The 241,129-nt window shown below is 44.2% G+C and overlaps 31 protein-coding genes, 3 long non-coding RNA genes and 3 other non-coding genes across 69 annotated transcripts; 15 read left to right on the plus strand and 22 right to left on the minus strand.

The window, feature by feature from the left end:
- Positions 1-252: 252 nt before the first annotated feature.
- Positions 253-15,698, minus strand: ltn1 (listerin E3 ubiquitin protein ligase 1). Its single transcript, XM_077547343.1, has 32 exons — positions 15,505-15,698; positions 15,079-15,282; positions 14,723-14,821; positions 14,272-14,502; positions 14,145-14,197; positions 13,883-14,063; positions 13,630-13,803; positions 13,259-13,449; positions 12,245-12,395; positions 11,912-12,157; positions 11,538-11,834; positions 11,229-11,447; positions 10,578-10,619; positions 10,307-10,496; positions 9,753-9,992; positions 9,521-9,674; positions 8,586-8,736; positions 8,294-8,504; positions 8,062-8,212; positions 6,828-6,941; positions 6,610-6,737; positions 6,391-6,526; positions 5,658-5,802; positions 5,380-5,593; positions 5,027-5,264; positions 4,808-4,885; positions 4,557-4,743; positions 3,572-3,737; positions 3,277-3,497; positions 2,435-2,629; positions 2,081-2,248; positions 253-807 (listed from the first exon to the last, which is right to left on the minus strand). The coding sequence occupies exons 1-32, from the start codon at positions 15,544-15,546 to the stop codon at positions 745-747; spliced, it is 5,280 nt and encodes a 1,759-aa protein (XP_077403469.1). The 5' UTR covers positions 15,547-15,698; the 3' UTR covers positions 253-744.
- Positions 15,699-16,021: 323 nt separating this feature from the next.
- tmem135 (transmembrane protein 135) lies at positions 16,022-21,871 on the minus strand. Its single transcript, XM_077547362.1, has 15 exons — positions 21,673-21,871; positions 21,245-21,372; positions 20,140-20,232; positions 20,032-20,065; positions 19,746-19,811; positions 19,598-19,644; positions 18,911-18,952; positions 18,653-18,823; positions 18,405-18,474; positions 18,170-18,337; positions 18,024-18,087; positions 17,875-17,951; positions 17,649-17,747; positions 17,500-17,567; positions 16,022-17,411 (listed from the first exon to the last, which is right to left on the minus strand). Exons 1-15 carry the CDS (start codon positions 21,808-21,810, stop codon positions 17,261-17,263), a joined length of 1,416 nt encoding a protein of 471 aa, XP_077403488.1. The 5' UTR covers positions 21,811-21,871; the 3' UTR covers positions 16,022-17,260.
- Positions 21,872-23,274: 1,403 nt separating this feature from the next.
- Positions 23,275-37,281, plus strand: hephl1b (hephaestin-like 1b). Of its 3 annotated transcripts, none has more exons than XM_077547062.1 (20): positions 23,275-23,600; positions 25,358-25,602; positions 27,869-28,081; positions 28,821-29,006; positions 29,093-29,347; positions 30,085-30,253; positions 30,508-30,647; positions 30,732-30,863; positions 30,936-31,141; positions 31,313-31,454; positions 32,423-32,635; positions 33,133-33,349; positions 33,430-33,569; positions 33,894-34,019; positions 34,097-34,203; positions 34,913-35,144; positions 35,284-35,423; positions 35,500-35,653; positions 36,621-36,641; positions 36,909-37,281. In XM_077547062.1, exons 1-20 carry the CDS (start codon positions 23,428-23,430, stop codon positions 36,983-36,985), a joined length of 3,288 nt encoding a protein of 1,095 aa, XP_077403188.1. In that variant the 5' UTR covers positions 23,275-23,427; the 3' UTR covers positions 36,986-37,281. The 3 variants fall into 3 exon arrangements, with proteins under 3 accessions (XP_077403188.1, XP_077403186.1, XP_077403187.1); XM_077547061.1 differs by having other exon boundaries at positions 23,276-23,600; positions 31,310-31,454; XM_077547060.1 differs by having other exon boundaries at positions 30,732-31,141; positions 31,310-31,454.
- Positions 37,282-38,903: 1,622 nt separating this feature from the next.
- Positions 38,904-50,091, plus strand: slc43a2b (solute carrier family 43 member 2b). 2 transcript variants are annotated; one of them, XM_077545846.1, is made up of 15 exons: positions 38,904-38,930; positions 39,556-39,862; positions 41,840-42,134; positions 42,211-42,266; positions 42,345-42,421; positions 44,571-44,663; positions 44,740-44,873; positions 44,985-45,178; positions 46,363-46,506; positions 46,692-46,709; positions 47,295-47,427; positions 47,513-47,645; positions 48,260-48,333; positions 48,415-48,538; positions 48,617-50,091. In XM_077545846.1, the coding sequence occupies exons 2-15, from the start codon at positions 39,703-39,705 to the stop codon at positions 48,776-48,778; spliced, it is 1,797 nt and encodes a 598-aa protein (XP_077401972.1). In that variant the 5' UTR covers positions 38,904-38,930; positions 39,556-39,702; the 3' UTR covers positions 48,779-50,091. The 2 variants fall into 2 exon arrangements, with proteins under 2 accessions (XP_077401972.1, XP_077401973.1); XM_077545847.1 differs by lacking the exon at positions 46,692-46,709.
- On the minus strand, positions 41,778-44,820 carry LOC144035834 (uncharacterized). Its single transcript, XR_013288516.1, has 3 exons — positions 44,762-44,820; positions 44,543-44,652; positions 41,778-42,005 (listed from the first exon to the last, which is right to left on the minus strand). It is a non-coding gene; the product is annotated as an uncharacterized LOC144035834 (long non-coding RNA).
- Positions 50,092-51,623: 1,532 nt separating the features above from the next.
- Positions 51,624-65,325, plus strand: p4ha2 (procollagen-proline, 2-oxoglutarate 4-dioxygenase (proline 4-hydroxylase), alpha polypeptide 2). Of its 4 annotated transcripts, XM_077545848.1 has the most exons (16): positions 51,624-51,761; positions 54,368-54,463; positions 54,780-54,876; positions 55,633-55,784; positions 56,985-57,122; positions 57,657-57,896; positions 59,240-59,436; positions 60,434-60,610; positions 60,739-60,809; positions 61,060-61,159; positions 61,653-61,706; positions 62,320-62,343; positions 62,438-62,503; positions 63,512-63,580; positions 64,347-64,443; positions 64,541-65,325. In XM_077545848.1, the coding sequence occupies exons 2-16, from the start codon at positions 54,382-54,384 to the stop codon at positions 64,609-64,611; spliced, it is 1,635 nt and encodes a 544-aa protein (XP_077401974.1). In that variant the 5' UTR covers positions 51,624-51,761; positions 54,368-54,381; the 3' UTR covers positions 64,612-65,325. The 4 variants fall into 4 exon arrangements, with proteins under 4 accessions (XP_077401974.1, XP_077401977.1, XP_077401975.1 ...); XM_077545851.1 differs by lacking the exon at positions 62,438-62,503 and having other exon boundaries at positions 62,320-62,379; XM_077545849.1 differs by lacking the exon at positions 62,320-62,343.
- Positions 65,326-65,451: 126 nt separating this feature from the next.
- Positions 65,452-94,408, minus strand: LOC144035828 (sodium- and chloride-dependent GABA transporter 2-like). Of its 17 annotated transcripts, XM_077545829.1 has the most exons (18): positions 94,066-94,408; positions 93,879-93,967; positions 93,020-93,124; positions 88,959-89,133; positions 73,397-75,436; positions 73,180-73,314; positions 72,904-73,044; positions 72,431-72,518; positions 72,101-72,233; positions 70,770-70,904; positions 70,379-70,482; positions 69,986-70,110; positions 68,658-68,770; positions 68,420-68,557; positions 67,606-67,708; positions 67,434-67,534; positions 66,944-67,114; positions 65,452-65,966 (listed from the first exon to the last, which is right to left on the minus strand). In XM_077545829.1, the coding sequence occupies exons 5-18, from the start codon at positions 73,587-73,589 to the stop codon at positions 65,844-65,846; spliced, it is 1,803 nt and encodes a 600-aa protein (XP_077401955.1). In that variant the 5' UTR covers positions 73,590-75,436; positions 88,959-89,133; positions 93,020-93,124; positions 93,879-93,967; positions 94,066-94,408; the 3' UTR covers positions 65,452-65,843. The 17 variants fall into 17 exon arrangements, with proteins under 17 accessions (XP_077401955.1, XP_077401960.1, XP_077401957.1 ...); XM_077545834.1 differs by lacking the exon at positions 93,020-93,124; XM_077545831.1 differs by lacking the exon at positions 93,020-93,124 and having other exon boundaries at positions 88,959-89,154.
- Positions 75,340-92,366, plus strand: jakmip2 (janus kinase and microtubule interacting protein 2). The gene is made up of 24 exons (XM_077545827.1): positions 75,340-75,507; positions 79,100-79,348; positions 80,381-80,635; positions 81,227-81,469; positions 81,597-81,806; positions 81,987-82,085; positions 82,166-82,312; positions 82,395-82,535; positions 82,698-82,754; positions 83,224-83,346; positions 84,124-84,252; positions 84,724-84,807; positions 85,239-85,301; positions 85,743-85,841; positions 87,034-87,135; positions 87,232-87,285; positions 87,367-87,432; positions 87,520-87,588; positions 87,708-87,785; positions 88,770-88,820; positions 89,020-89,172; positions 89,851-89,916; positions 90,121-90,198; positions 90,980-92,366. The coding sequence occupies exons 2-23, from the start codon at positions 79,220-79,222 to the stop codon at positions 90,169-90,171; spliced, it is 2,469 nt and encodes an 822-aa protein (XP_077401953.1). The 5' UTR covers positions 75,340-75,507; positions 79,100-79,219; the 3' UTR covers positions 90,172-90,198; positions 90,980-92,366.
- Positions 93,948-101,671, plus strand: LOC144035826 (von Willebrand factor A domain-containing protein 7-like). Its single transcript, XM_077545826.1, has 15 exons — positions 93,948-94,296; positions 94,742-95,014; positions 95,103-95,196; positions 95,256-95,390; positions 96,399-96,585; positions 96,682-96,857; positions 96,928-97,040; positions 98,199-98,315; positions 98,401-98,610; positions 98,702-98,834; positions 98,930-99,082; positions 99,160-99,249; positions 99,365-99,636; positions 99,705-100,001; positions 100,070-101,671. Exons 1-15 carry the CDS (start codon positions 94,117-94,119, stop codon positions 100,451-100,453), a joined length of 2,814 nt encoding a protein of 937 aa, XP_077401952.1. The 5' UTR covers positions 93,948-94,116; the 3' UTR covers positions 100,454-101,671.
- Positions 101,495-109,744, minus strand: coro6 (coronin 6). 2 transcript variants are annotated; one of them, XM_077545854.1, is made up of 11 exons: positions 108,821-109,744; positions 106,933-107,148; positions 106,501-106,623; positions 105,921-106,050; positions 105,674-105,852; positions 105,469-105,588; positions 103,837-103,941; positions 103,400-103,545; positions 103,262-103,319; positions 102,949-103,176; positions 101,495-102,075 (listed from the first exon to the last, which is right to left on the minus strand). In XM_077545854.1, the coding sequence occupies exons 2-11, from the start codon at positions 107,128-107,130 to the stop codon at positions 101,953-101,955; spliced, it is 1,410 nt and encodes a 469-aa protein (XP_077401980.1). In that variant the 5' UTR covers positions 107,131-107,148; positions 108,821-109,744; the 3' UTR covers positions 101,495-101,952. The 2 variants fall into 2 exon arrangements, with proteins under 2 accessions (XP_077401980.1, XP_077401979.1); XM_077545853.1 differs by lacking the exon at positions 101,495-102,075 and having other exon boundaries at positions 102,297-103,176.
- Positions 109,745-109,881: 137 nt separating this feature from the next.
- On the minus strand, positions 109,882-120,428 carry ssh2b (slingshot protein phosphatase 2b). The gene is made up of 15 exons (XM_077545823.1): positions 120,124-120,428; positions 119,122-119,165; positions 117,555-117,667; positions 116,741-116,805; positions 116,541-116,659; positions 116,405-116,470; positions 116,261-116,326; positions 115,991-116,185; positions 115,828-115,921; positions 114,331-114,459; positions 113,775-113,821; positions 113,567-113,713; positions 113,296-113,496; positions 111,788-112,526; positions 109,882-111,547 (listed from the first exon to the last, which is right to left on the minus strand). The coding sequence occupies exons 1-15, from the start codon at positions 120,184-120,186 to the stop codon at positions 110,570-110,572; spliced, it is 3,066 nt and encodes a 1,021-aa protein (XP_077401949.1). The 5' UTR covers positions 120,187-120,428; the 3' UTR covers positions 109,882-110,569.
- On the plus strand, positions 120,046-123,412 carry nsrp1 (nuclear speckle splicing regulatory protein 1). Of its 2 annotated transcripts, none has more exons than XM_077545856.1 (7): positions 120,046-120,250; positions 121,618-121,708; positions 121,799-121,855; positions 121,917-122,045; positions 122,134-122,341; positions 122,563-122,665; positions 122,741-123,412. In XM_077545856.1, exons 2-7 carry the CDS (start codon positions 121,652-121,654, stop codon positions 123,339-123,341), a joined length of 1,155 nt encoding a protein of 384 aa, XP_077401982.1. In that variant the 5' UTR covers positions 120,046-120,250; positions 121,618-121,651; the 3' UTR covers positions 123,342-123,412. The 2 variants fall into 2 exon arrangements, with proteins under 2 accessions (XP_077401982.1, XP_077401981.1); XM_077545855.1 differs by lacking the exon at positions 120,046-120,250 and adding an exon at positions 120,717-121,164.
- A 389-nt stretch (positions 123,413-123,801) lies between these two features.
- Positions 123,802-124,967, minus strand: LOC144036160 (uncharacterized). Its single transcript, XR_013288597.1, has 5 exons — positions 124,733-124,967; positions 124,594-124,651; positions 124,339-124,396; positions 124,111-124,153; positions 123,802-123,925 (listed from the first exon to the last, which is right to left on the minus strand). It is a non-coding gene; the product is annotated as an uncharacterized LOC144036160 (long non-coding RNA).
- Positions 123,974-128,169, plus strand: LOC144036159 (ras-related protein Rab-34-like). 3 transcript variants are annotated; one of them, XM_077546552.1, is made up of 11 exons: positions 125,355-125,506; positions 125,759-125,880; positions 126,184-126,275; positions 126,519-126,584; positions 126,973-127,074; positions 127,169-127,233; positions 127,311-127,362; positions 127,512-127,593; positions 127,683-127,773; positions 127,857-127,958; positions 128,027-128,169. In XM_077546552.1, the coding sequence occupies exons 2-11, from the start codon at positions 125,833-125,835 to the stop codon at positions 128,086-128,088; spliced, it is 762 nt and encodes a 253-aa protein (XP_077402678.1). In that variant the 5' UTR covers positions 125,355-125,506; positions 125,759-125,832; the 3' UTR covers positions 128,089-128,169. The 3 variants fall into 3 exon arrangements, with proteins under 3 accessions (XP_077402677.1, XP_077402678.1, XP_077402676.1); XM_077546551.1 differs by lacking the exon at positions 125,355-125,506 and adding an exon at positions 123,974-124,035 and having other exon boundaries at positions 127,857-128,147; XM_077546550.1 differs by having other exon boundaries at positions 127,857-128,147.
- On the minus strand, positions 123,999-124,071 carry LOC144036807 (small nucleolar RNA SNORD65). Its single transcript, XR_013288733.1, has one exon. It is a non-coding gene; the product is annotated as a small nucleolar RNA SNORD65 (small nucleolar RNA).
- Positions 124,225-124,297, minus strand: LOC144036806 (small nucleolar RNA SNORD65). Its single transcript, XR_013288732.1, has one exon. It is a non-coding gene; the product is annotated as a small nucleolar RNA SNORD65 (small nucleolar RNA).
- On the minus strand, positions 124,479-124,555 carry LOC144036805 (small nucleolar RNA SNORD49). Its single transcript, XR_013288731.1, has one exon. It is a non-coding gene; the product is annotated as a small nucleolar RNA SNORD49 (small nucleolar RNA).
- On the minus strand, positions 126,651-142,171 carry supt6h (SPT6 homolog, histone chaperone and transcription elongation factor). Its single transcript, XM_077546548.1, has 37 exons — positions 142,116-142,171; positions 141,278-141,388; positions 141,045-141,209; positions 140,395-140,465; positions 140,140-140,314; positions 139,895-139,976; positions 139,563-139,818; positions 139,342-139,443; positions 139,160-139,273; positions 138,358-138,447; positions 137,957-138,099; positions 137,699-137,844; positions 137,524-137,631; positions 137,168-137,448; positions 136,936-137,090; positions 136,658-136,853; positions 136,431-136,570; positions 136,221-136,338; positions 136,076-136,152; positions 135,704-135,839; positions 135,495-135,632; positions 135,015-135,182; positions 134,811-134,938; positions 134,533-134,740; positions 134,311-134,458; positions 133,985-134,127; positions 133,768-133,908; positions 133,510-133,705; positions 133,293-133,438; positions 133,119-133,211; positions 132,218-132,331; positions 131,963-132,087; positions 131,776-131,888; positions 130,807-130,890; positions 130,527-130,714; positions 130,224-130,453; positions 126,651-129,037 (listed from the first exon to the last, which is right to left on the minus strand). Exons 2-37 carry the CDS (start codon positions 141,375-141,377, stop codon positions 128,830-128,832), a joined length of 5,226 nt encoding a protein of 1,741 aa, XP_077402674.1. The 5' UTR covers positions 141,378-141,388; positions 142,116-142,171; the 3' UTR covers positions 126,651-128,829.
- Positions 142,172-142,605: 434 nt separating this feature from the next.
- Positions 142,606-144,286, plus strand: sdf2 (stromal cell-derived factor 2). The gene is made up of 3 exons (XM_077545944.1): positions 142,606-142,852; positions 143,457-143,653; positions 143,726-144,286. The coding sequence occupies exons 1-3, from the start codon at positions 142,669-142,671 to the stop codon at positions 144,020-144,022; spliced, it is 678 nt and encodes a 225-aa protein (XP_077402070.1). The 5' UTR covers positions 142,606-142,668; the 3' UTR covers positions 144,023-144,286.
- A 223-nt stretch (positions 144,287-144,509) lies between these two features.
- Positions 144,510-159,812, minus strand: LOC144035882 (calcium-binding protein 8-like). Of its 2 annotated transcripts, XM_077545945.1 has the most exons (6): positions 154,497-159,812; positions 152,333-152,457; positions 149,983-150,126; positions 149,634-149,746; positions 148,498-148,651; positions 144,510-146,406 (listed from the first exon to the last, which is right to left on the minus strand). In XM_077545945.1, the coding sequence occupies exons 2-6, from the start codon at positions 152,448-152,450 to the stop codon at positions 146,279-146,281; spliced, it is 657 nt and encodes a 218-aa protein (XP_077402071.1). In that variant the 5' UTR covers positions 152,451-152,457; positions 154,497-159,812; the 3' UTR covers positions 144,510-146,278. The 2 variants fall into 2 exon arrangements, with proteins under 2 accessions (XP_077402071.1, XP_077402072.1); XM_077545946.1 differs by lacking the exon at positions 154,497-159,812 and having other exon boundaries at positions 152,333-153,139.
- Positions 159,813-160,937: 1,125 nt separating this feature from the next.
- nf2b (NF2, moesin-ezrin-radixin like (MERLIN) tumor suppressor b) lies at positions 160,938-169,591 on the minus strand. 2 transcript variants are annotated; one of them, XR_013288524.1, is made up of 18 exons: positions 169,159-169,591; positions 168,897-169,011; positions 168,447-168,572; positions 168,239-168,361; positions 168,045-168,128; positions 167,831-167,899; positions 167,422-167,504; positions 167,276-167,351; positions 167,051-167,188; positions 166,897-166,971; positions 166,719-166,832; positions 166,516-166,638; positions 166,223-166,440; positions 166,042-166,144; positions 164,957-165,120; positions 164,675-164,879; positions 163,770-163,917; positions 160,938-161,550 (listed from the first exon to the last, which is right to left on the minus strand). XR_013288524.1 is itself a non-coding variant. In XM_077545941.1 (17 exons), the coding sequence occupies exons 2-17, from the start codon at positions 168,984-168,986 to the stop codon at positions 163,870-163,872; spliced, it is 1,839 nt and encodes a 612-aa protein (XP_077402067.1). In that variant the 5' UTR covers positions 168,987-169,011; positions 169,159-169,591; the 3' UTR covers positions 163,005-163,869. The 2 variants fall into 2 exon arrangements, 1 of the variants encoding a protein (XP_077402067.1); XM_077545941.1 differs by lacking the exon at positions 160,938-161,550 and having other exon boundaries at positions 163,005-163,917.
- On the plus strand, positions 167,557-172,821 carry LOC144035880 (methyltransferase-like protein 27). Its single transcript, XM_077545943.1, has 6 exons — positions 167,557-167,561; positions 170,978-171,113; positions 171,928-172,056; positions 172,155-172,290; positions 172,378-172,470; positions 172,542-172,821. The coding sequence occupies exons 2-6, from the start codon at positions 170,991-170,993 to the stop codon at positions 172,742-172,744; spliced, it is 684 nt and encodes a 227-aa protein (XP_077402069.1). The 5' UTR covers positions 167,557-167,561; positions 170,978-170,990; the 3' UTR covers positions 172,745-172,821.
- A 2,260-nt stretch (positions 172,822-175,081) lies between these two features.
- Positions 175,082-179,272, plus strand: LOC144035961 (methyltransferase-like protein 27). Of its 2 annotated transcripts, none has more exons than XM_077546116.1 (5): positions 175,082-175,287; positions 178,362-178,490; positions 178,569-178,704; positions 178,774-178,866; positions 178,939-179,272. In XM_077546116.1, exons 1-5 carry the CDS (start codon positions 175,159-175,161, stop codon positions 179,139-179,141), a joined length of 690 nt encoding a protein of 229 aa, XP_077402242.1. In that variant the 5' UTR covers positions 175,082-175,158; the 3' UTR covers positions 179,142-179,272. The 2 variants fall into 2 exon arrangements, with proteins under 2 accessions (XP_077402242.1, XP_077402243.1); XM_077546117.1 differs by lacking the exon at positions 175,082-175,287 and adding an exon at positions 176,968-177,082.
- A 768-nt stretch (positions 179,273-180,040) lies between these two features.
- LOC144035960 (claudin-4-like) lies at positions 180,041-182,288 on the minus strand. Its single transcript, XM_077546115.1, has 2 exons — positions 182,073-182,288; positions 180,041-181,573 (listed from the first exon to the last, which is right to left on the minus strand). The coding sequence occupies exon 2, from the start codon at positions 181,562-181,564 to the stop codon at positions 180,617-180,619; it is 948 nt and encodes a 315-aa protein (XP_077402241.1). The 5' UTR covers positions 181,565-181,573; positions 182,073-182,288; the 3' UTR covers positions 180,041-180,616.
- Positions 182,289-182,601: 313 nt separating this feature from the next.
- LOC144035962 (claudin-like protein ZF-A89) lies at positions 182,602-184,866 on the minus strand. The gene is made up of 2 exons (XM_077546119.1): positions 184,555-184,866; positions 182,602-184,449 (listed from the first exon to the last, which is right to left on the minus strand). The coding sequence occupies exons 1-2, from the start codon at positions 184,792-184,794 to the stop codon at positions 184,132-184,134; spliced, it is 558 nt and encodes a 185-aa protein (XP_077402245.1). The 5' UTR covers positions 184,795-184,866; the 3' UTR covers positions 182,602-184,131.
- A 1,142-nt stretch (positions 184,867-186,008) lies between these two features.
- cldnd (claudin d) lies at positions 186,009-186,789 on the minus strand. Its single transcript, XM_077545710.1, has one exon. The coding sequence runs from the start codon at positions 186,725-186,727 to the stop codon at positions 186,095-186,097; it is 633 nt and encodes a 210-aa protein (XP_077401836.1). The 5' UTR covers positions 186,728-186,789; the 3' UTR covers positions 186,009-186,094.
- Positions 186,790-187,863: 1,074 nt separating this feature from the next.
- Positions 187,864-188,687, plus strand: LOC144035778 (claudin-4-like). Its single transcript, XM_077545707.1, has one exon. The coding sequence runs from the start codon at positions 187,957-187,959 to the stop codon at positions 188,602-188,604; it is 648 nt and encodes a 215-aa protein (XP_077401833.1). The 5' UTR covers positions 187,864-187,956; the 3' UTR covers positions 188,605-188,687.
- A 2,970-nt stretch (positions 188,688-191,657) lies between these two features.
- Positions 191,658-192,908, minus strand: LOC144035779 (claudin-4-like). Its single transcript, XM_077545709.1, has one exon. It carries the CDS (start codon positions 192,719-192,721, stop codon positions 192,077-192,079), a length of 645 nt encoding a protein of 214 aa, XP_077401835.1. The 5' UTR covers positions 192,722-192,908; the 3' UTR covers positions 191,658-192,076.
- A 1,121-nt stretch (positions 192,909-194,029) lies between these two features.
- LOC144036416 (uncharacterized) lies at positions 194,030-195,117 on the plus strand. The gene is made up of 2 exons (XR_013288637.1): positions 194,030-194,154; positions 194,471-195,117. It is a non-coding gene; the product is annotated as an uncharacterized LOC144036416 (long non-coding RNA).
- A 3,087-nt stretch (positions 195,118-198,204) lies between these two features.
- LOC144036651 (claudin-4-like) lies at positions 198,205-200,165 on the plus strand. Its single transcript, XM_077547461.1, has one exon. It carries the CDS (start codon positions 198,827-198,829, stop codon positions 199,499-199,501), a length of 675 nt encoding a protein of 224 aa, XP_077403587.1. The 5' UTR covers positions 198,205-198,826; the 3' UTR covers positions 199,502-200,165.
- A 481-nt stretch (positions 200,166-200,646) lies between these two features.
- LOC144036652 (claudin-3-like) lies at positions 200,647-203,176 on the plus strand. Its single transcript, XM_077547462.1, has one exon. It carries the CDS (start codon positions 201,549-201,551, stop codon positions 202,191-202,193), a length of 645 nt encoding a protein of 214 aa, XP_077403588.1. The 5' UTR covers positions 200,647-201,548; the 3' UTR covers positions 202,194-203,176.
- A 3,079-nt stretch (positions 203,177-206,255) lies between these two features.
- On the plus strand, positions 206,256-210,024 carry abhd11 (abhydrolase domain containing 11). 2 transcript variants are annotated; one of them, XM_077547456.1, is made up of 7 exons: positions 206,256-206,490; positions 207,114-207,252; positions 207,431-207,604; positions 207,672-207,842; positions 208,001-208,182; positions 208,304-208,451; positions 208,539-210,024. In XM_077547456.1, exons 1-6 carry the CDS (start codon positions 206,369-206,371, stop codon positions 208,437-208,439), a joined length of 924 nt encoding a protein of 307 aa, XP_077403582.1. In that variant the 5' UTR covers positions 206,256-206,368; the 3' UTR covers positions 208,440-208,451; positions 208,539-210,024. The 2 variants fall into 2 exon arrangements, with proteins under 2 accessions (XP_077403582.1, XP_077403581.1); XM_077547455.1 differs by having other exon boundaries at positions 208,304-210,024.
- On the minus strand, positions 209,827-214,220 carry bicdl2l (bicaudal-D-related protein 2-like). The gene is made up of 6 exons (XM_077547454.1): positions 213,713-214,220; positions 213,296-213,415; positions 213,064-213,231; positions 211,720-211,805; positions 211,520-211,640; positions 209,827-210,416 (listed from the first exon to the last, which is right to left on the minus strand). Exons 1-6 carry the CDS (start codon positions 214,142-214,144, stop codon positions 210,075-210,077), a joined length of 1,269 nt encoding a protein of 422 aa, XP_077403580.1. The 5' UTR covers positions 214,145-214,220; the 3' UTR covers positions 209,827-210,074.
- Positions 214,221-214,332: 112 nt separating this feature from the next.
- sumf2 (sulfatase modifying factor 2) lies at positions 214,333-216,980 on the minus strand. 2 transcript variants are annotated; one of them, XM_077547459.1, is made up of 9 exons: positions 216,648-216,980; positions 216,422-216,566; positions 216,230-216,344; positions 215,881-215,925; positions 215,651-215,801; positions 215,523-215,578; positions 215,328-215,412; positions 215,117-215,261; positions 214,333-214,984 (listed from the first exon to the last, which is right to left on the minus strand). In XM_077547459.1, exons 1-9 carry the CDS (start codon positions 216,703-216,705, stop codon positions 214,894-214,896), a joined length of 891 nt encoding a protein of 296 aa, XP_077403585.1. In that variant the 5' UTR covers positions 216,706-216,980; the 3' UTR covers positions 214,333-214,893. The 2 variants fall into 2 exon arrangements, with proteins under 2 accessions (XP_077403585.1, XP_077403586.1); XM_077547460.1 differs by having other exon boundaries at positions 215,328-215,441.
- A 1,009-nt stretch (positions 216,981-217,989) lies between these two features.
- cct6a (chaperonin containing TCP1, subunit 6A (zeta 1)) lies at positions 217,990-223,821 on the minus strand. Its single transcript, XM_077547040.1, has 13 exons — positions 223,609-223,821; positions 222,645-222,708; positions 222,327-222,461; positions 222,072-222,245; positions 221,890-221,993; positions 220,534-220,804; positions 220,209-220,291; positions 219,961-220,057; positions 219,740-219,887; positions 219,352-219,485; positions 218,916-219,021; positions 218,332-218,404; positions 217,990-218,244 (listed from the first exon to the last, which is right to left on the minus strand). The coding sequence occupies exons 1-13, from the start codon at positions 223,743-223,745 to the stop codon at positions 218,172-218,174; spliced, it is 1,599 nt and encodes a 532-aa protein (XP_077403166.1). The 5' UTR covers positions 223,746-223,821; the 3' UTR covers positions 217,990-218,171.
- A 663-nt stretch (positions 223,822-224,484) lies between these two features.
- LOC144036663 (protein NipSnap homolog 2-like) lies at positions 224,485-229,345 on the minus strand. Its single transcript, XM_077547476.1, has 10 exons — positions 229,180-229,345; positions 228,297-228,421; positions 228,173-228,218; positions 228,003-228,097; positions 227,058-227,128; positions 226,610-226,750; positions 226,493-226,524; positions 225,512-225,606; positions 225,361-225,444; positions 224,485-225,048 (listed from the first exon to the last, which is right to left on the minus strand). Exons 1-10 carry the CDS (start codon positions 229,278-229,280, stop codon positions 224,984-224,986), a joined length of 855 nt encoding a protein of 284 aa, XP_077403602.1. The 5' UTR covers positions 229,281-229,345; the 3' UTR covers positions 224,485-224,983.
- A 559-nt stretch (positions 229,346-229,904) lies between these two features.
- On the minus strand, positions 229,905-231,842 carry mrps17 (mitochondrial ribosomal protein S17). 2 transcript variants are annotated; one of them, XM_077547668.1, is made up of 3 exons: positions 231,579-231,842; positions 231,230-231,368; positions 229,905-230,592 (listed from the first exon to the last, which is right to left on the minus strand). In XM_077547668.1, the coding sequence occupies exons 2-3, from the start codon at positions 231,350-231,352 to the stop codon at positions 230,311-230,313; spliced, it is 405 nt and encodes a 134-aa protein (XP_077403794.1). In that variant the 5' UTR covers positions 231,353-231,368; positions 231,579-231,842; the 3' UTR covers positions 229,905-230,310. The 2 variants fall into 2 exon arrangements, with proteins under 2 accessions (XP_077403794.1, XP_077403793.1); XM_077547667.1 differs by having other exon boundaries at positions 231,230-231,371; positions 231,579-231,825.
- Between the last annotated feature and the right edge of the window lie 9,287 nt (positions 231,843-241,129).

Genomic DNA, 241,129 nt, shown 5'->3' on the forward strand with positions numbered 1-241,129 from the left:
AGTAATAGTAGTACGTAATTCGATCAATTACAGGGATTTAATTTAATCTAAAAATGAGGATTCAACCAACGCCAGTGACATATTACACTATTAATTAACAGATGCTAATAACCTTATATATTAAAAAAAAGGTATGTATATTTCATAAGAACGGGATAATTACGGTATGTTCATCTCTCTTTAAAGCTTTGACTTAGTCACAGTACAAAAGTGAAACAGTGTGATTATAAACAAATGAATGGAGCCAATGAATAAGCAGCCAGTTCTACTTTATTGTCTTGTCTAGCATGATGTACAGCTGCAATCAGACTCAATGAGATGATCACACATTATTAAGGCTGGTTATTTGTGATGTATAGTTCGATTTTGGAATTAAAATCATCTCAAAACGACCTGCATGGATGTCACATTTTGTTTACGCTCCTAAATATTAGGAAAATATGTATGAGAACTTTTTTTTTTTTTTTTAAGTGTGTAAAATGAATTCAGTTTTAAATCTGCAAAAGCATCTGATGTTCTTGGAAAATAAAACAAAATATATATCTATTTTTAAACAATGTATTGATTGGTGTAAATGATCCATACATATATTGTCTTGTGTGCTGCAAACTCAATTTGTAGTGGTGAATGGACAAAATCAAAATTGTCATTTTGGTCAAAAAAGGGAATTTCCATCATTTCCAGAGGTTCCGCAAAAAAACGTAATCCTGATGAATGATGAAGTGTTGACACACAAGTTGCGCATTAGAAGAAGGACTCTCTGCACAGTGGACATGTCGACTTGTTGCTGGATGTGAACCATTTGTACTGCAGACAGGAAAATAGAAGAGACAATGCAGAGTTACAATTAAGGATGTTTGATACCCACTTTCTTTTTAGACCGATACCACCAGTACTTTTGATACATACAATTTTACAAAAAATAATAAGCAACGACAGAACATTTTAAAGAAAGACCTATAGATCCCAATATTATATTTTCCTTCATAATACATGAAATTAATGTCAATGTTCTATTTTTCTAATTTCTAGTTCCTGATGGTAAAACCGGTTGCTGTTGCAAGTCCCGATGCCTGGCAAAGATACTCACTCAGCCCGAGTTCCAATATGACATAAAAGTGCTGATAAGCAGTCACGACACTTTACACCTCTGTATTACTTTAGGGTTAGGGTTTCAAACTAGGGTTTCAAATTAGGGTTAGGGTTTCAAACTAGAGTTTCAAATTAACCCCAACCCTAATTTGAAACCCTAGTTTGAAACCCCAACCCTAATTTGAAACCCTAGTTTGAAACCCCAACCCTAATTTGAAACCCTAATTTGAAACCCTAACCCCAATCCTAATGTAAAACCCTAGTTTGAAACCCTAACCCTAATGTAAAACCCTAATTTGAAACCCTAACCCTAATGTAAAACCCTAATTTGAAACCCTAACCCTAATTTGAAACCCTAACCCTAATTTGAAACCCTAGTTTGAAACCCTAACCCTAATTTGAAACCCTAACCCTAACTTGAAACCCTAACCCTAATATGAAACCCTAGTTTGAAACCCTAATTTGAAACCCTAACCCTAATTTGAAACCCTAATCCTAATGTAAAACCCTAGTTTAAAACCCTAACCCTAGTTTGAAACCCTAACTTGAAACCCTAACCCTAATGTGAAACCCTAACCCTAATTTGAAACCCTAGTTTGAAACCCTAACCCTAATTTGAAACCCTAACCCTAATTTGAAACCCTAGTTTGAAACCCTAACCCTAATTTGAAACCCTAGTTTGAAACCCTAACCCTAATGTAAAACATCAATTCAAATTAGGGTTAGGGTTTCAAATTAGGGTTAGGGTTTCAAACTAGGGTTTTACATTAGGGTTAGGGTTTCAAACTAGGGTTTTACATTAGGGTTAGGGTTTCAAACTAGGGTTTTACATTAGGGTTAGGGTTTCAAACTTTTCAACTTTTCTCTGCTGATTCAAAATGAATCAACATCTTTACCTCTTACGTCATGCAGTGGGACAGTGGTCACATTTGCAGTTTTCTTCATAATGCTACCGTTCAACATGACATGGCCGTACCCGATGACTTACCAAACACGCGGAGTGGAATTTCTTCTTGCAAGTGCGACAGGCCTTCTTAGGCAGCGAGTAGTTGGAGCCGTGGATAACCGAGAAGCAAATCATACAATCCTCGATTCCCTCGAAACGTTTGTCCACGTTGTTCTTCCATAGAGCCAGGCCTTCCATTATGCTGCCGTTCTAAACACATTCAATGCACCTTTGTCAGGCTACGCTATGTGATGCTCAACGTCAAGAGAAGCTTTATGCACAAGCCGGGTACGCATATATTATTAACATTAGCGAAAATTCATACGTGTACCCGAGAAACCCCACAAATGAAAACATAGCTGCTTGCGTACGTATAGCATAGCCAGGTGTTAATACCTGATGTGTGAGGTAGGTGCTGAGCTGCAGCATCCAGTTCCTCCACTGCTGCACAGAGACGCCCACCCGCCTCCCGCTCTCGACCACGACGGAGCCCAGAGGGTGGCTCTGCGGCAACTGAATCACCAGCTCGATGAAAATCTCGTCCACGGAGTAGGTGGCGATCACCTCTCGCGCAGCAGAGCGAGCTTTTACCTGTGGGGTGCGAGTAGACAGGAGTTGCCGTCGGTAAAAATCGCTACACTCTAAAAACTGTTGGCTCAAACCTAAATGCTTAGGTTGATGGTTTAAAGAGTTGGGTCAAATGAATAACACACTAAACAACCCAAAAAAATGGGTTTTGCCTTTGACCCAAATTTTTGGTTTAAATGCGTAACCCAAAATGTTGGGTCAGTCTAAAAAAAAAGAGGGGGGGGGGGGGTCGGTTGATGGGTTATTAATTAGACCAACTTTTTAGTTAAATAACCCAAATCATTGGGTCGATCCCCCCAAAAATGGGTTATTCATTTGACCCAACTTTTTAGTTTAAATAAATAAATCAAAGCGCTGGATTGGTCACTTTTTATTTTTTACGCAAATTTTTGTTTTTCATGTACAATCCAAAAAGTTGGGTCAGAGTTTTGTTTTTAAATAAAAGGGCTGTTTGGTGGGTAATTCATTTGAACCAAACAATGGGCCAGTCCCTTTTTGACTCAATTTGGGTTATTTTGGACTCAACTGTTTTTAGAGTGCATCCTCCTTAAAGCAATACCACACATTGGACTCAAGATTAGGCGCACCAGCACATTATATAAGAAAATAGAAAGCAAACTAGTACCCAACAAAACAGAGGCTAACCTTACCGTCATGTTTTCAAACATTTGCGTACTGCTGTGGACGGACGAGATCTCCTGCGCCGAGAGTACTGGACTGACGTATTTGGTGGTGAACTTCTCCACGGTGGCACTCACACGCTTTTCCTGACTATTCCACCACAGTCGCACCATAGCGGGCAGGTCCTGCACCGTGTCGTAGCAAACGCTACACGCCAGGTGGGGAAGCTCCAGCTCGATGTCGTCTCTTTCTGTGGGAGTAGGAAAGATGGGTGAGTTGCACATTCTGTCGCCACTGACTGGTATCGTGGCATTGTTTCCTTACTGTCAACCGCCAAACTTAGATTCTCTGTGAAGTAGGTTTTGGAGTCTCTGGTTTCTGCTGCTTGGCCCGGCAAAATAGGATTCTCAGGCATCAGTTTGAAGAGGTGAAGGAGGAGCTTGTTTAGGGAGCAGGTTTTCTTAAGATACTGGGCGTAATGGGCACGCAGCTGAAAAGGAGTCAGAATGTTCAATCAACAGCAACCCCCTTGAAAGCTCGTTCCCCCGCTATAGATCGTATTCGCGTGACGTCGTTTGCCTCACATTGTGCGACGTTGACGGGTCCGCGGAATGTTAACGGACAAAGACGTGTCCGAAATTGCAACGATACATCTAAAGGATTTCCAACCAACAAAGTCTACCAAAGTGTGTTCTGGCCATTTTGATTAAGGTGTCATTGTAAGATGGTAAAAATGCTTTTGCCATAATGCGATTGTGATATATGTGAGCAGCTAGGTTAAAAATAGATCTGGTGGTCAAGATGTTCGATATCTCTCCAAATACCCTCCTTCAGGTCTCTTATTTTCCTTCCCAGCAGCCCAAACGTTGAAATTGTTGTTAAAGTGTACAAAAATAAGTGACAAATCAATCATGTTGTCGTTGTAACATGCCAGCGATAGAAGCTAGCGCGGTCGGGGGAACTAGCTAACTTTGTTTAAAAATAACCCGAGATTCTTCACCTCAAATTCACAAATGATAAACGCACATCGCAGCCAATAAAAGCCAAAAGCACAGACGAACGCCCGTGTTTTGGGAGCCATCCTACCTCAGAGCAAACCGTGATGTTGCCATGTAGTCCGGCGTAAACTCAATACAAACATAGCTGAGTCCGCTGGAAAGTTGAGCCACCCAGTCGAGAGGCGGACTCCCAATCCCGTGGCGTCAGTGAATACTATCGATATCACGGTGAATCGTTCCCGTCCCACGCTATAGCTCAGATATTTCTCATGGGCTATTAAAGAAAGTCTGAATTTGAACTTCGGACTCACATGGGAGGGCGATGACCTGAAAAAGGTGAGAAGCAGCTTCCAGGCCAGCAGGTAGCCCAGGACGCACGAGTACTCGACGCTGTGAGGCCAAACCACCGCAAATTCTCCAACTTGAAGGCCTTCCAGGATGCTGTCACACAACTCCTCGCAGGTTGACAGCACTGCCATCAAAGCGGACGGAGGAGACCTGAACAAAAGACAGGGAACCCGAGTGATTCTTTACTTTGGATGACACAACTTTTTGGACTTACAGGCTTGGCTCGTCGTCCTCATCTTCAGACTTGCTGCCGTTTCCTTCGCCATCACATTCAGGCAGCTGAGGCATGACCCTGGATTGACAAGATGCCATCTCCTTTTAGGTTCATAAAATATTCACTTTTTTTTATGATTATATCCAATAGAATCATTTAGAATGCTTGCAAAAATATTAAGTACATACAATGATTGCCTGGCTAGAAAGATGTTCTTACTTTGCCAACAAGTGGTAGACTGTGACTTGAAGAGGTCGAGCCTTAAAGACTAGCAGAGGACAGAAGGTGTTCAGGAGCGTCTGAAGAGGCTGCGGCAGGTTGGTCTTCTGGCCTGCTACAAATTTCGCCGGCAGCGAGTTCTGGTTCAGCTGCTGCACGGGCGCATAGTTCAGAGCCAGGCCGAGCGACTGCAGCACCGCCAGAGGAAAGACGGGGTCGTCGGGTTCTTTGAAGGCATCTGCACTCGGACAAGATAACAGATGAAGCAAGTCATACCGGTTTGAATGAATCTGCTGCACTAGCATTGTAAATAGCAACGATCTTACTGTAAAGGTTAACAAAGGTAAGACTACCTGTGATCTTGACAGGCATGGGTAACAACAGGTTGTAGATTCCTTCCACAAAAAAGTCTTGCCATTCCGCCACCAGTTCCGACGGCAACTTCTCCTGGACATCAGGCGGGGGCGACGCAAAGAACTGGCTCAGGTTCACAATCAGAGTAGCGCTCTCGCATGCAAACAGCTGCACCCGCGGATTCCACAGGCTGCTCACGTTGTCGCTGGACACCTGAGAAGAGAAACCAGCCAGCGGATGAGATGCCAACTTCAAGAGGGGGACGATGCGCGCTCACCTCCAACCAGGCTAACATAGCACAGAGTAAGAAATCCCACTGGCTATTCCCGAGTACTGATGGGCGGCGTGTCACCAGCCAGGACAGGAAGCGCATCAGTTCCACTGTCAGGTTCAGCTGTTGTGTCGTTGCTTTAGAAAGGTCACTGGTGAACACAGAGGCGAGGTATTTGGCAAAAAAAGCATTTGAACAAACAATTACCAGACACTTCTTTTGATACATCTCAGATCCAGTACAAATCAGAACTGTATTGATTTTTTTAATCGGTCGTTTAAATTTTGGTCGCTGATTGTTGTGTATTTATGTGGACAAGGTGCGGAGTCTGGGGCTGTTTTTTTTTTACCAACTCCCTTCCTTATGTTTTTCCTTTTTCATCTGAGAACCAGGACGCCGTTTTGGGTGGCCTGTCAGGCTTCCCATTCTGTCTCCCTCTGTTGGTTATTATATTTGTTATGTCCCTTGAACGGGTTGTAACTGTTTTCAATTTTCGTTAAATCGTGTGGTACAACTGACAATAAAGCTATTCTTCTTCTAATATTAAAAGAGTAAAATTCATCATATATACTTACTATACACAGAGTATAATATTGCTTTTTAATTTTTTTTATTTCGATAATCATAAAAATTCTCTATTTACCATCTCAAGACTATTTCTCCACAAGTTTCCTATCTCAAACTGCCGTACAGTATCCCATTAGATTGTATAAGAAATGTTGTGGCTAATGACGGTTACCTGCCAAAGAGGAACCAATCCTCCTTGTGGCTCCTCCACTCCATCATGATGGACAAGATCGCCGGCACCACCTCATCCTCCACTTGCGTGTCAGCTTGCAGACAACACAGCAGCACCGCTACGCTCCCGTACACATCTGGGACAAAAACAAACAAGAAATGTGTTGACGGTCTCGCTTGACTGAAATGAGGGGGCACACATTGTGTTGAGTCTTTTTACTGTCATCTTCTTCCCAGTTGATGATTCCCGCCATTGCCAGGGCGACCAGAGTCTGTCGCTCTTCCTGGGTCATGATGGGGCAGAGCACCTGCAGCGTGCTCAGTTTGCTTGGTGACACCGGCAACAAACTGAAACATGAAAACAAAGACAACATAAATCTTCTCAATTAAAGCCATCCGGAATGAAAAAGATATTCCTCAATACAATTGAATTGTCACCTCTCCACAGAGTCGTACAGCTTCCTCAAGCTTGCGCTATGAGTGGCTGCCAAATTGTGAGTGCTGATGTAGTTTTCCAGCGTCAGAGACCACAGACCACCAAGCTCGACTGATCTACGGGGTAAATTCATGTAGTACATCATTTTATGCTGCTGTATAAGAAGCTTATTTACATTTTTTTGGCAAGCCAATAAACAGGGATGTGATTTGACCAAAGTGAAATTATCTGAAAATTTAGCCGGGGGCCTGGGGGCCGCTGGCATCCAGCTAGGTCCAGGGCAGCGCCCTGGTGGGGGGGGTGGGGGGGGGGCGAAGCCCCCCGGAGCTCATGGGTTTTCCGTGTTTTTAAGTACTTTCAATGCACTCACATGACAAAGAAATAGACAAAACAACAGCATAAATTTTCAGTGTATATTGAACTATCCCATATAAAATGGCAGTTTTAGTCAACTCAAAATCAGTCACATTCAAAAACATTGGCCTGCCTTTGCTTTTAAAAACTATCACTGAGAATATCATCATATCTAACTAATGTGATTACTAAGTTAACACATAAATAATGTTGAAGAGTTCAAATTTCATGAACAAATAATTGTATCATGACCAAATGAAAAGTAACTCATATTAGAGCATACCACAAATGTCTTTGTTATAGCAGAAGATGTTATCTGTCGGAGTCATGTGCATACACAATGAACTACTAAAAAAAAAAAAAAATGATTTTTTTTTTTTGGGGGGGAGATAAAAAAGCGGAATTCCGCGAATTAGCAGAAAAATCACATCCCTGAATAAAGTAGCTGTAAGGAATAACTGTTTTGCTCTTTGACTCCGCCTCCAGTGAAGTAGGATAAATACCACTGCTAATCTACAGACCCTTGTTTGCTTTGTCCGCTACGCACTAAAGCACCAGTAAGGAATAGATGTTGCACTCCTTGCTTCTCGCTTATTAAATATAACTACTACCTTATCTAAATGCAAATCACAAGGCAAGAGTTTCTTTTAAACTCTAAAACCCTCCATACATTCAAATAATCTCAAAACCCATCATTACAAACGTATTTATTCAGAGTAAATGTTACGGTTTGTTACAGGCAGTTGCCAATTAAAGTGATGCAAGATCAATATTATACATTATTTTATTATACAAGCAAGTGTTCCAGGATAACATTGTTTATTTGACTTATGGTAGCTTTGAAAGTATTAAGCTTGTCACAAACAACAAAGTGACTCTGACCTTGAGTAGAGGACCTCCAGCAAATCTGCGCTTGTAACCAAGTCATGCAGACCCCTTGACAGCCCCCACTCACTGAGCAGACTGCAATAGGTGGACACAATAGTGGGTGCATACTCCACCTCCTTACACCACTGCAGTGCATACAGCAGCTCTGCAATTAACACATAAAAAAAAACACATTAAACAACATGCATATAAATAGAATAAACTGAAGCAGATGGTGTATGTGTACCGGTGTGGATCAGGTTTGGCAGCTGTGGCTGGCACTTCACACTCTTTTGGTTACAATTTGAAAGTGAGGCAGCATAAGACACCTTTCCCAGCAGGGCACATGCACCTAAATGGGCTGGTAAGACGTTTGGCATTTTCAGTTTCCACGTGTCCTCGCAGGAGGTTTCGCAAACTTCCCTGTAACGGCCGGCCAGTAAAGGTGTCTTGACCCACTGCAGAGGAAATAGGTGCTCCGTGTCAATATAAGACACGCAACTATTACACAGTCCAAGTGGCCACAGTGGTTGCCTTACATGTGAAGGCAGGGCCTGTCGGAGTTGCGTCCATCCAGCAACGCTGGGCATCAAGTGGGTAAAGAATTGGGAAAGGATGGCAGAGTCTTGATGGCAGACAGAGGTGATGGTCTCCACTATGTTTTGTACTGCCAGGACTAAATACTGCAAACTAAATGAGACACACACAAAAAGTCACTTACACAGAACCACAATGAAACCGCCCTTTGTGGTATAATCAGATAAGGACCTCTGGACATGCGTGTATTTATTTTCATGCAATTTTCCGTCAACAGTTTCAATATAAACTTTTTTTTTTTTTATCTTGATGATTTTTCAAATTCACACTCACACAATACTGTATATATTTCAGGGATGTGATTTGACCAAAGTGAAATTATCGGAAAATTTAGCCGGGGGGGGGGGGGGGGGGGGAGCATGAACAAATAATTATATCATGACCAAATGAAAAGTAACTCATATTAGAGCATACCACAAATGTCTTTGTTATAGCAGAAGATGTTATCTGTCGGAGTCATGTGCATACACAATGAACTACTAAAAAAATAATAATAATAAAATAAAAAAAAATAGATTTTTTTTTGGGGGGGGGGATAAAAAAAGCGGAATTCCGCGAATTAGCGGAAAAATCACATCCCTGATATTTATATATTACTATTAATATGGTAGGCATTTTTACATAATTTAATTTAATTTTTTTTTTTTTTTTTTTTTTACATTGCTCCAGTAATCTTGTCGAAATCTCGAAATGAAATGTGTAATAAAATAAATGTTTTCTGCTTCAGTTTCATCAAATCAGATACTGTAAAATCGCTTCACATTAGTTTGCAATTTGCGGGTTCCCTCTCTATATCTGAACTCTATCTTTACATCTAGAAATATTTTTAGTCACATTAAATAGTTTAGTCATTGAGTTTGGAAGTGAAGGTTTGTACCTTTTGATGTCCAAAGATGCAGTGAGTAATCTGCTCTGCACCCAGAGGGCAGCACTGTGCAGGAAACCACCTTGCGCCACCTCATACTGAGAGTGTTGCACCAGCGACTGCACTCCGGAGACACACACCTTCCCCAATTTATCCAGAAGGGAGTCTTTCAAGGAAAAATCAATACTCATTAGCTCTCCAGCAAAGAGCCACTATCAAAGTGTGAGGTGTCACAAAGTCCTACCTGACAGGTAAGTGTGTGTTTGATCTTGGGCAATGAGCTGAAAGACGGTAAGCAGAAGTTCCTCGGCAGAAGGAAGCAGCAGGCAGTTTTGCACGGACGAGAAGAAGGTGGCGGCCACGTCGCAGATGAAGGAGACGAGCGGCTCCATGTCGCCTGCATCTGACAGACTCTTGGTCTCAGACAGCGTCGCGTGCAGTTTCTCTAAGATCTTCTCCATGTACACTTCTCCAATCAGAGGTTCTAGAGTGTACAAAAAAAATCAAATGGTCAGTATTGATTTTTCAGGAATGTGTACGATTGAGGATTTATTTTTTCGGACTACTTTTTGCTTTTACTCTCTACATTTGAAAACAATATCTGTAGTCTTCTCGTTACTTTGTCCAAATAGTGTCAGTGCATAAAAATGGGTGAAACTGCGGCAGCCCCCAATTCTTCTTACCTCCACTTTACCTGTCTTTTTTTTCAGCTTTAAGTAACTTCACTTCTACCCAAGTACAGTGTGTGAGTAAGTATTTCTGACTTTTTTATTTGACGAAACACAGTGACTTAACTACCATTGTTGTGGTGCTGAGAGAGAACCAAGCTGATGAGGGTCCAACTGTGGCGGCTGCTCAGAGAGGCAGAGCTGGAGCAGCCAGGTCCGACCTTGCAGAGCTCCTGAGTTAACCCGAGGAGATGCTGGCCTAGAACTGAACCTTTGAGCCACTCTCTACAACTCGCAAGTGTGTCTTGGTCAGCGCACGCCTGGTCGGGAGGACGGCAGAGATGCACTCGCATGATGTTCATGTCATACAAACATCGATTTGCGAGCAAACTGACACATACCCTCTGGATGATTTGCAAAGTGATCCCACAGTGTAGTTCCATCTGCAAAGAACATCATGTTACAAAAAAAGACAGACGGAAAAAAGATGGAACTATCACCTGAGACGAGGTAATCTAATAAAGACATATTTCTTTAAATTCATATGTTCCTCTTCTGGCACTAAAGAAATATTTGTGCAAATAAAAACACATTTGCACACTGCCCAAAAAATAACTAGCTTCACTGTCAATGTATCAAGTAGCTCTCAGTATTCATGCAGAAAGAAAAATGAATTATGAAGGAAATAATTCCCAGAAAAGGTTATGAACAAGAGCTATTTTTAAAAAAACACACAAATAAAATGGTACATATAAGGCAATTAAAGTACAAATATTGTAATGTCATATTGACTAATTTGCTCCCAAAAATGGATAAATACGTTCAATTTTTAATGTTTTAATTGTCCCAAAGACGTACAGTAATCTCTGGACTACAAGCCGCACCTGACTATAAGCTGCGCTAGCTAAATTACCTTTGAAAATGTCAGGGGGAAAAAATGTATGATGATGTGGTCAAAAGATACAATTTGGAACATGTGTGTGGAATGTACACGCTCTTGCCATGCTGGTAGAGAGGACAAGCTCTTTTACAAATGGTTGAATGGACGTTACCATGGTGATGTGGTCCAGGATGCGTGTGGTCTCCTGGTGGCTGCAGCAAGACAACGAGCTGAAGACCATCTGCACCAGATGCTCTGTGTCGGTCCGCTTCTTGTCGGCCAACCACGGCACCACTCGCTCCAGCAGGAAGCGCACGGCCGGATTGTTTGCTCGCCCTTTGACCCTCTGCTCGCTGCCTTCTTTAACGTCGTCATCCAACTCCACCAATGTCTGAGACCATTTTTGTGGAATGGATTAATTGGCTCCATTTACATCTAATTACAATACTGGAAAAAAAAAACACGACAATGAAATACTTACAGTGAAGATATTAAGTGTATGAAAAGACTGCAGCAGATGGGAAAGGAAGACAAGATGTCTCTCAGAGTTTCTCTCATTCACATGCACTAGGCATAGTTGCACCATCTGGCACACCACTTCCTCAAAATGGCGCGTCTGTGGGGAGCCGCACACATTAAGCGAGGTGAGCTCCGTCTTCACCGTCTCGCCTTCCTCCAAGCCAGGCTTGTCGTCATCTCCAGATTCCGAAAAACTGATCTTGACAGACTTTTTCTTCAGAGTATGTCTTCTGTTGATTCTCTCCGGGTAGCGCATCACCTGGAGGGATGAAAGACAGCCAGAGCTTAGCCGCATTGACCCGCCCGAGTCCAGAGGCCGGAATGGCGCAAACTGACTTGCAGCAAGGCTGCGATCCCCTCCAAAGCTTGCGGATCTGCTTCCTCGCTGTCTGCGTGCCGTGTAAAAACAAGAGCGAGCTCCTCCCAGAAGTCTGTCACAAGACCTTGAAAGACATCCTTGTGTCCTTGGCATTCGCCGCCCGCCCTCTTCTCCCAGGAAACGAGCATTTCAGTGACCAACGGGAACAGGGGACCATTCTGAAGGGTGGGGCTCTCGAGAGCATTTTCAAGTAGAGGCAAAAGCTGAGAGGAAGACAAAGGTGGACAATTAAGAACTTTTTTTTTTCTGTACATGGCAGTAAACAAGAAATACAACAGTTCAATTTCAACCTGTTGTGAAATAAGCATGGTCCGGATTTTGCGCTCATCTTCCTCCTCTTCTGCTGAATAGCGCAGTATGCAGAACCTTAAGCACTCTACGGTAGCAGTCACAATCATGGCACTTTCTGAGTGGCTGTTGGCTGCACGCTCACTGGAAATGCTAAACATCAGACACATTAAAAAGTTTAAGGGCTGTGACTCAGATTTTTTTTTTTCCTATGGATGACTTTTTCAATGTTAGCAATCTGGGATTTTCCTGCATATCATATTTGGAGTAAAGCTGCCTGCACCTAATATCAGGCCGCCTCTGCTTCTTAAAATTCTGAAATCATGAATATTTTTTTTTAACATGTGTTATTGGTTAGTTCAATTATTTGGCCAACGTGGAACAAAGTTAGGTGTCATTTTTAACTGTAAGTGCAGTGTTAGAAAAAGTTGAAGGTCCTTCTAAAAAACATAAAAGAATAAGATGATGACGAATAGTAAAGTAATAAAATCCTCACAACTTATGTTGAGTCAGCAGTAGAAAATGAAAAATGCATGAAAAACGGTTTGCATGAAACCATTTCAGCATAAAAGCTACCCCAAAAAACTCATGGTTGTTAGGCATGCTTGCTAATGATCAGAATGATAACATTGTTAATGGAATACCGGCTTAGAGAAGAGAGTGCAAATAATTGGGCCACAGACACGGCTTATAAAGATAAGGACTTCTGTGCAAGGCCATGAACATTATCTGAGACCCTGACGGCAGCATTAAAACTTCAAGCTGCAATATATTATCTTGGCCAGACAATGTCACCTTCCGTCAGCCTCTCTTTATACATACATATTATTAAATGAGAGCCCGATTCTTCTCCCTGTTCCAGAAATAAGGACTCAACGACTGTATGCTGGTTTTATTTGCGTGATTGCATTTGCTGTCATATATTGTATGATGTTGAGTATCCCTTGATATGAAAATTGAATCATCTGTGCGCTTGATTTCGCTGTCATGCGAAATGAAACATTTGGAAGACTTACCCAAGTATGAGTGAGGTGAAAAAAGCAGTGTGGAAATCCAAGGCTGGGTCGGTGACTTGTTGCGGCAGTTTGCTGAGGAATGGCAACAAATTGGGATGAAGGGCTTTGGCCATGCCTTTGCCCCCTTCTTTTAAAAGAGACCAAAGTTTTGGCAGGAAGCCCTTCTTTGGGTTCACGTGTGTCCAACAGTCCTGCAAAAGGAAAGATGTTAAGGCGGCGCACAAGCAGACCGATTAAAACTAGACTAGATTAAGAGAGCATGCTTCAAGTGAAAGAATTCAGATTTTCTGCTCTCATTTGAACTATTTACAAATGTGTCATTACAGATGGAGAAAATGTATGCAACCAGATCCTATTCATGAGCTACTTACAGGTATGGAGGACGCTACATGGAGAACAGCCTCCCACGCGGCAGGTAGCACCAGTGGATCTGTGTCGTCGATGCTGAGGAGAACGGCTGGGCAGAGACGCGCCGCCTCACTTTGCGCAAGGCTCGGCGTTAACTCACACACAGAGCACAGCATCTCGAAGAAAGCCCCTCTCACCTGCGAAGAAGCCCTTTTACTCATTACTAAATCCTGAAAACACATGATACATGTTTTTTTTTTTTTTTTGTACACTTACCTGTGGTGCCTTGTGTCTGCTGTACTTCCAGAACTTTGCAGGGCTTACAAGATGAGCTAATCTGTGCTCCATGGCGGCTGTGTCATTCTGGGGCAGCAGCGAGAGCAGTCTCTTCACCCCCAGAAGAGAGCTGGTCAGCATGCGCAAATATTTGGCTTCTCGCTCATCCTCCGGCACGGTTCTGCCCCGAAAAAAATTAAGTGAAATTTATATTTAACATGATGAAACAGCAGCTACTTCAAAATGATTAAGGTTGACTTACTGAGGATCACTGAGTGTGTCTGCAGTATCTTTTAATAAAATATCTTGAAGTACCTGCAGTATGATAGTGTTTTGCAAATATGAAGCAGATCTAACCTCTCTTTCTTAAAGCCACTATTACTACTCACATTTAGGATCTCATCTTTGCAAAAGCTGAGGGCTTCCGGTTGCTTGGCAGCCGAGAAGGCGGCCTGGAAGGCTCGGCATGCAGCAGAGGCTGCTGGTGTGTAGGTGTCGCATTGGGACAGGATCCAGTGGCCCATCAAGCTCTTCAGGAAGGGAGCCAAGCTGCGACGCACTTTCAGCACCAGCTGCTCAAGGGCCAGCTGTGTGGCCTCTCTGATGCGCCGATCATGGTCCTAATAGACAGAATGAAAGAAATAGTAACCACCCATAGGCAGCAGACATTTTAGTAGGTGTACCTGAATCACCAATGCTCAGGTTTGACTGGCATTCAGAGATGAAAAATTATGTTTAAATACTGTAATAGAGTTAGCAATGGCATTTACGGCCTGAGGAAAGAAGGAGAATGTATTTTTAACATGAGTCTCAAATTAAAACGCAGGATGAGATACTCACCACCGATATCTTACAGTAAATTCTAGGCCAATATGGAAGCACCCCTTTAACATCTTCAGCCTCACGCTCAAGACACATGGATCCAAAGTCTTGCACAGCCTGGAAGAAAAAAGAAAAAAAACCCTCAGTAGATGCATCTAGCCTTACCATGAGGGCGCATACAGTGAAATCAACAACCATTCCACATTTACACCTATCTGTGGACAATTAACTTAGCATGCACGTTTTTGAACTGTGGAAGGAAGTGACCGGAAAAAGAACACACTTCATTTCTGTGGTGTATTCATGTCGGCAATTTTGCATGTTCTCCGTTGGACACTTTCAACGCATGAACTTACTTTCAGCCTTGAACTTACTTTCAGCCTGGTGACGACATCCCTTTTGGAAAGTTTCCTGAGCACCAGTCTGAAGTCTGCGTCGACAAGGTTGTCAAGCTCCTCTGCGCCATGGAAAGCAGGTACGTAGCTCAACTCCGACGAAACAGTATCGAAACCTACGAAACCAGGAATAGCGCCACCTTCCCTGGTCAACACCTCGGCGGCCCGGCCGCTACTGGACGGCTACAGTAAGAACAGAGATTCGTCATGGTTCAAGTGGAAAACAGAAAACTATAACAATTTGACAGTAGTGGTGAAGTAAATGTCGACAATAGTATTAAATACCGAAGACACGCAAACGGACATTTATTCAACCGGAATGGTATACAACATCTTGTAAATGGTATTCCCTGCTAACATAAAGTTAGCCTAAAATAAACGTTATCGTAGGTAACTGGTACTTACCCGAACGTTTCCTTTAGTTCGCTGTTTATTTTTGCCCCCCATGTGTACTAAAAATGATGTTATCCTTATTATCGCGACGAAAAGTTTAAGTGTACCTTGCTGCACAACACATTACATGTGAGGATACGGAAATCAAGACGGCTTAAAAATATTTTCAGAATAAAATACAAGTGTAGCAGACTACTGCATCCACGTTGTTTCTGAAAGGTTTACGATCATTCTCAGTAAGACATATAAAACCAAATGTACAAATCACCGTCTTACGCTCCAGTGGAACTCAAATACTTTTGTTTTGGCGTATACAGGGTATCCAATGCTTTTACACTGAAGTGTTCTTCATTGGCAGTGGACGAGTCACTTCCGCTTACTGCAACGCACTTGTCATCGATGTCATCATAAGAAGTTGATATTCAAGACACTCTAATATGTCTAGATCTGGTCAGAAATGTCTTATTGCGTCAGAAAATGATGTTAAGTGCTACTTACTATACCAACACAAAATCAAGACACACTTCAGTATGAATTAAAAATATTTTAATACTTCATCTTTGCATAAATCAAAAACATTTGCAGACAAATGCATTAGTGTAATAAGTAACATCGATTTTGTTAGTATTTTTGCCATCTTTTCAACAATGAATGATCTAACAGAGGTCACGTGTGTCTAAAGCTGTCTTGGAGTGCCCGATGCAAATGAAAATGTTCAGAAGCAAACTGGAATTTTAGAGACCAATTATGTCTATGGTCCACTTAAGAAAAAGCCTCAAGATAAAACTCAACTGTGTAAATTGTTAGGAAAGCCACGTAAACTGTTATAGGGTTTTTGACACACACTGTTAATGAAATAGGTGAAGGGGGAGCTATCAGAGTTGTGAATGTGTTAACAGTAACATCTTTATTGCAATGGCAACCCAGCAAACGTAAAATTACATAGTTTCTTTTTTTGCACAGATGGTAAACATCAGACAAACATTTAAATGTGTTGTGAGCTCAAACAATTGCAATGTTTGGACTGGTCTAAATCTGTCATTAGTCTTAATGGTAATATCAAAAACAAACAAAAATAACAAATTTCTTTCATAATCTACTTTTGGTCAATCAGAATTTGACAATGCCATAATTTATATACCTAATTTGTTACTTTGAGGGTCAAATCAAAAAAAATAATGATAATGACGCAACAATCGAAAAAATGATTTGTTTTTTATACAAGTATATAAGCTGAGCACTCCTGGCTGTTTGTAACGGGCTCAGGGTTTGATCTGTTTTTAGAATTCAAGGCTGGACGGATCAAATGTTCCCCACTCCTGAATAAATGGGTTGACTTAGTTTAAACACCAACCACACACCCGTGTTTAAAATTACACAGTCAACCATACTGTTCAAATGTCAAAAGCTGATGGATTATCCGCTTTGTCCAAATCTTATTAATGTAATTAAAACACAAGCATGAATAATTTCATCGGTAAAACAATTCCAACAACCGAACATGGCTGGGTCAGGAAAAACGTCGAGGGAACCTGAGAAAGAAAGATGCGAGTCTTGGAACGCTACAACCTTGACAGACATTTTAACAGAAAAACGCATAAATGGTCACTGCAGATGTTTCTAGCTGATAGAGTAGCAGAAGGCCGTCATTCATATCAAATGCATCTGGTCACCTTCCTGCCAGCTTTTGCCACCCCCGAGAACCAGAGCAGGCTAGTCAAGACACTCCACAAATAACATCTGTTTGCAAAAGATCACCATTTCCACGTCATCCAAGCTGAACGTCGCCCCCTGGTGGAAGCATTGTTTGGTGGGGCACCGAAACGTAGCGTGGGTCCAGTTGGGGCACAAAACCCTGAAAATTTCTGGACGCGTGAGTGCCGAAAACATCCAGCAGCTGTCGGTTCATCAGACCAAACCTACAAGGTGAAATGTCATCATGCTTGGTGGGCCAAAATAAAGAACATATATTAACAATTCTCTTTGAACAAAAAAAATCCATCTTACCTGCCCTTAGTGAGACGCAGAAGAAACTTCCAGTAGGCAGGCCGAATATTCTGCATCTCCATGACAGCCTAATAATGATGACAGTTGATTATCACATATCCTGTTTTATGAGATCCACGTTGGTGTGTTGCGTTTGTGTGTCACTCAACAGCTTGAAAACAGATGGCGGTGGAGACGGCGTAGAGATACGTGTCCGCTTGTGGGAAGTACGGGAAATGGCCGGCCTCGATTCCCTTGAAGTACAACGTCTGGGGGAGAGCGGAGGTTACCGTGTGTACCCATAGTCATCAACGCCACGCAACAGATGGTTTGCTAACAAAATGGACGTCATCTTCAAAATTCAAATATGGCTTCTTCTTTTTTTTTTTTTTTTACCTCCACCAGCTTAGAGAAAAGATACATGGATATCGACGTGCTCTTGTAGAAGAACATGGAAATCCCCGCCAGGAAGCCTACCAAGAAGAAACACGAGCGATGTTACATCATGAGAATGGATTATCCGAATGCGATAAGTGTCGACCTACCAGCCACCAAAGCGTGGAGCTCGTTGTCAATATCCCGCAACCAACGAAGCAAGCAGCTTGCGCCCTGAATTAACCAGAAAGGGAGTTAAAAAAAAATAAAAAAAATCGGACCAGAAAATGGCCCTCAAAATCAAACAAAGACGTACCTTGTAGATGCTGACAAAAGATCCCAAAAATGCGCCCAGCTGGAAGTTGTCTTTGTTGTAGAAGAGGGAGGGAAGCCGTGAGGGTTTGGAGAAGAGGTAGCGGAAAGCTGAGGGCACTTTAAGGCAGCACTGAATCAAGTAGCCGACGCTGAACATCCTCACAAAAGCCTGAGCGGAGAGCGTCTCACATAATATGAGCAGAAAATAGGAGCGTCACATAAGCACAGAGACTTACTTTAATGCAGTAAGAAATGCAGTTGTCATGCTGATGTTTACAACATCTGTGCTTCGGACCTCGTTTGCATCTGGAGAATTGCAGAAATGCAAAAATGAATACAATGAAAAATACATGGCTGTCCACGACATTGTGTGAGTATCGATAACTGACTTAAAGTGAATATTACCCACTGTCAAATTCCTCACACACAAAAACTGACTTTTTAAATCCAATGTCGTCCAGATGGACACAACGAGTTCCCTCACATTGAGTCCAGCAGCTCCCTGGTGTAGGCCAGCAAAGATTTGCTCCTCGACTCGACCGGCATTGCCGAAGCGTGCGAAGGCTCGGAGGCAGCCGGCGCCTCTCGGGGATTTGCGGCAACCTGCTCGGCCACAACAGAATGAGACGGGATCTCTTCCTTGCCGATGATGAATCTGGCAGTAGGAGGATATGCAGCGCTATTATCACATTTCTGTCGCTCAGGCTGAATTCAAACAGAAAAGTGAAGCGGAACAACTTACTTTAATGCGGAGAATGCGAAGCCTTTAAGGCCGTCTTTACTCCTGCAGGATAACAAAAACACTATTTTATAGGGCTGTGCAATTCATCGAAATTCAACTACAATTTCCACAATTACAAAATCAGCATAATTGTAATTTTTAAAAAAAAGTTTTAAAAAAATAAAAAGAATAATAATACTCCTTTTTGAGTAGCTTAAATTTATACATGTGCACCTTTTCTAAATGTTAAAATAATAAATTTAATACATTTTGTTTCAGCCAAAAGGAACTTGCATAATTATAGTGTTTCAACGAATTGTACTTGTCTTTATATTTTTTGTTTTTTTACATTTAAACCTTTTGTTTTGTACTCAAAAATAAATGATCGTCCTACTGCACAGTGCACATGCTGCACTCCAACTTCCAAGTTTTTGCCAACATAAACAAATAAATAAATATTATTATAAATATATTTTATTCTAAAATTTGTTTTGGTCCGAAAGGAACTTACATAATTATAGTGTTTCTATTTTTTTTAATTGATTAATTTATTTTTAAATGCTTAAACATTTTCTTGTTTTGTACCAATAAATAAATAATCGTTTGAATAGTCGTGATTATTATTTTTTCCATAAGCGAGCAGCCTTACTATTTTACATAAATAATCATCTTTAGCTATGAGAGCATATTCCACTGATGGGATCTGACCTGAAGAAGAACATGTAGAGAGAGGCAGTTATGCAAAAGAGGAGCACCTAAAGGGGGTTAAAAAATGTAAAAAACAACAACGTGAAGAAAAGAAGACCATCAAAAATGGGTTTGCCAATTGCGAGACCAAAACTCATTTTTCTCTTACCTCGCCATGTTTGATAGGTCTGACGAGGCCTCGCGTTACGGCCATGCGGAACAAAGCCTCCGTTGCCTGCAATTAGACAATACGCACACACTCACACTACACATCACAAGTTGTGCGTCTTTATTTCCATTGTACAAATAAATGCACTGCACTAAATTGATAGGAATCAAAAACAAATGGACATGGAGATGGTCTGCATTCATATCAGAGGCAGTTTCACATTCACCAGCACATAAAAATAAAAATAGTCGTCAAAAAAACGTTTCATGAACACAGCAGTACTTACGAGATTTGTCATGTATATTGTGAGAAGTCCTCTCCTGCGCAAGGACAATTTGTCATGATGAAGAACGTGAATATGCGCAGTATTAATTGCGGCAAGCTACAATCTCACCTGCTCTTCCGCTCCAGGAGGATCGCGATATAAGAGGCAGGCAGGGCTGAGCCAAACCCAGCGGACCAGGAATAAAAGCCTCCCAGCAGTTTCCTTCAGTGGAAATATTCGGTGAATGTGAATGCAAAGTGTGAAATGTTTTCACAGCATTTGAGAGCTTTGCCACTTTTCAATGGATTCAGTGAAAAAAAAAACATCGGGGGGTGGGTGAGCGACACTATTGTCGAAACAAATAATTGATGCGCCACAAACAGAAAGCCTTGCCAGAAGAGCCCAGCACTTATGATGAAATAGGCATGGATTGCTAAGAATTGATCGATTGTGTGGAACTGATTGTTGACCAATAATCTTGAGCTTTCATTGACCTTTGACATTGAAGCACCGTTTCAAAACTGCCCCTTGCTTTAGCTTTGTGGCCATCACCATGCTCCAACACAGAGAATAATCTACGACTCCATGTCAAGTTTCTCGAAACAGGATCTGCTCTTGACAAAGCCCGAACGCACGCAGCAATGGACACACTGAACTCCTAGAGCAGGCATTCACGCAGTAGCCAGGAAAAAGTTTATCCAAAGAGCTATGCTGGACTGAACTGCAGTCAAGGAAAGAAAAATGTTCATTGCCGCTCCAATGTTAGTTGGCGATACGGGCAATGATGGGGATGAAAAATGTGCAAAGCCCCAGTTATCAAATGCTGATAACTAAAAGGAAATGGCTGACTTTTGGTTTATACAAATTGAGAATGATTATAAATAAACGACAAATTCTTAATATAACGACTGTTCACGTTGACTAAGACATTTTGGACACAGGCTTTTTTTTGTTTTTTCTTCTTATCGGGGACAACTGATTTCTTTATCAGTGTTGCCGCGAGTTCTCAACAAAATGATGAGGGGGCAATACGGGCTGAATTCCAAGAATACCAAATACCAGAAAACGAACACACTAGGCATTCATTTGTCTTGTCACGCTACCTTTTCCACATATCTACATTTAAGCATCTCGCCAAAGAAACTTTAAACAAATCAACTGCTCTTAAATGCCGCAACAGCAATGAGCCATGTGTAATACGGAAGTGATAAAAGTGCCGTGGTGGGAAAATGACCTGAGAATGCAGAAGAAGAATATATAGAGGCCTCCATTGGCAGTGAGGAAGGAGGTAGACTGTAAGATCTCAGGAAGAAGCCTTTTTAAGTAGTAATCCTTCTTCCTTCTCCTAAGAATAGCCGCTATCTGTTGGATGAAAGAGAGCGAGAGATTACTGTCAGCACCGAGCCACTGATTGTGAAAACTGTGTTTGCATATGTACTTAACCCTTGGCAATGCTCATATTCAGTGCATGTTTGTCCCGTCTAATAAAGCGTGTCAGTGTGAGAATGTGTATGGATATTTTGTTTCAGAAGTGACCGTCACGATCATTTGGCGTCGCAATCGTAGGTTAGCTGACTTTTTAGCCAGTCTTCAAACATGACCACAACTTTGCTAGGCTAGCGTTAGCTTCATATGTACGCGCTGTGCAACGTCACAACTCACCACGTAAAGAAGGGAGTATATTTTGAAGGAGACCTCCAGCGCGCCCCTCGTTATGTCCACGGTGGCCTGCATACATGACGGGTTCCAAGTGTGGCCAACTTCATAGCAGTTGTGCGTTATTTTGCTGAGGGCAGCCATGGCTGTCTCGATTGCTAGCCGAGTGACAGCCGAGAGGGGCGGAGCCGCGCCGCCGTGCGCGCTCACGTTGCGCGGATCCGCTTGTGTCAAGACACAGCAATGCAAACGCTTCGGTGAAAACAAACGGCGTGTTGTATTGCTTTTGCCTGTTTTGACTAGCATACAAACCAGACAGAATGTTATACTCGTGTAAAGACATTTCATCGCATTTTGAAATCAAAATAATCCTCACAAATCAAATGACAATGATCCGAAGTCCAATGCTTTTCAATGAGCAGAGAGCTTCTTTTCACCGAGCTGACGGCCATTTTGACTTGAGACAAGGGATATTTTTAAATCTATTTTGTTTCAGCCAATCACAATACGGTATACAAGATTGGGTTTATGAAGAATATGCCTAACTATCAATTAAAGCACTGGTGATATTACAAACAAAACTTTAACTGCATATAACCCTGAATTTTAGGATGACAATAATCCCACCCCCACCCATCAAAAATATGTTTAATAGATGGATTAATAAGAAATCTCAAACAATACATAAAATAGGATAAAAATGTTACTTCTCTTTAACATTTGTAATGTATGCTGAAAATTGGACCCCAGTACTTACCCGGGTCTGCAACAACAACAGGGAAAAATGGGTTCTGAGAACTCTAACCTAAGATCTCAGGAGGTTAAGCCTCTAGTGAGCTCCAACTCCGAGCACAGGACAATTATCAATTATCCACAGTACTGAATCACTACCGGGATCTCATTAACAGTACACAGAATTTCTATATATGTAGTGCGTACATTTGGTCAATAGATGTCAGTATCACATCTTCAGATGAGATGGTTTTGCCATTGGTTATTGATGTACTGTACTGTACTGTATACCCACCAGTGATGGTTCACATGCATGATATCAACATTTTGTGTGCAATTCATATTGTTTAGCCTTAACCGACAATGCCAGAGTTGTGGTTTGCAATTGTTTGTATATATCTTATATACAGGCGAATTCCAATAAATGAAATTAAAAGTCATATATAAATTCAATTCCACCATAAAAATATATAATTTTAATTATTGTAGGTTACAGCTAGCAAAAAAATTCAATGTCAAGAAAATATAAATGAATCAAAAATGATTTTACACAAAAATTAGTAAGGAATCAGTTTCACTTTTTTAGCTAAACTCCAGAAATAAATGCCCAATTTTACTTTGATATTTCTTTAAGCACATGCAACATAATGAGGAAAAAAGGAGCTCATGTCCTCATGCACAAATTTGACAGCCACTTCCCAAATTCCCGTTAGTCGTGACTTTGCACTTTCACATAATTGCAACCATTACTTTAATTTCCCAGAAGGACATCACGATTATGACAAATCTGTCATAATTATCGCGAGAGGATTGCGCGTGTGTGTGTTTTTTTTATTTTTATATGCTTCATTCCTCGGAGGCGGTCGCTGCTTTCCTGCCTCAATAGACTGACTGTTTTCATTCGCACCACACACTCAAGTCCTCTGACCTGTTGCGTTTGCTTGGCGCGCTTCCTCACTCAAGCAGTCCGTGGATTTTAGCCCCCTTTTGTTTCTTTTCGGGTGAACCTCCCTCGAGTCCCGCGCGACCATGGAGCGGACTTTGACGGCATTATCTGGTTGTTTGTTGTTTATCTTCTGTCTGGCAGCGGAGGGGACGCGGGGCCGAGAAAGGGTCTATTATGTGGCGGCCATCGAGGACTTGTGGGATTACGCGCCAAGTGGAAAAAACCTGCTGAACAACGTGGACGTCGCAAACGATGAGTGAGTGCATCATGGGTTCATTTAAACAAAAGAGTAAACAGAAGTTATTTTTTTCCAGGAGCTGGAAGACGCACATTGAGGTCAGCAGTGACTCGAAGGAACGTGATATAACACGCAAAAGAGGTCAAAGATTGAATGTTTGACCTCTTTTGTGACTATCGTTGACCTACAGTAATCACGCACCTCTCATAAAACTTGGACTTTGTGGGATACTACTTGCCTGTCCCTTTTTTGTATTGACTAAAAATCAAGGTATGGGAATCCAGAATGTAAAAACAGTCTGAAACAGCTGGGTTTTAGCCACAGGTGCTTCTACTCAACAGGTGGAGGTGAGCTTGTTTAACCTGCCAGTGGAGTAGAAACCCATGTGCCTCTTCAAGCCAATCTGTGGCAGGTTTTTTTACTTTCTAGACCTGCACACACATAGTCATATTTTCGGGCAGAATTCTCGCGTCTTTAAAATGACAATTTTTAGTTATCGTCTAAAAACCATCATAGAGACTTTGAATCTTGAGGCAAAATAATGCCAATCAGCTCCCGCAAAGTCAGGACGAGTTGGCATTATAATGATGTCTAAATTGTTTCATATTGATTTTAAAAATTATTTTTTAAATGCATCCATGGTCTCGTCCTACTGTACCCCCATCCGACTTGTCTCAAATTCCTCACACACCCCAGTATGTTCCCTCAGGTCAGCGGATTAGCCTCTTAGTTGTTCCAAAGACAAAGTGGTCAAACCAGTGGGGACTTTTCACTTTCTGAGCCAAAATTGTGGTACGCTGCTGTGTACAGGATGTTTTAAAAGTGCTGCATAAATAAAATTGAATTGGATTTATGGGTTTATAATAATGGCGCTTTGACAAGAGTGGTCCCCGGGTACAGCTTTTGTATTCTTGATACTTTACACACTGGGAACATTCCTGTAGCCTTTTGGGTGCATGAAAATGTCAAAACTTTGTTTGTTTTGTAAAATGAAGTACTGCAATACAGAAAACAGTCACAAATCCTTCCAGCTCTTTGACCAATTTGAATTTGCTGTAAATGTTTTAAAAATTCTAATCCAGATTCAATTTGCACAGTTTGAACCACTTTAGTCACAATATGATTAAAAGTCCACCATGTAACCTAACTAACAGGGATGAATTAGGAGGACTGTCACAACATCCTTTAAATTCATAAACATACCAAAGGAGCATGATTGCGCAATACTGGACTTACTCTACTGAATCAGCCAAACAGTTTTTTTTCTTCCCAGAAACCAGCAATCACGCTGGTTTTACATTTTTGGGCTGGTTGTCACACGAAGCATTTTCTTGAACTTAGGACACGTTTTGCTTTCCTGTTTCAACATTTTGGGTGAAAAGTTCTTTGTCCTTTAGTGAATCAAGTTGTTTGTCAGCGACATACAGTTCTTTCAATTTGTTGTGTGGCATTACAGCGACCTTTGGCCTGTGACTCATTTCTTAAGAGTCTTTTTCAGTGATCGCCAATGAATAAAGATAAATCACAGCCTTTGTTTTGTTTGAATTCAATCGTGTGTAGGACAAACATCCTTAGCGTCAGTTCTTTTGTTTAATTTGGACCATTCAAAAGGGCAATACAATAAACCTACTTCATAAAGGAATGCGTTGCAGACTCAAGTGGATTTGAATTACGCTGCCATCTTCTTCTTCTCCCTATTTTAGTTGCAGCGGTTTTCAATTTCAGAACGTTCACTCGTGTCCTCGAAATCTCACTTCTTATGCGATGCCTTTCAGACACGCGTCGATCTTTCTGGAGCGAGGACCCCAGCGTATCGGCGGTGTTTATAAGAAGGCCATGTTCCGAGAGTACACGGATGCCACGTACAGCCAGCAAGCGCCACGGCCCACCTGGTTGGGCTTCCTGGGACCCGTACTGCGGGCGGAGATCGACGACGTCATCGTGGTCCACCTGAAAAACATGGCATCCAGGAACTACTCCATGCATCCCCATGGAGTTTTCTACGAGAAGAACATGGAAGGTACATTTTAAATGAGGGAGTTTTTAAATGCGATACGGAAGAGGATCAGGGCCAGTGAAGAGAGAGAAAAAAAAAGTTTGGCAGAATTCTCACGTTAATCTCAGATATAGCGTGAAATTAAATAGCTGCAAATGTCAGGAAGTAAAAAAAACAGGAACACAAGACGATGGTCATTTTGCATTGCAAAAGAATGATACCATTTGTGGTGGTGGGTCGTGCCGCCGACTTGTAGCATAAATAGTTGGGTTTTTCACGTCAACTCCTAACCAAGCCTTGCATGAATGAACTGATGAAGCCTTCTGGGACGAGAGGCGAAACATCCTTAAGACAAAAGGCAGTCCAGTTCAATGACCCGAGACACACGGCAACCGTTTTCAATTGTGAACAATTGCACAATCCTTCTCCTTTAATGCCACAAATTACATTTGTGACTGGCAGAACAGAGGCACATAAAAAATGTATAGCGATCCATAACTTGATGTCTATAGGACAATAATGCTCTAGTATTGTTGAACCCTTTGTTATGCAACAGGTCCCCATCCCCCACTTCAGGAGAGAGCGGGACACTGCATTTGGGATTCCTTTTGGGAAGTGAAACCAAAAGTAGAAATGTATATACCCTGAAAAGAGGAAGAAGACGACAAATAACAGTACAAACGCTTTTTCCTGCTTTGTCTTCTTGATAAGGCACACCTAAAGTTTTAGCCTTTTCCATTGTTATAATATATCCTTGATAAGGGGGAAGGGTTTGAGGTTTTAGGAAGGTTGGGTCGCTTGCCTGCCGCTTTTAGGAAAATACTGATAAAAATCAGCAAATTGAGCAAAACAGTGCTGACATATGACATACCGTAATCATTTCAACAAAGGAAATGCCAATTGTTGTCATTTAGGATGGCACCATAGACATCTAGTGAAGCCCACAAAGTTTGGGAAAATAACTGGCATTCTCTATTTGAGTCAAATTTAGTACAATTACTTGTCTGAAAAAAACAACTTTGGTAGAAGAAAAATTATGCCCCCCAAATAACTACTCAAGTAAAAGTAAAGGCTCTGAAATGTGCTTGACGAGTAAAAGTAAAAAGTATTTTCACTGGATGTGTCCTGTTCTAGCCAATCGCACGTCATGTCATAGCTTGACGTCGAGCCAATTACAGGCTGGGATGTAAGGGGACGCGTTATTTGATCGGCGGAGCCAGGAGACATTGACGGCTGCTTTTTCATCCTGGTCAAGTATTTCCAAGTATCGTTTCCATGGATTTAAAAACAAGAGTAGCATCCTTGTTTTGAAAATGTCCGTCCGTCCGTCCGTCCGTCTTCTTCCGCTTATCCAGGGTCGGGTCACGGGGAGGGCAGCAGCTTTAGCAGGGAAGCCCAGACTTCCCTCTCCCCAGCCACTTCAGCCAGCTCATCCGACGGGACCCCAAGGCGTTCCCAGGACAGCCGAGAGACATAGTCTCTCCAGCGTGTCCTGGGTCGTCCCCGGGGCCTCCTGCCGGTAGGACATGCCCGGAACACCTCCCCAGGGAGGCGTCCAGGAGGCATCCGAACCAGATGCCCGAGCCACCTCAACTGGTTCCTCTCAACGTGGAGGAGCAGCGACTCGACGCTGAGTCCCTCTCGGATGACCGAGCTTCTCACCCTACCTCTAAGGGAGAGCCCGGCTACCCTGCGGAGGAAACTCATTTAACTCGTTTTGAAAATGTATCGAGTAAAAAAGTACAGATACTCATGTTAAAATGTAACAGATGAGAGTAAAAAGTAGTCTAAAAAATAAATACTCAGGAAAGTACTGAAAAAATTACTCAAGTACAGAAACAAAGTAGTTGTATTTTGTTACTTCTCATCTGGAAGCCCACATAATATGAACAGTCAATTTTAAATTAAATTAACTCTTTGACTGCCAAAAACGTTAAATAACGTTTAGTAAAATCCTATGGAGGAGTGCCAAAGACGTTAAAAGACGTTTGTTTCAAAACAGAGGTGAAACTAACCATTTTCTATTGTTGATTACTCAAAAACGGAACAAGGTAGAAACAAACTTTTTTTTCTGATGAAAGATGAGAGTCCAATCTTTCATTTGGTAGAATGGTGTGTTTCCATAGTCCAAACACATAATTTTCTGTGGACCTTGAAAGATCAGTCAAAAGATCAGTCAAAATGCTTAAATCGGCTGGCACCCACGGCATCCCTTTTCTGAAAACGTCTGGCAGTCAAAGAGTTAAGTAAACTGAAACTTAAATTTTTTTTTTTTTTTTTGCCATCCCAGGAGCACTTTATCCAGACGGGACATCTGGTCACCTCAAGCAGGATGATTCCGTACCACCAGGGGGAAGCTACACATACCGCTGGGAGGTCAGGCCCGACTTTGCCCCTACTGATGACGACGCCAACTGCTTGACCTGGGTATACCACTCTCACTTGGAGGCCCCGCGGGATATCGCCTCGGGGCTTATCGGGGCTCTGCTTACCTGCAAGAAAGGTATGGAGGCATGCGCTTACATGTTATGACCAACCGATTGCATCTAATTGTTTTGTTTTTTTTTTCTATCGAGAGAGCTGAGTTCCAGTGCCACATTCAATTGATGCTGGGTTGTTGAAAGTGAAATTTACGTGGGTGTTTGGTTTTGTTGCTCCACCCGTCTTTTCCTTATCAAGCTACTATAAGTGCACTGGATACCAGCTGACTGCAACGGACAGATCAGATCTACCCTGTCAATGGGAGCCTGATGTCTTTGAACGAACGTACACACATGAACATCTACCCAAAACAAGTAGCATAATAAAAATCAATAAAAAAAAACACAACAACCAACGCGGTAGGGTAGTGTTAGCAGCTCTGAGGTATGGGGTTCAAATCTCAGCTCAGACCTTCCTGTGCAGAGTTTGAATGTTCTTCACGGTTTTCTACGGGTGCTCTTGTTTTCTATTTTCTTTCCATCGTAGGGGGCAGCCATTTTGCCACTTGCTGTCGACTTAAAATGACATCACTGTTGCTCAGGGAACGACCAATCACGGCTCATCAAATTTTTTTTTTGAGTTTGGTCATGTGACATTCGCAAGCTGAGCTAGTGGACAGCAAGTGGCAAAATGGCCACCCTCTGAGAACACAGGTGGATTTTGCTGCTTCCACAAAACACACTATGAACTCTGCCTAGCAGGAAATGTGGCGTTTTTGGCATGCGGGTTGTTTCATAAATCTCTCATCTTTCACTCATCAGGAATCCTGAAGGAGAGCAGTGACGAGGGCATAGCTCGCAACGACGTGGCCCAGGATGTCTTCCTGATGTTTAACGTAGTGGACGAGAACCTGAGTTGGTACCTCGAGGACAACATTCAGAGATGTATCGATCCAGCTGGGGTGGAGCGTGAAGACGAGGACTTTGTGGAGTCAAACCTGATGCACGGTAAAGGATTGTCTTCGCCTACAGCATCATGTTTGTTCCCGCCATCTCCTTCCTTCTAACCTCCCCTTGTGCCCCTTGTGTAATAGCCATTAACGGGTACATGTTTGGCAACCTGCCCGGAATTGAGCTATGCCAGCACCGTGCCGTGTCTTGGCATTTGTTTGGCATGGGTAACGAGGTGGATATTCACTCTGCCTTTTTCCACGGAAATACCTTACTGGAGCGCGGCCACCGAACCGACGTGCTCAGCCTTTTCCCGGCCACTTTTGTTACAGCCGAGATGGTCCCGACAGCAGGCGGCAAGTGGCTGCTGACCTGCCAAGTTAATGACCACCTGCAGGGTAGGACGCTTGACCTTTAACCCCACTCCACAGCTGGTCCTGTACTGTAAACATGAGAAACTTGCACAGCCTCTTATGGCCGTTCACGTGATTGAGGTCTTTATAAATAGACTAAAGTCAAGGAAATACCAGTCCTTTGTACTATACCAGATTCCGCCATAGCTTCATTTTATTATATTCATGACATTTAAAGGGGCAGTCGACCCACCATGTTCTATGCAGCCCCACTAGTCTAAATATGGTATTCTGGTTGATATTGTGTTAGTGGAATGCAGCTGTTTTGATCAATATCAGAAGGCGGCCATTTTGTCACATGCTGTCAACTGAAGATGACATTCGAAGATGATGTTTGCTCCGGTCTCGGGTAAAAACCAATCATAGATCAGCTTCAGTAAACAGGGGAGCTGTGATTGGTCGTTACCTGAGCCCTGACAGCAGAGTGGCAAAATGGCCGCCCCCCCCCCCCCCCTGAGATGGATAAAAATGGCTGGATTTTGCTTCATAGCTCATATTCCACAAACGAATATTAATCAGAATGTCATGTTTAGACCAGTGAAGTCACATATAACATATTATTGTCAAGAAATGTTGACTTCCACTTTAACAAAGGTTAATGCACTTAGTTTTTAATACTGTTAAGAGATAAAAGTGAACTCGTACAGTAGTTCAACTATCAGCTCAGTATTGCGTCTCCAAGACATCCCAAGCGCGTGTCAAATGTGCCCCTCCTATTGCAGCCGGGATGCAGGCCTTTTACCAAGTGAAGTCCTGCAGCAATGAGACCAGCTCCACACAGATGAGTGGCATTGTCAGGAATTACTACGTGGCAGCAGAGAAAACGCTGTGGAGCTACGCTCCCTTGGGAACAGATCGGATCCGAAAGGTTTCCCTCACTGACGCCGACAGGTATGAGTCCTCAAGAGGAAAGTCTACGCACCCTTTATAGGACACTGACTAAAATACTGTAATTGCAAAATCAGACTAAGTCAAATACCTAACTTTACTTTTAGGTCGTTAACTTTTGCTTTTAATATAAATGAATATTATTCTATTTTGGAAAATTGCATTTACAGTGACGTCTAAATAAGTATTTTAGTTTCATATCTGTCATTCATCTTATCCTGCCTAATTTGCGCACGTCCCCCCCCCCCCCCCCCAAGTCCATCGGAGACATTTTTTGGTAAAGATGGTGGTCGGATCGGCGGTACCTACAATAAGGTGATGTACAAAGAGTACACAGACGATACCTTCAGCATGGAAAAATTGCGGAGTTCTGATTCTCTCCACTTGGGAATCTTAGGTGAGGTTTATCAGTTCCTCAGAAGCTAAATTTGAATCCCCACTAGCCCCTCCTCCCCATTTTTATCTTCCGATGTGCCTCAAGGTCCGATCTTGAGGGCAGAGGAAGGAGACACCTTCAAAGTGACCTTCTTGAATCGGGCTGATCGAAGCTACAGCATTCACCCTCATGGCCTGCACTATGAAAAACGCTTTCAAGGAAGCCGCTATGACGACGGTGAGAAGTTTTGTTTGGACAAACGAGACTGCGAAAGCGGGTGTAACGGCTGCAGTTGTTTGTGTGCAAAAGGTGTTGACAAACCTGGCGCCCACGTCGCTCCCGGAGAGACTTTCACCTACACCTGGCAGGTGCTGGAAGGGCCGTCATCCTCCGACACTCCCTGCATCCCTTATTTGTACTACTCGGCAACAGCGCCTGTTGAGGACACCAACTCCGGATTAGTGGGACCTCTGCTGGTGTGCGCCAGAGGAACGTTGGGGGAGAACGGAACTCAGGTTACTTACCATGAAAAAATGCCATTTGTTGTTTGAAATGGGGCAAAATTGCAACATACTGGAAAGTTAGTACACGTTATTTGATAGTTGCGTTAACGTAATACAACTCAATCTTGTATTGGGTCTCAATCGTCTTAATGTTTTCACCTCTACTCACATTATTGACAGAAGGGTGTGGACAAAGAGTTCTTTCTTCTGTTTTCCGTCATGGACGAGAACCTGAGCTGGTATTTGAAGGAGAACATCGACTCATTTGGCACCAATGAGACAAATGCAGATGATGAAGACTTCCAGGAGAGCAACAAGATGCACGGTGAGCAGCTCGTGTCACAAGATGGTGGCAAAGCCCTTAAAATGGAGAAGATCATTAAGTATCAACACCAATGCACAACACAACAAATGAACTTTATTTGGATTTAATCAGAGGCACTTAAAATGGTGGCAGTTGGGTGCTGACTCCCATTTAAAATGGCTTTGAATATGATTAAAGGGGAAGTCCATCTTAAACATTTCTTGACAATAAAATGTTATGTGTGACCTCACTAGTCTAAACATGACATTCTGATGAATATTACATTTGTGGAATATGAGTTGTGCAGCAAAATCCAGCCGTTTTTATCCATCTCAGGGGGCGGCCATTTTGCCACTTGCTGTCGACTGACGATGACATCACAGTTGCGCAGGGCTAAGGCAACGGCCAATCACAGCTCACCTGTTTTCTAGTGCTGAGCTGTGATTGGTTGTTACCTGAGACCTGAGCAGCTATGATGTCATTTTCACTCGACAGCAAGTGGCAAAATGGCGGCCTTCTGATATCGATTAAAAATGGCCGGATTTTGCTGCTGAACTCACATTCCACTAACACGATATTAATCAGAATACCGTATTTAGACCAGTTGGGCTGCATGGAACATATTTTGTCTAAAAAATTTTGTGGTTGCCTTCCCCTTTAACACATCCACAGTTATAAGAGGGTGTGCACACTTGTGCAACTACATCTTCGTTTTTTACTTTCACTTACCCTCTCTAAAAGACTTCATTTTTTCCCATTGAGTTGTACAGATTTTAGGTCTCAATAATGTCACAGCAAGTTTTGAAATTGTCTTGGGCTCTTTTTTTTTTATCACAAAAAAAATTTGATTAGTCGATTTTTTTATATCCACTTTATCGGGAAACTCTGTACAGCGTTGGGGACCCGTGTAAATAAAGTGCAGTGGTCTAGCATCTCGTTTTTTTGCTTTCGGTTCATACTGTCTTTTGTGTTTTCCTGCATTTCAACAGCCGTAAATGGCCTCATGTACGGGAACCTTCCTGGACTTGACATGTGCGCCGGGGACAAAGTCATGTGGTACACCTTCGGTCTGGGCACCGAGGCGGACATCCACGGTGTTTATTTCCAGGGGAACACCTTCAAGAAGCAGGGCACCACGAGGGACACCCTCAACCTCTTCCCTCACACCACAACTACTGTGGAGATGCAGCCGCAAATTCCCGGTCAGTCTCTTAAACATGTATGACATCACATCCTGTTTTCTGAATGAACGGGGAGGGGGTCACCCATTCATCCGGAGTGTATTTGACAAGCAGATATGTCATTTACAATCTTGTTTCGATAGACTGTATGTATATGCAGCTTCCCGGAGACAGTATGAGATGTCCTAGTCCTTATCTGGGAAACCGCAACATTCTTTCATTTCCTGCAATAGAAATATGTGAAGTATTTCATCCTTTTGCAGATGGGAGGAATCCTAACGAGTACAGTTCAAGGAGAAGTCACATTATTCAACAACTACTGCAACCAAAGCCTGTATAAATATGATTGATTTGTATTTATCAGAAACGACACATTTTAGCTATTTAAAAAAAAAAAAAAAGGTCACACAGTCATGCCGAAATAGAAAATGGCTTTCCCTAAACTGTTTCCATAAAGGCCGAAGCATAAAATCAAAGATTCCCCAATACCAACCGTGTCTCCTTCACTTCTCCAACAGACACTTACGAAGTCAGCTGCAGAGTAACAGACCACTACTCGGGTGGCATGAAGCAGCAGTACCGGGTGACCTCCTGCCCGGGGCGCAAAGTGAAGAGCGCACAGACGGCGCCGACCAAAACGCTTCAGTATTTCATCGCCGCTGAAGAAATGGAGTGGGACTACTCGCCCAGCCGAGAGTGGGAGCTGGAGAAGCACCACAGCACATCCGAGGACAGGTATGCCAGTCTGGGATTGAGGATAGAACTTAACACTGGCTGTTAGTGGAGAAAAAAAAAAAAGGTTGTTTTTTTTAAAGTCCAGGCAATATATTTGTGGAGAGAGGAAAAAGTCGAATTGGCTCACGCTACCAGAAGGTCGTGTACAGAGAATACACGGATGAAACCTTCACAGTTGAGAAGAAAAGGGATGCCAATCAAGAACACTTGGGAATTTTGGGTAAGATTTTGATCAACTATAATCATCATTTTTTTTTTAAAGAGTCTAAAACACACATCTCACTTAAAATGGAATGCAATAAGCCGCTTCACTGACTTCTATGTCAAATGTGAATACTGTACAAGTTGGACTTATCTTGACTCTACTTTTTCCATCTCTGGAACTCAGCTGCAAATGTCCTATTTTAGCCGCATTCTGTCTGGAGTCACCAGAAGTACCCGAAGCTAAATCCGCCTCAGCTCAAGTCTTTTTACACTCTGACCTGTTTTATGCTGTTTTCATATGCAGAGCTAGAACATTAGCATTTTTCTTTTTGCCTCGTAGGTCCAATAATCAAATCTGAGGTGGGAGAACAGATTGTCGTCTTGTTCAAAAACAAAGCCAGCCATCCATTTAGTATTGCTGCACATGGAGTTAAAGCCACTGGCCCTTCTCTTGCTGTGGAGCCTGGTAAGAAAAAAAAAATGACTACAGAATATATTTGGCTTGTGACGGCTCACTTAACGTTATCAACTTTCTGTTATCAGGCTTCTTGACGGTGGTGTTCTGGAATGTACCTGAAAGCTCCGGACCAGGGGACACAGATCCTAACTGCATTTCCTACGCCTACTACTCTGACGTTGACTTCATCAAGGTACACGTTGTCTACATACAGTAAAAGTCACGTGCAAAGCACACGGTTTACAATGTGTCATAAAGAATGTGTTAATTATCAACTTCACTGTCATGCGACAGTCAAAATGGGACATACGGGGAAAAAAGTTAGAAGGCTATCATTCAATTAATCAATCTGGGGTTCGACTCAACCCCTTAATTTCCCTGGAACCTTAACTCAAAGACCTTTGGAATTAACTAGAACAGAGATTGCGAGCCAGCATCGGTGCCCTTTGACCTGACAAATAATTGTCTGCATGAATGGACACACATTCCCAAAGACTTCAATTATGGAGAGAGTCTTCCCTAAAAAAAGTAATTCTTTTGAAAACACTGGGGGAAAGAGCTTGTTGCAACATGGCCCTGGTTGATCTCTAATACTCTGCTGCCACCTGCTGGCCGTTTTTTTGTAATAACTGCCATTGCTTTAAACCACCTCTTTAGGTTAGAGTCTGCATAAAAGCCTTCTGTATGCTCTAGCATAAAAAAAAAATTTTTTAAACGTACATAATAAGTGTTTGGGACCATGGCAATATTTAAAATAGAACGTTTTTATACGTTTTTGGGAGCCAATGAGTTAAGATTCCAATTTCTGTAAATGGGATGCCAATACTTTAGTCCGCAAGTGAAAGTTAAGTACAAGACATGTTGAAGGAACGTTAAATCATGAAACATTTGTGCATGTACAGGATATCTACAGTGGTCTTCTGGGCCCGCTGCTGGTCTGCAGGCCCGGGACTCTGCGGGGCGAGGGGCCCGACCGACACAGGCTCGACATAGAGAAGGAGTTTGCCCTGTTTTTCATGGTGCACGACGAAAACCAGTCTCACTATTTGAAAGAGAACATCAGAGCATACCTCGGGGAGGACCCTGACACCTTCACACCGGATGAGGAATTTGAGGAGAGCAACAAGATGCACGGTAGGACGGGATGCGTCAAAGAAGCAAACTTTGAGAAGAATTTTACAGCACAAGACTCACTCGGATTCAAATCTCCAATTGCAAAAAATTGTCAGGGAGACGTGCGAATCGCTCATCCGGATAAATGTGTGTATTGTAGGGATTAATGGCAAACTGTATGGCAACCTCCACGGGCTGGTGATGACCCAGGGACAAAAGGTTGATTGGTATTTACTGGGCATGGGCAACGAAGTGGACATGCACACTGTACACTTCCATGCTGAGACTTTTACCTACAAGGTGAGACTTTCACACGCGCACAACAATCCACCGCATAAACCGGCTTTGGTTTGTTCATGTTCATTGTTTGTGTCAGACTGACCGCGTGCACCGCGCAGACGTCTTTGACCTCTTTCCCGGGACTTTTCAAACGGTGGAGATGGTGGCTGGAAACCCGGGAACGTGGCTGTTACATTGTCACGTGACGGATCATATCCATGCAGGCATGGAGACCACCTTCACCATTAATAGTAAGTTAGTAACGTGCACTCTAAAAAAACAGTTGGGTCAAAATTAACTCTTTGACTGCCAAAAACGTTAAATAACGTTTAGTAAAATCCTACGGAGGAGTGCCAAAGACGTTAAAAGACGTTTGTTTCAAAACAGCATTTGGGTGAAACTAACCATTTTCTATTGTTGATTACTGAAAAATGGAATAAGGTAGAAACTAACTTTTTCTTTCTGATGAAAGATGAGAGTCCAATCTTTCATTTGGTAGTATGTGTGTTTCCATAGTCCAAACACAACATTTTCTGTGGACCTTGAAAGATCAGTCAAAATCGGCTGGCACTGACGGCATCCCTTTTCTGAAAACGTCTGGCAGTCAAAGAGTTAACCTGGATCAAAAATGGACCGATCCTCTACAAAACAAAATTACCCAATTTGTGACCCACAGTTGGGTCAAATTAAGCCAAGTAGAGTATCTGACCCAATATTATGGGTCGCTATATACAAAATGACAATTTAAAAAATGACCCAAAATTGAGTCAAATTTATCTAAAAGTAAAAGATCTGACACAACGTTGGGTAAAAAAAAAAAATGTAGTCATTTTGTTTATAATGACCCATAATGTTGTGTTTTTACAAAAAATGACCTAATTTTTGACCCAAGGTTGGGTCAAATTGACCCAAGTACAGGATCTAACCCGACTTTCTGGGTTGTTTTATAGAAAATTATCCAATTTTTGATCCAAAGGTGGGTCAAACTGACTCAAATTGACGATCTGACCCAACTTTCTGGGTTGTTTTATGCAATATAACCCTTTGTTTTTTTTTACCCAAAGTTGGGTCAATTTGACCCAAGTAGAGGTTCTGTCCATTGTTGGTTATTTTTTTACCCAACTGTTTTGAGAGTGTGTATCTGTCTTACACGCGTCCTCTGCATGAAACATACCATAAAGAACGAGCTTTCAATATTTCACATTTGCTCTTTTTCAGAATCAGAGATCAAGTCACATGGTAAGATGTTAAAATCCATTTTAAAACACATTATAGTGCCTCACATTTTAATAAGCCCAGTGGCATCAAATGTTAAATCAAGTGAGAAAAAAAGGTCCCCTGGCCCATCAATTTGGCCCTTGAGCACAAAAGTAAGCAATTGTGAGGGCTTTAAGTTTGGCCCCTGAGCAAGCCTGTGTATTTATACATCACTTTTTCACAATACTCTATAAGCCTGCCAGGTAGATAACCATTGTGTCTTGCTGTAACGTGTCTAACCTTCTGCAGCTCCTACTCCTGAAGGTGCCAGGCAGTTACTTCTCTCCCTCACATTTGGACTTGTGACAGTAGCCGGGATGCACTGACAGACTCTGGGAACCGTCGAAATACACTGGGGGGGGAGAAAGGGGGCAAAATCACACTTGAGTATTTGTTTACTTGACGCTGTGGCTTAATGCAAATGTCAATCCAGTCCAAATGAGACTGTGCAAGTTGTAGTGTGTGTGTATACCAAATACAGATCTATTTTATACATATGGAAGCTTTCTATGTTGTCATGTTGCACTATGTTCTTAAACTCGGCTGGGTTGGTTTGCGAAGCACTGCTGCACCAAATATTTTGATATGAATGTAATTGTACAATAAAAATGTTTTTGTCAAAGGTGAAGTGAGTTGTGATTGAGGTACAGTATTGTGCATGCTGGGTTTAGGTCGCATGACGCCCTTCCACTAGGTGGCACTGCTTGTTATACTGACAGCACGTGATGTAGTGCAGCATTCAGCAAATGGGTTGCGAATGCAATGTCAGTTTGGAAGTCAAATTTTCAACCACACCATATTTTTGTTTTATAAATTATTTTATCATCAAACAAAAAAAAAACTGTACAATGTATATAAAATATGTACCTAAATGAATATTTTAAAACAAACAGTTGTTAAAGACTAAATGCAAATATTTTGAATTTTTTTTTGAAAAGTTAAATACAACTAAACTGCATTTCAGCAATGATTATTTTGTTTTTGACTAGAGGGAGCTCGTACTCGTACCTCATTTACAGACTCATTGGCTTGGATTTTTTTTGTGAATAATAGAAGATAGATACAATAAATAAATAAAAACACAAACTTGAGAATGCCTAACAGCGTTCAACTATAAACATGCCTTCAGTGGATGTTATTTTCTTTTTATATAAAATAAAAATACCTGGTTTATAAACTGAATGAAATAAGTCACTCCACTTGTGACTTAACACTTATTTGTTTGCGGTAAATACAGACTATGGAAATTTACACATCCTGATTAATCAGTGAGTGAATGATCAGTCGTGAATGGTTTCAGACATCACAGACATTGATCACTGTAACGACCCATTACAGCTCAGTGATTGATTACTCAGCGACTCATTTCCATTTTGATCACAGATCAGTGCTGGAGCAAATTGCAGCCAGTAGTTTCAATGCTAAAAAAACACACATATTAGCAGACATACACGACAAAAACTAACATCTAAACAAATGAATTATTTCAAATCAAAGCAAAATATGCTTGTTCATTTTATGCTTACGATATTTCGTCTTACCAGGCAGTATATAGGTTTGAGAATCCCACTTGCTTCAATATTCCCCCCCTTAAATGATTTGTTATAACATGTGTTGTGTTATGTTAAGTGTAAGTTTAGTTTAATATAAGAAATTCTGTAAGTGTAGGGTTTTTTTTCTTTTCCTTTTCTTCTTTTAAGAAATGTTTCCCAGTCAGATCGGTCTGCTTAAATTCCCCATTTCCATTTCTTTTGTAAGCCCAGCTATCGCAATGTAAATAGAGCAAACCGGTGGCGTAGGGAACAATTAATCAATCAATTCCTGGTTTCAGTGCAGTATCGGTATAGATCCAGAGTCTGGAGAAGAAGAAAAAACACTCATCCTTATCTATAAGACTCCATTATGTGTTAAACTACAATTGGTCTGGCTTGAATAAAAATGTCCCAATCGTAACATCACCTTTCACCCTCAAAGAGTGTTTTTAATTCAGATTTTTTTTTTTTAAACAATTTGATTATTCGTTTAATTTGTTTCAGGCAACAAAAACAAAGTGTGTGTGTGTCGCAAACTTCAGTAACAATCGAAATATATAGACCCGCAGTAACGCAGTTGTTTTTGTCGAGTTGTTTTGCACAGATAAGGACGTCATTCAGCTGCTAGTCTATAGGGGGCGCCCTACAACGGCCTTGTACAGTGTACTGCATATATAAAAACACCCTTTGGAAATGTAGTTTTTTGACACACGGGTGGTGGTGCATACAGGTTGGAGAGGTAAGACTTGTGCTTGTTTTATGTAATGATTAAGGACGATTTTAAGAGGGTGCGTTTGCATTTCAGATCATTTCAGAACCTGAACTGTGATTAGCTTTGTTACTCCTTTCCATACAACAGAACGATGTCGTCTACAGTAATTTGTTTGTCTGGTGCTCCCTTTATGTTTTGAATGGACAAGAAAGAGTACAGTAATTGCAACGCTGCGGTTGAATGGGCCCCTGAGGACATTTGGGCAGGGAGGCAGGAGGAGGTGATGGAGTCCAGTTTTTCCCAGTTTAGACCAGTTTCTTTTATTCCCAGAAAACAACAGAAACTCATTTATTCCACTCAGTTATTACGGAGTATAATAGAAGGTTTCAAAAGTGTTTCAAATGAACCATTTGCCATTAGTCATTACGCTAGTAAACATTATTAACCTGTACGTGTTTGGTGAAAAGTTACAGTATATACTCTTGATAGATGACATTAGAATGATTGCATGCAGCACATTGAGTTATCTTGGGCAGGGTTCAATGTTAATTGTTGTTATAAAAGTTGCCCTGACTGGCCTTCAGCGTCCTGCCGCGATAGGCCGACTATAAAAACCTTCCCCTTCCCTCCCATGCTTTTGTCTTTTCCCCAGATAAAGTGATCAGTGATCCTTCATCGCGACGCCGGTCAACGAGGCGACAGCAAGCGACTCCCTCTCCGTCCCCCTCCTCAGTCTCTCTCACTTGTGCAGCCCCTGACCACTTTCTGCCGTGCCTGCCTATCTGCCGATTGCGCAACCATGGCTCCGACGCTGGCCGGGGCATTCGCCCGCCGCTGGTGGATGGCGGTGACCGCCATCATTGAGAATCTCCTCTTTTCGGCGGTGCTTCTGGGATGGGGATCGCTTCTCATTATGCTCAAGTCCGAGGGATTCTACTCGTACCTTTGCAGCGATGAAGGTGAGTCACTTAACACCGCACCTTTTATTCATTGTATGGGAACAACAGTTATTCTTCTTAATGAAAAGCACTGTACAACTGTATTGTGCATGCCAGGCCAATAGCTGGCGATGTCACTTTGAAAACAAACATTACGCTTAAGCACATCAATTGCTTTTCCTTGCCGGTCTTATCCCCAAATAACTTTTGCAAATCCCTGGTAAACCTACATATGGCTCTTAAAGAGGGTTTCGCGCTTCCGGTAACACAGACGGTTTTCACCGAGGAACATTTGGGAGAGCATCACACGCGCAAGATGAGTTTGAAGTGATGGAATTGGAAGTGTTAGTGGAAGACAAACAAACATATTGCGGAGTAACAGAAAATAAATCTATCACTCTGATCATTTGGTGTAGCGAGTAAGTGCATAAAAGGCCTGTTTAGTTTGATTTAGCTCATCTCGACTGCTCATCCTGTGAAACGTGTTTAAAAAAGTAAGGTAAGGAAAACAGAACAAATGCTCCGAGGGAGTCCAGCATCAATTGTCACAGTGCGCTTAAATGGCCCATACAGAAACATGGAAATGCCAAACGTACACAGGTTTTGTTATAGGCGATATGGCATGACTCCTTCTTGTGACTGGTTCCAAGTCAGCCCTTAGTATCATTCAGAAGCTGCAAAACTGCACTGCAAAAATAAATAATGATAATTTTTGTGTCTGGTACCAATGGTATGACCATTCTCACTGTTATTTTTCTTTTCTAATTTTTTTTAAAATTATTAATTATTTGTATTTATTTATTTGCTTTAAAAGGGAAATGGCAAAGGGTAACTTAGGTTATCCTCTGAATTCCCAGTCATACATGAAATAACGTGGACTGGATGTGGTTGGTGACCAAAGTTAACTATTGGCTGGTCAGAGTTTGTTTGATTCTGTTATCGTCTTCAGAGTCTTTACAAAAATGGATTTATCACTTGTATGATGTTCAGAAGATGTACTTTCATCTCACAATAATAAAACCCCCAACTGTGGTGCGGGTCTGTTTCCAACTGAGCCGGTCACTGACGACAGTAAACATTTGTCCTTCACGCCTGTATGAGTAACTTCCGGAGTGATGATACAAAACGTCTTATCTCGCAGCCTATGATGTAAGAAGGAGATGATCGCAGCACTAGCTCAGCTCTTTTTCAGGCATGTGACAGACCAAAAGCGCCAGCAGCACTTTATTAGCGGCCATACGGAAGTTTAAAGTCTGCTGATAAAGGGCAAGGAGGGAACAACAGGCTGATAGGAAAAGTGATGAGGGGTGGGATTTACAGAGGCTGACAGTAAAAAAACGAAACTGAGAAATCAATAATCATGAAGAGATATGACACGCTTTCCAGATAGTCGGCTTAAATAGAAAAAAAATCCTATTTTTTTAGAGCAGTGGTTCTCAAATGGGGGTATACGTGAAGGCACTCCGTGAGATTTTAAAATCGATTTGGAAAGTACAGTATATGTAAATTTCATAAAATTAATTTTATATTCAGTATTCTAGTTCAGTGTCCTAAAAATCAGCATCTCTCCAATACTACAATGGTTGAATCCAACTTGTCATATGTCACCAAAACTCACCTGTCAATACTTGAACACGTTTTTTAGAATCAGTTCATTTATTTTTGAGAACAAAGCTTTACTATGATCCATAAATAATTATTTTATTTTTTTGTATTTTTATTTGCAAATAGTTCAAGAGAGACCACGTAAATACAAATAGAGTTCAAAATTTTAATAAATTAAACAACAATTTTAATTAAAAAAAACAACAACAACAAAAAAAAAAGAGTGCTGTGCCAATAGAATTTATTCTATTTTAATCTCTGGATAAAACTCTACAAGTGTCAATTAAAAGACTTGCTCTAAAGCACTTCAAAAACGGTCCCTTCCAGAAAACTAGAAATGATCCAGCGAGATTCATGATTATGTTTTACGTAATCGTACTTACTTATTTTCAGGCAACTTCTCCAGCTACAATATGTCCCTGGGGACGACGCAAGCGCCCGACGACTACATCGAATACTATGAAGGTTCCGAGGAGGCGGTTGTGGCCCTCGGGGACGGGGTGGAGATGAAGCCGCTGGTCCCGGTCAACGGGCTCCTGAGGATGAACGGCTGGCTCATCTGTAAAGAGCAGGATGAGATGTTGAATCTGGCCTTCACGGTGGGCTCCTTCCTTCTTTCTGCCATCACGCTACCGCTGGGAATCGTCATGGACAAATATGGGCCTCGTAAACTTCGATTGTTGGGAAGGTCAGCGCCAAAAGAGGATCTTAACAACGACTTCTCCACAGCAGAAGATCTAAACTCATGTTTATTGTCATTCCAGCACATGTTTTGGCTTGTCTTGTCTGCTAATTGCTTACGGAGCCTACCAGCCAAACGGTAAGGCGCTAACGCTACATCCGTGTTTGGTCGCTGTTGAGTGATCCAATGAACTGTTTTTACCCGCTCCATTTACAGAACTCTCAGTCCTTATCTTTATCGCCCTGACTTTCAACGGCTTTGGCGGCATGTGCATGACCTTCACCTCGCTCACGGTAAGCGCGTGAATGGACGTTTTTTGCTATGCAGTCTGTACACATTCAGCAACTGTTGGAAACTTCTCATCCCTTATGTCGATGGTACCAGAAGTGCGCAAGCAAGCAAAGACAGTCAAATGTATTCAAATTTGTGCTGTCAGACGAGTCCAATTTTGTAACTAATTAATCACAAAATTTTCCGGAATTCATTAATGAATCACATTAACTCTTTGACTGCCAAAAACGTTAAATAACGTTTCGTAAAATCCTATGGAGGAGTGCCAAAGACGTTAAAAGACGTTTTTTTTCAAAACAGGTGAAACTAACCATTTTCTATTGTTGATTACTCAAAAACGGAATAAGGTAGAAACAAACTTTTTTTTTTCTGATGGAAGATGAGAGTCCAATCTTGTTTTGGCAGTATGTGTGTTTCCATAGTCCAAACACATAATTTTCTATGGACCTTGAAAGATCAGTCAAAATGCTTAAAATCGACTGGCACCCACGGCATCCCTTTTCTGAAAACGTCTGGCAGTCAAAGAGTTAATTACATTTTTTTCTACTTCCGTTTCTATTTTTTCTTCAAAGCTAATGTAAAACTAACAAATCGAAAGTATATTTAAAATCAAAGACTTTTTTTAATAGCTTTCTTTGATCCTTGGATTAAAAATACTTCTCCTGTAAAATGCAATTGTTAAAACAAACAAAATGGACTCCGTTTCACAGGCCATATTTTTTCTCATAGAAACAATTCCCCGAACTTCTCGCTTGATGAAATTTAAATCAATCTCCAGAGTTGACGCTTTAATTTAATTTAATTTAATAATAAAAACTACTTCTTCTCTATATAGATGTATAACCATAAGATCATACGCTGACGTATACTTTGCCATTCATTGCAGAATTAAAACCCCTTCAAACCCATAGATGGTCCCAGTGGGCATGACATATTTGCGCGTCTAAACCAATAAAACGCATTATTTGGAGGATGTCAACACTTCTGGTTCATGATTGGATCTTAAGTAACCAATCACAATCACAAGTTGATTTGCATGATGTTCATGTTAAAAATGTTGCATATAAGCTTGGAAAGTTTACAAACACGTTAAAGCCATATTATCCCGACGTCCACTGTAACAACTAAAAACAACCCCCCAAAGAAAATGGCCGTGTTTTTCTTATGTGGGAAAAGAGTCAAATCAGCAAAAAAAAAAAGAAAAGACATTTTGCTCAGCAGAAAAAATGCGGGTCTGAAGCAGCTACAAACTCAAAAAAATTGTGCACATATTTGCTTTGGAGTTTGCATTCAAGTTCATGCTGAGCCAAACTCTATGAGTTATGATACTACATAATAATAAGAAATTATAGACATACAAATGTTTAAGGAAATAATTTACACCTCATTTACCACTTGCGTAAAACAAAGTAACCAAGAGAAAAACAATTCCGCACCACTTCCAGTCCTTCTTTTTGTTGTCGTCAGCGTTGCCTATTCCTGGAATCAAACTTGGCTCGGGAGCCAGAGAGAAACAACAACGTTTGATGCTCTTTAGGATTTAGGAGTTCACAACAGCATTCTTTTCCCTTTTGCTCGCCACCGCCGCTAACGTTTGAGCCTATAAGGAGGCCCGCAGTCCAGAAGTCGTCCCATGGTGACGCCGTTCACTGCAAAAGGGTTCTAATGTCAATCTGCCGGTACTGTAAAACGTCAGCAATATTGTGGTGCCGTGCAGACCTTCTCTCTCTACTGCGCATCACAGCCCCTTTCACTCTTCTCATTTACAATCGAAATCTTTTGTTAATTATTACAAGACTCCACCTGGGACAGATAGAAAGATGTAATCTGGCCTTTAAGGTCTCGGGCAAACAGCCAGTAGCGATGGCTGGCTGGTCGCCATGGAGGCGCCCCTCCACTTTCTCTCCTTTCCCATCTCTTATGTAATTCAATGTGCTTGTTGTTGTTCAGTCTCTCGAAACAGAAGCGCTTGTTAATCTCTTTATTTTGGAATGTTTGCCGCCCGCGTTCTTCACTTTCTTCGATGTTGGACTTTACGATCCCGGTGATAAATGAAGCTTGTGTCATTTTTTTTGTTTTCTTTGTGAAAAATACTTTCAGCTGTAGGAAATTATATTGCTTACTGTGCCAACTGTCTGTCTCTTCCACCAGTTGCCCAACATGTTCGGGGACCTGCGTTCCACCTTCATCGCCCTGATGATTGGCTCCTACGCCTCCTCTGCTGTGACCTTCCCTGGCGTCAAGGTCAAAGAAAAAAACGATCTTGTTCACGCACCTCCATTCAACGTTATCGTCACCGTGTTTCTGTCATTTTGCGCAGGTGATCTACGACTTTGGCGTACCATTCATTACTATTCTGGTGGTGTGGGCAGCCTGTGCTGGACTCGTCTTCCTGAACTGCTTCTTCAACTGGCCCCTGGAACCCTTCCCTGGACCAGAGGACATGGACTACACGTTAGTATAGCGCAGACACAACAAATATGTAGTTGCATTAAAATGTCAACTTCATAAGAGTTTGTCCTTTCCAAAAGTCATCATTCCTGCTTTCTCTCCGTTCCTTCTCAGTGTCAAGATCAAGTTCAGCTGGCTGGGCTTTGACCACAAAATCACAGGCAAACAGTTTTACCGCCAAGTGACCACGGTGGGCCGTCGTCTCAGCGTGGGCAACAGCCTGGTGCAGAAAGATCTGCCCACCAAGGAGGGCAAGCTCTGCCTCTCCACGATGGACCTGGAGTTGGACGGGAAGCCCCAAGAAGAGTGTAGGAGATGCAGTCCTTCGTCGCTCGCCCTTATCGGTCATAGCTTTGCAACTTGAATCCTAAAACAGTTGGGTCAAAATAACCCAAATTGGGTCAAAAATGGACCGAGCCAAATTTTTGAGTTATTCAATTAATAACCAGCAAAGCCACCCAATTATAGTTAAATTTTAGTGACTTATTAATTTGACCCAACTTTTTGGGTTAATTGAATGACGGCTCAATCATTAATTGACCCGCTCCAGCACCCCCGCGACCCTTGCGAGGAATAAGCGGTTCCGAAAATGGATGGCTAGATGGAATGAATTAATCGACCCAAGTGTTTGAGTTATTCAACCCCCATAAAGTTGGGTCAAATTAAATTAAAAACCCACAAAGTAACCCAGCATATGGTTTGTTTTGTGGCCCAACTTTTTGGGTTAATTGTATAACGCGGTTGAATTGAGTCAAAAATGAAATTTTTCGAGTTATTTAATCCTAAAAGTTTGGGTCAAATTAAATCATTAACCCGCAAAGCAACCCATTGTTGGGGGTTGTTTTAGAGGGTATTTGAGCTAATGTTTTGGGTTCCAATTGAATTTGGACAAAATGAACCGACGCAAATTTTTAGGTTATTTAACCCAAAAAGTTGAGTAATTAACCCAAGAGCTTAGGTCAAATCAAATTAATAACCCACAAAGTAACCCAGCATATGGTTTGTTTTGTGGCCCAACTTTTTGGGTTAATTGTATAACGCGGTTGAATTGAGTCAAAAATGAACTAACACAAATTTTTCGAGTTATTTAATCCTAAAAGTTTGGGTCAAATTAAATCATTAACCCGCAAAGCAACCCATTGTTGGGGGTTGTTTTAGAGGGTATTTGAGCTAATGTTTTGGGTTCCAATTGAATTTGGACAAAATGAACCGACGCAAATTTTTAGGTTATTTAACCCAAAAAGTTGAGTAATTAACCCAAGAGTTTAGGTCAAATCAAATTAATAACCTTTTTTTTTTCAGGGTCTATTTGTTTGACCCAACTTTTTTGGCTAAACTAAATAACCCAAAAAGTAATTCATGGTCCCCATGTAGAACAAGAGGCGCAGCTGAGTGACCGCAGCGTTGGTCCCTTTTTGCCGCAATTTGTGTTCTTTTTGACCCAGCCTGTTTTTCAGAGTGTAATGCGCCATCTCCTCCTCCTGTTGTGCAGCCCAGTCATTCCTGAAGACCATCACCACCCCCATCTTCCTGCTCAGCCTGGTGACCATGTCGGTCACTCAGCTGCGCCTCTTGTTCTACATGGGGGCCATGAACAGCGTCCTCGAGGTGCTCAGCGATGGCGACCTCAACACAGGTTAGCGTTTGCGTGGAATCCACACGAGCTGAGAATTGCATTCAAGCAGGAGTAGAAACAGTACATCGCCACATTTCCCCCTCATCTTCTGTATGTCTTCCTAATAAAATGCTCAATTGTTTTTTTTTAATCATCTAATAGTTAAGGTGGTGGAATAATTGTTGTTCGCAATCTTTGGTTTTCAGTGGAAAGAATGGAACTTGGTAAGATTTGAGATTATACAGTCACTATTCTTTCAATAAGCTCGCATTTATTTAACATTTTTCAGCTTAGCACATAGATAGCAGCAATCACCTTCTGGTTGTTGTTGTTCTGTCGCATTTATTTAACATTTAGCAGCTTAACACGAGCCGCAAGAGTCTGTTTCAGGTCTACCAGCGCTAACATTCTACTTTTTCTTCATAGTTTTCTATTGTTTGACCTCGACTGTGAGGCATGAGTCCTTCAGACGTCCTTCAGACGTCCTTCAGCTTTAGCTTGAAACTTCTATTAATCATTGCTTGTAATTATCAGCTGAATTTGACCTCTCAAGTGCACATCACATGAGCAGTTTTGCCCTTTCATGCAGCGCTTCATAAATTTCCCTTTTAATGTTGGTTTCAATGGTTTTCTGTATTCAGTTCGATGGACTACTTCCTGCTAAATACTAATAATTAACTATAACTACAACATTCTTGAGTTCATTATGAAAACGTTCTTAACACTTTTGCCACTCTTCCATCTAATGCCAGTATTTTTTTTCCTTCTAATATTTGTGTTTTCCACTCATATGGCCCTGGTCGTCACAGTGAGTTTGTACTCGTCCATCTTCGGCGTACTTCAGCTGCTTTGCCTCATGACCACTCCTGTGATTGGTCAGATTATGGACTGGAAGTTAAAGGACAGCGACGACGGAGAGGAATCAAAGGATGTGTCCAGCAAGTGAGTTTCATTTATGATTCCCTTTATTCACGCATACATGCTTAGAAATGCCATAAAAGAAAAATAACCAGGATATCATTACCAGGGATGAACCGAAGAAAAAGCGACGAGACAGAAAGACCCAGAAGGTGACCAACGCCCTGCGGGCATTTGTGCTTACCAATTTCCTTTTGGTGGGCTTCGGGATCACTTGCCTGATTCCCAACCTCCCCCTGCAGGTGGGCAGTTATGTTTTGTTTGAAAAAGTTTTGACTTTCTCTTGATTCTTATGTTAACATCAATCCGGTGTGGAACGACATCATTCATTACTATATTATATATCGCTCCCGGCTGTTTTACTGGATTTCGCAGGGCCCACAGAATATTGTGGTTCTATTGATATAAAACATGGAACCTGCCAAAAGAAATATTAGAGGGGGAAAAAAAAGCATATTTCTATCTGTTTCCATTTTGCAGCAATTAGCATTCGAGTATAACTAAGTTTCATCATTATTCACAAATCTGTTGAAACCACTGCCTTTTTGCAACATGGCCCTGGTTGACCTCTTATACTCTGCTGCCACCCGCTGGCCGTTTTTGTAATAACTACCATAGCTTTAAGCTTTCTCTTCAGTTCAGAGGCTGCATCAACGCCTTCTGTATGCTTCTGTAACAACAACATAAAAAAAAAACGTTTTTTTTGGGAACATGCTAATATTTAGCTTTTGGAAGCAACTGAGTTCATTGCTGCCCAATTCTGACATAGTGCCGACATTTGTTCAAACAGCTACATTCTTCTATCTTTATATTTTCAAATGACCCATACCCACTAACCACTTCCCTCTCGTTTCAGATTGCGTCATTTATCTTGCACACCGTGGTGAGGGGTTTCATTCACTCGGCCGTTGGTGGCCTTTACGCTGCTGTGTAAGTTCTCATGCATGAACTATCTTCTAGCTAAATCGTCTTTCAAACTGTGCACTAAATGCACCGGTTGTATTGTGCCAGGTACCCGTCCTCGCAGTTTGGCAGTCTAACAGGCATGCAGTCGCTAGTTAGCGCCGTCTTTGCTCTGCTGCAGCAGCCCCTCTTTTTGGCGATGATGGGACCGCTGGGGGGAGACCCCTTCTGGGTACGTCATGACACACGACGTGCACAAATACAAACATTGCGGGCGTAGCGTAGCTAATGCAGATGTCGCCCCCTCCAGGTCAACATTGGCCTGCTCGCCCTCAGCATGCTGGGCTTCCTACTGCCGCTCTACCTGGTTTGCTACAGACAGCTGCTGCACAAAGAGAGGCACGAGAAGGAGAATAACGCCAAGATCTACATCAAAATCAATGGCTCGGACATCCCAGAGGCCTTTGTTTAATCGCGGATGGAAAGAATGATGAGAAACTATATCAGAGCGGCGCCACACAGACGACAGCGCGCAAACTGACAACTCCTGTTTAGCGATACCATTTGTTTAGGACTAATGTATATGACGCAAGCAAGCAAGCACACCATCACCCTCTTATTTAAAGTGTGTGCTGTGCAAGTCCGCCACACAACTGTGAAAAGGATAAACGAAGCGGAAGAGGAAAGAGACTGTGAAAGGAAAGAGGCATCAGCACTCTGCATTCCCCCAAACCTCAACTTTATTCTCTCACAGTATTCCACAATTTTAACAGCTTGTTTTGTCCTATGTAACTGCTGACATCATTTAATGCTCAAATTTCTATAACGGCCTAATGGGTGATTATGGGGGCCGCAAAATCTACTATGAGAGCGTTGTAATGTTACAAAGGGAAAAAAGTCAGCATATTACAAGAAAAAAAAGACATTGTGGTTGCACTCTTATGGGAGAAAAAAAAGTTGTAATATTACGAGAACTTCAGCCCTTTGAGACTCTTGTGTGATTAAGGGCTATATAAATAAACTTGACTTGACAGAATTACACACTCAGAAATCGTTTTTAATAAACACTAAATGATATTTATCACATTTTGACATTGGATTGTTACAATTAAAACACCTGACATTTTTTTCTCGTGATATTTTGACTTTATTCGATGATTTGTACTACTATGGCCTGAATGCTCCTTTGTAAGTCATTTCACAATTTTGTTGTTTTGTTTGTTCTGTAAGACTGAACTCATTTTAATATCACCTTGTGTTTCTATGGTCATTTTTTGACTGTCGTCTACCTTTCCACACATTTAAGTGGCTTACATTGTTTTCAAGCAAACTGCATAATTGGCATTGCTACAAGCAATGCAGCCATTTGAATATTTATTTTGTGTCATACTTTTTTTTTTTAAGCCTACAAGATGTGTCTTTTGAGTCGTAATAAAGATACAATTGCTTTCCTTGTGAACAACATGAGCAATCACATTTATTCTGCTCAGGTTAAAAATGAATATTTAGATATCTAATACAATTCAATAGATTCAGCACGAAACAATTTCTAACCAATGAAACCTTTACAAGTGTGTGAATGTTCTCATTTCTGCTCTTCCTTATCATTTCCTTCCATTGAGATGTTGCCCCACCTGGATCTCAACTCGCATTCATATTGTTTTCCTCCCATTTACATCATTTGCATTTGGCTTCTACTCTGTTTGGCATTGTATAGTTGGTGTAGAGTCACTAATGTGTTTGTTATTTTATGTAAGACGTTTCAACAAGAAGCGAACCAATCAAAAAGCTCATCATGTCAAAACCATCTGGCTCAATGCACTGTTTATTACATGATCACGCAATAATATGCAATTCTCTGAGAACAAAAAAAATGAGTCGCAGCAGTTGCAAGAATACGTCATTTTGTGTTAATCCACAGTGACGCCTGCTGGTTAAAGTCTATTATTACATTGCCCAATGTTTTCTACTGTTTCTCATTGTAAATCGTTACGTTCAAGCGCAATAATAATAAAGTACGCGATTATTATTATTATTATTATTATTATTATGTACTTTCAAGAAGTCAAAAGCCCAAAACCAGTCTGACGTCATGCATATCCAACAGTCAAACTGTTCTATCTAAAGATGAAAAAAAAAAACACTGGAAATGTTGGTGTTGTGACTTTTTTCCTGCTCTTAACGACAATGTTTGTATTTGTGAGGCCCACGCAAGTTTGGAATGCTCCAAGTTTTGAAGTTCCCTACACCCCCCCCCCCCCCCCACCCCACCCCAACATTTATCTTCATTGGACTTGCACATTCACACTAAAACGTCACAGACTTTGAATGTGAGAAAAGAAAGACGGAAAACAATACAGCGCGCGAGGTCCTGTAGAATGTAGCGGAGGTTCCATCCAGAGAAGAAGCCATGGAAACACAAAATACACAATGTGAACGTGACCCACTGCATGTTTGGCGCTACCGTAATTACCATAACACACCGAACTTGTGTTGTGAGAAGCAAAAACACAACCTTTTTGAAGCTGAGAGCTGCTTCTTGGATACTGATAAATAAATGTTTACAACTTTCATACACACATGCTCAATTTAACATTATTTATTATATTGCTGTTATTAATAGTTAATTATATTCATTATTGTTATTTTTTATACAATAATTAGGAAACACATTTCAACACTCAACACTTTTTCTATGATTATCCGCCAGTGCTCACATTTTGAAATGATGACGTCTGTTATGCTGGATCATTCCTTCGATTGCAATCCGCATTCTGGTTTTCGTCTCTTTGGGTTACAGTCTGTGTCTGTTCTTTTGTAATGTTCAGTTTTGTTTGTCACTTTAGTATTTTTGCAATAAAGACTATTAGACTAGTTTTCCAACGTCTTGTTGCTGCTTTGGGGTCCAACTAATCACAAACTATGACAACGTCTCCAGCATTCCTAGGAAATCACAATGCTTTATATATTAGGTGTATTACAAGTCAACACTTTATCAATATATATAACAATATCAATATTGTACTTCCCTCTATCTATCTACAATATATAAATGCTAAAATAAAAATGGTGTATTTTTTCAAAATTAAAATATTAAATAGTGTGCACAACTCTTTTCAAGGACCATGAATTTTTCAGAAACAGTACACTCTTATTATTATGTAAAATCCATGTTTCTGACATAATTAAAAGGGGGCAGATGAGAGAGAGTGCCCTAAAGGTCACTGGCCCATAACATAGACCATTAAATTTACGAGGTGCACTAAATGCAACACAGAAGAATTCAATAGCCCGATTGTTGCCCAGCTATTAAGAGTATTACGGCTTCTTCCAGGCGGTTCTGTACGTGGCAGCGACACCGTCTCGCACCCCCTTGGCCGTCCTCCTTCACCCCGAGGTGCTAACTATTCACGTTTCACTGCGTGACACCCATCTTCGAACCCCAAGAGACGAAGGTAAGAGCACATTCTCCAAATGGCCCTGCTAGCCACTCTTTGCATTTCTGTGTTGCTCTCAGTTTCATTGCGAACATGCTGGCATGTTCGCCTCCAACTCGGGCCAACTGGAAGCTTACAAGCCTGGGAACACGACTTCGTTGTCGCAGCAAGAATATCAAATAACATGGACTTGTTTAGTATACACACCTGCCTGTTCGTTTCTGACATGTTGTTTTTTGTCATACAAATACATCTAACTAAATCTTGTAATGTTTCATGAACTTCGCCAAGTTGAGCGACTTGAGCAACTTAATCGGAGTAAGAGCAACTTACACATTTTTGTACGACTTTTGTCAGGATCACGTCTTACCACATTATACGTGTGTATTTAGAACACAAAAGCTGCTGTTGTCACTGGAAAGTACCTTTTTTTTTTGTTTTTACTCACGCGAGCCAAACGAGCTGCCGCGTTGGGACTCTCAAGTCTAGAAACTATTATTGCCGTGACGTCACTTTGGGGGAGGGTCTTTTATCGCTTTTCATATCAATTAGCAATTTTTTTTATTTATGTATTTATTTTAGAATTTTTTAATTCGACTCAAACGTTTTGGGCACATGGAACGTTTAATATGATGGTAAAATATATCAAGAAAAAATGGTCTTCACGACAATGTAGAAAATCTGCAAATACTCACTCACTGCATTCCTAGGTAGTGTTTATTAGACTTGGGACCGTTTTCTAAATAATTCTTGGTGTTTACATACCACAAAGCAGTCTCGCAGGCTCAAACAAGTGTGCATGGATGTTCATCTCTCCACATGGATCCCCTCTCCTGATAATAAATGCATTCATGTACAGTATTTATGTCAACACTGTGCTCCCACAACTGTTCATTTTATGTCAGATTTGGAGTTCAAGTTTCACATAAAAATATGCCTCAAAAATCAGAATTTGTAGACATGTAAGACACCAGCAAATATCGTGAGGATTCATCTCAGTACTGTTCACCTGACAGGTGTGTTGCACACAACCAGTAATACTAGTTACAGTAACAAAGAAACTACCGGTAGTCTTACTGCATTATAAAGCACAAAGTTAGTGTAAAAATCTGTCTTATTACATGACCTTTGATTTGCTTTTTTCGTGAGGTTTAGCCAACGTTTAAATAGGCTCATGTAGCAATGACACGTTGTTTCACTTAACTTAGCTTTTCTCATCCAGCTGAATAAAACAAGATCCTTGGAGAGAGAAAAAAAACCTCCCTCCCCCCCAAAAATACACATTGCATCCAGATTGGGTTAATTGAGTCCAGTTTCATTGAATTATGTTGTAATTCCAGAAATAATAATGACTAAACACAAAAAAATAGTACAACGGTGAACAATTGTAAGCTCCAAGTAACCACGCAAACATTTTCGATAGCCCGCTTCCAAAAATACAGCTGCTTGGAATTTCCTCCCATAACTTCTTATATCCTGCTCTGTTCTGACATCTGTCATAAAAGCCGCATTAGAATCAGGGTTTAAAAGAAAGCAAAACTCTTAAGGAATGTGTTCCGGTTGTTTTGGTGTAGAAGAACACTGCCCCAAAAAAGAGAGTTAAAAGTTATTTTCTGACTTGGGTGACATTCATCAAGCAAACTTAAAAGCACAGGCAGGAAAAGGTATGCACTTAGTTCAACATAACATGATTGAGATCTCCTCATAAATGGTTGCTAAACCAAAGCTACTCCTGTGGGTTCTATAAATGGCAAATAGCGATGTAAAAAGTGGTGTGGTGTCTTAGCCTGAGCGTCACCGTTCCGCTTTTATTGCCCAGGCAAGCCTGTGCTCTGTGTATACTCAAGCAAAGCAGCCACAAAGCACCATGCATGAATACCCAATGCTTCATCTTTTTGGAAAATGAATGGCAAGTATATACAAGGGCAGGCTAATGTTAACACATGAGTTGAACCCTCAACCCCCTCATTTATTTTATTTTATTTTGTTTATTTACTTTTAGAGATAAGCCTCATTATCACCCCAGTTGATGTTTCTAATTTAGTTCAAATGAAACAGACCTATTTTTTTTTTAACCCTGGAGAACCCACGGGGTCAAATTTGGCCCCTATAAATTCTGCTACTCAAATAACAGATTTTTTTTTTTTACAAATTTAACTTCAAAAGTCCAGAGTGCCACTTCTGACCCCTGCATGGGGCCATCTAGTGGATGAATATTGCACTTACATGAGCCAGAGTGGTGGTGACAAGTTGGCTGGCAACATGTTTTGTTGAGCTGGAAATCAATCCAAACAAATCCATCTTCTCAGCAAACCATCAGATGGTAAAATTTTGTTTTTTTTTGTTAATTTATTTCATATCATGTTGCAGAATGCCTAGGAGTATGTTTTATATATATATTTTGATAAATTAGCAACTCTGAGCTAGTTCAAAAAACAAGGGTTAAAATCGAAAAAAACAAACATATATTTTGGTGTTCAGTGAACTTATAGCAGTCATTTAATGTATAATTCATAATTTTCCAAAGAAGAAAAGGGTTCTTGGGTTCTCCAGGGTTAATGGGTTCACCAATTTTAAACACTTGTCCAGGTGCCATTATTAAAGTGAAAAATGTGTCTTTGTAGGTTACTGAAAGAAAATGAGGTCGCCGATGTGTCTTGCCTCCTGGCTTCTGCTATGCTGCTGCTGGCGAACGCAAGCCGAGATCTTCACCTCCATCGGTGGGTTCGCAGATCACACGGTCACACCAAAGCTAGCGGTCCATTTTCCCTTCTCGGTCGGTTCGTCAGTCCCCGGATGTTTCTTGCAAGCAGAAACAGAAAGCAGTTTGTTATTCCTCCTCTTGGCAACAGCGGTGCATTTATCATGGTTGAACAAATCCATGGAATTGTCCACTTCTCTGCACAATGAATGGATGCCTGCAGTTGTTTATGAAGCGTGCCACACCGCATTCAAGCCTTAAAAAAAATGCCGGCCAAGCTCTTTGTTGTGAGATTCAGTCCAAGCTGGAAAGATGTGCGTCTTCTGTGTCTGCAGGCCAGATGACGGACCTCCTGTACACAGAGAAGGAGCTGGTCCATTCCCTCAGAGATTATATCAAAGCCGAAGAGTTGAAACTGGCTGAGGTCAAAAGGTAACGTGCACAATTCATTAATATCCTTGTAAAGAAAACTCAATGATGATGATGATGATGATGATGATGATGAGCTGGCGGTGGCAGGTCAGGGCATGGCGGTGACATCTGGAATTCAATCTTAATTGCTGCTACATTTTTGTGCTGTAAAAACAAGACATATCGCTGAAATAACCATCTGTTTGGTTTAAGGCATCAAAAAGATCTGGCAAGCGTCAGCGCTTGTAATACATACAAAGTGTGTTTTAGTTTTTACTCTGATTTAAAGGGAAGTCAACCCCCCCAAAAATAATTCTTGCAGCCCCCACTAGTCTAAATACGGTATTCTGGTTAATATTTAGTGGAATATGAGTTAAGCAAAAAAAAATAAAAAATCCAGCCGTTTTATCAATATACTTGCTGTCAAGTGCTCAGGTCTCAGGTAACATCCAATCACAGCGTTAGCTTCAGAAAACAGGCGAGCTGCGATTGGTCGTTGCCTGAGCTCTGAGCAACTGTGATGTCATCTTCAGTCGACAGCAAGTGGCAAAATGGCCGCCCCCTGAGATGGGGAAAAAAAAAAGCCTGGATTTTGCTGCATCTCTCATATTCCACAAATGTATTCATCAGAATGTCTTGTTTAGACTAATGAGGTCACATTATTGTCAAGAAATGTTGAAGGTTGACTTCCCCTTTTAACTATTTATTTGAGGATAACATTTTGCAACTCATGAAAGCATCCTGATGAGTAATACTAGGGTTTTACTCTGACTTAAGCTGGGCCAGGAAGCTGGACGACCTGACCAGAATGTCCACCTCCGACCCAGAAGGCTACCTGGCTCACCCGGTGAACGCCTACAAGCTCATGAAGAGGCTCAACACCGAGTGGTCGCAGCTGGAGAGCCTGGTGCTGCAGAACCCCTCGGATGGTAGGAAACCGAGTGCGAAATGCAGGGATGTGATTTTTCCGCTAATTTGCGGAATTCCGCTTTTTTTATCTCCCCCCCCCAAAAAAAAATCCTATTTTTTTTTTTTTTTTTAGTAGTTCATTGTGTATGCACATGACTCCGACAGATAACATCTTCTGCTATAACAAAGACATTTGTGGTATGCTCTAATATGAGTTACTTTTCATTTGGTCATGATACAATTATTTGTTCATGAAATTTGAACTCTTCAACATTATTTATGTGTTAACTTAGTAATCACATTAGTTAGATATGATGATATTCTCAGTGATAGTTTTTAAAAGCAAAGGCAGTCCAATGTTTTTGAATGTGACTGATTTCGAGTTGACTAAAACTGCCATTTTATATGGGATAGTTCAATATACATTGAAAATTTATGCTGTTGTTTTGTCTATTTCTTTGTCATGTGAGTGCATTGAAAGTACTTAAAAACACGGAAAACCCATGAGCGAGTGCCAGCGGCCCCCAGACCCCCGGCTAAATTTTCAGATAATTTCACTTTGGTCAAATCACATCCCTGAAAATGGCTTCTTGTGGAGAATAAAGGAGCAAATCTGACAACATCTGTAAACATTTCGGGTGTGCTCTGCTTTGTTCTTCATAAGGTAGAAAGTGAAGTATGAATATGTTGAGCATGTGGAAGCTCAATGATAACAATCTCTGCTGCCCAGATGAGCTCGGAAAGGAACCAAAGCAGGAACGGGACAGCTGCAGTTGTTGCTTATCTGACAGTCTGCCCATGTTTGGTGTGTGCGTGGGTGTGTTTATATCTGCGTGAGACGGATAAAGTAAGGAAAAGTGAAAATCACAATATGTGGTTTCTGCAAGATTTTCACAGAGGGCGGGTTTATACTTTGAAGTTTTGTCCAATTCAACCCCATCTTGTTCTTAGAGTGTGGGAAAAATCAGCAAAAAAATAATTATGCTCAGCAGAAAAAATGCGGGCCTGAAAGGGTTAAGAGGCATTTCCCCCCCCCCCCCCCAAAAAAAATCAAATTGTGGATTTAGAACATCAGCAGCGTTTGCCTTTAGAATTGGCACTGCATTGAATATCGGAGGCCATTTTTCACATCAAAAATAATTATTGTGCGACTCAATAAATGCTGTAGTGCAATTCATCTTATTCCAAGGCTTTCAATACTTTCTCTCTGCTTTGTCCAGGGTTCATTTCCAACATGACCATGCACAGACAGTATTTTCCTGACGCGGAAGATGAGAAGGGTGCAGCTAAGGCACTGATGCGTCTCCAGGACACTTACCATCTTGACTCCGAGGACTTTTCCAAAGGGAGGCTTCCAGGTGTGGAGTGAAGAAGAAAATTCATTTTTTTCCAATAGCTAGAGCTTTAAAAAAAAAAAAAAAAAAAAAGTACGGAAAAGTGCCAATGTAGAAGTAAGAACTTAAGTGGAAGTCAACCTTAAACATTTCTTGACAATAATATGTTATTTGTGACCTCTCTAGTGTAAACATGACATTCTGGTTAATATTGTGTTAGTGGAATATGAGTTAAGCAGCAAAATCCAGCCATTTTTATCCATCTCAGGGGGCGGCCATTTTGCCACTTGCTGTCAACTGAAGATGACATCACAGTTACTCAGGGCTCAAGCAACAACCAATCACAGCTCACCTGTTTTCTGAAGTTGCGCTGTGATTGGTTGCTATCTGAGACCTAAGCAACATTAATGTCATCTTCAGTCGACAGCAAGTGGCAAAATGGCCGCCCCCTGAGATGGATAAAAATGGCTGGATTTTGCTGCTTAACTCATATTCCACGACCACTTGACTTCCCCCTCTAAAGGGAAACAAAATGTTTGATCTCAACTGTGGTCCCAGGTATGCACTCCAACGCCGTGCTGACCGTGGACGATTGCTTCGACATGGGCAAAACGGCATATAACGAGGGCGACTACTATCACGCCGTGCTGTGGGTGCAACAGTCCTTGAAGCAGCTGGATGCTGGCGAGGAAGCTGTGGTTTCCAAGGCAGCCATTTTGGACTACCTCAGCTATTCCGTTTACCAAATGGGAGACCTGCCTCGTGCCATCGAGCTGACGCGCCGGCTGGTGGCCATCGGTAAGATAGGAAAAAATGGGGAAAACTATTCAGGATGCAAACTATTGTACAGTTCTCACACAGCCTGAAGACTGTCGTGTTTAAAAGTTGTCCTTTTAACATTATACAGTACTGAGGACTGGGCAGTCCCTCTGCTTGCACTATAATTAGGTTTTGGGCAGGCTAAAACCACAGGGTGTGGCGGGTGTGGCGGGTGTGGCCCACCCACCCCATGAATGAGCTCTTGGTTTTGACCTGTTCATTTAGACCCATTGTCAGGGTGTGACAGCTGCTAAAATTCTTTCAAGATCAAATAGGTTTGGTTTTGAATTAATGACAGACCTTTGCTCAATGGCATCAGTTGTAATTCATTTATATAGTAACATGAATCAGGATAGTCGGATTAAGCATACAAGAATGGGGGAAAAAATAAAAGTAACCCCTGAAAGTTCATGTTAGCATTTTTATTTTTATTTTTACATTATTAAACATAGATGAATAATCTGCAATCCAATCCAATTTACATGTATCACATTAAAACATATATTTAAAAAAGAGGGAGGAAGAGATTATTTAGAAAAAACTTAAATATGAACATTTCCCCCTACGACGGCCTATTAGGGCCACGTATAATATATATATATTTTTAGAGGGCGGGGGCAATATTAAAACTCACAAATTGTGGCAAATTTGCGACTATAAAGTGGCAGATTTGCGAGAAAAAATCTCCGAAATTTACGAGAAATATACTTAGCGTACTACTCAGATCGTTCGGGTTTAGTTTACGTCAAGAATGAATCCGTCTCCATCCTGCCTTTTTATTTTATAAACAGTGTCCCATTTACCACCAACGAATCCTCACATTATAGCTACGCTACGTCTATTTCTCGGGAGTGTATGAGTCACTTTATAAAGTCGCTAATTTATGAGTTTTTTTCTCTGGTAAATTTGCCACTTTTTGTAATGTCGCAAATTTCCCCTTTTTTGAAGGTTTTTTTTTCCTCGGAATATTGCCCGCGCCCTCTAAAAAAAAGAAAATGCATTTTTATACGTGGCCCTGATACGCCGTCGTACATTTCAGTTTGTTTTGTTTTTATATATATTTCTGCATGGATATGAATTATTAATTGACATTTCTTTGTTCCTTATCAATTTAAAAGACTTAAAATAATTGTCAATCAAAAACAATTTGAATAAAGGTTTTAAAAAGTGCATGTTAGTAAGTAGTTGCAGTAGCCTGAGGATGACATCAATAGAGCATCGCTTCCCAACCATTATTGACCCAAAGGACGCGTTTTACCTGAACAATCTCATTGCAGTCTTGTGGTGGCTGATTGACAAGTGCAATTCCCTTGTGATGACAGAGCCCAGCCACCAGAGGGCAGGAGGAAACTTGCGTTACTTTGAAAAGCTGCTGCTCCAAGTCCAGAACGAGGAGGAGCGGACCAACGAGCCTGCTTCCGAGGAGCCCATCCAGCTGGGAACGTACGTCAGACCCAAAGACCACCTGCCCGAGAGAGACATCTATGAGGCCCTTTGCAGAGGGGAGCAGGACGGAATGGTGAGACGGGACGAGAGAAAAAAAAATACATGCAACACGCTCCATCGGTCCTTTTGGTGAACTCAAATAGAAATGACTTTAAAAGTGAGTAAATATTTATCAAGTGGATGCCATTAAATTGTCAAAATAAATCCCAAGAAGCAGCTTTTCAACTCCAAAGTACGTGGTTCACCTTTTAAGCGGAACAACCATTTCTTGACAATAATATGTGATCTCACTCGTCTAAACATGACATTCTGATTAATGTTACATATTTGTGGAATATGAGCGATGAAGCAAAATCCAACTTTTTTTTTTTTTGTTGCTGTGCATCTCAGGAGGGCGGCCATTTTGCCACTTGCTGTCAACTGAAGATGACATCACAGTTACTCAGGGCTCAGGCAACAACCAATCACAGCTCACCTGCTCTCTGAAGCTACGCTGCGATTGGTTGTTACCCGAGCAACTCTGACGTCATCTTCACTCGTCAGCGAGTGGCAAAATGGCCGCATCCTGAGATGGATTAAAAACGGCTGGATTTTGTTGCTTAACTCATATTCCACTAACGCAATATTAATCAGAATACCGTCAATTTTACATTTTTCGCATTTTTATTTTTCATCAAACCGTCTTCCACCAGTAATTGGATGGTTGAATAAATGCATGCAGCACCCCAAATTGAGCTCAAAGCAAACAACAGGGGGCGCCATTGGTGTTTTTTTATTTTATTTTATTTTTTATGACGTTTACTAAACTTATACCACAATGCAATTAAACTTTATTGTCAAGTGCAGCTGTTGGTGTTGTGTAGCATTACAGAATGAATACTCATAAACATTTTCATATTAATCTATAAAAAGAAAAATAAGTGAGTACGTACGTGTATTGCAATAGATCGACAACAATGTTGCTGCAAGTCTCCCACACTTGCGGAGAATGCTGACATTCACAATGTGAGATTCACACACACACATACCCGCGTATCGACGGCTTCCTCTTGATGTTGAAACTTCACCAGACCGAAGCGAGGCGCAGCCGTTTGTTCTGCCGCTACCAGGATGGAAGCAGGAATCCTCGCCTGCTGCTGAAGCCCATGAAGGAGGAGGACGAATGGGACAGCCCGCACATCGTGCGCTACCTGGAGGCCCTTTCGCACTCGGAGATTGACAAGATTAAAGAGATGGCCAAACCCAGGGTGGGGACAACACAAATGACATTGCTGTTTGGAAGAAAAAAAAAATTGGCTTTGAAATATTGAATTTAAAAAGGTGATAATGTACTGAATTCCGCTTTTCTTTGTTTTGTTTTTTTTGTTTTTTTAAGCTTGCCAGAGCCACAGTCCGAGACCCCAAAACAGGCGTGTTGACCACAGCCAACTACAGAGTATCAAAAAGGTGATTGATAAACAAATGCCCAACTGTAATGACACACTTACCCCCCCCCTTTTTGGTAGCTTGCCATCTTTTGCTCTTTCTTTCCTCCTATTGCACGTTTTTGTATCCAAAAATGACCACAATTAGATGATCATTTAGCTCAGATGAAAACTTCTCACTAACACTTCCCAAATGATAATTCATTTGAAGAGGCTGGATTTGCACCCTGTGCTTGAACCTCGCTAAATACACTATGTTTCCATTTGATCAGTGCCTGGTTAGAAGAAGAAGATGATCCGGTCATTGGCAGAGTCAATCAGAGAATACAAGACATCACGGGCCTAACAGTAGACACAGCAGAGTTATTACAGGTAACGTTCAAATACATAAAAAATACTCCGTATCATGATCATACAAAACATTGCCAACATGGAGTCCTGACTTTTTGTTGTTGTTGTTGTGACATCTTTTGCAGCTTAATCATTAAACTCACCCTCTGGAATTTACACACAAGAATAATTGTTTGAAAGGTCGACTATGCCGGCTATTAGTGGTTGCATTTGAGGAGAAGTACAAATAATACTTTCAGTTTCACTTCGAACTGCGCAAGGTGCATTCAAGGACCATCAACCAAAACGGCATCTCAAATGCTGACATAAAAACATGATCAAGGAATTAAACCTAATAACAGCACTTGAGAGTGACTAATTAATACTTTTATAGCAAATAATGAAGGATAGGTTTAAAAAAAAAAATGAATATGCAAATTTATGAATGCTGAATCGGGAATATGCAGGGCTTCATTGTTCGTTGTTATTTTTATTTTAAATGTATAAGACGTCATCTCTTTTAATGGCTGACCAGGTTGCTAACTACGGCGTTGGAGGACAGTACGAGCCACATTTTGACTTTTCCAGGGTGAGTTCACATGAATACTGCGTGTGTGTGTGTGTGTGTGTGTGTGCGCGCCTTTGTCTTTGCTACATTGTAGGGCCCATACACGCATTTTTCCAGGCTTAACTACCATTGTGGGGACCAACTTGAAACTGTGGGGACATTTTGGCGGTCCCCACAAGTTCAGACCTCTTTTTGGTTTTAGAGTTTAGGTTTATGAAGTGCATCATGTCAATGAGATGTCCCCACAAAGATAGCAACGCGTGCGTGTGTGTGTGTATGTCTTGAAAGTGAATGCCCTGAGCCAATGTTTGCACTTTGTATTATGTGTGTTGTATCTGGCGTGCGTGAGGTCCATGTGATCTGCCCGCATGAACACAAAGTTGACGGCGGATTTTGTATCAATGGCAGCCGCGGTCATATCAGGACAACATCGTGACTAATGTATCAGAAGAACATGTTTTGAATTTGCATCCTGCACATTTGCGCATATGGAAGCCATTTTTCTGAACTCATGAAAAAACAATTGTTATATTTTTTGTTTTGATGAAAGGTTGATTGCATTTGAGCCTAGTCGCTACCCTTTGCGGCGGGCCAAGTCTTGGTATGGAGTTAAAGGTATAAACATGTGTTGCAGCGTCCTTTTGACGGCAACCTCAAGGTCGATGGAAATAGGCTTGCCACATTCCTTAACTACGTAAGTACACGTGTGCTGTCTTCATTGTGTGTTTTACCCCTGAATTCTATCTTTGTAGAAAGATGAGCCAGATGCTTTCAAAAGATTAGGCACTGGAAATCGTGTGGCAACTTTTTTGTCCTATGTAAGTACGTGTGTCCACTCGCCGCTGATTGAGGGGGAAGTTGTGGCCGCGGTCAGCTTGTGCCGCGGCCATCTTTGGCCACCCCCCGCCCCCAAAAAAAGACATTCATGTTTGTGCATGATGTGCTTAGTTGTATTATTATTATTTTTTATTTTGAACGCCTTTATTAGCAAGGGACTACAATGGTGCAAAATGATTGCAGTTATTATCATAATAACAACAATAGGCTGCCATACTTGATCATTATATGATTTGATTCATTTAAGGAGATCACTTATCATTAAATGAATACTTAAATCAGAGGCACTCTTAACTCTTTGACTGCCAAAAACGTTAAATAACGTTTCGTAAAATCCTATGGAGGAGTGCCAAAGACGTTAAAAGACGTTTGTTTCAAAACAGAGGTGAAACTAACCATTTTCTATTGTGGATTACTGAAAGACGGAATAAGGTAGAAACAAACTTTTTTTTCTGATGAAAGATGAGAGTCCAATCTTTCATTTGGTAGTATGTGTGTTTCCATAGTCCAAACACATAATTTTCTGTGGACCTTGAAAGATCAGTCAAAATGCTTAAATCGGCTGGCACCCACGGCATCCCTTTTCTGAAAACGTCTGGCAGTCAAAGAGTTAAATTGTGTGTGTTGACCCCATTTGGCATGATTTGGAATGTAATTGGTTATTTCTGAATACAACCATATCTCCAGTTCTGAGAGATGACTTATGCAACCTCCGTATCTCAACTATTAGTGATTACTTCCCCTCTTGAAAACATTTTATTTTTTTCAATTGAGTTGCACAGATCAAAAATCGCATGAACGGTGGGAACGTTTTCAAATTGTTTTTCAATCATTTGTTTTACAAAAAGCAGGCATTTTATAGACTTTTATAGCCACAGTAGCTGCTGTTCACAGTTCATTGAAAGGAATGTGTTTACTGTACAGTATGTATTGTTTAGCATTTGTTTGTTTATAATCATATATGAAAGGACTTTTTTTGTTTTCCCCAGATGAGTGATGTTGAAGCAGGAGGCGCCACAGTTTTTCCTGACTTTGGGGCTGTAATCCAGCCCAAAAAGGTACATTTCTATAGTGTGTTTTTTTTTTGGGGGGGGTCTGTATCTATGTGAAGGTGGGTGACAATGATTAACATACAAACTTAATCTCACAATATTTTAGAAAGACTATGTAAAATAATGTCATTGTGATTAACAGAAAAAATATTTGAGGTCATTTGAAATGTCTTCATTAATTCATTTAAAAAAGTAACTTGAAATATTTTCAAAATTATATAATAAATATGTCAATATTATTTTATAATCATTTTTGATACAGTACAGTAGTTCATAATTACCCATGTAGTAGCCAAGAAGTCTTTATTTATTATTATTATTATTACTACTACGACTACTACTGCAGTGGTACCTCAGAGTTTGAACATAATTCATTCCTGTGAAGTGTTCAAAGTCCAATTTGTTCAAACTCCCAAAACAGAAAATGTATGCTTTGATTTAGCAACATTATGACGGTTTTACATTGTTGATTGATTTCGAAACGTGCTGAACGAGTCATGCCAGATCTCCATCTGCACTGAATAGACATTTGGGGAGTGAAAAAACGATCACATTTGGTAGGAATTTTTGGACTTCATCTCACTTGCCTGGCAGATGTTGCACCGTTTAATGCGCTTCCAACAACGAAGATCAATGGCCGTTCCAAGCTATGACTGCATAATGCTTCAGTAAACTACATTTAACTTCCCACCCAAATCTGTGGTCCTTGTTTCAAATCCGATTTTCGCTGAATGTTCTCACTGAGTTTTGCACCGGTCTTATTGCCTCTCAGGGGACAGCAGTGTTCTGGTATAACCTTTTCAAAAGTGGGGAAGGAGACTACAGGACCAGACATGCAGCCTGTCCTGTCTTAGTAGGGAGCAAATGGGGTGAGTAAAGTTTTACTCGGAACAGGGGTGTGTAGACTTTTTATATCCACTGTACGTTTGGAACATTTGCATTTTGATGCTATTTTTGTTTTTCCAGTGTCAAACAAGTGGATTCATGAGCGAGGGCAGGAATTCCTGAGACCTTGTGGCCTAACAGAAGTGGATTGAACATTGACTCCCCCTACCTGTACATTCTGCAAAAAAAAAAACACTCGTACATGTGACGTAAAGTTCTTAAACATATCCATACACGACATTATTTTGATCATCTTGTCAGCTTCAGCTAATGTTTTTAATAAGGAAATGTAAACATATATGGTGACCCCGTTCCCTGTTAAGAATCACATGAATTATAACACACCCAAAGACGAAAGTTAAGTCAATTCTGATGTAAAACTATAAATGGAGTTTTTATACACCAAAATCCGAAATCTTGTCACTAATTGGTAAATAAGTTATTTTATGTTGAACTTGTGTGAACACGTTTTTAGCGAGCTTGCCGTCGGGACTGCCAGCAGACTAACACATTAGGGAGTAGAAGAAGAAAAGAAAAAAAAAAGGAAGGGCACAAACGCAAATCAAACAGACTTTTATTTAGACATAACAGCCAGACAGAAATGTTTTCTTTTCCTCAAGAGTTTGTGAAGATTCTCTGTTATTCGGGTCCTAGCAAAGGTTGAATCAAGACAACTCCACAATATCATTTAGAACTAAAGATGAAACGTCAAACTAGAGTTCAGTTTACCGTGATTCAAACTTTGCCGTTTTCCTCCCCGAGAGATGCTTTATTTATACAGTGTTTAAATTATTACATCAGATTCTGTGCTTTTTCTACCAAATGGTCATCAGGAAAGTCAATAAATGGTCTTTTATTTTACAATGTCACGTCTCTAAATTTATTTTGTTACTAACAAAAAAAAAGACTATTTATGCACTTTAAAAGAGGAATATTGGGAATTTATTTTATTCATCATAAATAAAACATTCCCGTTTTTTTATTTATTTTTTTATTTTCTTGTATACTCATACAAAAGAGAACAAAGTTTAAAAAAAAAAAAAAAAATGATGTATGCACTTTTACTCTCATGTAGAAATAAGTCATTGAGAAATGCATAAGAAACCATTTTTTACCTAAAAGTTCCTAAAGTCAAAGTGAAATACAACCGAACTGTGCTTTCGCATTGATTGTTTCATGTACCACTAGAGGGAGCAGTTACATCACTAGTGGAACTCACAGCACACTTTGAGACTCAATGGTGCGTTCTCATCCACTGTACAGCTAAGAAGAACATTTGCCTACACCGGTTTTGAGAAACGCTACGCACTGAATGGAAGGTTCCGTTCTTGAATGTCAATACTTGCTTTTTTTGTCGTCCCCTTTTTGGACTCTGCACACTCGCTCACTTGCTGACTTCGTCTTGACGGGGCAAAGGTTTAAGGTCAGTGAGGGGAGCGACGACATCGTCTCCCAGCGGGGAAAGACATTTCAGGTCGTCCTCGGGAAGGCACAGCAACAGGAATCGCTGAGGAAAGAAGAAATTCCAGGCAATGACAATTCTTTTGCCAAAATATGCAAGTCCATGCATTATTTTTTAATGATCGAATTAAGTATATTAAGGTATGAAGGGTGGGGATCCTTTTTCCTAACCTATCAGGGGACATTCAAGGTTCATACTAAATTAAGAAAAATATATAAATAAATGTTTTTTTATTTTAGGGTGAAATTCTTTTAACCAAAAATTTATCACAGTATGTTAATGTGAATTAATCGGCAACATTTCATTGTAATGGAAGAATTACATAGATAACCTTAATTTGTGAATGCTGTAAGACTCGAGCATTATTTTAAAAATGATTAAGAAAATGATGACGTCGTGTGCAATTTACTGCTCTTCGCCACTATGGGGCGCACTTGCATGTGAGCTGAGGGTGTCTATATGATGCCGATGTATTTCCAGGTTCAGAAAACTGATCTAGGGCCAACTGAGTTTCAAAGTCTTAACCTCATTTATTTCTAGTTTATTTTGTGGCCTTTTATACTTAATTTTAATATTTCAAATTGATTTTGTAATGAGTTAGTGAAAAATTGCAACAGTAAATGTTTGCATAAATAATTGTCTAAAAACAGCTGCAATGAATATTTCTTATAGTTATTCATCAGAATTCAGAAAAAGGATGTATGGAAGTTATTTAAATGCCTCACAAATCATCACTGATTTGAGGCTGGAAGAAAGAAAGAAAAAAGAATCTTTCTCGGAAATCCTTTGCAAATGCCGTTTCTGGCTGCCAAGTTGTCCCGAATCAACCTCTACATGCATCTGTTCACGTTAAGGATCGAATGAGGACGGCATGACTGCATGATGCCAGAAATACTTTTGTGGTTCAGATTGCCGTCAGTCACACGGGGAGGATCTTGTGTCGAACCCCGTTTCGGAAACAGCAAAAACCGTCTCCCTGAGCTCAGGATGAACTTACGCTTAAGTTTGCATATTTGGCTCACCTGACGGAATGTGCCCTCTCCGCGCACTATCTTGTAGAGCACAAAGAGCGGAATGAGTGCGAGGGAGATGGTGGCCAAGAACCAGCCCAAGACGTTGGCCCACAGCGGATAAACATAAGTGCTGCTGAACTTCAAGGGAGAGTATCGGACGATGGAGAAGATGAAGGTGCCCTGCGGTGAGAGGACACGTTGGATGATTGCAACAAAAAAGGACTTCTACTTCCATTTATTCATTCAACCCTTTCTTTTTTTCTTTCTTTTCTTTCTTTTTTTTTTTAACACAACACGACCTGGCAAAAAAAAAAAAAATGCCGGAAAGTTGGCCGTTGGGAAGTTCCCCACTCCGATCGCGCCTTGGTGATTTTAAAACTATATTCAAGACGATTGATATTCAAAATAAAAGTTCTTTCCGACTGATGATCAACAAAATATTTTTGGGGCTCAGTCTCTGGCAGGCCCCGTATCGATAGAGACGTAATAGAACGCTTACAAAACATAAACAGGGAGTGAAGTAGCACCAGCAGAGCTTCATTAGCGGAGAAGGCCGATAACCAATCATGTCTGTGATGTTGCCGTAGAAACGCTCGGCCCCTGTGAAGTAAAGATGGAGACATTTACACTTTGTTCAAATTATTCTTATTTTTTTTTTCCAAAGCGCATACCATATACCCAAGCAATGCTGACAGACTGGCAGATGGAGAGCAGGAGCAAGGTGGTCCCGCTGCACACGTAGAAATCCACCAGCTGGAGCAGGTACAACCCTCCCTGTGAGGATAAACAATAATAATAATGATAACAACTAGGCTAAGTGCAATTTCTGCAGAAATTGCGTGGGAATGCTAAAAGCTGAATGCTCATGAAGTCAATTGAAAGATAAATGATGTGAAAATGACAAAGTATTCATTGTAGTTGAACGATGAATGAATAAAAAGAACACTTGAACCCGGGAGGCATGACTTTTTGAAGTTGAAATTTATATGGAAAAGTGTTATCTGAAAGTACCCTCCATTCATTTACATGGAAAAGTGGAACTATTGATATCCAATGGAAAAACGCAACAAAAAATACAAACAAATAGCGCCACCTAGGCATGCAGTACCCTCCATTCATTTAGATGGAAAGAGTGGAACTATGGTAGTCAGTTGGTATACATGCATGTTTTATGCCTTAGCATCGTTGCCACGGATAGATTAGCAATGTTCAGTGGGAGGTGGGATTCGAACCCGCTACCTGCTGGTTACTGGACAAGAAGGCAATTTTCCAAATGCGCCACTGAGCAATTATCAGACAGCTGGTAATGATGGTCAGAAGTGTGCGTGGAAAAAAAAATGAAATGAGATGATAAATATTTTTTTAGCAAGTTGAAATTTGATATTATGTGGGAGTTGTTTCACGGCAAAAAAATAATAATAATAAATCACAATAACATAATAATACTGGGCCGCGCATTTATATAGTATACGAGTGTTTACAAACCTCAGTGACCATCGAAAGTCCCAGCAGACACGAAACGGCGCAGATGGCCAACAGGACCAGCTCACGTCGGTAACCTTGACGGAGGTACGATGGGTAAAGATCCACCAGCGATGTCATCAGACACTCCAGACCCACAAACTGCTCGGGAGGAGAAGGGATGAAGGTGAAGGATGAAACTCCATGGGGGGAGGGGGGAGACGGGGGGTTGCTTTCTCATTCAAAGAGGGGTAACACTTACCTGACTATCCAAGCTGAGCAGAATGATCATGAGAAAGAAACACACGGCCCACACCTGCGGCATGGGCATCATGGCTACCGCACGCGGGTAAACCACGAAGGCCAACCCCGGACCTAAACACGTGTACAGTACAATGCGCCAAGTTTCAAAATTGTGCATCTTTTAGTGGGCGTGACCGTCATTTAGGAATTAAAGCGGCAGCTGTGTTTTCTTGGAAAGCCTTGGCTTAAGATTTGTTCCTTGCCACAATCCCGTCGCTCAACTTCAGTTGCGTTGAACTTATATTTTTGTATGTATTTGTAGGTTATGTGAAAATGTATGTACTGTATGTTTTGAGTTTTTTGGTCATGTCTGTGATGTCTGCTTTTTTGGGTGTTGTGACGAAATTATATTTGGTTTGTTTACATAGACCTTGGTTTAGCCTGTCTGTCAGATTTTTTGGGTTTCTTGGTTATGTTTGTGAAAAAATATGTTTTTTGTTGTTGTTTTTTTAAAGTTTTTTAAAGACCTCATATTTCAGTTAATACTTCAATGTGCTTTGACAGCTTTGCAGACTTTCCAAAGCATTGCACAATCATTTCAATTGCACTTTGGTGGTTGTCCAGTTTTGCTGCGATTGGCTGGCAACCAGTTCAGGGTGTACCCCACCTACTGCCCCAAGCCAGCTGGTATAGGCTGTGTGTGTGTGTGTGTGTGTGTGTGTGTGTGGGGGGGGGGGGTTCCGCAGCTGTTTCTGACATCCAGTAATTAGTTCACCTGAGAACATTGCAGTCTTCGGCTTATTACTGTTCGTATAATAATCGTGAGCATTAAGATGCAAGAAGCAGTGGAGGTTCCCGCTCAAACTTTAAGATTGCTTAACTAGAATCCCGTTTCGCATTTTGGGCACAGGCAGAAATCTTGGACAGTTATTGCGCCTTTTGATGTATCCTTGTTTTGGCGGGGTCAATTATAGTCCAAAATGTATTGTATGTTTACACTTTGTCATCAAGTATATAAGTATCATGTCGATTTTTTTTTTTTTTAGGCGAAATCAACTGAAGGTGGTCTGAATACACCTTTTTTATTAATTATTTATTAATTAATTAATTAATTATTTGTCAATGTTTTCTTGTTAGTTTATTTATTTTTTTAACAAACGTACGGTGACACACATAAACCTGATACCAGTGTTTTCTAAAATACATCCGTACACGGATGATTAGAGTTTTTCGAATCTTTCCGATCAGATTACGTAACTGAGCCTTGAACTACTTTGGAAAGAAGCTATCAACTCTATTTGTAGAATTCAAAAGCGAGTGAGCCTGCTGGATGTACTCGGCACTTGCCTGATTGTGCCACTTCTGCAATGTTGACGCCTTGCTCGTAGGTCATGAATCCCAAGATGGAGAAAATGGCAAATCCCGCCACAACACTGGTGGCGCTGTTCAACAAGCACAAGTAGAAACAATCCCTAAAAGACAAAACGCATACAATCAGATTGAAGCAATGAAAAAAGATGAAGTGCAAAACTGTGCGTCATTTTTTTGTTGGCAATAGAATTTGAATTGTAAAAAAAAATAGCAAAGCAAAGTCACACAGAGCAATGTGGATTCTTTTAACCGCAATCCATTCCAAGAGGCAATTTGCCTTTCCAATGTTCTGTATATCAGACTATTCCCACGGAAATAGAATTAATGTGTTCCTGGTGTTGAAAATACTTTTGTAACCAGTATGCTTACATATAACAATTGTTGTTGTAAGTATTATAACTGCCGAGAGAGGTCAGGAACCCGAGACCGATAGCATAAGAGAAGAAGATCTGCGTGCCGGCGTCCAACCACACCTGAAAACATAGAAGAAAAAACGAAACATTCACACACTCCAAAGCAGTTGGGTCAAAAGTGACCCACTTTGTGAGACCTAACTTGGAGTCAAGAAATTGTTTTTTTTAGTGGAAAACAACTCATAAATATTGGTAAGATCCTTTACTTGTGTCAAAAAAAAATTGGGTCATTTTGTATAAAACAACCCAGAAAGCAATTGGGTTCTTTTTGAGTGGAAATGTGATATTTTGTTCTAAAATATTGGAGCAATCATAACACAACATGCAACTCTTGTCCTTTACTGCACCTGCGGATCTGATAGGCGGGATACATCAGGGTAGATGTAGTAAATAATCCCATCTATGGCCCCGGGCAACGTCACACCGCGTATGAGCAAAATCAGCAGCATGGCGAAGGGGAAGGTAGCTGTGAAGTAGGCTGCCTGGATTCAACAAAACAACGTCAAATGTCAAAGTTAGAATTTGAAATTGTCCTTCAGACTGTTTGCAACTCTCTGTCATGACCTGTACAATATTGCAACCTCTGTCCCAGCAATTGTTTTACAGTAGTAGACAAAATGGATAAAATGCTGCCCCCTATTGGTGTGTAGCAGGAAATATTAGCCTATTTTTACAGAGCCCATACTAAATGAAAACATGTGCACATATCTGTTGAAATGCCAGGTTATAATATATATATATTTTTTAATGAGAGCAAATTAATCATTTTGGTCATATGATCTGATTCCATAGACAAGTATTATGGTTAGATTATTTTCTTTTCACACTGCACTTAGTTGTCTTGATGTTTCACCACAGGCCAGGGCACGTGGATCACGGTGCTTGCCCATATATGGACGTTGTTGCTTCGCAGTCTACCAGGAAGTGGCTTGGATGCCTGAAGTCACCATGACACCCGAGTTGTGCGTGTTGATAGCATGCGTCCCGCTAAGTGCAGTGTGAAAAGGACTTTCATGTATTTTGGATTTTTCTGACTTTTTAGACGTTTTATCTGAAATCACGGGTATCGTCCGATGAATTGATTGCCTTTTGGGGGTCTTAACATGTCTGAAAATTAGCAAATGTGTGCATTTCTGTATTTTAGGGGTCCTATTACCTCCTCCTCCCCAAAATGTACAGCGTCCCATGAAAATTTTGAACGTGTTGTCCCCTGATGCTACTTTCACTGATCGACACGAAATTTGGTCGACTTAACAATTTGGTTAAGTTGCATGAAAAAGTCTCAAGGACCCGTGCCCAAAAGCGAGCAAGCAGAAAGTCAACCGTTTTGTTTTGAAACAGCGCTTAGGCGACTTTGAGCCCCAAAACTGAAGCTTTAACCTTAATTTCTAAAATTTGCAATGAAAACGAGAACCTTAATCCGAATGACTGCTTTCAGCCTTAGCTTGTTTTTAGAATTGCATCACAGGACGTATCAAATGCTCTCACGGGCCGTAGCAAGTAAATTCCCCTCTTGCCATAATTGAATATAAAACCCTGTTATTGTGAGAAAGGTGAGAAGTTGTATGCAATACTTTGGAATAAAACATGAGTTTGTGCTTCGAGCAGTGCGCTGGAAAAAGTGAAGCTCTTGTGAAACGCAGCCATGCATTTTGCTCACTGCTGAACTATTTCTAACCTTCCCAGTGGATTTGATCCCCTTCCAAACGCAAAAGTAGCAGATGGCCCATGTCAGGATGAGACACAAGACCAGCTCCCACCTCAAGCTTCCCATCTCCTCAATCCCACTAGAGATCTTCAGCACTCTGCGCCTGAGAATAGCACACGGATGGAGCAATGGTGGCAATGGTGATGGCACAACAACATGATTCATGAGGGAGGGAGGGAGGGAGGGAGGGAGGCGAACTACTGTCTAAGGAGGTGTGACGGGACAACTGGAAAAGGAAAATGAGACGGGGGGGGGGGTGGATAGTCAGTAGAGTCAAGATAGTCAACTAGGTGTGCTTACTCCCAGAACTCCACAACAGGTAGAGTGGTGTTCTGGCTGTGTGTCACGCCGAGGCTCCGATTTGCAATACTGTAGTCCATGCATGAGTCTATAAGGCAAGGACATAAGGCGAAAAGCAAGAAAAAAAAAAAAAAAAAACGTTTTGCAATGTCAATCATGATCTGATTCCTCAAAGATGATGTGCAAAACAATAGGCTCTATATGCTAAAACGTTATTTAAATAATAATATAAGGTGAGGCTCAAGCTGCCTCTTCAATAGACTATTTTTAAGCAGTTAGTCAAGACTACTAGATTATTATTAATATTATTTAGATTGGATTTATTTTTATTTTATTTATTTTTTTTTGGGGGGGGGGGTTCTTGTAGTAACAGTAATGTAGTAAAAAAAATAAACTTTTTTTTTTTTTTTTTTTTTTTAACAATGCTATTATTTTCTTTTCTTTCCCGCCGTCTTTCCTGCAGGGGCACCCACCTGTGTTCCAGTCGTTTCCACATGTGGCCCAAGGCAAGTCGGCGCTGAACGAGGAGAACAGATAAAAGAATGCCCACGCCATAATAACAATGTAGGATGAGGACCCGAATGCGATGATGAGGTGACTCGCGTAGCCGATGCCTGCAAATAGAAGGTAAGACAGAAGAATTCCGCGCGTCAATCGACGGCGCAATCCGCGCGTAATTACGCACCGATTCCGCGTTTCCTAAAAGCCTCAAATGTTGAGCTAACTGAGCATAAATGCAAACCGTGCACCTTGAAAAAGTGGGCAAATCTTCTTCCAGCACGTGATACCCCCTTGGTTGGTGTACTGTCCCATTGCGGTCTCGAGGAAGAACAAGGGGATCCCGCAGATGACCATGAACAAAATGTACGGGATGAAAAACACACCTACGGAAAAAAAAATGACATTAGAGCCATCAAGCATGAGATGAGAAAATTGACAATGCATTTAAAAAAAATGGTAGCCTACCTCCGCCGTTTTTGTAGCACAGGTAAGGAAATCTCCACACGTTACCGGGTCCGATGATCGCACCCATCACCGTGAGGATAAACTCGGCTTTCGTGCCCCAGTACCCCCGTTCCTCTTTTTCCTTGAGCTTCGTCTGCCCTCCGCTGGGCACAAAAACGGCACAACAGCCACCAGCATTCTCCGCTGTAAACATTTTTGCACTCCAACGCGAAAATAATTTTAAAAAAAAATACGTTTTTGTGCGTCCAAAATTCCTCCCGCGTTGGGAATGTTTTTGCCGCACTTGCCTGTCTAAGACAATGCTGTTGTGTCAGACAGTAGCTACTTAAGTAAGTTTGTGAGTGGTGGAGGAGGACCGGCTTGCACCTTTGGGATGTCCCATCTTGGTGATTCATATCACATAACAAAGCAGAAATTTGCTGACCCCCCTCCCTCCCATGTTTCTTCTCAAGAGGGCGCAAAACAAGAAGAAAACAAACGGCGTATTGTATTGCTTCCGCTTGTGACTAGCATACAAATCAGGCATATTGTCATCGTTTGTCAGACGACATTTCATCACATTTTGAAATCCAAATAATCGCCACAAAACAAATGACAACAATCCAAAGTTGCTTTTTCAGTGAGCGGAGGGCTTCCTTTCACCGAGTTGACCGACATCTTGACTCAGTAATAGAAATAATTATTTTATTTATTTATTTGCTCTTGAAGCCGTTCTAGAATTAACCTTTAGGTGGAGCTGTTCAAGATAATGTGCTTGGTTCACTAAGCCAAGTTCAATTCAGCTAAAATAAAACATGATCAAATGAGCTAAGCTAAAAAAAAAAATTAAAAAAAAAGTCAACAATGACATCTTGGCAGAGCAATGGCTAAGAAAAAAATACCAAATAGAAAACACAAGATAGCCTATATAAAATAAAACTAATGAAGAGTCAGGTGCTGAGCTGTATTACGCTATTGATATAAAAAATGATTGTATTATTGCTGCTACATGTAGCAGATGCATGATCGCTATTCACATAAGTACGTAAATTAGAAACGTTCAGGTCAAGGTGTGAAGTCCTAAGTCAGCATGTATCAAGAGGATGGATGCATCGCTCAGCAGTGACTCAGTTCATCTGTGGTAAAAGCCGTTATGGAATCCGTTGTTGTGGAGCCACCGTTGCTCTTGCCAGAAGGTAGAAGGGTGAACAGGGGGGTTTCCAGTGGCTGTGTGTAACATATCCAAACAGGATGACTTTTTTTTTTTTTAGCACTTTTTTCAGTGCTGCACTGAAAGTTGTTTCAACTATGTCATGTTGCTAAAACCAACATGCTTAATAATAATGATTTACTCTGGCTAAATTCGAAAGTATGGCAAGTACCATCATTTTAAACAGCCCTTAGTGCAGGTTTAAATTGAACATTAGTATCTATAGTTGGCACGTTTGCACCACATTTCGGGGTCTGGAGTTCAAATGTCAACTCCGGCCTTCCTGTGGTCTTATAAAAAATATATATATATATTATTGTTATTAAATTGCAACCATTTAAAATGCCAGATTAATTTCGAATCAAGTTCAGATGTTCTAGTAGGCTTTTTCTGACTCAAGTAGAAGCCTGGAGGTTTTGCGCCGACTCTGTTCATGATCACTGTTGTGCCATATTTTCCTCTCATGTATATTCGATGCTCTGGATATTTCTTTGTACGCTTCTCTTCACCGATTAAACAATGAGAAGAGCAGAACAATGACATCATCATTTTAAAATGAATTACAACGTATTTATTAAATGCATATACAACAACAACTTGAGGTGTGACAAAGGATGTTTTTAATATTTTTGTAGAGTGCATTATATGAATGAATGAATGGATCCTCAATCGTCCGGATGTCAGTGGGCTGCAGCGGAAACCAGTGATCTCATCTTGGGCTGCCTGTCGAGGAGGGCGGGGCTAAACTCCGGCCTCCTCCTCCTCCTCCTCCTCCTCCTCCTCCTCACCCTCATCGTCACCTCGCCGAGCTGACTGATGATGATGCTGCTGCTGACATCTGTTTTCTCCATCTAAAATCGTACCATAACCCGCCATGGAGTGCGTTTCACGCCCATTAGGATACCTGGCAATGGACTGTGAGGTAAGATGACGCTAAACGTCCACATCCGTGCTCGAGCATCGTCTCGCGCGGGGCTTTTCCGCTCCTAGCGGGCCTTTAAGACTGGCAAGCATGTTTAGGCTCTTTTCTGTCTGGCTAGCGACTTGATCCGATCTGACAGTACGTCGATTTCTGCTACTTATGTTGTGACAATGTAGCAACAAAGCGGCGTCCTGCAGTATTTTTTGGCGAGCAGCATCGGCTGAGCCTGCATGACGGAAGTGGGAGAATCTCGGCCTGCACCGCACGGGTGACGTGGGAGGGGTGGGGGTGGCGGTGGGGGCAAATTAAGAGGAGGGGGGGGGGAGTTTTTCAGCACCATAATGGAGCGTGCGAGCATCAAATGTCTCAGTATCCATACATCGACCAGGAGTCTGCATCCTTCCTACTGTTTAACTCGGCGAGTGGATGCACAAGAAAATGAGGCTGCTGGTCCATCGTGGGCCTTATTCGGTGACACATGCGAGTGTCTGCTAGCCCGCATCTGCCCTCATTTGAACACATTTGTCACACTATTGTCTTTTAAAGATTGAGGCTATTGGCTGCTAATATTTGTAGCTTGTTATTGAAACTAGGGATGTGATTGTAGATGAACACGGCCAAGTGGGGTACAATTAATGGCTTATTAGCGACGCTTTCATTTCCTGTGTAAAATCAAATGGTCTGTAAAATTGTCGGAGACAAACAGGTGTGAGGCAAGAGTTGGGGAAGAAAATCTATTTGTACATCTTCAACGGAAGATGATTTGATATGTATCATTGCTGCGATGCAATTCAAGGATGGTAAATATTAATGGGATGATTCAATTCAGTTCAATTTGACGCGGTCAAATCAAAAATGATTTCCTGATTCAAATTATTGTTCATTATACCCCAAAATCTGTTGTTGTTTTTTTTTTTTTAAAGGGCATGACTTCATTAAAGGGATACTTGACTCATTTTCAGCAGTAAAAAGTGAATATTATGTCCAGAATGATTATTTTTGTTGTACAATTAATACCTTAAAAAAATACAATAAAATTGCTGACGATGTCGACTGAAGGTGACATCACCTGTGCAATCACGGCTCGCCCTTTTTTCTGGGTTTGGTCCGCAAACTGAGCCATGATTGGTCGTTACCTACTTCCTCGGCACAGGTGATGTCATCTTCAGTCGACAGCGTCAGCAAATGAAAAAAAAAAAACTTTTTAAAAGGTATTAACTGTACATGAAAAATAAGGAAGTCATCAAATTCGTTCGACCTTTTTACTGCTGAAAATGTCTCAATGAGTCAAGTATCCCTTTAAAGTTCAAGTATTAAAAGGAACGGCAAGAAGATCTCCATTTGTTGATGATAGATGTACAGTTGACCGCTGTGGAAGGACACTTTGAGACCGCCTTCCAACCCTGACCGTGCGGTTTATTCAAAATGGGCGATATTTCATAAGAGGTCTGCTTTTAACTACATGTACTTTGGAGCTACATCGTTAGCACGGGAGACTGCCGGTCAAAAGTTAAACAATGTCCATCTAAGTCTTTGCATTTGTTTACCATCGGATTCCATCAATCCACAGAGTTGATATTTGGCCAGGCTCTTTAAAGTTGCTCATTTACTTTGCCTTTAGTTGAGCTTTTGACGATTTCGTTGCATAATGCGGATCAGCAAGGAGGTCGCCTTAAAGTGTACAAGTGAGAAGCAAAGATTATAAATGCTCCTAATGGTTGAGCAGTCGCTTGCGTGAGAGGGCGCTTTTAGGCATTTATGACATCACGGTCATTACATTTGGCTAAATCTTCAGTTCCTTGGCCGCTTTGCCAAAAGTGGCCGGACGCATTTGCAGTTTTTGCTCCATTTCAAATCAATGCTGGAATGTATTCCATATCTTATGCTGTGTTATTTGTACACAACCGATCATTCTCACTCTTGTCTCTGTTGTCTGGCTCGCACAATTGATCTAATAAGCGAGATCGCTACGCACAAAACTTTCCCGCAAAACTTTTCAGACATCCAGTAATTGTGATGCGGAGATACAAAGACTTGTTTTTAGTTAACATGAAATGTTATCTGGCTAAACCCGCCTGGTCAGATTTCTTTTCCTCCAATGCCAGAGAAGCCGTCTGACCCTTTGGTGGACTTGCCAGCGGATTGCTATCTAAAGATGAAATATGACAGTAATCAGCTTCCAAAACACAGTAAATGTTGCTTTGAATGGTTTCTAGGTTAATACCGTATTAGTGGTCTTGGTAAACCGCGACTGGCTTTGCATGAAGGTGGCAGCACCAAAATGACGACTCATTACCTTCATAGGTTCTGTAATGTTTTAGATGATCTTGGCCACGGAGCACATGTCTTGTGGTCAGCATTGACATGAGTTGCCGTTGTGTATTCGCAACCAGGGTACCGCGGCATGGTGAGATTGCTCAGGGTTGCCGTGAGAAACGTTGCCATTTCACTTCAATTGTACAAACAAACAAAAGTAATGTATCTTTGTTCCTCTGTTTATGACAAATTGCAGAACAACTTGGTGCTATTATATATTAAAGGAGTTGAGAGAGAGAGAGAGCAAATTACATAACATTGCTGCTTAAATATTTTGCAATACAGATTAAAGATAAAGTCATGGTCGGTCACATGGAATCAACATGAACGCAACACTGTGCAATCAAGTGCCTTGCGACGCCATTTTTAAGTCACTCTGGTGGAGCTTGTCCAAAGAAAACAGTTCATCTAGTTTTACTTTCCAGAGCTTGACTGGTGACGACGACGACAGTTTGAGCCTGGGACCAGATTTATGACGTCTTCTGCCATCTAATGAAAGCGCATCCAGTTATTCTGCAATTTGGCATAAGGAGAGGAACAAAGGACGTATTCGTTTTCCATTTGTAATGCATGCGCTATATTTGTTGCGACTGAAGCTTTTGAACAGCAGACACGCATTTTTTTTGACAGTTTGTTTGACTTGATCCATTTTTACCGCAAATTATGACAATCGATTTCGTGATGAATTTGAATTTGCCTTGCGGAATTCTCTCACTTTCAATGCATAGAAGCGATGACATTGATAAGTAATTAATTAGCACAGTTGACAGTTTTAGAACATTATTTGACTGCATGGGAATGGTGACATTTAAGAAGCAAAAAATTTGCTAACTGGAATCAATTTGCGTGTCAAAATGGGCAGCCTTAGATTTATATCGAGAGACCATGATACAGTATATCATGCCTTTTTTCAACACTTTATAAGACACTTAAGATATTAAAACCTCAAAAGAACAAGATCACATGCATGTTGTTTTTTCCCCACAAGCATTATTCAACAAAATCGCTGTTGAAAATACACGGTCACTTTATTTATTTCAATAAGATGGCTACTCTAAATTATTTGTTAGTATGGAGTAAAGCCTCATGCCCGAATTGTATGCACAGGACGTGTCTAAAAACACATCATTGGACCGCAACCACATACAATAAATTAATCTGGATTACAATCAAAAATATCATAAAGTCAAATGAATGAATGGATTAAAAATGAATCAAAAATCATTTGCTCTGTGTAACCTCACAATGTCTTTGCCCCCCCCCCCCCCCCCCCCAGCCTCTTTGTCTAAAAGGAGAATGAAGAAGAGGAGAAACAGGAAGCCTTGGGAGCACCGTGGACCGTATTCTGTGAAGTCTCCATGAACACATCAGAAGACGCACTCTAGTAATTAAATCAATGGCCAAGAAAGGGCGTGCAAAGGGCGAGAAGCCCGAAGCCCTCATCTCTGCCTTGCAGGCAGCCAATGAAGATCTCAGGTCCAAGCTGACTGACATTCAGATCGAACTGCATCAGGAAAAATGCAAGGTACAGTGAAGATCAATCCGATGACGGTTATGTTATGGGAAACATTTCTGAGCCACTTGTTAAAGCTCATGCACATAACATGCAATGCACACACTGTACGTGCGAGTTAATGAACAACCACACAGTCTGCCACCATGAAATAATATTAACATGTCCTTAGTAATGGGTACCTTTCACATTTGAACCAGTACTGTTCCAATACTCAGTATCTGGGAATCAATACCGGTACTCAATGGTACCAATTTTTGCTACTTTTGTACTCTCTCTCCTTTTTAAAAAAATTTTTTTTTTTTTTGGTTACATTATATTTATTAATTTTGGTGGTAGTGAATGTTCATCATTGTTTAATAGTAAAATCTTTTTTTTTTTTAAATACATTTAACAATTACCTTTCAATTTATAAAACTTGACAAATAAAAAATAAAATAACATTTCATTCAAATGAGCCAGAAAAGAATAGTAAAAATAAAGGTTTAACATTTTGCAATTACTCAAGTATAATTAATAAACATAAGTTAATATTACCAAAAAAAAGAAAGAACCGACCCAAACCGGTCCATACCACAAAAAGTACAGTTTTCGGTACCCATCCCTACACGTCCTTGCGGTGTACCAGTTAATAATCATCATACTGTACATGTGTTACACGGATACCGCATGTGTGCATTTTGCTACTTTTGGTCATTCATGAACAACAGCTGCTTTCAACGGGTTCACGCATGTCAACGTGTTGCTCAGTAACTAGACTTAACTTAGTTATGTAGCTTGATTTGCATTTTAAATCATTCAATGCCAGCCCAGGAAAAATGGATCTTGACGTCTATAGCCATCAATGGCAGTGAGTGAGACTGGACTCGTTTGAGTGTGCTGTACTTTTTCTGCTAGCAAAAACACAACTCGGAAATGATAGCTAATGATGCTAGTGACAAACACAAAATATAGGCGATACGTAGCCCCAAATTAGAGACACCAGAAATTGCTTTATGTTCATTGCCATGTAAGCTGACCTTTCCCCTCTTTTCCCTGCGCAAGGTGAGCAAGCTGGAGCGTGACAAAGTGCAGGAGGTCAAGCGTGTGCGCGAGCAGGAGCAGCACCGCCACACCGCCGCGCTGACGGAGCAGCGTGCAAAGTGGCATGAGGAAAAACAAAAAGAGCTCCAGGCCCTGCGGGAAAATCTGACGCGGCAGCATGAGCAAGAGCTGGCCCGCCACGCCAAAATCAAAGACCAGGAGAACCAGAGACTCAAGACTGCGCTGAGCGCCATACGGGACGGCAGCGGCGAGAAGGTGAACTTGTTCCCGAGAATGCATGCGTTGGAAATGGAAATTGCGCGCTTTTGCAGCATGTTCATGGGAATGGAAGAAGCTGCTTTGATTGAAGTCGGCTGTGAACACTCCCACAGCGGCGCAGATGCAAAATTACCGACATCGGGTTTAACCCGCATATTTACGCCAAAAGCTATGCAGGATTTACAACAGGCACAAAAATAGAGACCTGAATGAGTATGTAAATTTGTTGGCACTCAAAGTGAGTTACAGTTACGATGGCCCGTGACTCAAATGAGGACTATTCGTATAGAAAATGGATTGATAGATAGGTTAGCATACTATACCACGTAAACGAAGTAGGGGGGGGGGGGATTTAAATGGTGTACCAGGACCCCAAGCAGGTCTAGAATTGGGTACTATGATCCTGAATAAGACAGCTAAAAAGAAAGAGACAGACAGATTCGCACAATGTACTGAGCTTGATCATGCTTAAAACAGACTCCTCCTACTCCAGAAATGTTAGTTGTTATTTCAACCATTTGTTTTCTCTACAAATGACCAACCTAACTCCGACTCTGTAACCCAATGCAATCGAATGTGTGTGGACAGGTGCGCACAGCCTTGACCCTGGAGGCCAAGGAGGACGCTCGGCGCTTCTTCGACCAAGAGAGAGTGAAGCTCCTCCAGGAGATCGCCGAGCTCAAGTCCAGCAAGAAGCAGACGGACGAGGCTCTCAGCAACATGATACAAGCGGACAAGATGAAGGCCGGCGACCTGCGGGTGGAGCACCAGCAGCACCAGGAGCAGATCTCCAAGATCAAGTGGGACTGCGAGCGGGACATCCGGAGACTGGTAACGCGCACGCACTGCCGCTTTAAACTCCTTTACCGCCGTTGACGATTATACTTGTCAATTACATTTGTCAATGACGTCTTGTAGGTGTAAGTTTTTTGCTGTTGTTGCTCCAATTATGTTACAGGTGGATGAAATCAAAGCGAAAGATCGCACTATCTTCTCTCTGGAGAAGGGGATGGAGTCGACCTCGGGCTTCCTCCAGAAGCTGCAGCTTCAGAAGGATGCGCTGGATGAGCAGCTTTTCCTGGTCAAGGAAGTCGAGTGCGGCGCAGGAAGCCCGAAAAGAGAGATCCCGGGTCGTGTAGGAGATGGCGCGGAGCACTGTGGCAGCCCAGTTAGTACATCCTTCCTGTTCTCTGTCAATCTATGGAATACTAGGACTGACGCAAATGATTATTTTACTAGTCGAATAGTTGCTAATCGAAAATGAAGAAACAGCGCTCAATATTATACCACACACTTGTGTTGACATGATGGTATTATATGTAACTGTTATTCGTGTGTGTTCTTACAGGACCTGAGAAGAAATCAAAGGCGCATGGCTGAGCTCAACTCAACCATTCGCAAGTTGGAGGACCGAAACTCGCTGCTGGTCGATGAGCGGAATGAACTCGTATGTTGACTGCTGACTTTCCCGCCGCAGCTTGCAGCTCCTCTTTCGTTTACGCTAACATGCGGCGTTTCTCTGAGCAGCTGAAGCGCGTGCGAGAGTCGGAGAAGCAGTGCAAGCCGCTGTTGGACAAGAACAAGCTGCTGAGTCGGCGCAATGACGAGCTGACTCTAACCATGCAGAAGCTGGAGGACAAAGCAAAGAATCTGGCCAAGGAGAACCTGGAGATGGTCAGCGCAGAGTTGCACGAGAGTGCCCTCCATTTTGTACAGCCATGGGTTGACCTGAGCATGATTTTGCTTGTGTTATCAGAAGGAAAAAATCAGCTCCCAACCTCCACTCAAGAAGCCCAAGTCTCTGAATGACCTGGACCAAGCCCACGACGACCAGGAAATAGCTTTTCTCAAGCTTCAAGTCTTGGAGCAGCAAAGCATGATCGACGAGCTTGCAAGAGTATGTTTTGTCTGTGACTGCGTGCTCGTTTCGCACGCTCACGTCCGATGCTAAGCACCAATCGCACACATAATGGAATATTAAAATGATTACATATGCGTGTATGTATGTATGCCGCTTTCTTGGAAACATAAATTGATTTGAATTCTTCTTTGGTTCCAGGACCGAGAGAAACTGCTTCGGAAAAAAAGGCATAAAAGGAGTTCCAGACCAATTAAGGTAAAGACGTTTGAGTTAATAATTTATGTTCTATAAGACAGCGATGGGGTTGTTCTTGTACAAAATGGTGATGAACATTATGTCTACAGGTTTCAAAATGGACTAGAATTGTACTATTCTGCCCTTGCTACATCCCCGCTGTAGTAGTCGGATAGCTTTTTGTGAAACACCTGTTGATGAATCTCGCAACTTAATTCACCGTGGAGATGACTCAGGAAGGTGTAAAACTATAACAAGCACAAAAACACTAAACATGCTGTCGTCAAATAAAACACAATAAAATGTTGTGCCCCACTTGTCTGCTATAAGATAAACAATACGCTACGCTAGCATGTTAACGTTCGCGAGCTAACACGACAAGAGTTAGCTCGATGCTAATCGTTAGATCAATGCCGATCACTAACATGTACCCAGGCAGTGTTTTGACCCTCTAATGTCATTTAATTCATCCATAAACCTTAATCTGCAGAGGCACATTGTGGTGGACACGTTCTTTGGGTATGATGAAGAGTCAATGGATTCTGAAACATCCTCGGTGGCTTCATTCCGCATGGACCGGACACCGGCTACTCCCGATGAAGACCTTAATGAGGTATGTGTTCATTTCATTTCTATACCTCAGTTTCGTGTGCATCAAGGAATTAGCTCTGCCCGTGGGCTCGTCTATTTGTACAAGCGACCGCACAGCAAGATATGAGATCATTGAATAGATGAAGGACTTTACGCTGTACGAGATTCAATGGTTACAATAAAGTGGTTCTTTTGCCGTCCAGTGTCTCCGAGGGAGCGTTCCCAATGGGGGCGGTAACGTCATGTGCAAAAAGGTCAATACATTATAAGAGCCACTGTAAGATTCATAGCAAAATGATTCTTGGAAAATTCCTTTGCTAGCTACAGTCTGCTAGCATATGATGTACAGTAGACTGGTTACAGATTTGTCAGTCCATTCTTTCTTTGAATAGTCTCTTTTCACTGTCCAAACTTGGAGAACTTCCTCATATAATTCTGGCTCCTACAGCTGGTAAAGCATCAGCAACGGTTGGCAAATGGCATTGGCAGCAGTCAACTTAGTGATCCAGTTACAGACAAGTCTCAACATACAGGATGTGCTCACCCCGACCCTCACGCATTGATGACGCGTTTGAAGCGCAAGTGTGGCTGGCGTTCAGCCATACCGCTACTCGTAACATCTCGTCGGATCTCAGAAAGTCTCTGCAAGAATAATAAGTGCCCTGCAATCGACCTACAAAGTTACGTTGAATATACTTATATTACGTGCAAAAAAAAGAGGACAAGCGGTATCAAAAAACGGATGCTTGGAATATTGTCTGACGGTTAAGGTTGTGTTTGTTAAATGTTTATTTGTTAGGGTCTAGCCAACGAGGAGTCTGAGCTGCGGTTCCGCCAGCTGACCAGGGAATACCAGGCCTTACAGCGAGCATACGCGCTGCTGCAGGAACAGAAAGGAGGCATTCTGGATGCTGAAATGGAAGCCAAGGTACACAACTGCGCCCCCACCCAATATTGTAATACAAACATCAGTTTCATAAGCTTTTTTCATGACATGGCATAAAATTAGACCAAATGTTTCCTGATTTTAGTCATATATGATAACCACAATTATTTCTTCTTTGCTAAATGCCAGAATAGTGAGAAAAGGATTTTTTTGGGGACATTTTTTCATTAGTTTCTTCAAATTCAGCAATGTCATGTTTTTACATTGCGTATGTAAACTTCTGGATTCAAATATATATATATATATATATTAAAAAAAATCTCTTTTGCTGCAAATAAATGGATCACATATCGGTTATTGGCCCCCTTGACTACTAATAATCAGTATGGTATTGGCCATGAAAAAAAAAAACCATAGCGATCTATAACGAGCAAATATTCTTCCTTAGTTGTTGGCTGTCGTTGATTACGAACACGTAACGTTTAATGGATGAGCTTTTTGTGTGCGTTTCAGGCTCAGGAGCAGCTCCAAGCAGACTTACTCAGGTACAAGGCCAAAATCGAAGATTTGGAGAGGGAGCTGACAATGAAGGGTCAGGTACGACACACACAGTCACACGCTCATGGAATTTGAAAATTGCCTGACATGAAGCAACACACACTCAGCATTCTTAAAGATTTCATTTGCACATGTTGTCTTGTGTGAGTGCACTTATATGGAACTAGTACAGTTATATGGAACTAATGCTAATTGGAATTGGATTATCTTTTAAATTCAGCGTCATGAAAAACATTCTTTGTAGTCGTGACTGAACAAATAAGTGGAAAAAAACTCAAAATGATCCTTGTCAACTTGAATGATCAAAATATGCGAGACTAATATTCTTTGTCAGTAAACGAAGTCAAGTGATGTGAATGCGTGTCATACGTGATGAGTCGATACTTTGACATTTAGATGCTGCGAGATCAAAGTGCCCAATTTGGATTTTTCTAAATTGTTTGACGTGAAGCTTTCCTGCTCTACATCAGGACTCCAAATGGGTGGAGGAGAAGCAACTGTTCTTACGACGAAATCATGAACTTTACGAGAAGGTTGGACAGCAATCAAAAATATGATTTTGGAAAATGAATCCCAAATTAAAACTCTTTGACTGCCAGACGTTTTCAGAAAAGGGATGCCGTGGGTGCCAGCCGATTTAAGCATTTTTGACTGGTCTTTCAAGGTCCACAGAAAATGTTGTGTTTGGACTATGGAAACACACATACTACCAAATGAAAGATTGGACTCTCATCTTTCGTAAGAAAAAAAAAAGTTTGTTTCTACCTTATTCCGTTTTTCAGTAATCAACAATAGAAAATGGTAAGTTTCACCTCTGTTTTGAAACAAACGTCTTTTAACGTCTTTGGCACTCCTCCCTAGGATTTTACTAAACGTTATTTAACGTTTTTGGCAGTCAAAGAGTTAATAATAATAATAAGGCTTCGTTGCAAAAAAAGCTTCTTCAGGTAACGTTTTCCTTGTGTTTTTTCCAGGTGGAAAAAATGGACACGGAATGCAGTCGAGCTCAGGAGGAACTACAAGACTCCAAAGACCAAAACGAACTGCTAGAGTTTAGGATCCTGGAATTAGAAGTAAGCCACACTTGTTCCCATTTGATGAGAAGTCATTTTCTTTCTGGTTTCATACACATGCAAAAATATGAGCAGGCAGGTTACAAGCTGAACCGTCTGACCTGATCTCTATCTGGAGAATAATCAGGGAGCACATGCCAACTTTTACGGTTTCATTCATTGATTCACTACACACATCAAATCATATTTGACCATTATTGTTGCAGTATGGTCTTATGATATGCAAAGTCATAAAATAATCGTATGCTTTGCAGCCCACAGTGATGCAGTGTAGCAAACATTACAATTCTGTTTTGTCTGAATTTATGGGGATCATTTTCAGTTATTTGCGGGAATTTAGTTTTTTTTTAAACTGAACAAGAAAAACATGAACATTAAATAATGCTTAGGGTCCTATATGCTCTCACACCAAAAATAGGTCTGAGAGATGCCATGGCGCTGGAATTATGCAGAATTTGCAATTAATAGGATTCATATAACCATCCTTTCAAATGCTAACCAGCAGTTTAAAGATATTCTTATTTGTTCCCATGTAATATACATACTTATACTTACAGATACCCGATACCGATTCTGATACCCAGCTTTGCAGTATCGGCCGATGCCGATACCATACCGATACCTACGTTTTTTTTCTCAACATAAAAAAGCTGTCCTGCCATTGGTTCAGAGCGTTCAAGGGCCAATAGGATATTTTAATGTGTTTACTGTGCTATATTGTCTTCAATAAAAACCCACCAAGTACTAAATCAGTGAACATTTTTAAGCAATCAACATCCACCATTTGGCCACTAACAGAAGAAATAAAGATCAGCTCACAGCCGCCTTTGCAATATTGCGTGCGTCTGCAAAAAAAAAAGTATTTGTATAAAACATGGATAGCCCAAATCTTGTTCAATTGGTGCTTTGAGGCAGAAAATTTCAGTCGACCTATTTTTTAAGTCGACTTATCCGAGACTTGGTTGACATTTTTTTCCCAACTCTACATTGTTATCGGCCGCCAGTGCTTTCAGCCATGCCCAAATTGGTGTCAGCCCGATACCCCGTATCGGTACTCGCCCATCTTTAAATATCATGTGACCTGCAAGATAATGATTGTTTGTGCGGAATGAATGGTTTACGGCTTTTGGACACGCTGTTGATGACGCGCGTTCCCGCTCAAGCTAACGACGACGCGCCTTTGCCATTGCAGGAGCGAGAGAGGAGGTCGCCTCCTTTCAACCACCTGCGGATGCATCCCTTCTCAGACGGAGTCAGTGCACTGCAGATCTACTGTATGAAGGAGGGGGTCAAGGTACAGCATGGAAGCCCGTTTACGTTGGATTATGGAGTCTATGTAAGCGGTTGGCATGCGTCAGTCTTCTTAGAATCCCATGTATTGCTTCCACAGGACGTGTGCATACCAGATTTGATCAAACTTTTAGATATCCTCGGGGACAACGGGGTAATTCACCTCACACTTTATCACGACTTATGAATGACAGTGTTAAAAATGCTCATCCATGCGTTCCTTTTCCCTTTTAAGAATTTACGAAATGAGGAGCAAGTGGCCATCATTCAGGCTAGCACCGTTTTGTCATTAGCAGAAAAGGTAACAATTATAGATGAGCCTATTTAGTTTTATATTGGAAATGTTTTATCACGCTGCGGTTTGTTTTTGTTTTTTTCTGCCCTCTAGTGGATTCAGCAGATTGAGGGAACGGAGGCGGCCTTACACCAGAAAATGATGGACTTGGAGATAGAGATGGTAAGCGACATGCATCCATGTCCATCCGTAGCAATTGTGAGCTGGAGCCTGTTCCACATTGCTGGGAGATTTAAATGGCCTACTCGGGATCATTCACATTTGATCCTAACTCTCAACAGGAGATGTTCTGCAAACAGAAAGGATACCTGGAGGAGGAGCTGGACTACAGAAAACAAGCCTTGGACCAGGCCTACATGGTAAGCATGTGTTATATGTGAGCGCAGTCCAACATAAACTGTGGCCTGATGGCCCTTTCAATAAAGTCCCTCCCTCTTCCCCCACTGTAAACAGTTGGCAAACAATAAAAAAAAATGGTGTACCGCTACCCTCTGCTGGCAGGTTGGCTCATTACCGCTCTTCAATTACTTGCAATTTAAAGCAACACAAAGGAACTTTTTTAGCTTACGTTGATTATGGCTGCGGCATATGGGAAAAAAGCGGTATTGTTATGTCTGAAGGAAGACCACATTTCCCACGAGGACAAGCGCGTTGCGTTGTTTTTGAGCTCACGCCAGCGAGTGAAAGACGGGCCAATGTTGATTCGTGACTGTCCTTTTATCCGGGTAGCTTCACTTTTTTTTTTTTGTCTCCTAAGATAAAACTTTTCCGTTTTTCTGCAGCTCCTGCCAGGAAAGCAGTATTCGTGCGTCAACATTCAAATTGACGTCCGTCTTTGTAACAAAAGGGGAAAGGGGGAAGTGACTTTTGTTGTTTTTTGTCTGGCAGTGTTCCTACCATCCTCCTCAAAGTTGCTTAGTGCCAGTAAAAACGATACAGACCCCCCTTAGACCATGGCAGAGGTACCATTCAACTAGTTTTAAGTCCATGCTTCATCAGAAGAGTAGTATTAGAGAAGTATTTTATTAAGGTTGAAAAATTCCTTAGTGCTACTTGTATCAAACGACAAAACTCGACGTTGGCACTGAATGATTTGATTCGATTGGACGACTTAAATCGTTCTTCGCAATTAACAAGTTAATTTTCGCTTCATGTTTTTGTTGACTTAAATCTACTCCAACTAATTTTGACTTTTTTTTCTGAAACACTAATTCTATACTGTATTGACATGTTTACTTCTTAGATAACTCGTACCATGGAACAATGGAATGCCAATCTGTCAAGAAAAGCACATTTTGTACCTTGTTCCTTTCTACTGGCTCATTTTTGTACTGTTTCAACAGCAAATCCAGGAGTTGGAAGCAACGTTATACAACGCTTTGCAGCAGGACAAGGTCATTGCAACTCAACACAATCAAATACTACATATGAGGGACAAAAATGCCTGACTAATATGGCTGACTTTCTGACCCTGGCACCATAATCTGCATTATGTTCAACAGCGGACAGATTAGAGTGGCAAAGTTTCTTACGCATGAGGTTGAGGATTAGTCGAGGATGTTTTGATGATTCCTCGTATCCGCCCGACCGCAGGTGATCAAATACGGCGAGCCGCTGGACGAGTTTCAGCGGGATGAGTTGCGAACGGCGGTGGAGAAGTTGAGGAGGCAGATGTTGAGGAAGAGTCGAGAGTACGACTGTCAGATCCTGCAGGAAAGGATGGAGCTGCTGCACCAGGCGCACCAGGTACGTCCACGCAACAGCAGCGGGGATCATTGATGGATTTGGTTGCAGTTTGTTTTGATTTTTTTTTTTTTTTTCCAGTTAGTTTTAATGAGTTTTTGGGTTTGTTAGTTTTTAGTTGTTTTTTTTTTAAATGTTTTTTTAAACTACATTTTAAAAAAATAGTTTTAGTATAGTTTTTCTACATATATGAAATAATAAATAAATAAAATAAAAATAATAAATAAAATAAACAATTTAAAAAAAAAAATGAAGGCATTAAAAAGCAAAAGGAAAAAACAACAAGTATCTTGTACAGCATAATTTTAATAACTGGATTTTAAAGCGTTTATACTTCTGTTGGCAACTTATTCCAATTTATTGCAGCATAACCGCCAAATGCTGCTTGACCGTGTTAACTTTGAAACCTGGGCTCCACTAATTGGATTCTGCGGACCTCTGACCCTTATTCATATCATGTAATAGAGTAAACTACTGTTCCTTCATCTCTACGGCCGAACAGTCAACGCAAAACAAATCAAATTAGCTATCGTTGAGTTTTGTCATGTCAAGCGCACAGGTAGGAAATATCATTACACAAATATATATAGTTGAATGTGTTTTTATTATATTTGTGTAACGAAAATGTTCTCGTAATTAACTATAATAACCTTGACTAAATCTGAATTTGTTTTTTTGCAGAGAATTCGAGACCTTGAGGACAAGACAGAAATCCAAAGGAGGCAGATTAAAGACCTGGAGGAAAAGGTAGACTTGTACTCCTACTAGTATGAAATATAATAACTAATAGAGCACAGATGTTAACAGGCAGCTTTCTGGTTGATGAAATATTGACTTCCTGCACTGTGTTCTTCCATGCGTGTGTGTTCCCGATGTGACTAACACGCCGCATGCTCCTCTCATTTCTCTCACCTTCTCTCTTCCTGTCTTTTCTGCTTTCTCTCCTGGCAGTTTTTGTTTCTATTCTTGTTCTTTTCTCTTGCCTTTATCCTTTGGCCTTGAGGTGTATGGCGAGGTCCCGTCGCAGAGGTGAGTCGGGGCGGAACTTCGGGCGAACAAATCTCAACTGTGTCTTGATAACATGACGGCGGCGGCTAAAAGCTGGAAATCCTCTGATTCTTCAGCCGCGTTTCCATCAAGTGGCGAGTCCACCGATCTATGTATGCAGATGAACCTTATTGGTACCCTTTTCAACCGCTGTCATCGTGTGGTGGTATTTTTGATACACTTTACAACTTTTGTCCAAAAATTGGAAAAAAAAAAAAAAAAAGAACTAGACAAGACTGACCTGATTGATGGAAACAGGCCACATCGTCTCATTCATCACTAACACATCATAGATCAAATAAACACTAACCGATTTCTGGCCTTGAGAATTAAGGTGGTATAAGAGATGGAACAGTAACCGGACAGCCACAAGGCTAAATATGTTAAATTTGTCCCTCAAACAATGTTTTAAAAATGATTATCTTTGCAAAAGCAGAAATAGTCATTTTTTTTCATAATGTGAGATTTTGCAAATGTTTTTAGCCCGAGTCTGTTTCCTGTCACACGTTTCATATTTTCCTTCTGCCTCACCCTTCCGCCTTTCTATATTATGATATAACTTGTACTATGATAACTACGACAATAAAAGTTGACTTTAAATATAAAATGTTAAGATTTATTTTGTAACATTTATTGCATGCCATGAGTGGAACAAAAAGATGACTTCATAATGGAAATGTTTACTTCGCTTATTACTGGCATATCAATTGAGCTTTATGTGCTAAATGTAACACTGATTTGTTTTATTTGTATCTTTTTGCAGGCGGCGCATCCGCTCAGAGATCCTGTTTGTCACTACCGTTGTGTTATTTATTTTCCATCTAAGTGCGGTGGAGCAACGGCGGCCGTTTGTGTGGTGACGATATACAAGTCAGTTGGATGTTGGCCGTGGACGCTCACTTTGTTTTTGTTTTGTTTTTTTAAAGTGGGTCTCTCAGGATGCAGGACTGCCTGAACAATACACACACACACACACACACCCACGTGCATATGCAGTTGCATGTAGATGCACGTCCGTGTTGCTTTGACAAATCCAAAACCAAAGCCTGGGAAGTAAATGATGTCTCTGCCATGCAGGGTAATAGTAATAATAGTAATATTATTGTGTGTCAGCCATCAGTTTGGGGGAAATGAACGGAACAAAAACATCCGCCCACATCTGATTGTCTCCTCTTTCAAGCCTAAAAGGATGGAAACAGAAATAGGGACCATCAGACTGCTTCAAAGGCAAGTGTACAGATACTGGAAGACGCTCAGGTTGGGAGACTCAAAAAACAACGAACAATGCAGAGCTCGGAGTTACTGGATGGTCAACACTCCTCGGGAACTTTTTCTCCAAAAGCTAGCAGATGAAGTACGATCTTTACAGTCTGGTTTGATTGTTTTCCCTTTTTTTAACAGCTCTCCGGTCCTCGATACATCCAAATTTGATGTCCATATGTACATTGAAGCCATTTCTTTCACGTTGTTCTGTGAATGGTCACGCTTTTACGTTTATTGCAGCTCGAGCAGTCCAACTCTGCAATTTTGTATATTTTTTTTAAATTGCTCATAATTTATTGTGATGACAGTTGCAAATATGTCTTTTTTGGACATCATAACTGGAAAGAAAGTTGAATGTGTTATTTTCCCCCTCCTTTTTGTCCTTTCACCATGTAGTTGCTTTTGCTGACCAGCTGAGGGCAGACTTGTTAAACATGAACTCAAATCAATGCACCCTTTAAAAGTTTGAATGATCAGGCTTGTAAATATTATCCAACCTTTAAAAACATAGCGATTTGGCTCAACCGTTTTAAATATTGTCAATCTTTATTAGCTATAAACAAAATGACTGAAAACAAAACCAACCATTTTCATATAATGACTGCTCTTATTTTTCGCTAACAAGCAGTTGCCTTAAATGCATTCCCCCCCTTTGTTTCGCTTGTACATTCTTGGCCCCTTATGATAACATGTTTTAACACCCCCTCCCGCCCCCAGGTGGTTGAAATTATTGTGTAATGTATATTTAAATCTATATATTTTGTTTTTAACTCGGAGGATTTTTTTTATCTGTCTTCCAACAAGAATTGAACCCCTCTCCCACTTTCACGTAGATGATTAAATAAACTGGACAAAGTCCAAAAGGACTTTGGCTTTGATGGATGAAACATGCTTTTGTTTTTGACTTTGTTTGTTTGTTTGTTTTTTGGTGAGGGGGGGGGGGGGGGGGTAATTACCTTATAAAGTTGAGCCTACATTTTTGTTCTAATAGAATTACACAAATGTACCAAATTATTGTTCCACCTGGGGGATGTGAAAACTTTGATTCTCGAATTTTTACACCCAACCCAGTAGCAAGCACCTTAATAAATAGTATGAAAATAACACCATTAATAGTGTAGTAGGCTGAAGTTTTCATTGAAAATGAGACAAAAGTTTTTTGTAATAAATGTTAATGATTGCGAGCCACTTTAACATGCAGTATCATAAACACTGACCTTAAATTGAGTTGTTTTTTTAACCTACTTAAATAATGATTTCATCAAGAGATTGCAAATATATATATAAAAAAAAATTTTTTTACCTAAATGAATGTTTGAAAACAAACAGCGCGTTAAGAAATTATCCATTCACGTATTGAAATCAAAAGTGTAACACAACTTACCGTATTTCACGACCATAAGGTGCAAGGCATGGTAAAACATTCGCTAGCTTAAAACATACGGTAGCATGCTTTCACGCTCACACATTTTTTTGAAAGGCAGCGGGAACAAAACGGAGTTCGGTTGTACTTAATTGACGTATTTAACAATGTACTCACGTTACTTTTGATCAATCCTCGTCCAAAAATCCCTCAAACGCCTTCGTCGTCTGTGTCCGAAATGAACAGCTGGGAAAGTTCTCCACCAAACACGCCAGGTTCCCTCTCGTTGTCGTGCCAAATTATATCCGCGGGTACAACGCATGTTTTTCAATAAACACATGAAAAACACACGTGCTTTTCAGTTTTAGAAACAATTTTTTGTTGTTGCGGAGAAACAAAAAGAAAAGCAAGCACTCGCTCGTATTTTGCAGTGAGTGGACTCTAGGTGCGTTCAATGACCACGTACGCAGTAGGAATATAAAAAAAATACACGTCAAAATGTAAAGTGCTTTGAGGGCCTTGTAAGGTGTAAAAGCACTACATAAATGAATTATCTTTTACTATACCATTCAGCCGCGTCAAACAACCGACACACCTTAAATACCAAGCCTTTGAAGTGCATATAAGTGCAATGGTGAGTAATGGCGGTATCGGTTGGGCAAATCCATGGCGAGTGGTCCACCAGCAGCCACCACCAAAGGCCAGAGACTTTTAGAAAGTGGAAAAGTGAACGTGTTTAATTTGTCTATTAGGGAATCGGGTTCCACGTGGTTGACCACCAACGGTCGGTAGATGAGAGGATTACCCTCACTCCTAACCCCAACCCTAGTTGTCTCTTTATGCGCAAAGTAATTCAACACTAAAAAACACTTCTGAAAGTTAACACGTTTGATAAAAACCTTCCCCCTCAAAAAAAAATAATTCGAGCAGTAGAGCATTCAAAAACAGAATCAAATAATCACACTTAACAATTAGGCATATAATCAAATCATCATGACATTGCGAGACTTGAAGCAAAGGTCAAAATTCTGCTTACCGGCGTCACCAGAAACTGAACAGGTTGAACAGGTCCTGCGTGACTTTGAGTCTTTCCCGCAGCAGACATACTGATGTCATTCTCGTGAACTGAGGAGAGAAGCGGCCACACTTTCAGCACACTCCTCTTCCAACTCATTGGAAGAAGAAAAACTCACGGCAGGTGACAATTAGGGTCAGTGGCTCACAGGTGACTCGGCAAAAGTTGTTGTTCCTCTTTTCAGACAGGTCAGGAAGACATGCCGTCTGTTTTGACGGTTTTGAGCATCCTGCTGCTTCAAACTGGAGCTCAGGGATTCGGAATTCTCCCGGGAAGTTCGAGGAGTCACCAGGAGATCACAGAGGAAGCCATTTTGAATGTCACCGTGCAGGCGTGCCGTGCGCAGGCCGAAGCCGAGAATAACGACTTCACCTTTCCTGTGAGATTTCCTTCTCAGTTCCTTACTGTTCTGACTGGAACATCACGTTTGTGTTTGTGTTGTTGGTTTATGTTAAAAAACACGCTGGGTTGGGTTCGTTGGTGTTTGGAAAATAATGAGACAAACAGTTCTCTTGCCTCCCGGGGTAGGTGGAGTTTATTTCGGTTATGGACAATTCCGAGCTTACTTCACAAGTCAAAATGGCGGTTTTACTCGGGGAAAACAAGCTCTCCGCTCATTGAATAGCGCTGGACTTTGGATCGGTGTCATTTCATTTGTGAGGATTATGTCTTGAAATGTAATTTCACCACGATAGCAATTAGACCAGACCTCCAAATCATAAGCCTCTAATAAAATTAACAAACCAAAAAAAAAAAAAAAAGAACAAATTGTCGCTTAAGATAAAGTACAAGTGACTAAACAAGACTCACGTGTGCGTGTGTAGGCGCAGCCATTCACCGCCACAGGCGTGGCCACGGCCTGCAGGGCCGAAAGCTCCGTCAAGAACTTCGAGGAGGCCATCACGTCCATCACAATCCGCAACATACGCGTGGACCTGGTCGAAGCGCTCAACGCCAGCTTCCACTTTGATGACGAGACCTTCGCCAGCGGTCGCAACATCATCACCACGGGCCTGCAGACGGTCAAGGCCAACAACAGGCAGCAAAACTTTGAGGCGGCCCAGGAAAACCTGGGAGGGATCCTGCACACATTACAGGTTGTCCTCCTCTTCTTTTCCTTCTTTTACCCGCTGCGTCTTTGTCTCACTTCCAATCAACTTTCTTCGGTTTGCCTTGAACCTGAAGGATTTTTACAGCCACAGTAACTGGGCGGAGAACGGCAATACATTTCCAAATTCCAACCTCATTCGATCCGACACCAGCATCGGCAACATAGCAGGTAAGCAAAGAAGAGATCATAGGAAGAAGCGCAGCTTAAAACGCCAACCATTACGGCAGGTGTGGACACGCCCACCTGCCGCAGCTGCGATGGGGACGACTGCAGCAACAACATCCTGGAGAGCATCACCCAGAACCAGATACTGACCACGGGATATTTTGGAATCATTCCCGTCATCGACACCAAGCCCAGCGGTAAATGATGCAACACATATACACAAAATCACCATCAGATTCATGACACATGCGCACCACCCAGTTTTCTTGCGTATATTAGTGAAACTCCGTTTATTCTAATTTACACCTGATTCAAAGGATCGGCTCATCAGCAAGCTCCGAGGGAGCCCGATAAAGATTCTGATCTTGCAAGACTCTGGCCTCGTTTGACACCAGCGCTCTATGGCAGAGGTCCCCAACCCTGGTCCTCAGGGTCCGGTATCCAGCCTGTTTTCCATGCCTCCCACAGCCAACACAGGTGATTCATATCATCAGCAATCTCTGGAGAAGGCTGATAATGATCTCCACCTGTGTTGGCTGTGGGAGGCATGGAAAACAGGCTGGATACCGGTCCCTGGGGACCAGGGTTGGGGACCTCTGCTCTATGGGATTTTGAGTAAACTCTTTAAGGGCACAGGTGTCAGAGTCTGGCATGTTTGTGAGGATTCTCTACTCCAACACACCTGATTCAATGATCAGCTGATGATCTTAAATATGAATCAGCTGTGTTGAACGTGGGAAACCTAAACATGCAGTACTCAGGCACTTGAGGACCGGACTTTGACACCACTGCTTTAGGGCGTTAAGGGCAATCAATTAGAATGTCAGCCCCCAAACTTTGTCTTTATCCTTATTTAAAAAGTTGATATTGTTCGATATTGCTAGTTAAGAACAGAAACTGACAATATGACAATGTTAATTATCAAAGATGTAAAGATAAGGGCAATATTGTGATATTAAAACTGCCACAATATCATCGTCGTCGGGTCACGATATTAAAAGCGGCTCATATGTTAAAAAGGTGAGGTTCTAATTCCATTTGTGCAGTTCCAGCAGCCTCTGGTGGTTAGTTTATTACTGCAGTTCAGTTTTAATTAGGCATGTTTTGGCCACTCGTGACAGGTTGCGCAATCCTGCATGATGAAATCTAAAAAAAGGAAGCACAAATCTGCTTTGTGAATGAGGCCCACATTACTTGTTGGACAGGAAAGTGCAGCCATGGAGGAGCCTTGGACGTGACCAGCAGGATCGAGCCCACCGGCGGGATCAACAAAGACACCTTTGATTCCGAGCACGGATTCCTTCACTCAACAGCGGCCGGTCTGGCCACATCGGCGACCAGCGAGATCCTGGAGAACATTCGCCAGGCGGCGGGAAATGTGCCCTTTCTCCAGTACGCTGCTCTGAGCGACGGCACAGAAACATGGACACACGGCGCGCACGCACATTTCGGCGCAGCGTAACGTAAAGCTCATCTCTCCTTAATCAGGATGTTGGGCATCACCAGAGGATCTGGGAACGCTCTGTGTTTCGTGATCGACACCTCGCAGAGTATGAGCGATGATATTGCGGCCGTGCAGAGCGCAACTTCCTCCTTCATCAACACCCAAGTGGGAACCGACAATGAGCCTTTGTTCTACATTCTCGTGCCCTTCAATGATCCAGGTACAGACTTGGGATGCAGACTGTTTTCAACTGTCACCGAAAAACAATACAAGACCTCTCTTTGGTTCAGGATTCGGGCCGGTGACCAGGACGAGTGATCCAGAGGTCTTCAGGGGCTTTGTTGATGATCTGACAGCAAGCGGTGGGGGAGATGAAGGGGAGTTGAGTCTCACAGGCCTTCGGGTACAGTCACCTACCTGAATTTTATTCTTCAAATCCCAGAACAACTTGATGACGCAGAAATGCGCCTCAAACAGGAAAACGCCAGGCGGAATTATGTACTTGGGAGCTGTGGTGGCCGGGACCATGTTTGTTGTTAACAGAACTCCAAAATGAATGGTACACAATCAAAAAACAGACATGGATGAGGGTTAGGGTTGACTTCCTCGAGACTGTATCTCATAGGCCTCATTATTCAACTTCAATTCACTTTTTAGAACCTTCCCATGACTCAATTGGAAACGACAATAATTTGCTTATTTCTGAAAGTGGGGGGAATTCAGGTTCCAAAATATTAAGGAGTCTGAGCCCCAAATCAGATTGAGGAAGCTGTTCCCCAAAATGGGAGCTTGACTCTCAGGATTAGGAACCAAAAGTGTTTGTGAGATGGCTTCAGTAACTTCCTAAGGCACTGTGAGGTTGTGAAAGGGACAGTGTGAATTATTTAGTGGCAAGCTAATGGAATATAATCATTTTGAAGCATGCGCACTATACTGGTCTCAGAGAAAAACTTCACAGCAGCTAACGATAGCGGCTAGCAAGAATTAGCTGGAGGCTGGAACAGCAAACAAGAATGGCTAGCGGAAGAAGCTAGCGAGAGCAAAGCTGACGGAGACAAGTGGTCGGAGCCCGAATGACGGGACTCAGCTACCACCACCTGCTGGCCCCAGCTGACACCCATTAGGTCCACTAGCTACAAGCACCGCCCGAAGCTAACTAAGTTCGCAAAGTTCTTCGGGTAGGTGTGTAAAGCAACGATGGCGGCTAAACATGTCAGCCTCCTGTTATACAATTAGCGATTACTGGAGTTATGATTATATGGAAACGTGTACACTGATGTGATAGAACCAATTTTTTTTTTTTGCATATTATTGAAATTAACAGTGTTTTTTTGGAATGAATGAATTATTAGGTCACCACTAGATGGCGCTAAAACCTAAGAAACTGTTTCTTAGGTGTAAATACACTGACGGAAGTGGTGAATGCTTTTATGTTTTATATTGAAGGTGAAAATAAACACGAACGAATGAATGAATACAGAAGAAATGTGACAACAATTGTGATTTACAAAATCACGAGGAGGAAAATTCACACTTTTGTCCTCTCCTTTTCCATGTCAAGTTGGCATTGACGAATGCTCCCCAGAGCTCGGACATCTTCCTCTTTACAGATGCGCCGGCCAAAGACCAAGACCTCCAGTCCACTGTAATCAGTCTCATCGAGCGCACTCAATCTATGGTGGGTGCCAAAATGGTCTCACTTTGTGCTGCTCTAAGATCCTCACCGACGATACATCACATCAAAGAGGTTTTTCTCCACACAGGTCTACTTCCTGATCACAGGAACACCGTCCAACAGTCGGCGGCGAAGGCGGCGACAAATTGACCGAGAGGTGTACAGCAGGATTGCGGATTCAGACATTCAGGTGTACAAAGACGTGGCCCAGGCAGCCGGAGGTCTGGTCGTAGAAGTGGAAAAGGACGAACTCTTGGACGCCACCAGCATCATCGGGCAATTGTCCAGCTCCTCTCTGGTAGCGCCGGCAAGATGGCGCCGACTTTGTCGCTCGGCTGCGAGTGGCACGTGTGTCAAGCTGAGCGTGTCTGATCGCTGACTTCTCTCAGGTGACACTTGTGCGGGCATCCCGGACTCCGGGCCAGAACGAAAACTTCAACTTCGTGGTTGACGAGACCACCAGCAACGTCCGACTTTTTATAACGGGAAATCCTACGAGCATCACGCTCACGGACCCTGAAGGTGAAACGCAAACTCAATACACACAACAACGGACGTGTTAACACCGCCGACAGCAATTTCTTAAATGGTATGCGTTGCACTTAATGTCTTTGCAGGCGATACGCTGATAATCCCCGACATGGGTGCGGATTTATTGGTCTCGCCTCCACAGTCGGTGGGAAACTTGCAAACTTTGCAGCTGAGGCCAAACGTGGGGACGTGGCAAATAGCACTGCTGGCAACAAATCCATACACGTTGAGGGCCACAGGTGAGTTCTCCGCCAATAGAATCTTAGGAGAAACGAGAAAATGTGCAATTGTTTGCTCAATCGTTTTGCTTTAAAAGGTCAGAGTCCCCTTGACTTCCTGTTTGACTTTGTGGAGTACATACCCTTAATGAACTCGTTTGATGTTCTCGACACACGTCCGTCAGCCGGTAGGAGAACTTCCTTTTCCACGCTGATCTCATTCAGTGGCAATGACGGCTATAGACGTCAATGGCACTGAATGACATGCCTGGCCGCCTTTCTAATGTGTCCTTTTCTTTGAAGGCACCAACGGCACCGTACTACTGAGAGTAACAGGCAGCAGCACGGCGACTGTAACTGAGGTCACTCTGGTGGAGTCAGCGGGGTCGCTGCAGATTCCAGGGGAGGTGGAGTCGCAAGGGCGCAGCAGCTACTTGGCTCGGTTCGAAATGGTTCCGTCGGTGCCGTTTGTGGTGCGTGTGAAGGGAAACGAGGTGGACGCCACCACGGGAAGAGCCTTTCCTTTCCAAAGGGAGGTGACAACCAGCTTGCGAGCGTCCAATCTAACTATCAGGGTGAGTGGTCGGCGCAGCAGGGTTCCAGCAGATCACATGACAAGATGGCTGATGTTATTGGTGTTCAGGCCGAAGCAGAGGGCAACCTCGTTCCCGGGACGCCGTTCTCAGTGCCTTTTTCTGTCATCGCCAATGGAATCAGAGGGAATGTCTCAATCCGGGTCACCACCAACAACCCGCTCTACAACGCCAGTGCTCCTAGTACTCTCCCGGTGGAGCCACTAGTCCGCGCCAACGGCACCGTGATGCTCTCGGTGCCGACCAACACGCCATCCGGCACCACCGTCAGCCTCGTCATCGAGGCGATGGGTCCCGAAGGCGAGGACGTCAACTACATTGTCCTCAGGATCTCCGTCCTAAATCCAGTTGGTGGCCTCGCCTTGTCACATTCCGCATGGCCAACATCCTCTGACCACTTCCTGTTTCCTGGCAGGTGACGGACTTCACAGCTCCCGTCTGCGAGTTGCTGAGCATCGTCAACTGCGCGCAGAACGGTAGCGAGCTCCCGTGGGAGCTGATGCTGCTGGTGAGCGACGGCGCCGAAGGGTCCGGCGTGGAGCGGGTCAGTCTCACTCGAGGCAACGGGACGCTGAACCTCAGGCCGGCCGCCGACAACCAGAACGACACGCTGGTGACCTACGACGCATTTTGCGACTCGCCCGATGTGGAGCTGCTGGTGGTGGACAACGTGGGCAATGTGGACACGTGCGCCTTCAACGCCTTCACCTCCGCGGCCTCAATCCTCGCTCCGACTTCCTTCAGCTGCGCTGTGCTCACTTTGGCACTTGCAGTCTTACACAGCTTGGACGTCTGCTAAAGTCCTGTGGAAAATTTTTCGCCAATGCCAATGGTGACCAATGCTTGAATAGCGCTAATGTGTGGCCCTTGGGGGATTCCCTTCCCTAGTGGCCGACATCAGTACTGCAGTTTCAAATGCTCCCAATGTTTATCATTTAAAGCGGAAGTCAACCCCCCCCCCCCCCCCGGGGGGGACAGTAATGTGAAAATACGGTATTCTGGTTAATATTAGTTAGTGGAATATGAGTTAGGCAGCAAAATCCAGCAGTTTTGAATCAACATCAGAAGGCGGCCATTTTGCCACTTGCTTTTGCGTGACAATGACATCACAATTGTTTTTTCATGTCTCAGGTAAAAGCAATCACAGCTCAGCTTCAGAAAACAGGCGAGTTGTGATTGGTCCTTGCCTGAGCCCTGAGCAACTGTGATGTCATCATCAGTCGACAGCAAGTGGCAAAATGGCCGCCCCCTGAGATGTATAAAAATGGCTGGATTTTGCTTCATAAGTCAGATTCCACAAATGTATTATTAATAAAAATGTCACGTTCAGACTAGTGAGGTCACATATAACATATTATTGTCATAAATGTTTAAGGTTGACTTTCCTTTTAAAGATTATTTGAAAAAAATATGAAAAAAAAATGCTTTTGCGTCCCAAAATGGACCCTTTTCCAAGAACTGCTTTCAACTGCTTTCATTTTATAAAACTATGAATTTGTCTAATTTAACTACAAAATGCTGCTGATTTGATGGAAATGTTGTATCACTGTAGTAAATAATCTGTGAAAAAGTACCTGCTGACCACTGAAGCCACATTACAACTTGTGAAGAACCTTTAGAGCAAAGGTGTCAAACCCATAACCCGGGGGCCAGATCTGGCCCGCCACATCATTTTATGTGGCCGCGTCGACTGCAATTGTCTTGTTAGTAACATTCCAAGCATTTTTTTTCTTACCATTCCACTTATATAAATAAAGACGACAAACCGAGAGAAACCATAATTACAATAAATGTTCAGCAAATTGTTGCAGGAGATGAAAGAAGTAAAATAAAATAAAAATTAAAAAAAAAAAAAGTCATTTATTTTGACATTGTGTCAACTCTTTCACACAACACAACATTTTGCTACAGATTAAACATATTTTTTCTCCTTTTAGTCTATTTACATTACGTTGTTGTCATGAAGGATTGTGAGATGAGCTGACTCAGCAAAATAAAGGCTTGTTACTTTTTCAAACATTTGCTGCTGTACTTTCCAAGTAGGAATCTTTTTGTCTCATTTCCTCCACGTTGTCAGTTTAGCGTGTCCCTCAAACCCTCAATCCTTGTCCCCGTTTGGACCAAAAGCGCTGAAAAGAGTTTTGACTCTGTCTGGGATGAAGGTCTGTCGTACGTTGTCGTACTGCGCCGCGGATTCTGTCCCAGCACAGCGTGCTGCGTCGCCACTGCAGCTTTGCACAACACGTCACAAGCGTCCATCAGGGCCTCTCCTGGAGGGGGGCGCAGGGGTGCGCCCCGTCAGGCCATCCCATTAGCATACTGGGACAGTTTGTTCTCCAAGTCACAGATTCGTTTCTCTTGGGACAAAACTGTCGCCTTCAGGTGCTGGATCTCCTCCAGCAGCCTCTGCAGCAGCTCGGGCTGCACCACCAGACGCCAGGACAGACGAGACAAGGACGCAAGGAGACAAAGGAGAGGAGGAGACAAAGGAGAGGAAACAGGCACATGACAAGGAGAGGAGGACAGCGACAGAAGGCAAGTTAGAAAAGAAGTCAAAGTTGAAGGTAAGACACTTGGTGCAAAGGATAGAGAAGGAGAAAATATATGAAACCGTGACGGCGCAAACATCCTTTTGCCTTCCTTTCATTCTGCTTGTTGAGCTATACCAGGGGTCAGTAACCTTTCCTAGAGAAGGAGCCATTTTAGGCTAAAAAAATGTGTCCGCAATTGGGCCGCAAAACATTTGAAGATTAGTCTTAGTCTAATTTACTAAGGACTCAAGAGCTACTAATCTTGCCAGCAAGTTGAATTCTCACAAACTCCGGCGAATGCATCGTGTACCGCTCCCGCTGATACGTTTGCAGCCGAGCTTTTTTAGGTCGGACCAATCAGGCGTCGTTTAGGCAGGACAAAACCAAATAAGCGCCGGTTTGGCGGATGGAAACAAACAAACCAAACAGGCGAATGGATGCTGCAGTTGATTATGTTCTCGCAGAGTTGCTCACCGTTTCCTTGTTGAATCTGAACAGTGAGAGGCGTTTCGTGCATTTTTAGCTGGTAAAGATGTCCGTGCTCTAATTATTAATTCATTTATAGAATATTTTTTCTAAAAAACACAAAAATGTCAAACACAAAATATATATATATATATACGCATATATTTTTCCCCACTAATTTTTTAAGCCATCCATTGGGAGCCACAGGAGAGGGACTAAAGGGCCACATGTGGCTCCAGAGCTGCAGGTTGCAGACCCAAGATCTATCTTGAAAACTGCCGCAAAGTGAAGGACTGACCGGCAGGCTGGCGGCATCACACGTGGACATGCTGCGGCGGGGGGCGGGCCTGGATTCCAGCAGGTTCTTCCTGGACATTTTGAGCTCGCGGCTCTTTGGCGGCACGTAGCCCTCCTTCATGGATATCAGCACGGGGTCTTGGTCGCGGCCCTCCAGCCACTCTTCGGGCTCCATGGCCGGCTCCGGCCCGGCCGTGTCCGGGTACAGGTCGTCCTGGAAGAGGTCCGACTGTCCCGCGGCATTTGAGCAAGTCAGCAAGCTTTATGGCAACTCATCACGAGCGATAGGCCGGATCGGGTAGGGCGGGACTTACTTTTCGGGGAACGGTCATTGTGATTGGCTCGCACTTCTTGTCGTGCAGCTTGTACAACCTTGGCGCAAATACAAGTATTGTGAGCCATGTGCAGAATCTGGCGGCGTTGTGGATCCGTCGCTAGCCGCGTGGCCTCACCTGGCGATCTCACACTTGCTGACGTCCACGCCCCTTTTGGGCATGAAGCCCATCCCCCGCTGCGGCTCTTTGCTGCTGAAGGTGTTGAGGTAGTGCACGTAGGGCGGCTCCTCGGTGATCTCAAAGTAACGGATGCTGCTGTCTCCCTGCACACGCACACACAATGCAGTCAAGCAACACATTGCATGTCCATATATATCACAAGGGCCAAAACCCAAGGCCCCGGGAGCCAGATCCGGCCCTCCACATCATTTGATGTGGCCCGCGAAGTCAAATTGTGTCCACTTCCTGTTTCTTGCTATGTCTTCACTTTTAACAGTAAGATATTGGAATCCATTTTTGTTACGCTCTTTTTTCAAAATAAATTGAAAAACTTCTTTTTTACTGGATTAACACCATAACTACGCCAGAAATATGTGTTTGGCACCCCTGCTTACCTTGCCGCATAAGTAGACCATGTTGGCATCTGGGTCGTAATACGGTAACAGGACGCCGTTACTCGTGTCCAACTCCAACAGTGCGATCGGCTCTTCAAAAGTGGTCTGAGGAAGATGAAGACTTCATTTGGAACCGCTCATATAGATGACTAATTTCACTCATTTCAACACCTTTTTTATTTTATTTTTACAAACAACATGGCTGACTTTTTTTTTTGCTGTTGCTCACATTTGTAGGCAACTGCGGTTCGAATGCATTTGCGTCCACGTTCAATACGTTAAATGCTTTCAACGTACTCGCAAATACGTTTGAACATACTCGCGAGTACGTTCAGACATACTTGTAGGCTAAATGCTAAAAACATATTTTCCCAGAATCTGCATGCACAAGTCAGTACTCAATACCCCGGGGCATTATGGGAAAATAATATGCTATGTTTTTAGCATTTAGCCACTAGTACGTTCGAACGTACTCACGAGTATGTTTGATTGCGAGTACTATGTTTGAACGTATTTGCGAGTACGTTTGAACATACTCGCCTGTTCTCCAGTATCTTTGAACGTACTCACAAATAGTTTTGAACATACGCGCAAGTACGTTCGAAAATACTTGTAAGCTAAATGCTAAAAATATAGCATTTTTTTTCCCAGAATGTTTTCAATACTCAATACCCCGTGGCATTATGGGAAAATAATATGCTATGTTTTTAGCATTTAGCCACTAGTACGTTCGAACGTACTCACGAGTATGTTTGATTGCGAGTACTATGTTTGAACGTATTTGCGAGTACGTTTGAACATACTCGCCTGTTCTCCAGTATCTTTGAACGTACTCACAAATAGTTTTGAACATACGCGCAAGTACGTTCGAAAATACTTGTAAGCTAAATGCTAAAAATATAGCATTTTTTTCCCAGAATGTTTTCAATACTCAATACCCCGTGGCATTATGGGAAAATAATATGCTATGTTTTTAGCATTTAGCCACAAGTACGTTCGAACGTACTCACTAGTATGTTTGATTGTGAGTACTATGTTTGAACGTATTTGCGAGTACGTTTGAACATACTCGCCTGTTCTCCAGTATCTTTGAACGTACTCACAAATAGTTTTGAACATACGCGCAAGTACGTTCGAAAATACTTGTAAGCTAAATGCTAAAAATATAGCATTTTTTTCCCAGAATGTTTTCAATACTCAATACCCCGTGGCATTATGGGAAAATAATATGCCGTTTTAAGCATTTAGCCTACAAGTACATTTGACCATACTCATGAGTATGTTTGATCTTATTTGCCAATACGTGCGAACGTACTCACGAATACGTTCGAATGTACTCACGAATACGTTTGAACGTACTCGCGAGTTCGTTCAAACGTACTCGCGAGTACATTCGAACATACTTGTAGGTTAAATGCTAAAACATTGCATATTTTCCCATAATGTATATGCGCAAATCACAACTCTGTGGCATTATGGGAAAATATGCCATGTTTTTAGTATTTAGCCAACAAGTACGTTTACTTGCGAGTAAGTTTGATGAAAATGTTTACTCCACATTGGCAATTCCACGCTTCCGTACATTTGCTTCTACACATGCATAGCATTCATTTATTTGAAAGTTGAACGTACTGGGTCCCAGAGTCCGAGCTCCCTCTGGCTCATCCTGGTAAATCCTGTGGTGAAGATGTTCCCGTCTCTGGTGAAGATGGCCCTCATGGGTCGGATGCCCTCGTGAGGAGCCAAGCGTTCCTGGGGGGGGGGGGGGGGGGTGGGGGTCAGCGGCTCGCGTTAGCAACGGCCTCGCCGGCACCCTCGCTCAAGTCGGACCACTCACCGCCACCACCTCGGCCTTGCGCGGGTCGCAGACGCGCAGGCGGCGGTCCTTGCAGGTGGTGCAGAACAAGCTTCCGTTCCTGTTCCAGCTGATGCTGTAGATGAGGTCGGGGTGGTCGTCCATGGAGATGAGCGGCTCCCCCGTGCCCACGTTCCACACGATGATCAGGTTGTCGCTCCCTGTGAAGGGAAGGACGCGTTCGCACAACTCTGCATGGATGGTGTGCACGTTTGTGTGTGTGTTGTACCCGCAGTGAGAAGTATGTTGCGCGTGGTCGGATGCCAGCTGACAATGCCGACACGCTTGGAGTGGCCCTCCAGTACCACAATGGGCTCCGTGAGGGGGCGTACCAGCGAGTGATCTGGAATCTGCCACACCTGCAGATGGCGCAATAACACAAACAAACAAAAAATGCCGTTACGCACGTTCAGAGGTGGCAAATACAAGTCCAGGAAGTAGAAATCCTGCCACAGTCTGGCTTTAGCCCCTGATGCTAGCTAGCAGGTAAACGAGCATCATGGGAGCTAGCTAGCTAGCTAGCAAGCACCTGGGGCTAAAGCCAAACTGTGGCAGGATTTTTACTTTCTGGACCTGGATTGGCCACCTCTGTGCACGTCACATTCCGATTTGTGGCCCACAAACACACACACACCAACGTGTTTGTCTTACTATCTTAGTGGGAACATCCCATTGACATTTGACATTTCCTAGCCCCTTACCCTCACAACTGACTGCCTAACCCCAACTAAAATCAAGTCTTGACCCTCAAAAAGAGGTCAGTTGACAGTTCAACCGGAAATATGGAAACACAATCAGCTGCTGGTTACCATGGCGGTGCAGTCCTCCGAGCCGCTGGCCAGCACGTTATCGTCATGGGGACACCAGTCGATGTCAAGGACGGGTCCAGAGTGTCCGATGACCAGAGGGTAGTTTTTGTCCACGCGACCCATCTACAGAACACACCACTACCTCAGATGAAGTCCACGAAGGTCAAAACTCCTCATTACAAGGTCATGTGTCCTACATTTATTTGTATGCTGCATGTCCACCATGACACCCCATTTGTGTGCTGTGAACATGTGTATCAACATTACTAACACACACACACGAAAGAAGAGTATTTATAGCCGAGTGATGAGGCACTGCAAGGGGACTTTTCCACGTGTCATGAGGGTGCGAGACAGCGGGAGCTTCCTGGTGTCAGGGGAAAATGGCAACACTCAATTTTGGGGCCCGACTCTCGGAAACTGTGCACTGACCTTTGCGAGGGGGATGACCAGGAAAGCTCCGCCCCCGCTGGACTCCACAATGACGGCCAGGAACTTGGGGTTGACGGCGCAGAAGGAGCTGTCCCACGTGACCTTGGAGACGCGGATGTCATCGTAGCTCTGATCGGCCTTGACGCTCTGGCCGAAGACGTGGCGGAACTTGCTCTGCCGCACGATGCTGCGACTCATGGCTGCAGGGGGCGGAGACTGAGGAGGGGAGGAGGTCACAGACAACAAAACTGTTCAAAACTTCGCTTGGGATCGCCAAAAATGCATTTTCACTGCACGTATTGAGCTTCTTTCAAGAGCTTCAATGGCGGTTGCATGTTCAACGTTCCATGGAGACAAACAAAGGACATGCGTACACCGCGGCAGTGATTCTTTGTGCCGGGGGAACTCGTGTGCCATGAAAACTCATCAACTGTGACGCCATAAATGATCCAATTAGAATTTATTGGCTCTACATTTATCGCCTTTGGTGTTTCATCTGGAAAGTGACAGACAGAACAGCTAAATGCTCAGGAGATCTCCATCTGGTGCCATTCAGAAGTAAAAGATTGGGCTTAGCTAAATAAAGTCGGGAGAACAAAACATACGGCAGACAAACGGAGCACATACGCTAGACAAATGAAGGACATATGCTAGTCAAATGATTAAATGAAGGACAAACAAAAGACCGTACGCTAGCTCGGCAAATGTGGACGTACGCTAGACAAACGGAGGACGCATGCTCCTTTGTTGCGTATAAGTGGTACATTGCCATACAAGTGTATTTTGCTCCTTGGCCACAAGGGGTGTTATTAAACAGTCATGCAGACAAAAATGAAGAGTTTCACAACTACTGGAAGAGATCCAATGAACTGCTATAATATTTGCTTTTCAAATATCCCTTGCTTCACCCATTTTAAAATGGCTACCCAGATGCTATTCCTTAGCCTGTCTACCGTGTTTTCGGTTATGGGTTAGCATTAAGCTAGCAATCTTTTGCGGTTTGTGCAATTTAGTTACATGCCGTTTTTAGGCACGCTCGCCCTCGCACATGCCCTGACGACCCCAAATTTCTCACTCCAACCTTCACTTATTTTTTTTGACTTTGGTGCCCTTTGACCTGTTTTGTCTCTATGTTGTGTAAACTGTCCGAGGCGCCAAGCGTTAAAGATAGTCGTGAGGATCAGCGCCTGTTACAAGTTGAGATATTAATAGACGATTGTCACTAGTGCACATTGACCTCAACACAACAAAAACACGTCACGCAGGAGGTCTTCTGTGGACTAAAACGAGATCGATGAAAGCGTCCTAAAGACATTTGCTGGCTCCCAACGACTTTGCACACAAGCGTTCACTCATGTGTGGCAGCGAAGTGTTTTGGAAGACTTAACAACAACATTCATCAAACATTGCACATGTCAGCAGCTTTGGACGGAGTTTTGCATGAGATCACATTTAAAAATAATAAGAATAATATTCACGTTGGAAGAAAAGCCTCAGGTAATGAGGTTGCTCCTCCCTCGCCCCGCGCGCGCGAGTGCCCCCTTCCTAATTTAGACATGCTGGTACATGGTCACACCCCCCCCCCCACCTACCATGCCAGACCTTCGTCCTAAATAGTCCCGGGACCGAGCCAGTCCACCGTGGTGCGTTCACGTCCACGCGCAACATCATACCATGCAATGCAAGACCTTCCTCGCTAGTTTAAAGTGCGGTCATGTCATCACAAAAACAAAACAAAAAAGTCGCAGAGTCAACAGTTGCTCATCAAGACCCCCGACGGGGCAAAGAATAACTCGCAACGTAAAGATATTCATTTTTTGCCACGGGTTTGTCTACTGACTGCGACGCACGCGCACGCGCAGGCAAATGCGAGTCACGAGGAGCTCACCTCACGCTTTGGGGACTGGGGAGACCCCTCAACCCTGACTGCTGTGGTTCTGGTTCTGGTTCTGGTTCGCTGCCTGTCGCGGGTCGGCTGAGGCGACTGCGTGAGTCCTCCCAATACAAAGACAGAAGAGGGGGCAGAGGCGGGCGACGAGAGAGGACGATGGCTGGACTGGGGGGTGGGGGGGGGGGTAGTGTGGGGGTGGGGGGGGGATTGGGTGACCGTCTATTTTGGAAGCAGCTTCTTGTGTTCGGGGAAAGGGGACGTCACTGTTCGCAAGCCTGCAGGCCTCAGCTGCAAGATGTTCTTGTTCCGTCCGGCAGCAGGTCAGCAATAAGTTACATGATCAATATTCCTGCATGTGATAGTCGACTCAAATGACCTCATTTTTGGGACTGTTTTCTACAAAATGACCCAGAAAATGTTGTCCAATTGACCCAAGTACTGGATTTGTCCCTTTTTGACCCAACTGTTTTGAGAGTGTTTCACTGTGTTGTATTAAGTTGCATTGCTTAAGGCATTTTTTCTTCATTAACTCATTCACTGCCATTGACGCCTATAAACGTAAAAATAATAATTTGAACTATTTCTATTAGTTTAAAAATTTTCCCCACTTTTGTTAAACCTAGACATTTTGTTTTTAATCATCTTTTTTTCTTTTAAAGAAAAGAGTATTAAAAATTAGGGGCGTAAGGGAATTAATTTTTTAAATTGTAATTAATCGCATGACTTCAATAGTTAACTCACGATTAATTACAAATTTTATATCTGTTCTAAATGTCCAATATTTTTTTCTCTAGGTTTTCATACTCTCGTTAACAAAAGTGTGTGTGTGTGTGTGTGGGGGGGGGGGGGGGTAATGTTAAACTAATAGAAATAGTTCAAATGAATTTTTGACGTCTAGAGCCGTCAATGGCAGTGAATGAGTTAAAATGTATTTATACTTTATTTTTTGGGAAAGCCATTATTCATTGAATAATTTGAAATTGATTGAAATCAGACTATTCGAGTAAGGTGCACTTAGCGAATGGTGATTTTTTTTTTAAGCATTGCACTCAATCCAGTTGTCATTTTGAATTCATTTAATGTTCACAGTAGAAGGACGCGATATAAAAGAACATTTAGACTGATAGCTTTAAATTTAAAAAAAAAAAAAAAAATGCACACGCATCACACACACATAAATGCTTCCTACTGTCACGTGACCCGGAAAGTAGCAACTTCATAGAACACATGAAACAAAAAGATTAAAGTGCATGTATGACAAAACACACAGAAGCTTCACTTTCCACACACACACACACACATTTATATAAAATAATAATAAAAAAAAGTTGTGCTTCCCAATCTCACAAATTGAAGGTATTAAAAAAATGTAAAAAGACATCCCAGTGTTGAGTGGCATCAGCACTTACGAGGGAGGCGGAACATTTCAGGTGTGCAGCTCACGCGCTTCTGAGGTACGACGTCATCAAAAGTCGATTTGAGAGAAAAAAACAACGACAACCTACAAACAAGTTGCTCCTGATTGTGACCTGACTTTGATTGGCAAGCGAACAGCTGAAAGGTCAGAGCCATTCCAACAAGCATCAGCTGCAATCTGAAAACATCAAGTAGAAGAAGAAGAGGAGGAGGGAATGCGTCGTCCGGTTTCACCTTAGTTCAGTTGGGCTCATTTCACCTTCAAACGTCCTCCAAGGTCACGTCGCTTAAGGCAAGAGGCACGGTTGTTGTGTTGCGAGGCGCGTACGTCTACATGGTGTGGTAAAGCGCGCTGAGGGTGCTTTTCTTGAGGTGCCGGACAGGGTGACTTCTCCCGTACTGCTGCCCGGAAGTGACGAGCGCTTGAGTGGGCGAGGACGGCGAGGAGGGTCGCGGGATCTCCTCGTCGGCCGCAAAAGCAGCCGTGGGGTCGACTGAGGGGGGAGCGCTGTGGACGCGCTGCTTTTTGGGGTCCTCGGCTCCCGCGTTGACCGCCGGCTCCGTGGAGGAGGCCGACGACGCGGCGTCCGCGTCGGCGTAGGTGCGGCTCAGCTCCCACTCGGTGAGGTCGTCGGCGAGCAGCTCCAAGCAGCCCAACTTGGCTAACGAGGCCGAGCGCTTCATCAGCGAGGGCGGCGTCAGGCCGGCCCGGCGGATGCGAACCTCCGCCTCGCGCACGCGCCTCTGCGCGCCTCCTCGCTTCCGATGGGTTCTGGCCACGCCCACGCTCACCTGCTGCAGGAAGGCGCCCAGCTGGCGCAGCGTCTCCCACGTCTCCTTCAGGATGACGCCGCCCCAGCCCGGGCCCGACGGGGCCTCCAGACGCAGGAAGTTGACGGCGGGCAGCCAGTCGCTGCCGGCGTTCCCCTCGGCGCATTTGCCGGCAGTGGTCGTGATCGGCTGTGTGGAAGTGCGGCGCTGAGAGAAAGAGGGGCTTCCTGAGTGTGAGGGCGGGGACGAGGGCGGCGAGGGGCTACGGCGATCGGCGCGGCATTCCCACTTCATCCGACGCTCCAGCTGCCGAGTGACGCGACGCACCGAGCCTCGCGTCCAATCCCTGTAGAGAGCAGCCGCCGCTTCCTCTCCGTTCTTCACTTCCTGTTTGGCGTTCGGACACCAATCGTCTCCGTCGTTTGCGTCTTGCTCGGACGTCCTCATTTCTTGGCCCGCGTGCTCCAATTGGCCGAGCTCGGACCAATCCGGTTGCATGGCTGGCTTCAATCCGGTGACCTGCACGGGAGCTGCCAACTGCGCCAAAGACAACACCAAAAAAAAAGAACCTTTGAGTCTAACTGTAAATATATTATTGCAAATATAACTTTTCCCAGAATGCATTGTGGCACACAATGCATTTCATTAATCAAGTTAAGGACATAGATCCTTCTCATATGTGTTTGTTACCGGAAACTTAATGCGTGTACCACATTTCAGTTTGCACTGGTTTTTTTTTTTAATGGTGACTTTAGGTTGAACCCAGGCCAGTCTCACCTTTTTTTTGCTCTCCTCGCCAGCGAGGCCATCAGCAGGAGGCGAGGATTGTCGCCGCGCGCCGCCACCGTCTCGCGCCATCCCTTTGAACTTCTCCCTGGCACTGAAGAAGTTGATGTGGTCGCTGTTTCCAAACATGGCGCAGGGGGACACGAGGGCGTCTCCGCTGGCAGAAATGTCCCCAATCCAGCAATCTGATTTGCGGACCGGCGACGGTGGACCGGAGCAGCCCATCTCCGCCGCAGGGGCCGAGAGGGACGCCCAATTAGATGGCGACGGCGGCAGGTGGTGAAGGGTGGCGGGCGGGTGCGGCTGCCCCAACGAGACGCTCTGCACCACCGTCACGGCGTCCGCGCGGGGGAGCTCGGGCACCACGGCGGCGGCCGTCGGCAACGGCGGTGCGGGGGGATGCCGCGCCTCCTCCGCGGGGTCACGTAGACTGTTGGAGGATGACGACGGCGACAGAGCTTCAGCTGGCACCGCCGCCACGCTGTGGCATGGCGGAGAGCTAAGCGGACGAGACGGGATGTCGGGCCGGCGGGCGCCGCGCGCCGCTTGGATGGGAGCTGGCGACTCTAGTAGCTCTTTGACGGAGGGCCCGGGCGAGGTGGCGGCCTGGTGGCGGGGGTCCGAGAGGCCCGGGTTTGGCGGTTGGGGGTACGCTTTGGACAAGGGCTCGTGGTGCTCGGACAGGTCGCTGTCGGAGTGAGAACGCCAAAGCTTGTTGTGCCGCTGCTTGCTGCCGGACAACAGGATGTTATTTCGTGACACTTTATATTAAAGGGGAAGTCAACGCCCCAAAACATTTCTTGACAAAAATATGTTCTTTTTCTTTCTTGTTTTTGGACATTTCATGTTTACTTTTTGAAAATATTCTTTTCTGCCTTTTTAATTTTATTTAAAATTTGGATATTTTTAGGTATTTTTAAAAACTTCTCACCTCTCTTTTTCTGACAACTTAAAACTTTGGACTGTGCAATTAATCGAAATTAAATTATTACACTAGACAATTACAAAATCAGCATAATAGTAAAAAAAAGATTATTAATACCTCATTTTGAGTTGTTTAAATTGATACATTTGGACCTTTTCTAAATTTTAATTAATAATTTAATACAGTTTGTTTTATCAAAAAGGAACTTGCATAACTATAGTGTTTCAATTGTTCTTATTTGTCTTGACATTTTTTATGTTTAAACATTTACGTTATGTTTAAACATTTACGTTATGTTTAAACATTTTATTGTAAAAAGAGATGGACAAAAACGGCTGGATTTTACTTCATAACTCATATTCCAAAAATGTAATATTAATCAGAATGTCATGTTTAGACTTGTGAGGTCACATATAACATATTTTTGTCAAGAAATGTTTAAACTTGACTTCCACTTTAAGTGCAAATTAATTCATTGACTGCCATTGACGGGTTGAGACGTCCAAGATCCATTTCTACTGGACCAGCAGGGATTGAGTTTAACACAGGTGGCAAACGGTCCGCCGCGACTCACCTGGCCAGCAGGATGCCCTGGTACTCCTCCAGCTGCCTCATGAAGGACGGGTTGGGTTTGGTGACGGCTCGCCGCTCCTTGACGTAATCGAAGGCCTTCCTCAGGTCCCAGCCGTACTCCTTCATGGCGTACGCGATGACGGTGGCCGCCGAGCGGCTGATTCCCATCTTGCAATGCACCAGACACTTGGAGTCGTTCTTCCTACGAGGGCACGCCGGCGTGAGCCGCCGATTCTTCCCAACGGGCGCGCAAGCGGGTCACGGAGACTTACTTGGCCCTGGTGATGAACTTGAAGGTGTCGTTCCAGTAGGCCAACAAGTCGGTGGCTTCCTCGTCATACACGCGGATGTTGTGGTACTCGAAGACTCCCGGGAAGAAGTTGTCGATCTCCCGCGTCACGTTCAGGATGTAGTGGACTCTGCGTGACAGACTCCGGTTAACGTCTGCTCAAAAGTCACCTGTGGAAGTCACCTCCTCACCCGCTGTTCTGCAATTCCTCCAAATTGGACGCGTTCCACTCGGACCCCTGAAAAAAAAAGCAGAGCAATAGGCACTTCGCATTAGTCGCTAACCGCAAGCTCTTTGACTGCCAGACGTTTTCAGAAAAGGGATGCCGTGGGTGCCAGCCCATTTTAAGCATTTTGACTGATCTTTCAAGGTCCATAGAAAATTATGTGTTTGGACTATGGAAACACACATACTGCCAAAACAAGATTGGACTCTCATCTTCCATCAGAAAAAAAAAGTTTGTTTCTACCTTATTCCGTTTTTGAGTAATCAACAATAGAAAATGGTTAGTTTCACCTGTTTTGGAAAAAAAAACGTCTTTTAACGTCTTTGGCACTCCTCCATAGGATTTTACGAAACGTTATTTAACGTTTTTGGCAGTCAAAGAGGGTTAGGGTTAGGGTTAGGGTTCATTTCACGATCCGTTCATTTATCAAGCTAATTGCAGTACAGTCATACGCTAGCTGAATTCAGCAGGAACAAGTGCTCAAGATGCCCGGTAGGATTTGCACCGTGGCGTGCACCTACCAAGAAGACGTGGTCAAAAATCTGCGTGGGGCTGTCCATTTGGCCCAGAATGACAATCATCTCGTTGTCGATGAACTCCTTGAACTCCCGCAAGTTGCACGTCATGTGCATCTCCAGCTCCGTGCGGATCTGCGAGAAACACAGGTGAGAAAACAACATGAATCTTTTGCAGGCCATGCCAGCAGATGGCGCTGTAAACCCTCAGTGAAGTGGTCCAAAATGTCAAAGTCAAAAAAGTTTGGAAACGCTTTCCCAAATTGAGAGGGGGATGTGCACGTTTTTAGAAAATAAAAATAAAAATAATAAAGACGTTATGAGTCCGCCATCATCATATTGGACAGATTTTTTTTCCGGGGCGATTCAACCATTTGGCAGAAAAAAAACTATTAACTGTACATGAAAAATCTTCATTCTTGCGTGTATTGTATATTTGAGTTTGTCCTTTTCGATTTGACACAATGAAGCTTGCTAAGTTTAGAGACCTAATGTGGTTTTTTTTTGTGGGGTGGGGGGGGTTTCATGTAATTTTGCACTCAGGTAGTATTTGTCGTTTGTTGTGCTCTTTTCTATGTAACAGGGATGTGATTTGACCAAAGTGTAATTATCTGAAAATTTAGCCGGGGGTCTGGGGGCCGCCGGCATCCAGCTAGGTCCGGAGCTCATGGGTTTTCCGTGTTTTTAAGTACTTTCAATGCACTCACATGACAAAGAAATAGACAAAACAACAGCATAAATTTTCAATGTATATTGAACTATCCCATATAAAATGGCAGTTTTAGTCAACTCAAAATCAGTCACATTCAAAAACATTGGACTGCCTTTGCTTTTAAAAACTATCACTGAGAATATCATCATATCTAACTAATGTGATTACTAAGTTAACGCATAAATAATGTTGAAGAGTTCAAATTTCATGAACAAATAATTGTATCATGACCAAATGAAAAGTAACTCATATTAGAGCATACCACAAATGTCTTTGTTATAGCAGAAGATGTTATCTGTCGGAGTCATGTGCATACACATTGAACTACAAAAAAAAAAAAAAAAAAAACGTTTTTTTTTTTTTGGGGGGGGGGATAAAAAAAGCGGAATTCCGCGAATTAGCGGAAAAATCACATCCCTGATGTAAGCAATGTTAGTTTTCTAAGGTACAAACAAGCAAGGGTGATCTTGATGTTGAACAATAATCATAGCTAGCCTGGACAATTCCTTTGTCATGAGAACAATCTTGTTTTTTGTAAGTTGTTGAAAGGTTTTTTTTGGGGGGGGGGGGGCTGGGGGACCCAATAAATATATTGCTGGTAAAAAAAAAAAATCTTCTTACTGTTGAAAATGATTCAATGAGTCACCCCTTTACCACTTTAAAAGAAAGATATGAATAAGAAACAAACAAAATAATGTTTATATTTTTTTTTTTGGGGGGGGGGGGGGGTCCCGATTCCCGTTGGTCGACGTGTTGCTACATTTGGCTGTAAAGGCGACGGCGTGACTCACTTCCTTACAGGTGACGTTCTCCAGGTCCTTCTGCATCATGATCTCCCTCAAACTGCTCTTGATCTGGCGCTCCGTCATCTCGCGTTCCGTGGGCCTGCGGAGGCACGAGAATCAGGTCACGCCACCACCAGGCAACGGCACGGCAGACCGCAACGGCACTCACGTGTCGGAGAAGAGTACGGGAGAGTCGGCGCGGTGCGAATGCAGGTCCCGCATGGCGTTCCACTCGTTGATGCGGGCCTGGTCGGACGAGACTCGGCTCTGGTAGTAACTGACCCAGGTGAGGAACAAGCTTCCCGGGAAGTAGTTGTGACAGCGCGCCACCTCGCAGGCCTTGTGCAGCGACTGGAGCGCCGACCTGCCGGCGAGGAACAGGACGCCGTGCTTACCGGGACGTTCGGGAGGACCCGCTTGGCGCCGAGGGCGGACTTACCACATGGCCTGCACGGAGACGGGCTTGAACACGTGCACTCTGCCGTCGGTGGACACGCTGAAGCCTCTGTGAAGAAGACCGGACATGTTGATGAAAATCATGATGATGATGATGATGATGATGATGATGAAGATGCGTCCATACCCGTCTCCATCCAGATGGATCATGGTGTCGCTCCACAGCGGAAGAACCAAGCCCACAGAGCACGAGCTGCGGAGCACAAGTCAGGTGGCGAGACGTGCGACACACGACAGCGTATCGCTCGGCTGACGCCGCTTACCTGTCCACGGGACTGAAGTCCACCCCGAGGACCAGGCTCTCCTCCGTGTCCTGCCTGCCATTGGTGGACACCACCACCATGTAGCGCGTCAGAGCGTGGGCGCTCTCCAGTCGCACCGCCTGCATGTGGAAGCGCACGGCTGACACCCGACACGCGGCCTCATGTTGTGTGTGCGCGTGTGTGTGTGTGTGCGTGCCTACCAGTTTGATGTTGTCCTCAGGTCTGAGGACAGTGAACATGGTCTGCAGATGCTGCTGGATGTCTCCTAGGAGCAACAGAGAAACGGCATAGTTGTCCACACTTAGCTAGCCTGTTAGCCTACATGGCTAATTAGACAAGGGGAAAAAACATCTCACTAGACCTTTTGGGAAATGTTGTGTACATTTTATGGTCATTTTAAGGATTTCTTTTGTTTTTGGACATTTTTTTAGCTACTTTTTAAATGTTTTCTTTTCTGCCTTTAAAAAAATAAATAAAAATTCAGATTTTTGTTTTTGGCAAGTCCAAAGACATTTTATGGTAATTTTCTGCCTTTCTTGTTTTGGGACATTTTATGGTTACTTTTTGAAAACATAATATTCTGCCTTTTTAATTTAATTCAATTCTCTGACATTTTTGACAATTTCGTGGACATTTTATGGTAATTTTCTTCTTTTCCTCTTCCTTTTTAGACATTTTATGGTCACTTTTTGGACAATTTTAGGCATTTTAAAAACGTTTTCAAATTATACCTTTCGTCTCTCTTTTTCTGACAATTTAAAAATTTGGACTCTAACATTATTTTATTTTTTTAACTATCTAAGTATTCATGTCTCCATCTAATCATTAATTTATTTGACTAATATTTTATCTAAAAGGTACAAATAAATATGTAAAAAATTATTCATATGTACTTTTTTTTTTTATATTTTTTTTTTAAGAGTGCCACGGGGAGCCACAGGAGAGAGACTTGCGGCTCCAGAGGCGCATGTTGCAGACCCCTGAGCTCAGCGAATAAGAGCACATTGTCTTCACCTGCATGTTTGCTGCGCAGTTGTGAGAAGCGGGATCCACAAGAGGACGAGGAGCCATTTCCCCGAGGCAAGAAGAGCGCCGCCCCTTTCACGGTCAGGAAACTTTCACTGATGCTGAACACACAACACCAAAATTATCAAGATCATTTTAGAAATTAGAGGGGGAAAAATCCAAGAAGAAAGCTAAAAATACAGCAGCAGAACGCCGGGACCAGGGTGTGAAAATGTTATATACTAGGATTCCTATCGCACCCGAACAAAAGCAATTGTGGCTGTCTGACATGCACCGAAAGGGCCAATCTCCAGATGTGAATGTGGAAAGCTGCAAGTGAAAATGAAAATAAAACGGACGTAATTGAATCAACTCAAAGTATCCACAGAATTTTGCAGCAGAGCAGAATTTCCAGTCTGAAGTGAATGCGTCGGTCAACTTCTACAAGCTCCCATTTCTTCACATTTGGCCTCGAGCTGCATTTTCGATGGCTCGATCATGAACAAATCCAGATCAAAAGACCTTTGAACCCGCTTTAATGGCAGCGTCACTGTGTGTGATTTATTCGACAAGACCAACCCGAAGCCTCCTTGTCGTCGCTCTACGCCGAGATGTGCGTGCAAATGAGGAATGAGCATACACATCTGGAAGAAAAATACAAAATGTACTTCTTGAGTTTGTCGAGAAGGTCAAAAACAACAGCAACTCTCCAAACAGCGTCGGTCAATATAAACAGGCCAAATGTTTGTGTCAAAATAAGTTCATCTCTCTCTCAAAAGTGCAAATAAATAACACGAAGAGTCGCTCAACATTTCCTACAACCGATGTAGACGACTAACATGTTGTCGTTGTCACTTACGATAAACGGCAGCAACGTCGCTCCACTAAGCAGAACGAGGCAGTTCGAGACGTTAGGACGAGTTATCGGGCCGGCCGCGAGCGCTGAAGGTTCTGAACTAGCAGGCTTTCTCCACGGGTGCTCAAGAAAAGTCCATGAGACGGCTTCTTGGTGGTGGTCAACTGGTCTTGACTTAAAGGGGCGGGGCCACAGATGCTGAGCCTCACTTCGCATCTCACAATAACAACTCTGAGGCACTGGTATGTTGAAAGACAACGTTGACGAGGTTTCTGTGGCAACAAGTCAGCTGACATCCGACACCTGACAACCGGCACGCTGTTTCACAGGACAACAACAACAAGATTGCGAAATCAAAGCGGGAGGAAGTTAATAAGACACTTGGCCGCCACACTTGTTGATCCGCGCCAGGTTTCACCTTGTTGGATGAATGACACGCATGTGCTGCTTATGGGCAGTAAGAAACCGGGATTTTAAGGGCAACATATTGTTCCTATAACTGAAAGTGAGAAAGGGTTTGTTGACAGTTAGCAGCCTACGAGTAGAGTGGAACAGGACGATCGGGATTCCAGAGTGAGCACAGGACAGCGTGCACATCCGGAACACACGTCCCCCGCCTGCCCGCACGTTTGTGCTTCTTGTCACTGCTCCGTGTGTGTGTGTGCATCACCTTCCAGATAACACACAATAAGCTACACTTGACACCTCAATATGTCTGACCTGCGAGGTTGAGAGCGTCGATCATCCTCCCCGCTGCCAGACTCCTGAAAAGAAAAAGAACAACATCATTACAAGCACAATTAGGGATGCTCCATAGTACAAGTCACTACAAATATACGCTGCAAGCGAGGGTGGATGTGGTAGGTGGAGACGTGCTTAGGCAGGTCCACTCACAATCATAGTTTGCAATTGCCAAGTTGTGGAGCGTAACATTGCATTGATTATACTGTATTTGATTTTAAAGTCATCAGCAAGTTCCAAATAAAGAAATGAGATGAGCCTGCAACAGATCACCTTGCTGCATTATTTCCTATATATTTATATTTCCTAACAATATTTTTCAAATGAAAGGACAAAGTGAAGAAACAGAAATTCAAATGACAACATGCGCGTGTATGTGTGTGTACGTGAGAGTTAACGACGTGCACGTGCCAGAGCATCCGCTCCCCTGCGTTGCATGCACGCGCTCAAAACAAACAGGAAGTAGGAGTAACACATGCACACACAAAAAGACTTTCCGATGCCAAACGACTCAAACGAGCGTCAACGCGGGGAGTAAACCACAAAACTAGCGACGCGTTCGCCCCTTTGGCTTACAAAACATGACGCAAGTGGAATTAAAACGTGACATTTTTTAATGAGGAACGAGGACTCGAGGCAATTCCATCGACCGGAAGTGCATTCAGCTCTCTCCCAAAAGGAGCAAATCACAAGCACGCTGTTGATATTCTGTTCAAATGTGAAGCTGTGTTCACCTTTCAACCAGAAGCACACAGTCTTGTTTACAATATTCCTATTCGTTCAGAAGACTAGTTTAGTCTATGGTGTGCTCGTAAGCAGAAGCCAGACTGCGGAGCGACAAGCTGGCAAAGCTGCTGTGTTGGCGCATGCGCAGGAGTACAAAGGCGAGCCCATTTGTGACAGTCGGTAGCCGCGAAAATAAAATCCTCCAAACGCGTTGAAGAAGATGCGAGCAGAAGGTGACAAGGAAGGTTTACTTACCGACACGCAGGGGCTGGAGGTGGCGCTGGGGGTCGGGGAACGCTGCACGGTCACCAACGCCATTCAGCGAGCCGGACGCCGACACCTGAGCACCAAGAGCATAATGGCAGACGGGAGACGGAAGCAGGTGAGCGGCGCTCGGTCGGCATCGTCGTCGTCTCCTGTCATCGCCCCCCTCGACCCTCCATGGCGGCGGCCGCGCTGGCTGGCAGGCTCGCTCGGGACTCCGGCTGATGTTGGACCTCGTTGGACTGACTGGTGCTCGACGGCTTCTCCCCGCCCGTTGCCTCCTGCCTGCCTTGCTTCCGCTGAGTCGCGCATGCGCTCTAGCCACTAGTCGCGTTTTTTTTCTTATTAAACCCTCGTCATGCACGCACATTCACACTGCACGGAATATATTTTAGAACAGTAACTAACCCACGTCAAGGGGATGGGGCCTAATCGCAATATAAATTCCAAAGCACTGTACTTTACGCATTTACATACACACCAAACCAAATAATTAAAATGTTCACATAAATCAATATGATATTAAAATGCGTATACTATGCACAGCAAGACAATACTATTCAGTCATGGTAATGTGTAATTGTGCATGGTGGTTGAGTAATGGCGCCATCTAGTGGAAAATTATAACAAAACTACCGTTTCAACAATCGTTGTCATTATCGTCTTGTTGCGTTTAGTCACAATCACAAATCATCTTGAACGTCATCGTAAAGCGATGTATAAACTCAACCGTCCATCCATTTTCTTCCAAAAAGCAGTAAAATTAAAAAAATCTTGATAATCATTCGTCATATGGGTTATTCACTGTAGTCGCACTTTCGCTACACATTAACCCCTGTTAGAACTAATTATTGGATGAAAATGTGTTTTATGTTGGTAATTGTTTATATATATGATATTAATGTTTGTACTAAGTAGGCAATATAACTTTGCTTTATTTATTTATTTTACAACCTGACGGAATTACAAATGTGTCGAATCTGCCGTAGGCGTTGAGTACGCGCAAACAAAGATGGCGGTGCCTGCCAAACAGTAAGTGCGAGCTAAGAGGCTAACACACAAGTCGACGTTTAGGGCTAGTTTAGGATATATATATTTTTAAAGATTGTTAATGGAAGACTTGATTTGATTAGCTGTTTGTTACCGTTGTCCGTGGTGAAGCAGGAAATGGTTTGTCTGCCTTGCTGCTAATCCAGCTAACGATGCGCAAAATAAAGACCACAAAAATGGGCACAAGAAGTATTAAAAAACAAAAAATGATCATATGAATCTGCTTAATGAGCTTAACTTGTGTGCTTTTACTCGTTTCAGCAGTCTTTTTTTTTCCCTTGAACATTTACACCCCCCAGTAGAAGCACAGGTGTGCTATCACGTTTCAACGGAGAATTTGTCTACGAATTGACCGTACCAATTACGTGATTCATTGTAGTTGGGTTACTTTGGACCTTCCGTTCTTCTTGAGAATCCTCTTTTGAACTCACTCAGGTACGGGCTCATCCTGCCTCAGAAGAAAATCTTGATGAAGACAACACATCTCCAGAAACGATCTGTGTTTGGGGATGACTCAGATGATGAGGTGGTACAATCAATCCACAAATGTCTATTTTGAATGCATCATAGCGCTGTTTTAAAATGAGATCTAAATCATTGCTTGTATTTGAGTCAGACGTCTGTTGGTGAGAGTCTGCAAAAAGAAGCTGCCAAGAAGAAGACGATGAGGCAGGTGAGGACAATAACTGCTGGGTGTTGTCTTACCTTGTGACGTAACTGACATGGGTTTGCAGACTCAGCTGGAGATGAAGAAGGCCCTGGAAGAGGACAGCACCGTGTATGACTACGACGCCGTGTATGATGACATCCAAAAGCAGAGGCTGGACAACAGTAAAAAAAAATTGTCGGGGGCAGAGAGAAAGGTCATGTCGTCACTCAAACCAACCTGTGTGATGTTTTTTTTAGTTTTTTTTTTACTTCATTGATTGATGTGTTTTCTTTTGTTTTCAGCCTAAGTACATTCATCAGCTGATGAAGGCGGTGGATAGCCGCAAGAAGGAGCAAGAGCGGCGGGATGAGCGAAAGATCCAGAAGGAGCGCGAGGCAGAGGGCAACCAGTTTGCCGACAAGGACGCGTACGTCACGTCGGCCTACAAGCGCAAGCTGCAGGAGCAGAAGGAGGAAGAGGAGCGCGAGAGGCGGGAGGCTGCCATCGAAGGTCAGACCCACCGCGCGCGCCACTTCCATAAAAAGACAAATATCAAATGCTTACGTCTCCATTTCGGAGTTTCAATTTTGTCCGCTTGACCTATAAATAGTATATGAGACAATTGTTGAAAACATTGTTTGCTTATTGTTTTTTTCTTGCTTTGACTTCCTAAATAAACAATAGAGCAGCTAACTCAAGGAAGCTTTTTTTTTTTTTTTTTTGCTTACCAGCCGCTTTGGACGTGAGGAAACAAAAAGATCTGAGTGGGTTCTACAGACATCTTCTCAACCAGACCGTGGGAGAGGAAGCCATCCCGGATCGCTCGGCTGACAAGTATGTTTGTGTCTTTACAAACAGACTTTTCATCATACATATGCTTACATCCTCTTATGTCGGTCTCTTGCACAGAAGTCAAAAGTCAGAAGATGGAAGCTTTCCAGAAACATCTCAAACGAGTCGCGATGTAACGACAAGTCCCGGAAGTGACGGAGAAGATGTGCACGAGGAGAAGCACGGGTTCAGCAAGACCTCGTCGTCCTCGCATTCCAAGCGCCATTACAGACGCAGGTCAGCGTCATCAGGCAGCGACGGCGAGCGGGAGAGGGACGCGCGGGAGAAGGAGAAGTCGCGCAGCGGGAGGAGAGACCGCGACAGAGACGGCCAGAGTCACAGAAGCAGACACCGAGACGGCAAGAGGAAGTCTGACAAAGAAAAAGGGCGAGAGGAAGATGAGGACAAAGCAGACAGGAAGGGAACGGCTCGAGAAGAGAAGGATGGCGGCGAGGAGACTGGTCAGGCAATAAAGGCTGACGGCGAGGAGACTGGTCAGGCAACAAAGGATGACGGCGAGGAGAGTGGCCAGGCAACAAAGGATGACGGCCAAACAAAGGTCAACAAGTTTGCCAAACGTTCCAACGAGCAGACGCTGGGCTCGGCCAGGGATCGATACCTCGCCCGCCAGATGGCTCGCTCCGCCTCCAAAAGCTACATCGAGCGTGACGAAGACTGACACCCAATGTATAAACATTAACGTGTGATATACTGTACAATTTGACAATAAAATCTACTATATTGAGTGTGGCACTTGTGAAGATGGCTTTTTACATGTCAGGTTTTTTTTATAAAACACCAGCAAAGTTCACAGCTCGTGTAACATTGGTTAGCTGAACCCACTTGGCCCTGAGATGTCATTTTCAGCTAAATGCAAAATGGCTGACCCGAGATGGGGGAAGAAAAGAAAAAAAAAAAGTTTGCTGCTTCATGTTCTACAAGTGCAATTTTCAGATTGTTTGCATTAATATTCAATGACAGTTGGGGGACAAAATGGTAGTAAAAAAGTCCATTGGCTTTGTGTACAATTGGTTAATAGTTTTGTAGGAGTTCAAAATTATTTGCACATGGCGAGGGCTTTTGGTCAGTTTAATGCTAAAGTAACAATTGGAGAAAATGAGTGACAAAAAGTAAACACATTTTGAATTCTACATGTTTTTATTCAACTGTGCACAAGCTTGCTGGAAAATTCCAAGATTTTCTTCTCCAAGGCTGCAATGTCTTGTCTCCAATTTGGCAGTCACAAATTTTGCCCTCTCCAATCTGCACAAAAGGCACAAGGATTCATTCAAATCTTGCAGTCCGCATGATGTCCTTTCATGCATACTTCATCCGTGTTCAGAAAAGCGAGAGTCACCACTGAAAATCTGACGGTAATTCCAGCTGTTTCACTTTGGGTTTCATCACAACACGGCAATAGTCACTCGAAAAGCATCTGCGACACTCACCTGACATCTTGAACTCATCGAGACTTAAGTGGAGAATCACCGCCTACAAAGAACCGCAAATATGAGTCAAGAGAATGCAACAAAGTCTGAAATTTTGACTAAAAATCACAAGAAGTTCAGAAAACTGAGAGTCACCACTGAACATCTGCCGGTAATTCCAGCTGTTTCAGTTGAAATTTCATCACAACAAATTAAGTAAAAGACATTAAAAAGGAAACCACAAAATACCTCCCGGGTTGAGACTCAATCACGAGGTCCTGGAACGTTCTGCATCTGGACACGTGACCTGTTGGGAGGCCAAGATCAACATTTTCTCAAAGTTAAGACAAATTCGTGATCGACAGCACGTATAAACAGTTGCCATGGCGACTCAGAATAATGTGATCGAAACCTCGTCAGTTATCGCATCGGACGGCACTTCCTATTCACAATTTTCATCATTGCCACGCTTGTCTCACTTCATTTAGGACGAAAACTGCTCACCTCGAAAGTTTCGTAGAAAACTCGAACGTAAGGAGACGGTTCACGAGCTGACGCGCACCTGCAAACAAACACTTTCATCAACGCATGTCCAAAAACATTGTGGATTGTGCATTTTGAGATTACAGGAGCAAAACCTCACCATTGAGTCACGCGACGTTTTCCATCGTCGAGACCACGTGGTCAACAAAATGTTGAACATTTAACTTGTTTAACCAACTGGGACGTTGGACTAACATTCAACTGTCAGTAGGATCTGCTAGCTTTTCTTGTTTTCCCATTTCCCCTTTTTTTCCTCCTTTTGTTCATTTTGCTGGCGTGACGACTTAAGGCTTGAAGTTCAGGTGGAAAAGACGGAAGATGGGACAACGGCGCTCTTTATATAGCTCGAGTCGCATGCATATGACGTCACATCCATGCCCCGGTGTCGAAGTTAAAATAATAATTATGATGATAATAATAATAATAAGCTCTGCTCTAATTGTATCTAAGAACATAAATATATAGACCTTTATGTCTAAAATTGGACGTATTTTGTCAAAACAAATACGATGGAAAACAAAGATTAATTGTGATTGCAACAATTTTGACATGACTCAGTTTCCACATTGAAATTTAGCGATCCTTAATTTGATAATTACTTTTCTTGGAATTCTGAAGTCTTTCTGAAATGTGATCGCGTCCGACTGCACGGTAAACTAAACTCCCTCATCCTCGTGCTGGTACTCAAGCAAGGCCACACGGCGGCGCTGTTTGATTTCCGCCTGCAACAAGTGAATTGATTTGATTGCGAGGGGAGTCTGCTGACTTGATTTTGTGCAGTCAGATGCTCTGCTTTTGTTTTCTCCTCAAGCTTTCCCACATCACATCTGAACACTTTCTTTTCTTCTTCTTCCGCAACGGCCGTCAACTTCAGGTAAACTTTTTTTTCTCCATTTCATCTGTTTTCTTGTGCTTCTTATAGCTTCTATTTGCCTTCATTTGCTGCTTACACGGTTCAACAAGATCCTACTTACACATTCTTTGTGCCAAGTTAACTTTAGGAAACTAGGCAAATGTCCCCCATCCCTCAACAAGGGCAGGCGGGTCAGAGGTCACATGGTTAGACTGAACCCCGAATGGTCGCTCATTAGCAAACTTGTGTCGTTTGATCTCCTTTTTACCCAAGGTGAGCCGCAGTGTCCATCGTGACACGTGCGTGGACGTGCAGAAGATTGCACGTGGATCCGTTGCAGCGTCATCATGTTGCCTCCTGCCAAGAGCGACAGGATCATAACACACCTGCCCAAGGTGACACACGCACAATGACAACATAATAGTGCAATACCGAAATAATAATGTAAAAAAAAAAAAAAAGTAATAATGAGGTGACAGAGTCACTCCTGCATTTGTTCTTTCCGGGGCTAAAGAGGGGCTTAACCAATACTATTAGGGCTGAGAAAATTATTTACAAATAGAATATCAAATAACACAGATTGCTAATGGGACTACAGCCCGCCAGGTAACATCACACCAATGTAACGACAACACGGGTGTAGCAACACAACGTGATCGCAATGTTGATGTGGGCGTGGTGTGATGATGTCATGTCAGTGTTTCAGTCCCGAGGCAGCGCTGCAGACCAAAGAGGTTTTCCATCCTCGCGTGAAGGCCGCGTGTCAGACGCACAGGGAAGATGCCGTCAGGTGAGATCAAAGGTCACGTCCTTGTTAAAGGGTCACGGGGTTTGCACGTCTGCTTTTTGTTCATTCTTTAAGTCTTCAAAATGGCCTCTTTCGAGGGTGATTTGTCTCAAAAAGTGGCAAGCAAGACTTGTAGTCTGTGGCCCCGAAATACTTTGTTTAGCAGAAAGGAAGACCAATTAATGTATTGAGAAAGTTTGAACATTCAAAGCTTTCATGTCCTTCCTATTTTCTTTTTTTTTGCAGCTTCAACGTCGCCAAAGTCATCGTCGTGGGAGACGTCTCGGTCGGGAAAACGTGTCTGGTCAGCAGGTAAGAAGCCGTTTCACAATTCACCATACATCAGCATGAGGATAGCAACAATTCACGTCAATGCAGTTCTTCAAACTGTCCGAGATTTATTTCAGAACATGACAAAAACATCCAAAATGAAATAAAAGACATCACCCTCATCAAGTGATGCTGATTATGAACACGTTTTGCGAGTCCAAGTCGGCCGTAACAAGTTCTGATTTGACCAACCAGAGGACAGAAAAACGTTGACGTCATCAAGCGCCAGCAAACACATTGAGGCTAACATCTGATTGGACCCCCAAAAAAATTAACCTCCACATCCACACACTGGAAGCAGTGCATCAAATAAATGAACAGAACTTCCCAGAACAAACACGCAAGTACTAAGTGTTGACGTGCCTGAAAGGTTCTGCAGGGGAGCCTTCGACAAGAACTACAAAGCCACCATCGGCGTGGACTTTGACATGGAACGCTTCCAGGTGCTCGGCGTCCCCTTCAGCTTGCAGCTGTGAGTATGTTGAAGTGGAGGGTGGGTGGGGGGGGGGCCAAGCACGGAGCCTTGAGGGACTCCTGTAAAGAAAAGTGGCCCCCGTGCGTTGCAGGTGGGACACGGCAGGCCAGGAGCGCTTCAAGTGCATCGCTTCCACGTACTACCGAGGAGCTCAAGGTGAGGACGGGCGCCTCGTCATCTCGTCTGCGTTTTCAAATACAACGTGCTTCTTTTTGTGTGCGATGCACCTGCAGCCATCATCGTGGTGTTCGACTTGAGCAGAGAAAGCTCCTTAACCCATGCCAGGTGAGGAAATAGCATAACCTTCTCCTGCAACAGGTCTTTTTTTTTTTGGTCCCGTTGCACACAAGCAGCTTTTTTGCTAATCACATTTCATATTCAACATCACCAGTATGTGTGCATGACTCCAGAAAACAAGTCGATTGTGTGTGCAGGCAGTGGCTGGAGGACGCCATGAAGGAGAACGACCCCTCGAGTGTTCTTCTCTTCCTCGTGGGCACCAAAATGGACCTCAGCGTGGGTGAAGATGAAGCAAAAGGAAAACAAGCAAAAACCGTTTCACACAAACCAGATGGCATCTTTTGTCTTGATGTTTTTGTTGTCAGTCTCCCGAGCAACTGGCTCAGGTGGAACAGGAAGCCGTCCGAATGTCGGCGGAGATCCGGGCCGAGTACTGGGCCGTGTCGGCCAAGTCTGGTGCGACGCATTCTAGCTCAAACCTTATAAGCGATGAACACGACGTATGACTAAACGCGACTGATTTTGCACGCCGGCCACAGGAGACGGCGTCAGGAACTTCTTCCTGCGTGTGGCCTCTTTGACCTTCGAGGCCAACGTCCTGGCCGAGCTGGAGAAGGGCACGGCGAGGAATGATGTCATCAGTGAGTCGCGTTACACTTTTGACACGTTTGTTCTTTTCCTGTCGGGATCACGTTTGTTGCCCCGTCAGAGATCACGAGCGGCCCGAAGGACGCGCGCCAGCCGGCCAAGAGGAAGCCCGACTGTTGCTGACGTGACGGCGAACGTGTCGCGATGCCGGCGCAGATGCACAAGCTAGCGTGTAAATAAAAAGTTGCCAAAGTTGTTTCCCGCATTCCCGTGTGGCTTGTTGACTTCCCGTGCGCGTCATGTGCCTCCGTCTGACTAATCTGGCGTCCCATGACCGGCATGACATCACATCTGCCGGGCAAAAAGGAAGGATTGTTTGCCGGCGGGTCCTACGCCTCGGCCTTCTCAATAACTCAACTTTCAAACGACACTTACTGGATTACGGCTGCTCATGTGATCAAGACGAGCATGCGGTCATCTTTGCTGTGAGTTTGGAGCGCATTGTTGACGTTCAGGTCAAACCTTACGCACACGACAGCGAGACGGCATCAAAGAGGTGATGGCGTACGCGTGTGAAAGACGTGCACAGTGGAGGTTTTAAGATTCCAACAGAAAAAACCTCAATTGTTTTTATTTGTTCCATACAAAGGTTCGCTCTTCTGGTGGGCGTGGCCAGGAGCTATGTCGTCTATCTTGAGGGCAGGTGTTTTCTCACCGTTAATTGGCCCCGCCCCCATACCCTATCCCGCCCAACTAAAAGCGATGCGAACCAACGGAGTGGCCCGCCTAACTGCAGGTCCATTTTTGTACACGCAAAGAACACTGTGCGGCACGCCGTGACGACGGAGGAAGGTGAGTCACAGTAGCGGGTGGGGGTCTCAGAGTCGCAGAGTCGCAGAGTCACAGGGTACGCGGACACGCACTCTACCGGTCCATCTCGTCCAAAAGGGGCGTGGCGTCTCCGGCAATGGACATGGGTGTGCTCTCGATCATGGGGCTGGGCGAAGGTCGCGGGGTCATCCTTTGAGCCTTCTTCCGACCTTCGGCCTCCTTCTCTTTCAGCCACTGTTCGGCCATCTTGCCCCAGTCCACTGCCGCCGCGGAGCTCCCGATGCCTCCGCTGCTGCTTGGTCTGTGGGGGGGAGGGAGGTAGAGAGAGAGAGTTAGTGCCATCTGGTGGACACTTGTGGCAGTGCCAAAAAGCAAAAACTAAAAGACCAGTCAAGACTTATTTAAAGGTGTATGTGGCAATGTTGACGTAAATTGGAGTGTTAAAATAACCATATTTTGCACCCACATATATTTTAAGAATTGTATAATGGACAGGAGGCACTACTTTGTCACAATGGCTGTTGCCCCTATTTTCCTGTTGAGTGAAATAATGATCAGGGTTTCGGGACCGAAACTTTAAGGCTTCTCTCCGCCAGGCACGTGCACGCTCTCACTTTCGTTCCGCGGAAGCGCTGGGAAGGCGGAAGTGTTTCTACAAGTCCGTGGGAAAAGACATGCCTGTGCCACAGCGGATATAAAAGTGTGTCAAAATAATAATAAACCAATACTGCAGTGCGGCCCTCCGTCTCCCGGTGGCTCCTTTTGTTCGACCATTGGGCCGAAAGTTTGGCGACATGCAACGGAGGTGACTGTGACCGAAAGAAAAATCTCCCCAGCATCTCCGACCACGGTCAGAATACCGAGCAGGAAAGCATAACACCGTCTACTGTGCCAAAAAAGGCCAAACTGAAGTCGCACAAGCGCCGCAGGAGGATGTGGATCAATAATGGAGCAGCGTTAAAATTGGAGTAGGTGGAAAAACCTTAACGGGGCCCACAGCTTGCTTGTTTCTTGTTAAAAAGGTAAGACCTCGACAGGAAAATGTGATAGGGTCTATTTATGATAAAATAAAACTACCACTAAAGTAACGTGTCTTGGCACTCTGGGCGTGTGCACATCGCCGGCTTCCAGCCGCTTTTTGCCAGAGGGCTCGCAAATCTGCAAAAACACGCACCTTTAAGGGGAAATCAACCTTACATTTTTCATTACAATATGTTCTATGTGCCCCCACTAGTCTAAACCCGGCATTTTGATTAATATTGTGTTTGTGGAATAAAAGTTAATCAGCAAAATCAAACTTTTTTTTTTTATGCATCTCAGTTGCTCAGTGCTGAGATAACAACCAATCACGACTCAGCTTCAGAGAACAGGTGAGCCGTGATTGGTGGTTACCTGAGCACTAGTGGAGGACAGGCAGCAAAAAGATCAGCTTGTCTAGCAGAAATGTGAAACAATTTGTTGTGCGAAAGAAGTCTCGCGCGACTCACTTTGGCTGCTGTTGCTGAGGCGTCCGGCCTCGCGACGACGATACGGATGACGCCGGCGTGCCCGACGCGTGACCGTGATGGCCGCCGTGGTGGTTGTGGTGCGCATGCGTGGACTGGGGGGTGGAGCCTGGGTACTGCGGCGTGCCCATCGTTTGCTGGCTGGGCGTCGTGTACGAGTAGCTCGGTGTCATCATAGGCGTGGCCATCGGCTGCTGGGGTGTGGCGAACACCTGGGAGGAAGTGCGCGTCAGTCCACATATGCATGGAAAACACAGACAAAACTGACTAGGCGGGCGCACTGACGTGGTAAGCCGAGGAGCTGCCGCCTCCCCCGGTGCTTCCTCCGTATCCGTACTGGCTGGATCCCCACTGGGCCGGCGTGGTGTTGGGATTCTGGTTCTGGTTCTGGCCCTGGCCGGTGACGGCGGCGATGGCGTTGAACATCTGCGAGGTCATGTTTCGCGGGAGCGCGTTGACGGCTCGCGTCAGGTCTGCGGAGAGAAAGGGGAAGCGGCGTGACGGGACGGCAACGAGACGTGACGGGACGGCAACGAGAGGTGGCGAGGAAGACGACGAGACTCACCGGCGATGTTGATGTTGGCGGGCGTGGCGTTGAGGGAGGCGGGCGTGCGCGTGCGGCTGCTGTTGCTGTTGGTTGGCGTGATTCCTTAACAAGAGAATGTGTAGTGAGCACTTGCTTGACATTGCAACTCTTGTTCTTGCTTTACTTCATATTCTTTTTGAATGAATGAGCTTTTTCTTTTTTCGTCTACTAACACGTGCAACAATCCTTATTATTTTTTTTCTATACTAAATTTTTTTGTTTTGGTTGATTCTTTTTCAGGACATTGAATGGCAAATGGTCTCTCATTAGCTGATGCAACAAGGCCTGCTTAGGGAAAACTGAAAAACTATTTCTGTTTCAAGTGAAATATAAGAAACAATGCGAATTTTGGGGGCTTCAAATAAATAAATAATCACCTCCCTCCATTTCAATGGCCAACATTAATTAAGGTCAACCAAATTTTTTAAGGTGGACCTTTTTTTTAACTCTTTCACTGCCATTGACGGCTATAGACGTCCAAAATTCATTTGAACTATTTCTATTAGTTTAACATTTTTTTCCACTTCTGTTAACAAGAGTATGAAAACCTAGAAAAAATATTTGAAAATAATTTAAAAGATTATTAAAAAATCGGGGCGTCAGGCGATTAAATTTTTTTATCGGAATTAATCGCATTACTTTACTTGTTGACTCACAATTAATCACAAATTTTATATCTGTTCTAAATGTAAAATAAAAAAAACCTAGGTTTTCATACTCTTGTTAACAAAAGTAGAAAAAATAATGTTTAAGTAATAGAAATAGTTCAAATGAATTTTTGACGTCTATAGCCGTCAATGGCAGTGAATGAGTTAAGGTCATCCCCCCTCTCTCTCTCCCTATCAATTTTTCAGCTGTCCTGTCAATTAAAGGCTAAAAAGCCCCAAAATATATACTTAAAAAGAAAAGGGTGTTCTCAATATGCTTATTCCGAGATTCTTTCAGTACCTGGTACAGGCTCCTGGTAGTGGTCCTTGAACCAACGGAACAAGCCGTTGACCGAGGGAAAGATCTGCGAGCGGTACCTGAAGCCATCCGGAGTGATGGTCACATACTCCACCCTGTGGACAGTGCGAGACTGGCGTCTAAGCGACGTTGACGTATTGAGAAAAACCTTGCCCAGATGGTCACTGACCGTGGTTTTCCTCGAGGTTGATACCCCAACAGGAACTTTCCAGGCAAAGCTTTACACGCAGACACAAAGTACGGAATGAAGGTGGGCTTCTCCCTCTTGGTCCTGACCAGCAGCTCCTCCATTTTCTATTGCCAACACAAGACAAGAGCAGCTGATGATTACGAGTTCATCCCTGGTCATGTTTCCAGCGAGCCTTTTTCCAGACAACAGAGACAAAAGAAGCGGGACATGAAGGGAGGATGAAGAAGAACCTGCCTCTTTGCTTCCGTCGTTACACCCTTGAAAGTATTTGTGGCTCAGCAGGTCACGAGCGAAGGACGCCATGGGTTGAATGAAGCGTGCTGTGATTTCATCAAGGTCTTCAAACTCCTGCAAGAATACAGTCACTCGTCAAGAAAACAAAACATTGGAAGCTCGCGCTTAAGGTCTTTGGTCCAGTCTCTGTGTCTTTGATTGATTGATTATTTAGGTCAGCGGCTCCCAAACTATTTGTCATACCATGAGTACCCCCTTCACTCACTCATGTGTTGATGAGTCTTCAAAAGATCAACGTAAGCACAACTGATTGTGAACATTTGATTCTTAGACATTGTAAAAAAAAAAAAAGAAGAAAATAAATAAGCCTTGAAAATAATATAATAATAATATATTATATAATAATATATATATATATAATATAATAATAATATATTATATAATAATAATATATATATATATATATATATATATAATATATAATATATATATATATATATATATATATATAATATAAATCCAAAAATACGTATCAAAATAGAGAAATAAGTCATCTGAGTTTTTATGAGACACTGGACAGTTGTGATTTGATCTCGGGAAAAAATATGTAATGTTTCCATGCACCTGTAGGTATACATGTACATGAAATATTAATGAAAAATCATCTTTGCCAATGACATAATTCGGTAGCTGGCAAACTTGTTGCTAGAATTATAGCAAAGGGTTTCCACATTTCTTACTAATGAGGTCAACTAAATTGAGACGAGATCATCCTAATTTCAGTGTCCGTACTTTGGTGACCTTTTTCCTCATATGTAACGTGGCTATCTCAAGTGTCTGTCACAGAATCAAGACTGGGAAACTACAAAAGAAGACCCGACTTGAAGGTTGAGCTCGGTACCTCATTGTTGATCCAGAGAGTGTGTCCTAAGCTGAAGGCGTTCTCTTTGCCTTCCTCTCTCACATCCACGTGCTGGTAGATGCCGTCAGCCACCTGGCACAAGTCAAGAGATTTGCTGCAGGGAGCAATCGTGAGGGCCGGGAGAACGGCCCAGCTCCACCTTCTTCTTCTTACCTTCCAGGTGACGGTGAGGTGGTTCTCTCCCTTGCTGCTTGGCCTGATGATCAGGTCCCCCTGGTCCAACGTCTCCATCATTTTCTCGGCCTGGTTGAAGCTGATGTTGTGGAAGTTGGGGTGAGCGATGACGCGCTTGATATAGGCTGCGGAGAGCAAGCAGGAGAGTTAGCTCAGCCCAGACGGCAAAGACCCGAGGCCTCTTGAGCCAACTGACGTGTGCGCTGTTGTTTCTTCTTCAACTCCTCCTCCAGCTTGGTATCTTCGGATTCTGCGTCAAAGTCATAGTAGGTGTCCTTGGGAAGCTTCCACTCGTTGGCCTTGTCCGACAGGTCGGAGGTGCGACACGTGAGGTCCACACTGAACTTCTCGATGTCGATCTTCATGATGCGACAGTGAACCGTCATGCCCACCTGGAAGAGGAGACGCGTTTGAGAGGGGCGGAGCAAAAAGGAGGTGGAAACAAACGTCTCACCTTCACCCTCTCCTCAGGGTGTTTCACCACTTTGTCGCTCAGGAACTTGGTGGGAATGAATCCCTGCACGCCGTTGTCCAGTCTGCTCCGCACCCCGATAGCCTGCCCCGGACAGGAGCCGCTGTCGAAGTGGTTCCACACCTGCAGACAGGACGTGACATCAGACAGGAAGTAATTGATTTTTTTTGGACATGTCAGCGGAAGCGCTGCCAGGTACCTCGCTGAGTTCGGGGAAATTGTCCTGCTGGCAGAAGGGACACTGCCACAGGCCAGTCGCGTCATTCCGGATGGCCTGGTCGTAGCTCTCCCCCTGGGGGCGCCGGTGAGCGATGCCGGTCACCACGCTGGTAATCAGCTTACCTGGAATGCACAACATGACATCAGGAGAGGAAGTGCTCAGTGCTCGTTCAAGAAACATCAATTTGCACCTTTTTTTTTTTTTTTACCATTTTATTTCAATGCAATCAGACTTGACATTTATTTATTTATTCATCTGAAATAAAGTGTCTAGCGTAAGAGCGATTTATTTCTAACAGGTCTCACCAATGTAGAAGGTCTCTGGCGTCTCCTTGGTGAGCAGGTTGAAGACCTCCTCCGTGTTGGGGACTCTGTAGGGCACCCGCAGGTCTTTGTATCTGCAGCTCAGCTCAGCTCTGATGTCATACAGCGTAATGCCCTTGTTGCCGTAACCCTGCACACAAAAGACAACGTGAGGATGCGGACCGGCCAGAGCGCCCGCGGGCCGGCCGGGTAGCACGCGCCCACCTGTCTCTCCAGCTCCTCTGCAAAAGCGTCCAGGTCTAGATCTTTGAGGCGTTCAGGGTTCTCCAAGATCTCTTCCAGGGCGCCGGCCGGGTTGGCGTCCTCGGCGGACTCATCGTACTCCAACGCGTCCACGGCCATCTTGCGAGCCCACTCGTACGTCTCCGGGTGGACGCGAGAGCCGTCCAGGACCTCGATGTAGGAGTCGGTACTGCAGAAGCAAACCAAGATGAGTCGCGCAGAAGAGTTTGGTGGTGCGAGGATGTGGCGCACACGCAGACCTGTCTCCGAGCGATGCTGTGTCGATCTTGATGAAGCCGGCACAGTTGATGAAGACCTTTGGACCCATGTGGCACATTGTGACCAGTTGAGTTCTGTTCTCCAGACGCGTGTTGTTCTGCTTCAGGATCTGTTGAAAGGAGCAGGACGCAGGTCAGTGCTGACACAGCGGGGGCCAGAGAAGCCCTAGAAGCCCCAAAACAAACCTTGAGCAGGTGTGAGCCCTTCCTCGGGCCCAGACCACACACGTACTGGACCAGACTCTGAGTGTGAGGGTGCGCAATAGCCCGGTTCACATCCACGCCGACCTCGTTGACCCGATTGATGAACTCGCAATAGAGAGCAGACAGCAGATCCTCCTTCACCACGTGTTCCTGAAACCCAAGCGGGCTTTTCATTGGATGGCTTGGATTGTTTCGATTACATAATATGATATTCTGTCTAATCCAGGTCAGATCCAGTTTGCACATTTGTCATGAACTGAAGCCTCTAAAAGTCCATGTAATGTGACAAAAACGGATCAGATGAGCTTATCACATCTTGTCAGGTTCTCTGCAGAAAATTGACTTTTCATGAGAAAGTTAACCCCGCTTCTTCAAAACAAAAAAAAAACATAGCACGAGATAGGGACCGGTCCAAATTCTGGATCTGAATGAAACTGGACCTTCTCGCTAACCGTGTCTCACCTGCAGGGGGTGCAGCTTGAGGCAGATGATGTCTTCGTCAGAGCTGCAGACCTGCGCGTACTCCACCAGAGGATCTTGGATCTTCCTGGCGATGGACACGGCCTGGCGCAGCAACGGGGGGTAATCCCGAAAGTCCGTCTGCGTGGGACCACAGCGGCGCGTCAAGCGGGAAGTCGCTTTGCCGGGAGGGGGAGGTGCTGCAAATGTACCTCGGACTTCTTGCTGTTCATGTAGAGCGTGGCCAGCTCGTTATCAACCAGCTCCACACCGACAGAGGGCAACGACGACTCCTGCTCCAGCTCGCTGATCGTCCTCTTGATGTCCTCCATGATCATCTGAGCATCCCTGCACGCATCACATGTTCACAATTCCTACTAGGAAATGACATCACTTATCATCTTGTTGAAATGTTGAAAATGCCATGTGACGAGTGGTGCAGTGGTACATTGACTAATGAGTTGAAGCTGGCTCATAACTTACATTTTGACTCGCAACTCGTGACGTCTTGTAAGTGGCACCGTGTTGGATAAAGACTTTTAAGTGTGTTTCAAAGTACAGTCAGAGGACAAAGAGAGTCTTACCGGTTTTCCCCGGCGACAGCGACCACGTGAGGCTTCTTGCTGGACAAAAACCTCTTGAGGCTTTCAATGTCGTTGGCCTGAAATGGACAAATCCAGTGAGTGAGGCTAAAACACAGCCGTTCATCTCGACAATTGCTGCACGCACTTTTTTCTCTCGCTCGTCCTCCCTGAAGGCGTTCCTCCTCTTCATGAAGTAGGGCAAGCGCAGGAAGTCCACCACCTCGCCTTCGCCATTGATCAGCGCGCAGAAGACGGGTGTGTCTCTGTCACAGGGAAATCATCTTGTATATTGTGTACATGTGGATCAACGCGACAAAGTTGAGTGGATTCGAGATCAAACGGGGCTTGCGTGTACCTGCTGGGTGCGTAGGCCACTCCGAGCACCCTGATGCCTTTGCCCTGACTCTCGTCCATCAGGTCATCATCTTCCTCCAGCTGCTGGTCCGGCCTGTAAGGAGACACCTTCAACCAGTTGTACAGTCGACGGCAGGAAGACTGCGGGGAAAAACAAAGTCATTAGACTTGTCAGGTCCATCTTTATCATCCCCACGGGTTCACTTTCTACAACTGATTCCAGCGTACCCGTACGATGCTCTCTTTGGCTTCGGCGGTGAGCTTGCTCTTGAGCTCTTTGGCCATCTGAGGGTAGAGGAACTGTTTGAGGGCCCTCTCGATGGCCAGCGTGCGTTGCCGGTTCCACTCCTGCACCTGATGGCTGAACTCATCTCGGTAGTAGAACTGCTTGATCTCGTCAAAGTAGGTCTGGTCGCCTGCGTACCTGAGAGGGGAGCGCAACTCAAGACAGTCAGTGGATTTCGACGCCTTTGAGGAACTGTCGGCCGGCATTTTTCTTCATTTACCCTTTGACTCCAATCAGGTCGATGCAGATGTCAATGGAGAGCAGACCTTCGTCCTCAGCCAAGCACATCTTCAGGAACTGATCTCCGTTCAGCTCCTTCACCGCCTTGTTCTTCAGGTACTTGAAGGAGTATGCGTAGTGGGCCTCGTCCACTTCCTGCATGGACGGATATCAAAAAAGAGGTGAGAACTAGCCAGACCTTCCCACAGTGAGCTTGCTTGAGCGTGTCGGACCTTTTTGCCCTTCTTGGTGGGCTTGATGTTGATCTTGGCCCTCTCCTGGAAAGTCTGGCGCAGCACATATCGTACCAGAGGCTCGCGTGCGATCTGCATGGCCACCATGTAGCGTGTGCCCTCCAGGACGGCCTCCGGGGTGGGGAACTGGCTGCACACATAGTCTTTGGCCAGCTCCATGGGCTCAGCGGGGAACTGCTCTGTCTCGTGCCGCTGGTAGCTGTCTCGCAGGTTCTCGCCAAACTGCTCGGGCGTCAGGCCGAACTTTTTAGCCAGGCCATCTGCGACGAGGGGGAGAGATCATGAAGTTCGTTCCGGGTGAAACTATCTCCAAGTAAAACAAAACGCAGACGCACCGAGTCCGACGCTCTGACAGATGCTGTACATGTCCCTGCGGGACGCCAGCTTGAGGTCTGGACCCTTCTGCTCCTCCTCCTCTTCTACCTCCACTTCCTCCTCCTCACCTACAAGTGATTATAAATCAAGTTTCTCCAGAATTCTACGACTTCCTTGTGAAAACGCCTCACTCACCGTCTTCTGTGACTTCCTTGATCTTGCGCAGCCTCTTCTTGCTGGCCTTGGCGGTATTCTGCATCTTTGGAATGTCTCGGCCGTAGTAGAGCAGGAAGTGGTTGTACACGTCACTCAGCCCCTCCAGCGTCTGGACGTCCTTCAACCTGCAGCAACAACGCAAACGTGTGTTTAACGTCCGTGAAGACGCTACAATCAAACATCAGGAAAAGTGCAGTTGGAGACACGCGCACGTGCGCACATACACGCCGTACACACCTCTCCATGTCAGCCGTGTCCAGCGGGCGTATTCCATCAGCCAAAGGTTTGTCAGGGTCGGCGGAGATCTGCTCAAATTGGTAGGACTGCATCTTCTGAAAGAGTCGCGTCAGGTTCTGCTTGCGGGTCTTCAGCTGAGTCCACTGGTGGAGGAAAACATGAATCAAAAATGCTGGACACAGAGAGAGAAAAAAAAGCTGAGTACGCCATCAAACGAAGCAATCACGAGCAATCTTGCCATCTACGGCGTACAAGAATTGGAGACGTGTGCGCAGCAGCCGGACACGAGCTACGCGGCACTTCAAGTGAATGACCGGCGTAGATCACGTGATGTACGCCGGTCATTAACGCAAGAGCAAGCGCAGAAGTAGAAACCAGGCTTAAGAGAGCAACTGGGATACCTTTTCATCCCACTGCCACACCTTCCACAGGTCATTGATGTTCAGTTCAGGTTCCACATATTCTTTTCTGTAAAATGCGATAAAGGGAACCTGAAAAAAAAAAACACCGGATGTTAGGGCTGGGTGATATGGACAAAATTTAATATTTGGATATTCATGCCAGATATGTCGATAATGATATTACAATAGGTTCAGTGAAAACAAAGCATTTTGTCCAAAAACAAGTGCGTTGAGTTTTTAAAACAAATCGCAATAATCAATTTATAGATTCGTATCGGGATTAATCGGTATCGATTCGAATCGTGACACTAATCGAATCGCCAGATACTAGGCAATTCACACCCCTGGTGGTGTCAAAGTCCGGTCCTCGAGGGCCTGAGTTCTGACTTCTGCATGTTTTAGAGGTTTCCCATGTTCAACACAGCTGATTCATATTTAAGCTCATCAGCAAGCTCTGCAGAAACCTGGTAATGATCCTGATCATTGAATCAGACGTGTTTTCTTGTAGAAAAACCTTGAAAACATGCAGGACTCGGGCCTTCGAGGACCGGACTCTGACACCTGTGCTTTAGCTGCCGATCAACAGCTAACGTAGTCCAGCAAGTTCACAGTACAATATCAACATCATAAATGCACATATTTCAATTCGATTCAATTCAAAATGTTGATTTCATTCTTAAAAAAAAAAAAAAAAGAAGGCTGAGGGCCAATTTGAAAAAGCAGAGGGTATACACATTATACATCAGTGTGTTTTAGGACGTAATATTGACGAGTGTATGTGAGCCTGCACATCCAAACAAACCTCAAATTGTTGATTCCTCATGAAGTTGAGCGCCTCTTTGATTTTGGCGGTGGTGCTGGGGCCTTGACGGCTGAAGTTGGTCGACGTCCCGCGCTCCAAATAGTCTGCGCTTTCCTGCCGGTAGACAAAGCGCACATTGGTTGACTGCGCAAGGCGGCTTTTGCGAGAAGAGCGTCACAAACCTGAATGGAGATGGTGAGCGTGGAGAAGCCGTGTTTGAAGATCCACTCCGCTTCCTCCTCCAGCTCATTGTCCTCGGCCGCTTTGACGGGGATCGATCGCAGCTGCCATATAAACAAGATTGCGCACGGACGTGTTAGCGATGATTGGAATTGATTTTGTTTTGCATGATTTTGAAATAGCAGAAAGTCTCCGAGAGAAAAAAAGGAAAGGTAGATTCCACCTGGAACCGCTCGGGCATGTCGGTGGTACGGATCTCGTTGTCCTGGTCGGTCATGTGACTGCTCTCCAGCTCGCTGGGCTCGTAGAGCTCAAAGATGCTCTTACGGCCCTGGCGCCTCTTAATCTGTTTCTTGGGCCGGTCCCAGCCCTCCTCGTCCTGGTCCTCTTCCTCCTCCTCGCCCTGGTCGTACGCGTCGGCGTCAAATTCCGCAAAGTCGAAGTCGCCGCCAAAGATCTCCTGCGCCTCCTGCAGGGCTCTGTGGGAAGGCGAAGAGCGCCCATTCAACCATCATTTGTGTTGACTCGTTTCTGACGCAACGCCAAAAGACTCACGCGTCGGTGTATCCAGAGAATTTCTTGCCCCGTTTTTTGGTGATGGGTTGTCCATCATCATCCACAATGAAGTCATCAATATCTATGGAATTAAATAGAAACGAGACATTACAGATGCTAATAACAATGACTTGAATCAGGAGTAGGCCTTTAGGTCTAGCCGGTCCACTGGGCACAACATGACTTGAATGTGCAGACTGAAGGACAGAGAACGTCTGTATTAGAATTGGACTCTCGTGCTTTACCCGACTCCTCGTCCTCTCCTTCCTCGTCGTCGTCCGCCTGTTGGAGAGGCTCGTGGACGGTCTCGCCCTCCTCCAGCTCGCCGTCTCCGTCACCGTGAAATATCTCGTCGGCGATCAGGTCCTTTTCATCATCATCATCGTCGTCCAGCGTTTTCACACGGTCGTATTTCTTCTTCTGTGGTGTGAGAACAGCCACGGGTTGAGTTAAGTAGCAGCTCGGGAAAAGAAGCCAAGCGGGTACAAAAGGACACATACCCTCCTCTTGACTTTGACACCTAAGTTTTCCTCAATCAGGTCCAGGTCGTCCTCGTCCAGGTCGTTGTAATCTGTGAAGAATGAAAGTGGCAGAAGAGGTGTCCAACATTTGACAATTTTATCTTGTTACCCTTTTAATACGTTTTGGGCTATTTGTCACTAACAAATGGGATACTGCACAAATGCTATTTTTAGACCGCAAAGCCATGTGACTTCAGCAGCTTGAACCGGAAGGGGGTCAAAATGACTGTTTACATCCGTCTAGTATGACTGGCCCACCGAGTTTGACCCCCCCGCGAGCCTCATGAATATTAATTAAGTGTGGTCACGTATATCGTGCGGTACCTCATTATAGTGAGGCAGACAAATAAAATAAAAAATAAAAAGACAACAAAATGATAGGGGATGACACGCGCACATAAAAAAAATGATGTAATTTGTAAAAATAGCAGAAATAATTCTCACTGCGGTGCAAGTCACACCAGGCCAATCAATGTTAGCATTTACACGGATCTTCTAAGAAGGGGCGAGAACGCAGAAGGTCATAGCTCAACACAGTTGACCCCTCCTCGGTTGAATCTGTTCAACTGATAATTGATATTTTTCCTTTTCTCCCACTTAAAAGCTTTCCTGGAGTGAAACGAACTTACGTCGCTTCTTGCGGCGATGCCGGACTTCCTCCTCCGAGTCGCTGCCACCTCCACTAGCACTCTTTTGACCTTCCGCCTCCTCCTCCTCTTCGTCACCATCATCGATGAGCCCACGCAAGTTGCCCCGCTCGTCCTGGTCCTCTATGTTCTCCTCTTCTTCTTCATCTACGGGGATATGTTGTATGAGCGTTCCGCACATGCCAGCCCAACTGTGGAGTGCGGACATGTCTCACCTTCATCCTCCATGAACCTCTGTGTCTTCTTTGGCTTCAGGTCTTTCTCTTCAAACTCCTCCTCGGACTCCTCGGCCTCGCTTTCGATGAAGTCCGACATGACTGCGGCTCCTGTCCCCATGTTCACAACACGAACCCAGCGGACACACATTGGCATAATGAGTACACAATTAAACATCTGAACACCATTTCACTGACTAAAGTGGAAATATTTTTCGACTGGGAAATATCTGACGATGTGAGACAAAAACATGAACCTGTCAAAATAAGTAATAAACCATCTCGTGTAACTAATAAAAACATATCTGAGATTTCCTGGCGCGTCATTATTCCAAAGCAGAAGAGGCAAGCGATCGCGATGTCGCAATGCGGACAGCAACAACAAGACGTCACAGGAACATGTTCGCAGCTTTGGGACACAATAATCATTGAAATTCTTGACATTGTTAGAAGCTTAACATGTTTCCGCTGAAAATCTTGAGCTGATTTGAACCGAGCAACCAAGAACGCCCAACCTTATTTACCAGTGTGCAGCCGCTTGTTAGCGCCCTAGCGTCGATGAGCTATCTTGCTCGTTTTGGGGCTTTAGGTGTGCTAATGTGCACAATTCAGGTTGGGGTGACAAATGGCACATTTAGACAAACGAGAAAATAAAATAAAGCGAGACAGAAAGGAGGCCTCCGGGAGAAATTCGCACACCGAACGCGCAATGCTAAATTAGCATTAGCATGGGCTCCAAGCACAACAACATGCCCCATCTGGCGGGCAGCAACAGCACCAACATCCACGACTCGTCCGCGGGCTTCACAACACCAAGGAAAACGCAAACGGGACTTACGCGTCCGGCTCGCTCCGGTGACAAGTACCGAGAAATTAGAACAAATCTGCTCGGTGGGTTTTGTGTGCGCTTGGAAGAAAAATGGCGGACTGCGTGATGACTTCCGGGATGCCGGAAATGACATCTGGCCTTTTCAACCGCACACTGCCGCCCCCTACTGGTTCATATAAACTTTTTTTTAAATCCAAATTTTACACGAATATACCAGATTAGTCAAGTGTGAACACAGATTAGTAAATTGGGGGAACAGATTACTAAACTGTGGGTACAGATGAGTAAACCGGGTACAGATTACTAAACTGTAAAATGCAGATGAGTAAACCGTGGGAACAGATTAGCAAATAGAAAACAGGAAAATAAAATCTCATACCCTAGCACTGATACAGTTGCACCAGAGGGGCTCCGTAACTGTGTTTGAATGTGCATTGACATCAGTTTTGGTTCCGCGCCACCGGGGGCGCTGTGAGATCCCATCCACATTTGCTGGTTTGGTGGACGTGTAAGGAGAAGAAGAGAAGGAAGCAGAATCAGTAGACGGCGACGCAAAAGAAGGATGGACTCGGTCAATCGTGCGCTTCTTTCTCGCCTTTTCGCTTTTCTCGCTGTCTTTTGGGCCATTTTGTTCCGGAGCTCGCTCGGCTCGGAGTTGACGTTTGTCACTTGTGGTTCTGTGCTCAAGCTTTTAAACGTCCAACATAACGTGAGGCTCCATTCGCATGACGTGCGCTACGGCTCAGGTCAGTAATCTAACCAGCTGCACAAAGTCAAATTGTGCTCACAAGTCTTGTGAGTTCTGAAGAACACGTGAAATAAGTCAGACTTTCTGATGACAGTTTGGATTTGTGTGTCAATGTTGACCCATTTTGTGAAAGAATTGCATGACGTGTCGGTTTCCTTTGGATCGCATTTCTCAAAACTTTTTTTTTTGCTCTGACGCCTTCGTGACATATTGTCAGTGTCAAATTTAAACATAAATTCGTTCAACTTGATCCTTTCTAGAATGATGACAACCGGACCCAGATGTTTACGTCTGTCAAAACAAGACTCTTGTAAAAAGTACTGTTTACATGTTTTTTTTCCCTGAAGAGTCCATCTTGCTAATGGTAGGAGTAGAACGTGCATATATGGCTTATAAAATTGAGGAAGTCACAAGTAATGAAAACCAGGAAACATAAGTACCAACCAATTTGTACTTGATAGCTTCCTACCTCTGCCCCCTAGTGAGCGAGTCCTGGATGGTTCCGGTTGGGCCCATTGGTCCGGGGGTGGTGGTAGCGTGGTTGGCTGCAGTTGCAGGTGTATATCACTCTTGACGTGTCATGTGTGCGTGTGTGTGCCCAGGAAGCGGTCAGCAGTCAGTGACGGGTGTGACCAGCGTGGAGGACAGCAACAGCTACTGGAGCGTGCGCGGCACCCGCGACGCTGCCTGCCTTCGAGGAGACGCCGTCAAGTGTGGTCAAAACATTCGGCTGACGCACGTCAACACGGGACGCAACCTGCACAGCCATTACTTTAGCTCGCCGCTGTCCTCCAACCAGGTCGGGGCGCCCTCTGCCGCCTCACAGAAGTTTGTTTTTGCTGCGTAGTGACGCATGTATGTGTCTTAACAGGAAGTGAGCGCGTTCGGCGAAGAGGGCGAGGGTGACCACCTGGATGAGTGGACGGTGGAGTGCGGCGGGGCAGTGTGGAAGCGCGCTGAGCCCGTCCGCCTGCGCCACAAAGCTACAGAGGCGGCGTTGGCCGTGACGGGCGAGCAGTACGGGCGGCCCATCAGCGGCCAGAGGGAGGTTCACGCCATGGCCGGCCACGGACAGCACAGCCTGTGGAAGGCCATGGAGGGTGTTTTCGTCAAGCCCACCGACGGGCCCCCTCTCCCCCAGCGGGACCACATTCACACCGAGTTCTGAGTGCCAAACTCCCTGGTCTACCATGTGTCGGCTTGGTGGACTTCCTGTCGTCGACACGCGTGACGTCACAACTTCCTGCTGGAAGACGTGTGCCTTGTTCTGCTGCTCTTTAGCACAAAAAAAAACATTTTAATCATTCTGGAACTACAACAGAGTATATTTCATTCGTCACTTGGATTCCAACGCACGCACACACAGATGTTATTTATTGTCATTGGTGACATGCGTCACAACTTTCAATAAACAGCTCAACTTCAAATGCAACTTTTTAATTTGTAGCATCATTTATATAATCCTTAAATAAAATCAATTGTGTGAGAGACGCAGCCCGACTGGATTCAACTAGCATTTTGACAATCTGGTGATGAGTCCATGTCATTCAAAAGAGTCCTTAGTATGGTCGAGTAGCAAAACAAACGTAACGCAAAGGCCCGTGTAAACTCCCCATTCTGGTTATCCCATCAAAGAAGTGAGGACAAAGCGCAGCTTCTTATCAAAACAAAACTTTATTGCATAAAGGTGTTTTTCTTTTGCACATTTTGCCCAGTTGGAGCTGATATCTTGTATTGCTCTCTTCTATCGCCTCACATGTCAAGGGTAAGGTCACGCGACACAAAAGGTGATTTGCATATTTGCCCCCATGACATCACCAAAGCCTGACCTCCACCAGAATACATTTGAGTTGATGTTCAACTTTGTTTTGAACAGTGTTACTCCTGCCATGAGGATTAAATTCCAACATTGCGATAAGATCATCCCGAGTTGCTGACAAGCCCCAAAATGAACCATGCTCTCGCACGCGTTCAAGCATCATCAGCGAATGTCCAAGGCGAGCATGTTTTGGATCATGTTCAAAAGCAAAGTGTTCGTGCTCACAGATCGTTGAAGCGCCCGCTACCATCTTGATTCAGGCCGGCTTCAAAATCAACAACACATCTTGCATTTCTCAAGTCGTGTCGAGCGGGACTTGCGGCAACACAATTTGTGTCCATTCAAAATCCAAAAGCTGCTTGCTCGGCGAGGAGCTGCCAACCCTGAAAGATTGTTGGACAATTTTGGCTGCTTGAACCTACCACATGGTCACATGCTATATATTCATATATCATTCATTTACAATCACCTTGTGGTTATAACCACTGATTTAGTTTGAAATCAACTCATAAAAAACAGTAAATAACTTCTCCATGCTAATATAAATAAGTAAATATATTATTATTAAAAAAGTGAAACATTATGCAGTCATGTCGCTACTATTCTGGGTCACAAATGTGACGTTCAAAATGTGAAAAAGAAACGTTTTAGTTGTGATGTCATAGTCAACTTTTTCTGAACTTCTTGAATTGGCCACCAGGGGGCAACTTTGCATCTTAATTGAGTCCTTCACCACCACCACACGCGCCGCCTGCATACAATACAATAGCTTCTTAAACGCAAACACAAGAGTGTGTGTATGTGTGTGTGTGTGTGTGTACGTACATCGAATAGCACGTGACTCATCTCAAGTGTACTTCTGAGATGACCTACATACAAACGCATACACACGGAATTACAATGAGATGTTCCTCTCCAACTTTCTTTTGACCAGCATAGGCTACATCAACTCTTCACTGTCCTCCTTTTACCACACGCACACGCACGCACGCACGCACGCACACGCACACTCAGACACGCCTGCATTGAAATTTCAAGTCGGACCCCACAATGGTAGTTAAACCTGGAAAAACATGCGTGTATGGGCCCCACAATGCAGCAAAGACAAAAGCACACGCACGCACACACACACACTCCACAATGTCGTTGACGCTCGGCTGATTGCGCCCCTTGTTGACATGTTAAAGTGTGGTGACCGCACACGGTTGAAGAACGAAACCATGCGAGCATGTGTCTATGAGGAGGAGTTGGTGGCGAGAAATGGCTTCAAGAACCTGATGAGTATTTTTGTTGTTGTTTTTCATTTCATCAGTAAGTGTGAAATCCAGTTTAAAGGGTGGCCTCTGTCCGGAAAGCATCAAATCAAAGTGTCCATATTTTTGTCGTTTTATAAAAGGATCCCAATTTGTCCAGTTTGAGGTTGCGTTTGTGTAAAAGTGTGACATCGTGAAAGCAACACAAGCAGACGAGACGTCAGAGGTCGTTCTGCTCCTGAGCTCAAAGAAAGAAAAGTTGACAGACTTGCCGGGTTCCGCACGGGCGCATCCACGGGTATGTCCGTCCGGGTCCTGGGAGAGTTTGGGGGAAGGTCATAGTGCAGCGTTTTCACTCCATGCCGTTGCGCAGCATCTGGTTGGCGGCGATGAGCATGACGCTGATGATGAAGGCCATGGCGAAGGCGCAGATGAGACTTTTCCTCACGCACGTCTGCCGATTCTTCTTTTTGGGATGCACTGAAGACACATACAAGAAACAGCACGTGAAAACATTGCTTATTTATTCACCAGAAATAATGATGTGTCTCCTTTGTCTATCCATGCTCGTGATGTATAGTGACGAGTTCATGGTTGGCACCAGATGCTTGTTATTTCTCTTTTTCATGTCAAATGTCGACTTACGTGACTCATTCAGTGTGGCGCCATCTTCGTTAGACATGCAAAAGGGTCCAAGTGTCTCCTCAAATTGTCCTGATTCAAAAACCAATTTGACACTTGCTAGTTGCGAGCATGTCACGCCACACTATTGGATGAAAGACCATTTGGGCGTCATCAAGAAGTCAAAATGTGTTCAAAGCCAAATGAGATGAAGGGCAGGAGGTGGGTGGCATCCCACCGGACCTCACAACCACAGCGAGGAAGGAAGGAAAGAGATGGAAAGAAGGAAGGAAGAAAAAAGATGGAAAGAAGGATGCATGGAAGGAAGGAAGGAAAGAAAGAGATGGAAAGAAGGAAGGAAGATGAAAGATGGAAAGAAGGATGCATGGAAGGAAGGAAGGAAAGAAAGAGATGGAAAGAAGGATGTATGGAAGGAAGGAAAGAAAGATGGAAAGAAGGAAGGAAGGAAAGAAAGAGATGGAAAGAAGGATGGATGGAAGGAAGGAAGGAAAGAAGGATGCATGGAAGGAAGGAAGGAAAGAAAGAGGTGGAAAGAAGGATGGATGGAAGGAAGAAAGGGTAGAATGAAGGAAAGAAAGATGGAAAGAAGGATGGATGGAAGGAAGGAAGGAAAGAAAGGAAGGAATAAAGGAAAGAATGAAGGAAAGAAAGATGAAAGAAGGATGGATGGAAGGAAGGAAGGGAGGGAAGAGATGGATAGAAGGAAGGAAGAAAGGAAGGAAAGATGGAAAGAAGGATGGGTAGAAGGAAGGAAGGAAGGAAAGAGATGGAAAGAAGGATGGATAGAAGGAAGGAAGAAAGGAAGGAAGGAAAAAGGAAGAAAAGATGGAAAGAAGGATTGATGGAAGGAAGGAAGGGAAGAATGACAGAAGGAAAGAACAATGGAAGGAAGGAAAGAATGATGGAAGGATGGCCTGTGGAATTCCACTTCTTCTCCCTCATCTGCAAACTAGCAGAGATCTTTCATTCCTCCTTCCTCAATGGCGCATTTGTCTCCTTATTTGTCATACTATATCTCTTATTATTTTGTTTCCTCATAATATGTCTTCTTCTGCATCAAACCCCCCCACCACCACCACCCCATCTTCCTTCTTATCTGTGTCGTGTGGTTTGTCTTGTTGCGTGCGTGCCACTTTGTCAGTCGGGAGTAGTCGTCAGTTTTTGCTGAGCGTTGTTCTTGTCACTTTGTTTTAAGCGTCGTAAGTCAAATGTGAATATTTCATAGCAGACAATTTCTAAATAATGAGCCGTCAAATTTAGCTTGGACTTTTCTTTCCTCTCCTTCATCATCCTCATCCGCATCCCGTGATCTTCACATGTTGAAAGCGGGTGAGAGGAGGATGATGGCAATCGACCGCTTTCAACCTCAAGTCACGTTTGCGCTTTTGAACTTACGGAGAAAACGCAGCATTGGAACGTCTGCGGTGCGACACTCAAACGATTGCGCCTAGTGGACTGTCCGGAGGGTCTTTGAAGAACCCCAAGATGACTTTGCGTCCAAGTCAACGTGAATTGTTGCCTTTGTGAATTGGGATGCTTGTCAACGTACGCTAGCGCATGAATGGACACAAAAGATCTCACTCACAATGTCGCTCAAACGGCTAAGCCTTGATGCTAAGCTATCCAAAGCTAAGTAGCCAAATGTAGCAAGCGTTCGTGCTCAGCCAGTCAAGCCTTAGTGCTAATTCCAACCGCAGCTAAAGCATATCAATGTATCACGCTATTTTCATGCTTAGTGCAAGTCTGGCGCGAGACAGGGTCTGAAGCTGCACAGGGGCAGGCTAGACCAAGTTTTAATATTTGACCTGACTTGATTTGACGGTTCCTCTCATTCGTTTTGAGGTTGTTTGTACAACTGTGACTTGAATTGAGCTGCCAAAGAAGAGCGTGTGAGCGAGGGCCACACTTTGCGGAAGTTGGCGTTCTGACCTCCCTCGTACTCGGGACAGTTCCCCGACGTCTCGTTCAGGCTCTCCTCCTCGGTGATGATGATGTTCTCGATGTCCTTCATGCTCAGGTGGTCACGGAAGGCGTGAAACAGAACCTGCTTCAGCTCGTCCAGAGACAGCTGCTGCATGTCAAACTGCACACACACACACATGCGCGCGCACACACACACACACAACAACAAGACAACACACGCAAGGTGACTTTGCTTGTCACTTTTACTGAACGAGATGCAATGTACGCTGCCGTGTGTGTGGTGTGTTTGATTCATCTTTAGGTGCAGTGTTGAGGAGCACACTTTGTCTCTCAAAGTCACACTTGAGAGGTAATTACCTCAGCCAAGGAGAAGATGTTTTTGTAGACGCTGTTGCATTAGCATTATTAGCATGGATGCAATTGCAGCCTAAATGTTAGCTTGAATCTTAAGTGACATCATATCGGCTTCCTGTGCCTTCATACTAAATCAAGCTAAAATAAGCTAAGATAAGACAAGCTAAACACATCTAAAAGACCTTTTTGAAGTCATCATGCCGGCCCGAGCTAACAATTGGAGCTTGCCGAGCCCTCATGCTAGCTATCAAAACTATGCTAGCATGGTAAGCTAGCCAAAGATTAGCTTTCTTCTCGTCATCAGCGCGTTCATCTTCCTCAACCTTCAGTCATGTCGAAGTCAACAAAACACGGCTTTTTCTTCATCATCATCATCATCATCCTGGTGCTCTTCATCCTATTCCCGAGACGTCGCCACCAAGGACGAGTCGGCAGCAGGACGGCGAGCGTCAGCGTGTCGATGAGCACGCGCTGAACATCATGTCTACGCCTCAAGTGCACTAAGGATCGCTGTGTGGCAAAACACACGCACACACACACACACACACACACACACTCCCACAAGGAAACAAACTTATAATTCAGCAGACTTTTTTTTTCCACTGAGGCCCCGAGAGGAATCGAGTCTTTGTTGTTCTCACGGTACACAGGAAGTAGGTAGTGTGTGCGTGAGAAACTAGGCTGCGTTGAAAGACAGGAACTGATTTTGGAGCACATAGCGAGAGACGAGAAGGAACGACTGATGACATCATCATCATCATCATCATCATCAATATCATCATGCTCACCTGCCAGAAGATGTTGTCGATGGTGTTGCCGAGGAAACCTTCTCTGTTGTCGGATGACAGCAGCTTTGGCCCGAGTATCGTCATGAACTCCTCAAAGTCCACCTGCCCGTCACCTGCGCGCACACAGACTAGATCAGTCGAGCGCAATATCAGGCTAGATTAGTCGAAAGCTAAACATCTGATCGCAGTCGCGTGCATTCATCCGGATACTTTTATCGGAGACTCATGAAGACAGACAGGAGCAAAGCTTGCCATCGGTCAAATATAGTTGAATGAAGGAGCGCTTGATAATGATGATGATGATGATGATGATGATGATGCGTGCACGTGGCGCATGTAAGTCCCTCACCGTCCATGTCGAGCCTCTGCATGATGATGGCGAGCTCCACCTCGCTGGGCATGTAGCCTAGCGAGCGCATGGCCATTCCCAGCTCCTGCTTGGAGATGAAACCGTTTCCGTCGCGGTCCAGCACACGGAAGGCCTCGCGGATCTCTGACGCACACACACACACACACACACACACACACACGCACATGCAGACTTTTGAGGAGTTCATGACAAGACCAAAGTGAGAACTAATTGAAAGATGGATGTAGGGTGGGGGCGTTTGCTCACTCGCTCGCTCCCAACAAAGAAAGGAAGATAAAGAAAATGGCAATTTGTTTGTATGCAGGAGGGGAGGAGTGCATGCTTCTTCTGCTGCCCCCTAACGCAACTCCACGTGCGTGTGTGTGTGTGTGTGATTGATGAAAGGCCTGGAGGAGGCGGCCATAGAGCGGCGGGTGCACTCGGAATGATTAACAAGCTCAGATGATCCTTGAAGAACCTTCAGCAGCCCTCAAGTGGATTTGCCAGCGGCGCCGCATCAACGCATGACATCAACAAGCCACATCAGAAACACAACATCAACACACACCGGCGCACAACGAACGGCAGCATGACGTCAAGGGCAAGATGAGCCCACTGTGGCGTGCGATGTGGGACGTCCTTCAGGCCGACCTTGGCAAACGCCGGCCGAACAAAGAGCGGATGAAGGGAAGGCGTGAGGATGATCTGCTGGTTGGCCACCATGTGTTATCCATCCATCCATACATCCATCCATACATCCATCCATACATCCATCCATACTGTGTGACAGCAAGTGTTGTGAGGTTCTCCATGAGACTTGAAGCCCCAAATGCCCTTTTGACGTTGGCAGCAAATAAAAGCGAGACCATCCTAACTTTATTTATGACGTTCAGGTTACGAGGCATCGAATTATAGAAGCATTATTTTTGCTTAGTATTTAATTTGTGGATTTGAAAAAAATATATTATTTTTTAAGTTTTTAAAATTGTTTTTGAGTTTTTACTACTCTATACTCACTGTGACCTTTAAAAAAAAATGCACACAATAAATTGACTGTATTAAAAACAAAAACTAATAAAAATTCAAAATAAAGCATTTTTGAAAAATAAAAACGTGCAAAACTCAAAAACAAAAAAAGTTAACATGACTGCAAACAAAAAAAACTAACCATTACAATTTAAAAAACAAAAAGGTAATCGCAAACACAAAAACGGAATCGCAAACACAAATAAAAAAACACAAATACAAAAAAAAAAAGTAATCGCAAACACAAATAAAAAACACACAAAAACGAAAAGGTAATCGCAAACAAATGAAAAGTAATTCATTTAAAAAACAAAACTGAAAACTAAATGTGTAACCCTGCTCCATAATTATGACATAAGCATTTTGACATATACATTGTGGACTAAAGAGTCCACTGAAAATCCCGTTGCAGTACCCGGGACGTTTTGCTTTCATTGAGCTTGATGACCGATTGCAAACGGAGCAATCGCTACAGCCGGCTAGCAGTCGCTAGCGTATCGGTCCGCACCTCGCACCAAAGGGAGAAGCCCGCCATCCTTACTTTCTTCCCAGTCATATCTTTGACTTTGAATGTGCGTGGCTTTCATGGGCGGGGCCTGGCCCGGCGAGTGACGTGGGAGTCGGCCGACGAGGGTGCCGAGTTTGCTGGCGGTCGAGCGGCTAACCTCTTAGCTCTTTGACTGCCAGACGTTTTCAGAACGGGTTGTCCCCAGTGCCAGCCGATTTTAAGCATTTTGACTGATCTTTCAAGGTCCACAGAAAATGTTGTGTTTGGACTATGGAAACACACATACTACCAAATGAAAGATTGGACTCTCATCTTTCATCAGAAAAAAAAAGTTTGTTTCTACCTTATTCCGTTCTTCAGTAATCAACAACAGAAAATGGTTAGTTTCACCTCTGTTTTGAAACAAACGTCTTTTAACGTCTTTGGCACTCCTCCATAGGATTTTACTAAACGTTATTTAACGTTTTTGGCAGTCAAAGAGTTAGCCAGTTTGTGCGTCGAGGGACTCGGTATCAGCACATCTTTTTTTTTTGAAGGCTCAAATGATCCCAAACTTCGCACTCTTTCCTCCTGGCCTGCATTCGTTGCTAAATACCAAATCGCTCTCACTCTCAGCACTGCGCTATTATGCACAATGCTACAGTTTGTGTGTGTGTGTGTTTTTGTGTGCGCGCTGCTGGACCTGATTTCACGCCAAATGATCCCACAATCAATCCAATCAATAACGTCTGATGCTGCTAAATGTTCCGCCACTGCTGACCTTGGCACAAAAAAAAGTCACAAACGCTACTAAACGGGATAAACGGGACGACTGACCTCCAAGCTCCTCGGTGGAGATGCTGGTGAGCTTGAAGGTTTCGGCGCCTTGCGTGAGGGAGCCGCTCAGGTAGTTGTCGGGGTAGAGGAGGCCCGCACGCACGTGATGAAACGGCATCTTCCCCCTGCGCACACACACGTGCACACGCGTACAAAGGCAGGATGTGAGGGGACGACTTGCACGTCCGCCGACGAGAATGCAACAAATGTTGTCATCTTGTTCCAATTAGAGATACAAAGTCATCGTTTTCATCATCATTATAAATAAATTGAAAGCATTAATAGATACTAATAAACAATTAAATTGTATTATAAATATTATTATTATTAATAATAATATTATAACATATTTATTTATGCTATTTTGCATGTTTTTTTTTTAACAGTTAGCATTGAGAGAGAAATGTGAGAAAATATGAACGTCTGTCTGAGAAAAGTGTCTGGTGAGGGGTTTAATTAAAACATGTAAAAAATAAAGCTGACTACTACTTATTACTACCGTCTGTGTTAAGGACTGTCCACAATTGACATATTCCAAGGGGACATAAGTGGCACAAGTTTATCAAATACATTTATCTATCAAGTAAAATATTATTTATAATTCAAAATATGATGATACCTGTCATTATCTCATTCCCTGCCATTGACGGCTATAGACGTCAAAAATTCAGTTTAACATTTTTTCCCACTTTTGTTAACAAGAGTATGAAAACCTAGATTTTTTTTTGTATTAGAACAGATATAAAATCTGTGATTAATCGCGAGTTAACTAGTAAAGTCATGCAATAAATCACAGTTAAAAATTGTAATCGCCTGACGCCCCTAATTTTTAATAATATTTTCCTTATATAAAAAAAGAGTATTTAAAAAAAAAAAGAAAAAATATTTAAAAAAAAAAAGAAAAAGAAAAGATTATTAAAAGTTAGGGGCATCAGGCAATACAAATTTGTAATCGTAATTAAGCACATGACTTCACTAGTTAACTCATGATTAATCACAAATTTAGTATATATAAAAGAAATAGTTCAAATGAATTTTGACGTCTATAGCCGTCAATGGCAATGAATGAGTTATTGAGTATTTGAGTGACATAAATATTCACAAAAACACCCTAACAACCTGCATAATTTGAATGTATTCTTTGGTAAATATTCTTGTAGAATATTGTATGACATTTTGCAGAAGATGTATGAAGGAATCTAACGAACTGTAATAATGTGTCATTTGTTAAAATGCTCGTTAAGTGAAGTTGCATAAATGGTGTCAATTTATTTTTAAATGAATGCTATGTTTTTGATACAAGAAATGCTCATTTTAAACTGAAATGCATATTTGCTGCGCTTTTCTTTGGCTTTCTGGCAACACAGGAAGTTTTGTCACATTCAAAGAAATATTAATAATAATAATAATTTGTATTTGTAATGCACTCCCACATATAAAAAAATATTGGTTTAACCTTTTTCAGGATAACACAAGCTTGAGATGAGCCCTTTTTTTTTTTTTTGCTTGCCTCTGCATCCATAAGCAAACACAGTGCAGCTCAGCTTCTGGCTTGGAAGCAGAAGGAATGTTTTGATAGCACAATAATAATGGTTCAAAAGATTCGAAGTGTTGTCTGCATCCTCTTTTTGGCAAAAAGCAAAGAATTTTGGCATTTGCTTGCATGTCATGCAATGTGTCCGTGTTTCCACAAAAGAAGCAACTTTGTTACCCTTTTCTACTAAACCATCAATTAAAAACAAAGGAACACACTAAAATTAGATTTTTGCCACCTGACACCTTTTAATGACATTTTGGTTTTTTTTGCCTTTTAAATCCCCATATGGGATTTTTCTGAGCGTTCTAAAACCACAAAAAAAAAATAAAAAAAAAAAATAAAAATAAAAATAAAAATAAAAAATAAATATATATATATATATATATATATATATATATTACGAAAATCATATGTACGCATGCTGTTAATCAAAGTGAGCAGTCAGGACACACACACGTACACAATTGAAGTGTGCGTCCATGCACAGTGTGTGTTTGCCATCAAGATGTTGTAATTTGTCTGCACACATTCGCGCTGGCAGTTTGCCTCACAACAGGTGCAGGCGGGAGTGTGTGCGTGTGTGCGTGCGCGTGTGTTTTGGGGTGGCGGGGGTTTAATGCAGCCTACCTGCAGCGCGTGGAGTCAGCCGGGCCCCCGCTGAGCGTGCCGGTCCCCCCGCTGGGCGTGTCGGTCCCCGGATGGCGATGACTCTAAAGGAGGTCGGGACGCGGCGGGAGGCGGCTGCCGCTCGGGTCCGTCTGCTCGCGCGCTCGCCGCGTCCGCTCATCCGCACGCGGCCCGCGCCAATCACTCAACCAATTAATCAAGTCGATGGATCAATCAAGTCGGTCAACCTCAAACCCCCGCCTTGTCGGTTACGCCCACGCCTTACTGGGAGCGAGGCATCAAGGCAAACGTTGCGTCCGTTCATCAGACGCCAGGAAACACCAACGCCACGCACGCAGACAAGCGAGAGCAAGAGGAGAGCGAGAGAGCAAGAGAGAGCGAGTGTGAGAGAGCAAGTCCACGCTCAACGGTGTGTGATGGGGGGATGCCTCAGACACACACACACACACACACACGCACACACACAGACAGAGGGAGCGAGAAACTCATCTCTCCTGCCAACACGTATAAGCTGCGCATGTGTGTGCGTTGGCATGATGCATGTGAGTACACACACGTATGATGCGCGTACTCACGACGAGATCTGATCTCCAGTCTGAGGTGTTGCTCACCTGCAGCTTGAAAGCTTTCGCTCCTGAACATGACAACCATCACTTAGTGGCTCTTTAATGAGCACAACATGAAAAAGTCATTTCCGCCTTCTCAATTTTGTTTCTTTTTTTGCCATAGTTTCTCACTTGAATGTTGAAGAGCATCAACACATCTATCCATCTATCCATTTGACATCCATTCATCCAACATCCATCCATCCATTCAACATCCATCCATCCATCCATCCAACATCCATCTATTTATTTAACATCCATCATCTATCCATTTAACATCCATCCATCCAACATCCATTCAACATCTATCTATCCATCCATCCATCCATCCAACATTCAACATCCATCCATCCATCATCCAACATCCATCTATTTATTTAACATCCATCCATCCATCCTTTCAACATCTATCTATCATTCATCTATTCATCCATTCATCCATCCATCCTTCCATCCAACATTCAACATCCATCCATCCATCATCCACCAATCCAACATCCATCCATCCAACATCCATTCAACATCTATCTATCCATCCATCCATCCAACATTCAACATCCATCCATCCATCATCCACCAATCCATTCAGCCATCCATCCATCCAACATCCATCCAACATGCAACATCCATCCATCATCCAACATCCATCTATTTATTTAACATCCATCCATCCTTTCAACATCTATCTATCATTCATCCATTCATCCATTCATCCATTCATCCATACATCCATTCATCCATCCATCCATCCATCCAACATTCAACATCCATCCATCCATCATCCACCAATCCAACATCCATCCATCCAACATCCATTCAACATCTATCTATCCATCCATCCATCCAACATTCAACATCCATCCATCATCCACCAATCCATTCAGCCATCCATCCATTCAACATCCATCCAACATGCAACATCCATCCATCATCCAATATCCATCTATTTATTTAACATCCATCCATCCAACATCCATCCATCCTTTCAACATCTATCTATCATTCATCTATTCATCCATTCATCCATTCATCCATCCATCCATCATCCACCAATCCAACATCCATCCATCCATCCATCCAACATCCATTCAACATCTATCTATCCATCCATCCATCCAACATTCAACATCCATCCATCCATCATCCACCAATCCATTCAGCCATCCATCCATCCAACATCCATCCAACATGCAACATCATCCATCATCCAACATCCATCTATTTATTTAACATCCATCCATCCAACATCCATCCATCCTTTCAACATCTATCTATCATTCATCTATTCATCCATTCATCCATCCATCCATCCAACATTCAACATCCATCCATCCATCCATCATCCACCAATCCAACATCCATCCATCCAACATCCATTCAACATCTATCTATCCATCCATCCATCCAACATTCAACATCCATCCATCCATCATCCACCAATCCATTCAGCCATCCATCCATCCAACATCCATCCAACATGCAACATCCATCCATCATCCAACATCCATCTATTTATTTAACATCCATCCATCCTTTCAACATCTATCTATCATTCATCTATTCATCTATTCATCCATCCATCCATCCAACATTCAACATCCATCCATCCATCATCCACCAATCCAACATCCATTCAACATCTATCTATCCATCCATCCATCCAACATACAACATCCATCCATCCATCATCCACCAATCCATTCAGCCATCCATCCATCCAACATCCATCCAACATGCAACATCCATCCATCATCCAACATCCATCTATTTATTTAACATCCATCCATCCAACATCCATCCATCCTTTCAACATCTATCTATCATTCATCTATTCATCCATTCATCCATCCATCCAACATTCAACATCCATCCATCCATCCATCATCCACCAATCCAACATCCATCCATCCAACATCCAGCCATCCATCTCTGCCTTTATAAGTCTAAACTTGATGACAAAGATGATGTTGTTGCCTACAATTGGAACCCTGACCAAAAACTAACAACAACAGAGTGACACACTGCACATTGTAATTGTTGGTCAGGTGTCATATGAAAGAATGAAAAGACAAAATTCAAACAGACCGGTCGCCAACATTGTTTTTCAAGGTGTCAATCAACAGCTGCTCTCTAATATCAACAACAACAGGCCAGCAGGTGTTGCGACACACACACACACGTCCTCTGCTTGTAATAATATTATTAATGCACGCATACACACACACACACACACACACACGCACACACACACACACACACACACACACACACACCCACACAGTAAAGGGTGTTGTAAAGCACACAAAATGGCGGCAAGCTGGAGGTAAAAGTTGCGGCTTGTCCTGTGAGGTTTGAGTCTGCAGAGCCTCATGAATAATGCAACACACCACATTGACATTCCTTCCCGCTTTTCCACTCCGTGCGTGCGTGCTTGTGTGTGTGCGCGCGCGTGCGCGTGTGCATAAGCAGCAGCAAGCAAGGAGAACATTAGGACCTTGCAACAGACTGTTAACTACAAGCGACCTCCGCCAAGGCCCCCGAAATTAAGGCAGATGGCGGTGGTGGTCAATTTATTTTGTGGCGTGCCCGACGACCGACATGCCAACGGAGGATGGAGCATTCTGTTTGTCGTCTGGCTATGAAAACAAATTAAGAAAGGAAAGGTGTCAGTCGCGTGCATGCAAAATTTGTAGGCGAGTCGTAGCACTCGCTCAACTGGGCTCTCAAAGTGCAAGAGCAGGCCACGCTGAAGGCAGGAAACGGAAGGAGACACGCTAGCAAGCTTAGCAAGTTCAAAACAACTTCATCCATCCCTCAAAGTAGAAAAGTGACAAAGTTCCGCTGCTCATACGTCAACTAAGCTTCGTGTTGCGAAACTTAACTTTGTCTGCTTGAAACTTTACGTTGACGCCTTAAGACCCGTGACTTCCTGCGGCTGCCGTCTGCACCAGAAAGTTCCTGGTCTTATCTGGATCTGCAGGTTCAAACGCATCCAAGGCAAAACAATGCTGCCTTGGAGAGAGGCCTGCTTGCAAGCATGCGTGAAAAAACGCCCAATGTCGTTAGCCACGCCCACTTGAACACATTCAGTCCCCGCGGCGCGCAAACACCAACGAAGAAGAAAGTGCTAAGCGGTTGGTTAGCGTGTATTATATTCACTCAGCTTCCTGATATGATGGACACACACACACACACACACACACACACACACACACCCTCAAAGTGTGTTTAAATGTGCATCATGCAGCAGCAACATCTTCATTATTTAATAAAGTTTTGGCACATTTAAAAAGCTTGACTGAAACAACTTTTGCATTTTTTATGGATTTCAGGACAACTTTGAGCTCATCAGCACTCAGTCACACATGAAGCGCACACACTCACACAAACGCTTTGATTTTTACATACACGCATGCGCACACGCGCACGCACGCACACGCACACACATTCTCTCGTCATCCTCCTCTTCCTCGCCTCCCTCCTCATCCTCCTGTTTTGTGCTTGACTGCCACGAGAAGATCAGAATAGAAAATCATATCAGCTCACTATTATTATAATTTTTTTCTTTTTCTTTTTTGCGCCAACTTTATGACGAAGTCAGCCACTTTTGAGCAACAACCTAAACAAACAGAAACAAAAAGTGTGTACGCTTTGCCGGAGGACAACAACAGCGGCAACGGCAAGTTTGCTGTTGTTTGTTTTTCAACTGCACGCTGGAAGAAAGACACGAAAAGAAGAGAATCAACTGAATGAAAAATGAATCTCAGTAGAAAAAAAGAAAGAGCAGCAGAAATGTTGACGTTCTTTCCTCCTAGCTTAGCAATTAGCGTATCGATTTTTAATTGGTCGCCCCTTGCTTGAAGCTAGCGAGCGACGTGCGTGTATTGCGCGCGTACTTTCAGTTGACTTTTCGACCAGATTACCAGTGCTTCAGCAAGCGTCTTCGCTCACAGCACCAACTAGTGGCCTGGCATGCGCACTACAACATTAGTTTCTAACTTTCTTCCAAAGCAGAAACAAAAAAAATCAAGTGAATCGAAATGATGTGAGATCAAAGCAGCACACGCACATGCAGTTTGAATTCAAAACAGATTTTTTTTTTCTCGTGATAAGACAATCAGTGCTGCTCGCTGGCTAACAAGATTAGAATCCGTCCGTCCATTTTCTCTCCAGCTTGAAAGGCAATTTTTTGGATTCAAGTCAGAGTTGAAAAGTTCACCAAGTGAGCGAGTACGACAAACGCTCATTAATATTCGTAACTTCTGTCTCGCTTCCGTCTAATTGCTTCTTCTTGTTACAATTCAGATGATTTGAGTTGAAGACTGATTTCTTATTTCAACAGCTGACCTCAAGGTGACCCCAGCGTGACCCTGGGGACCAGGCTGGTCCATCTCCTCAAGACACAAATAAGTACAACATGCTTCAGTATGCTTTGGTCTCTATGGCAACAGGCTGGAGAAGTAAAAAAAAAAAAAAAAAGCGAGAGATTATTGCACAAGGTCACCCCTGCAGCAGCTGTCAATCACAAATCCCGCTTTCGCATTCTTTTGATGAATGACATCTCGTTTTGACTTCCCTCAGCTCTTCCTCACTATTTACTCCCATCATCGTCATCATCACCACCATCAAATTTTGAACCTCATTGTGGCTCATTCCAGCTCGCATCCAGCTATCTTCTCACTCGCCTGACCTCCAACTCTCCTTCTTCGCTCCTCCTTCCTTCCTTCCCTTCCTCCCTCTCCCCTTCCATCCATCCTTCCTCTCTCCTCCTTCATTCACTCCCTCCTCTTTCCTTCCACCCACTCTTTCTTCATTCCTCTATCCTCCTTGATTCCCTCCTTCTCCTTCCTTCCTTCTAAATCCCGCTTCCATCCTTTCTTCTCTATCTTCCCACCATCATTGCTTTCTCCCTCCTCCTTCCCTGTTCCTTCACTCCCTGCTTCCGTTCCTCCCTTCCTCTGACCTCCTTCCTTCAATCTTCCCTTCTTCCTCCTCCTCCCAGCTCAGCCTCCCAACTCAACGCATCCCGAACTTGGCCGCCCCTCCCCCTCCCCCTCCTCCTCCTCCCCTTCCTCACCTCCGCAGCTCTTCCCTCCCCAATTCACCTCCTCATTCATGCTGCTCGCGTCCTGTCGCTCCTTACATATGATCGCGTTTACGCTGCAAAATCAAACAAGTCTTCAGCCCTGAAGGTGAATCCATGCTGAGCCATCACAAGTGGCGCGTGTGTGTAAACGAAACAAGATGAAAGTAAATGAAAGTGCTCGTAAGCAATGCGATACCTGAGGACACATCAAGGACACACAAAAGCTTTGTGAAAACGCACGTCAACCAGGACACCAAGACCGCGTGTGTGTGCGCGCGTTTGTTCCCCCCTTTGTTCACCACACGTGGTCCAGCTAGTGACAAGAATATGAATGTGATCTGTTGCCATGGCAACACAGCAGCTTTGTGAGTCATGGGAGCAGAAAAGGATGAGAGCGCAAAACAAACCTTTCCTTTTTGCTCTTCTTCACATTTCAAACTCACTCCTTTGGAACACAACAACAACAACAACAACACACTTGCTTTTTATAACTCTAAGGCTTCCATCCTCACCCCCTTTCCTCATCCATACCATGAACACCCCCCACGCCCCCCTCCCCCTCCCAACGCCATGTCCACCCACCCCCTTTCCAACCCAGTTTTCAGCACTCTTCTCCAGGTCCCCCCAGATTTCTAACCCCCTCCCTCCGAGATGTGAGAAAGGAGGTCATATGGTTGTCACGTCGCAGGTTGACATATCAGCAGGCAGAGTAGACGCCAGGAGGAGGTGGGGTTGGACCTTTCATAAGAAATAGTGACCCCCCCTTAACTCTTTGACTGCCAGACGTTTTCAGAAAAGGGATGCCGTGGGTGCCAGCCGATTTAAGCATTTTGACTGATCTTTTGACTGATCTTTCAAGGTCCACAGAAAATGATGTGTTTGGACTAAGGAAACACACATACTACCAAATGAAAGATTGGACTCTCATCTTTCATCAGAAAAAAAAAGTTTGTTTCTCCCTTATTCCGTTTTTGAGTAATCAACAATAGAAAATGGTTAGTTTCACCTCTGTTTTGAAACAAACGTCTTTTAACGTCTTTGGCACTCCTCCATAGGATTTTACTAAACGTTATTTAACGTTTTTGGCAGTCAAATTAATAAAAATAAAAGATCGGCACACAATATTGTTGTAGGTAGGCAGTGAGATTTTACAAACCAAAAATCATTTATTCAGAAGTGTGTTTGGGATTTGTCGCGCCTTGGCAGAGGTCTTTGCACATGTGTACCTAATGAAGTGGCAGCACAGGGTTGCGTTCTAACTTTATGGAGGGTTTCGCTTATTGTGGTGGACGCTCTCACCTAATGGACACATTTTCAGAAGGTCAGCGTTGAGATGAGGACGAAGAAGACACTTCTTAGGTCTCTGTGGAGGCAAGGTCAAAGGTCAGTCTGAATGTAAAGGACACCCACACTCACGTTTGTGAAGTTTTCAGTTTTCAGGATGAAGCTAAAATGCACTCGAGAGAACTTCGTTTTCTTTTGATGGCACTTGCTGTTTGACAACAAGGCGCTAAAGTGCAAAATTAACAACAGGCTTGCAGGAATTGGCACTTGTGTGCCTTTCTGTGCCTCTTCCAGTTGCAAACCTGACGATGAGTTGCATTTATTGCCTCCAAAGCCGACCTGACCTCGGTGGCAACACTCGCAATTTTCCTGCAGCGCTTCCTCCAACTTAACGCTTGAATTTTTCAACAGGTTTTGATGACTCCTCACCTTTCAAAGGTGGAGCGGTCGACTGGCAATAATCCCAGAGGGACACGGCAGGGATGATGATGAGGACGTAGCCATCCGCCTTGCGAAGGCGGAAATGAAGGCCTGGCTGCTGTCAATTTAAACGTGCTTGCCAGGGAAACGTTTACGTGAGCAGTCAAGTCCAAATAAGTCATAAATAAACATAATACAGCTAAAAGATTCAACGACCTGCTTTTTGTGTTTTTAATAAATTGATTATGCCTATAAGCGACATTTCACCGCCAAAGAAATATCTTTGTTTGATGATGAAAAACTAGTTGCTCCTCTTCCTGTAGTGCTTCTCGCCTCAAGTCTTCAGAACGCTTGTGGATAGTTGCAGCCGTCGAAATGACCACGCCTTTAATTGACTTTGAGCTGTCAATCACTAATTGACCCGGCTACATCCCACACGTTGCTGTGTGTGTTTGTCCTCCTGGTGCATGACTGCTGCATGGATGTGCATCTCATTGTTCTCATCTCAGCAGCAGAAGCTTACATGCCGACCTGCTGGCATCATACATTCCACACGTATGACAGTCATCCCCAAGGAACACTTGAATAGCTCGCGGGCTTGTTTGAACGATAGCTGGCCAGTGACACATTTTTTGTGTATGCGTTTTAAATTTTAAAAAATAACATAAATAAAATATCTACGCTTATCAGTAAACTGCATCAAATCTTTTTTGTTGCCATTTTAAAAATCACACCACAAGTGAGAGCTTTAAAAAAAAAAAAAATGTTGTTGGCTTCTTTCTTTGGTTTGTTGGTTCATGGCTGGTGGGAGGCCAAACAAAAGCGTCGTCAAAAAGCAGACGAGCTGGGACTCCCGCCAGAAATCCAAACGAAATTTGAGCGTCTGCTCACGTCAGAGACGGCAAAATGAAACAAGATTTTGTGTCACAAACTTGTGACGTCACCAAACGCAAACAAAAATAACGGCAGCTGTCACTCAATCGTGTGGAGAATAAGAACAAGACAGTGACGCCCTCAACATCAGAGATCTCAAGTCGCCGATAAAGAACTTCTCTACTCAGTGGTGCCCTCTAGTGGCCGTACTGAAACTCATTTATTTTCCAGACACTTGAATTTGCTTTGTTTTGTTTATTGGTTTGAAAGTCTGCTGAATGAGCCATGCGCTACAGTCCAAATTATTCAGTTAAGATCTTTCACACTGCTCTTAGCAGGGTGCAGCTTGTCATGGTTGAAGCCATTCATTGTGTATGTGGTGAGGGGCGGGACCGTGGAAATCCAACTGGATCATGTTCGATTTGGTCCGATATGGCTTGCTCAAAAACAAAAAGTGAGGATTTGAAGGTACAAGGACACCGCCTGACGACAGCGATTTTGAAAAGATATCTAAATTCAATTCTTATTGCTTCTGTGGTGATTAAAAAAAAAAAAACACAGGAAAAGGGAAAATGAATGTGCAAATGGATTTTCATGTTATGAAAGAGAAGAGGAGGCGGCAGGCAGCGCATTCTAACAAATTATATTGAAATGTTGCTTACAGTAGAAAATCACTGAAAAGAAATTCAGTCATTCCAAACTTTGTCATCAGATAAAAACACAACAAAAGGCCGCGGTGGTGATGAAATCAAACAAATAAATATCAAGATTGAATGATGCAAAATAAAAGATTGTTGACGAGCGGTGCCGTGTAAACAAGAAAAAAAATGGCACCTGTCAATCAAACATGAGGACAAAGCCAAAAATCACCAGCGTGACTCGCTACACGGTGAGTCGAACCCAACTCAGCAGAAGCGCGGCAAGGAGGAGAAAAGTCGAAATGGAGGAGACTGAAATGCGTCAGCTGATTTGTATAAAATCCAATCAAATGCAACAAAACTGCACCTGGCAACAAAGGTGAAGAAAATCCAAAAAGTCTTTTTAGTGTTCCGAACGTCCACGAGGCTCAGGTGCGGCGCGCCGGCCGTCTTCTTGCTCCTCTTCCTCAAACCTCCTCCAGGAAGGCCATCTGGGACATGTAGGCCGCGTTTCTCTAAACAAAACAAAATGGAGGACGGCGTCAACAATTTTGAAGCCTGCAGCGAGCGTGGTGTTGGGGTCTGACGGCAGATGACATCATCGCATCTTAGTTGGCTCTCGGCCCATTCGCCAGCTTCATCCATTCATTCGGTTTCCATCCCAGCTTGTCAGGATTTATTGATTTTTTTTCTATCATAAAAGTATCATCTGATCATCACTTGGAACTCTAAATGTCGCCGTCCTTTTTGTTTGAGGCATTTCCAATACGTTTCCATGTCATAAAAAACGTTGAATAACATCCACCAGTATGATGATAATATTGGCTCTATTTCTACGTTTGGGATGATGCAAGATGGACAGGCTGGCAACGCTGGTCTCTGTCTGCAACCTCAAATGGTGGCAGGCAGCGTCCCGGTGTTTTATTTTGTTTTCTTTTTTTTTACCCTTAGTGCCGTTTCCGTCTCTTCCTTTTCCCATCATCATTGATGTCATTTCCGCAGCCAATCAGAATGGAGTATTTCCCAAGAGCATGTTAGAATACTGTATCCTCTCACACAAACTTGCTAGCTGCACTTTCCAAGCACCTTAAAAAAGCATACACACCTCAATCTATTTATTTTTCTGATATTCATCATTTTTTGTTTTAGAAAATGAAGCTGCCGTTTTTGGTTGAACATGAACATCTTTCCATACAGCAGTTTCCATTTTGCCACAACTTTTCCAGACTTTGAAACGTATGAAATCCAATGACATTACGTTTGGATGCTTACATTGGCGTGAGGAATGTAAAGCGGTTCCGGGATGTAAGCCCTGGCGTCGTGCAGCGGGTACATGGCGGCCGCCTGATGAGGAGGAAGGTGAGGATGATGAAGATGCTGCTGCTGCTGCTGCTCCTCCAGCTTCAGAGACTCAATCTCAGACTTGAGCTCCTTCAACTGGTCCTGAAGATGTTTGCTCTTCTCCATGTACTCCAGCCTAACACACGCACACACACGGTCAGAAATACAAGACGAAGAAGACCAAAGACCAAGCGAGCTCCGCGCATGCGCGACCTCTCGCGCTCGATCTCCATGGAGAGCCTCTTCATGTCCGAGTCTTTGAAGTCCAGACGCGACGACGCGGCTCCGTAGGGCGAGTCGGCTTCCGGAGGTGCGGCGGGTGCCGAGGCGGGCGCGGGAACGGCAGGGGGGGGAGGAGCCGAATACGCCGCTATCAGCTGAACAGCAGACAAAACAAGCACGCTGATGCCTCAACACACCGGATGTTCACCTTCATCCGTGCCGAGGAAGAAGAAAAACATTTTGCGCCCACCCAACTCTCCGCCGCTGCCATAAATCATATTGTTTAGCTATAAATTGTTGCACATACGCCTCAGCATAACATTGCATCCTTATTAGCATTAAAGAAAACAAAAAAGAAATAGAGATCAACTTATAACAAAGAACTTAACTTTGTTTTTTAGTCTGTAACAGCAAAGATTTGAAGTTCATCAATTTGCTTGAAAAAAAAAAAAAAAGAGCACGCGTGCCACCTACTGTCTTGAATGTGCAATTACACTTTATTCTTGCTTTGGGTTTTGCACGATTTGTTTCCAGTCAGACTTTTCTAATTATTCACAGAACGTGAAATTCCTTTCTACATAGTGCTTGTGACATTTTAGGTCGACCATCAGCAAGGTTCGATCCAATGGGGTACCGCAAGATATACGCCACCGCACTTAATTAATATTCGGTGGCCGGCAAGAGCACGATTGTCATCGTAGGAGCATGCATGCTTGGCCCCCAAACAAAATGTTTACTACATATAAAGGTGAAAGTTTGCTGACGTTAAACTGCTCTTTTAGACGTCCGCACAAGTTGATCCACGCTCACATTTATCACTCTGAAGTTTTGTCTTTGGGAAACGAATAAAGAATACATCCTTCATATGTGGACGGTCGCAGAGTCGTTTCAGCAAGTTCCATTACAGCTGTGTTTACTCGGCATGGTTTTTCATTTTTTACCTCCTTCCAGTTCAAACGGCTGAAGTCACGTGACCTTGCAGTCTAAAAATAGCGGTACCCCATTGCACTCGACTTGACGATGAATAAAGACGGGCGTCGCGATACTACTTTTAAGCTTGTGTGCAGCGTGCGTACCGGGTAGGTGGTCTTGGTGATCTCCAGCAGTTTCTGCTTGGCCCTCCTCTCGGCATCCTTGGCCTCGCTAAGGTCCTGCTTCAGGTGGTCAGCCTCCTTCAGTCTGCAAGCACATGCGGCGTGAGGAAGAGGAGGATGAGGAGGATGGCGAGGACGCACAAGCACGGGGGGGGGTCGGGACCTTCTTTCCGACTGCTCCACCAGCTTGACGGCCAGCTGCTCAGCCTCCCTCATCTTCTGCTCCATCAGCCTCTTTTCCTCTTTGGTCTTCATGGCGTTGACCTCTAACCTCTGGCGCTCCTGCTCGGCCTCTGCCGCCTTGTGAGCCAGCAGCTTGGCCTCCTCCTCGGCGATCTGAGCTTTCTCCGCCAGCAGGTCGGCCGTCTCCTCCGAGCGCAGCTGAAGCATAAGAACGCGTCAGTTTGAATCTTGCAATCGGTGACTTTTTTTTTTTTTAAAGCTGGCGAAGCTCACCAGCGCGTCATTGGCCAGGCGCGCCTCATCCTGCAGTTGGAAAAGCCTTCGTTCCATCTCCTCCTTGGCTCGCTCCGCCTCCTCCCGCATCTGCTTCTCTCGCGCCAGGATCTGCCGCTCCATCTGGAGGGAGAGCGAACGCCGCTTTCCGTCAGCGTGCCCGGCGGAGCAGCAAACGTTGGCTGTCCGGTGGAGATTTTCACCTTCTTGCGGGCCTTCTCCTCCTTGGCCTGCGCTTTCATCTGCTGCACCTCGATGGAGTCGACCTTCCTTCTCCGCATGAAAAGGTCGTGGTTGCCGATGCACAGTTGCAGGATCTGAAGACGCGAAACCGCATCACGAGTGTGTGGCGCCGATGCTAATGCTAGCTTGTTGACTCACCAGCTTGTTGACGCGCAGCTGAGACGAGTAGAACTTGAAGACGTCTTTCTTCTTGTCCAGAGGCTTGATGGTGAACTGCAACGGGAAACGTCAGCACCATCAGAAAAAGAAAAACAAGAGGAAGCAGCAGAAACGTGCTTTTCCCGTTGCTCGCCTCTTTCTCGCTATAGGAGATGTTGCGAATGCCGCTCCAGGGGAAGGACTTGTTGGGGATGAGCTTGCTGTTGGGGCTGTAGATGTGAAGACCCTGCGCATCCACGCCCAGCAGCAAGTCCGTGTCGCGCTTGTTTTGCTGTTGCCAGGAAAAGGGAAAGCATTCACGTCAGCGGCCAGGCGCAAGGACGGACGTTCCATCAAAATTGCAGCCGGAAGCACCCACGGTGATGTCAAAGTAGCTGACGCCGTACATCTCCAGGTCCTGAGCGATCTTCAGGTATTCCATCTCAGCTTCATCCCTGTGAGGGCCACATGATCGTCACCATCAACAACTGGGACGAGTGCCTGCACTGGTTTGCCGGATGTTACCTGGCGATGCCGCGGTGCTCGGCGTACCAGGCTGTGATCTTCTCTTCCCACATGTCTGCTGTCATCTGGTACTGCATCAGCACCTGACAACCAAATGGCAAAAAAAACATTTCACCATAAAAACAAAGAGTCCATTCAAGGTGAGAGTGAGACTTGATTGATCCCACAGCGGAGAAATTGAAAAAACAAGTACAACATTGGAATTTGAATCATAGCAGCGCAAGATTTCTCAAAAGAAAAATAATTATTTACACAATAAAAACAATCCACTTCAGAAAAAAAGTACAGATTGTGTGAGCTGTACTCCACTTTCTGTTGGCTTGCACACACAACCTTTAAAACACAAGTTGAGCGCCCTCGTGTGGTTCACATTAACATGGCAACAGTCAGATGTGGTCGTCTCACTTACTGTTTTGGGCAGAAGTTCATCCTGCGCCAGGAAGCCAGGCTTGTGGAAGTTGGGGTCGTAGTCGCCGTACTAGAAGAAACATAGGAAGACAGGGAGTTGGATTTGACAGCCAGAGAGTTGAGAGGGCCTTCAGGTTGGTGCGGCAGCTTTAGAGCGCCTCGTTGTCCCTGTTAGTTAACGAGGCCACGTGGCGTGGTGACTTTGCCGCCCTTACTTTGGCTTGGACGGCGTACGAGGCCAGAAGAACAGAAGCTTCTGGAGAGCAGAAAATCTCTTCATCCAAGATCTGTTTTTTCACCTGAACCAAAGAAACAAAAGTAGGTAACCATCATTCAAACAAAAACAAAAAAACTCAAAATAATCTCACTTCAATTGAATTGAATTTTTGTTGTTGTTGAAATAAATAACCTGTAAGAAGAAGAGGTGTTGTGTGATTTCTTGGACGAGTTCTTCTTCAACTTTCTCTGGGAAGAATTTGGCCAGGAAGTGAAATGTGATGGGCGAGTCTTTAGGAACCTCCTGATCCAGCACCTGAGGAGAGAAATTTCAAAATTCCTTTAAAACTGAACAACAATAAATCTAGTTTTTTTCCTTCTACTTCCTTTTTTGCACTCACTCGTTTGTCAGGCTTGAGCCACGCGTACGTGTCTTTGACAGTGTAGCGCAGGCCAAAGAACCAGGTCTCCCTCAAGCCCACCGTGCGACAGACCAGGTCAAACAAGTCTTTGCCTTTCCACTTCACCTGAATGAAAAACGCACAACAAGGTTTGGAGATGACAACAAGCTCGTGTGGGCTCCAGAAGAGAGACAATGTTTGACGTCGGCTTCATGAAGAGGAAGTTGCTTATTATAAATTGGAATGAAGAACAGCGTGACAGAATTGACCAGTGGCCAGTTAAGACGTTATGGACTTTTCTACATTACAACGAGGCACTCTAAAGCTCACTGCAACGAGGCAAGCTGCTTTCAGCAATTGTTTTTTTTTTTATTAATTTTTTTAAACATGTAGACTGTATTTAGAAACTATCTTAATTGACTTGAGTGAACGCGTGACGTTGTACAGTACCTCACAACTGAACTCCATCTCGGCATCCATTGTGGTAACTTTGACTTTGAAGGTCTTCGGTTGTTTCTTTTTTAAGCCTAAAATGGACATTTTGTAGCGTTGCTGTCAGGCAAATCTGCGGGGAAGAAGCAAAGACCATTTTCAGCATTTTCACGCCTCAACAACACAAAACAAAGACTTTCTTCGTCAAAAAGTTCCGTAAAATACAAATGATCATACATAACTATGACAAACCCCCTTAAATATAGACAACGATGATTACCAGGGAGAAATGTGCAATGTTTCTGGCAGTCAACCAAGTTTAAGAAGACTTTGTTGTTGTTTGACGGCTTGATGCTAAGCTACCTTGCGCCAACGCCAGCTTTAACTACAGCGCGAAAACACACCAAAAGCGACTCAAACAAGTACGCAACTTTTCGCAAGACTCCATGACTAAAGACAAACAGAAGCGACTCCTCGTCTGCTAGAATTTTTTTTAAACTACAAAACAGCTGCCGAAAAAGTGTGTTAGCTGCTTGTTAGCGCGTGGCTAAAGTTGAGAACAAGCTGCAAGCTTGTTTGGACATAGAAAAGAAAAGAGAAAGCGCCCCCTACAGACGACAGCGTCAATGCAGGCAACTTCGATAAAATAAAATAAAAAAACACATTAGGAGAGAACGTCGATATTGACGATGCCGTCTCAAAGAAAAAAAAGGGGGAAAAAAGATGCCGTCTCAACGGCCAACCCGTTTGAGATACGAGTTAATGAGCCGTAGCAAAGATACGTCAGCGCGTCCGCCATATTGAATGTGTCAGATCTTCTGTAAGGAACAAGTGTACAAAATGATGCCTCTCATTTTATCCATTCACAGACAGACACACACAGACACACACGCACACACACACACACACAAATACACACACTTTATTGTGGCTCAGGGTGCAGAGACGGTCGTTTAGTGATCAGAATGTCGGCTGTTCGATACCCACTTTTGTCATTTGTAAATTGTAAAAGTGTCTTTGAGTGTCTAATAAAGTGCTATATAAATCCAATTTGTTATTATAATTATTATAACCAAATACCATTCTGCAGCTGGTCTTAAGCCCGAGAGGGTAGTATGTCGCTGAATACAACAAAATTGATTGCTATGGAACATCTATAAGATCAAACCTGTTTTTCTGGGAACAAGTCACAAACTGGCATCTTTCCATTAGTTGTCATTACATTATTTGTGTGGGGCTGAACTTGTTTGATGAATGCATAGAATGAGGCCTATATGTGCCTTAGAAAGAGAAAAGTCGCACAGACGCTGATCAAATTGGTCAAAGCAACATACCAAGAGGCAAAAAACAAAAAATACATTTGTAGCTGTACCCTCAAATAAACAAGAAGTGAGATAGGAGTATTTAAATGTCCAATTTTGGCCCATTTTTGCACATTTACAGTGGTCATACTTAACCCCCCCCTTGTCCTACACAGTTAACCCGATTGACTTCAAACGTGGGCTGCACCATCTCAACACCTGGGACATCAAGGGAAAAAAATCTTGAGTTTGCAAAATACTATATGTTGGGGAGGTTTTCCTCCTTGTGGCCCCTGAGCTAACGTGAGTTTGACATTCCTGAAATTCTATCGGAATCTATTTGGATTTTCTATTTGTGGGCGTGGCGGAAGTCAAATCATCTTTTGTTTTGCTTTCATAAGCTCACACGTAATGCCCTGAGTGGAAAGTGATCCTGCGCCGCCTGCACCGAAGGCATAAGTAAAATCATATTGGTTTCAACTTGTACTAGTCTACAGTGCAGCTGCTGGCTGGACTGTACTGAAGACACTGGAATTTTGACTCAAGCTTTGACTCACCAGGGTCAACAACAAAAGATTTTTATTACCACTTGGTAAGAGCAAATGCACATGTACATTGTTGTTGCTTTTTGTACTTTTCGTGTTTCGTCTGCTGCAACGTGTCTTATATGGAATTCATTGGAAGGGCTCAAAAGAATGTTAACTTTGCTTTTATTACCTGTCTTCAAGTCAGTGATAATTCCATTTTTCAAATGTTCTCATGTTGTGTCCTCGCTTTTCTTTTTCGTCTGCTTGACAGGCACGCACGGAGCATGTCGGCGGCGTACACTCGCACCTTTGAAATGGCCAAAGACACTATGCGCATTCTGCGCAACAACCTCCCGATGGCGGACAAGATCGACTTCTACAACAGATGGGCCAAAACCTACGAGCAGGTCATGGACAGAACCGCATGAACACATCACACAGGCCACATCATATGCATCAATAATTCTAGCATCATCTGACAAAAACTGCACAAGACCAAATCAGCAATCAGGAAAATAATGGTGGGAGGGGAGCAGAGTGAAAAGCGACCCCTTTTGTCAAGAAGATGATGAAATGATGATGTCACACTGCAAAAAGGACAGTAGAATATATATATATTTTTTTAAATGTATATATTGTAAAATAAGAAAATGATTACTTCTAACAAGCAAAATGATCAGCCAAGTGAACAGAACAAGAACATTTTACTTAAATTTAAATTAAATTAGAAAATAAAACTAGGCCCATACTAACCACAGCAGTCTTAAAAAAAAATGTATTCTTAGACTAAAAACAAGTAATATTTACTATTTCAAGCTGTAATATATAAAACTATTTTCTTAAAACCCACAACCTCCCAGTCTGAGGATGGACACTCGACCACTAGACCGCTGAGCTGGCAACTATAACTCGCTTAGTAAATACAACAAAAGAACCAGAACTGATGATTCCATTCCATTACTTTAAAATGTGTAAAATGTTCGTTTTAACGCTCACAGTACTTGAAAGAACACTTACTGCTTAATCAAATGAGATATTTAAAAATAAGCAGATTGATCTTGTCTGGCAATTTTATATGAAGTAAAAACTTGTCAAAGCAAAATAAGCGAATTAAGGTTACATTTAACAAATTACATCTTACATAAGATTTCCATTTTTGCAGTGCACAAATGTCAAAAAAAACAGTTTACTAATTTCTTGTTTGTGACATCCACTCAACAGGATCTTGCACTTCTTGACTACCGTGCGCCCAGTTTAGTGGCGGGCCAAGTCTCCGCCCACTTCAGCGGCGAGCGCCGAGCAGCGGCAGTGTTGGACGTGGCCTGTGGCACGGGCCTGGCGGCCAAGATGGTGGGCACGTGATTTACGTGAAGAGATTCATCACAATGATGCTCACTTGTTTGTTTGCAAAGTCCAAGTTGTGATAAATAAGCACGCGTGTGGCGCAGATGAAACGGGAAGGATTCGAGCGCTTCGTGGGTGTTGACTGCAGCAAGGGGATGCTGCAACATGCCCGACAAAGCGGCTTATATCAGGACATTAAAATGGCTGTGGTGGGAGACCAGCCGCTTCCTGTCCCGTCAGGTAAAGAAATTAGATTGCAAAGGTCAAAAGGTCAAGCCATGTGAAGTTATTGTGAAGGCATTCACCTGTGATTGTCTCCCCTTGCAGGTGACTTTGATGTAGTGATAATTAGTGGCGCTCTGAGCGTAAATCACATTCCAGTGAAGGTGATCCGGGAGCTGTGCCAGGCCGCCAAGCAGGGTGAGGACGCTTTGGACTCCATCGACGCTTTGGACACTTTGCATGACTCAATCTGACTTGTGAGCACACAGGAGGCCTCATCTGCGTGACCACCCGGGGTAACCGTGACAACGCCGGCTACAAGGCGGCCTTGGAGGGCGAGATGAAGCAAATGGAGGAGGAGGGACTGTGGCGTCGCGTGGAAGTCACCGACGTGAGCGAGTTCCAGCGAGAGGTGTCTGACGACGAGGATGGTTACACCCCTGGTTGCGTGTATCTCTTTCAAAGGCTCTAACATGCTACCACATGTTTGCATGTGTGTGTCTTAAGGGGCTGTAACTGTGATGCAGCGCATGAATAAACGGCATCCTACTGAAATCAATTTGTCCGTCATTTTCTACAAACACTCGACTGACATAGCAATGTAGCAACGTCGCTATACCTACACGAGAGTAGATGATCTTCAACAGCGATGTGTGAAATTCTAGCCTGCTTATTTCAAGGTATAGGTACTCACGATGGCCGCCCTCTAGTGGCCGTTTTACAATCAGCAACTAGAAATTAGAGGAACAAAAAATTGCTATTAATTACATGCAAATTTAAGGAAATATACTACTTTGGGAATTATAGATCTTTCTTTAAAATGATCTGTCATTTTTATTTCTATAGCACATTTTATAAACATGCGTTTAACAAAGTGCTGCACATTGAGATCCGCACACTATCATACACATAAAATCTAGCAAAAACAATTATGAAAAATATAAAACAGTCAATAAAATACTAAAATACAATAAGTAAAATTAAAATAAAGAAATACATTAAAAATAATCTAAAAACCAATTAATTTTTAAAAAATAAAAACATAATAAAATATATATAAAATTTTATGTACTAGTGGTATCAGTATCTAATATCGGTATCAGTGACAACACAAAAATTCAGTATCCTACTGGTATGAAAAAAAGTGATGTCCAACATGGCACAGATATAAAAATTATATAAAAATTATAATCACATCATTATTATATTATATTAAATAAACTATATAAAAAATGTATGTACAAGTGGTATCGGTATCTAATATCGGTATCGGTGAGAACTCAAGATCAGTATCGGTCTGAAACAAAGTGGTAACAAACATGGCACTGAGGAAGCCATCCAAACCAGAGTGGCTGCACTGACAACAAGGACCAACAAGACGTTTGTGTACCGTTTCGGTTGTGCTTTTGTCAAATTGACTCTGTTGACGTGCACTATTCACCTTGACCTTTGTCAGTCTGCCTGTTTACCGCCACCAGAGTGTGAATGTGTGAGTACGTGAATACATATTACATATTCGTTGAGGCTCCAAAAAACTATTTACCAAACATTGGAAGCCTGTCATGCCTTTACTAATACAATGAATAAGTAAGCTTTGTCAGCTGACGTGTAACAAGTTACATATTGGATTGTAAACAAGAGTACAACAGGGACTTTGGAATAGCACTGAGCATTCAGAGTGGACTTAACCCTCTATTTGTATGGTTGTAATGGAACTGCCAATATTTTTAAATTGTTCTTTATTTGGTCATTGTATAAAGATATGAAATATGCATGACTGTACGATGTAACTGTAAAAATAGGAAATGTATGTTATTAATAATAATAATTGTTAAAGGCAAATAAAAATTAAATAAAGAAACAAAGAAATGCCCCTTTTGGAGTAAATTTGTTGCTGAAAACATTGATTTATTGATTTTGGAAGGATGTACTGTTTGGTCTCTATGACTTTAAAATAAATAAGTAAACTTTTAATATTAATCTTATAATTTTTATGGCTACATTTTATATCCATAAGTGTAAATTCATACATAGGAAAACTTTTTTCATTACTTGAAACTACAAGAAGTACATCGATTCCATAAAGTTTTCTCGTAACCAAAAGGCTATCAATACCTACAATATATGTAAATTGATTCACAGAAGTCACTTCGCGTGTCTCTTAAAGGTATATCCAATTTATTAATTATTTAATTATAATTTATTGTGCGCCAGTGCGCCACATAAACATTTCAGCATTTTTTTGTAAACGTATCCCCCCTGGTGTTGTTTTATTTGTTATGTATAATCAACAAATGGATTCAGTCATTGGTTTGTGTCATTGTTGACGGGAATGGCTATTGTTGTATGTTATGCAATTAAAAAAGAAGAAGAAAAAAAGCCTGAGCTAACAGACAGTGGACTGAACCAATGAGCAAAGAGCGGACGTGACGTCAGAAAAGCGACTCGTTAAAGTATTTTATTTATTTATTTATTCCGTACGCGGAGTAAAAATCTAACATGGTTGAGCTGAAGAAAGACAGTAGTGAATGACGTTACTCACTCACAGAAACACGCACACATACAAATATGGTCTCCCGGACCGGGAAGCGTTTCCACGCCAACCTGCATCGTAGGCAAGTAACGGTACCACTCCGCCACCTGGAGCCCACGTCGTTGTTCAATGTCGTTGTTAAGGGAAAAACTTGATGGCCTAAGGGTGACGTTGCTCACAAAGACGACGTCATGCAAGTAGACGAATTTGATTGGGTCGTCTTGTTTTGGAACGGAGCCGAATCCCTGTCTGTGGCTCGCTGTCCAGAAAGTGGGTGTGGCTTGCCAGGCTATTTATTGAGTCACGCGCCTTTAAGTTGATTTCTGCCTGACAGCAGCGAGCGAGCGTGCACGATGCTCTCCGAGAACCCGCGCACGTTTGAAACGGTCAAAGACGTCATACTGTCCGTGCACAAAGCCAGCTCCGCGGAGGACCCTCACCAGATCCACTTCTACAACAGATGGGCCCAAACCTACGAGCAGGTCGTCAACGCAATCACACATGATCACAGCACGCATACGTGACCTCATCTGCTCAGATGATTGCATCCTCTCAAATTGCACATGATCGCTAATCAGTAATTAATTGTAATCACTACACAAGCGCCAGAGTTCAGTACGTGGCCGTTAGTCAATAGAGGGCGCTAGAGCGCCGCCCAACTACCACAGCTTCCACAAAAAAATAAAAACAAGCAAAGTATATGCACAGCCGTTCCATGACATATGATTTTTAATCTGTTCTCTGACCACGCTTGTATCTCTATAAACTATCTAAAATATTTTTTACCCATTGAAATGATTAGGAATGCATTTAATCAATTTCAACTCCACAAAAAACACCCCAAATAATTTTTTTTGCTGCCTTTTTCATTTGAAAAAAGTGCACCCATAATTGTTGCGTTGTATAAAAACACCCAGTAAAAAATAACTTGCTCTACACATAATCTGCCAACACGAAAAACAACAACACTACTGTACCTAATGTATTGTCCTTCTTTGTTCGAACCAGCCCAATAGCGTCACCTGCTGTTATTGACAACTCCGAACATTCGGACAAGCAATGCAAATGCTTCATTTACGGCGGTGTAAACAAACGGCGCATTTTCTTTGTTATTTTATTTTTTTTTGCACACACTTACACAAACACTACGGTGGCCCTGAAGTGCAAAACGCAAAAACAAAAAAAGTGAACACGACTGCAAACCAAAAAACACAAACTAAATAAAAAACACAAACAATGAAACAAAACAACGAAAAGGTAATCACAAACACAAATTTAAAAAAAATACGAAACAAAACAACAAAACGTAATTGCAAACAAACAAAAAACACAAACACAAAATATGAAATAATACAACAAAAAGTAATCATAAACACACATTAAAACAACAAAAACACGAGCATAAAAGGGTAAACACGCAAACCCAAAATGATGAACCACAACATTTCGCTAAGGAAGTGGTGTTTACGTGAGGGGAGGGCAGGTGGCATCCGAGGAATGTGATTGAACCACCGCCTACTAACAGCACAGTTTACATGTGCTTAAAATATTTAAAAAATAATAGATATTATAGTAGCGTTAGCCGTTTAAATTAAATTAAATTGTGTTTTGTGTTGGTGCACTTACCTTTTTGTGTTTGATGTTGTTTGCATTTGTGTGTGTGTGTGTTTTTCATTTGTTTTGTTTTGTTGTTTAGGTTCATACCTTTTTGTTTTGTTTAGGTTCACACCTTTTTGTTTTGTTTTATTGTTTAGGTTCATACCTTTTTGTTTTGTTGTTTGGGTTCACACCTTTTTGTTTTGTTGTTTGGGTTCACACCTTTTTGTTTTGTTGTTTGTTTCATTGTATTGTATTGTATTGTATTATATTGTATTTGTGTTCACTTTATGTTTATTGCGTGCCGGCCACCGATGGCCACGTTCCAACACTCGCGCCCCCCAACGTACAAACACAAGTGCAAACCTGCACTCCGAGGCGGGGAAGTCGAACCCACGCCAAACATGGTCTCCCAGGTGGGGAAGGCAAACTCACGCCAACCTGCATCATATGCAAGTGACGGTACCACTCCGCCACCCAGATCCCGTAAGCAAACGGCGTATAGACTCTATGCACTAATAGCCGTGACGTAATCCGGGAAAATCTCCTAACGCCGTTTCCGGTAATGCCATCGCCGTTTGTTTTCCTTCAGAGAAACTCGACCAGTTGTCAGCGTTTTAGAGTAGTTTTTCATTTTTTATGAGTGTGGTTGCGTGCACTGCTGTGTGCCCACATCGACAGGTTATAACTCTGCCTTGTTTTTCTTCTCTTCTGCTGACCATCGGAGACAGTTTGTTGTAACTTGTTAACATTCGCAGGGATAACTGTAGTTGTCGACCACACGGGGACGCCGTTTGTTAACAACAGAGCTGTATTTTGAAGCTTAAAATTTGATGTGTTGTTACTCTGTTTACGAAATTATATAATCGTTCTTCCTTTCTGGCATTTTGACTTTTCACGTGCCTGTGTGTATATTATTCATATGCTGTCATTTTATTGTATTAAACATGAAAATATTTATCATTCTTGCACCGCTGACAACTGTGTCAGATTTCCAAAACAGCTACTTTTCAGCAAGGCATTAGGAGAAATGCCACCATGGGCTAACATAAAACATTTATTTATTTTTAAACAGTAGAGGCATTACATCTGCTTCAAAATATTGACGAGGCAGAGATCGACGGATCCCGTCGACGAAGAGGAGGCTACAAAACAGAGAGTTGTTGTTGTTGTTGGCTGGTTGATTTATTGAACCTATTAGCATATTACAAAATAGAAGTTGAAGTTAAAATAAAAATTTGAAGAAGAAAAAATAATTAATCAATGTCATAATTTACATGTTCAAAAGGAGTAAGAAGCACGATAACTTATCATTAAAATAAAAAAGGAAAATGAACAAGTTAGCTGGCAGGTTTCATCTGAAAGATCCAACACCTCAACCTTACCGTCTGACTGGTAGGGGGGAGGAGAGGGGGTACTGTGTGGACTTCAGTAGTCCCGGGAGAGGAGCTACAATGCATAATAAAAAATTTTTTTTTTTTAAATGTAATAACAAAATAGCTTTAGTAGCTACTCAAACGGCTTGTATTTACGTGTAATAATAATTTTAAGCAATGACATCATTACCAGAGCTCAAGCCATTAAAATACCGTCTATGGGTGGTTTAATTAGTAGTTTACTTTTTTTTTTCTTTCTTTCCAGAAAAAAAAAAGAAGTAGTTTTAAAATTCTGATAGACCCACATTTACCCACATTTTAAAATCAAAAATAATCCTCACTAATCAGATTACAACGACCCAAAATCCAATGCTTTTCAATGAGCAGAGACTGAGAGCTTCCTTTCACCGAGCTGACCTCCATTTTGACTTGCGGCCGGCTGTTGTGACGTGTACTGCTTGCCGCTAGTTTTGTTTTTAGTCAAATGAGAAAGGGGAAAAAAAGCATTCATATATCAATAAGAGACATTTTTACTACACAATTACGTTTAAACAGTTTACTCACTGCTGGTTTCCATTCAACAGGATGTTGCACTTCTTGATTACAGCGCACCTAGTCAGGCAGCGGCCCGAATCTCCGCCCACTTCAGTGGCGAGCGCCAAGCAGCGAAGGTGTTGGACGTGGCCTGTGGCACGGGCATGGCGGCCAAGATGGTGGGCACCTGCATTTGCGTGAAGAAATCCATCTACTTCAAGTCCAAGTTGTGATTAATTAGCACGCGTGTGGCGCAGATGAAGCGGGAGGGATTCGAGCGCTTTGTGGGTGTCGACAGCAGCGAGGGGATGCTGAATCATGCCCGACAGAGCGACATGTACCAGGAACTCAAGATGGCCATCCTGGGAGACCAGCCGCTTCCTGTCCCGCTAGGTAAAGAATCCAGCAATCCATCTATAGTAGTAAAGCGTTGGCTTTGGCTGTGATTGTCTCCCCCTGCAGCTGACTTTGATATAGTGATAATTACTGGCGGTCTGAGCGAAAGTCACATTCCAGCGAAGGTGATCCGGGAGCTGTGCCAGGCCGTCAAGCAGGGTGAGGACGCTTTGGACTCCCATCGACACTTTGGACGCTTTGCATGACTCAATCTGACTTGTGAGCACACAGGAGGCCTCATCTGCATGACCACTCGGGCTAACCGTGACAACGTCGGCTACAAGGCGGCCTTGGAGGCCGAGATGAAGCAGATGGAGGAGGAGGGACTGTGGCAGCGTGTGGAAGTCACCGACGTGAGCGAGTGGGAGCGAGGGGTGACCGACTTCGATAAGGGATACATCCCTGGATGTGTTTATATCTTTCAAAGGCTCTAACAAATACTACACTCCACTGCACTGCTACATACGAGGCAAAGCTACAGCGTTCGCCGTTTTGTACACTAGCATGGTACGTGTTTGTATTATGTAGTATGACACATTACATGAATAAATATAACTTCTACAAATTCAAGTTGTCCCGCACCTGCTTGGCCGACAGATTGGAATGACACGAACTTTAAAAGAGTGTTTTGTGTACTGTACGTTGACAAGAAGAAAGCTTGTCGCAGTACTCTGATTAGCGCACAGGAAGTGTGCTAGGTCTGGTGATCAGTACTTGAATCGACTTGACTGATTCCAAACTAGGCTACCATGCGAAATGATCCCATTTCAAGCTGACAATTATTTATTAATGAGGTGGTGAAAATATTAGCAACACGTCAAGACGATACAGTCCCAAAACTAAAAGCACATGGTGTACTAGTGGTGAGCTTGTCTGCCTAACAGTTCGAAGGTCCTGCGTTTGAATCTCTGCTCCGGCCTTCCTGTGTGGAGTTAGCATGTTAGCATGTTGTCCCCCCCCCCCACCCCTGCTTAAGTGGCTCCTTTCAAACTGGTAATACCCAATTTATCATATGTGCCCCGTGATTGGCTGGCAACTGGTCCAAGTCCACCAGTACAGGATTCAGATCTGGAAAAAAAAATAGATGGCAAAGCTGACGAGTGAAACCATTTTGACGGCCGCAAACATGGAAGAGCAATAGTGACGGCATTACTATTGTGAGGAAAGAAGTGACGATACTAATAATGTGCCAGTGACTGAAATTAAAAGCAAAGGATGTCAAGTGAAACCATTTTAGCGTCCACAAAGACAGCAGAACACTTTCTGTTAAACCAGTTTGACCAGCCGCAGGCAAAACTGGTCATGACGACTTCAGGACTCGCTACGCGGGAGCCATCTTCTCTGCTCATATTTATTCAGAATAGGTTTGGTCCAAAAACGATCACAGTTTACTACTAAAATTTTAAAGTGCACATTAATGTGTCGAGAATGTTTTTAAACAACAGCCTGTTCTGGGCAGGAAAAACATTTCATTATAAGGAGGTTACAAGTTATAAATGTCACATTTGACTTTTTAAATAAAATCACACATTGACAGACATGAAGTAAATGCAGTTGAAGATAGAGTTGAGGTCATGTGTCACAGAACACAATAAACACACGAAAGACCAAAACTCGAGTCAAAGAGACCAATTTAGTTCTGTGAAGGGTTGTCCAGGTCAAAAGGTAGGACTTGGGACTTGGTTATTAGTTAGTCAAGGTCTTTGATGCCTCTTCTTTTTCTCCTTCTTCTCGCTTCTTCTTTTGTTATCCTTTTCCGTGGAAGTCTATCTTCTGCATCCTCCTCTCTTCCATCACCAAATCTGTCAAGCCTTGCTTAGACCTTCCTCAGGACTCTCTTGCAGTAGGACTTTGATCTGTGCATGTCAAAGAGACAGCTAGTCCAGATCTTTGGTGTGTCAGGTCCAGGTCAAAGGTAAGTCTTTGAAGGGTTGGAGGATGCATCTTCATGTTGGCTCCCGTCAGGGTCCAAGGCCTTTTTGTGGTCCTGCTTGTCTGGTTCCAGCTGAGACTCGGCAGATGGTGCGTCAGTTTGTTCTGAGGGTGCCGAGTCCATTCGCTTCAGCTGAGACTTAGTGGACGGTGCCAAGGACCTCTCGGAGTTCTGTCCAGCATACCCCCAGGGGTTTCCGCCAGGGGGCTCGGACTTGGTGGACGCCGGCCGGTAGCTGGGAGGTCCGCTGAAAATCGTCCCCATGGGCCTCGTGGCCGGGACCCTACGGAGGGATCCGGTGGACGAGCGGACCATCAGGTATCGAACGGCTGGGCTCTTGTCGGCGCTGTGCCTTTTGAGGGGGCACGCCGAGCTGATGAACAGCCCCCCTCCCAGGATGAGCAGGAGGGACGCCCCCCAGCCAATGTAGAGGGAGGCGCCTATCTCACGCCGCTGAGCGTCGATGGAGGCGCTGTAGAACTTACGCACCACTGCGCCGGCCACCCACGAGGTGGGAATCAAACACAGCAATCCCGCCAGTATGAGAACCGCCCCCGCTGCCACCGCCACCCTGCCTTTGGACCCGGACGCCTCCCGGTCCAGGAAGCGGGTGCACTTGCCTCCGACGAAGGCCAGGACTAGACCCACAGCGCCGGCCACCGCCGCCAGCACAGTGAGTGCACGGGCCGCTTGCAGGTCCGCGCTCAGCGCCAACATGGACTCGTAGGGCTTGCACTGAATCTGGCCCGTGCTCTGGACCACGCAGGTCATCCAGATGCCCTCCCAGATGGTCTGCGACGTGACGATGGTGCTGCCCACAAACGCCGTCACCCGCCACATGGGCAGGAGGCAGCTGATGATCACGCCCGCCCAGCCCAGCAGGCACAGGCCGCTTCCCAGCAGCTGCGTGCCCGTCGACGCCATTGCGACCGCCTGCGGTGGAAGGCCAGACATCGGTTAGCCGAGGAATGTTTGCGGATGGCGTTTGCTCGACGCGGATCAGTTGTCATTGGCGGCCAATTGTGTTGGGCTAGGATGGGTCTTACTCACTTCAACGGGCAAGCTTGTCTCGGACCAATAATTCGTCCAAAACTCGCGTCAGATAATCAACTCCAATGTAGCAACGCAGTGACTTTAAGCAACATCTTAACCTCAACAACATTCAAAGGTAGCAACTCACAGATGTCCAAACTGACGGCACCCGCTAAGCTGGAAAAACCTGCAAGCGTTTCAAAGCTAGACCTCCCTCGCCACCCACCCAACCCCATGTTACAGGATACATGAAGTCCACCCAATGCCAAATTATATCCGAGCATTTGGTCAGGTCTTCCTGTCATGACTGCCTGCATCTCACAAATGTCGTCTCGCAAAGACAATCAATCGAGCGCTTAAGGATGAAAATGTCTTGTTTGTTTTCCACAACATACTGTACCTCAGATGTCGTTTTCTTCTTCTTCTTCTTCCTTGTTGTTGTTAGCGCTCCACATGCGACGCGTTCTCCTCTCTGTTGTTTTGGGCGTCCTTCGTGTCACCTGAGAGGGACTCAAGTGAGGGCAGGTGCATACGGCCACACCTGCTCTGTGGGGAGCTTAAGGGGCGGAGCCTCACACCATGACATCATCGCTTCCTGTTCTCGCCCCTCGCACAATGTGTGTTGTTCACCTTCTTTAATGTGGCCCACTGAACAGTTACAAGATTATTTTATACAATAATTTTTGCAGGGTTTTTTTTCAATTGGTTTGTCAGAATGTATTGATTCATTCAAAAAAATCACTCATCTAATTCAGTGAGTGGAAATTGACACAGATATCTTGTTGAATAATTGGTGAATTGATGAATAGGAATATACTGTACATTTAAGCAGCTGTGTGTGTCATCTGGCGCCCCCCAGTGACTGGGAGGTGAAACTGTTGTCACTTGTAATGGGATACTATTCACTGTAAAATAAAAGTGCAGCTAAGTTGACAATAATAATCTTTTATTTACAAGCCATCATATTTTACAACTTGAATTTTCAAAAAATATCAAAACAAAATACAACTGGGTAGAAATGCAAGTTGAAACTTGCAGCCCACAAATTGGATGTGGCCCACAACCAAAATGAGTTGACGCCTAATTCCTTAGTGCCAAAATTGATGCCGTGGCCAATCTCACTTTATAAGAAGCGGACAAAAGAAGGGATTTCTTTTGTACTTATTGTGGAGTCGCCACTATGTTGGCCATAGTTTGCTATTTTGCTGCTCCAAAGTCACCACAAGACTTTGTAGTGTTCACTAAAGAGACTAAATGGTTGACTCATGAATCAAATGAAAAGTAGTTTTGAACCGGCATCAACGATGGCCTTGCTGTGGCATCATTACAACAATTATAAAATACATATTTTACTAATAAAGTAAACATAATGACATCATCTTGTTTTAAGATGAGTGTTGTCTTGCTCAACTTTGATATATAAAAGATTATTTTGGACCAGAACTCATGAAATGAATTTGTGCCAGACATCAAACAATAGCCCGAAACGGGAAATCCTTTTTCTGTAGGTCCAATGAATGATGGGACATGTTGACAACTTAACAAGATTAAGTGTTGTGGGCTACCTTCAGGGTGCTTAAGTGGCGACTTGAGATATGAGTTCAAATGCTTCTGTGAGCAAGTCATAAGTCAAAACACTCACATCTCAAATCATCTTTCTCCAATGAAATGAATGAAAAGCCATTAATCTGTTCCAGCCTCCACCCCTAAAAACATTTTTTAAATCATGTTTGTGTTCTATCACTATAATATTGTTCTTTTAAAAAAAAACAGACTAATAATAAAAATAAATAGAATGTAAGGAATAAAACAGTTTGTGCTTTATGTGACTGCTGTGCCTGTATTGGCCACTGGGAGGCAGCACTGTCATGCAGACACAAAAACCAAGAAGAACAGACTTCTTTTTCTTCTACTACCGCTGTGACTCCTTAAGGTGGTGCCATTTTTCATAGAGGATAAAGAATATATGCCTGTGTGTATTGTTATATGATTTGTCGACATGTGTTGGTTCACAATTTGCATCCAAATGTCTGCTGCTAATTGACATTTTACATTCATGTTAGCATTAAGCTAGCATGTCCGTCTCAAGCAATTAGTATGCTAGTTTGAAATGCAAAAGGTCTAAGTGTCTTTGTTTTCTATTTTGTATTAGAGTAAGTCAACTTTAGCTGTGAGTGGCAATATTGAAACGCTTTTTTGATGAGTTTGACTTGTAAGTCGGCTCATTCGTACCTCAAGGCGGTGCGCATATGCAGGGCTAACGCACGTTCCCACAGCACGACAAAATGGCTCACTACAGGGCACGATGTAGAGGACAGTATGATTTTTTTTTGGCTTCTTGTCTTTTGTCATCTGACCTCAACTATTTTTGCTACAATTGGTATCAAAGTTATTAGTGCACTAAACAAAAGTTGGAAAAGCTGCCACCAAAACTGTAAGAGTTAACAAAGCGTGCGCCATCAACACCTGTAGATGGAGCAGACGAGCACCCCGCCGATGACGAGCAGCGCCCCCGAGGCCCAGCCCACGTAGATGGAGGCGCCCAGCTCTCCTCGCCGCTCCTCGGAGGGCAACGGGTCAAAGAAGCCCGTGATGATGGAGTTGGCTGACAAGCTGACGGGAATCAGGCACAGGACGCCGGCCACCACGAAGGCCACGCCCGCCGACAGGCCCACGTTGTTCTTGACGGGCCAATCGTGACGCAGGAAGGTCGTGCAGCGGGCGCCCACCACGCTCAGGCCCACCGCCAGCACGCCCACCCCCAACGACACGCACACCTGCGGGAAGGTTGCATAATATTTGCCGCCTTGCTCAAGAGCCCAGCACTACTCCTAGGACTCCAAGAGGGTAGTAATCAGAGGAGGGAGCGCGCATATACGCACCAGCGCCCGGGAGGCCTGCAGGTCGCGAGGCAGAGCCAAAACCGAGTCATAGGCCTTGCACTGGGCCTGCCCAGTGCTCTGGATGACGCAGTTCATCCACAGGCCTTCCCAGAAGACTTGCGCCGTCACGATGTTGGAGCCCACGAAGGCCGTCACCTTCCAGGCGGGCAGCCCGCAGATCAGGCCCGTGCCCAGCAGACCCAGAAGGCCCAACAGCACACCCACCAGCTGCGTCCGCATGTTTCTCTTCCGTCGTGTTGTTGCGGCAACGCGCGCCCAGACGCCTCAGAGTTGGTGGTGTGGCCACGCCCACCCCCGAGTCAACAATGCGGCTTCTCTCCAGACTCCCCAACACAAACAAAGAATGGAGGACGATCACCTTTCTGGCTCGACCTGATTGCTCACAATAATCAGAGGAGGAGGAGCCAAAGGAAACATTAAATGGCTCCAAACAACAAAAGTCTTGTTTTGGCCAGCTCAATGTTTTCTTAGGCCTCTATCATATTATTCCACATTTGATCTCTCTACATTGTGAACATCCTTTGGAGTATAAAATTATTATTTTTTTAACCTAAGCACTATTGCAGCACAATAGAATTAATCAACTGTGCCGTGTAAATGATCCAGTTCCTCTAAAATGCTCCCCCCGCCCAAAAAAAAAAAAATCTTATTTTACTTCTATTGCTACTTCAAAATGTGCCACCATAAACTGAATCTTTATAGTTTTTAATTCAGTTTCTGGCAGCACATATTTTAGGCCAGTAGTAGGCTGAAAAGTGGCACAGAAACACTAAAAAGTGAGCATTTTTGGCTATAATTTTACGAAGTTGGTTTTAAATCGATGCCTTTTTTAAAAAAACAAAAAAAAAAAACATTTGCATCATGATGATTTGGCCCAAAAAAAAAAAAAATTTGAAGAGGGTGACAAAATGTTCCACACCCATTAACACTCATCCAGTGCACCTGCTGCACACCCCTTTAGCAAAATTGGCAAGCTTGTGCGAATAAACTCATTTCAAACATTCACATGAAGCACTAATAAATCCTTAGTTGAAACCTTTTCCTTTAAATTGCATTTTAAACACAGATCCAAAAAGCTCCGGCAGAAGTTAGTCATAAGCACTTTCCAAAAATACATTTTTAAAGTTAAAATTTGAGGCCCTTTTGGTATCAAATGACATTTCGTCCAACGTGCCCACAAGGGAATTAGGCTGATTTGTAGGTCAAAACACGTCGCCTAGTGCAGCATTTAAATGCAAACAACCCGAATCGACACACAGCCTACAACATGATGATAGCTCGTTAGTCAGAAGTGGTAGGCTTAGTTTTAGGCACTCAGCAGATTATAGGATTGCTTCAAGTTGCCCCCCAACAGCAACTTGATCGAGCATTTCAAAAGTAACTTTAACAATGTGGACTTTAACCTATAATTGAAAGGATGGAACAGAAAGTGGTTACGATTTAAAAAAGGTGACATTTATTAAAAATCCAAAATCATTAGCTCATTTAAAATAAAATAAAAAGGAGAAAAGACAAAAAGTCACACGTAAGCTCCCCCACTGGCGGCCGATCGTGGAGCAGAATATTTCACAGAGTATTTGCCATCGCGGGCCCCGGCGCACTGGCAGCACAGCAGCGCTCCTCCGATCAGCAGCAGGCCGGCCGCCCCCCAGCCCACGAAGAGTGCCGCGCCCAGCTCCCGCCTCTGCGCGTCGCCCAGCAGTGGGTTGTAGAAGTCCCGAATGACCACGTGAGCCGACCACGACACGGGGATGAGCAGCAGGATTCCGGCCACCACGCACGCGGCCCCCGCCACCACCACCACGCGGGCCTTGGCCGCCCGCTCCTCCAGACAGTTGGTGCACTTGCCGCCGGCGCCGGCCAGCAGCAGGCCCAGCAGCGCCACCAGGACGGCGATGACCACCAGGGCGCGCGCCGCCTGCAGGTCGCGGGGCAGCGCCAGCATGGAGTCGTACACCTTGCACTGCATCTGGCCCGTGCTCTGCTTCACGCAGTTCATCCACAGGCCCTCCCAGAACACCTGCGCCGTCACGATGTTGTTGCCGATGAACGCCGACACCTTCCACATGGGCAGCGCGCAGGTGACGATGGAGCCCGCCAAGCCCAACGCCGCCAGGAACGCGCCAAACAGCTGCATGCCCGCTGACGTCATCTTGCTCTGCTCGGTGAGGATGAATCGTGCGTGAGGATTCTGACGGAAGCGTGAGGATGCCGGCCGTTGTCCACCTCTGCTACTTAAGCACGTGGTAGGGCACCGTTGATTGGCTGGCAGCCTTAACAGAGATTGGAAACACCTGTGGAGGCCCTATTACACGCACCCACATGCCTTTTGTGGGAGAAACAAGACAAGAAGGTGAAGTGCAAAAAAAGGTCAGCTGATCCCAAGGTGGCAAGTGGCCGGTTTTCAATTCAATCAAACACTGAATTAATTCAACATGTGCTTATGACCTTTAATTTAAAAAAAAAATAAGAACAATTTGAGAAGGGCAGTAAAGTAAAAGCATTTTAAATAAGAATTTAGACAAAAATAAGCAAGGTGATAATCACTTCAATAAGTTTTTTTTTAACATCAAATTGTCCAACTTCTTGTAATTTCATCATGATTTTTACACATCTCTTATTTTGGGGAACATTTTCTGTTGGATGTTACACACTAACACACTTGACAGAATCGGCATTCTTTTATTGTGCATTTTTTGCACTGATAATTTGAAATATTGTCTTATTTTTGAAGAAAGAAATGGAACGTTTTCTGTTTTGCACAAGGGCTTACAGCAGCACCCCAGACCAGTTTGACCAAAATACTTTTTTTTTCTCAATTCTGTCAAGTTTGAATGGGAGCGACAGATAAAGGGCTTGTAGGAAGCACATCTGACCTTTGTTTATACATTTACGCATGAAGTTTATAGTTACTGAACGCAGAAAATTGAATTCCGAATCGCTACTGCCACCTGTGGCCCAAAAATGAAACTGCATTTCCCTTCTTCACGTACACAATGCGCACATGACGTGACATGGCAGACAAGGGGCGGAAAATTCGAATCCAGACTAAAAACTATTGGCCAGAGGCTTGCAGCAGTTAAGTTGTTAATCTACTAATTAGAAAATGTTTCAGTCATAAATGGTAAAATAAAAAAGACTATCGTAACGATATTTTTTGGGCAAATTGTTACAAAGTACAGATGCAGGAGTCTCTTTTTCAGATTTTCAACAACTGCGAGTGGCTCTACTGGAGCGTCTCCGTGGCAATAAGCGGAGGTTGACCCCGCCTCCTGAAGGGTCAGTCGAAATGGGCGTGGCCTCTTGACGGACGCTCTGAGGAGGAGGGGCGGCCCGCTGTACAAAAGGGCGCCTCGGCGCTGGGTCCCCCCTCACACAGCGATGGCGTCTCTGGGCTTGCAGGTTCTGGGCATTGGATTGGCGGCGCTGGGCTGGACGGGCAGCATCCTGGCGTGCGTGCTGCCCATGTGGAAGGTGTCGGCCTTCGTGGGCAACAACATCGTGGTGGCGCAGGCCATCTGGGAGGGCCTTTGGATGACGTGCGTGGTGCAGAGCACGGGCCAGATGCAGTGCAAGGTGTACGACTCGTTGTTAGCGCTCCCGCCCGACCTGCAGGCGGCGCGCGCCACGGCGGTCATCGCCATCTTGCTGGCGCTGCTGGGCCTGCTGCTGTCGACGGTGGGCGGCAAGTGCACCACCTGCGTGGACGACCGGGGAGCCAAGGCCCGGGTGGCGGCGGCGGCCGGCGCCTTCTTGGCACTGAGCGGCGTATTGTGCCTGGTGACTGCCTCGCTACCCGCCCACGCCGTCATCCGCGACTTCTACAACCCGGCTGTGCCCGACGCCCAGAGGAGGGAGCTGGGGGCTTGCCTCTACGTGGGATGGGGGGCTTCGGGGCTGCTGCTGACGGGGGGCGCCCTCCTGGGATGCCGGTGCTCGCCCACGCCACCGTCATCGGGCGGCGAGCGATACGCCGCCTCCAAATTCTCGGCTCCCAAAGCTGGAAGTCCCGCCAAGGAGTTTGTGTGAAGACCCGCCACGCTTGGTGGCCGATTGATGTTGGACTAACCTCCGCATGCATGAGCCAGGATGCGTTTCCTTTTTTTTTAGACTTTTTTTTGTAACCCTTGAACAGCAGCACTTGCATGTATTTGCTTTATGTAGCAATAAATCTGTTTTGTATTCTTCTTTGAGCAGCTTCTTTGATTGAATGAACAACTGAAGTCAACATTTTCTGTTGACTGTCCATTTCAGCCCAAATCATTTGACTTCAGTCTTAAGTCTGACTTCAAGTCCACTTCAGGTCAACGTTTGCAGTGAAAACAAAAGAGTCATGACGAGCGCTACGCTAACGTTAACGATGAGCCGTAAATTACGATTTGCTTGTTTGGGAAGTCTCCAAAGTGACTTTGCCAACATCAGAAAGTGATGATCCTTCAATATGCTACGGTTCTTCATATTTGGATTGTCAGGTGTCCAACGGCTGGCCCTCGGGCCAGACGCAGCCCATTACATCGTTTTAGGTGGCCCGCTAACGCTTGTCAACTTTGTTTGTTTTTCTTTTGTTTGATTTTTGCACAAAATGCGTTTTTTTTTCACTTTTACAAGCAAATATTTTTAGCAAATCCCCTGTTAACCTAACTTAATAGTAATAATACTAATGCAGGCTCACAAGCAACATGGTTAGATGTATGTTGACATTCCATGAAGGTGGTCTTCATTTTGTCTGTGAGGGTTAACCTCCTCATTCGAGAGGCTGTCACTTGGCGCGAGTCGGTGAACAAAAGCGTGTGTCAGTGCGCCATAAAAACAAGTCATGATGGAGGACGCATCTTCCCGGCAGACGCGCCGGCGAGCATTCTTGGACCGCGTTGACGCGTTTCCCGGCAACGCCCGTGCCAGCGCTCTTGTCTCCGTGACGGTGAGCTGAGATTTACTGAGCCACCTTGAATGCACACTCGCGACTGGGAACGGCCTGACACCAACAAGTCTTTGGAGCAAACTGCCACTTGGTGACTTTCTTTAACGTCGATGACAACTTCCAGTGACCAATCAATCAGGTACCTGCGCATTTTTGGCCACACCGTTTTTTTTAAGTTTCATAAACAGTCCTAACATCAAAGACAATTTTACAGGCTTCAACAAACCCGACTGACATGATTTTGTAAATCACAAAGATGAAGCTAAGATTGTTAGACTGAGCGAGTGGAAACATTTGTGACCTTAACCACTGCGACCAATCTTCAGTACTGCTCACGCACACGACTGCCACGCACATGACGTGAGGACTCCTGACCCGGGTTATGGGCTGCTCTAAATCCATCTGCTGCACAGCAAAAGCGCCAGTGTTAGAGTAACACTGAGCAGTGTTAAATCTAACACTAGAAATGTGTTTATATGTGTCCACACCAATGAGTGTAAATCTGACACTTTTCAAAGTGTTACTTTTTTTTACACTTAATCAGTGTTACTCCAACATTGTATAGTGTTAAAAATCTACATTGGTAAACAATGAATTGTGTAGAAAATACTCTACACTAGTGCCAGTATTAAAAATTCAACTCAAACTAACACTTGACTCTGGTGAAAGTTACTTCAATTATATAGCGTTTCTCCTTCTTACAAGGCCGTCAAAGTGCTTTTGACTATTGATGACACGGCATCAGGAGCAACTTAGGAGTTCGGTATGTTGCTCAAGCATACTTTGACAAAGTGACTCCGGCCTGGGTTCAAAGGTGGTGCACCTCAGGGTCGGGAGACGACCGTTCTACCACTGAGCCACGCCGCCCCAACAACCGCAACAAACTGGATGTCTCGCTATTGAAATGCCGACAGCACGCTGGAAATTGGAAAGTTTGTCCGTCACCGGAAACGAGGGTTTGGTCAACTCAAGGTTACGCTTAGCTTCTGCTCCAACACTTGAGGAAATTTACTCCGACAGAGTCATTTTTATCCTAACAGTGTCAGAATAACACCAGATTTCATCTAACACTGGAAATCTAAGTCCGACAGATTTGCTGTGTGCTCGCATGCTGGCCTTCTTCTGGGTTTCTTCTGGTCCTTTGTTGGTCTTGGCTTGCCTCACGATTGACTTTGGCATATCACGCCTTCTTTTTATGAGCTCCAAATTAGTCAGAGCCAATCAAAGTTTTTTGCTTTTTGTGCTCAGAAAGGTCAGGAATAGGTCACAGACACAAATAAAAAAAATGTAAAAAGAAATGCACTTTGTATCCATCTGGAACGCACGTCCGGCTTTTTAGCAGCTTGAACCAGACAGAAGCTTGCAAACACAAAAAGGAACGTCATTCTCTTTTTCTTCTCTTTGTCCGCCATCTTCTTTCTTTACACACACACATACACACATGGGGACATCCAATGGACATAATGCATTTCCTAGCTCCTTACCCTAACCTTAACCATTATAATTGATTGTTTAACTCTAACCTTAACCCCAACCAAAATCTAGTTCAAACCTAAACTCTAAAACCAAGTCTTGACCCTCAAAAAGAGGTCTGGACCACTAAAATGTCCCCACATGTCGGTCGTCACAATGATAGTTAAACCTGAGAAATGTGCCTCATAATGTCGCAAAAACACACACACACACACACACACACACACAAGCACAGAATGAAAAGAGGCCAGAGGCAACAGCAGCAGTTGAGCGTTTGTCGTCGATCTGGTTTGGGTGCGGTCAGCAAGCTGGATGGAGAATTTACTTTGTTCCTTTATTTGTCAGCGGGTTGACGTTTTCAAGAGTCGCAAAGACACAACCACACTTTTCAACGCCAGCTCATAAATGAGCAATCACACACAAATCAAGCAAATACATTTCAGGACAAATGTTGCGTCCTTTAATCACCTCTTGGTTAGTTTCAGGTAAAAGCTCAGAAACTCGAGCGTCAACTGTTTGCTGAAGGCTTGGTTGCGCTCCAAATTGATGTGTGTGCGTGTGTATTGTTTGTACAAGTGTCTGGCTATTGATGAATGACATTGATCTTAACTTGTTCATTGTGTGCGATTGCATGTAATTGTTTACATGTGTGTTTGTGTGCGTGTATAAATAAAGGGAGTGAGTCCCGTTGTGATGAGTAGATGAAATCTTTATTTACACATACGGTCCAAAATGACACAAAAGAGGAGCTTGTATTTGTCAAAGTCAAAATTTTTCTGATGGACGACAACGGAAGGTAAAGGAGTGTCCCGTGGGAGGAGTCAACCTCAGAAACTCGTTGACTTCTCCAGCGTCGAAGCGCTATCCCGGTCAACATGGTGGCCACTTATCTACACCAGTGATCCTTAATTATCCAATTTCACCTCATTGGTGGGAAAATGTTCAATGTACACTAAGTTCAATTATTTTTGCCAGCAGCGGAGCAGTTCAAGGCTCTTCCACCAGGTGGCGGAAGGAACATCATGAACCGAACTCGCGAGTCGGCGTTTGCCTTTGGTGGCGTTCCTCAAGATTTGTCAGAAGTTGAAAAAGCAACAGTGCGGATGTCTAGACGTAGTCCTTGCCAGATGCGGGCGCCGAGACGTCGGAGCGCGCCGCCTTGTATCGTGCCGTGTACGAACCCTCATCCTTGGGGGGGCAGTTGCAGCACAGCATGCCGCCACCCACGATCATGAGGGCGGCCGCCCCCCAGCCAATGTAGAGGGCGGCGCCCAGCTCCCGCTTCTGGGCGCTGACCACCAGCGGGTTGTAAAAATCTCGCACCACGCTGTGTGCGGTCCAGCACACGGGAATCAGCAGCAGCACGCCGGCCGCGATGAAGACCGCCCCGGCCGCCACGCCCACCTTAGCCTTGGCCGCCGGGTCCTCCACGCAGTTAGTGCACTTGCCGCCGGCCAGCGCCAGCAGGACGGCCAGGATGCCCACCACGATGGCGATGACCACCAGGGCGCGCGCCGCCTGCAGGTCGGAGCTGAGCGCCAACATGGAGTCGTAGACCTTGCACTGCATCTGGCCCGTGCTCTGCACCACGCAGCTCATCCAGATGCCCTCCCATATCGTCTGCGACGTCACAATGTTGCTGCCGATGAAGGCCGTCACGCGCCACATGGGAAGCGCGCACACCACGATGGCGCCGATCCAGCCGATCAGGCCCAGGGCTGAGCCCAGGATTTGGAACCCCGCGGACACCATGGCAGACGTCTGCTCTTTGTCAGTTTTTTCTTCTGCTTTTTCTTGGAGACTGCGAGTGAGCGAGCAACCGGCCGAGCGACTTTTCAGTATGGGGAGGACGGAGAGGAGAGCGGCTACATATCACCTTGCTCAAGGGGGCGGGGCCAAGCAGCCAAACGCCTCTCTGGTGTCAGGAGCCCAAACTTGTTTCTCCAGACTCAAACTCTCTCACACCAAGGCCTTCGAAGGCAGCAACAACATGACGCTAACTGCCAGCGAGCTAACAATCAAGCAAGCCCCGCCCCCAAAACCAACTGCCGCAGGTTTCTCCTGAAGGTACACGGGGAAGGTCCCAAGTGACTCACGACACATCTTACCATATATGGTCACTTCCTGTAACGTTTGACTGCCAGGCACGCACACACACAACACAAAAATCCTTTTGTGCCCTCACTGACTTTGAATTTGACCTCTGACATCTGATGATTAAGTTTGTTGACATCCAAGGTACAACTGAGTTCCAATTTAACACAAATGACTGCTCTGTATCAAATAAAAAATGTGTATTAGAAAGTTAAAAACAAGCAAAAGAGCACCTTCTACTGGATGTGGGCAGTATTTCAGCCATCTCCATTTCCATGCATGCGGCATTAGGTGGGTGCGTCTCTCCCAACTGACTTTTGAGACTTTGGGACTGGTCCCCGGCCAATTACAATTGGACGAACACCAAACTGGTTGCCAGCAGTCTTGGGAACGTTACTTAAAAAAAGTTATAGTTACTCATTGCTTGCTTTAAAAAGTAACTGAGTTAGTGATTGAATTACTTCATAATAAAAGTAACTCGTTACCAGGCAAAGAAACTATTTTCACAACTTAAAAAAAATGTTTTATGTCAAATAATTGTGATTTTTAAATTACACTGATTGTCACACCCCACTAAGTGGGGGTGAAATTCATTCTCCGCATTTGACCCATCCCCTGAGGGAGCAGTGAGCAGCAATGATTGCGCCAGGGAATCACATGGTGATCTAACCCCCCAATTCCAACCCTTTATACTGAGTGTCAAGCAGGGAGGGTGGTAATGGGTCCCATTTTTATAGTCTTTGGTATGACCCGGCCTGGGATTGAACCCCAACCTCCCAGTCTCAGGGCGGACACTCTACCACAAGGTCACTGAGAAGTGTGAAATGAATATTGAAACAAAACCCAAAAGTGTTAAAAGCAAGAATGTGTTGCAAGCCAAAACACGCTACTGTACTCAGATAAACAGGATAATTATTCAATTTAATCAGGGTGCCATGTTTATTCCAAATTGTCATCAACTGCTGGCCTGCAGTGACGACGAAGCTCCAGTAGGGGGCTACCTGCTGCCACAACACGTTAGCATCACACCACCTGTTTGTCCCAAACTCATGGTTAGGAACTGCAACGGGGTCAGACCGTCAGCTTCAAAGGCAAGTGTGTGGCATAAGTTTGCGTTTCACCGCTGAATATTTGAGAAAAGTTAATTTTTTAAACAGTCTGCCGTGCCGTGCGAGCCACCAGCCACTCGCAAGCAGCAAGTGGCTAGTGACTAGCACAGAGCCGCTTTTTTGCTATGACCGCCCAGACATTCAATTAAATAAATAAATAATCAAAACAATACTCTTTAGTTTACTTAGTAGACCGCACATTTATAGCGTGAAGTAAGTAGCATCAGATAAGTAAGACAATATACATCAAATAGAAGAGAGATTTTTAACATCTTGGGCTTCATTAAATGTTCCCCAGAGTGAGACATCTAACCCAGACCAAGTGAAATAACGGATCACAAACGGCTGAGAAGAAGAAGAAAGTGTTCAAAGTGTCAGCCAAGGTCGCCTTTGAAAGGAACTTGTCTTCTTCTTGGCGTGTTAGTGGAGGAAGAAAATGAATGATGTTCCTTTGTGAGCCTCGACATCAGAGCTCCACAGAACAGAGGGCGTCAGTTAGAATCTTGACGTTTTAAACTTTTGTGGAAGAAGAAAGAAGAGGAGGCCCTGCCGGTGGCGACTCATTCATCAAATCTTGTTGACGGGCATCCAGAGAATGTCAGCAGGGTCACCTGGCTGAATCAGCTAGCAGGAAGTACAAGGCCACGCCTCTAGTAACGGTGGCGCCAAGCCTCCATTTGGCTTGTTTATTGACTTTTGTTGCGTGCGCTCGTAAACTGATGTGACAAAGAGCCCTTCATGTGTCCCAGGGGTGGCCGCGGAATTCCCCAGTACGCTTCTGAACTCTTCCGGAACCTACGAAGTCCTTTATGGCCTGTTGGCGTCTGTCGAAAGCAGCGCACCTACAAGAATCCTTCTGATTGGCCAGCCCTCGCTTCTGAAAAATGACAACAAGCAACATGTGAACGTGATGTACAATCTACATAAAATCTGGCTTGAACTTGATTCGGCTTGACAGCTCCTTACCGTGCTTTTTTTTTTAATACATTCAACTCCAAAATGAGAAGATTGTGGAAAATCTCATCACAATGCAACAGGTAGCCTTCCAAAATGGATACCCTGTTCTACTGCATTTTCTTTGCAGCTGTACGAGAGCAGACAAAGGGCACACAGGCCACATGGGGGCGCTACATTCTTCAATCTGGCTTGTGAGCATTTTACTGGATCTGATAGGTTGGGATGGGACTTTAGGCAAACATCTCAAATCAATCCCGAAATCAGCCAATTAATGAATTATTAAGTAATTAATAAATCAGATTAATTAATACATTTTTCAAAAATAAAATAATTATTTTACAATTAAAAAACACGCAAATTAACAAAAATGAAAAATAATCATCCAATTTTAAAAATGAGCAAGAAATCCTTTATGTTTTAGATCAACTATTCAACATATTTGACATACTTTTTTTTTTTTTTCAAACCAATCTCAAAAAGAGCTGGTTCGCTGCTCCTTGCCAACAAAAGTTTGCACACCCCTGCGCCAAATGACACCAGCTTCTCCAACAACATATCAACAACATATCAAGTTTAGATTTTGATGGAGTGAATCCTTGGCAGTCGTCCTAAAGGCAATCCAGGTACAGTCGATGTATTTTTTAAGTTTCATACAAACAACTTTATTTATATAGCGCTCCACAACAGCTGCAATTGTAACAAAGCACCTGACAGAACACTACTATGTTTATGTTACGTCAACACATATGATGTAAGCATATCATCATTGTGTTGTTTTGTGTGTGGAATTGAAGCCGTTTACGAGCTGACTGAAGGTTTCGATGACGCCGAAGAGCAATGAAGCTTCCCCATAGAAACTTGTTATCTTCTTTTCACGGCAGGGCGGAGGACGACTCACTCGCCCGCTCGCTTACTCACACCTTAAGCAAGCTTGGTCAAGAAAAGTGTTTGTTATTCCTTTCAAATTCAACGTTGACGAAATGAGCACTTTTACAGTGTTGCAGTGTGCACGCCAGACCAGCAGTCGGTGCTGTGGAACACATGACAGAGTTCTCATTTGAACGTTTATAATTCAGGTCAGGGTGTCGCAGTGGGTCAGCACGGTGTACAAGTTAGCGCGTCTAGTTGGCACATCTGCCTCGCACTTCTAGAGTTCAGGGTTCAAACATTAACTCTTGAGTTAACGTCTAATCCCTGCGCTTACGTCTTAGCATGTTAGCTTCGTTCAAGATGAAGGAATTGTGCGTTTGTCTTTCCACTTTGTGCCCGGACAGTAGCTGATGGCATTTCTATTTTTTGTCTAGTGACGTGACAGCGTTGCAGTGTGCATGCCAGGCCACTCGGTGGCAGTCAATGTGGAGGAACGAGACAGCCTCTAAAAGCAATTCCAGCTTTTCACGGGGCAAGTCCAAACACGGCCGACAGGTCAGCCATTGTTCTGCTTGGCTGTCACCAAACGGCGTTGTCGCGGCTACCGCGTGTTGACATTTGAAACAATGGCGGACAGTTTACGACGCGACTCGCAGCCCGCCTGACTTGATAACGTCTGACATGATAGCGTTCGCCATCGCGCCACATTGTCGTGTCAACAAGCACGTTAGCAGCTCAATGCAACGTTTCGCTTACTTTTCATGGAGGTCGCATGAGACAGCAAGAGATGTTGAACACATTTCCAATAGTTTTGCCAAACACACACGCACACTTCAGCCTCAAAAGCAGGGAGGGGAAGTCAGAAGCATTTAGCTACTAAATTTGCTCTGGAAGATTGTAATGATGTATTCAATCTTTTTTTTTTTTGTACACAAATGTAAACGTCAGTATTTTATCCAATCATATTTCAACGTCTCTGTGTTGCCATGTCAATGAAATTTGCTCATATCTTTCAAAACGAAAAATCACCAAATGAAAAACCACAATGGGAATGTTTCTGTGACCAGTCGCTGTTCAAATTCACTGACCCTTGGTGACAAACGCACTCCCTGAAACTGGATTGTAGGACATCATAAATTGTATTCTTATTCGTAGCTACTGTTCACATGATGCGATAATATCAAAGTAGTAATACATAATAAATTGATGACGGTTTATGATTGTGGTGGTGTTAAGTCAGTTCTGGTGGCGTTAGTTCCCGTCCAAAACGGGAAGATAATGTACGGTGAACGGCCTTCTATCTGTGTTTATCTTATCACTTGTTAGCGAGGCTAGCTGGACCGAAGAGGCGCTCGCTTTGTGAATGCGTGCATGTGTGTGTGTGTGTGTGTGCGACCCAACTCAATCGCTACATCACCTGACCTACTTCTTGATTCTCCAACGTGGAAGTTGTTGACCTTCCGCAAATTGGTGAAAAAGTCTTTGTTTGTGGCGTGACAGATGAATACGTTTATGAGAAGACACTACGTCCGCATGCGGACGCTTTGTGTGTCCTCGTGAAAACAAGCTGCATTGACCCATTTCTTACAGAAGCACAAGAATGTTGGCAGGAAGGAACGCGTGCACATAAATTGTCACACGTCAGGTTTCTCATTAACCAAAATGTCACTGTGGGACACGTCGGAGTCGTCACTCCTCACAACAAAACTCCGGAAGGAACAATGCGAGGGAAAAAATGCCACATTGAAGGCTCCAAAAGTGATCAAAGTTCCAAGTCACGCGGCTCAATCGCATATAAAGCTCAAGTCCAGTCCTTCATCTCTCGATCTCAGGCATGGAATGGATGGCAACTGGACTGTTGTGCTTGTGAAAGTTGCCATCCATTTCATGCCCTGAGAAGGAACTAACAAGTCTCAAGGAAGTGGTTTTTGTCTTGGGCAAGTCAGGAGAGAGTTTCTCTCAAGTCGGGTCAAATACCGTCCAGATAAGGCAAGTCCATTTGCAATCTTATGTGCATAATCTGATTTTCCTGATAGTGATGTTATTCGCCGATGGATCTAAGTATGCAAAACACCTCATCGTGTCCAAGTCCACAATGAGTCTCAATGAGTCTCAAATCTTGGCAAGGCAAGTGACCTCATTGATGCGGTCTTAGCTGTAATTTCTGGTCTTCATAAAGAGAGAAGGCGAAGCAAGGTGAGACGTTTTACCTGTAGAGCACATTTCAGACATGAGGCAACTTGAAACGGCTCAACACCGTTAACATTTACAAACAGAAGATTTCAAGTCATTTGAAAGTAAAAGAAAGATGTCAAAAGTATCTTTCAAAAATGACTAAAGGATGTTATCGGCTTATTTGTATGTGTAGCAATTCATCAAAATGGCGCCTCTAGTCCTACGCTTCACGTTTAGTAAGTGTGAGAGTAGCGGTGGTCAGCCATCAATACGAAAGAAGCCGGACGCTAGAAGATCATTAGCCAGCGACGCCAATAAAAGCACATGCCCGCCGCTGCCACGGGCGAAAGGTCCAACCATAAAGCAGCTGGCTCCTTTGAGAAGCGTCACAAGCTTCACGCCCAGGTGGTAAACCCGGGACAGGAATGGCCTCATTGGTCCACTGGTGTCATCTCGGCAGAGGGTTGGGTGCCGGAGCAATAAAAGCTCTTACAGATAAGGAATCCGCATCAGAGGGGACCAGGAACTACCAGACAAGCAACAACCTGACCAGGGACAATTTGGACTGAAACAACGTGGGCAGAAGCAGACGTTGTCGGCAGAGGAAGCAAAACACTTGGCGCCAGCTAGGAAGCCGAGGGAAAGTGTCACCATGGCGTCTTTTGGACTGGAGCTGGCGGGCGTGTCGGTGGCGGTGTTGGGTTGGGTCCTGAGCGTGGTGAGCTGCGCGCTGCCCATGTGGCGGGTGTCGGCCTTCATCGGCGCCAACATCGTGACGGCGCAGGTGTACTGGGAAGGTCTGTGGATGAGCTGCGTGTTCCAGAGCACGGGCCAGATGCAGTGCAAGGTGTACGACTCCATGCTGGCGCTGCCCCCGGACCTGCAGGCGGCGCGCGCCCTCACCGTGGTCTCCATCATCATTGGCGTTCTGGCCTTGCTCATCTCCTTGGTGGGCGCCAAGTGCACCAACTGCATCGAGGACGAGGGCGTCAAAGCCCGGGTGACCATCACGTCCGGCGCCGCCTTCATCACGGCGGCGCTGGCTCAGCTGGTGCCCGTGTCCTGGTCGGCCAACACCATCGTGGTGGAGTTCTACAGCCCCGTGGTCCTGTCGGGACAGAAGATGGAGATCGGGGCGGCGCTCTACCTGGGCTGGGCCGCCGCGTTGCTGCTGCTCGTGGGCGGGGCCATCCTGTGCTGCAGCTGCCCCCCTCGCGAGGAGAAGGCCAGCAGGTACAGCGTGCACCCCCTCAGCCGCGTGGCCTACTCGGCCGCCCCCGCCAGGTCCGTTGCCCAGAGTTCCTACAACAGGAAGGACTACGTGTGACCGACTTGTTGTTCGGCACGGATTCTTGTCTGGACAGACTGACGACTGCTCTTCTTGAAGCTCGCGTCAGGAAAGAACCGCTGAGAACAAACATGGACCAGATGGAACCAGTTATCTGAAGGACCCTGTTTGATCTTCTGGACCCGTCTGGAGTCTTTTTTTGTATTTATTTGAGTGCTGAGAACTTTTGCAGCTTGCGTGGACACGGTCAACCTGTCCTTATGTGGTGTTACCCTGGAGACAAGGACCTTTACTGGAAGTGGAATCGCACCATGGACAGAATTTCATGATTTGCATGTCACAATCATCTTTTGTTGAAAAAATATGCAAAATGATCTGGACGTTGTCCACTCCAATGTTATCTTTTGTTCATATTTTCTTACAACATACAAAAATCATTTATACTTGATGACTTTTGAAAACTTTGTAACATTTACTGTTTTTTGAGAAATAGTTGGTCTTAAAACGTTTTTTTTTCCATTTCACTGCAGCGTCCACTGAGTTTCATGTTCTTTGTGTTTTTTTTCTCTCATTTTCTTGTTTGCCTTCAAGTCACAATCTTGTCCTAAAACTTTTATAGTCGCATAATATTTGACATTTTCCCCTCATCTTGGAAGTGCTTGCTTGTTTTTTGAAGTTGAATAAAGACTTTTTTTTCCTCCTGTGCCTGAATGGACTTCCTGATGCCCAAAGAGCTCAATCCTGCTTTGCATATTCAAACCAGTCGGCAGCTGAAATGTGAGCAGAAAATCAATTGGACGCAATTGAAAGCTGCTCCAGTCCGAGAAAACTGGATGGGATTTTCTGGACTTTAATATATTTGCGTATCCTTTGCTTAAAGAGTTGGAACTATTGAAACATGCTCATTAGCCCGCCTACAGGGCGTTTAGCATTACGCTAGCAAACTTGGGTAAGCTGTGTGGTTGTTTTCAATACACAAGTTGTCATTCTGGGTGTTTTGTGTGTAGTCTACCAGTAAACTTCAGCTGTGAGTGGCCTGAAACTACTTAAAGCCCTTTGGGCCCAAATTGCAACGATTCCGTTTTTGCTTGCGAGCCAAAGCGCAAATTGGGCCGATGGGATCACTCATATGTCAAGGTGCCATTTTAAAGCGCATGTGAGCTGCTTGCTGATTGGACGAGACCAACTGAAAGTAAGAGGAGGCTATGCGTGTGCGTGTACGTTTTGAGCAGGCTCATGTTTACACTGGAGTGGTTATTCCGGTTTGTCCCTGAGCTTGGGATTGTTTTCCCAACACGGATGCTGTTGAGGAAGCACCAAGGCTGCGCTTGGCGAACGCCCACCAACGACTTGCCGCATCGCAATCTTATTTGTGTTCCTTCTAACACACTCTTCTTGGTGTTTCTTAATTATTCTTATGCTACCATCCACTTTCCTCTTTCATGATTTACAATTGCTCTTTTTTTCAACCTTTTATGTGTTAGCGTCTGTCTGTCTGTCTAGCATCCGTCTAGCTAGCATCCGTCTATCTATCTAGCTAGCTAGCTAGCCTCCATCTAGCTAGCATTCGTCTAGGTAGCTAGCTAACCTAGCATCTGTCTAGCTAGCATCAATCTATCTATCTAGCTACCTTAGCTAGCATCTATCTATCTATCTATCTATCTATCTATCTATCTATCTATCTATCTATCTATCTATCTATCTATCTATCTATCTATCTATCTATCTATCTATCTATCTATCACAGTTGTGTTTTAATTACTCTCTTCCATGTAACGTTCCCTCTCAAGCAAGTGTTTGCTGTTCCCAGTAAGCCATCTTCTCACCCACCCCCAACACACACACACATAGCACCCCTCCCCCGCCCATCTTGTACAGGTGCAGGTGTGTGTTTAGTGTGTTTTGTGGGGGGTGCTGAGGCAGGGGTGTGGTCCCAGCTGGCCCGCTGTATAAAGGCTGCGCGTTTCCACGGCGCCGCCTCACTACCAGTCATCCATCTTCACAAGCCATCATCCGCGGTCACATCGGCAAGCCGCAGTCCCCTCGCATCTTGCCGGGCAAAGGAGCGTGTCGGTGAAGCGCAGCCATGTCGATGGGCATGGAGCTGCTGGGCATCTGCCTGGGCGCGTTGGGCTTCCTGATGTCCATCGTGACGTGCGCGCTGCCCATGTGGAAGGTGTCGGCCTTCGTGGGCGCCAACATCATCACGGCGCAGACCATCTGGGAGGGCCTGTGGATGAACTGCGTGACGCAAAGCACGGGCCAGATGCAGTGCAAGGTGTACGACTCCATGCTGGCGCTGCCGCAGAACTTGCAGGCGGCGCGCGCCATGATGATCGTGGCCATCCTGCTGGGCGTTCTGGCGGTGCTGGTGTCCATGGTGGGCGCCAAGTGCACCAACTGCATCGAGGACGAGGGCGCCAAGGCCAAGGTGATGATCATGGCGGGCGTCATGTTCGTCCTGGCCGGCCTGCTGGTCCTCATCCCGGCCTGCTGGACCGCCCACGTGGTGGTGCGCAACTTCTACAATCCGGTCCTGATTAGCGCGCAGCAGCGGGAGCTGGGCGCCGCGCTCTACATCGGCTGGGGGGCCGCCGCCCTGCTCCTGATTGGCGGCGCCATCTTGTGCAGCAGCTGCCCGCCCAAAGAGCAACGCTACAAGCCCCCCAGGATGGCCTACTCGGCGCCGGCCAGCAACAACACCGCGTACAACCGCAAGGACTATGTGTGACCAAAAGAGCGCGGCTTCCTCACAAAGACGACAAAAGGTCAAATCTTCCCGGCCTTGACGCAAAATTGCAATTCTCTCCAAATCGACGCTTTATTGGCACTTCGGAAGAACAAAGAACATTTCAAGAATAAGTTTCCATGTAAGGCTTCCAATTTGCATCATGAATATAATCAATAGAAGCTTCTTATAACATGTGACATCTTCAGCTTGATCATGCTAATGTCCATTATGTCTTTTTCATTGTGTACGTGTATGTGTTTGTCGGTATCGGGTTTCACTGAAACTGTCTTGAAAAGCAGCCTTCTCTCATTTTACATTTGCTTCTTCCTCGGCACAGATTCATTTCTGTGTGCGTGCGTGTGCGTGTGCGTGTGCGTGTGCGTGAGAGAGCCCACAGCGTGGCTTCCTCAAAAAAAGACTCCGACATGAAGTTGAAATCTTCCTGCTTTGCTTGGATGTTCATTTTGTCCTTGTGTGTGTGTGTGTGTGTGTGTGTGTGTGCGCGAGTGTATGTGTTTTGTGGTGTCCCGTTTCACTGAAACTGTGTGTTTAAAGCAACCTGCTCTCGTTTTACATTTGCATTTGTGTGTGTGCGCGTGCGTAATATTTGCTTAGAGCAGGACTGAAACTGAAGATGACGTGTGACGGCTGCAGGCCGCTCGCTTGCCAGTTTCGCCATATTTGAACTTTGACCTTTTCCTACATTTGATGTGTCTTCATTGTCAATTTTTCATCATGATTAGTGATTATTGATCATATGAATTTTAACTTATTGTAAGAGCTTAAGTGTCATGTGAATCGTAGTTAGTTAGTTGTGACTTTGATGCTGTTAGTGCTACGCCAACCAATTGCGTGTATGTTCGTGTGAAATGTGTTTATCGATCCAAAGATGAACATTTCCCTTCAATTGAATAACTTTGAGGTGAAAGTTGTAGTTTTTTGATTGACTTGTGTCCACATTTCAATAAAAGTAGTCTGATCAATTTGTTTATTTTGTCATTGGTGTCATTTGCCCACATCAAAAGTGTCATGTGACCGCCGAAAAGATGAACAACAGATTGAGAGCCACAAAAAAGTTTCGCCCGTTTCGGGTTTCTTTCATACAAAAAAAAAAAAAATCAGTGGTTCTTAGGCCTGGAAAAAAAAAAGGCATTGTAAGAAAAACACAAAAATAATGCCAGGCCAACAGTTAGCCAGTTAGCATCCAGCCAAATCTACACTCTGATTGGCCACTTCCCGTGTCATTGCCCGCCTTTTAAAACCACACACTTTCAACGTCACAAATATTACAGTGCAGAACATGACTATGGTGACCCAAGGTGGACAACAATAATAGCTGTATCTCACATGCATGTTTTTTTTTGGTATTACACAAAAAGCTTCCAAAGGTACGCAAATAACAAATAAAATATAGTGTTAAATTGCTACTTTGTGGATTTTCTCCAAGAGCCCACGCAATAAACGAGGGACGGCTGTACTTCATTTGGCACACCATCTAACATCCAAAGATAAAAAGACTCTCGGCCCGTACCGACCCTTTTTGGAATATTTTGTCCACCTTGTTTTGCTGCATGAAAAGTTGCAAATATTAGTAACAGCTCTCGGTAAGATCACGTACATGCGAAGGTGACAAATCTCCACAGTGTAAGATAAGCGCATGTCAAGTGTCTCCGAAGCGTCGGGGTCATCGCAGGTCTTGCTCTTATCAGCGCTATGAGCTCACAAAGTAAACAAAATGACTTTTATCGGGATTTAAGGTGAAGACCCGGACGAGGCCATCACGATCACGCCGTGGAATTTGATCAATTCGCCTTACAGCGCAAATGTCGGCCTCGCTTTTAAGACATGACGGAGACAACCGAGTACTAATGACTTTATTTTCATTCTCGTCCACCCACTCAAGTCTTACTTTTGGGAAAATCCAATTTGTTGTTGCTCCAGATTCACCGTAACAGGACTTCAGAGATGAGTCCGACTGGAGCTCGCCTTCAAGCTCACGTAGATCAAGTTTCCTGTATTACACTTTTCTAAATATTGTCCTCTTTTATTTTGGTACGTTTTAAAGAAACTTGGACGGCTTTTTTTTTTTGGTGTGGATCATTTGGTATCACGGCTCTTCAGCTGTGGATTTCCCATGATGCACCTTTGACTTCCTGTTCTTCCTTCTCTTACTGGCAGCAGTTGACTGGTCAGCATTTTGCTCATCATGATTAAATGTTGTGAAGGTTCGAATGAAGGCATCAGCGTTGCGGTGTCGTTGCGTGCGGATGAAACGGGCTAGCAAAGGAGATGATGACCCTGCTGCAAAGTCCAACAATTGATAGAGAAGAAGCACGGTGGTTATCACACGTTTTTCTAACCTCTTCACCCCGCGACTTGTGCAAAACACAGCACTTTGCATTATTATTATCATTATGGTCATTATTATTACCTCTGCCAGGAAACTTATCTTTAACGCTGTTTGTTTGTCAGCAAAAACCACTCGGGCACAATTGGAATGTTGCCAATTTGTGTGTCTTGTGATGAAGTGTTGCTGTACTTTTGGCCGTGTTGTTTTTGACATTTGAGTGGACGACACACAGCACGCAACAGCTACAGAATCAACTTTTACGATCAGAGTTGGATAAATGTTGAGATATTGTCATAGTAGAGATAAATTGATGTTGAATTCTTCCAAAGGTGTCGACTTTAAATGTGCTCTATATGAAGTTATCAGCAGGAAGTGTTTGCCGTCACATCTTTAAGAAGTTAAACGCTCACAAAGACACACGACGGCATTTCAAATCTCGTAATAGATTGTCTGTACTTTAATCCTACAGATGTATGGCGTGTTTACCATGAGCTCCATCAGCTCCCTTGAGCCTCAAGCAGTCGCCATGGTGAAAGCCCGCGCCATCCCAGCAGATTGGTCTTCCATAGCAACCAATGTTTGCAGCCTCCCAGGCAGGAAAATAAGATCAGTGCCTCTTGTCACATGCTGACGCAAAAGTAGGAAGGTGAGTGGCAGCTGAAAATGAGCTTCACGGTCCCTTTGGATACATCCTGATGCCTTTCTTACAAGAGGTCATGTACAATACTGTACTGGATGAGAGCAGTGTAACCCTCTGGCGCCACCTAGATGTTTATACAACGTAGCAGCAGCATGAGCAACCTACTCAAGTTGTACAGAAAAACACAGTCATGACGAGAAATGAATAATTTACACAATCAATTCTCGGGGCATTAAAGGAATGGCAAGTGGACTGCTGTGTTTGTCTTGGAAGGCGTTTGGCCTCTCGTCTGGATTTTGTTCAACAGTTCATGCAACACGGCTTGCTTGCTTTGGACTGCTTGTTACTGAAAAATGAAACGAGCTGCATGAATGAGAAGATACACAAGCATGTTACAAAACATTCAGCTTTGTTTGTCTATGGCAAGGCTCACTAATCTTTGGTCCTTCTGCCGTGACACTCTGAGGCTGTGGAAAAATAAATATGCAATTTAATTTTGTTTTTATTTTAGTGCGTTCATTTCTTAAATGTAATTATAAATTTGAATATTAGTGCTCTCTTGTAACATTTTACTAAAATATTTTAATTTATTTGTTTATTTTTGTTGCTCAAATTATACGTCAAGGTCGCCGACGTGTGACGCGTGGAGCCAAGATAGGCTGAGACTACCGGTAAATCTAAGAAAAGAAATGTATCTGAAGAAAACAACGTTCAATGCTACATAAAGTGTATTAAAAACAAACATCACTCTCATAGCCTCTCAAATGACAGCTTACAGTCATGTATGAAGACAGCCTACACTCAGAGCCAGAGATATTGCATTAGGTATTTTTTCTTCGTTAATAGAATATGTGTTGATGTGAATCAAAACGTAAACCCTGATCAAAATCCGTTGAGGAATTAGCAAGATTTTATTGATTTAAATGTACATGTTTGTATTGCCTATGAGTGGAATTGCCCCCACCAATGTGGCCGAAAAAGTAGGCACGTCGCTTAGCCGCTGGTCTGCTGCAACGCACTGCGCCTGCGTGTGACGTCATGACGCACGGGCACGCTCCCGTCTGTCCCCGTCCCCGCCCCCTCTTACGTCCGCGACTCCGCATCTGACTGCTTGCTTGATTCCAATTACGGTAGATTTCGTTTGGCGTCAAGCTATTATCGTCGTCTACGGAAAGCGTCGCCACCATGACCGCCCTGTGTCGCCTGGTCCACAGGACTCAATGGTCGCTTCTTCTGCTTCCGAGTGGACGCCGGACGTCGTGTCGAGTGCCGGCCGGCCGGAGGGACGCCAGCTCGGCCAGCACCAGGTAACAACCGGCTCAGGGTGCTACCCGGCGTTACGTTACCGTCTGCTGCCGCCGAGCTAGTAAGCTGCTTAGCTAGCCACCAAACCATACCAAGCTAGCCGGTTAACATCCTTCTGATTGTGTGCGCGCGCGAAGACTATTGTCATGTTTCGTCTTTAACAAACGAGAACCATGAATTCCCTCACTTCCGTCCAGCCACCCATCAAGTCGTTGTGGGTGTGTTGGTCACATCTCACCAAAAATGTGGAAGATTTGACGTCAATGACATGCAGTTGTCCTGCTAGCAGCTAGCTACTGTTATGTTGCTAACAGGTGGACGATTTTTTTTTGCTTGCTTGTTACTCTTTCAAACCTCATATTACACTTTGAAGGAAATGTATAATTTTTTAATATTGATATTCTGTGGAGTTTAGCTACTTTTTAGCCGACTACAAATGTCCTTCACAATTTCAACCCATCGACCCTGTTTTTAGAAACACATGTGAATATTTACAGCAGCTCATTTCCTTGAATAGTCTACAACAGTGTTCGCTAACCTCTGCTGAGCTGAGGCCATGAGCGAGTTGATGTCTGCGCCGATGCAAAGTGTGTGAAAAGACGCTTGACGTGTGATCTCGTTGCAGCACGGTCAACCTAACGTACGACGTGTTTGACGGCAAGGGCGAGAGCGGCCCGCCGCTTGTCTTCCTGCACGGATTGTTTGGGAGCAAATCCAACTTTCATTCCATCGCCAAGTCGCTGGTGCAACGGACGGGTCGAAAGGTAAACGTGGAGACGCACGTGCTTTCAAATATGGGCCAAAATGCATCTGCGGCCACGAGTAAAAGACACACTTAAGCAAAAGTTCTTATTTAGCCTGAAGAGAATAAAATGGTGCCCGTCGTTTGTATGCATGGTTGTGTTTGCTGCAAGTGTCCTCACCTTCCTTTTGTCCAGTCAGGTGCTGACGGTTGATGCCCGTAACCACGGCAACAGCCCCCACCATCCCCAGCTGACTTACGAGGCCATGACCGGCGATCTGTCGCACCTTCTGGCTCAGCTGCGCATCGACAAGTGCGTCCTGATCGGACACAGCATGGGCGGGAAGACGGCCATGACCGCCGCCCTCACGCAGGTCAAAACGCGCATGCCGTAAATGTATTTAAAGGAAGAAATGCTGAAGGCTCTGTGTCTACGCTCAGCCGGCGTTGGTTGAGCGGCTGGTGGTGGTGGACGTCAGCCCGGCCCGGAGCAAGACGAGAACCGACTTCGGCTTGTACATCGGCGCCATGCGAGACGTGGACATCTCCGGCGATCTGCCGCGCTCCACCGCCAGGCGCATGGCCGAGGACCAGCTGCGACGCAGGGTCAAGGTCAGTCTGGGGGTCAAGGGTCAGATGGGTGTTGGCGATCATGCCTCATTGGCGCGAGTAAATGATTGCAGAAGCCTCCGCCGTCATTCACCAGTGTATGAAAATGAAGAGATGCAAATTCCTGCGAGGTGATTGGTTGTTGCCCGACGGCCTTTCAGGAACACTCGGTGCGTCAGTTCCTGCTTAGCAACCTGGAGGAGCGCAACGGCCGCTACGCCTGGAGGCTCAACCTGGACGCCATCTCGGCTCATCTGGATGACATCATAGGCTTTCCCGCCTTTCACTCCATCTACAGCGGCCCCACCCTCTTCCTGGGCGGAGCCACTTCTGCCTACATCAGGTGGAGCTTTTTTAAAAAAAAATTTACAGGTTTACCTCCACCTCTATCTCTCGGTTTGTGTTTCTGTCTGTCTGTTAATGGATGTGGTATATGTTGATGTTGCAAACGTTTCTCGGTCCAGCTCCGAAGACTACCCGGAAATTGAGCGTCTGTTCCCGTGCGCCGACATCCAGTACATTCCTGACGCCGGCCACTGGATCCACGCCGACAAACCTTTGGACTTCATCAGCTCCGTCGCCTCCTTCCTGCAGTCCTAGATGAATCGGCAGGTGAGAAGGTCACGGGCTGTCAAAATGGCCGACGACAGAAGTCACCTTGTTGCTGCCCGTTGGATGGAAATCTTGTTTGTCCTGTAGGTGACTGTATCGGACACTCTTCTACTCACATAATGATTGTGAGGATACGTTCTAGACGCAGCACAAAAATATTGCTGAGCGCCTGTTCTCCCTTTCTCGCCGTCAACAAATAAGAGGCTATCGTATAACGTCACCTTGAGCAAATGAAAACGAGAAGATGCTCTGACTCCCAAAAAAAGAGGTCAAGTGCGCTTGCTTCAAAATGTTTGTCACTCTCAGTTGAAGTTTACTGGGGAAAAAAAGTCAACAAAACCAGGTTCAAACAAACCACATCATTATAATGTGTAAAGTCAAGGCGGGCTCTCACGGTAATCCTAACACTGCTGCTTAACACACACAAAGCTGCAACATATACAGGCGGCATGTACTCAATCCTCACACGTCCGACGTGGGAACAATGAATATTCGACGGCCGAATGCATTGCTACATGTGTTCCGCTCAACTAGTCCTCGAGATGCTGCTGTTTATTGAGGATGCTGCGGAAAGCTCAGTGCTGCCAGGCAGGTTGTGGCACAATGTGGTACTACACTCAAGGAGTGCAACTTCAAATTGGCACTTGGCTGTACTAAGTAGACTGTCAAAACGAAACAAGCTGCAATATAGCGACGTGCAAACAATGAAGCGGGATGTAGTGGGGAACTAGTAGACTGCCATTTTTTTTATATTTAACTATTCCAGTGTTGCATGTTTAAGTATGATACTGCCGGGTACATGAGGGTTCATGTTAGGGCTATCACTAGCATATATTTTTAGAAACAATTATTCTGTCGATTAATCCATTCATTTGATAATCATCATTTTATTTAGCATCAAAAAACAAAAGTATTACAAAAGATTTTTTTTCATGGCTACTGTTTATTAACCAATCATTGTTGTCTACGAATCTGGTAACGTTTATTGATAAATAAAAACACGGGATTGATGCTGTTCTCAGCAACCTTTTTGAAACGGATTCACTTCCTGGTTTGCGCGTTTGTTTACCTAGTTGAGGAGTAAGTAAGTAAGAGATGAAGACTAAGTGGTTAACTCGTCTGTGCCTCATTTTGATTGGCAGCTGGCTCGCGCGTCAGTTCAGAGTGTGTCCACGAGGGGGCGTGCTTCAGCTGTCATTTAAAGGGGCAGGCGTCCATTCGCTCGATTATTATGGAACAATTTGGTCCTCCTGCATGCATGTGACCCTGAGTGCAATTACATTTATAATATAGTTAGACAAATATATTCTAAACGTGAAAATATGATTATTCTCTATATTCTGGCAATGTGCTGAAGATGAAGGGAGAGTGAAAGTGGCAGCTGACATTGTTTATTTACAATCAAAGTCCTAACCAAAGCAAACAATCACACAGATCCATAGATAGAAAGATCCTAATATATGTACATATAATGAGCTGAAGTAACCTTGTTGTCCTTATGTTATTGAATATTGTTCACTTGTTGCTTATTATCCCCATGAAATAAAATTAAACCATTTACATGTTAACTTGATACACTCGCCGGTGGTGTGTTTGCACGCGGACGGACGCGAAGGTCGCACGTCAGTCGAGCGAGACCACCTGGAAGCCGTCGTCGCTCCTGCGCTGGGCCGACTCGGGCAAAACCCGCCCCCCGCTGTTGCCCCTCTTCCACTTGTCCCTCCATGTGGGCGTGGTCTGGGCGGGCGACAGCTGAGGGCGGCCAAAGAAGTTCTGAGTGGGACTCTGCACGGGCGATTTGGGCAAGTCTGGCGAGGCGGGGCCCGGCGCCACCGGGAAGTTTGCGGGGCGCTGCAGAGGCGCCTTGGTCCTCCTCAGGATGCCCATGCGCGACGTTTTCTTCTGGCTCTGCTCCACCTGCTGCTGCAGATGGAGCTGCTGCTGCAGCAGAAGCTGCATGTCCTCCTGCACAAAGCATAACCGCCGGTACGTAAGCACGGCTGCCATTTTGAATGTGTCCAATCCCAACGTGTGCATGCAAGTCAGACGCGTTTACTTGCATTCTTAAACACCAAACATCCGTATGAAATTATTTGAGCAGATGATGGCAATTCCACTTCAGCAACTTATTGAAGTTCAAAAGTTGTCCTTGGGGCTAACTAGTACCTGCTGACTTAATTAAATTTTTATTTTTTCAAAGCACAATACATGTTAATAGCGCGAAAAGGCAACTGCGTTTGCAGTGTCTTGTCTCGCTAACTCCGCCCTCCTCCGTGCATAACTCACCCCCTCCCTCGCCAAGAAGGAGGAAAAAAAAGTTAATTGGAGGCAATTAAATTAGAAAACGCAGTTTGTGTACTCAAGTCAATCATATTGTGGCTTGCAGAAAAGAGGAGTTCCTTAGCGGTGACAGACAAATTAGCGCTTATTGAAAGCTTGACTATTACAAACTACGTCAACTGTCAAACCGGTAATTGTGCGATGCCTAGTTTACACCCTTGTAGACTGTTCCCAAAAGGTTCTGAGGATACACATGGTAAAGTATCAATGTGACGTGTCTTGAGAATGACGAGCAGCCCATTTTTTATTATTATTTTTGGCCATTTTGGTAGGCTACTAGGTAGCGCACTGGCACCACCACCAAATGTGGATTGAGGTGCAACCGGCGCATGAATGAACAGCTTCCACATCCAATATGGCGGCAGTGACCTTTATGTAGGACATCGGGTTCAAATTGGCCGTCGCGTCCCGGCACACCTTTTAGGAAGGCATCACTGGGCGTGCCATTAAATGACTGCGATGGTGTGAGACGCCCGCCTTTGTGTTTCCAGCACATGCCAACCCCAATATTTAACGAGGCGTCTTAGGCAAAGGTGTCAAACCTGCGGCCCGGGGGCCACGTCTGCTCTGCCACATGCTTTTTTTTTAGTGGCCCATAAGAGTGTTTAATATTACAGTTGCTTGTCAAATCTTCCAAATGAGTTGAAGTTTATGTTTTGCCACAAAATGTAGGTGGTCACGTGGGTCAGTTCTTTAGGAAAAATGATTGCGGCTCCTGCCAGGCTCACCTTCCAGGCCTCGAGCTCCAGGGAGAGCTCCAAGCGTTTCTGCGCCGCCTCCAGCAGCTGATTGTTGAGCAGCATCATCTCCGACTTGCTGCGCAGAAGCTCCGCCTCCATTGCCTTTTTCCTGCCGTCGCAAAACACACAGGTCAGGTACGCGTGGAACCCCGGGGGGGGCACGCGCCTTGCCCGCTTGCCCCGCTCACTTCTCGATGGCGTCGTCTCGATCCCGCAGCGCCTGCTGCAGCAGGGCGCTGTCCTCGGAAGCGCTTCCTCCGGCTGACTTGACGTCCTGCACACAGCGCCGCACGTGACGTTACACCACAGGTGACACAGTCCGGTCCTCAAGGGCCAGTTTTGCGTCTTTTAGAGGTTTTCCTCTGATGTCCCAAACATACACAGCAGAATTTGTACATTTGACTTTGAAATGGACTATATTCGGTCCCAGTCTCAACGGAGTCAACTTTATATTTGGAAGAGAGTAAAATATTAAATACAAAACAAAAAAACTCAACAGTTGCGGACCAATCACAGAACCTTCAGGTTGGTAGGCAGCCACTTCTTCATACTCTGTCAATATATTGCAGGTGGAATCCTCGTACCCCAGTTTTTGGTCTCTTTTTTTGGACCCACCAGCAATATGTTAAGCAACAGCAAGTCTGGCATAGCTCAAATTGTAGAATGGTTGGCTCCCGTGCTGAAGGTTCGATCCTCAACCCTTGAGTGCTTTTTTTTGTTGTGTTTAGTATTTTACTCCCAAGTGTAAAGTTTTCTCTGTTCAGACTGGGACCGAATATATCCTTTTTCAGAGTAAAATTTACTCTACAGAATTTGCTGTGTACGCATTTCTTACACCAGGTTGCCCTCAACATGCTTTACATCGCATACTTTGGGAAAAAAAAAAGAAGAAAACGCATCATGCGGCGTGTCAGCTGGAACGGGTTGGTTGACTTTCTGCGTGCCAGGTGAGACGCCGCATTCTTCTGTGCTGCAGAACATGTTGGCCTGTTGGATGCTTTCAAAATCTTATCTTTCATTTGAAACCACAAAGTCGTTTCGCGTCAGACACCACAAGAAGGTCGGCCGTTTTCAGTCAACCGCGTCCTTCGACGTCAGAAGCGTCTACCGCATGACCCGCAGCAAATGAATGGCAAAGTCGTGACGAGAATCAGCTGGTCAAGTGTGACGTTCGCTGGCGACGTCGAAACTTGAAGCGCAAATGAGGAAATGAGGACCAAGTGGCAAGGAAAGGAGCACAAGAGATACGAAGTAGCATCCTTAAGTCCACGTGATGAAGAAGATGTTACGAAATGTGCGGTCAAGTAAAGTAGAGAAAGTCAACGTTAACTCATTCACTCCCAGCCCGGTTGAAATGGATCTTTGACGTCTATATCCGTCAATGGCAGTCAACGCCTTTCGCAAAGATTGGCGCGGTTGTTGCTAATTGTCTCGAAGCATCGCTAATCAACGTAGCACAAGGAAGCAAATCAGTGGACGACGTCCAAGTTGGGGAATCGAATGGACGTCACGAAGGCAGAGAGCGTGAAAACCTTTTTGGCGATGTCGCTGACGGCCATTTTGCGGGCGATGTCCTGCAGTTGCGCGAGGGCGGCGTCCAGATGGTTTACTCCAGGGGGCGGAGGCTTCTGGGGGCACCGCCCCTGCTCGCCCGGCATCAGCTGCATCAGCCGCAAGATGGACAGAACCTCCTCGGTCACCTGAAGATGGCGACGCGCACGTCAAAGGCACGTTGACCCGTTTGGGTCACGTGTGAGGACCTACCCGCTCTCGGTCTTGGCTCCATCTGGCTCCTTGTCGGCTCTCCTGCAGTTTGTCCACTTGCGCCTTGAGCTTGATGCTGCGCCTTCGCGACAGCTCCACCTCACGACGAACTTCCTTCAGCTGCGACAACAAGGCACTCATACTTTGCTGCAATCATCTCTTACTGACTCCCAAACGGAATTTCAGATTCATCTGGGAAGCTATTATATAGTAGTTTTTAATACCATGTGTTTACATTTGATTTACATTAAATTATTTATAGCTATAAATAGGGCTACATAAAAGTGTTGAATACAGTTGTTATTTTTTTATTTATTTAACCATTTACCATTAGAAACAATTATTCATGAGCTAAATAAAACGCTGCCGTTTTTGATAAGACGAAAACGTGAACGTTTCGCGTCTTTTCGACCGTACCGTGTCATTGACGTGTCCGAGGGTCCTGCGCCTGCCAAGCGGCCTGCTACCGTTGATGAGGTCAGGCAGGGTCATGTAGCTCCTCTGGAAGGGAGAGTCGCCCCCCTCCAACATCGGAGACTCGGAACGTCCCTGCGACGAGTCCTGCTGTGGGGCTTCGTCGGAACCGGAGCCGGGGCCCTCGCGCGCGTCTCTCAGGCTCAGGCCGGCCAGGGCGCGCGAGTCCGAGTCGGCGTCCGGGCCGTCATCCTCCGGTTCCGACAGCGAGGCGGTTCGCTGCAGCGCGGGGCCTCGCCGGGCGGTTTTGGACGGGACCCTGCTGAGGGACCAGTACAACTGCTCGCTGGCGTTCAAGCGCGGACGAGGACGCAGACGCGAATTGAGGTCCGAAAAGTCCGCAGAGAAGTCCGGGTCCCGGGGGAGGTAGTCCATCGTGAAGTGTTGGACGAGCGACGACGCAAATGGAGGAGCGACGAGCGCACGAAGAACAATTTAAGCAAGAATGTTTCCAAACTTGTTTTTCCTGCCGTGACGCGGTCGGTGCCAGTCATTCGCTCAGGCGATGACGTCACCGGCTGCTTCCATTCTGGGTTTGGCGCAATGCATTGGAAAGACTTTGGACTTAGACGACTTGCCATCAAACGTGTTCCAAGATTACAACATCAACACAAGACACGCAAATGATTCATCTTCCATTTATAAAATGTGGATCAAATCTGGATTTTACACATTTGTCCGTTTTTTTTTTTTTTTTATTGACTAATGAATAGATTGAGCTGGAGCTGTAATCAGCTGGATGTCCTTGGAAGGATGAAAATGGGAAAAAATCTCAGCAGGAAGTTGTAGGCAAACAAGTTCCTTGGCGGAGGTAAAAGCTAAGACAAACGAGAAGTCAAACATTTTTGGTCGATGACAAACATTCAGAGTGTGCTTGAGAGTGCGTCTTGAATCTTAAAACCACTTCCTGCTTCCTGGGCACTGGCCGACGGGCAGCCCCTTGTTCACATTCTTGTCACACGGGTGGAAACTTTTTTCTTTTTTTTTGTCGCTGGTCCTTCAACTCTCACACTCAACATCTTCGTTGAGTCAGCGACTTTCACATCACATTTTTTTCCCCCTCTGATCGCAACTGAAAACGTTGACACGCTTCCTGTCATCCGTTGTTGTGGTCTTGCTGCAGTTTACAAGTCTGCTCGCAGTTTCCTCTCGAGGCCATCGGAGGCGCACCTGAAGCTCAGGTTATCCGAGGCCGAGTCGGGGGTGTTCCCCATCCTGCGGGACGCCAACGGACATGGCATTTAGTCAAAATGGCTTTGCTCAAGTCAATTTGAGTCCAAATAATTTCAGGAGCAACACAAGCAAATTGGGTGGTGAATGCCGTGTGTGCCGCGTTCAAAAGCCCACCTGACGGCCACTTCCGCTCTGTGATTGGCCGAGCCGTCGGCCGTGTCGATCCAGGAGGCGCCGCGCAGCGTGAACATTTTCTGATGGGATCCTTGAAAGGCGCTGGACGTCCACTCCCACGTGTTCCCCAACATGTCCAGCAGTCCTGCACGCACGCACCAACGTCGTTAACGACATCATCGTCATCATCGTCACCTTCATCCCTCCTTACCAAACTTGTTCTGAGGCGGGAAAGCGTGGACGGGAGCCAGGCCGTGATATCCGTCTTCCGCCGTGTCGCCGTCCGGAAACGCGCCCTGTCGCTCACGTCCCGTTTTAATGTCAACTTTGGGGTCGTCTCATTAGCATGCTAATTAGCGACCGCGTCACACCTCGGTGACATCAGCGTCACCACGTCTTAGCTCACCTGCCACAGGTTGCTTCTGTTGGCTTGGAAGCGCTTCCCCCACGGAAAAGTCGCACCTGCCAGCAAAAGGCGGGAAAGGTGATGGCCATGAAGTCATGGGTTCGAGAGCCAAACTGTGTGTTTGTTACGTGTGAGTCCGCCTCGGGCCGCCCACTCCCACTGGTCCTCCGTGGGCAGCGTCTTCCTCTTCCATTTGCAGTAGGCCTGCGCGTCGTTCCAGCTGACCTGGACCACCGGGAAGTCCAGACGAGAACTGATACCCGAAGCGGAACCCGAAGGCTGGGAGAGGGCGGGGGCGGTCATATGTGAGCAGACACGCGTAACGTAAAGCCAAAAAGGAAAGGAAAGGTCAGCTGACCTGCCGCCAGAAGGCCCGTTGGACAGGAAGCCACCATGGAGCCGACTGCAACGACAACAACAAAAATTTGAAGACTGATGTGACAGCGCCATCTGATGGACAAACAGAAAACAAACTGCAACCCTGCTACATGCTAGTAATAAGAATACAGCATGATAAAATAACTCCACTCCAATGTGACTCTGCTCACTCACGTGTAAATATTTGAAATCTCGTTCATTCTTTTCAAATAGAAATATGATACCTTTGCAAAACGTTTCAAGAATGTTTGTGCAGTTGTAAATGTGTCATCATGAGAAGCAGCAACTTGACGAATGCCAAGAACTTCTTTTTTTTCTTCTTTTGTTACCTTAATGGTGTGCGTCACTTTGCTCTTGGCGTCATCCGACACAAAATCCTGGAAGACGAAACTCCAGCCAAACTTCTCAGCTTCTGTTTTGTACTTTTGGTCCCTCACGAACTCTCTGAAACAGTCGCTTGATGTTGATATCAGCATGAAAATGTGAAAGATGAAAATGTGAAAATGCGCTGTCGTGATGACCTGAAAGCAGAGTTGGTGACTGGACTTTTGTCCAAGAGAAAAGGCAAAAGTTCAATCTCCGTCTCATCTTCATCTTCAGCCCCATCGGAGCTCCTCCTCTTCATCATCCACCCTCCGGGGATGGCTACCATGACGTCATCTTGGGCTGATGTCGTCAGAACAAATACAACTTGTTGGTAAAATGTCTCCTGTTGTCTATCTACCAAGGGTTACGTTTTCTTCTTACCTGCCACCGCCGTCATTGCTGACAGTAAACAAACACATAAAAGGTACATAAAGCACATCTTGACTGCCTGACTCTTGAGTGAACTACAAATGAAGGGAAGGAAATAAAGGCATAAATTTCCCTCCCGCTATATTGCTTCTGCTGTTGACTGCACCCAACAAGAGCTCGACAAGAAACAAACAAAAACACAAGTAATGTTCCGCTTGCTCGAAAAGATGCACATTTGTTCTAAATGTACTTCGCTTGAAATGATATGTAATATGCCGTACTCATTCGAGGTGGCTTGAAAACGCGTTATTTTCTCAAAAAGAGCTCACGTTAACGCTTTTCAAGTGTGAGTGCATCGAACAAAAGCGCTCGATAAGAAACAGCAAGTTTATTTATTTTTTTTTTTTAACCACGCTGACACAATTTTATAGAAATGTACTTCAGTTACTTTTGAGCAAAATTTATGAAGTAAGACATAGTCGGGTGGGATATGTGTTGACACAAACAAAGCAAAAAAAATAAAAAATAAAAAAAATCACATCTCTGACTAATTTGTTTTGTAAAATTAAAATTATTCGTGCCATGTTACTTTAACATGAATAACATTTCAGCATATTTTAATTTGGAAATTAGCTTTAGCTTAATATGCTACAATTGGCTATATTTAGAGATACTATCGTCCCCTTTCTGTCATGTGCATGAAGGGGTCTGCAACCTTATTGAAAAACAGACGGCCACTTCTTGAAATAAAGGGCCAGGGTTGGGGAATCCATGTCCAGAGAGAACAAACCCTGAAACATTTTGACTTTAGCTAGAGGTGTTTCTTTGAGCTCGTTTAGCTGCAGCCAAAGCCAATCTGTGGCAGGGTTTTACTTTCTGGACCTGGATTCCCCAACACTGTGAAGGGCTACCAGTTTCATACACACTTCAGAAATAAATGTGCTCAAATTGTCTTTAATGACACTTATATTCCTGTGTGACAGTTGTGACAATTAGGAAATTGCTATTTCAACTTTGTGTGAATGGTTGTTCGTGTGTGTGTGCCCTGGATTGGCTGGTAACTAGTTCCGGGTGTATTCCGCCTACCGCCCAAAGCCGGCTGGGATAGGCTCCAGCAGCCACGCAACCCTTATGATTCAGCGGTTAAGAAAATGGATATTTCAACATTTTCAAATGACCAACTCTAAAGCATTCCTTAGAAAATCACAATGTCCCATTACTGGTGAACTTTTTATTTTTTAGAATAAGCAGGTCTGACCCCGTTTCCTGTAATGCTTTTATTTGTCCCCCGTTTGAAATTAAGGTTTCTTCAAGAACAAGAATCCTCTTACAAAAAACAAATCATACAACAATCAGCTGGTCAAGAGCAAGTTTAATGGGCACACAAAGAAGCTGTAATCAGTGCTTTTTTTTTTTCTTTCTTCTTTCATCTAAACAAAATGTGATAAATAAACTAATCCCAAATTCTTTGCTGAATAAGGAAACAAAAGTTTGGTGAACTCCGAGTGCTTGCTTGAGCTTGTCCACATTTGACCTTTAACCTTTGAGGGAAGACATTCCGGCGCGCATGATCTCATCCACCAGCAGGATGTTGCTGGCGATCACCGTGCTACACACACACACACACACACAAATACAAAAATATTAATATACATAAAAGTGTTGCCGCTGATGACGTCGCAGGCGTTTTAATCACCAAGAGTGAAGTAGTTGCTTCTTGACGCTGTAGTTGTCCCACACGCCAACCTCGCCTGCTACCATCGGCTCCCCTGAAACACACACTTTTCACATTATTCCTATTTAAAAAGGGACTTTTGAATCTAATCCTAGTTATACAAATAATTCTGCTTGGTAGGGGGGGGGGTGGGGGGGTGTCATCGCAATTTCAATTGTTGCCCATCTTTAAAATGAAAAAAAAAAAAGTGTGACAAAAGAATAGTCATTTATTGCTCTATTGTTTTCCCCCTCCTGCAAATAGTTGTGTGCTTGGAGCGTGCCAAGTCCACCTTTACAAAACATGTGACCTTCTCAATTGTGTAAATTTGCAAAAACAATCAAGCCCACGGCAAGTTTGTCAGCCATTGTTTTGAATTCCAGAACAAAAAACTGGTGTGAGCCAACAGCATTAGCAGCGACGTTATCTCGTGACAATGATGTTCCAATGATGTCGGGGTATTTCGGCAGAATCCGGTTCGACGTGTTCTCAACACTTCTGGCAACTTTCTCAAACGTTTCCGGTTTCCTTTTCAGGTGCGAAGCGTTTGCGTTGCGAGTTGTCACCTGTGCTGAGGTCCACGCCCACCAGCTGACCTCCGGACTCTTTGAACTCCGTCTGCAGCTTCAGAAGAGTCTCCTGAGGGTCGTAGCCCGAGTTTAGAGCCAGAACCTGGGGGGGGGGGGGGGGGGGGGGGATTTCCTCAAGTTAGTTGCAAGAAGAGAGCAGAAAATACAACCACTCTGATCTTTTAAATCAAAAAACATTCTCTGATCCAAACAGGTTTTTGCTACAATCGATATGATGTTGTTGACAGCTATTACGTTACAAATGATGACATGGCTAACAAAAAAGCATTCTTTTATCCAGTGTGTCATAGCTTTAGATTAGACTGATGACAAACAGAAAACATGTTCAAATTGGTTGAGTGCTCCCGACAAGAAGAAAGGATGCGCATGCGATAGAAGACGAGCCGGATGACGGCAAACTTTGGGTAGTGACCTTGGGAATGACGAGGAGTGCGTCCGCGAAGGCCTGCACGCCCAGCTGGGCTCGTCCCTTCACGCTGGCCTTGTGTTTGTCGAGCGCGTCTGCCAGGGCCACCTCCAGTGCGCCCGCACCCGCCACCACGCAACCTGGCGGCAAACGGAAGGAAGCGGCTTAGCTCGCATCCATCACAGCAGGCTACTAGTAGCAAAATGTGGAGCACTAGTACCACGTTTAGTTTCCAAATTCTTGAGATCTCATTTTGGAGGAGCAAAGATGCCAAAACAAAAATGAATAAAAGTGAAAATAAAAACATATATTATTTTTTGTTTTCATTTCCATTTACAAAATTTTTTTTTTTTTTTACTTGGCATGGGCATTTTTAGCCCTCCATACGCCTCACCGTCCTCGATGGCGTTCTTGACGGCGCGCAGGCCGTCCCTGACGGCGTCTTTGATCTGCGTGAGCGTGTGCTTGTTGGGCCCTTTGACCAGAAGCGTAACCGAGCGCGGGTTGCTGCACTTCTCCACAAACGTGAACTTCTCCTCGCCCTGCAACGGGAAAGCGTCACGTTTCTTTCAACACGTTCGCATGCGGGAATTTGGAGTTGTTGGCGAGACTCACCAGCGTGTGCTCGTACACCAGCCCGGCGTGTCCCAAACATTCGGGTGTCAGGTCGTCCACGGAGTTCATGGCGATGCCACCGCAAGCCAACGTCAGCCTGCCGTGCCACCAAAAAAAAAAAAAAAACGTGAGAGAAGCGCCAGGCTGCCGGCAACATTTTTTCAAGTGGGGCCGTGTGGACCAAACTCTTTGCATTAGTGTAGATTATCGGCCAGGCCGATTATGGAGCGTATGCATTGAACTTTGACCTCTCCATGTTCCTCCTCTTGGCTCTGCGCAGGGCGACGATGCCGTCCTTGGCGAGGGCGTCCAGGGAGTACGGGTCGATGCCCTGAAGAACAACCAGAGCAGGTTAACGGGCCGACCGAGATGAGGTCGCCGCCGGGCCGCTGTGGTGACGTGATGAATACATGTCGGGGGGAAGGGGGGGGCCCCCGCATGCAGAGGTACACGTCACGCTTTACTATAGCACAGTCATGTGACCGGGAAGCACCACGTGGCCGGCGCTCCCCGGGTGTTCACCGTGCGGCCGCCGCCATCCACCGGCAGGACGAACGTGCCTTTTGTGGTTACCTTCTGGTTGATGACGACGAAGCCTTTGTCGCCGTCGGGACACACGCGCTTTTTGAGGTCGACGATCTTGCGCACGCGCTCGATGATGAACTTGCGCTCGGCCGCCACGAACTTCTCGCGCTCTTCGGCACTCTTGTAGAAGAAGCCCGAGTTGACCTCCGTCTTCTCGTACTCCAGCGACACGTTGCAGGTCAGCACGAAGGCGTCCTCCACCCGCTTCTTCATGTCGGGGTGTCTGGCCCCGTGGTCCAGCACCAGGCCTCGGATCAGCCTGGAAACACGCAAGCCACGGCTCACTTGGGAGTTTGTAGACAAGGCCGATCGGGAATGGTTCAGTCGCTTCTATATTGTCTGTTTAGATGTTGTTGCTTTGTGTTTAAATTTGCAGAAAACAGCAAACATTTAAAATCGTCTTCACTTATATTAACTCTTTGACTGCCAGACGTTTTCAGAAAAGGGATGCCGTGGGTGCCAGCCGATTTAAGCATTTTTGACTGATCTTTCAAGGTCCACAGAAAATGTTGTGTTTGGACTATGGAAACACACATACTACCAAATGAAAGATTGGACTCTCATCTTTCATCAGAAAAAAAAGTTTGTTTCTACCGTATTCCGTTTTTCAGTAATCAACAATAGAAAATGGTTAGTTTCATCTCTGTTTTGAAAAAAAACGTCTTTTAACGTCTTTGGCACTCCTCCATAGGATTTTACTAAACGTTATTTAACGTTTTTGGCAGTCAAAGAGTTAACATTGAGATATTTAGCCCAATGCCCTTTCCCCCCCATCTCTTAAAAAAATAGTATAAATTATATATTATTTATTTTTTTACATATTTAGATTTTAGGGGAAATAATATATAAATTAATGATTTAGATTGAAAAAAAAAAGAACAATTAAATATTCAAATATCAAAGTCCAAATTTCTAAGTTGTCAGATAAAGGGACACAAAAGGTAGATGAGAGTTGTTGTAAAAATGTCCAAAAAGTGGCCATAAGATGTCCAAAAAGGAAGAGGAAAAGTCGAAAATGTTCATAAAATCTCCATACCAAAAATGACAGAAAATGATTAAAGAAAATGTTCAAAAAGTAACAAAAAAATGCCCAAAAATAATTGCTAGCAAATAATGGCATGAAAATAATGTTTAAAAAAATAGCCATAACCTGTCCAATAAAGAAAGGCGGCAGAAATTGACCATAATATGTTCAGTAAATTGTCAAAAATTTGACAGGAAAGTTTGCTGACTCCTACACTAGTCGAAAGGCCGTCTAACAAGCCTATGCAGGTCCGGCATATCCAGATCCTTTTTAAAGAATGGGTTGAACGGTCGTTGGCATACTGGTCGGCGACCACTCACTGTGTGTCGCAGTCCGTCTTGTGTTTCATCTCCATGATCTCCACCATGTACAAGTCGATGGGCTCGTTGGGCTTGGCGATGGTCAGCACGGCGTCCACCACCGCCTGCGGCACATTCGCAACATCACGTGAGCGTTTGCCTCGTGGCTAAACGGAATGTTTGCAAGTTGGCGAGAGTGCAACCTCAGTGAGGAGATCGGCCAGCTCGGCGTGGACTTTGGTCCTGAGGGAGGTCCGAGCGACGTCTATGAGGATCTCTCGGTCCATCTTCCGCGTCACCTTCACCTCCTCCAGCACGGCCAACGCCTTCTCCTTGGCCGCATCAAAGCCCTCGGCTATGATCCTCGGGTGGAGACCCTGATGGTTGCCCGCCGGCAGCTCGTTAGTCCAAACGCGCAAACAACCGACCAAATAAACAAGCCAGAACATGTGCAGCACCTCGGACACGTAGAGGTCGGCCTGCTTGAGCAGCTCGCCAATGATGAGGACGTTGGAGGTGGTCCCGTCTCCTGTGATGTCATCCTGGGCTGTGGCCACTTTGGCGATGAGCGACGCCGTCGGGTGCTGAATTTGCTGACAAAAAAACAAAATGACACGAAAACTCATTAAATAGGAACAAACAACGTTTTGATTGACGTGATGGTCCTAAACAAGGATTTCAAAAAATAAAAAGGCTACCTTAACATGATAGCCGCACTCAAAAAAAAGGAGGTTGAAAAAAGAGCAGTGAAATGTGCATCAAATGTGGTTAATTACCATCTCGTGTAAGAGGACGTTTCCGTCTTTGGTCAGCTTGATGTCACCTGCTCCAGAAACCAACCTGCAAACACAACAACAATCTAGCATTAATAACATAACATTTCAGCCCATATTTAACTCAATCAAAGCCCCTTAAACCTTTCAACCAATGAGTTGAGTACGTCGTTCCTCATCAACGATGAACAAAAATCAAAACCAGACAGCAAAGAATGACTTAGTTGTATCAGCGCCATGCATTGGGAAGGAAGGTCTTCTGTTTGTTGCTATTGTAAAATTTGTAGCGCAGAAAAGCTCATGGCTTAGCTCCTTGCCACTTTTGGACTCTTTAGAAATGCCCCCACCCCAACAGCAAGAGCAGCAGCTTCTTTTGCTTGTTCAACACTTGACTAAAAATGTCAGTGGCAAGTTGCACATATTATTCTTATCAGTTGCGTTATTAACAGTATTATAAGGTAATAGTTACGTCAGCATTTGTTCTATTGTTTATGTGTCTGATCTTTGAACAATATTATGCATACATCCTAAATTGATATGATAGCGTCTCTATATTTTATTTTATAGGAGTTCACCTATCGGAGACTAATTCCAGTTTAATTCTTTGTGCTTGGCCAGTCTTGGTCAATAAAGATGATTCCGATTCAAAGACGATGATGATGCTAAGTTTAGCATGCTAAGGCGGATCGTGACGGGGCAGGCAGCAACGTGCGCCGGCATAGGGTTAGCATTTGTTAGCATTGGCTACGTGAGGCCTTAAAAATACTTCCTGTTACTTCACAGAATGGAAGAGGCAGAAAACTACACAGAAACGTACATCCAACTTTCGGGACCAGAAGTCTACAGTTAGGAACCAGCATTCAGACCCCGCAGCTACTTAGTGACTTAGCTTAGCTTGGTAGTCATTTAGCCTAGCCTAGCATTTAGCTCGCGAAGGAAAGAAACGTGGTTTGCGGGTGGTACCGACATCTTCATGGTGCCTTTGGGTCCCAGGTTGCTCTTGAGGACGTCCTGGAGCCCCCGGGCCGCGCTGATGTTGACCGCCAGGGCGGCCTGGGCGCGGGCCACCTCCGCCTTCGGATTCAGAGCTTTCACGGCGGACATGGTGAATGAACGTGGCAAAAAAAGCGGCGCGGCCGTGAAGAGGACACGCCAGCCGGAAGCTATGAAAAGAAAGAAAGAGACTTCCAGAATGCCAACACGTGATCTCCCGATGCGTTCAGTGAACAAGGCGAGGCTCGGACGTTAGACAACCTGATTCCGAGCAAGTAATGCTGCAGTAGTTACATACCGTTTTGTTTTTGTTTTGTTTTTCTCACAGCCAGGGTTCCGTCTTATTTTTCTCTTCTCTTTTTCTACTTTCAAACTGTAGTTGCTCATTCATTTGAAAAATTTCTTGAGGAATAATGAATTGGCTAGATATTTTGCCAGCCTTACTTTAAGATCAACGAAATCAAGGAATGGGTTAGAATGGTCTATGGCAGATGTAGTGAACCCTGGTCCTTGAGAGCCGCTGTCGTGCCTGTTTTCCATGTCTCCCTCCTCCAACACAGCTGACTCATATTGTCAGCTCATCAGCAAGCTCTGTAGAAGCCTGATAACAATCCTGTTAATCAAATCAGCTGTGTTGGTGGAGGGATACATGGAAGACAGGCAGGACAGTGACTCTCGAGGACCAGGATCCCCGACTCCTGGTCTATGTGGTGACATAAGGATTTTTAAAGCTATTTTCTCTATTTTAATGGAAAATTGATGAATAAGTTTCACTTTAAAAAATGAGGATACAGGTTGCCAAGCAACCATCAGGGTTGAATGTGTGTGCTGTGAAATAATACAAGAGGTGTGTTGATTAGAGATTTAATTTCACTATGTACAACTAAGTCATCATTCAAGCACAGCTGATCACACATTTACCACAGTTCTACCTTCCTCCAGTCAGGAAGTGCCAACAGCAGCCCCACCACACCCCATTAGCAGCTCAACAAAGGCAGTAAGAACACAAACAATCCTGATCAAATCATTAGCAAGTTCTACTTTTCGGATAGCTTCCACGTATTTAATGGAAAAACTACGAGCATCACCATGGAAACCAAACCGGGATTTATTATTCTCCTGTTATTTTTTTAATCATAAAAAAAAAAAAAATCAACTTAATCAGTAAACATTTCTTGGGAAGTCAGCTGAGGTCTTCCTCAGAGGGGGAGACCACGATGAAGATGATGATCATGATGCTCAGACATCGGAAGCTCACACGCCAAGCAAAGTCAAGCGGAACATCCTCTCGGGCGGCGGCGCTACCGCCGCCTCCGCCTCCTCTGCACGGGGTGACGGGGTGGCACGGCTCACTTTAAGGGCGAACTCTTCAAGGGAATCATAACTCGAGATTCCATGTGCTGAATGAGCGGCACTGCAGAAAGAAGCCAAAAAAAGTGTCACATCGTTACAATGAGCTCATACGACTCGCACAAATTTAAATCTCCTCATCTCTGTCACGTAAGCGGGAAAAACCATTCAATATGATGTCAATATGTTACGTTGGAGGTGTCAAGTAGCGACCAAATATTTATGATTGGCCTCTGGTCTGAGGTGTGTTAAGAGTGGATTTGTCCCAATAATCAAATTATAAAAGCTGTGACGACTCCAGTCAGAGTCGCAACTCTGTCAAGTGTGGCGTGAAGGGAATGTAACCAGTCAAAGGTGCGCCAACACGTCGACCCACCTGTGTAGTAGACGACCTCGTCCCATCCTTCTCGCTGCCAGGCTGCATTTCGGATGTTTTCTCTGGATTGAAGATCTTTGTAGGCTGAAAGACAAAGTGAGTAAGTGCTGCGATCCAATGAAAACCTGATGCAAAGTCATGCGGCGCTCACCCCACAAGTGGTGAACTTGGTACAAATTTCCGATCTGGGAGAAAAAGCCTCCCACGGCTTCCTGGTTCTGCTGGCGAATCTCGATGGCGCGCGCCCTGCGGAGAGGAGCGGAAGACAAGCGTCACGCGACCCATCGCGCCAACGTCTTCCACGCCATTAGTTCCAAGTCATTCCCGGACGGACGGACGGGCGCCCAATCAGGTGTGACGGCCATCCAACTCTGTTGATGCTCATGATGGCTTTGATTCCAACAAATGCAAACGTTCACTTATAGCAGAGGTGGGCAAAGTAAGGCACGTGGGCCGCGATTGTGGCCCACGTGCCCCACTCTCTTTTCCCGCCTAACACCAAATTTTACATTTTTGTTGCATTTGTTTAATCATAAATGAGGACAAACTCTTCTCTTACTGTGACTAAGAACTAATAACTAATAAAAACGTGTATGACAAGTTTTGGAATTTTTCTGTTGAGACAAATATTTTTGGGGGTCCTCTTACCTGCTGAAGAGTTCGGACTGACGCTTCGCCGCTTAAGAGAACCGAAAAGTATTTGTCTCAACACAAGAACTCCAAAATTGAGTGGTGAACGCAGTAGCTTAAATGTTTACACATTTTATTCAGTAATCGGTTCATTGACTAAATTTAATCGCTAATTGCAAAATGCAATTGAAGATGAGAATGAATGATTTTTGACCAATCCAACGTAGGCCTTGAGCAGCAAAGTTTGCCCGCCCCTGCACAACAGCAATTAATGCGAGTTTGAAATTAGAAGGTCAATCATGTATCACATGACAATTAAGTGACAACGGCCATGCTACTTCTTTCATTTTTTCGGGTCATGCAGAGATTGTGATGCTCTCAAAATACCGTCCACTCAAACATCTGCTACTGTCTGCAAAGGCAATACAAAAAGCATCAAAAGTTCATCAAACGGTGATGACAAATGAATGAGATGTTGACGCGGGAGGTGGGACGGACTCACCAGTAGTTGCCCCACTCGATCATGGTGCCGGGCTGCAACGTAAACAAACAGAAAGAAAGGGCGGCATGTCAAGTGATGAGTGCTGGGAATGTTGGAGGGGGCGGGGGTGGTGGTTACCCTGAGCTGATAGGATCGCAGCTCGTAGATGTTGGGCCCGGCGCGGGGGACCGGCTCGTTCCAGAAGCTGAACTCCAGCAGCAGCTGATTCCGGCGGGACAGCAACATCTTCCCGCGCTCCCGTCGGTAATCGGAAAATATCTGGAAACGCACACGCACGAACATCAACAACAAAGCAAGTTGACTGCCACAAGGGCTGCATTGGGAATCCCTTCATCCAAAACTATGGCCAGGCGGCCATTTTGTAGTGCTATCAGAATGGCAAGTGAGTCCGCCGTCAACATCACTTGAAAAGTAGCAAGCAACCGACAGTCACTAAAAAAATCAAATACAGTACATCCCATAATACACAACAATGCCGATCATTTATCGCTATCAAGCATTGATGGAATGATTCCCAACGCAGTCCGAGTGTAATATTGGCAGCGGTCAACGGGTGGCGCCGTACCTTGTTCTGCCTGAGTTTGCTCATGACATCGGTGAGGGCCGGGTAACCTCCTCGATATCGCCACAAGTGTACTGCAACATGCCAGATCGACGTCAACATTCAGCAAATGCTGAAGAAACCAGTCATGTCATTTCTTACACTTTTTATCTGCACTCAATTTGCAAAACGTGATTACTTTGTAAACAAAACAAAACATAATTATCAAAGTCAAGTGTTTGTCCCTTATCCAAAATAATGTAAAAAGCGTGCCGAATATTCAACTTATTCAAGTGGCTTCCAAACACCTTGAGATGCGTGTCAAATTCTTTTCATCACTGCACTTGTACGTCAAATCAAAGAATAGAAAGGCCATTAATCAGTTAAAGCCTCCCCCAAATAAAATACAAATTTTGGTGTTTTGAATAAGTAAAACAAACACTTGACAATATTGTAAATTGATTAAAAAAAAAAAAAAAACCTGAGTAAGGACATGATAGAGTAGAACGTAAAGCAGTAAACAGTTTGTGCATCAGGATTTATAGCTGTGGTCCAAATTCAGTGTGCTGGTGCTGCTGTGCCCGCCTTGACCTGTGGGAGGCAATATTGCATAATACTGGCACACAGACACAGACTAAAAATAGATTTCTTCTACTCAAAAAGTTTCTGTAATATAGGTCAGAAAATATATGCTGTGGCTAATGTCAATGCTACGCTACTTTACATGTTAACATTAAGCTAGCAGGCCAGTTTCTTTGTTCGAAACACATAGAAAGCAACTGTCTTTGTTTTGTGTTTCATTTTTGAGTAAACTTCAGCGGTCAGCTATGAGTGGCCTGAAACAGGCTGACACCTCTTTTTGGATGAAACGCTCACTACTTAACAAACTGCAGCTTGTTGTCAAGCGAGTTGACTGTAACCGCACACCATCCAGTGCATGTTTGTGTCAGCAGAGCGTTGGCGTCTGACCTGCCTGATCCTGTTCTCCGTACCACGTGTTCCACGTTCCGACGAGCTCGCAAGGGTATTCCGGGTCGGCGTGGATGGAAGGCAACACACTCTCACTAAAACACACACAGTGAACAGTTGACAGCGGATCTGACGTGTGCGCGAGTGACAAGAAAACTAAAGCGCGTCACCATAGTTGGTTGTAGTCGTCCAGGCACTCGGGCTTGACATTATGAACTACAAGAGAACAAAAAAAAAAAGTTTTGATGGACAATGTCCAAGGAACGTGAAGATTATGCAGGGCGAGCCACTCACACTGGATCTTGTACAGGTTGCTGTCTTCCTTCTTTGCCAGCACGTGCGAGTGGGCATCCTTGCGTGGGTCCACCTTCCTCACGAACAGAGACTTGAACCAGCTGTCCTGCAGCCCCGATGAACTCCTGGCACACACACATCTCAACATCAATATTCTCCTCACACAAAAACTCTCTTTTTTTTATTCACAACTTCAAGTTTTCAAATGTGGACTTTATTCTTGGAAATGCCTCCTTGTTACCATCTTTGGATATTAGAGCTTTAGGGATGCGACCTGTCATGTTTTTGATACGATTACACTACAACGCTCCTGTATTTGAATGTTGCTTATTCCAGCGGTACTCGGAGAGCAAATCCTTTTTTTTGGGATGCTACTTAAGTGTCTAAAGTTTGGGAAACACTTCATTAAGTGTACATGTAAACAAAACAGTTCAAGGAAGACGCTTCATGAGTCTATCGTTCCTTAGCTATCAAAAGCAAAGATACATGCTACGCTAGTCCTGTAAGCTGCTTTATCACGTGACTCCTGAAAAACAAGTTTGTGTTCGAGCACAGGTAGCCGTGCACTGCATCACCAGTCACAAGAAAGTGGACACGCCAATAATTTGACCTTGTACTAACTTTGGCAGTCACGCCAAGTTTCCTGCTACTCGTCCACATAACAAGTAGAAACATTTCAAGGCGAAAAACAACTGGCTGGTAAAAAGTCAGCACGGCGGCTAACGAACGCCGTCACAACAAGCGTACGTTAGCTTTGGGGGCTAGCCTTAGCTTAGCCACCTAGCACACTGCAGCTTGACATTGATGCGGCGCCGCAGCAGAATACTCCATAAATTGCGTTTGTGCGACCGCCGCAGCTGGGGTGGGGTCGACGGAAACTCACCTGACGGAAACACGAACCAGTCCGTTCGTGGAGAGACTTTGTTGTGATAGTTTGACGCTCGTCAGCCACTTGGGCGCCGTGTGAAGGACTCGCGCCGCCATCTTGCTCCAGGCAAACGCCGTCGGCGGACGGAAACTCGCTTAGACCAAAACTACTTAGAATGTCACTAAAGTGTCAATCTGCTGTGGAATTTGATCCTACCCAATTTACATTTACACAAACATAGTGTCAGTTTTACTGTTAAATTAGGTTATTTTTATGAAATACAGTACGACTTTTAAATCAGATAACGTCACACTGTCATCCCGCATAAAACAAAACAAAAAAAAACAGTGGTGACTAGTTAAATCCGCAGGTGCAGAACAACGAGGTCCAATGAGTTAATAAATTAATGGACAACTATTTTGATAATTGTTCGGAAAGCAAATTGTCGTAATTTCAACCTCTCTACAGTAAATATTATCCAATTTCTGTTATCATCCATGAAAGCAGTCAGTTTCATAAAAAATAAGACTCATCAATTAACAGGTTTGACTATTTTCTGACAAAAAAATATGGACCAAAACAGAAAAAACAATCAGTTAATTTGAAATTGAGTATTTTTTATGTAAGAAATTAAAAACTGCTCTGTAATTAAAATATTTTAAATGAATCATTATTAAAATAAACACTTGTTACAACCCTAACGCAAACATATGTCAAATAGGTAAAGGAACAGACAGCAAGTAGTTCATCTTTTTATTGTAATCTTGTCTTGAATGATCATAATCAGGACATGAACATGCAACAAATATTCCAAGATTCCCTATCTACACTGAAACATGGAATTTTCCAAGCCAGAAAAAGTACTTTCCAAACACCTTGTTGAAGGTCCAGTGGTACTGGTTAGCACGTCTGCCTCACAATTGTGAAGTTCCAGGCTCGAATCCGTTGGCATGTTCTCCCATTGGGTACTCCAACTTCCCCTAACACTGCAAAATCCCAATCCCTTCATACAGACTTCAATGCGTGAATATTTGTTTGTTTGTCTATGTGTGCCCTCTGACTGGCAACCAATCCGGAGCGCACCCGCCTCTCACTCAGTCAGCTGGAGAAGATTCCAGGATGAGAATGTTCAAACCATCCCAAACGTTAATGCGACGTTTCCGCTGAGATGTTCAAGCTTTGCACTTTGTGGGCTAAATTCTGGCAATCGCCGTCAAGGTCGTCCAGTGGCTCCAGGAACTCGGCGCCGGCTACCCGCTTCCCAGTCAGCGGGTCCACGGTGCGACCCACTTTGTGGACCACCTGGGCCAGCTCGTGCTTGACGTGTTTGGCGCGCGGCTCGACCAGAGCCTTGAGCAGCACCACGTCGCCCACCGTGCACTGCTGCTGCGCGTCGTGCGCAAAGTACGTCTTCCTCCTGTTGTAGTACTGACCAAGACAAAGACGACCAGATGAAAAGTTTGCATCGCTGGAATTGCATCATGTTATCTCTGCACTTACGAGGAGCCACATTTAGACATTTGATTCTTTCCACACACAAAAAAAAGACGCCATTTCCACATCATACGCAGATAGTACATCACAGCCTTTTGTTGTGTGTTTACATTATCAATATGCTAAAAATTCAAAGCGGTTATTACAATTGTATGACAATGTGCTACAAAACAAATCTCTGACTTCCCTTAAGTTTTTTTTAAGCATCTGCTCATCCCTTTTTCACTGCAGTGCAACAATCACCGTGACCAAACAACGTTTTCTCTCCTCCACACAATCCAAAGAGATGCTCATCTATTTTGATCAACTGTTTGTTGAACAAAAAGTTAATTAATGCGTTTGTTCGAGAATACAAACTAGTAGAGTGCAGCATGACAGTTAGCTGCTTGTTATTCAGAATCGCCCATGGAAATTTAGGAACTTTTATTTATTTTTTAAATGGGCTGTGCACTTCCATATTTATCATGCACGTGACATGATAACAAAGATGGAGACTTGGAGACATCCCATAATTCGTAATGACAATACGTAAACCCAGGAAAAAGTAGGCGCTACTGGTATCTGCGTTCACCTTGAGCAAGTATGGGTCGAGCACGAGCCTGGTGACGCGAACTTTGGCGGTCTTGACCATCTTGGTTCCGATTACTCTGCCGATGATCCACTTGGCGTGGACGGACGCCTTCCTGACCGACATTCTGCCTCGTCTGCTTCTGCTGAAGTAAAAAAAAAAATGAATCAAGTCAGCTTTCATCAGCGCTTGCTCCGTTTTGACGCGACACGTCGCGCTAATGCTAATGAAGCTAACGTTAAAAATGCTAACGCTAGCCCCGGGTAACGGACACATTTGTGGAACCCGAGACCGGTCGTCACGTGACCATAACTGCGTTAAGGTCTACGTGGGACGCGAAGAACAAACTTACGGTTTGAAAGAACCACTTTGAGGAACTAGAAGGTCACACAAAAGACATCCTGGACGTGTTCCTGCTTTTCTTCACGCTGCCTTGCGCGGCCCCACTTGATGACGTCATTACGGCAAATGAAGAGGGACTATTCGACGTTTTGTATTCTTTTTCTATGTTCAAGAAATGTAAAAAAATAATAATAATAAATGCTGTGCATGGAAAAAAAATCAACTGCGTTATTTCATTCTTTTTATCTCAATACGCCACAAACATTGGAACTGACCCTCCACTAATACGTAACTAAGGGGCACGTGTCTGTCTAATTATGACAACTACAACAAGAACAGTATCTTGTAGCAATGGTGAGGTAGCGCACTTCTCAGCATCCTTTGTAGATGTCCTTGCAATTAATGTAAATCGTTTTTAAAAAATTATTACAGGTGTATTTGTGGGGTATTTGATGATGACAGACAAATGGAGCGTCTTATATCTTGAGTTTGAGATGTTGCCGTCTGTATCTCGGTTTAAATTTACGAGGATTAAAAGCAACAGGTACAAGCATTCCTTTGTCCCTTCAGTCATTTCTCTCTTGAGCTCCGGTTGGGAGAGGATTTGTACCTGATTGTTTGACAATTTTTTATTGAATTGCTTGATTTGGTATGTGTATGCTATTTATACAGAAATTGCTGTTTGCACTGATTGCACTTTCCCCGTCATACTTCGGTCGTGTTGATTCTTGTGCCAATATACACTGTATTTTCTTAAACCTTCTATGCTCTTAGTTCTTTGTTTTGGTTGTCTTAAATGTTGTTTACTGCTTGCTGCAGCAATAATTGCCCTACGAGGACACAAATAAATTTGAACTTGATGTGAAAGGGCAGGATGTCCAAAAAAAGCTTGAACGTTGGCTCGAGTGAGGAGTGTGTCGATAGCAGCTTCTTGAGTGAATGTGCATTTCAATTGTTACTATTCGAGGCAATACAGCGATTGAAGAGCCTCAACGACTGCCATCCTTTAACTACTTGAGGGTGTAATACGTTCAAATCACAACAACAAAAAGATTAGAGGGGAAAGATTTTAGCGGTTGGGAATGTCATCAAACTTGACAACTTGCGGTATGAGATTTTCTCTACAAGATTCTTTGGCTTGAATTGCCTGAAATAAGTGCTAATAAAACAACTCAACCGGACAGAGTACTTTTAAAACAACCAGAGCTAACAACAAACACAAAAAAGTAAGACAGCAGCCTAATTTATAAACAGTAACAGCCCGTTACAGGATTACAACCCATAAAAACAAATAGGACACCAAAAAAGGTGTATGGATTTTTCATGACTGATCATTAATACATTTTCATATCGTCTCGTGAATTGTTGAAAGTGCGTTTGTGGCTCAGCATGCAGGTTCATTTATTTTTCAGACATGCGTCATCATGCATTTTTTTTTAAATATATTCACACACACGCTCCGAACATTTCACCAAAATGCCGTGTTACCGTCTCCATTGAATGGGAACAAGTCAGCTCCCGTTTTTCATTTCAAAATTGGAAATTGAAATACAGAAAATGAGCCTTAATGTGATCTACAATGTGTTAATCTCTCGATCGATAGAGAAATGGATGAAAGCAGTGAAATCATGCACTGTCGTAAGATTAGTGAATGCTTAACGCGTTTCATATTGTTAAGACTTGCTGACTGCTCGGAACAAAACGTTTTGAAAAGATTTGCAATTACAGTAATTGCATGAGTTGCTTTTCCAAATCTGCTAAATGTTTCAAAACAAATGTGATGAGTTGCTCCAATGTGTTGCGAGGTCCATTCTTAGAAAGGTTGCTAGGGTGATGTGGCAAGACAAGTGGGCATGAAGTTGGCAGAGCAGTGAGGCGAGCAGACAGGAAACCGCGCCAGGAACTTCCCGCTTGGCTCGGAGAAATCTTTGCCATTTAAGGCAGCTAGCGCCAAGCCAACTTCTTGTCTTCCTTCTTTTTCTTCGATGACTTCACCGGTGCAATCACGTCATCACGCTCGCACACGCCGATTCGTTATTATTGCTGCTATCACGCTTGTATCAAATATTACAATATTTATCCGCACGTAATCTCCCGTCTGACACAGTGCAAATATTTGTGCAGCATGTGACGTTCCACATGTATGTTATGTTTCTAATGACAACACGCTAAGCTCCTTATCACACGTCTACTACAATATCAACTTTGTCTTCTTTTTATTTGTGCTCACATTTCAAGATGAAGCCAGCGGCGGCCAGCTGGGAATGCTTTTTCAAGAGATCCAAAAGTGATGATAACCGTAGAAAAAATACGCCAGGGAATGCGGTTGATTTTGTGAACGCGTTTCACGTTTCAGAGTCTCCTTTCCTTTTTAATCACTCACGCTACGCTCGTCTTTTAAAGCCTTCCCAGAAAACAAAAGCGTTCTTGTACGTTGCAATGATTGGCGGATGGAAGTCACGTGATTGGACTGCCTGACAGGGAGACTTGACTTGCAGCTTTCCAAATATGGTTCCTATTAACGTCTCCATTCTGCTTTGGGTGTAGGGAGGAGGCGGGGCTAAGTGCGGGAACAACAGGAAACACATGAAGTCAATCAAACAACAGTCGAAAGCTTAACAACAAAGTCCGAAGACATTTGAGACTTCCTGAGACTCCAATTTAATCAAGTCAGAGCAGCGCAGTGCCCTAGTGGTTTGCAGGTCCGTCCTGCAGTGCTGAGGTTCTCGGTTCCACTCCTCCTGTGTGGACCGGGGTCGTTAGCCTGATGCGACTGTGAAAGAACAAACCACTTTCAGGCATTATCATGTAGGTAAAAGGTAAGCAGAGCTGCAGTGTTGGTGCAAATTTGGCGTTAGCAAATAATGTTGCCTGCTTGTGAAACTCACGTGCCAATCATGTTCAAATCATGAAAGTCGACACGTGCGCCAGCCAAAGCAGTCGTGTGCGTACTGATGTCATCGTGTGACATCATCAGCAAGCCTCATCAATCATTTCAGTTTCAAAACCCGACAACGAAACGTTCAGCTGGTTAAACATGTTGGACTCGTCAACAAGTCAAAATGCACATCACATTTTTGAGTTTACGTGTGATGATGTCATCAGCTTGGCGTTGTCCCATCCCGCTGAGTCACACAAAAGTGTTGGGACACCTGCTACAGGAAGTGAAAAGTCAGGAAGATGTGAACAAAAGTATTGGGACATCTAAAGGGAGTGAAAAGTCAAAGTGTGAAGTTCATCCAAAAGTCAGCATCAGACTGACTGAAGGATTGGACGAGTTAAAAAGGACAAAACATCCCCGTCAACCCCATCCTGGTGTTTGATGTGCATGTGGCGCGTCTAGGCGGATCAGCACCAGCTCATGTTGGGGGCCCTAAAGCGGGTCAGAGGTAACAATGTGTTAGCACTTAGCTTGAAATCAAACAACCACACATCAAGTCCGGAGGGATTTGTGACATCATCCCTTGCCCTCCCTTGCCCTCCCTCCCAGGTGTCAGGGAGGTTCCTGAGGTGGGCTGCAAATCCCACCTGCTGCTTCACATTTCCTCGCTCAACCTTTTGCTTTGTCTTTGGCAAACGCAAACATGATGTGATGTTGTGATGATGTCACACGGCGGCGGCGGCGGCGGCCCTTTCAAGCTGACATGTGAGCAGTCAGCAAAAACAAAAGAGGCCAAGAATGAAAAACACATTCCGACGCATTGCGCAAGACACGCGCCGGCACCAAAGTCAGAAATCACCTTCACGCTTCTTCACGTGCTCCTCAAACTCCAATCTGGCGGCAGAGCACGCTTCTTAGCTAAGCTTGTAGCAGTCAGCAACACACACACACACACACACACACACACATGTATACACGTGCACAACATACTGTACAGTATGTGTGTATGACATCATACAACACGAGTGTCCAAGTGACTCACGTCTGCTACCTGACTTGTGAAGCTTTAGAATAACATCACACACTCGTTAACATTTGACAGCATTTGATTGATGATCGATTGATCTGCAAGGGCACAAAAAAACAAAGAAAGTTCAGCACAATTCCAAATTATTTTCTTGATATAAATTGTTTCCAGAAAGCGCGACAGAAACTGTCAACTTTTCATTTCCTTCCGCATGACTGACAAAAAAAAGTCTGAATGATCGAAAACTATCGAAAATGTCGACGTCACGAAGAAACTTTACAAGCTGGACGCTTCCCCTTTTCACTGGCTGTTGCTGCAGAAAACCAAATATTGTGCAGACAGGCTTACCTCTAACCACGAGTAGCGCTCCACCACCAACACCCTGCCAAAGCCCCCCCCCCCCCCACAACACACACACCATCACTTTAACGTGTTTACAGAGTGTCGTCATTGTGTGTGGCGGCCAGCAGTGTTGTGTTCGCACACGCGCGCTGCTCCTCAAGTAGGCAATTCAACATAAAGCTCGACTTGTTACATTGCAAATACACTTTTCATTTCAGAAAAGGCTTTCAGGAGTCTGAAATGACAGAAAGAAACCAGCTGGAATTTAGAGTTACACACACACACACACACACGCACACACACACACACACACACACACACACACACACACACACACACGCACACACACACACACACGCGCGCGTCGATGGTGGCTCATTGTCATGGTGAGTCATTAGGGCCGCGACTAACGATTATTTTAACAATCAATAAATCTGTCGATACTTTTTTCAACTAACTGATGAATCAATGTTTTTAACTTTGTGTGCAGTCATGTGACTTTTTGGCTGCATTTGATTGGTCAAAAGATGTGAAAAACGTAGAAAAGACAAACAAAACCAAAACTAGTGAGTAAAAATACAAAATATGTTGCTATCAAACTAATAGGTTCAATTTGTCCCACGGGGTCAGCGTGTGGGGTCAGCGTGTGGCGTCGCGTCCCCCCTATCTTGGCAATGTGTGATTTTGTGAGCTCCGATAAGCGTGAGAGAGTTTTCCCGCGAGAGGCCAACGCCAGCGACGATAACACTTCAATATTTGCTGTCAGATAAACAACAAAAACAAAAAAAAAACGTTTCAGCAGCAATGTGACATCGCCGGTACGGGACACACACACACATACACAAACACACACACACACACACACACACACACACGTGTGTCATTATTGTCAAGCGCTTCTCATGACCATTGCAGCTGAAACGGCTCACGGACGCCAAGACAAACGGCCAATGGCTGCCAAGCGTCGCACGAGCAACCAACCGGTCTCCAACATACTCACATTTAACTAACACAGCAACTGGCAGCCATCTTGGAGGAGTTTTTCAGAAAAAGATGAAATCCTCTACAACAATAAACTGACAACTGATGACTGACGTTGGCGAGCGATCCTGCTGATGTTGCGTTTGCGTTTGATTGGACGTCGATGGCAATGGCACTGTGGCAAAGAAACTTTCTGAAGGAAGCCACCTGGACAACACAAGCACTTCCAAACCCACCACATCTCACCTTTAGCAACCTTTTCAAAATGGTGGCCATCCAAACGCTTCTAAGGTTGCGGGTTCAAATCCGCGTGCAGTTTTGTGTGACTTTCGAACTTCCAAGAACATTGAAATTGTTCTCATGCCTCTCTATATGCGCACTTGACAAGGACTGGCGACCAGTCCGCTGTTTGGCGACCAATCGTGATAGACTGCAGCTCAACCAAACGCAACCCTAATGAGGACAAATTGACGGATGTTCAATGGGAAAGTGTGAACTGAGCCGTCTTTGTGTCATGTTGTTGCTGCAAACGTTGTTAGACTTGTGCTGTTTGTTTGACTTTGGCGCTCTTGTTATTATTGTTGTTAGCATGTTGCTAAGCTGCCGCAGCGTGATGGATGTTGTTGCTCAAATAAAGCTAGTCATGAATCAGGAGACTTTCCAGCGTGCGTAATGGCGTCCTATCCAATGTCGGGCCGCTTGTAAAAGGCGCCACCCACCCCAGCCCCGTTTCCTGTTGCCGCTCCGGCTGAGCGTGAACCCGCCGCCGGGTCGCCAGCGGACCCAAGTGGACTTGATTGACACTTTCAGCACCTGCGCAAGTGAATGGACAGACTCATAAACGCGTCTAAGCTGACTCACGCGCTGTCATGGCACACATGAGCAAACCCCGGGGAGCAAACCCGCTACCCCCGAAAACACAACACACTCAAGACCACCACCGCAAAGTAATAAGAAAGCAATTATAACAAATGACAATCTGTGAGGACGCATGAAAACAAGTTGAGCACATGACAAAGTGATGTCATTACAAAACATACAACGTGACGACCTGACGCATGGCAATGTGATGGCACGTGACGATATGCACGACACATGACATGGCGTATGATGAAACATGACAACACTTAACTGACGGTGACACGGGTGTCTAATAGTTTGAAGACGTATGCTAACAATACACAGAAAAAGCACAAATCCAAGTTCCTCGTTGGATGTAGTTGCAAATTAGGAGCAAGTCGTCATTTTGTTGCGGTAAGGAATGTGTGACTCCAAAGCCAGCAGACGTTAGCTAATGTCTATATTAAGATGCAGGGGCAGCCCCCCGCCCACCCGATACCGGCCCCCCCACTGGGCAAGCATGACGGTACAAGTGCACAAAGCATGCAGACGTCCAGAAAAACACGCGTGCAGGCGATAGCGCTGACGAAGGGCAGACCTCGGCAAAAGTGCTGCTAGCTTAGCATGTAGCACGCATGTAAACGTTGGCCTTGTCGTATCAGCAGTGGAATTTGTTGCAAGCCCAGAAAGGTCGGCGTTGCTCGCTGATCCTTCCCATGACTCATAAGGACAACTCCCCCCCCCCCCCCCGCCCCCAACCCTCCCTGCACCCCAACAACCCCCATGAGGGTTGAAACAACAGGCAATCTAGCAGTCAGCCTTACATAAACATTGAACACAGACATCATCCATCATGGTGTCAACACGAATACGGCCACAAAAGTATTGGGACAGCGCTCCAATCAGTCAATCAATCAATCAATCGGTCTACGGAGCTGTCAGTCAATCAGATCCCGGACAAGATGTTGACAATGTATTTGTCTAGGCTTTTTTTGTCTGCAACTGGAAATCTCCTCTCAAGGTTCAATAACTCACCAAAACAATTCCAAGTTGTTGTCTCTACTTTTCAAGATGCAACGTCGGATGGATTGAAGGTAAAACACAAACTCGGACAAAATGGCCGGCTGACTATCCAGTGTGCAAGGGGGGATTCTGTTGCTAAGCATGCTTATCATGTCATGCTATCATCAGGAGGGGAGACCACGTGGACACAATAATGTGTGTGTGTGTGTGTGTGTTGTTTTCAGACGGTGACAAACAGCAACGCGGGATGGAAAGCGAACAAGTGGAAGGAGGAAGTGACGGTCACTTCCTCCCTGCTGGCAACACTACTTTGTTATTTGCAAGCTTTACGACACAATCTTCACCCATGAATGGACGCTCTGTCACACTCGCTCGCGCACAACAAACGCGCGCGCACTCGCGGACCACGTCTTTGAGGTGGCGGCGATGCCACCGCGGACACGCACGCGCCCGCGCTCGGCGAACACGTCAACACGCACGTGCGTGAAGGCGACAACATGCAGCTGACATGTTGACGCCGTTGACCGCTACAGGTGTGACTGCCATGATGTCACGCTCGCTCAAGGATGTGAGCACAGTGGAAAGCTGCACTCACACACACACACACACACACACACACACAAATGTAGTCGGTGCAGAAAGTGTGTTTGTGCATGTGAATGCTTTCAGTGTTGAATGAGGCCCTTCTTTTCTTTTTTTCTTTTGGCCTTGAGATACGAGCGAGCCACCTTGAGAGTTTTTTGAGTATCTGAGCTGTCGATTGGCTGGTTCTTTAGCTTTGACTTGAGAAACGAGCGCTACGCGGTGGCCGCTGACCCAACTAGCGTGACAACATGCAAGACTGCGGCTGATAGGACGAGTGAAATCTCTTATTGACTCGCCCTCTTCTTAAAACAGACAGAAAGAAACATCAAAAACCTGCAGGATTCCGGCCCTCGAGGACCAGGATTGGGGAAGCCTGTTTGTTATGAAGTATATTTATAGAGCACAATTTTCTGTTTTTAATTTAAAACACACCTTACAATTGTTTTTTTTCTTTTTTCGGGGAGGCATTTCCATTCATCTCGCTGCAGACACGTGATTTGAGGGGCGAGTGTTTTAAGTTACAGGCGCGGTCAAGGTACAAATTCAACTCGTACCTCACAACACCACTGTCAGTGTAAGCTTGGAATGCTACAAGCTACTCAAAGCTAAGAAATAACAACAACATAACAATGTCCAAATCAAAGTCATTTGTTGGAGTTCGATCCGGCCCACGGGCATAATGAACATAGCAAGTGTCATTCTTGATTCCAATTAACTGTTGTGGCTGATTTTGTCCACTAGATGTCACACTGAGAACCATTTCAATGACACTGTGAAGTTGGCTAGTGAATCCTGCTGAAACCTCCTTGAATAAGATGCAAGGGCCACACTGGAGTGAAAATTAATCAACCGATCGATCAATCAATCAATCAATCAATCAATCAATCAATCAATCAATCAATCAATCAATCAATCAATCCCCCCCTGTGAAAAATGTCAGCCGACAGCTTCAGTTGAAAGGGTCTTGCTTGCAGCCCCTTTCTGAAAATGTCCCACTTGAGCTTGTTAAGATTTGCAGATGGATAAAGAAGTTCAAATAACTTTTAGAGGATTCCAAATTGTTCACATCTTAACAAGTTGTTCCATAACTGACGTCCAATTTAAATTGCATATGATTCATCACAATACATCACTTTTTTTTTTCCTCCACAAATTTCTGATTGCGCATCTGATTTTCAACACTGATTTTGTTATTTTGAGCTGACCTCAAAGCGTCGCTGGAAGGTCACACAACTTGACCCCGTCCCGACAGCTTCCACATTGACGACTGCTGTGATTGGCTGTTTCCTTCGCTGACATCATTGGAGACGTCGCAAGCTTGTAATGTTGCAACGCACGCACACACTTGAATTGAACACACGCGAGTTTGAAAACGCATATGGCCGCAAGCCAGCATATACTTTCTTGGTTTGGTTCTTCTCCTGAACTCAGCACATAGTTATGCCTTGACATCAACACAACTTGAGCATAGGCACAAATTCATCGCACACCGAGTACGCCGGCTCAGGTAGCAAGCACACACACGTACACACGCGGGTTGCGTTGGGTCCCGCGCAACAGACGCGTCAAGTCACATGACCTCATGTGCATTCTGTAACCCAAAGCTAATAAGCTTGTCGGCTCAAGTCTGCCAAACAGTCATCATCATCATCATCATAACCTTCACCGTTGATGTTGGACCCTGTCCAACTCTTATCACAGACACGAGCAAAATCCATCCATCCATCCATCCGTCAATGCTGGTTGTGGTCCATCGGGCTCTAAGTCCCCACTTAGAGTCTCTCTTCCCCTCCGACCCCCCCCTCCCAAACACTCCCCACCTCAGTACCCCCCCCCCCCCACACCTCCATGTTCTCAAAGTGTTTGGCAGCAAGGAGGCAAA

The sequence above is a fragment of the Vanacampus margaritifer genome, chromosome 16, assembly GCF_051991255.1.
Source record: "Vanacampus margaritifer isolate UIUO_Vmar chromosome 16, RoL_Vmar_1.0, whole genome shotgun sequence".
Taxonomy (NCBI): domain Eukaryota; kingdom Metazoa; phylum Chordata; class Actinopteri; order Syngnathiformes; family Syngnathidae; genus Vanacampus; species Vanacampus margaritifer.

Excerpts from the sequence above, each read along its gene's own strand:
- ltn1 (XM_077547343.1), bottom strand. The coding sequence starts at position 15,546 with ATGGGGGGCAAAAATAAACAGCGAACTAAAGGAAACGTTCGG. Across the intron at positions 11,448-11,537 it reads ATACACTTAATATCTTCACT|ACATTGGTGGAGTTGGATGA; the intron begins GTAAGTATTTCA and ends AAATGGTCTCAG. Across the intron at positions 9,993-10,306 it reads CTCTCAGCACCACAACAATG|AACCTCTGATTGGAGAAGTG; the intron begins GTAGTTAAGTCA and ends TGTACACTCTAG.
- tmem135 (XM_077547362.1), bottom strand. The coding sequence starts at position 21,810 with ATGGCTGCCCTCAGCAAAATAACGCACAACTGCTATGAAGTTGGCCAC. Across the intron at positions 21,373-21,672 it reads TATACTCCCTTCTTTACGTG|ATAGCGGCTATTCTTAGGAG; the intron begins GTGAGTTGTGAC and ends TTCATCCAACAG. Across the intron at positions 18,953-19,597 it reads CTCTACATGTTCTTCTTCAG|GAGTAAAGACGGCCTTAAAG; the intron begins GTCAGATCCCAT and ends GTTATCCTGCAG.
- hephl1b (XM_077547060.1), top strand. The coding sequence starts at position 23,428 with ATGGAGCGGACTTTGACGGCATTATCTGGTTGTTTGTTGTTTATCTTC. Across the intron at positions 33,350-33,429 it reads CACAGCACATCCGAGGACAG|TCCAGGCAATATATTTGTGG; the intron begins GTATGCCAGTCT and ends TTTTTTTTAAAG. Across the intron at positions 34,020-34,096 it reads TTCTCTTGCTGTGGAGCCTG|GCTTCTTGACGGTGGTGTTC; the intron begins GTAAGAAAAAAA and ends TTCTGTTATCAG.
- slc43a2b (XM_077545846.1), top strand. The coding sequence starts at position 39,703 with ATGGCTCCGACGCTGGCCGGGGCATTCGCCCGCCGCTGGTGGATGGCG. Across the intron at positions 39,863-41,839 it reads GTACCTTTGCAGCGATGAAG|GCAACTTCTCCAGCTACAAT; the intron begins GTGAGTCACTTA and ends ACTTATTTTCAG. Across the intron at positions 42,135-42,210 it reads AAACTTCGATTGTTGGGAAG|CACATGTTTTGGCTTGTCTT; the intron begins GTCAGCGCCAAA and ends TTGTCATTCCAG.
- p4ha2 (XM_077545848.1), top strand. The coding sequence starts at position 54,382 with ATGAGGTCGCCGATGTGTCTTGCCTCCTGGCTTCTGCTATGCTGCTGC. Across the intron at positions 62,344-62,437 it reads CTTTTGACGGCAACCTCAAG|AAAGATGAGCCAGATGCTTT; the intron begins GTCGATGGAAAT and ends CTATCTTTGTAG. Across the intron at positions 64,444-64,540 it reads CTTAGTAGGGAGCAAATGGG|TGTCAAACAAGTGGATTCAT; the intron begins GTGAGTAAAGTT and ends TTGTTTTTCCAG.
- LOC144035828 (XM_077545837.1), bottom strand. The coding sequence starts at position 73,589 with ATGTTTACAGCGGAGAATGCTGGTGGCTGTTGTGCCGTTTTTGTGCCC. Across the intron at positions 72,234-72,430 it reads CCTGTTGTGGAGTTCTGGGA|GCGCAGAGTGCTGAAGATCT; the intron begins GTAAGCACACCT and ends TGCTATTCTCAG. Across the intron at positions 67,115-67,433 it reads TCACTCCCTGTTTATGTTTT|GGCACCTTCATCTTCTCCAT; the intron begins GTAAGCGTTCTA and ends CTCTCACCGCAG.
- jakmip2 (XM_077545827.1), top strand. The coding sequence starts at position 79,220 with ATGGCCAAGAAAGGGCGTGCAAAGGGCGAGAAGCCCGAAGCCCTCATC. Across the intron at positions 87,136-87,231 it reads GTATGAAGGAGGGGGTCAAG|GACGTGTGCATACCAGATTT; the intron begins GTACAGCATGGA and ends TTGCTTCCACAG. Across the intron at positions 87,286-87,366 it reads ATATCCTCGGGGACAACGGG|AATTTACGAAATGAGGAGCA; the intron begins GTAATTCACCTC and ends TTCCCTTTTAAG.
- LOC144035826 (XM_077545826.1), top strand. The coding sequence starts at position 94,117 with ATGCCGTCTGTTTTGACGGTTTTGAGCATCCTGCTGCTTCAAACTGGA. Across the intron at positions 95,391-96,398 it reads CATCGACACCAAGCCCAGCG|GAAAGTGCAGCCATGGAGGA; the intron begins GTAAATGATGCA and ends CTTGTTGGACAG. Across the intron at positions 99,637-99,704 it reads CGTCCAATCTAACTATCAGG|GCCGAAGCAGAGGGCAACCT; the intron begins GTGAGTGGTCGG and ends ATTGGTGTTCAG.
- coro6 (XM_077545853.1), bottom strand. The coding sequence starts at position 107,130 with ATGAGTCGCAGCATCGTGCGGCAGAGCAAGTTCCGCCACGTCTTCGGC. Across the intron at positions 105,853-105,920 it reads CAACATACTTCTCACTGCGG|GGAGCGACAACCTGATCATC; the intron begins GTACAACACACA and ends TTCCCTTCACAG. Across the intron at positions 103,546-103,836 it reads TGGTCTACTTATGCGGCAAG|GGAGACAGCAGCATCCGTTA; the intron begins GTAAGCAGGGGT and ends GTGCGTGTGCAG.
- ssh2b (XM_077545823.1), bottom strand. The coding sequence starts at position 120,186 with ATGGCGTTGGTGACCGTGCAGCGTTCCCCGACCCCCAGCGCCACCTCC. Across the intron at positions 117,668-119,121 it reads CGACGCTCTCAACCTCGCAG|CATCAGTGAAAGTTTCCTGA; the intron begins GTCAGACATATT and ends TTGTGTGTTCAG. Across the intron at positions 113,714-113,774 it reads GAGGAATTGCAGAACAGCGG|AGTCCACTACATCCTGAACG; the intron begins GTGAGGAGGTGA and ends TCTGTCACGCAG.
- nsrp1 (XM_077545855.1), top strand. The coding sequence starts at position 121,145 with ATGGCGGTGCCTGCCAAACA. Across the intron at positions 121,165-121,617 it reads ATGGCGGTGCCTGCCAAACA|GTACGGGCTCATCCTGCCTC; the intron begins GTAAGTGCGAGC and ends GAACTCACTCAG. Across the intron at positions 121,709-121,798 it reads GGGATGACTCAGATGATGAG|ACGTCTGTTGGTGAGAGTCT; the intron begins GTGGTACAATCA and ends TATTTGAGTCAG.
- LOC144036159 (XM_077546551.1), top strand. The coding sequence starts at position 125,833 with ATGTTGCCTCCTGCCAAGAGCGACAGGATCATAACACACCTGCCCAAG. Across the intron at positions 127,363-127,511 it reads AGCTCCTTAACCCATGCCAG|GCAGTGGCTGGAGGACGCCA; the intron begins GTGAGGAAATAG and ends TTGTGTGTGCAG. Across the intron at positions 127,594-127,682 it reads GCACCAAAATGGACCTCAGC|TCTCCCGAGCAACTGGCTCA; the intron begins GTGGGTGAAGAT and ends TTTTGTTGTCAG.
- supt6h (XM_077546548.1), bottom strand. The coding sequence starts at position 141,377 with ATGTCGGACTTCATCGAAAGCGAGGCCGAGGAGTCCGAGGAGGAGTTT. Across the intron at positions 139,819-139,894 it reads TTCTCTGGATACACCGACGC|AGCCCTGCAGGAGGCGCAGG; the intron begins GTGAGTCTTTTG and ends GCCTTCCCACAG. Across the intron at positions 133,706-133,767 it reads ACCCTGAGGAGAGGGTGAAG|GTGGGCATGACGGTTCACTG; the intron begins GTGAGACGTTTG and ends CTCCTCTTCCAG.
- sdf2 (XM_077545944.1), top strand. The coding sequence starts at position 142,669 with ATGGACTCGGTCAATCGTGCGCTTCTTTCTCGCCTTTTCGCTTTTCTC. Across the intron at positions 142,853-143,456 it reads TGACGTGCGCTACGGCTCAG|GAAGCGGTCAGCAGTCAGTG; the intron begins GTCAGTAATCTA and ends GTGTGTGCCCAG. Across the intron at positions 143,654-143,725 it reads CGCCGCTGTCCTCCAACCAG|GAAGTGAGCGCGTTCGGCGA; the intron begins GTCGGGGCGCCC and ends GTGTCTTAACAG.
- LOC144035882 (XM_077545945.1), bottom strand. The coding sequence starts at position 152,450 with ATGCCGTTTCATCACGTGCGTGCGGGCCTCCTCTACCCCGACAACTAC. Across the intron at positions 150,127-152,332 it reads CTCCACCGAGGAGCTTGGAG|AGATCCGCGAGGCCTTCCGT; the intron begins GTCAGTCGTCCC and ends TGTGTGCGTCAG. Across the intron at positions 148,652-149,633 it reads TCGACAACATCTTCTGGCAG|TTTGACATGCAGCAGCTGTC; the intron begins GTGAGCATGATG and ends GTGTGTGTGCAG.
- nf2b (XM_077545941.1), bottom strand. The coding sequence starts at position 168,986 with ATGTCCATTTTAGGCTTAAAAAAGAAACAACCGAAGACCTTCAAAGTC. Across the intron at positions 167,900-168,044 it reads CGTACGCCGTCCAAGCCAAA|TACGGCGACTACGACCCCAA; the intron begins GTAAGGGCGGCA and ends TGTTTCTTCTAG. Across the intron at positions 164,880-164,956 it reads ATGGAGATCGAGCGCGAGAG|GCTGGAGTACATGGAGAAGA; the intron begins GTCGCGCATGCG and ends TGCGTGTGTTAG.
- LOC144035880 (XM_077545943.1), top strand. The coding sequence starts at position 170,991 with ATGTCGGCGGCGTACACTCGCACCTTTGAAATGGCCAAAGACACTATG. Across the intron at positions 171,114-171,927 it reads GGGCCAAAACCTACGAGCAG|GATCTTGCACTTCTTGACTA; the intron begins GTCATGGACAGA and ends TCCACTCAACAG. Across the intron at positions 172,291-172,377 it reads GCCGCTTCCTGTCCCGTCAG|GTGACTTTGATGTAGTGATA; the intron begins GTAAAGAAATTA and ends CTCCCCTTGCAG.
- LOC144035961 (XM_077546116.1), top strand. The coding sequence starts at position 175,159 with ATGCTCTCCGAGAACCCGCGCACGTTTGAAACGGTCAAAGACGTCATA. Across the intron at positions 178,491-178,568 it reads CGGGCATGGCGGCCAAGATG|ATGAAGCGGGAGGGATTCGA; the intron begins GTGGGCACCTGC and ends CGTGTGGCGCAG. Across the intron at positions 178,705-178,773 it reads GCCGCTTCCTGTCCCGCTAG|CTGACTTTGATATAGTGATA; the intron begins GTAAAGAATCCA and ends CTCCCCCTGCAG.
- LOC144035960 (XM_077546115.1), bottom strand. The coding sequence starts at position 181,564 with ATGGCGTCGACGGGCACGCAGCTGCTGGGAAGCGGCCTGTGCCTGCTG.
- LOC144035962 (XM_077546119.1), bottom strand. The coding sequence starts at position 184,794 with ATGCGGACGCAGCTGGTGGGTGTGCTGTTGGGCCTTCTGGGTCTGCTG. Across the intron at positions 184,450-184,554 it reads TGCAGGCCTCCCGGGCGCTG|GTGTGCGTGTCGTTGGGGGT; the intron begins GTGCGTATATGC and ends ACCTTCCCGCAG.
- cldnd (XM_077545710.1), bottom strand. The coding sequence starts at position 186,727 with ATGACGTCAGCGGGCATGCAGCTGTTTGGCGCGTTCCTGGCGGCGTTG.
- LOC144035778 (XM_077545707.1), top strand. The coding sequence starts at position 187,957 with ATGGCGTCTCTGGGCTTGCAGGTTCTGGGCATTGGATTGGCGGCGCTG.
- LOC144035779 (XM_077545709.1), bottom strand. The coding sequence starts at position 192,721 with ATGGTGTCCGCGGGGTTCCAAATCCTGGGCTCAGCCCTGGGCCTGATC.
- LOC144036651 (XM_077547461.1), top strand. The coding sequence starts at position 198,827 with ATGGCGTCTTTTGGACTGGAGCTGGCGGGCGTGTCGGTGGCGGTGTTG.
- LOC144036652 (XM_077547462.1), top strand. The coding sequence starts at position 201,549 with ATGTCGATGGGCATGGAGCTGCTGGGCATCTGCCTGGGCGCGTTGGGC.
- abhd11 (XM_077547455.1), top strand. The coding sequence starts at position 206,369 with ATGACCGCCCTGTGTCGCCTGGTCCACAGGACTCAATGGTCGCTTCTT. Across the intron at positions 206,491-207,113 it reads GCCAGCTCGGCCAGCACCAG|CACGGTCAACCTAACGTACG; the intron begins GTAACAACCGGC and ends ATCTCGTTGCAG. Across the intron at positions 208,183-208,303 it reads GCCACTTCTGCCTACATCAG|CTCCGAAGACTACCCGGAAA; the intron begins GTGGAGCTTTTT and ends TTCTCGGTCCAG.
- bicdl2l (XM_077547454.1), bottom strand. The coding sequence starts at position 214,144 with ATGGACTACCTCCCCCGGGACCCGGACTTCTCTGCGGACTTTTCGGAC. Across the intron at positions 213,416-213,712 it reads TCGGACACGTCAATGACACG|CTGAAGGAAGTTCGTCGTGA; the intron begins GTACGGTCGAAA and ends TTGTTGTCGCAG. Across the intron at positions 211,806-213,063 it reads TCAGCGACATCGCCAAAAAG|GACGTCAAGTCAGCCGGAGG; the intron begins GTTTTCACGCTC and ends CGCTGTGTGCAG.
- sumf2 (XM_077547459.1), bottom strand. The coding sequence starts at position 216,705 with ATGTGCTTTATGTACCTTTTATGTGTTTGTTTACTGTCAGCAATGACG. Across the intron at positions 215,802-215,880 it reads AACGGGCCTTCTGGCGGCAG|CCTTCGGGTTCCGCTTCGGG; the intron begins GTCAGCTGACCT and ends GCCCTCTCCCAG. Across the intron at positions 215,413-215,522 it reads ACAGAAGCAACCTGTGGCAG|GGCGCGTTTCCGGACGGCGA; the intron begins GTGAGCTAAGAC and ends CGTGAGCGACAG.
- cct6a (XM_077547040.1), bottom strand. The coding sequence starts at position 223,745 with ATGTCCGCCGTGAAAGCTCTGAATCCGAAGGCGGAGGTGGCCCGCGCC. Across the intron at positions 222,709-223,608 it reads CCCAAAGGCACCATGAAGAT|GTTGGTTTCTGGAGCAGGTG; the intron begins GTCGGTACCACC and ends TTGTGTTTGCAG. Across the intron at positions 221,994-222,071 it reads TGGCCGATCTCCTCACTGAG|GCGGTGGTGGACGCCGTGCT; the intron begins GTTGCACTCTCG and ends AATGTGCCGCAG.
- LOC144036663 (XM_077547476.1), bottom strand. The coding sequence starts at position 229,280 with ATGGCGGCGCGAGTCCTTCACACGGCGCCCAAGTGGCTGACGAGCGTC. Across the intron at positions 228,219-228,296 it reads CAACCTGTACAAGATCCAGT|TTCATAATGTCAAGCCCGAG; the intron begins GTGAGTGGCTCG and ends GTTCTCTTGTAG. Across the intron at positions 228,098-228,172 it reads GACGACTACAACCAACTATG|TGAGAGTGTGTTGCCTTCCA; the intron begins GTGACGCGCTTT and ends TGTGTGTTTTAG.
- mrps17 (XM_077547668.1), bottom strand. The coding sequence starts at position 231,352 with ATGTCGGTCAGGAAGGCGTCCGTCCACGCCAAGTGGATCATCGGCAGA. Across the intron at positions 230,593-231,229 it reads TCGACCCATACTTGCTCAAG|TACTACAACAGGAGGAAGAC; the intron begins GTGAACGCAGAT and ends TGTCTTGGTCAG.